The sequence below is a fragment of the Squalius cephalus genome, assembly GCF_949319135.1.
Source record: "Squalius cephalus genome assembly, chromosome: 23".
Classification (NCBI taxonomy): domain Eukaryota; kingdom Metazoa; phylum Chordata; class Actinopteri; order Cypriniformes; family Leuciscidae; genus Squalius; species Squalius cephalus.
In genome coordinates this window covers 19,491,069-19,756,102 of record NC_137144.1, presented here as the reverse complement: position 1 = coordinate 19,756,102, position 265,034 = coordinate 19,491,069, and the positions used below count along the sequence as shown (strand labels likewise).

Genomic DNA, 265,034 nt, shown 5'->3' with positions numbered 1-265,034 from the left:
TATCACCTATAGGACCATTTTGAGAATATAAAAATAATTATATAAAAGTTTAAAATAATATAAAAGTTTAATTGTGAGATAGGCAGCAGTTGCACTAGAAAAAAATTAAAAAATCATGTATTTTATGCTAATTTAAAAAGCCTCAGGGGAAGCAAATGTAATAATTTACATCGGTGTCTACAGTCCTGGTTACAAGATCATGCCTCTAAAAGATTTCAGCAAGTTTAATGCAATGCACACTATGATATCAGTGATGTGGTCCATACTTAATTTATGAATGCAGAAATATTAATAAGCATAATGTACTGATTTACTGCGAGCGATACAGCAGAGTCTTGCAGGAAGTTTATTTTATTTCATATTTTTATATTGCAAATATGGATTTTCCATTTATTTTGATAATTTTACTTTCACATTATAGGCCTACCTTATATTTGCTTTATTTTATTAACACACACATAACTTTTTTCCTATTATTATGTGTGTGTAATAATGCAACATACTAAATAATTGGCAATAAAACAGACATGCCATAAATTACATTAAATTGCAAACTTACAGAGAAAGATGCACATTTTGAATAAACATGGTTTTCTTGTTGTCTGAGATTGCATGGCTTGTTGACTTAATACACTCGCATTTTTGGCCCCGTTATGGACATGAAAGACCATTAATTTTCAGATAGCAACTCAAGCATGTATAAGGCCTTCGACTGAATGGTTGCAAATGAAAACATGAGGAGTACCTAAATTAAACAATGTCTGCCGGGCCGGCAACGTTACTGGGTCACATCTCTGTCCTTCTTTAACACCATATTCAGATCACCAAGCGGCTGTTGGAGGCGAGACGTTGTCTGTGTTAACTTCTTAATAATTGATTGTTTGGGCTAGATGTTGTAAATCCATGCTCGCGTTTACAGCACATCTCGCCACTGTTAATCCGCGTATGCGCAGTAACCGCCTCTATTGTCTCGGAGCAGCAGCAGCGCACGGACGGATCTGCGCGTGCAGGGGAGCGGCACACGCTGACCCGAATCTCCAGGCAGACGGAGGGAGGACGAGCGGACCTGGACGTGTACACTGAACGGGCATCATGACTGATGTATTTTGAGTCATTCCTCTTTGAATAAGAGAGAGCCTTCGCATTCAAAGTACTGCGGATGTGTTGTTGCGCGTGGTGATTCTGGGCAGGCTGTCCTGTCAGTTGCTTTTAAGCGGAGAACGTGTTGCGTTTTTGCTCGCGCGAACGGCTTTATCACCCCCTTGTTCCCTCGTGAGTTAAGGTGATTATTGAGACTTTAGGTCCATGATTCGACCAGGAAAATGGGCTGTTGCGTCTGCGAGACACAGCTGTTTTAGTCAGACTTGACAACCGCGGATTTTAGCGCTTGTTTTGGTCGCTTGTTTGAAAGGAGGCTCGAGAAGCGCCGCAGGGCGATCCGTGACACCCTTTCCGCGACACCCCCACCCATTTTTAGCGGATACTTTTGGATGGGGGGCAAACAGAGTACGGCGGGGCGGCCCCGGGGTGCTTTTCCCGGTGTCTCGACAGATGACAGCGCGGTGCCACCCTCGGCCCACTTCGGGCACTACCGGCCAGGTGGCACGATGGGACTGCGCAGCCGCTCGGTGAGCTCCGTGGCGGGGATGGGCATAGATCACAGCGCCACGGTGCCCTTCGGGTTTTACACCCCCAGAGGAACAGACACGGACAGAGCAGGAGGGGGGTCTGGCTCGGATCCTGCTCATAACGGGAACGGATACCAAGAAACTGGCGGGGGGCACCACACGGACGGTATGCTTTACCTGGGATCCCGGGCGTCGTTGGCAGACACTTTGCCCCTGCACATCGCGCCCCGATGGTTTAGCGCCCACAGCGGTAAGTGATAACTCAAACTCCGCATTTACAGGGCGCAGTGGCACAAAGCTACATCGATGCCACCACATGTAGTACGGAATATCACTCGAGGGCATATGCTGCTGCTGCTGCTGCTGCTGCTCCAGTTTTCGCGCCGGCGGGAGGGGGAATGCGCACGAGACTTGTCTGACCAACGGCTGGACTCGACTGGCGCGAATCGACGTTAATAAGCCAGGTTGCAGCCTGTGATTTAAGAGGGAGGGGGATTCAATGGTTATCATCAGCTTAGCTCGAACCACAATATGTCTCTCCAACTGGGTCATAGTGGTAGGGACATTGATTCATCCCAGTGACTCGAATTTTTTTGACCACTTCACCAAAAAGATTTGTTCACTGGCTTGTAGGTATCGACCATGGAGTTTCTTTTTGTGTGCGAGAAAGTCATTGAATAATTCGCTGAGCCGATTTGTTACATTCATTTATTTTTGTTTCGCATTCATTTAAAGTCACCGTGAAATCAAAAGACAATTATTTTTTAAGAAATATTGCTGTATTTCAGATATGACATCACTTAGGTTAAAATGCAAAAGGAGTTAGCATTTTAGCACTTTTGGTTCCATCGTCCCGAAGTCAATGGGTTTTTTGAATGGGATTTTGGTTAAATGTCTGAAATAATGTCTGTGGTGAACACAAGCTCAAGGCATTTTCACATTTTATTCTATGACATATAATACATCAGTATTACCCCCCATTTTTTTTAAAAGCTGTTATGTGTTTTGAAAAAGGCGGTTGCTAGCAAGTGGCTAAACGGGACTTCAGAGGCTGTCAGGCACATTAAACGTCATCCCGCTGAACAGGTTAACTCAGTCTGCTTTTACAGCAGCGTTATGCTTATAATTGTGCTTTTAAAATCTATTCTAACTCAAACTCTCTGGGAAAATGTTTTAGATAAAAACTAAAAGAGCTGTCAGAGGTGATGGTGATGTTTAAGTCGTGGGACCGTGGTGTAGTTCGTTTATAAGCCTACCTTTAGCTTTTTACTTCTGGCGACTGCATTTAGGCTTCAAAATTGACCAAAGTTGTGTTTATCTGTGAAAATGATTTTGATGGACAAAAAAGTATCATAATCTTTTGTTGATCACAAATCTTGTTTTTTTTTTTGCAATAATCCGAAAGCCTGTAGAAAAACCTATAGGGTTTTTGTCGAGGGAACCAGTGTGATGCTAACTGTCGAGTGACGACTCTATAGCAAACGACACAATCCATATTTAAACAAGCTTTAGGAAAAATGCAATAATATCCCTATTATTAACACAAGTACATGTACATCTCGGGGATGTCTATTTGATGTCTGCATTTACATCTGCAAGATGTATTTTTTTAGAGCGTTTGCTCATCTGCAATACGTCTCTAGGACGTTTCCTGTCAGATGTCATATAAACATTTACAAGATGTCTTTAAGATGTTTAAGGTGATTTAGAATGTGTATAAAACTGACGTTTATCAGATGTTTTTACACAGCAGTGCTTTCCAGATTAACAGATTTATAGCAGACATCTCACAGACGTACATGTGCTATACTTAGCCACATAATACATTATTTTAATTATATATTGTTATAATTCCACATATTCATAGATTGTTCACACCTTTCTGTCCTTATTGTGCTCGAGATTATCTCACTTGACAATTGAACAAACAACTGTCTGTTAGTCAGCAGAACTAAACGTTAGAGATGCGGACCTTTCACGACCAAGATGTCTTTCTCATTCGTTTTGTTCAAGTTATCAAAATTTCTCATTCATTGCTGCTCTGAGCCTTGTTTAGACTAACAAATTGAACTCGTTCATGCGTACATTCGTTTTAACCATTAGACAATGCTCTTTCACCACAACCTGTGAAATCATATTTATGCTATAGCAGTCCTTAAAGACAGGAAAGCAGTCACTTGCATCTTAAGGAAGAGGACGAAATATGAGTCAGTGCATGGAAGTGAACAAGAACGATTGATTCAGGACTTAAACACCACCACTGGGCTTGTCAAGGCCTGAGCCGCAGCGCTCTGATGTCTTCCAGCCTCAGTCCCTCGCTGCTCATTAAACAAGCCCCAAATGTGGCCTCCAGAGGAAACATGCCAGATGTAAACAATCTCACTCAGTTTTTCCCTTAAAGGTTATTTCACTGACAGCAAATGAGGTTCCTCTTATTGTCAGGGAACGTAGCTCATGTTAGCAGGTGAGGCGTTCAGCTCTGAATGTCATGGTGTGTGTGATTTGGCTTCTAAACAGTGATCACACACAGGTTGCCAGGTTGCTACTGTGAGTTAATGAATGTCACAGTGAACACCGGGGAGGTCAGGTGCCTTTCTAAAGGGTGGGGTTCAGGGATCATGAGGGGAAACTGTTCTTGGAAAATTACTGCCTGTTCCCCTGTGTTTGAAAGTAAGACTTAGTAAATAGGTATATGTTCATGTCAAACGCTTAATGAAATGGGAATGACTCATCTGAAACACTGACTTAAACATACCCACACATTTCAGCCCAGTTCAGCTATAATTTAAAACTTTTTTTCCTCTTTTAAAAGCATAGTTCATCCAAAAATGAAAATGTGGTCATTTATTCATCCTCATGTCATTCCAAACCTGTATGACTTTCTATCTTCTGTGGAACACAAAAGAATATATTTCGGCAACACTTGATCCATTAATACTAACACTTTCTTTTCTTTTTCTGTTCTACATTTTAAAAATGTAGGTGGTGTACTGCTTTAGACTAAACTGGGAATGGTCACAGCACTTGCATATTTTTGCCCTATTGTTAGTTTAATTGCTTTATTGCTCTCCTCATTTGTAAGTCACTTTGGATAAAAGCATATGCTAAATGATTAAATGTAAATATATATTTTTTTTTTTTTAATTGTTTTTTTATATATATTATTGATTAAAACTGAGTATACCAAGTAACACCAATGACAGTATATATTTTTTTAGATATTGCTTAAATGTAAAATATCATATATTTTTTGGTTTCGATAGTCGTTTATACTTTTATTTAACAACTAGTATGCCTTTCCTAGGTTTTTTCCTCCAAAAAAGTGTACTAATCTGTTTCAAAACAGATTTTAGGACGGGACTATCTGTTAGACTGGCCAATCGTATGGAGGGAGTGTTCAGGAAACCTGTTTGACACTCATTGTTTTTGCAATTTTAGTGGCACAGAAACCCCATTTTTTGTTTAACAAAAGAACATTTAGGCCTATGTTTTGCGGTTTTGTTTGACTTTTCAGAAGAAACATTATTGTCATGGATTTGATACGTAGCCTAAGCGGTAAGCTTGTATAATCTGTAGAGCTATCAACCCCCTACAGGCTCCACAAAGCATGAATGAGGCTGGATTCAATCAGTGTCTTACAAGTTAATTCTGTTTATTCTCACTAGGCAAACAAAAGTTCTGTTTGCACCAGTGGCTGGCCTACTTGCAACATATCACATATAACTTCAAGCCTACTTGCTTTATTCATTTATCTCCTGTGTCAAACGTCATCCATGTTATTTACATTAACTTCATTGACCATCTTTGGTATTTGGAGTCAATCTTTCTTTCTTTCTTTCTTTCTTTCTTTCTTTCTTTCTTTCTTTCTTTCTTTCTTTCTTTCTTTCTTTCTTTCTTTCTTTCTTTCTTTCCTGGAAGATCCTGTTACTACATTTTGATTTAAAAAAAAGTATGAGGTAAAAAAAATTAATTCATGAATTGTTCTCAATAAAGATCATTAGGATGAATTTGAATAGGGTGAATTTCCTTCTGAATTTTTATTGAAAATTGATTATCAGTATGCATTGTCAATATAAAAATGGGTTAAAATCAATGTAAAACAAACAATACCTATCTGAAACAGAAAGTTCTGCTAGTCTGTGCAAAACTCACTTCCACACCATACTAGGTTATCACTATGCTAGAATGATCTGAATGGTTGCTGGTGTTTTCTGGGTGGTTGCTAGGGTATTACTATAATGTTCTGAATGGTTGCTAATGTGTTCTGTCTGGTTGCTAGGGTATTACTATGATGTTCTGAATGGTTGCTAGAGTGTTCTGTCTGGTTGATAGGGTATTACTATGATGTTCTGAATGGTTGCTAGTGTGTTCTGTCTGGTTGCTATAGGGTATTGCTAGGACCTACCTAAGTTTATTTGATATTCTGATCTTAGGATATGATTTTTTTTTATTGCCTGCCAGGAGAAAATTATCATTCTGATTGCTTAGAAAAGAACTAGCACATCTCCCCTCAACAGACCACACGACTTGAGATGTCACTCATGTTCGTATCACAAACAGTGTGGGACTGGTTATAGGCTGGACTATAAGCATGAGCAATAGTAGTGATGGTTTCCTTACAAAACACCTCTCATAATCAATAATTGCCTTTGTTTCACGAGTTCACATCTACATATAATTAATACAATAAGTTTATGCGGATTTGGCGTGCTGTCCGGGGGGGAGGGCTCCGAGCTCGGAGTTAGGCCCGAACCCAAAGTACTCCCCCCAGTTGGTAAGTGTAGATGGAACTGGAAGTGTAGATGGAACTGGAAGTGAGGAGATGGGGTGGAGGAGGGATGCTGACAAACTTTCAATGAACAGAGATAGGTCTGCTGTGAATTTATACTCTGTCATTGAGTTGATTACTGATTAATCTCCAGCTGTGCATAATTTGGTTAATTATCTGAACCTGCTCCTCCCGAACTTTGTTAAATAAAACCTCATTTAATGAGTAAGAACTGGTGATTTAAAGTTGACTAATGGACATTTGTTCATTGGAAGTCATTGGAAGTTGTTCAGATTAAGTAGGCTCATTGTATTGGTAACAGTGTTCAATTTCCAAAATTGTTTATTTGCTGATCTTTTTGTCGAAACTATGAATTCCATTCTGCGCTGTCACAGCAGTCTTTATGCTCTCTACATACTGTATCTAGTTTGTTTATTTCAAAGCTGGTCCATTGATGTTACAGCTATAGCGTTTGTGTTGAAGGCTGGTCAACTTATTGAGGCACTCACTCACCTGTTTGCTGCATTGCAAGCAGATTAAAAGCAAAAGTAATCGCTCTACTAAAAGTGCTCTGTTTAATCATTATTGCTCAGCCATTAGAAAACTGAATAATCATTCACTGGCCTTCGCTCCTGCGTGTTTCCACCATATATATATTCACACCTGAGCTGATATCACAATGGAAGTCTTTAAGATGATATTTTAAGTCAACATTAACTAATTACATTAAATGCAACCGAAATAGAGTTCTACGGTGCTGGTTTCGGTGGAAGTCTTTTAGGAATGTTGGGATTGTGGAACATCTGTGCTGATCTGTCTGGCAGCACGATTCAAGAAATGTAGGTCACTCTCTTATTTCTGCTTTTTCTTTGCCTCACTGGTCTCTCTCTCTCTCTCTCTCTCTCTCTCTCTCTTATCTCAGGGTGTAATACATTTATGCAAAGACACAGATGCACATACACATGCACTGCATCTTACTGACACAAAAGGAAGACACAGAGGCCCTAAAACAAAATCAGACACGCACACCTGGTATTGTCCTCTGAATTAGGGAATTTTGGGTATGCCGAATTATTTAAAAGTATAATGTTTGGTGGGAAATATATATATACATATGTGTGTGTGTATATATATATAAATATATATATATATATATATATATATATATATTAGGGGTGTCGTAATATAATGGTATTGGCTATAACTGTAATATTTCAAATGAATAGTACGCATATGACAATATGTCACTAGATAATCTAGCACCAGTATCTGGTTGACATCCCAACATACACTAGGTGGTGGTATTGCGCCTTAACGCTGGTTGCCACCTAAGCACAAGCAGACACAGCGCGAAGCTGCCACTACCTTGTAAGTTGGCGAACGGACAAGACACTCTATCCACACGCCAAGAAAGTTAGTTCCCAGTGTGGACGTTTTTTGTATTCCGCGAAAATGACTTGACGATCAACAGTGAGTGCAAAAGGGGGCAATACCACCAACCTCTGACTCCATTATCTTGCAGATTTGGCCACTGTACAAAGAGTAAATTGCAATTATTTTGCTTGTCTCGGAATGGGAAATGTTGTTAACTGCAGACGCCTTTCTGTGTTTTATTATATTTAAATCCCTCTGGACTTTATACACCAAAAGTGTGCTCATTCGGACAAAAACTTATGGAGTATCATGTGTTTACTTCAGATATCTTTAGAAAGCAGTATTTATTCTATGTTTACCCAAAATACGGGAATGTGAGCATTATGGAACGCTAAAGGCCTTATCCCAAATGGCAGACTTAGGCCCTGTCCAAAATGGCACCCTAAACACTCACAGTCTTCCTACAAGTCCGCACTTTCGTAACGTAACGCCACTTTGACTGTCGGGAAAAGGTCTGCTGCGGAGCTCGCTTCAGTGCGGGCTCAGCAAAAGTGAGCATCCAGGGCGCATATCGCAAAGGGGGCACTAGTGAGCACCCTTCTGAAACCTAAAATGACAAATGAGAACTCCTACGGACTCATGGACTTAACGGACACGCACGCAGCAGCCATTGTAAGTCCACAAGAGTACAAAATGGCACCTAAATTTCCCAAATGGCACACTTTATATTCACTTTTGATCTTGTCACTGAAGCGAGCTCCGCAGCAGACTTCTTCCCGACAGTCAAAGCGGCGTAACGTCACGAAATTGCGGACTCGTAGGAAGACCACAAGTGCTTAGGGTGCCATTTGGGACAGGGCCAAACTCTCACATGTAATTTATGTTTCATACATACTCTACGCCGGAGTGCGCCCTCACTCAGAATGTCCACAAGTGAGACTTGTAGGCGTAATAAAACTTATGACATTCCAGGAAATCCCTAATATGGACATAGCCTGCATCCGACATCGCATACTTCCCTACTATATAGAAGGCAAAAAACAGTACAATATTACTCAAAAGACTAGGCAAAAAGTGGATGACCTACTCTGAAGTGTGCATATGATAGACCCTTTACTATCCCATGAGGCCATGGGAGAGGATTTGTGAGTGGTGGTGAAATGACGCAACTGATGCTGGTAGGTAATGTGATAAGGCCAACATGGTGAATCCAGTACGTCCAGATTACATTCATACTATATAGAACATACTTTTTTTAGCGGTCGTGAAGTAATTACTTATTCAAAATAAGTACCTCCTCAAGAGAGTATGCGATTTCGAATGCAGCCATCCAGCTATCACTATAGCTGATTAAACTGCAAATAGCGACATTTGGACTGATTCAACAAAGAGAATGCACACATCATTGCGACAGTATATGGTTTATCTGTTCTTCAAGCCATCTCAGGTATTTCCAAAAGGATAATGTAATTAAATTAGTAGATTGTGTCATTATACTCGACTCAAATGTTGAATCAAGTTTTGATTGCACTGAACTTCTACACATGTCACCTTCTTAGTGCGTATGGATCAGTGTACACTGCGTAGGGCCCCTATGAATCGGAACGCAGCTACACACTGCAAAGTTGAAGGAGGTCGGCTGTTGCTGTGACAACCCTGTCGCTTGCCACCGCTGTTTTCAGTCTGCAGTCTTACATGCGGCCTCAACAAGCCTGCCACCCCCACAACACTCGCACACTCATTTCATGGAGACCCAGAGGGAGGGAGAGAGAGAGGGAGCGCCAGAAAGACATTTCCCCCCTGCCCCGTTACTCACACTTCCTGCATGTAGTGAATGACAGCTGCCAGAGCTCCTTCAATGAAGGAGGAGCCGCGAGTGCAAACGACTGGCCAATTAGCAGCGCCTAGCAGACAGCGAGAGGCCATGACAACAGTTTCCATGGAGCGGGGACCAAACCTTGCCATTATACAGCGGAGACCAGCTAAAGATAAACCTGTGACAAGCACAAGCTTGACTTGTGTCACCCCAGGGACCTTTGCGATGTAGTTTTACAATGGTTGCTTTGGTTTTCGCTATTGTGTGCTCACTTCCTTGTCTTTTGAGACCTTACACATTGTTATGTGATTGTCACGCACTATCGATGGGAAAAATATACCCCGTCTTTTCTCTCAAGGGCCAAAACAACATCCTGTAATCAGGAAGTTTACAGAGGAAAACAGTATGTCTGCATCTATAACCACACACACACACATACAGTAAACACACTGGCAGACACTCCTCTCCCTCTCCATGTCATTACCTCCCTCTCATTCTGCTGTTGCCATGGAAACAGCTGTTCTTTTCTCACTGAAGGTAATAAGTTGAAACTAGTTGAGGAGAGTTCGTTCTGATGTCATGTGAACACGGTTAGGTCCATGTATGGGCATCCTGGCCGTTCCATTCAGGAGCGATTCAGATGACCGCCGCCGCTGGTGTCGAGACACAATAAGCCTCCTCGCAAACAGCATTCTTTGAGAGAGCTGATAACCAGCGAAAACAACATGCAATATTGATTTGTTTTTGTTGCCGCTTTCTATCTCTTTCATGCGCTATATCTCTCTGCGCTTTGCATTTAAATGCTTTGTGTGCTCATCTGTGTCTTTTAACCTTGTTATGTTTGGAGCATTGTATTATGCAGTGACGGATCAATAAATCTGAGATTATTTTCATTCTGGGATAACAAGTATCTGCTTGACCGATTGACATTGTTAGTTCTCTCTTGGTCATTTCCAAAATCTGTAATTATTTTGGATGTTGGTGTGCTGGTGTCCTAACTAGCTTAACCAGCAATATATGCACACATATTATTAATATTTGAATAAAACTGATAAATGTAATCTTTAGCAATGTTTATCATTTATTTGATCAAAAATACAGTGAAAACCGTAATATTGTGAAATATTATTACAATTTAAAAATTTTAAATATCATTTATATCTGTGATGGTAAAGCTGAATATTTAGCATCATTACTCCAGTCTTAAGTGTCACATGATCCTTCAGAAATCATTGATTTGCTGCTCAATCAAAGTTGATGATATACTTCTGTATCGGCCATCATTTTAATATCAACGCATCCCTAGTAATCTCACGTGTCATTTCTTGAGCTCTAGAAGAGATTTCAACAATCTCAAACTGTGCTCAGATTTGCCAAGATACCAATCATAATATCAGTCTGCAGTCAGTAAGATTTCAAGCATTTCTCATCACATTCTTCCGGGACCACATGATCAGATCTGTGGTATTCACTATTATTTCATAGTTCAGTCCTTTCTTTGTATAATTAATTAATTTCTGCTAATATGTCAAATATCTTAGCTGAAACATGTGAGATGGAGTCGACATAATGAAACAACTGTGAAGCTGTGAAAGAGCAACCGGTGAGCAATAAAAATATCCTCTGTGACTGTATGGTATATAAACACTTCAAATTGATGTGTTTGTGTATAACCGACAAAGTGATATGGAGGTACTTGCGCACAAACACACTTGCGCTGAATAAGCTAATACACAACGCCCTCGCAACTAGTGACAGGGAATGCCCTTGACTCGTCTGCTCTCGAATCCGAGGCTTCAAACGGAAAAGCTGCTTGTTGTGAGGCGGCATGCAGACGCAGGAACACTGTCCTGATGGGCACTGCTTTAAAGGAAGCTGTCACGCTGTCTTCTCACTCTCTCGCTCTCTTCCCTCCTTCGACAGTGCTGTGTCACCATGTTTACGTCCTTGTCTCGCTCTTCTCCTGCACTCCTCTTTTCCCTCTGCTCTTTCCTTTCAGAGTGTTAGACTAATAAATCATTATGCCATTGATGAAAGTGATATACAGTGTAAACCAACTGGCAAATTACAAAATACCATGCACTTTCTCATAATTGCAGAGTCGAGTAAATGTGCATAAATTAACAATATATTCTAAATGTTACTGTGACATGTGAGGCCGATTATTCATTTGGTCTGAACTTCAGAGTTAAAAAAGTCCAGTTTTTAAAAATGTTTGAGTAAATTTGTTCTAAATATTGCATAAAATAAAAATTTGAATCATTTTATTTATCTAGGTAGTTGACTTAAGAGGAAAATGTAAATTGTATATGCTTTGACTAGTCTACATGCTTTATGATATAAAACATTTAATATATATATATATATATATATATATATATATATATATATCCTTACATGATTTTTCAAAATCTATATATACTTCATATCTATATACATATAGGCCAATACATTGTTTATCCATTTATAATACAATATATATATATATATATATATATATATATATATATATATATACATATATACATATACATATATTAGTTCTGTAAAATGAATTAATTGATTAATAAAATATATATACATTTACATATACAGTATATATATATATATATATATATAGTATTATATTAATCACCTAACATAAGTGTGTGTGTGTGTGTGTGTGTGTGTATACATATATACACGTGTGTGTGTGTGTGTGTGTGTGTGTGTGTGTGTGTGTGTGTGTGTGTGTGAATGTATTTATATATATATATATATACAGTATATACACATTATATATTTACAAACTTTTATGTTAGATGCGATTTATCACGAATAATCACGCTAACACTATGTATAAATATGTACATGTACTCTACTGTATATCATGTCTATCTATCTTTTGTCTGTCTGTCTATCTATAATTTGTGATAATAAATATTATATATATCCCTAATTTATTAATAAATGGTAGGTTCCTTTTTGCACAAATTATGTATATCTACTTTTTATAATATAATATGTGGCAATTATACTGTTTACCACTAATAACTATGGGCACACATCACTGTAAACCCTAACGCTCAAAATAATTAATTGGTTTGAGTAGGACAAACTTAAATTAAACTAATTAGTTCAGTCAAATTAACTTTTATGAGTATATAGCACTTTATTTTTCTTTCAAGTTCACAGAACTGATATATTTTAAGTAAACTGAACTGTTTCATTGTTTTGAGTTTTATGAAAATATTTATTTTCATTTAAGTTTTTAATTTAAGAACTTAAGTTTAACTGAAACTGGACTGCGATTTCTATTTCCCAGCATGCTTTGCCCATGGCACGCGAAAGGGAGAGTAAATGCTGAAATTAAGTGTAATATAATGTTTTTTTTTTGTGCAAGATTAATGTTAAGTGGGATATTTAGTAGTGATTAATGTTTTGTTATGCTAATTTAGATTAATTTGTGTTAATGTTGATTTTAGGAGTTACCGTCATGATGACAAGTGGTGCATGCAGCTTAGTTTCAGAGCAAGTATGTCAATGCGTTATATTGCTGAATTCATACAGCAAGTGTTAAACCATGCAATTGTTAGCATGTTAACATTTTTTAACTAGATTGTTATAACCAGCTAAGTTTATAACAACAAAAATATTCGTATTGAGGTTACATGAAAATTTTGAGTTAAATGTATGGATTAATGTACTCAAACATTTCACGTTAAGAACAAGTAAAATGTATGAGAACAAAATTAAAAGTTGCAAGTTCTGCTAACTTAAACTTTTAATTTCTTAACTTAAATATTTTGAGGCAACTGATTGCCTTAAATGTATTGAGTTTTGCCAACTTACATGTAGTATCTCTAAAAAAAGAATTATAGTGATGTCTTAGGCTGGTAAATCCCACTTTAAACATTACATCATAAAAGGTCATTTCTGAATATAGTTTCTATTGTTTGCTCTACTGTTTACACAATGAATGTAGCTGTTATGATAACTTCCACTGCCTACTGAACACTGTTTAAATGGACTTTAAAAATATATATATATTTTGTCAAATCAACTGTCTTATGTGGTTCAGATAACATAATATTTTGAGTTTCTGTTGATTAAACCAATCTTCTTCATTTTATTAACTACATTTTTTAATTTCAATGAACTTAAAATGTTAAGGCAACCTGGTTGCTTACTTTTTTAAGTTAAACCAACAATAATTTTTTACAGTGTTCTTTCTGTTTGCTGTCAGAGTCATTGCAAGATGTACAACGACATAAACCTCACTTAACAATGGAGTTCTGCCATTGTATTGGTGCAGATGTGCGTCGGCTGTATCCCTTTTTCTAAACCCAATTGAAGGTCAGGCTGGGAGAAATTAGCTCTGCTTGTCAAGCTTTAACCGAAAAGGGGGAATTTTAATAGCAACGAGACATTAAACACTAATCTCTCTGACTTCAGCGTTAGAGATGGTTCACCATGTCCCCAGAGTAGTTATATATTTTACAGATCAATATTTTTTTAATGAAAGAGGCTGGCGAGTGAAACCGAGCTTTAAAGTTCTGCAAGCAGTGATGGATGTGTGTACCGTGCTAAGCTGCAGTGTGTTATGACAAATGAACGGTCACAGGAAGTCACTATCTTCTGGGCAGTTTCTAGTCAGTCCTGAAGGCGCTTAACACCTTTTAATGGTTTGACCTGTTTTTGTGTGTGGTTTTCTGCTGAGTCATGCAGTGTTTCCTGCTTGTACAAAGGCCTATCTGTCTTTACAAGTGGCTATCGTTCCTTTAATCACTTCTGCTTGAAATATCATGACATATTCTTATTTGCTTGATGTCAGAGCACTCTGAATGCAACATTCAAGCAGGCCGCAACTCACACAGTGTATTTATTAAGACACCGCTGTGTATGAATAGTCTCAAACAGTTTGTCAGTCGCGCATTGGGTTCTCTCGGCGATGCAGTTCTGTGATGTAATCATCGAGTCCTTTAGAGAGTCATGCTGATTGATTAAGCATCGCTGGTGTCTGTTAATGCCCTCATTGTAATCAACCATTTTGTTTGAATACTGTTTAGGAAACACTGAACCTTTCAGGCCACCCTGTTAGGAGACACTGATCAATACTTTGATTGAGAGTTGACTAGGGTTAATATAAAAAATGAAAACAAATGTACATGCACATACATGTAAATATAAATGTATATATGTACAGTTGTAATCGCAATTATTCAACCCCCATTGCAAAACAGGTTTATTGGCTAAATTTACAGACTTTCAGCTGCAAACATATAAAACAATAGTAATTGAAATAGCTCAACACAACAAATGTTTCAAGTGGTTTCCTCAAATTCAACTGAAAATGCAACAATGACTTTCACAGTCTAAAAATTATTCAACCCCCTGAATAGAATCCCTGACATCGGCACAAATCTGCAAAACAGGTGTTGTCTCAAGCACACCTGATCAAGGGCTTCATTAGTTGCACCAGGTGGGCTTGAGCTAGAACACATGAAATGTCTGAACTGGCTAGGTTTGTTGAGTGTCATGTTTGATTGCATGTTGGTCCAAATATGGTCAAAAGAATGGTCCAAAAAGTTAAGAGAAAATATCATCTTCACAAACCAGGAACAGGATACAAAAAGATAGCAAAGGAAATACATGTTCCCAGAGACACCGTTGGAAGCATAGTTCGCAAGTTCAAAGTTAAGGGTACAGTGGTTACACTACCTGGACGGGGCCGAAAAAGGAAGCTTTCAATGGCTGCAAACAGATTTCTGAGAAGGCAGGTTCAGAAAACCCCTGAGATTTCAGCTTGCACAGTAAGGCGTGTACTAAGCGCATGCGGTTTCCATGCCAGAACTCCCAAGATGTACACCACTACTGACCCAAAAGCACAGGAAAAGTTCTCAAAATCATATAAATAAGCCACAGAAGTTTTGGGATTATGTTCTGTGGAGCGATGAAACAATACTTGGAACTTTTCGGCCCTATGGATCAGCGGTATATCCGGAGGAAGAAGGAAGCATATGCTGAAAAGAACACTCTGCCTACAGTTAAGCATGGTGGGGCTCGGTGATGCTCTGCGGCTGCTTTGCATCCTCTGACACTGTAAACCGGCAGCGTGTGGAAGGCAAGGTGGATTAGTTGAAGTATCAGGAAATCCTAGGAGAAAACGTCATGCCGTCAGTGAGGAAGCTGAAGCTTGGACGTCATTGGACCTTCCAGCAGGACAATGATCCCAAGCATACCTCAAATTCCACCAAGGCTTGGTTGCAGAAGAAGTCCTGGAAGATTCTACAGTGGCCATCACAGTCACCTGACTTGAAAATCTCTGGTGGGATTTGAAGAAGGCGGTTTCAGCACCCAAGAATATTACTGAACTGGAGGCCATTGTTCATGAGGATTGGTCTATGATTCCTCAGAGATGCTGCCAGAAGCTGGTGTCTGGTTATACATCTCGTTTGCAGCAGGTCATAACTGCAAAAGGCTTGCCATGAAGGGGTTGAATAATTTTGAGACTGCAGAAGTCATTAAAAGGTGCATTTTCATTTGATTTTGGGGAAACCACTTGAAACATTTGTTGTTTTGATCTATTTCAATTACTTTTGTTTGATTTGTTCATTCATTGCAAACAGCTAAAAGTTTGTAAATTTTATAAATCTGATTTGTAATGGTGGTTGAATAACTTTGATTACAACTGTATATATACATACATTCACAAACATGTTTTTTTATTTTAGTTTTTAAGTTTTTCTTTTTTCTTCTTTGTGTTTTTTTTCTATTTTATCTCCCAGCTCTTTATGTAAAGTTGGATATACAAGTAAGTCCAACTTTATGCGCATAAATTATAATTGCGTATAGAGTGATATATCTCAACTGCTTGATTGATAAGGCATAAAGATATTAAGATATTATGAACATTAACATCATGATTTTCTGTAAAGATGCTTTGGAACAATGCGTATTGTGAAAAGCGCTATACAAATTGTAATTTGACTTGACTTGATCCATTTCACAAATTATTTGATTAATCAAATGAATCATTTAATGATTTGTTCCCTGAATTTGGACTGATTTGGTTGTTGAGTTTAATTCACTGACTCACTCTCAAGTTTTCTGTAATTTTCTGAAATTCTACACACAGTACTAAAATGCTAGAATTTAATAAAATGATATATATGACTTGGTGACACATTTAATTGACATCTAAAAGAATTAGTTTTTTATTATTGTTTTATTTTAAAATATAATTGAATGCATTCCCAAGATGACTGGACACTTTGTAGAATTAAATGTAACATAGTGAAGTCATGTGACTAAATATATTTATCACTGATAACAAATGTTTAGCATTGTATATTGCGTACTATTTTACATATTGAAGAATTTTTGAATTTAAAAAAGCAGTACGCTAGAAGATTTTTAGTTGTCTTTGTTTTTGAATTGCTTCCGTAAATGTTTACTTTTGCTTGCTTTTCTTTGACTTGACGTGCTAACAAAAAGGTCCCATGTTTACAATTTCGAAGAGAAAATAGTATTTTGTACAGCGCAACATGTCTTTGAGTCTTGGGAATTTTGGTTTGCAGAGTTTAGAGTCTTGGCATGAACGTCTGTACACATATTTGACTTCATCTTTGGCCGTGGGAAACGGAGCAAGAACTAAATGCAGAGGTATCATCAAAAATGCATGGAGATGAGACGGAGCAGTCAGCTCTGCTTGAGGAACACGTCAGCTCAGAGGAAGAGAGCCAGGGGACACTTTAACAGATGCGGAGCGTAATGACTCAATTTCAGATATGTGCAGATGCTCTCTGAGTCTCAAGCCTGGATTGTTTTTATGAGGTGAAGCGGATGCTGATTGATATGAAAATAACTTTATAAGTTATTTAATCAGGGTTGGAGTTAAATTCTAGCGCTATGTCAGCCAACTCACGATTATAGCTTCATTATAAATAAACATTACTTTGATTATATATCTGCAGAAAGGTTTATTGAAATTATATTATATGTTAGATTATTAAAGACTTACTCACCACGCTAGCACAACGTTCTTTTGGTCTTCTGGCAATAAGCAGCACAAAAAGTCCACCTGGTGTCGTCACTAGATGCCGCAGCTAGTGCGCATGTCTTGAACTCGTATAGCAGAAATAATGTTAAAGTTTCCTTAACCAAGCTTGTTTTATTATTTGAATTAATCATTAATTTACAAATTTCGTTAGTTAAGAAAAAAGAGAATGTGGGGAAAAAAGATAAATATAAAAATACACTAATAAATACCTGTAGACTAAACACGTGATGCGCATGTGCACGCCGTCGGCGGTTTTGAGGTTTGTGCAGATATAACCTTTTTTTTTTTTTAAATTCAAGGCTTGCACCTTGGAATCTATTTCAGGGTTTGCGTTCTCGAGCCACCAGGCACTGTTTTGTGCGGATGAGCGGGTTGGAGCGTGTTGAGTGTTTTCTGTTAGAACGGTGTCGTGTTAGTGGCCCCTAAGTTAATATCTAATGATCTTTGCAACGAAAGTGAATCATTCAATCAAAACTAACTTTAGCTGGACAATAACTTTATTCTAGCTGCTGTAAAGCCAAAACAATCTCTGTTACTGTAATTTCCTATTATCACTGTAAAGCTGCTTTGAAACAATCTATATTGTGAAAAGCACTATATAAATGAAGGTGACTTGACTTGATAAATAACAGTGTTGACAGGGAAAGGATATTAAGTTTAAGGGTCACTGCTACATACAATTTACCACATTGTAAACGGAGACCCACCCCCAGCACTCAACCTAAACTGGGCCGTGTCTGTACGGCCATATCTCACCCAAAATCAGACCAGCCCTTATGGTCTGTAATCGGGCCGAATGTGGCCGTGTCTAAGCGCAAATCGGGCCAAATCCGCACATCCAAAGCCTAGCCAAATCTGGCAACCATTACTGGGCCAGAGCTAGCTCACTTTTGGTGAGCCGCTGGCAGAACATGGCCGAGTGAGCCGACACTCAGCCGCAATTGGCCCGATTGGGCTGGCTACCTGGGGTCTTTTTGACCATTATCTGTCCCCCTTGACCAACAGTGGCAATTAACCCACAAACAGACAGAAAGTTCCAAACGCTCAGTCTCCCATTAATGTCCAGGCTTGAGCCAGAGCTCATTAAGACCAACAGAGTGTCTAATTAAGCCACGCACTGTGAGAGCAAGCAGCTGGTCTTCCCAGCAGCCTTTAGGATTGCACTGACTGAGGGGCCCATCGCTCTAGCCTTTTTACATAAACTCTTGCCCTCATCAGAACCCCAACATTATTTAAAAGTTTCAAGCCATAATGCCTAGATTCTGAACTTCATATTTTAAGTGATCGTTTACTCAGTTTTAAGCAGGATGCTAATGTACCATAAAAGTAGTCCATGATTTGTGCACTATATTTAAGTCTTCTGAAGTCATACGATAGCTATGGAACAAACTGAAATTTGTGCCACTGAAAATCTTCCCTACTGAGTTTTTCTACATTGTGCAACTTTAAATGTGCATGTGGTAAAAAAAAAATATTCAACTGACATCAGATTCAGTTCACAAAACCCTTTGAATGATTCATTCACTCATTTGATTCTTGAGTTCAATATACCAACTCAATGAATCAGTCTCAGCGTGTTAGCTCACTGGAAGAAGATTATCAGTGAAAAATGACTTTAGTTTTGGTCTGTTTCTCACACAAAGCAATTTTTTTTACTTATGAATACTTGAATAATAGTCAAATGGACCACTTGCTTTTGCATCCATTTCAAAGCTCAAAAGCTCCAGTCCCCATTTGTTGCAATTACATGAAAAGCAGCAATCAGGACAAAATTCTGAATTCCTCATTTCGTGTTCCACAGATCAAAGAAAGTCATTCGGGTTCGGAATGACATGAAGATGAGATTATATTTAAAGATTCTTGACATGAAAAGCAAAACTTTTGTTGCTCTTGGAGATGAACCAACAATCCACTTGGACAAGGTCAGCTGAGGTAATTTACAAATAAGTTTAATAAGTCTAATGACTTGATCTCATAAGCTCATTTTCATTATGGCCGGTTTGGCATGAAAGACGTCTGGTCTGTTTGTTGCTGCGGTGAGCTGCTGTTGATATTTTCGGCGCTATGCGATATTTGCGGTAGTAGAGACAGTTGGCCTCACTCGCATGTGCGACTCGAGTTCTCTGTGTTGACAGATGGAACCCCGTCGCCCCCCTTTTGTAGCTTTGTTTCAGTGAATCACACCTCATAGGAGATGGGACATCCCTGTCTGAGATTTCCACACCTCCGTTTTCCACTTCAGTCTTCTTTCCATCGCTCTTTCTCTCTCTCTCTCTCTCTCTTCATCTGTCCCCAAGGAATGCCTGAAAATAGCAGCCTAGGGAAAACTGGGTCAGGCATCATCATGGGTTCCTGGGGTGGGATTTAGAGGTTGGGGTGTGCGCTAAAGTGAAGACGCACTCTAGAGCAGGGGCGGTTCTAGACTGTTTTTAGGGGGCTTTAGCCGCTCTGTCTGTCGTCTCAACGCCCCTAAAACTATAATCACCTGTCTGAAAGATCAGGCCAGTATTGCTTCAAGTAAGTTTATAATTTTCACATGTTTTTAAGTCTTATCAGTTTAAACATTCAAGTGATTTTAAGCCATTTAAACGCAAGATGCCGTGAAAGTAACTTAATTCGGTACTTGCGTGCTGTGATAGCTGTGCGCACACAGAAAGCCGCCTCTCAGACACACAAAATTCTTATTAGCTTGTATTAGCTTTTGCTGTGATCCGACCAGGCCAGAAGAAAAAATCATATTTTAGCTTTTTATCTTGTTAAAAGTAATACTTGTTTATAATAATGATATAATGACAGTTTGTTAGTCAAACAGTATCCTAAACGTATACCAGTTTGAACTGTACTGCCGAAATACTGGTAAATTATATAATTTATAAAGTGTTTATATTGACTTGGTACCAGTACTGGTAGGGTACTTTTGACTTATTATATATACTGTATATAGTAATATAGTGGTGCCAATTTACAAAGTGGGACCACTTAGGAAATGGTCTCTTGCTACACATTCCCACTAGAACCGTCCCTGCTCTAGAGTTAGGGGTGGAGAGTATCGAACCTGGGTTATATTGATAGATGGGACTGTCTTCAGCCCTACATTAACTTTGTGCCGTGTTTTTACTGACTTTGTATTTTGGCTCTGGTTGGATTCTTATTCTGTCTCACTCTTTTTTCTGGCATGGCTTTTGTTCATTAGACTGTCTGCACCTGCTTCTTTTACTGAAGTTCACCCAAAATTATTTTTTTCATCTCTTACTCACCCTTATGTTGTTCCAAACTCATTTGCTGTTTTTTCTTCCAACACAAGAGTAGGCACTTTTGAAGAAACTTTTCCCATCAGGATGGAAAATCCCATTTTTGCTTGACCTGGCAACATTTTCACTGGCCCTACCACACTTTTAGCAATTTTTTTGTTTACATATGTGCACTACTGTTCAAAAGTTTGGGGTCTGTAAGATTTTTTTATGTTTTAAAACAAAGTCTCATGTTCAAAAGATTATTATTAACAATGTTGAAAACAGTTGTGCTGTTTAATATTTTTGTGGAAACTTGATCATTTTTTTCAGGATTTTTGATGAACAGCATTTATTTAAAATAGAAATTATTTGTAACATTATAAATGTCTTTACTCTCACTTTTGATCAATTTAATGCTTCCTTGATGAATGAAAATATAAATTTCTTGAATTTCAAACTTTTGAATGGTAATGTACATTTTTATATTTTTAAAATACATTTTCTTTACAATTTTACGTTAACAATTTTTTTCTTCACAATAAGGACATTTGCACCAAAACTGGAAATCATACTATTATGTCACTCCATATCTTCATAAACATGCTTGGCATAATGCAAAGCATTACTTATTGATTTGTGCTTTTCAGTACATTCCTACTGATGATTCCAAGACCAAGTCTTTTCATCAAAACAGGCTTGAATAATTAAAGACAGAATTTTTCTAATTGGATGAACTGTAATGCTATTGCTTTTTTCTACCTCATTTAAAACAGAAATATCAGCAAAATTCTGAAGTTAACCAGAGATCTTATCCTGCTTAAGTTTTAGGCTGCTCCCACAGGGCAAACAACCTGTCTTCACCCTAAATAATTATCAACATAAGCACTGAAATGGTGTAAAACTTCCATTAATTAGATTTAGAATTACAATGGCCCTCTCAAACCAAGGCTCCACATCTTGAACAAAGAGAGATTCTCTCGGCAGAAATCCAATCAGGTTCAGGACTTCTAAAAATCCACCCTCCAGGCAATTATGAAACGGCCTCCTCTTCAGTCCTCTTTCCTAATCTCGAGAATACTGCAAGCAACTTGTAGTATCCACCAGGGAGTTGTACAGTTTTGAGCCTTTTCTGCAAGGTCAGGCCCTCATGTACAGTACAGTTTCAAAACCACACCTGCACCTTCTCCAATAAAAGCCCCCAAACTCACCAGCCTGCTTTTAATAAGCCATGCTGACGTGGCAAGTTTTCAAATAGCTGGTGAACGTGAATTCATTCATCAAAGTCTGGTAAGGAACAACACCTTTTGCTCGCTACTTCTCACCCTAGAGTTCGGTGCATTGGGAAACGTTGACACGAATCTTGCGAAAAGGCCTGTAGACTTTGCTGTCTGTTCAAAACAAGGACTTTGGGCATCACGATGGGATGTACGGTGCCAAACAGAGCCTCAATGACCTGCCGCTGCGTCTGTGTTTATGAAGGACACAGCCCGGCTCAGTGGGATGAGATTCAATGTGTGAATGGCTCTCTCTTTCTATCTTCCCCTCTGGGCGTTCGGTTGATGTCAGAGGGACAGAATGTTAGCCGATGCTCCCTTTGGTTGTTGATTTGATGCTAGTGTTAATGGTAATGGACTAGTCAGGGCTTCCGACTATGTCTAAATAGTTACATTTCGTGACCATTTTTTCTGTTGATCTGTATGGGTCTACAAAATGTGACGACAAAAATGATCCATGCTTTGTTCTGGATTATTTTATACTGTTAAAGCATATTATATTGCTCTAAATTGTATGGACATTGCAATAGCAAACATATATTTGAAGGCAAATGTAAATATTTTTAAATATAATATAAATATCTGTATCATATCAGCCGATATTTATTAATTTATCGCCATTGGTCGCTGTTAAATATTTAATTGTGCAATACTCATTTCCAATATTTTTACATTTAAATGACCTTCCATCATGTAATGCTCAGATAAAGTACTTTAAAAATGAAGAAGATTTGATATCCATTTTTCATACTGTAGATTATTACAGTATGTTGTAAAGCCTATTTCTTAGCATTTTATTTTTAATGTACACTACCGTTCATAGTTTTTTTTTAAAGAAATGAATGCTTTTATTCAGCAAGGATGCATTAAATTGAAGTTAACAGTAAACACATTTTTAATGTTACAAAAAATCTATTTCAAACAAATGCTGTTTTTGAATTTTCTACTTATGAGAGAAAAAAATGGTTTTCACAAAAATATTAAGCAGCACAACTGTTTTCAACATTGATCATAATAAGAAAAGTTTCTTAAGCAGCAAATCAATGATTTCTAAGGGGACCATGTGAAACTGAAGACTGGAGTAATGATGCTGAAACATTACATTTGAAAATATATTTAAAAAAATAAATAAAATTTTTGCTTTTTTAAAAAAAAAAAAATGCATCCTTGGTGCGCATAAGGGTCTTCTATCAAAAAAATTATAATAATAATTTAATTACCAACCCACAAACCTTTGAGCAGTGGTATATGATGGCACTGCTCTCATATGCTAGTCTAAAACTCTTAGGATGCAGGTAAGGTATGTGAAACTAATCCCAGGCTAAGGAAACTGAATGTTTGTTTGCCGACACCAGCCTAACATGAGCCTTTTGTAGCCGCCGATGTCATAATGACATTGGTGAACAAGTGACATTGATGTATGTGTTTGTAAAGTGTAAGTTTAAGTTAAAAAGCTTTGTGTCAACAAAGTGAGCTAATGCGTTTGCAGCAAGCCGATAGGAACACAACATGTTGCGCAGGATTATGGCATTGGCAGTCATCAAACTGCTGCATCACTGTCACAGCCGATTCTTGACGGTTCAAGAGTTCTGACGATGCCGTTTCCTCTTTCCTCTCCAGGATTTAAGTGTCCTGTCTGCTCCAAATCAGTGGCATCCAATGAGATGGAGGTTCACTTCATCATGTGTCTGAGCAAGCCCCGCCTCTCCTACAACGGTAAGACACGCCCTCCTGTTATTCCTGCACATTTTACTGCTCAATAACTGATCTCTATTCTCGATAACTATCTACTCCACTACTCTCCTCCTTGTGTGTCGTTGTATCAGTTTATCCTTTCGTTCTCCATTTCATTCTTGTCTGATTCCATTCTGGGGCTGAAAAGAGTCTGTGAACCGTGGATGAACCCCTTGGTCGGTCGCTCTCTCTTTTTCTGGTTTGCCGTGGGAAACCAAGGTTGCCACTGTATATGACATTTGTCATCCATTTTTCCTCGCTTTGCTTTTTTTTTTCTTCCTCCATCACAATCTCATTTGCAGTTTCAAATAATCTGTAGGCTGTCAAATTACAGTCATTTTTTTTTCAAAATATTCCTCTATTGATTTTTATTCCAGCTATGTTTGATGTTACTGCTCATATTATCTTAATTTGCATCACATTTAAGTTCTGTAATATGATGGATATCCGAGTAAAACCGAATGATATTTGATTTTTTTCCCATTGGGTTTTCATTCTCATTGAGTCGATGAATGCAAATTCATCAATCATGCAAAAGTTAAATGTTAGGCTATATTATTAAATATTAATATTATTTTTTCCCATGGTTACATCAGATAAAAGCTTGTTTCAGAAACAGAGAAAACATTTTTTATATAAATTATATGAACAATTTTCTTATTTAGAATAATGTTCAATTAAACCATCAATTTTTTAATTAGGAATGAGGTCAGCTTTGATTACATTTTATCTTTTATGTTTTGGTTAATTAATTTAAAGTCTTAAGTTCAAATGGGCTGACTTGCAACATATAATATGTAATATTAAATGTGTGTGTGTGTGTGTGTGTGTGTGTGTGTGTGTGTATATATATATATATATATATATATATAATCTTAACAAATCAATTCTATATATTTTTTTTATCTTGTCTTATCTAAATCTAAACCTTTTGTCTTATATAAAAATCATTTAGATTTTTTATTTTATTAATTTAATGTTATTTTCATATAAAAAAATAATTGCAATTTTTATGTTTTATTTAATTGTATTTAATTTAATTTTTCTATTATCTTAATCTTAAAATTAAAATATTTGTTATTATTTTTTATCTAAATTCGTTTTTAAAGAATCCTATCATTTCAAGAAGAAGCGATGGCGATACATTGACAAGCAACACTAGCTCACTATTGATTCTGGGAGCTTTTGGATCAGTCTGTCAAGTGCAGCTTTGCAGGAAGGTGGCACACATGACACAGCTCTAGTGACCCGATGACATTGGTCTCTGCTTGTAACAGCTGTGTTGGGTTGGATGGACGTCCGACTGAGGGACAGCTGTCCAGCTCAGCTTGAGCTAAAGGTGACCAGCAGTGATGCATCTGATTGTTAGATCATCTTTCTTCACAAAAACTTTTGTATGTTTTTAATATATAAATTTTTATTCCTTTTGGTTAGGCATTTTGTCAATAATTAACTGAGCAAAAATGTTCGCTCTCTGAGCGTCAAAGTTTAGTTTAGATATTATTTTTTTGTCTATATTTAGATATTATTTTTTGTCTATTTAGTTTTTGTTATTTTAGTACAACGTAGCCTAAATAAAAATGATAAATGTTGTCTTAGCAACTAGCTGAAATAAAATAAGTTTACTTTTTATATTTTTTATGTAATTTTTTTATTTCAGCCTATTTTATGTGAAGAAATTATACATTTTTATGGTTTTAGTTTTAGCTAACAATAATAACCATGTGTAAACACGAAATAACTCTTGCTTTTCTTGCATGTTAATTGGTTTTTCTTCTATTTAAAACCTTGTTTTATTATTTTGTCACTTTCTGACCCCACCATGTTCAAGTTAGTGACATTAACACTCTAGAACACACTGCAGCTAATCTTATTTCCCACAATGCACTCTGTCCCATTGTCAACTGCAGCCAGTGACAGTCACACGTCAGCAGATCTGCTCACTGTAAAACCCGCTCTCTATGAATGCAGTATTACACTTTGCTCGCCTTTTGACGCTACGGTTTGTGCCCGCCAGCCCTTCATTTCTCTATGAACTCTAATCCACCCCAGTTTGTATTGATCCAGGCTGGGAAATAACCCTGGACTAATGCTAGATGTAACATTGGACTAACCCTGAACTAATACATGTTTTACCTTTAGATGGGATGGTATTAGAGTTGAGGGTATTTCCTGTACCAGGAGATGGCAAAATACTTTTTTGATGTTCAGCATGTTTTTCAGAGTTTTTCTGAGCTCGCAGTCACAAAATAAGTGGTCAGTAATTTTTTTGACTGATTCACTGTGTGATGTTGAATGATTCTCACTGAATAGTTGTATCCGTTATGTGATAATGCTTTATTTTTTTGTTATTATAGTTACTTTTTTAGTATTAAAAGTCAGGAATAATGTGGTTAAAGTAAAACTCTAAGTGAGACATTTCAGTATTGTTTAAATTAGATATAATATTTATTTCATTATAATTGATTTATTTCATCATAGGATAGATTATAACTATATAAATCTGAGTTAAAAGCTTACTGTTTGAATTCGCTCAATCACTGAATCGTTTGAAGTGTTAACGTGTTTGAAGTGAACAACTCGCTGAACTGCAAGTCATTTTGAAAATCAAATCATAATTATAAAATTGTTTTAATACATTTTTTTAAATGGCATGTTAGGCATGGAATTTACAGACAGACAGACAGACAGATAGATAGATAGATAGATAGATAGATAGATAGATAGATAGATAGATAGATAGATAGATAGATAGATAGATAGATAGATAGATAGATAGATAGATAGATAGATATGGATAGATATGGATAGATATATATGGAAAGACAGACAGACAGATAGATAGATAGATAGATAGATAGATAGATAGATAGATAGATAGATAGATAGATAGATAGATAGATAGATAGATAGATAGATATGGATAGATATATATGGAAAGACAGACAGACAGATAGATAGATAGATAGATAGATAGATAGATAGATAGATAGATAGATAGATAGATAGATAGATAGATAGATAGATAGATAGATAGATAGATAGATAGATAGATTGATAGATAGATAGATAGATAGATAGATAGATAGACAGACAGACAGACAGACAGACAGACAGACAGACAGACAGACAGACAGACAGACAGACAGACAGACAGACAGACAGACAGACAGACAGACAGACATACAGACAGACAGACAGACAGACAGACATAGATCAGACAGACATAGATAGATAGATAGATAGATAGATAGATAGATAGATAGATAGACAGACAGACAGACAGACAGACAGACAGACAGACATAGATCAGACAGACATAGATAGATAGATAGATAGATAGATAGATAGATAGATAGATAGATAGATAGATAGATAGATAGATAGACAGACAGACAGACAGACAGACATAGATCAGACAGACAGACAGACATAGATAGATAGATAGATAGATAGATAGACAGACAGACAGACAGACAGACAGACAGACAGATATAGATAGATAGATAGATAGATAGATAGATAGATAGACAGACAGACAGACAGACAGACAGATAGATAGATAGATAGATAGATAGATAGACAGACAGACATACAGATAGATAGATAGATAGATAGACAGACAGACAGACAGACAGACAGACAGACAGACAGACAGACAGACAGATAGATAAATAGATAGATAGATAGATAGATAGATAGATAGATAGATAGACAGACAGACATACAGATAGATAGATAGATAGATAGATAGATAGATAGATAGATAGATAGATAGATAGATAGATAGACAGACAGACAGACAGACAGACAGACAGACAGACAGATATAGATAGATAGATAGATAGACAGACAGACAGACAGACAGACATAGATAGATAGATAGATAGATAGATAGATAGATAGATAGACAGACAGACAGACAGATGATAGATAGATAGATAGATAGATAGATAGATAGATAGATAGATAGATAGATAGATAGACAGACAGACAGACAGACAGACAGATAGACAGACAGACAGACAGATATAGATAGATAGATAGATAGATAGATAGATAGATAGACAGACAGATATAGATAGATAGATAGATAGATAGATAGATAGATAGATAGATAGATAGATAGATAGATAGATAGATAGATAGATAGATAGATAGATAGACAGACATACAGATAGATAGATAGATAGATAGATAGATAGATAGATAGATAGATAGATAGATAGATAGATAGATAGATAGATAGATAGATAGATAGATAGATAGATAGATAGATAGATAGACCATGAAGAAAAAACTAGTGTAGCAGAAATGTTATTCTGTCCTCTGAAACTCTCTCTCGTCCCCCTCCCCATCTGAGAGCTAAATTTAACAGCAGGTATTAAAATATCATCATGCATAGTCCTGGCTTGGAAAAGACACACTGGTCAGCTCACATGGGCCCTTCAGAGTGTAAAACACACACTCTCACTCACAAAACTGCTTTCAAAGTAATAGCGTTACCATTTCACGGACCGAACCGAAAAGCCTAGACACAAATCGACTGCTATCCAGCGGAAAGAATGGGGAACATGATTACCAACAACTTGAACTAAAAGGCCTAACGACTGATCTCTCTCACACACACCTGTCCATTCCTGTAAACTAGTGCAGCTCCTCTGAGCTGCTGAAGTCATCGGCCCTAAGAGGATAACAAGCTCAAGTGCAGGAGGGTGTGTGTCCTGCTGTCGTCCAGGGATGTGTGTGTGTGTGTGTGTGTGTGTGTGTGTGTGTGTGTGTGTGTGTGTGTGTGTGTGTGTGTGTGTGTGTTTGGTTTGCCGAGACCAGCGTCTGGAAAATTGTGCAAGCGCTTGAGGATTTTTGAGGAGCTAGAATAATTGCATTTTTTTTTCCTTTTTTGTTCCTTTTTAACTCACAGACTATTACACATCTACCTGACATATTTTGATTTCTAGAAACATTTATATGTGCAAAAAATAACTGTTACTGTAAATAAAAAGTAAGTGTGTAATTAATTTGTAGCATAAATAAGAAATATAATATTGAATTAGATAAAAGATCTCAGAGTGTTACAGTTGTCAGTTGATTGGGTTGAAGGCAATTGTAACTAAAAAAAAGTTTTAAAATTAAAAGATTAAAAATATTAATTAATACATTTATCTTAAATAAGAGCACACAAAAAGCAATGTCAACATTAATACTTATTACTGAATAGTTATATCTTTATTTTTATTAGTATTATTTTTTGTCAAAAGTAATGTTTAACGCAAAAGTCTAAGTGAGACATTTAATTATTCAAAGTATATATATTATTTTAATTATGGGATACATTATAATTATTGGATTATTTGAAATACTTTTTACTATAATATACTAACAGTATATATACACTACTATTAAAAGGTTTTGGTTTTTTAAAAGAAGGATGCATTAAACAGCATAAAAGTGACAGAAAAGACATTTATAATTTTACTAAATATTTCTATATCTAATAAAAACCTGTTCTGTTCAACTTTCTGTTCATCAAAGAATCCTGAATTTTTATTATCATGTTTTCCACAAAAATATTAACCACCAAAACTTCTTTCAACATTGATAATAATGTTTCTTGAGCAGCGAATCAGCATATTAGAATGATTTCTGAAGGAGTAATAATGCTGAAAATTCAAATAACAGATATTTATCAAATATAATTACAATATATTATATATATTACAATGTATTTTACATTGTAATAATATTTCACTTTTTTTTTCAACAATAATGTTATATATACTTATAATTATACTTCAAATAAGTTTAATCTCAGCCTAACTTTGAATAAATTGTCCCGTTCTCCATCGATTCAGCTCATCTGATTTGTATTTGGAGCATACGTCTGCTGTCTGTTCTCTATTCATTCCCGCCATCATCTCCTGTTTTTCCCAGCTCACCTCTTCTTGCTTTCCACCCCGTGTCGTTCCCTCACCCTCCATCACATCCTCTCTAAACTGCAATCAATCTTTTGTCCCGTCTGCCTGCTCCCTGCACACGAAACAATGGATCTCCATCCTCCCTTCTTCACCATTGCTTTTTCAGCAATGCAGGTGATTGGCCGTACTAGTTAATTCGTTATTGCATATGTTATTAAGTATTAATAGATATAAACAGACTATCCATTAAATCATTACAAATAACTAAACTGAAATAGAAAACCTAAATACAAAACTCGTTATACCATTCAAGAAGAAACGGCACAAACCAATTTGTGTCACATCTTTCAGGTGGTATTGTACCTCTGTGGTGTGAGATTCATCCTAAAGCATTCTGGGAAAGTGGGTTAACCCTCAATCAACATCCTGCATTCACTCAAACTCCATTATCCTGTCATGATTCTCTAACCTTCTGTCAGTATTTACCAGACTCTTCACCTTTACACACACAGAAACACACTCCAACACAGGTGTTTCCAGGGGAAACTGCGAACGTTACGGGAAAGGAAGTGGCCCGTTTCGTTTTCAGGCGCATTTCCTGTGAAGAAGACTTTTACTGGAAACTAAAACAGGCTGATAACGTTGTACGTGTTTGTTTGTGTGAGTCATTAGGCCGGTACGGGCATGCAAGTCAAATCGTGTTGGTTGTTGCCCTTGAGCTATTAGCAGAAAATGAGTTCACACCTCCATCTCCACCACAAACATACATTACAGAAGCATGAGTAACTGTCTTTAACTACTAGTTATGCTAACTGCCAGCCCACCTCTCTTAACCAGCCGCGAGTGAGAAAGTAGAGGAACACTGTACGCTGCATTTCATGCGTCTTTACTCTCCGCTGCCCCCTGCTGGCAAACAAGACGTTTTGAATGATAGAGAGGTTTTCATGAATCTGCAGTGCCAAACATCCCATTCAGAAAACAGTTGTGACATGTTGGTACTGCAAATGTGCTGCACTTAAGGATTATGTATACTATTTCTATTTAGAATGAAATGCTTGTGTGTGTTATAGATGACGTGTTGTCAAGAGACGCAGGAGAATGTGTAATATGTCTCGAGGAGCTACAGCAAGGAGACACCATCGCTAGACTGCCGTGCCTCTGTATCTATCACAAAAGGTGAGCAACAAAACATTTCTGTCTACTATACCTCTAAATCATCATTGCCACCACTGCATATTGAACAATTGTTTAACGTTTTTTTTTATCAACACAACTAACTACCAATAAAATGTTTGTGATAATGACAAACCTCCTTGTGTTGAACCTATGTTGGTCTAATATTAAAGAGGACCTATTATGCTTTTATACATTTTTAACTTTCTTTAGTGTGTAATGTTGCTGTTTGTGCATGGAACATATCTCACAAAGTCACTCCAAAGGGAGTTATTCTCTATATCAGCGCTGTTTTTGAACTCCCTGAAACGCCTTGAATGTAGTCTTGAGTTTTCTTCTGGGAACGTTCATGTCACAATATTCCTCATTTAAATCATTCCCGGCCAAGGCACACGCAAAAAAAGGGCCTGGTTGAGTAAGTTAGTAGTGGTTTGAAACTTGTGGTTATGGTAAGAGGTGTGGCATTTCCAAAACACACTCAAAACGGTCGACCTATCACAGCACACTGGTCCAGCCGACCAATCAGAGCACATTGCACTTTTCAGGAGGAGGAGCTTCAGAAAGACAGGGTCTAAACTTCATGCAGCTCTGCACAGACCGATGGGCGTCTTGACTTGAAGCAGTGCATGCTGGTTAGAAATTTGTCTAGCTTGAGACAGCGCCGGCGCCACGTCACTGTGACGTATGGCATCAAAATACCGTGATCACATACGTTGTTTATCCTGACACTTTAAGTTCCGCTAATGCTCGCAAATAAGTGTTTTTCAGCTCTTTTCATGTAGTCACGATGTTATAATGTCATGTTTATCTAAATATAACTGATTAAAAAACCAGACCCCACTTCAATGGTATTGCAGTTGAATAGGCTTATGTTGAACTTTATTCTTGTACAAACAGATGCTGTATTAAGCAGTACATAAAGTATTGAATGAAAACTGTGTATTTGACAAATACTGCATTTAATTCACTTCATCTGTGATAAAGTAGGCAAACACCACACAAGCGTCACTACAGGAAGCAGAAAGTGTCCGACTTCACGTCTCTGTTTTCAGCTCCTCCCCGACTGCAAGCGGCGTCTCTCTGCGATCGGTTGCATCCAGCCGAAGTCGAACACACCTAGAGTGTTACTGACAGACTGGGAAGAGAGGAGCTGCAACCATGTAAAATATGTGAAAATAAATAACATTCAAGCATGAAAACCTATTCTAGCAGCCCCCGAAAAAAAAAAAAAAATCAAGACTTTGTAAAAGGGCATCATAGGTCCTCTTTAAACATGACAGGAAATGTTAGCTTTTAGTCTGTCAAATGAATGACAAATTACCTGAGAATTAACAATCGACTTTTTTTTTTTTTTTTTTTGCTGAACATGAAACACAAACCTTGTCATATCCTATATATAATTATGTGATTATGTAACTATATGATTGACATTTGATGTCTGTATATGGTGTCTCAGCAGGAGGTACTGGCTATTGAATAGCACACTCACGCATATGTCTGAAACCGCAGACACCTTGAAAAGTGAACCGATTGGCTGGCTGGTGTTGTTTTTGCAATCAAACAAATTTGCCACAAGCAAGTTATAAGCTCAGTCCTAACCAGGCGAGATGCAATAAAGCGACAACCAATAAATCCTTTCACTTCTAAGTTAATGCTTTTGGCCGAACCAGCTGCGACTGGCAAGACATTTGTGACTCTTGCTTGGTTTCTGTATCCAGTCCAGAATCCCGCTCCGCATCGCTGTACGTTAAACATCAAATATGTTCAGATTGGCTGTGATTTTGTCATTTTCTGCCCTTTTAGTGAGGACAGAAAAATTATTTGAAGCTTGAAACTCATTGTGCCTGCTTAGGAGACCTTATGTAGAATCATTTAAAAGCAATATGCTACTGGAAATGTTGTTTTTCTGACATAGATTGCATTAATATCGAGCCTAAACTGACATTTGTATCATATGTTTCATTAGCTGTATAGACTCCTGGTTTGAGATCAACCGCTCCTGCCCTGAACATCCTTCAGACTGACCTCCATCATCTACTTCTGCTAACACTGAGAAAGGTGAACCCCATCACACAAATATCCACCTACACGCAAACACGCCTCGATAATCTGATATTTCAAGTTTTCAACTTTATTTTTTACTTTATCAAACTGTAATTAGCAGCACTATCTTATCAATTCAATGCGCCACTTTTGAATAGACTTTAGAAAGCATCCTCCAGAGTAGCAACACAAATCTTTTTTGACAAGCTTTTATCGTAAATACACCTTCACACTTGTCTGGAACATTTTTAGACACATAGTAAATGTGAAATTAACACCTAAAACCCCTAATGGTCTCATGACCTTGCGCTGTTATGAAGGAACTAAAATTGCTATGGAATGCAAATGAAAGTTTTCACACTTGAGTCCTCCATTAAAAGAAACTGCATTCACAAAGATCTAGAACTCAGACCACTTTTATAGTATAATAATAATAATAATTTGCTGCATATGCAAGTTTTCATACTCGAGTTCTCTATGTAAAATTGCATTCACAAAGTTCTAGAACTCAGATCACTTTAATAATATATTGTTAATAATAATAATAATAATAATAAATATAATACCATAAATTATATTAATATGCAAATACAAGTTTTCACACTTTCACACTATCAATGGCAAACAGTGACGACTTTAACCGGGTGTACTGAGTGCCTCTAAAATGAGACACCGGTGTTTTTGAACAATCTATTGAATGAATGATTCAATGACAAATAAAAAAAAATCGCATTCATTTGTCGGCACCTACTTCAATGTAATTGTATATATATATAAACGCATGTTATATGTTACCCACACCACTGACTTAAAGTAAACCACATTCAGACCTGCTCCTTAGACCCCTGACATAAAACAAGACCAAGTCTGAAAACACCCTCGGGGTCATTATAATTCTTATATTCCTTCTTTATCTCTTTTTCCTCTCACTGTAGGGCACTTTATGGACCTAAACCTGGATATCCTGACACAAAAATAACCAAATAAATCAATCTACCAACCAATTCGGTCAAACCTACGGAAACGGAAATGTCATCGCAAAACTGAACCAAATAAAAGCGTTCATCCAGCCGACACCGTCATTACCACTTGCATCCACGAATCTCCTACGCGCTGTGCTAGAGATTGCTAAACTGCTAACCGGATCCCCCACGCCAGCCACCAACACCGGATCTCTGGCTTTGGATAACATCTCGTTTTCTTGCCCCCTCTACATGCTCCGTGTGCTTGTCGACGTGTGTTCAGTCTGTATTTTGACTCGGTCCTCTCTCCTTGTGTATGTAATCAGATGGAAGGAAATGGGAAAGAGGGGCGGGGCAACAAAAAGGGCGGAGCGATAAAGGGGCAGGGCACTAGCGTCAAAACAAGTAGGAAGTAGAACACCCTTTGCAAACCAATCCAGAGGCCATACCTGTCCTGTCAGTCAAACAATGCTGATTAGAGGAGCCATAAGGGGTGTGGCAGGGGGCGGGGTTTCATTACTGGTTCGTGGGAGGAGTTTCGTGTGCCGGTTCACTAGTTAGTGATGTGTTGGACAGCCGGTGGATGTAGATTTACTTATTCTGTGTGTGCATGTGTGTGATCATGTGTCCACAGGCGGGGAAATGTGTAAATTGTGTTTCCTGTTAGTGCCAGAGGAAGTCCAAGACATCAGTATGTGTGTTGGGATGGGGGTTTACGGTCATAAACGGAGAGAAATACACTCTCAGTCTGTCTTCAAATGTTTACAATTCACAGTAGATGTCTTTCCCCCATGGATTCTGAAACGATAAGAAGCTCAAAGCTATTTTCCTAGTTTCATCTGCAATTTTTGGGCAGTTATTATGAAGCGCTGACCATAATATTCGGACAATTTCCCTGTAAAAGCCTTGAGTACGTATTCAGTGTGTGTGTGTGTGTATGTGTGTGTGATTTCAGCTTCTGTCCATCTTCCCATGTTTTCTGTATATGACCGACCAGCTTGCGTCTGGTAAGCTAATGTTGCTTCACTACTGTATGTAAAACCCAGATAAACTGGTGTGAATCTATTACAAGATCATTTCTATGATCTGCATTTACTTTTTATTTTTGAAAAATCTGTGAGAAACCTCACAAGAAATATATTTAACCTTCAGGATGCCTCCGTCTACTGTGTAAACAGCAAGCACTGTTAGAAAATAATGTTGCAGAAATTGTAAAAAATAATAAAAAATAAAACATTTAAAAAACGAAAGGCGTAAAATGAAAAAGGTAGAAAAAATAACTGCAAGAAAATATTTGACAACCTATTACTTTTTGTGTTGGATAGAAGTAGAGCATTTCTGAGGTTTGTTTTCCTGCTTTGTGCCTGTAAATGAGGGCATACAAACACCATCCATCAAAACAATGGATAACAATTTCGCCTCACCGTGTAAAACAAATCAAACAAATAAACCGAGTCAGGTAGCGTAGTACTATCTTGTGCAGCATGGGCTGCAGAAAGTGACTCGGCACTCTCGAAACCCATCCTTTTCTTATTTTTGCGTTCAAGTCTGTTATTTTGTATGTTTTTCTTTTCTTTTTTCCAGGGATATGAACGGATGCCTGTTTTTAGGAAGTACAAATAAGTGTCTGATGATTTTGATGTGCAATCTGTGGGACGAGTAATAATGATGATGATCATACATATAATTAAAACAAGATGAAATAAGACCAGATGTTGCTTTCTTTTAACGATCGGTCCATTGCACACACACAACCCAAGTGTCAAATCCAAAAACGAAGAGACAAAACCATATTATGTGAGCTTTTTTTATTTACTGCATCACATTTAGCTCATCAGATGTTGAGTTCTGCTTCACAGAATCTCTTTCATAAACAAATATATCCATTTCAGTAATAATTATATTCACAGATATGTAGAAGGGGAAATGGCCAGACTAAACACAAGTTTGTCAAGGCACTATGATTTCACATTAATTCATATTTCAGAATGGTGTCAGATTGCCATGGAAAAGCAAAATAAAAGAACTGAATAATAATTTTTCAAGGCTCTTAGAAAATTCTGCCATGTACATTCATAATGTGTTTTCAAAATGATGCTACATAAGAAATGTTTTACTTCTGAATGTTCATGCAGAGAGCTTGAGTGACATGCACTTTTCACAAAGAAAATGCAGATTTTGTAAATCATTCTTTTTCTTAAAATCTCAAACTAACCTCATTCTCCTGACCACTAGTGGTCAGAAAATTTAGTGCAGAGTATAATTTTTAGTGTTCTGTGTTGGTTTGCGGTAATTACAACACCTTTCCAGGATTCATAAGGTTTTTGGGGTCCAGGCTGGCCTTGAGGCCCTGCATGACCTCTATGGCCAATGGACCGACCTCTTCCCTGAGCAGAGCCCGCTTTCCTTGGCCGACCCCATGTTCACCGGTACAAGTCCCATCCATCGCCAGTGCCCTCCTGCATTGAGAAAGACAACAAGAGAATGAATTAATTCACTGTAATTGTTACTGGCAATAAAATTTACTATTTTAGGCTATGTCTGCATTAACTCGCGTTGTTTTCGTGTTGTAGAGTGGATTGTGAAAATGAGTTATTTGAAAACCATGATGCATGTTTATGTAACGGACATAGGCCAGTAAGAGCTGTGCACGTAAACCTCACTCCCCTAGCCTCAAGAGGAACGTTAGCGGCTGCGGTCTTTAGCGTCCGCAACTCCCACGTCGGTTAGAATCCCGCTCGGAGCAGGTCGAGTAGGAACGGTTACATTTGGTGCCGTGACCCGGATGGGAGTGAGGTTTAGGGGGGTGAGTGTAACGTAGGCCAGTAAGAGCTGTGTGTAAACCTCACTCCCCTGGCCTCAAGAGGAGCGTCAGCGGCTCCCACATCGGTTAGAGTTCGCTTGGAGCAGGTCGAGTAGGACCGGTTACATTTAGTCATGTGACGCATATTGTACCTATTGATATCAGTTTATACCAGCATGTGCCTGCTATGTGCAATTCACTAACACAGTGTTGCTAACGATAAATGTACAATCTTCATATAACATTCCTGCAAAGATTCCTCGCAATTGCCGCCCTGTGTCAAAACAGGGCAATTCTAGACCATACATGGAATGGCGATTGAGTGCAATGTGGATGGAGAGCGTTTTGAAATGAAAACGCTGTTTTTAAATGAAGCTGGATTGTAGTCTTAGGGTGAAACCAGAAGCACATCTGGCAGTCTTGATCAGTTGTGCAGCTGAACTGTCTGTCCAGTCCAGTTTCAATTCGCAGGTGTTTCCACCTCCACATTCTCCAACTGAATGATGTCGACTGGTCTCGGGTGCTCCCTGGCGCAGCAGAAATCCAACACCTACACATCTTGTTCATGCAGGTTGTACACACTGTTCGACATGACAAGGTACACCACTGTATTGTATACTCTACCCATAATTATTGCTGGAATAGAAGTCTAAATCATTTGTGAGGCAAGCAAAATTATGGAACAAAAGCTGTTGATTGAGCTTAACTCAATGCAGGAATACACTACACGATTTCCCCCACGATTTGCAGTCTGGAGGAGTCGAGGCTAGTTGCCGAAAGTCAGAGCCAGTCTGAAAACGTTGGCCAATTGAAGTTGACAGGTTTGACAAAAAATCAAGTGTATAATGGGCACGGTCTCTGATTTTGTTTAGCTTCAGACTTCGATTCCATCCAGTCGGAGGAAATCAAACGTGATATTTCGAGCCGATTTTAAAACACATTGTTTTTATTTGTCAAGCGCATGTTTCTGTATGAGATTGTTCGGAATGATTTGAAAGTTGTTTAGCGTACGATGCCCAGTTTTTCTCTGTAACTTTTTACAAAGGCGGCAAGTGTGTGATGCCTACTGTTTTAAGATCTGCTCAGATTTTAAAAGTTGTGTAGTGTATTCCAGTTTTTTAATTGAACCCCACACTTTTCTTTTAAGAGTCAGAATGGTATTGAAGGTGTTGGTTTATGGAAGTTAACAGATTAATTTAATTAGGCCTGGTCAAGTTCCTCTGAACTTCCAGGTAGACTGTATTAAAGCTCTCTAATACTAGCTCTCCACACAAGTTCAGCCCGGTAATGTTTCTTCTCCTCTCAGAGTTGCTCTTTCAGTGTGTGAACACTCCTTTGGCAGGTAATAAGGCTTTAGTTTTTGCAAACTTGTTCTTTTACAGTAACATCATGTCTGTCATTCACAAAAAGGGCAAGTCCAACTCAATTTGCTCCTATCAGGACAAACTCTTGCGCATCAGGTCAGCCAGATTTCACTGAACCAAATGAGATTGCGGTGTTTGTCTTCTCTTTGGCTGCTGGTCAGTGCCAATCGCACATCCAATGTACCTGACAGAGACTGCACTTTACCCATAATGACTGAAGGCAGCTAGCCCTTTATTATTTCCAAAGCCAGACACTAGAACCTATGTCTGTCATTGTCAATATACACTCTCCAAATGGCAGAAGACATTCTGAGAAATAATCCTGATATTGATTGGTACACAAAACAAAACTGACAATAGGCACAAAAGGTGCTGCCATTCCCTCTCAGCCGCCTCAGAAGATCAACGCCGCTGAAAGGAACTAAATAGAAGTACCTGGCCAGTCTCTCAGTGAAGGAGTGAACCCTTTGCACCTCGTCTGGGTCATTAGGATCCAGTACCATTAAACAATGGAAATTTCCATCACCTACATGACCTGCAATAGGACCTAGAAAAAAAAACATAACCGTATTATATCAGCAGTTTAAAAAACAGTTCTGAACACTAAATGATAAGATCAAACTAGGCAAGCTACCAGTAAGATTGTTGCTGATTAGATCTTCCTTCGTCTCCACTATAATCTGAGGTAGTCGTGAGATAGGCACGCAGACGTCTGTAGAATATGCCTGCAAGAAAATGAGTACATTTTTGTAAGTTATGTATTCAAATATTTTCTCTTATTTCCCCCAAATAGTGTAAAACTGTGGATGTGTGGTGCTTTCATAACATTGCTCTGTTTGCTAGAGCATTCTGACCAGCCAAGCATAGCAACTGGCTAAGTTTGGGGTTTGGCTGACCTATGGCAGAATGTTTGGGAAACCTGTTGGAAAAAGTCATGGTTTTAAGTAAATAGAGATGTATAGTACTGTATGAATTATAAAAAATGTATATTATTTATATTGTAATTATTTTAGTAGATTATAATATCATTATTATTATTATGTTATTTTAGTACATCTTTGATAATTAGATCTTCTTTTGTCTAGGCACACATAAATCTGTAGAGAATGCCTGTAAGAAAATGTGTTATTTTTCAGTGTTAAAAAACGTTGTCCGATTCCAACTTGAAATTCATTGACAATTATAATTAAGCCATACTGTTGGCTGGTTTTCCTTAAAAAAATGTGTAAAACTGTGTCTCTGGCGCTTTCAAAACATTACTGTTTGTGTGAGCATTCCAACTCCAGCACAGCAACAGTGGCTCAACCAATGGTGTGAGTTTGGGGCAGGGTTATCTGTTTGGTTGACCAATGGCAGAGTGTATGGGAAACCTTTTTGAAAACAGTCATTATTTTTGCAATGCATTATGCACAATCGCACAAAAATTTAATCTTGAGGAAGGACTCACAAAAGGACAAAGCAATATTGATCTGATCTACATTTATGCTAAAGTTATTTAGCTTCTGGAACTCATTACTATAGTTAATAATATAATGTACAGTATATAATATAATATATTATAATATAATATTAGTACACATGCTTCCAATCCTAAAATAAGCAAATATTATGTAGGAATTAAGTATAATAAGCATTCAAGCTTCAATATGATAAAAAAGTATATACTGTATGTCAGTCTCAAGTATAAAGTATGTATTCTAAGTTACAAGGAAATAAACTGCACTTGTCTGAGTCAGAATCAAGTCATGCAGTAAATGTTCCCACCTTACATCCAGGCCTCAGGGCCAGGGCAGCGTACCATGCATCATGACGGGCTTTCCACAGCCGGCTGCGGGTCTCCTCATCTTCCGCCCAGGCAAAGTCTGACCCTCCGTTATCACGCGTGATCTCCTCTAAACACAGAACATAATGCTTTTGCAGATGACACATTCTTTCACATATATTATCTGGTTATAAAAAAGTATGTTCAATATAGTATGAATGAAATCCGAACGTTCAACATTCGTCGTGCTGTTATTGTCATGTGACCTACAGTGTCGGTTGCGTTGCTTCACTGCCATTAGCAACTCTTCTCCCATGGGCTTGTGGTACAGTAAATTATCCATTGGATGCACACTTCAGAATCTCATTAGAAGTAGTATGTCATGTGAGCCGAGTAGTATATCCGAATTGCATCCAAAATCGCGTTCTATATAGTAGGTACTACATTTGGTTTGAAACTTTTGTGACTATTAAAAAAAGTATGATCTATATAGTATGAATGTGTGTAGTATGAATGGAATTTGGTCGTACTACTTCCGCCATGTTGTCATAATCATGTGACCTATGGCATCAGTTGCGTCGCTTCACTTCCGTTCACTAATCCTTCCCCGTGGCCTCATGGGATAGTAAAGTGTCCATCGTATGCGCACTTCAGTATCTCACCAGAAGTAGTACATCATACGGGTACTTTTCACTTACTGTTTTATGAAAACTATTAATTCGGACATACTACTCAGCTCACATACTGTTTTTCGCCTACTATATAGTATGGAAGTAGGCATATTCCCGAGCCATAGGCAAGGCTGCTATCACTACCTAGTGTACTATAACCAAAGCTCACCTAGTGCACACTAAAAACCCTCTAAATGGCATTGTTTTGCATTTGTAAAATACAGTTTTTGTACACATTTATTTTTTGGTTTTATCCACAAATACCTGTGATGGACACTTGCTCTTCCATGCTCTTGGAGCTCCCATGGAACTCCAGGAAGAGAGTGGGCGTTACGGCGTAGGACAGGTTGTTAAAGAGATTGCAGGCGTTTATCATCACATCATCCAAGAACTCTGCGAATGAAACATATCAGCACCAATTAAGTTGTGTGAGGCCTTTGTGGGTAGAAAGTCCAGGGTTAAAAAAAATGTATGCCTCACTGCAGCCTCGATTTAAAAATCGAAGAGACCGGTCATGCCTGATTACTCATAAATTGGATGGAGCTACTGGTGGAATATTTTCCCTGAGTGGACTGCAAAAGAAGAAACACTTTGTGGTTCTGAGAACCAAGAAATTCATTAAACCCTTGACTGCGCTCAGTGTTGACTATGTATAAGGATGGTGTTTTCTTCTGAATTAATGTTTATGTTATTGCAAGAACCTTTAATGAATAGATTAAAATGAAATGAATAGAGTTCTGGACTAAATCACACAGCTAGGCATGCATGTAGTTTCGAGTGCCACAGTCTGTGATTTTACAAGAATACAACACAAGAGACCAACTGTTCTTTTGTTACGTTACATGCCAATGACGGCAGCACACCAAGCACATTGTGACCATGTTCTTCAACCTCCACTCACCTATGCGGGCAATGGGCACTCCAGCTTGCAGAATCTGAACGGTGCTGTCCACCGCTGATTGGACGGATGGAAAGGAGCAGACAGCTGACACCATACTTTCAGGAATACCATACAATCGAAGTGTGGCTTTGGTAATGATTCCCAAAGTTCCCTCCGAGCCCACAAAAAGGTTTGTCAAGTTGTAACCAGCTGCTGTCTTTCTGAAAGGGCATTGCATTGTGAAAGTCCATCAAGTGTAGACAACAGTTCAACTCGAAAGATGCTTCGAGTTTGCAGTCATACCTTGGACGGCGCCCCCTGCCTGCTGTGTGGAGGACTGCTCCATCTGCTAGAACCACCTCCAGGTTCAGGACGTTCTCGCGCATTGTGCCATAACGGACGGCGTTTGTCCCTGATGCGCTAGTTGCAGCCATGCCGCAGAGAGATGCGTCGGCACCTGGATCTGTGGAAATATATTCCTTAACCATTAATCATTTCAAAACATATAACACAAAAAATAAGAGTTTAAATGAAGGCCCGTTCGCACCAAAGACTAAATATAACAATAACTATACAGTAATCATCCCAATTCCATGAAAAAAGGGAAGTCCACATCAAAACTATAACAATAACGATATAGGAATATCAGGAATGATATCATTTTTTTCAGCTGATGAAGGTTAGCAGCCAATCAGAATCCATCCTGCTTTAAAAAGCTTGAGCTTCTAATGCGACAGGCAACAAAACTGCAGCGCATGCTTATAATAAACAGAACAATATTATGTGTTGGTGTGGATGTGTAATCCCTCAGGTCCTACTCGCCCCGCTCTGTGCGGGCCTCTGTAAGACTGGAGAAACTGGAAGAACTTTCCCTTCACCCCTTTTTCCCCCATCTCTTCTCTCTCTCATGCTGAGATCACCTGAAATTCACCCACAAATCTATATGGTTTAATGTGAACAATTATCATACAGCACTATACATGTTTGGTATCATTTGAAATGTCTCAGTGCGACTGGTACAAAGGTAATAACGTTTTTAAATATCTTGCTTACAGAGGAGGGTGGGTCTTTCATGCAAATGACATCCTGCACTCAAGAGGTGTAAACTCTGGAGACCGTGATTAATGCAAATTCCCATTGTTAGCACATTCTTCCATTTGAAAGAGGTTTCTGTCTTGGTCTGAGTATTTAAAGAAATATTTCAAGAGGCTCATGGCGATTTGTAACCAGATTATTATTATGTATACTATTTTCCTGAGTCAGGTATGCATCTTTTACTCTTTACTTCAGGGCATTTGATGTTATGTATTGATTATCTTTTAATTGATTCTGTAATTGGCATGATACATTTACCTGACTAAATTGTTACATTTGATTTTATTCTGACTTACTCTGAAATGATTGATTCTAGTAGATTATGCCCACAACACCAAAATTCTACGCTCAGGTTGGTAACGGACTAAAATACAGCTTAGGTGGGGCAGAGGTGCACACCGTCTGAAGTTTTAGAGATCCGACTAACACATTGGCATTAGTCATGTATACTTAGACAGTAGAGGCTAAAAATGGGTTTTCCGTTTAGAACAACAGTATGGTTAGACCAATCTAAATAGGGGTGAGCCTCGACCTCTGATTATTGTATAGTATTATTCTAACTAAGTGTACGTGTAATATACACTATAAGTGTAATATAGTCTTACATTAATTATGTGTGTTTAGATCTATGGGGACTAAATAATATATTCTAAAATGAGCAAGTAGAGTACGGCCGTCTAGACTATTAGTCAATAGCCTCTGTCTAATGACCGAGACTGACAAGCTTGTGGTTATGAGATCATATACCCAGCCGGTGAGAGACTCAAAGTGTTATAGGAATCCAGATGAACGAGTGTAATTTCAATAAAGAGTTTAATAGAATAATCAAACATTCACCTAAATTTAATGATCTTCAAATATCATTTAAAACCTTTTTAATTGTTGGAGTCAGATGAAATAAAGAGGTAATTAAATTACTTTGCCACACTGAAAAGACCTTCACCCGCTTATTGGAAACTGTCGTTGGACCGTTTGGGCGGGCCTTACACCTCGAACCCGGGTCTCTGGGAGCGCCTCTTGAGATCAGGGGAGTGAGGTTTACACACACAACTCTTACTAGTTGGCCTCCGTTACAGATGCAATTATAGACATTGCTATAGTTATTGTTCTTGGTGTAAACGGGCCTTTAGGCTTAAATTAATCTGTGTATTCAGGCATTGTGTGATCTACTTTGTACTTATAATACAGAAGAATTTGACAGACCAACAGGAAACCAGAGGCCAGTGTCACGCAGGTATGAATTGAGGCCTTTGCGCGTCACACCTGGCTCCACCGTCACGTCAAAATCCTCTTGGTGAAGATCAAGGACCTGGTCCATTTTTCTCAGACTGAAACACACTCCACCCTAACAAACACACAAACTTTTTTTAAAAGCATTAATAGATGTTTACTTAAGAAAATGTATCAAAATAGCTCAAAATAAGGACAAAATTAAATACTTTTCCTTTCTTGAAGGTTAGATTTGAAGTCTAAAACTTGCCCTGTCACAGTCAAACTCTTCTTCTGTCTCTTCTCTACTGGACCAACCTGCAGAGCACCAACACCTCCCTCCAGGCCAGTCCCTGTACCAAATGGGATGATGGGTAGTTGGTGGTGGTGACAAATTTTGGCAAGAGCACTGACTTCATCTACAGACCGAGGAAACACCACCACATCTGGTGGTAGACATCTGACATGGCAAGAAAAAAAAAAACAGGAATATGTAAATACCAAGTAAATACCAAATCAGTTTTAAATGTTAGATAATTTGTTTACTAAATGTTGATGTTTATTTAATTTTGCAATGAAACGGAAGTACAAAGCATCCAATCTTCCATATTGAGACACACATCCATGATTTGATACTCGGTTATTATCAATGTTGTTAACAGTTGTGCTGCTTAATATTTTTTTGGAACCTGTGATACCTTTTTCAGGATTCATTGATGAATAAAAAGTTAAAAAGAACAGCATTTATTCAAAATATAAATATTTTCTAACAATATAAATCTTTACCATCACTTTTTAGCAACACATCTTTACTGAATAAAAGTATTAATTTCTTTTTTTTTTTTACTTTTGAACGGTAGTGTATATTCTTACAAAAGATTTCTATTTTACAATGAATGCTGTTATTTTTTTGTATTTTTATTCATCAAAGATTCCTGAAAAAAGTAGCACATGTTATAAAAAAAAATATATTAAGTAGCACAACTGTTTCCAACATTGATAATCAACATCATCATATTAGAATGATTACTCAAAGGATCATGTGACACTGAAGACTGGAGTAATGGCTGATGAAAATTCAGCTTTGCATCACAGAAATAAATTATATTTTAAAAGTATATTAAAATAGAAAACCATTATTTTAAATTGTAATAATATTTCACAATATTACTGTTTTTTCTGTATTTTCGATCAAATAAATGCAGGCTTGAGGAGCATAAGAGACTTCTTTCAAAAACATTAAAAATAGTAATGTTATATATACTACTGAGGATTGATTAATTATGCCTGTGGATCCACGCTGTAGATGATTATTTATGTCTGGGGTGCAGGAGAAAGGGGGAAAATAAAGTTGCATGCTGAACGGACCCACACGACTGTTTAGTGAATATGTCGCCTGAACTACTTTAAATCATTAACTCGGACGCTACAGTTGGTTTATTTGTACTTGAGGGTGGACCAACTGCTGCACAGTTTGCATAACATTTAATTGCAGGTGGCACTCACTCAGGTATGGCAGTGAAAACTTACCTGTGCACGGACTCATCCCTGCCGTGCTGTTCTCTGACAGCTGACCCCACAGACACGCCTTCATCCCCGCTAACCGAGCGAAACGATGTGATAGCCCGCTCGACGGCTCCAGTCTAATATCAAAGCAAGAAATGCACTGACTGTTTACATGACTTTACTCTATGGTGACAGGTACGTTAATAATTATTAATAATTATTTGTAATGGTTACATTTATTTTTAATTCGTTATTTATAACTTGTGGGGGAAATATTTTTATTTTTAAGTTTCGAGATTTATTATCTGCATAAACAGACCGTCTATTTATTAGAATTATGTTATAGTGAACAGGACTGATGCCAGAGCTTACTTTAGCAGAATATCTCCTGCACCTCCCGTAAGTAAACGGCAGCCGTGGAGAAATTAAGCGTAGGGCCTGTCTGAACGAGTTCATTTCCACTTCTTACTAAATCCGTGCTGATTCTGAAATACCCAAGCTTTAATGCATAACGTCAGTTAAGCGTGTATATGTAAATATTCTTCCGGATCAGCGTACTGCGTCACGCCTCCTCTGAACCTCAAGCCCCGCCCTGCAGATTGGGCTTTGAATATAACGCGACCTTCACCCAGTAGATTTAGCTGATTTGCTTAAAGAGAGAATATTTATAAATGTTAATTAATTAGCAGTAGTCTCAAGTCGAAGTCACTTTCGTCGGAGCAATGGCGGAGTAGCCTACCATCTCTTATTTAACAACACAAAATACAGCAAGGTTTTTTTTTTACATCAAATCTTTAAAAAAAAGAAGAAGACGTGCATCAGTAAATGTTTTGCTTTTTTATTTTTGTAATTAATTTACGAACCCACTGTAAAAGTTTATCGTTACATTATATTATATTGTTACAGACAATGCTATCATATTTTCGATTCGATTATTTAATTTTAAATAAAAACCCTGACAATGTCACTGCTAAATAAATACCTAAGTATTATGGTATTCCGCCATGTTTCTAACTGACACGCACCCAACTCGTAAACTTCCCGAGTTTCCCACTTGTAAGTAAGCAAGCCTAAGTAAAATTTTATTTATAGCACTTTTAACGCAACAATGTACAAAGTGCTTTACACAATATAAAAACACAATCATTAAAATACATTAATGAAGAGCTATACATAGTAGCCTACGTAAAGAAACAAAAAAAAAATCAAAACCCAAAATGCAGAAGACCTCACAAAATATTAAAAGCACGTAGGCCTATACAAGTAGCCTACGTTTGACTAGTTTTACCTATCAACTGGCTAACTATTCCATAGTTTTGGAGCCCTCCCTGCAAACAACGCCCTCCCTATTTAGTTGCAAATCTAGTTCTTGGAACAGCCAGCAGCTTATTGAAAGAAGATTTAAAGGAGAACTCCGGTCAATTTTAACATTGAGCTCATTTTTTTGTACATTTGGAGTGCTGTCAATACAGAGAACAACGACAAAAATCGGTGTTGCCTACACCGTGTTATCCTCTTTTTAAAATTTGCACCCTGTTGACTTCAATGGGGCAAGTTTTAAACCTGCTTTTAGCCTCTTAACATCCTTGATGTGTCATTACAAGTGCACAGGTCATGTGAGTGATTCCTTCGGAGTGAACGCGGGTGAATCTGACTGCAGTAGATGTGAAAGATATGAATAAAAATGATATTTATTTAGCCAGCGCTCATACCTGTATTTACATCCTGTTTTCGGTCAAAGTCCATAGTAATCGATTGTCGAGTTCACGCGCATTGGTTTAGTACCTATGATCATGCGCGTGAACTCGACAATCGATTACTATGGACTTCGACCGAAAACAGGATGTAAATACAGGCATGTGCGCTGGCTGAATAAACATCATTTTTATTCATATCTTTCACATCTACTGCAGTCAGATTGACCCGCATTCACTCCGAAGAAATCACTCACATGACCTGTGCACTTGTAATGACACATCAAGGATGTTAAGAGGCTAAAAGCAGGTTTAAAACTTGCCCCATTGAAGTCAACAGGGTGCAAATTTTAAAAAGAGGATAACACGGTGTAGGCAACACCGATTTTTGTCGTTGTTCTCTGTACTGACAGCACTCCAAATGTACAAAAAAATTAGCTCAATGTTAAAATTGACCAGAGTTCTCCTTTAAGACATCTCCCTGATTCATAAGGTCTCAGGAGCTCAGTTAAATAGGTGCCAAACCATTTTACAGCTTTATATGTCAACAATAACATTTTAAAATCAATCCTTAAATAAACAGGTAACCAATGTAAAGAAGTTAAAACAGGTGTAATATGATGAAATAACTTTCTTGTCAGTAATCTGGCTGCTGCGTTCTGCACTAGCCTAATGTTATCGCGATAAAGTGCGATGGTTCAAAGAAGAGAAAGCATTACAACAATCAAGGCGGGAAGAAATAAAAGCATGAATACATTTCTATGTATCGTTAAAATTCAAAAAACGCCTCACTTTGGAAATGTTTCGTAATTGATAAAAACAAGACTGAACCAACTTCTTGACATGAAATTAAACATTTAAATTGGAATCAAAACAAACACCCAAATGTATTACTACCTGCTTAATATTCGTAAAAACCCCAGCTCAATCTTATTTTTACGTGAGCTCTGACCAATTATCACAACTTCAGTTTTAATATTTACGACTTTCGTATTTACGACTTTGTGGGGGCGTTCAATATGCGTTCAACTCGGTTCAACTCAACATGTTTGGGTGAACTATCCCTTTAATAGTAGGCATAGTTATTAGAGAGCAAGCCACAAGGTGGCAATATTACATCACACAGACAGTCCTCTGTTTTGGCTATTCAATAGACATCAGCATGGACCCACTGTCTTTGAAAAATGACTTTAACATGTGAAATAATTTAATATAGATATGAAAAATAATTCGTAAGAATTTCTCACAATTGACTTCTATATTTCGATACTACTTTTTCTAAAATGGTTTAAACAGTTTGGTCTTCCATTATATTAATTCTCTGATGTAGCCTATTTAATAAACTTGTCAAAATTAAAAACATGTCCCAAGATTTCAGGAAACCATTAGTTTGTAAATTTTCATTTTGAAGATTTTCTTCTTCGTTTATGAAATTAAATGAGCAGGAAAAACATGCCACATGGGATGTTGTCATTGTTCAAACCCGCATTTTGACAGGTAATATAAATCCATAATTATACCCAGATGATGATATTGTGCAAGTGTAAACTTATATCTCAATGCAGAAATGCCCCTGAGGTACTGTGAGTTGTGTTGAACTAAATCATTTCAGCTGAGCTGACCTTTATTATTTTGTCAGCATGCGTTTGAATTTACATATTAATACACCCTCATATGCAAGTCTAGATGAAGATCCGGTGGGCTTTGCAACCTGCGTAGATCGAGCTGACAAGTTACGGCATCGGTTCCCATAGTAACCAATGTGTTCTCCGCCATGTACGGACGTCATTTGTTCCCCATGGGGAGAGTCTGTCTTTCTCTCCTCTTAAATAGTTACATTGTGCCTGTGTTGACTAACACGGATGAAAGCGTACACTCATTACAAAGAACTTCAAACTTGATAATCGTCAAACCTGTTTCTAATAAAACCCCCATGGATGTGGTCTGACCAACGCTTGCTCTTGACGTACTGTAGTTAATATGAAGAGATGAACAATGCAAGTATTTTTGTATTATCTAAAATTAGGGTAAGCTGTGTTAATGGAGGTGCTTGTGCCAGCCATTGTGTAAAAGTGTGTGACTGTCGGATTGTTTAAATGAATCTTTTGTGACAAGGGCATTTCATATTTAGTGTTTTGATGACATCACGGTCTCCTTGACTCCAGTGTTTTGAGGATGTCAGACTCAGTCAGTCAACCTCACAGTTCCAGCGTAGAGAGGAAGTGAGTGCACGGAATCTTGATCAGTTCCTCCAGTGTACTGGAATCTTAAAAATGTCCTCTGTTCCGACTTGTACATTCACCACTGTTAACACTCACGGTCTGTTGAGACGTCTGGCATCCCAGACATCCTGATGATGTTCAAATAATAGTAGTAATTTCCAATTGAACCTTTAATTTCCCCTTCAGAATCTTTTAATATGCTCCTCTGACCTCATGAAAACCCGTTCAGCAGCTGTTATTGAAGCTTTCTGTTGTATCACACTGTACTTTTGGGAGGTGCACAATGCAAACATATTGACCTGATGAGTTTTCCGTAAAGCTCCATAAATCTACACTGTAAAAATGTTACTAAGTATGAGGCATAAAACTGCTACAATAAGTTACCTTCCTAAATATAGCACACAAAAAAACTTTAAAAATAAGCAAAAAGTAGGCTATTCATTTTCCTTATTTATCATTTTTTTATTCACTTATGGTTAATATGTGTTAGTGTATGATTTTTTTATTTTGTTCTTTTTAAGTAAAGAGACGTGGGTTTAGATTTTGTTTAAATACACTGAAAAAATATATTTTAAAATGTTTTTGAAAGACGTTTTTATGCTCACCAAGGCTGCATTTATTTGATCATAATATAAGCATAGAAATACAGTAAAGCTTATGTAATATTGGGAAATATTATTACAATTTGAAATAACCGTTTTCTGTTTTACTTATATTTTACAATGTAATTTATTCCTGTGATGCAAAGCTGAATTTTCAGGATCATTACTCCAGTCTTCAGTCACATGATCCATCAGAAATCATTCTGATTTGCTGCTCAAGAAACAAAACCCCAAGAAGCAAAACCTCAAGAAACAAAACACCAAGAATTTTTTTTCAGAATTCATTAATGAAAAGAGAGTTCAAATGAACAGCATTTATTTGAAATAGAAGTAACATTATAAATGTCTTTTGATCAATGTAATGCATCCTTGCTGAGTAAAACTATTCATTTCTTTTAAAACAATACTGAGATTACTTATTGATCCCAAAACTTTTTATAGTGTATAGTGTAGTTAAAGTAATTCTTCTTAATTTAGTAATAATCTAGCCTATTCATTTATGTTGTTTAATTGCTATACTAATATGTGTGTGGATCACATTGTGTATCAGTGTCTATGTTATTATTAACCCCAGATGTGGAGAGGCCAGTTCCAAGTCATTGTGCAGCCTTCCATTGTAGCATGTGTTCCTATCAGTAAGTAACAAGCAGATTTTAATAGCAAGTGTTGGTATAGAAACATTTTACTTTTTAAAAGCAAACTTGCAGCAGCACGTTTTTTCTATTGCAAGTCTAACAGAAACTATTTTCAATTCTTAAATTGCTCGTCATATGCCTGTCTCCTATATGCTCATTACATACCTTGCAAGAATGTTCAGATTGCACAAGTGAGTCATCTTATTTGCATATACTGTGACATTAAAGTGACCAAAATCGCACATAAATGAGCGGGATGTCAGTCCGAGTGATGTTGTTCCATTCAATCCCTTCTCCTAATTATAGCCAGTTGCATAATAGTCTTCTTGAGACTTAAGAAACATTTTCATATGGCCCTGCCTAGTCAACTCACTCGCCCTCACTCACTCAAGTCCGGGTAAGCTGGAATGCATTGACGTCAGAGGAGGGAGAGCGCTCGAGCGCTAGAGCAGAAGTGAGCGCGAGCACTGCGGAGCGACGCGCGCACCACTACATGCCTCGTCCTGGTCGGACAGTGGGCATCATTTATTGATAAAAACAACAGCGAGCAGACGTGTGAAGATATTGGGAAGCGAATATTTTGTTTAGCCTCCAGAAATATACACAAGGGGAAGCTGAGAGTATTTCCAACGGATGCTCGTTTAGACGCATGAAACGCTGCCTACCACTTTATATGGTAAGTTATTATAGAAAACAAATGCGTTTTGTGTATTTAACTATTTGTTGAATTGAATGCTGAAATCGCCCGTGAGGATTGATACAGGCCTATGGGATATATATGTAGGGTTTAATTCCATTGAGTTTCATTTGGGATCATTGAGAGCCTGTCAGAGTGTAATAGTTTGATGTTATTGTTTGTGTTATAGTTAATAATGATGATTTTAATTATCTGATGTACTGTTGTTTTATTCGTGTCATTTTATGTAGTTGACAGGTTATTAGCTAGTTGCTATTATAAAGACTAAATTATTAAAGGTGACTTAGAGATGTGGTTTGCGGACAAACACTGGGTCGGACTCGGAGGCATTGTGCTGGCCTGCATTTCGGTTCTCTCTCTCTCTCTCCTTCACACACTCACACACACACACTCAGTATGGTAGTCATATCCTCCAGTCCGCTCTTTGTTATCCTTGGCCTGGAGACATTCAGGGGCATCTAACAGAAGGACACACACAGGTAAGAGAAAGAAAACAAGGCAAAGAGACAGAAAGAAGGACAGAGAAATTGAGGGTCACATTGCTTTATATTTAATGAACAACATATTGCTCTGTGTTGGTGCAAAGTCTAAATGCACTGTTCCATAAGTGCAGGAATCCTGTGACAATGCAAACTGATAAACTAGAGAGATGCATTTAGGAGCAGTTATTATTGTTGAACTGACAGGTTTTGTGGCAAATCAACTGAATACTTAGTGAGATTCTTAGCAATGCGATGCAAAGGATGCTGGATAAAGTCATTAGACTGATGTCTTTCTTATATATGTATATGTATGTAAATATATATATATATTTATGGTCTTGTATGTTCTGCATCATTGCAGATACTTGAGTGTGAGTGTATAGCTTGCAGCCATAGTCCTAGACTCAGCAGTGTTTGTTTGTGCACATGTACATGTGTGTGAGCATATGTGCTAGCCTGTGTGTTGGCAAACTACCAAGTTTGTGGGTTTCACAGTGATTCTTTTGTGCCTCAGATTTAAAAGAAGAAGTGTGCATGTGTGTGTCAAGTGTTATCACAGTAGTGTCCTAAGACACATCAGCTCCATCACAAGGCTGACCTGAGGGAATCGGGACAAGAGGGGAGTGCAGGTCACCTAGATCAAGTTTCGCCTACATTGTAGAAACCAAATTTCCTCAGACTGACTGATCGTGTCATGTCGCACAGCAGATTTGCACTCAATGTTGACAGACTAACTTCTTGTCACTGGAAATATACATAGGAGGCAATTTAAATGTCAAATTTAAAGCCAAGTGGAAAGAAAGAGACAAGTAATAAAAAGCTACCTCTCTGCCTACTGTCTACATAGGCAGCTAGTACCTTCTAAGATAGCATCCTATTAGTCATGCAACCTCATAAGTGATGAATTTTTTATGTTCTACATAGGTAGTATGGAAAGCAATTGATTTCAATTGAGTTTTCCATTAGCATGTTGCAGAACTAAACTTGTGATATTTTAAGCATATCAACTCTGCACACAAATACTGGGTACATTTTTTATAAATAGTTTTCATAATTATATAATAATTATATTATATAAATAATTATAAGTCAGTGGAAATATAATTCTATATAATATAATATAAAAGAAATATATTATTATAAATAAAATAATATAAATATAATATAATATTATATTATAATATATAAAAATAATATATCGAAATATAATATAATAAAGGGATAGTTCATCCAAAATTATTTTTATTTTCCAAGTCATAAATTATTTAATTTTATAACATTGATATTTACGCTTTCATTTCTACACGCTTGAATTGAGTACCAATATAGAATTTACTTCTTGCCTGAACTAACTTTTTCATGTAAATTACATTGGGGTTTTTTCTGTAGTATTTGAGAGCGAGTAAACAATGACAGAATTTTATTTTTTGAGTGAACTATCCCTGTAAAACATGTATGCGCAATGGTCAAATAAATTCGTACAGCGCATGTTTACATAGAAAAACAATGATAAAAGTAGTGGAGTGGAATGCAAAAAGGCATTCTGTGTGAAGGTAAATTAAGTATATTTATAGTTAACGATTCTCGTTTTGCTCGCCATCTTGGAACTCATTGCAATGCATTCTGGGATTGCATGCCTCCTGATTCGACGCTGCCTATGAATTTGGACTAAATTCTGTTTAGAAGGCAGACAGACTTGGAGTGTAAACTTCAAATTTTCCCTCAGTAGGCACTAGGCACCCAGACAGCAACATAGTGTCGGCCCAGATCCGGGCCACATCTGGTACATGTGGATTCCACAATTACTAGGTTTTGGAACCCTGGGTGTACATTCACGAATATTGGCATAGATTATTTCATATTTGTACGCACAGGAGAACTTCTTTCGAAAAAGAATTCTGCATAATTCACAGCACATATGCGCATGAATTTATTCTTAACCTCATTCTATTGTTAATGAATTTGGAGTATTCTAAATGACCCACAGTGTGCACAAGGTTAATAGTTTGCATAAAACACGCCAAAACCATCTTCATATAAGGGCTTTTCACACAACCTGTCCACCTTTCCTTATCCTTAACAGCATTTCGTCCCAGCAAACATTTGACGCTCTTGAAAGATCTCTAAATATCTACATATCAAACAATTTATCTTAACATGATTCTAAGGCCACCAAGAGTATGTGGTTACATGTCTTTTTTTTTTTTTTTTTTACGTACGTGGTTTAATTTTTTCCCGTAATTTTTAGTATTAAAGTTATTGATGTTTGTATGCTGATTTCACTCACAAATTTGTGTGTACGCATACTTAGTGAATGAGACCAACAGTTTGCATTTTGGTTCTAGCATATGAATTTTACCGATAGACCAGTGGTTTAAATGTTTTACTGTGTGTGTTTGAGTGTACACGTTAATGCACTTCGCACAGCAGGCACGCAAGCTCCCATTGCACCACGCTGACCTCATCACCATGAATATTGCATGATGGGAACATGGGGCGATGAGATCATATCTAAAGGAAAACCCCATTATATTCTCCCCAACTCTGCATCTCTTTCACATCTCTTCACTCCGCTCGTCCATCAGCCCTTCAAAAGAGAGAGCGGGATGACTCATCCTTTCACACCTCTCCCCTGGTGCCTCCTGACAGCCCCGCGTACGGGTTTGTGTGTTCCGTATCGGCGTACAAATGAGTCGGGGTCTGTTTTCCTTCTGACTCTCACGCAGCAGGTGACAAAAGACCCCAGCATCTCTCGTTCAGGCAGCGGACATTTTCTCGCAGAAACGCTGAGCTTGCTGAGCCTGCTTCCCGTCTCCTTGACGTGAGTTCCTCGTTTGCAGGAAGTCGAGGAAATGCCATGCCTGCGTGTGTTAGCATGTGTGAGTCTTGTGTAACTGTGAGAGTCATCCCAAATTGCGGATGCTGGGTGTCTGCCTGAGCGCTATCAGGAGGAAGCACCATTTGTGCTCCCTGTAGGAAATACTGCCATGCTTATATAGCTGATTCGGAACATGGAAAGGGTGGACAGCCCTATCCTTCCTCAATATAGAGGCCACCCAGCCTTTGTTACATCCTTGTGCTCTGTTTTTGCACTTTCATTTGTCATCTTGCTCTGTTTCTCTTTCGGTCTTTAAATAAATACATCTCACAAAAGGCAACAAAACATCAAAGTTTTGCTCTCCGAGGTGTAAGAAGCAGGAAGTTCTGAATGAAAATAATGATCTTGCAAACACTAAAACAGATCTGATTCTCTTCTGTTAAAGGAATAGCTCACTTTTCATTTGGGGAATGCAAAATATCATTTTATGGAGAATGTTCACACTGCTCTTTTGCATGTATACATTGAACATCCCTTTTTTCTCACATATCATTCAGATACCCGAATACAATGTGTATGAGGAGTGTAAATATTTGCATAGATGACATATGAATATATCATTACTGAATAATAACATTTTCATGTGTTAGAATTAGATTTAAGTTTTAGTGATTTTATGTGTATTTGTAGTTTTTATTAGTTAACACTAAGTCTTGGGCATCATGGCATTAGTGTTGTTTTCAACCTCTATCATTGGTCATTAAATATTAAGCTCCTTTCATCAAACCACACACACACACGCACTCTAATAATGATATCGCATTACAGGTATTGATCTACACCATTTGTGCTACACCCCTGTCATCTGACTCCTCTGACGCCAAGTCCCAAAACACTTCTATCCTCGCACTCCCCTCTTTTTCCACTTATCTCTTTGTATCCCCTCAATCAGAGCATATTTATCTGGGTTCCCTCAATTATTTCTATGTGAGATTAATGTCAGAATTGTATTTTATTTTATTTTAATGCTGTTGTGTGTCTTTTTAGGGGTTGTTTTTTTGTGTGTGTTTTGGTTTTGTTTTGTTTATTTTATTTTTATTTGTTTGAGGTGCTGTGTGTCTTTTTGGGGCAGTTGTTTGTTTTGTTTTGGTATTTGTTGTGTGTGTATTTTTGAGACAGTTGTTTTGTTTTAGTTTTGTTTTATTTCTTTTTGGGATTGTTGTTTTTGTTTTTGTTTGATTTTATGTCTTTTTTGGGATGGTTGTTTTTGTTTTGTTTTATGTGTCTTTTAGCGACGTTGTTTTTTTTTGTTTTTTTTTTATTTGTTTTGTTTTTTGTTTGTTTTGGTTTAGCTTGAGTCTTAACTAATCTCCCTTAAGTTTTCATGCGCACCTAATGTTTGAAATACATTTTCTTAATCACATGTCTTGCAACTGCGTGATACAATAATTTTACAAAAGATGTGTCTAATACCATGGGGATGTCACAATCAATATCACTTCCTATAGAATTGCACTATTGAATGGGTTTTGTTTTAGCATGCATTATGATGTTACCTCTAGGTATGGCTGAATTTGTAATAGACCGCCATATTCGTGCTTGAACATGTCATTATTGTCACTCCCTATCAGTTTGATAATAGAGGAGTTCTCTGTTAAGTAACTGGGTGGATTTGTTTGAGTTCTTCGTAATAGTAACTACTGTTGCTAAGTAACTGCTGTACTACAAAGTAGGCTCTGTCTGGGTATAATAATATATAATAATAATTGTTTGCTTATGAGACAATTGGTTAATTAGTCAATTATATTTTTCTTCGAAATGTTTTAAGATCAGTGTCTGGCATTCATGCAGGCAAATACCAACAGTATTTCTCTTCTCTTGAGCATACAGTATGCTGTACCTGTATAGTGTATACAGTATACCTGTTAGACGGCTTACCCTGAGCTCTCTCCACACACTCATCTTCCTCTGTGAATGTGAAAGTCAAGTGGAGTTTGCCTCTATTTGCAGCACTGTCTATTTCAACACAAAGAGCACTACATCCCTGCACTTAAAGATTCCTAAAAGGGTTTTCCAGTCTGATGCCACAGAAGAACCTTTTAAAGTTCTGTGCAGCTGCTAGATTGTTCTAAATGGCTGTTGGCACATTGCTATGTGGTTGCTAGGATGTTATGGGTGGTTGCCAGGCTGTTGCTATGCTGTAGCTAAGGTGTTCTGATTGTTTGCTACTTGCTAGGATATTGGTTTGAAGGGTGTTATGATTGGCTCTTGGCATGATGCTATGGGGTTGCCAGGGTGTTACTATGCGATGGCTCAAATTATGAATGGCTGCAAGGGTGTCGCTCAGCTGTTGCCAATGATTTGTGATTGGTTGATGACATGTTGCTACGTGGTTGATAGGATATTGTAGATGGTTTCTAGGGAGTTGCTGTATGATTACTAACACTGCTCTGGTTGCTAGGCTGTTACTAAGGTATTTTGAGTGGCTGTCAGGACGTTGCTTTGTTGCTGCTAGGGTTTTGCTATTAGGTTGCTAAAGTTATGGATGGTTCTTAGGCCATTGCTCTTGCTAGCATGATCTGGTTTATGGCATGTTGCTATGCAGTTGCTACAGCTCATTGGGCGGTTTCTAGTATGTTGCTGTGTGGTTACTGACATACTTTATGTTGAGTGATTGTTTGGTATGTGGTATGTGGTTGCTGGTATGTTGCTAGAGTGCTGTGGATGGTTGCCAGGGAATTGCTATGCAGTTGCTTGAATGTTGTGGATGGTTGCCAGGGTGTTGCCTTTCAGTTGCTTGGGTGATCTGAGTGGTTGCTGGCGTGTTGCTCTGCAATTGCTTGGCCTTTCGGGGTTGTTTGGTGGGTAAAGGTTAGGTTTTTTCCTAAGCAAGCATCACTGATTAGATACATTCTCCCATTATATGAGATAAAATTCATTATAACAATTATGTGCAGGGGGTCCGCTGTTTTTGTGTCATTTCCTCACTGTCATTTTCTCTCTTTTGTGTTTCCACAGGTGATGTCTCAGTAGAGTCCCAGTTTCCTTCAGCTCCCTTACGTAAACGAGCCCAGCCCTGCAACTGTACCTCCACTGCTTGATCCAAAATGTCTGCCACCAAAAGCGGTTACGAGGGCAAGATAGCCGGCCTATACGATCTAGACCGCACACTGGGCAAAGGTCATTTCGCCGTGGTCAAACTAGCCCGTCACGTATTCACGGGCCAACTAGTAGCAGTCAAAGTCATTGACAAGACCAAGCTTGACGATTTAGCAACTGGCCACTTGCTACAAGAAGTCCGTTGCATGAAACTCGTCCAGCACCCCAATGTAGTGCGACTGTATGAGGTCATCGATACACAGACCAAGCTCTACCTCATCCTAGAGCTGGGCGACGGAGGTGACATGTACGATTACATCTTGCGTCACGAAGGCGGGGTGGCCGAAGTCACGGCGAAAGTGCACTTTGCGCAGATTGTACGAGCGATAGCCTACTGCCATCGTCTGCATGTTGTCCACAGAGATCTGAAGCCGGAGAATGTGGTGTTCTTCAGGCAGCAAGGGACGGTGAAGCTAACAGATTTTGGCTTCAGTAACCACTTTAAGCCTGGGACAATGTTGATGACCAGCTGTGGTTCACTAGCATATTCCGCCCCAGAAATACTGCTAGGCGAAGAGTATGATGCTCCTGCAGTGGGTAAGTGATGAAACTTTTTTTTTTTTTGGACATTGCACCTCCTACAAATTCTTCTATCACAGTTTCCCTTCTTCTATCTGTTTCCAAGTGTGTTGTTATATTTAGTCAGTCAATTAGATCTCAGCAGATGCTAAATTTTGTCCTGTTGGACTCAGACTTTTCATTTACATGCAGCGCAGTCAAACTAATCCGGCAAGGGATTAAATTGTAGTGGTTCGTGAGCTTGTGCGTTAAACTCATTGTTTGTGTTGCAAGAACGCCGGGTCGCCTCGCTCTCTTCTCGCAGTTGATTTTCCCCTCTCTTCTCCTCACGTGCCACTTCTGGGTTTAATCGCTGTCGTTTGCCGACCGGAAATCTACTGAATGAACAGCACATCTGTGCCCTGGCAGGGTTCAAGCAGGGAGATTTGAGTCAGGTCAGACCTACACATGACTCAATTGACTGCATTCAGAATCCCTGCAACAAATCTGCATGAGAGCCAAATTCACATTGAATATCCTGAAACTTAACGATAGTGAAATTGGTAACAAACATTGTTTCATTTTTACATTAGCAATATCCATTAAAGAAACCCATATTGTTCAACGATAGAGATGTATAAAATGTTTCTGCTGCCTACGGTACATTTTTTTGTTGTGTCAGGCAGTGCTTTGGTCTGGAACTTTCTCATATTTGCTGTAATGTTGTGTCTTGTCTTGGAAAATTGTTTTGAGGATGAATGTGGCTGACTGTGAACTCGCGAACTCTTCCATTATATTGTTCAGACCCAGTCACCTTATTAAGTTCTGGAGATTCAATGTACTGTATGACAAAAAGAGTCGAGGAGAAATGAAAAGAAAAGAAAGCAGATTTAAAGAGAGAGAGAGAGAGAGAGAGACGAGTGTGGAGAGAGAGACTGGGTCAAGCAGGACACTTGAGCTTAACATTGACTCAGACAAGAGGATGAAGAGTAACTGGAATGACAACGAATCATTCTGTCTCTGTCTCTTTCTTGTTACTGTCTTGTTTCAGTTAAGTAGAGCTTTCTAGAGCACAGATGTACAGTACCATTCCATTCCCCTGCTCTGAGATTCTAATGATTCTGAAGGCTCTAAGGCTCTTTCAAGAATCTGTAGAATCTAAAAAAAATCTTTAGAATCTTAGAATCATTCATTGTAATATTCCAGGAATTTTCCGTTATTTATGAGACAATGCTTCCCTGCCATTGACTAAATTTTCCGGCTTTCCATGTTTTCACTGTTATACGGTAAGGGGCGCTATTACGCATCTTCTGAAAGAGTACTGAATCTCTGGATCAAAACACAGGCAAAAAGAAGCAGAAACAAGCGATAGCATGTAAGAAGATGTATAAAATAATGCGATCATCAACATTAAAACGCAGGACCGAGCAAGCTTTGGGGGTGTTGATGGACTCAATCTACTCCATTTACGTTTTGATCATTCTTTATGAATATGATCCAGACGTTCTGAATTCTGATCTGATCCTTTTTTCTTTTTTTTAAACGCTGGTGGGGGGGGGGTAAAGAGTTAAGATTCTAAAGGTTTGAAGATTAATAAATTACAAAAATTACAAAGATGAATCGTTTCAAATAATCAAATGTAAATCAAAGAGATTCTAAAGCTTCATGGATTCAATGATTCTAGGGATTCATAGTTTTAAGATTTCAAATTTTAGGATTCCAAAGATGAAAATATTTAGTTTTTTTATTTATTATTATTTTAAAGCTTTATAGATTCAAATTCATAGTTTGATAGATTCACAGATTCTAAACATTCTAAAGGTTAGGCTATATTCTTAGATTCTAGTTATACATGCAAAACTACACAGTTTCAAAACTACTAGTTAGTTTGCCTGATGATCAGTCGTCTGTTTGATCTTAGGGAAACTGTGAATATTTAGACTGGTTTTGGGTTCCCCTGACCCTGATCTGATGCATTTCCTAGTGTGCGTTCACACAGCTCATGTTCTTGTGTTCAAAAATAGTTGGATGGAGTGCAGTGGAATAGAACAGAATGTAGGGATATGGAGACGTGTTTTGCAAGTTGAACTATTTTTAACTTGACACACTGTCTTAAAAACTCAAGCCTTATGATGAAAGATGGAACAAAATGTGAGTCACAAAGCTCGACACAATGTACGACGAAGACAGAGAGAGAGAGAGAGACAGTCTTCAGAGGACACTTGAGCTTAACATTGCTTAGACACTGAACCTGTCTGTCTCTCTCTCACTGTCTTTCTCTCGTTCCAGTTCACTAGGGCTTTCTAGAGCACAGATGTGTGCTGAGCTGCCATGTGTGCCCTTCCGCCCCTCTGCTCTAACATTATTAATATCATATTTATATGTTTTTTTTTCTGCCAGAGCGCCATGTGACTGTGGGACAGTAATTCTCACAGAGGCTGCCTGTGCCAGGATTAGATCTGCACAAAGTGGGTCAGCCTCCGCCGAGACCCAACAAAGTGTGCAGAGGAGGCAATACTCACACACATACATGCTAGGACGCTAGAGGCGTGTGAACCTGAGGGCTTGTCTCATCTTTCTCTAAGCGATAGAACTAGAACAGATAAGGACTGAGTAGTCATGTGTTACTGATGTTTAACTTACTTTATCAGTCAGAATGAAGAGTAAACATGGACATAAAAGCAATGGAGCTGCTTTGCTATAGCTGTAGCTTAGCAGTTAGCATATTTGCCTGAATACATTTAGTTGTTCAGGTTACACAGGTTCATCTGACCCTCAGTGGTTCCTGATTCTCTATGATTTATGGTTTTTGAAGATGAGGGCATGTCACACAACCCGTCCATGGTAGCGTCTGGCTAATTTGGTTAGCTTCTACCAGCTCACAGGTACATTTGCATAAAATACTGTAAAATTGGATGCATGTTGTAGGGCTTCAAAAGGAATAAAACCAAAATCATGAGATGGTTTAGTGCGACTTGCAAATCACAAAGGCTGAAAATAATAATAATTTCTAGTCATATTGATAAATGATCCACTGGACCCTGCACATGACTTGCAAAAAAGATTTAATCGTGTGCACGATTTACTATTTCGTTCCCTCGATTTGCTAAATCGTGCGCATGATATAGCAAATCAAGGCAACAAAATAGTAAATCGTCCACACGATTTATAAATCAAGGGGACAAAATAGTAAATCGTGCGAACAATTTAGCCTACTATTTTTTTTTCCCTCATGTCATGTGCGGGGCTCATAATGATCATAAATTTTTAGCCAAATTGTGCAGCCCTACAAACAAGCACAGCAAACCGGGAACTAAAAAAAAAAGTTTTTGCAGAAAAATCTCAATTCGATTTCCCCCCCCCCCAAATCATGCAGCCCTAGTCACTTGAAATAGTTTTCTCCTCCCTTTTGATAAGCTTATTTAATTTTCTTTATTAAAATGCACATTTATATTGTTAGTTAGCTTATTTTCATTTATTTTTTTATTTTTTTTTAGATAAAATGCTGGCTAATTACATTTTGCTAGCACAAAAAACAGACTTAATTAAAAGCACCTGGCTTGCACTTGCATTGTACCTGAATTACGTTACGTTATTGTGCAGTGGGATACATCACATCTGCTAGTCTGTTTATTTTAGCAGCTCTAAACACACGGCAGTGCCTGTCGGCTGACCATGTGGCCCGCTGCCTAGTAGTTTATTCAGCTCCTGAAGTTGGCTGGGCACAGGCTGGCATCTTCCTGTTTAGCTGATGACATTAACCTCTGTAGGAGAAGAGAGAGAGATGAGAAAGTGTAGAATCTGATATTTAAACGTGATTGGAGAAGGGTTTTTGCACATTTTCTTTTTTTTGCACGCCTTTGTGTGTGAACGGCTGAATGTCCATTAGCTCTGTCAGAGGTTTTATTCATAGTCTGTAATCAGCTGCTAGACTCTAATCCACTCACAAGAGTTCAGTCACTCAATGCCAGCTCACATGCAGACACACACACACACACTTAAGCTCTAATTACCACTTTATTATATTCTACACACAACATATAAGTACAGGTTTTGTGGGGACCAAATTGTTCTCACATGGACATGTCCTCATGATCTGGCTTACCGTGTATACCGTGTGTGAAGCAGCTCAGTGTCATCAGGATTCAGGTTGTTGACATTGCTGATCTGAGATGTTCTGAGACAGATAAGCTGGGAGAGACTGACTCACACTCTCTAAGATATCACACACACCTTCACAAACTGGCTATCTTACACTGCTTTGTGTGCATTTTTCTTTTCCTTTGAAAGAAACTGCTACTTATATCAAACAAGGACACATTAAACTGATCAAAAGTCACGGTAAAGACATTTATAATGTTTGCGAAAGAATTAAATTCTGTTCTTTTGAACTTTCTATTCATCAAAAAATCCTGCAAAAAAATCACGGTTTCCACAAAAATATTAAGCAGCACAACTGTTTTCAACATTGAAAATAATAAGAAATGTTTCTTGAGCAGCAACTCAGCATATTAGAATGATTTCTGAAGGATCATGTGACACTGAAGACTGGAGTAATGATGCTGAAAATTCAGCTTTCCCATCACAGGAATAAAGTACATTTCTAAATATATTAAAATAGGAAAGAGTTATTTTCAACTGTAGTAATATTTCACAATTAATCAAAAAACTAGAATTTTAGAAACTAGAAAAGAATTTTGAACAAATTTTGACAATCCATTTTATTAGAAAATTCAAAGATAATAAAGACTTTCAGAGTTTCAGATATTAGGCAGAGATTCAGAGTTTCCAAACATTATGACATTTTTAGATTTCAAAAAGATTCTAAGGATTCTAAATATTCTGGTACTTTAAAAAATCTTAAGGTTCTAACAAATTATACAAATTCTAAAAACGTTCTTAAGATTATAAATATTCTAAGATTTAAAACAGTGCAAAGTTTCTAATATATTCTAAAGATTCTACTATTCTACAAACTATAATAGAATATAGAATATATAGAATCTTTAAAAACCTAGAATCTTTACAAGACCTCAAGTCTGTTGTCACATTATGTAACCTCAACACAGACCCGCTCCTTGTTAGTTACACTGTTTTGTGTAAACTGCAGTCACAGCACTCACACATAAACTAACCAGTCACACTGACCCTAGATCAGCATAATGAGTTCATTTTGATGATGGAGACATTTGATGCTGAAAAAAAAAAAAAAGTTGTCTGTTCACCTCCACACATTCACACTCTTTCTTAAGGCAGACGTTTTCTTACAAAGTTTCTAAGAAATCATTGCATACTGTTGGCTATGTTTGTGATAATTATCATAAATTATCTTTAGCATTTATCTAAGGAAACAAGTTGAGTACTTTAACTAAAATAAACTAAGTTTTAGTTATAACATTAATGCACTTGTTTGATCAAGGATACATGATTTTATTATGGAGTTTGAACCTTTGGTGTCATATTTCATCTGATGTCCAACCACATGTATATTTAGAGCATTTGAGTGTGCTAAAAGATAAAATATGTTACATAACATCCTGCATGCACGTGTGTGGCTGCGCGAGATTTGTAGCACTAGTGTCTGTTTGTCTGGATCTGTGGAGGAACACGCAGTACAGAGAGCAGAAGAGAGGAGTTATTGTCAGAGCAGTTAAAGACACTGTTTGGACAATGCTGTCTCTCAGGACTGTCTGTCACGCTGATTCTCTGCTCTGGTTCACACAGTACATGCTCTTTCACACAGAATTCATCCTTATACACAAAAATGTTGGGTTTCAGTGTTTTATGTTGATTAAAACTGATGATTATAATGATTTTATACTGTACAAATTGTATATTCTATGGCCTAACTCTAAACCTACCCATCATAAAAAAAACGTTCTGCATTTTCACATAGTCAAAAAACATCACTTGATTGAGTATGATTTACAAGCTATTTTCCTCATGGGACCAAAAATGTCCCCACAAGGCCAGAGACTTCTGGTATTTCCATCATTGTGGGGACATTTTGTCCCCATAGGATTTAACAGGAACACACACACCACACTGAGACCAGCATGTCAGATTTGAAGTTGGCGTTTAAATGGGAAAGTTTAAGAAGTTGGCACAGGTTTTTTAAAAAAAATTTACCTTTTAAAGGCATTTTTGGGTGACCTACTCCTTGTAAAATTAAAACTAAAAAGTAATCCTAAATTTGAATCATTTATTAGTAGTAGTAGTTGTAGTAGTATTAATGATGTTGTTGATGATGATGATGATGATTAATGATGAACTAAAACTAATATATATATATATACAATAACAAGACATAATATATATATTGTTTTGTGTTTATATATATATATTGTTTTGTTTTGTGTTTTTGTCTATATATATATATATAGAGAGAGAGAGAGAGAGAGAGAGAGAGAGAGAGAGAGAGAGACAAAAACACAAAACAAAATTACTAAAACTTTAACTGAAAAATAAAATGTAATAAAAAATATTAACAAAAGCTAAAATAGTATATCAGTGATATTAAAATAACACTGATCCAAGAACAAGTTTAGAATTCCAATCCCATGTTGCAACAACACAGTGGAAATATCCGGTGGATTTAATGTTTGCATTTGTCCTCTAGCCACTTCTGAATTTCTGTATACGCCAAAATGGACCTCCAAGAATACAGCAGCCGCATTTAACTGCCAGTCAGGTCAGCGCACTAGACCAAAACTATGAATGAGCACATTCTCGGTACTCTTTCCTTTAGAAATCGTAGGTTAAATGAAATGTTAGGAATATAAAATGAATGATCTGACTGAGGGAATCTAAACTGATCCTATTATTTTAAAATAATCTCCTTACAGAGCGTAAACCTTCACCCATATCTGTACTTTTTTTGTGTTCACACGCACACGAGTGAAAAAGTAAAAGAGGAAGCTTGTTTTCTTGGAAGTCCACCGTGGAAAAGTACGCCACCAAAACAAACACGTCTCTTGTGGGACTTACACGCCCTCTCTATTACTTTTCAATCTTTTTTATGTCCCGTTCACCATGGTCTTGGTTCATGATGTTCTGTAAGACTTCCTGGAATCCTTAGTTTGCACAGAGTTGGATGGGAAAACAATGTCAGGGACATTTTAGTCAGAAAATCATGCCTATAGGCATAAAGCTTAAGTTAGTTCAGTATTGTCTGAGGACGTACAGTGAGAGTATTTAGAATTGCTGGAGAGGTTAAGGCTAGTTTATTTGTGTGTATTGGATGGTTTTGATAGTGTGAGCATGTGCGCACTTCTTTGTTGGATAAAGCCCTTGACATGTTTCTTCCTCTTTCCTGCACAAATCCAGTTACGCTTCTCTCTAGAGATGTAAATATTTACTCTGACAACAGTTTGATTTTTAAAAATTCTGATATGAATTTTCCAGATTGCGATATTTAAAACCAATAAATGTGGAAAATAGATTTAAGATTAAGTCTGTTATTGTCTGTCTTCCAGATATCTGGTCACTGGGTGTAATCCTCTATATGCTAGTGTGTGGACAACCACCCTTTCAGGAGGCCAACGACAGCGAGACCCTCATCATGATCATGGACTGTCGTTACACTGTGCCCAACCACGTCTCTCCAGAATGCAAAGAGTACGTATGTCATCTGAGCTTGCACACATGAACTAACATTGTATACAGCTTTCTCTGATTTAATCCAGAAGGCTGGAGCTTATTGTGTATTTGTACAAAGCGTACTAAATTTATGCTTAAAACAAGAAAAAACAATTTGCCAAATGGGCTTAGAACATTTTTTATTTAAGACGTATTCTTCGAAAAGAAGTTAGAACAATGTTATCTTGGGAATTTCCCTGAAAAACATGAAACCCATTATGATAGTAGTAGGCCATTATGTAACAAGTCTTGTATTATTCAGGGGCAGTTGATTTCATAGATCAATAGTCTTTTCTTTCTAAGCTGGTGCTGAAGAGTTCACTCTTTCTGAAAAAACAATATTAACAAGAACATGACCCTGGTAATACCCTTTCCAATAAGAGTTTCCATGCTGATCTGACCCGTGCCCACTAAAACAAGTTTGATTTAAAATAACGAGTTTTAAGATGTCATTGACACCTTTGTGCCACTGGAACACAGGGTTGTGTTCCGTTGTGTTTTCCCCCTGAGAAGTGACAGGATGTAGCCTCTCAAACGCCTCTCAGACACCACTCCCTCGCACTCCAGTTTGTACCACTTTCACGCCAAACTTCATACCTATGTGTAGACCAAAGCCCATATGAACATTCTGTACTTTATCTGTTTACACCTGCTTGGACCAGCCAATCACAGTTTGTGGCTCAGTCTTTAAATGACGCAAATGTTCTTGGAGGTTAGATTTAGGAGCATGTTATGACAGACACACAGAAATTGCATCCTTGGGCCAGCTGATGGATACTGAGAGTAACAGGTCAAGACAACGCCCTCATTTTGTCTCACGAGGGCTTTAACTAGATATTCCGGTTGGATTAGATATGCTTGATCGAGCCACAGGGATGCTTTAAAACAATACATAATTACATGATTAATTTTGACTAATTATGACTAATTGTAACTTAATAATAATGATAATAGTTTTTTAATTATCATTTTTTTATTTAAAATGTGTAAATATATATTTTTATAGGTGCCACTCTAATGTTTCTTTAAATATATATATTTCTGTAACAAAATGAAATGTATTATTAAAAACACCTTTCTTTTAATTTCATTTGTATGTACAATTCTGCGTCCTATTAGACACCATATTTCACATTCAGGAACTTAATTCTAAATCACAAACCAATCTCAATTCACTTCTGAAAGGTGCACAAGCCTGCTTTTAAGTGTGTTCACCGCAGCTTTAAAGTGACCGGATCTTTACACAAGGCTGCCCTTTGTTGGAGTTATTTTTAAGTGGGTTTATTCCAGGCTATTTGTAGTCAGAACATCCCCAAAGCAACAGCTCTCAGGCTTGAGTTTAGGTCTGAATCAGGCAATTGTGCAAGAGTGTGCGTACAAGTTTGTGTTAGACATCTGGGCTTGGCTGCACAGCCAAACATAGTGACTGGGTCACATGATCTCCACCACAATCAAAAGCCTCCTTTAATGTGAAGAGGAGAACACTTGTGTCTTTAGGCAGACTTTCATCTTGCTGTTTATCTGTAGTTTGCTTTTTTCCACCCTTCTTCCTCACGGCTATTTAAGGTCTTGAGGTTAAACACATCAAGAGACTCCACTGATGTTCAAGGGCAATGGAGCATGTGGGATTATAAACACTATAAAAAAAAAAACACTTTGAAAGGGGAAACATCTCCCCCTGCTGGTCAGCTATGTGAGATGCAGGAACGTGTGCCAGTACCGCAGTGAAATAAAACACTCAAATGCCCTGAATAAACAAGCTGGATGCAGTGCATTCACACATACACAAGCAAGCTTGGATCGCAAGTGTTCCAACCAATACCGTATTCTTTCAGTTCGCCTCTCTGAAGCACCAATTCTCTCTGCAGGTGCTCATGAATATTAATCAGCAGAAAGATAAGCACTTCCTTTTCATTCCGTCTCCTCTGATGGCAAGATGCGCCTGTGCAATCATCGTCTGTCAGCCAGGCAGAGAATATTTATTAAGATTGCTAGAAAAGGAAAGTATGAAAATTGCAAGTAGAGAGAGACTGAAATGAAGTGAGATGGAGGCAAGTGTGATGAAGGGTGACAAAATCAAGCCTATTTGAGATGATGGGATTTTTCTTATTTCGTTTTTTCCCCCCACAGAAGGTCATGTCTGATGTTCTCGTTCTGCTTTGGTAAAAAAAGGAATAACAATCTCTCATCATTCTCTCCCTCTTATTTTATTTTTTTCCTTTCAGTTTGATTTCACGAATGCTGCAGAGGGATCCTGCTAAGCGGGCGTCTCTCACAGAGATAGAGGGCCACCCTTGGTTGCAAGGTGTTGACCCTTCGCCTGCCGGATACACAGCCGCCCCGCTTACCTCTCACCGCAGTTTGTTACCCGAAGAGCATGAGTTCATACTCCAGGCCATGACCAGTGGCAGCATCGCTGACCGAGATGCCATCCAGGAGTGGGTATCTCTTTATTCTTCTTGGATATTTTCTTTTGGTTGTAGAATACAGTTATGTAAGTTAATCGTACAAATACATTTTTGTGATAGAGCTTTGGAGGCTGACCAATATAACCACATCACAGCCACGTACTACTTGCTGGGAGAGCGACTCCTTCGAGAAAAGCAAGAGCAGTCAAGTCTCACTCCTGAACAAAGACATACACAGTAAGTCCCAGTATTCTTAAACATATTTTGGATCATTTTGGTTCTGAAAGTCTTTTATCTTCTTATGTGGTGGATCTAATCTTACCACATAACCCTTGGAACCTAAAGGTTCTTGATACTGAGTACTGTTATTTCCTCCCGCTACAGGAGACCCATGTCGGAACCACTGGACTTGGTGAGCCAAGTGCCCCGGACTGATACACTAAGAGGAGCACCTATGGGTCCCTTAGCGCCTCTTGGCTCTCTGTCTTCCGGCTATGTCCGACGTGGTGTGAGCGAGTCTGGGGACCTGCTGGCTCCCAAACCCAACCGTCATGACAACTCATTCAGTGACTTTTGCAGCACAGCTCCATGCTTGAGCCTCAATTTGCGCCCTCCACCTCCAGACCAACCTACTGTCAAGAGCCTTGGAGCCTTACAGCAGATCTGTGAGGAAGAAGAGGATGAGGATGATGAAAAGGAGCAGAACAAAGATGAGGTGAAGCTTGAGGTGGCACCTGGTAAACTGGATCTGTTTCCTTTGACAGATCTATCATTGAAACCTTCTAGAATATCTTTGCAATCAGAGACTCAGAGGAGAACAGGGATGCCGTCAAGTAAGGTGATGGGAAACTGTGAAACTGTGGCCGAGGAGGAGGAACTTGATGAAGGATCGGAATTAACAGAAGAGCAGGATAAGCCTTCAGAATTAGCCTCTAACGTCTCTTCTGGCACCATAGAACATCAGGTAGAGATGCCCTCGAAGACTGAAGCCCATGTGGAGTTCAACCACACAGAACAACCAGGTAGAGGAAGGGGCAAGGAAGTTTTCACCCAACCTAGCTTGTCTTTAGATGAGCAAGAGGGAGAACAGATTCAAGATCCAAATATAGACGGACCTCCGCCAGCTCCCACATTAGATGTTGTACAGTGCTGCTGGGGACAGCGAGAACCTTCGAAGGACACAATAGAAAACAACAATAATACCCTAGCCAAATCTCGACTGCTCGAGGTTGGGGTGGTGTCAACACCTTGTGGTTCCCCGAGGTCCCTGCCAAGGAACCACTGTGTGGACCTGGGTCCCGATGGGGTGGAGATGCGTAAGACTGCGGCTGAAGTCGAGAAAACTGAGGAGGTACAACCTAAACCTCAGACAGGCCTCCAGGAAACCAGGGACACAAGTACTGACTCTGCTATTCGGGCCGATCCCAGCAAGGTCAAGAACGTGAACTTACGAGAACGTCTGCTACAGTTCCCGCTCTGTGAGAAAGCCTTGTCCTTCAACATCCAGCCCACCTCTAAAGAGAAGCTTCTACCATTTGCACAGTACAACTGCTGCCATGTCTTGTAGAGATTGGATCCCGAGATCAAAGAACAAACTGGCATGAGAAGCCCTCAAATATCTGCAACTTACTGGACACTAAAAGAATAAGTGTGTTCTCACCTCATACTGTAACCTCAGAGGTGCTTTCCCACACAATCTACTAATTGTATATTATTATTTTCTTTCCCTACCCAGCATTCATTGCTGCTTTCCTGTAAGACAGTTAACCTTTTGGCAATGCTGTGTATATGAACACCTGTATCTACTGACACTGCTCACTATATTCTGTGCTATCTCAGAGAATTTTATTAGAAGTAGCATATGTCTTGCTAGCGTAGAAGCTTTAATTCAATAACTTGTCATTTTGCACTGTAATATCTTAACCACATTAAGAGTACCACAGAGTTTACTGATATCACTAAACGAGTAACTGAAGACCATTCTTCACAGTGACACAGAAAAAGGCTACACAAGAACATACGGTGAACAATCACAATAGAGGCCATTTAGGCTCAAGGACTAGCCACTTAGTCAGTACAGTAGTCCTAACAAGTTTTTAGTCATTCATTTGGGTTGTTTTTGCCGGTGACTGTGAGGCAACGTTCTTTACTCGCAGAACTTTGAAGAAGTTGCATGCCGAGGCATTGATGAAGTTGCTAATTCTCGTGCTAGCATGTTAGCTTGCATCTTCGCTGTCAGGCAGTGGGACAGGAAGCGGAACAGTTTGCCACATTGATACAGTGAACAGTGACAGTTTGGGAGCATGGTTATGAAAGCATGCTAAATGAGAACAGCTTAGCATAACATTAGCATTTTGTGAGCTGGGGGAATGACCAGGGAAAGATGCTAAGTATATCTGTGATATATTTTCAAAAAAACAGAGAGGGCTCGTACAGAGATTATAGCTAGAGACTTTTTGTGAAATGGACATAATGTTACACAAAAACAGAAGACTGGTCTTCCTGGAGCTGTATTTTGGAGTTTGTTTTAAAACTGCTAATTCTTGGAAATATTATGAAGCTTTTATCAAATATTAGAGAGTTATCAAGAGTTTTTTGGAAAGATGGTGACAAAGACATCATATCTTTTTTGTTTCCTTTTTTTACACAAGGAGATATGTGAGGGAGATTAATTACATAACATTGAACATCTATTTTTGTTTAATCATTTGCCTTTGGGTACATTTTTAACATATGTTGTATGGGTATAAGCTCTTTGAAATACCCATAATGTACAGTGTGTATATATTTTTTGAACGTTATGCTATTGGTATGATGTTGTATTTTGACCCTTGCACCGTATCCATACAAACAATTCAATCCCTCCATTTTAGATCGTATTCAATGAACGTAGAGACTTTTATGACACTAGTTTGATGATCGACAAAGATCATATAGTTTCTCGTGTCATAGTTGTAAATACATTTGAAGAGCTGTATGCTACCATAAAGCTAAATTGCGTAGCTGAGCCTAGCTTAAAATGTACATTGAGAAAATCCAGCCTTCGTATGTTGCAATGGCATGAGTAAAGCTAGCGGTTACTGTTGTTTTTACCTCCTAAACAGCCTAAACACGATCACATAAACATTTAGATAGCAGGTGTGACTGTGGTTACTGTTACTTTGGTACTCTAAAGGACGTCAAAGTTATTCAGTCACTTCACATGTTCGTAAGTTTCTGTGCTATACATAGTACAACTTTCACTGAATTAATTAATTACTTATTTTTTGTCATACTGTAGTCAATGTTAATGCAAATGTCGAATCCACTTTCTTCTTCTTTTTTTTTGCAATATCTTGGACCACGAATAAGCTTGACCAAATGCACAAGAATAGATGTAATAATGTAAAAGGTGCTTTGGGGAGAGATATCGAGGGTTAAATTACATCTATGTAACGTGAAATTGAATTTTCATTCCCATACAAAGTTTAAACTAGGAACAACCATCCTGACCTGCGATGTTTTTTAAGTACAACCTTCTGAACCAATCGGATGGCAGAGCGATACAAAAACCAGACGTGCACTATATTTTCGTAATCAGCATTTTATTTCTTCTTCTTATTATTATTACTCATTTGACATGGGTCTTCATCCTTCAAAACATCTGTAATCACTTCACAACAGTTGGATTTTGGTTTGTCTATAGTCCCATTGACCCTTACTAAAACTATGACTGTCTCAATGAGATTAATTTATTTTTATATTTATTTATTAAAACTGATTAAACTGCCCTTGTGTCGTTGTTTTTTTCTTTTTTCAAAGAATTAGTGCACAAGACCACAGTGATACATGACATGGCTTTCTCTGTTTAAAGCCATTTGAATATTTATTATTAGTTTTCTTCAAGGCCATTTACATCACTATACATTCATATGACATATTCAGTGAAGCAAGCATTGCGTGGTTATTTATATCGGTTGTAAGAACACAATCCGTTTTGATGAAATGCAAAACAACTGAGGGTAAAAAGTTAAAATTGTCACAATATATTTACACAAAAATGAGTAAAAGCAAATATACAAAAAGAACCGCAACCGTAAAAATACTATACCGTAGTGATTGTGGTGAACTAATCTAAAATCATTAATACAGCACATTATGGGTCTATGTCAACCCACTATATCATAATCTTCCTTGACCTTAATCATCTGTTGTCAGTAGTTTTCAAAAAGGTACCACTGACGCACACAATTATTACCTGTGGCTTAAACCCTGTAAACTGTAGAAGTTATCTTTGGTAAACTGTGCCATATGGTATATTAGCAAGCTAAGTATACAGTGGCTAAGTGATGTGACTGCATGGCCAAGCACCTCCTTTTTTGTGATTGTCTCCATGGAAATAGTCCATGGTCACTCTCCCATTTTGGCCTTCAGAGGGAGTTTATCATCCACACGAGAGCTCTTGATCCTCTGAGGGCGAAAAAGTGAATGAATTTTTTTTTTGGTTACGTAGTCCATAACATGCATTAGATTTTAAAATAATTGGTTGGTTAATCGCATGATGCCTTTAGTCTTCATGAGCCATGAGAAACGAGATTAAATTGAGTCATAAAGTAATAAAGACATAACATTACCGTTCTGTCAGCTTTATTAACTAATACTGAGAAAAAGATTGCTGAAAATGACAGGCATGATTGTAATAACTTACAGCTACACTATGTTCTCACCTTTGTATGTAGACAAAAACGTTTAATGTAATATTCATTGTTAAACAATGTAGCAGAATGCTAACATGCTAACAGTTAGCAAAAGTGGTACCTGTTTCTTAAGCGCTTGCATGGAGTGATACTCGATTTGTTCTCTCTTGATTCGGACCCAATCCGGTTCATCAGGGATCATGAAGGCCAAAATCATCTTCACCATGATCAGGACGTGCTAGAACAAAACAGCATAATAAAACAATCAAGACACAACATTCATTCACAAACCGAGCTTGTGAAAACAGCAGCCAGCTAATTCACTTCAGATAAGTGCTTTCAAGCCCTTCTGGGAAGTTCGTATTTACAATTTGGGAAGTCGTAAACACGTCTGATGTACCTTGTTGATCATGTTGATGTACCTTTTCTACATTAAAAAATTATGTCTTGCACATCAGGTGCGTTTTTGCTTTTTTGTGATTTTTTAATTCATGAAGGTGCTGTAAACTGAATCTTTATAAATATTATATTGTAATTGTACAATACGGTTGTATGATGTACATGCAACTTATTGTAAATGAAAAAAAAATTGTTTTAATTCATTTTAAAATTTCACTGTAAACTACAGACGCTGCATCCATATCTATAACATCCGCCATGTTTTCTCACAGCACAGCTCCAATTAGAAGTCTGGGCTCAAAGAAAATCCAGAGTTTCTCACTCATAATTATGACTTTGTGTTGGCGTTCATGTGCGTCTAACTCGTAAATGCGATCTTTCCAACATGACTTGAACGTACCCTTAATCAAATTCCTTTAAAGGAATAGTTCACCCAAAAATGAAAATTTGGTCACTTTTAACCCTCAGGTTATTCCAACCCCATTTGTGGTAGACAAATGGCAAATTTTGACCTTTTTTTGTCCTTTTTGGAGCTTGTGGTCACTATTTTCATTTTTTGATAAATTATTCCTTCGACTCTTTCCGAGGCTGTACCAAAATCTCCTCTAACCTCCACAATGATGGCAATGACTAGAACTTGGCTGCTGCTGAGGCCGGCTTCCTGTGTGAGTTCCTTCACACGTGGGGACAGAAGCAACAGCCAGCAGTTAGACACGACCGAGATGAAGCTCAGCACCTCAAACGCCAGCTGAAAACAAGACAAAGATGCACAATAGGACTCATATTATCATGAACGCATTTAAAACATCCTTATATCAAGTACAGATTTCTGACCTGCCATACTCCCATGTTGGCCACAGGGGCAGAGAAGGGCTTGTTGAAGAGCTTGCAGAGCTTGTAGGCATCTGTGCGGATCTCTGTGAGGTTGTTGAGCAGTAACAGAGGGGCAGTGAGAGGATAGACGCAAGAGAAAAGACTCAAGTAGCCAAACTGAACAAGCAGCTCGATGTACTCAGCAAACAGCCCCTTAAGAGGAACAAGATTGAGAATTTAAGAAAAATACAATTCTTGTATTCTTGATATTTGAGAATATTTGATTGCTACTCACTGGGAAAGCTGGCAGACTGCCTTGAGCCTGGAGATGGTCCACCTCTGGATCATCTTCCTTCAGGTTCCTGTCTGCAGATGTGAAGAAACGGTCCACCAGGAAAGGGACCACCACCTCAGTGAACTGATTCACTACCTGGGTCACGATCAGAAGAGAGGCCAGTCTCTGTGGACCAAATCAAGAGTATCGTGTTAAGAAGATTGTTGTTAAGATTATATGCGAGAGTAAGGAAATTCTCACCTTGCGGAGTAGAGGCATGTCCTCTTTGAAGAAGGCAATGTGGAACAACACAGCAAAGTTATTGAAAAAGGTGAACTGAATGAGAAAGAGAGACAGACAAGGCAAATGGGACATTTTCATTTAGTCCTACAGAAAATTCTGGTCTTTGAGGTATAACATCTGCAATGATGTACAGACTACATCTCAGAGATAGAAGGAAATAAAGATGGGGAGTTGGAAAAAAATGGATATGACAGAACTATACTCACCACAAGGACTTTGGTCGTATGATGATAGTCAAAAGATGATTCCTCCCTATGATTTTCTGAAAGAAGAGAGAGTTAGTTAAGTTTTGTGTTTCTCAACATTAAAATCCGTCCTTTTCCATAATCCTGATTACCTGATTCTGTTAACTGCAGGGCCACGTTACGATATATATTCCCCAGCACATTGGTGTAGACTATATGGGCTACAGAAGGGATATATAGCAAGGGTGCAGTGAAGTATGATCCAGATCCTTTGTGCCAGTTTGAGACCAGGCGCTCACAGAAATAGAAACCTGCCATCCCCATGACCACCAGACCCAAAAACACCCCAACCACGGGAACTGAGACCAGACCCATCCTAAGCCTCCTCTTCCAATCGGGAAACAGCGGCTCCAGTCTGCCTGTGACCGGATTGGTGCCGAGTTCTCCATGGAAACCCGGTCGGGGCTCTTGGAATTGTTCAGCTAAATTGAAAGTGCCCCAGCGATAGGATAAGGCCGCACTCCTCCTCTTCCACAGCTCCATGAATATCGTGGACCACAGCATGCTGAAGACTGCCTGCACCATGTAGGAGCTGACTGAAGGCTGGTCATCGTCGTCCTTCAGTGCTGTCGGCTCACCGTTGGATTTATTTCCACTGGAGAAGTTTGCACTTGGGAGGAAAAAGGTGATGAAGAGGCCCAGAATGGCTGGAGGGAACAATGACAAAGTGTAGTAGTCCAAGAAGCTAAAATAATAGGCTATAGTGCCACCAAAGTAAGCATGGATGGAGTCTGTAGAGAGAGAGAGAGTGAATTATTAGTGTTATTATAATAAATATAAACTAATATATATGTAGAGTCCATCGTTTGGTGATTATCTGTGTTAGTAAAGATCACACGCATCGTCATGTTCCTTAACAAAAAACTGATTCATTCTTGTTTCCAAAAAGAACAGAAGCAAACTAAAGACACGGTATAAAAACAATGCGCTTCCATAGCTGATCACACAGGAAGTATATATTATATAACATATTTTTTAAATATAAATATGGATTAAAATACAATATTAAGTTAACTACAACCAAAGCTAAAATTAAGAAGCTTAAGTTAATCTAAGCATCTCATGGCTTTGCACCATTACAGGGTATGTAAATACATGCAAATATTGCACACAGTGTCACACACACATATAACATTATTACTTCATTTTTATATTTTCATATTCATTGGTATGTATATAATTATATAATACATTTATGAGTTTCAGTCAAATGACTTCATAAAGTTTTATTATGCCCATTAAATTGGATTAAATGGTCCTGAACAAAAGATAATTGTGTATTATTTAAACACTGGATGGGTAGAAAAAGAATGCATACTAAATGAATGATTAGTTATGTGATGTGAATGTGTGTTTGTACCTAAAGGCTGCCCCCACAGACTCTTCTGAGAGTACCACTGCTTTCCCAGAGCCGTCAGAAGCTTCTGATCATGAAGAGGAGTGACGTTACGGATCACGCCTGCTTTCTCCAGCTTCTGTACTGCAGCACGGAGAGAGAGGGATGAACGGACGGACAGACAGACAGATAGATGACAGACGGACGGATGGACAGACTGACTGACGGACGGACGGACAGACAGACAGACAGATAGATAGATAGATAGATAGATGACAGACGGACGGATGGACAGACAGACAGACAGACAGATAGATAGATAGATAGATAGATAGATAGATAGATAGATAGATAGATAGATAGATAGATAGATAGATAGATAGATAGATAGATAGATAGATAGATAGATAGAACTGCATGCAGTGACTAAGCAGTTCAGAGAGAGAGGAGAGTGGAGCCTGCTGTCGACTCATGGAACTGCATGTTATGAATAGAAAACTAACACACTGTTTACTAAAACACACTGTATAATATCTGCTGTTTTATAAAAGTATAGTGTGCAAAACAATATGCAAGCTTAAATGTTCAAATGAAGTCGTTGGATATAAAAAGAGTTAATTCAATCCTGTTTTGTGAAAGAATGTTGCAATTTTTTGCAGTCCGATCAAATAATGAGCCAATCACAGGCTGCATCCGAAATAACATACTTCCTTACTATATAGTAGGCGAAAAACATAATGTGACAAAAGTAGTCCGAATTCACAGTACTCGTAAAATAGTAGGCAAAAATGACCCGGATGACCTACTACTTTCGGAAAGATTCTTTACTACCCATGAGGCCACGGGAGATGATTTGTGAATGACGGTGAAACGACGCAACTGTCGCTGTTATATCTATAGATCATGCGAAAATGTTTGTTTTGTTTTTTACTAAAAAACTTGTTTTACTATACATTAAACATTCATACTATATAACACTTTTTTAGTGCTCACCAAGTAAGTACTTAATAAGTACAGAGAGTATGCGATTTCGGACGCAGTTGTGTGCACTGCATTGTGGGATGCAGAAAACATGCATACTGTACACAGTATACGGCAGGCAGCAAAAATGATTATGATAGTACGCTAATCGGAACACCGCCAGTTGAAAATAAATGTGATTATCTTTACATTTTTAATCGTATTTTATGCACAAATGTCTAAGGCAACATTTTGTCATTCCAAGAAGGTGAAAAATATACATGTATGTTAAGATTATTGTGTGCACATCCCACCATCTGGCAGGTGCTGGACAAAAAGGACTACTGAATAGAAAAGATTGAAATGTCCGCAACACTGCTTACTCCCATATTTTAATAAAAAAGCAATGTTTCGACCCTACTGGGTCTTCTTCAGGCAAATGGTAAAACACATTTGATACAGAGATATATAGGCCTTACAATCAACTGACCCACCCTGTGATTACAATTAGCTTGATTGGGTCTGAACAAGCCTAATGACCCCACTCATTATTGAATTAAGAGAACAATTGCATGGAAAAAACAATCAACATACACAGGAAACAATTCCATATATATATAAGTTAACCCCAACAACACATATTAACCCCACAAAAATAATTTTTGGAGAAAAATATACATGCACATACTCACAGATGCTCACTCTGGCTTTCAGCTTCCCCTTGGGTGTTGGGATTCCTGGGATTCGCTGGTCCTCCATGGCTCTCATGGAATCCAATTCATATTTGACTATGTACTGCCTCTCTGCCAGCGTCAGGAACTTCTGCATGTCATCTGCAGAAAGAGTGAAATAACAACAAATTTTTGGTATAATAACATTAGCCAGATGCCAATGTTTACATGCCAATGCAGACACTAAAATGTTATCAAAATAAAATACATAGTTAAAAGTATTCACCAGTGAAGAACAAACTTTTAATGCATAGAAAATTGAGATGAAGGCAATGTCAGAGCAAGCACAATCTTGAGTGTATTATTTTATTTATTGTGTAGGCTGTGTCCTCACCAATGTTGCAGAAGTTGTCGCGGTCATCAAAGGAGAAGGCCGTCATGTTTCCATCTTGATAGGTTTTGCAGAGGCCAAGGTCCTCAGTCACCCTAAGAAGGGTACATCGAGGGGCAGCCACAACTATCATGTCCCCTTTCATGTCCTCTCCGGGGTGAACTAACAGTTGAGCCCCTAAACAACAAGGAAGAAGTTTGAGTTATAAAAGTTATTTTTATATATATTTTGTATTATTAGAGTATAAGCCTAGCCTATAAGCAATAATAAACGAAGGGCCGTCCCAGCTAACACAGAACGTTCCCCTAACATTAGTATCAGGTTGCCATTTGGTTATTTTTTGAGAACCAAATAATAACGTTCCAGGCACATTCTTTTATTTTCTTTTTTTTTTTGTTGCAACCGTAAAACAACTTCCAGTTATAATGATCAGATAAATCCAACTTTATGGCTAAAATATTAAGCCAGGGTTAAGCATAGTGTGAAAAGCGCAGAAATCATAAATTTGTGGGGGGGGGGGGTGTCTATTTTCATTTAGCCTACTTCGCGCCTCTGATCCTCGCGCTTCTCCAGCACGCGCTTTCTCCTGTCTTCTACCGCGCGCTCGCGTAATTTAACGGTCGTTTCGTTTTAATGCCTGACTGACTGACAGTCGTTTATCGACCTTGACACCCTTATTGAAGGGAACGGACCAAAAGAAGCATGTCCCGTTAAACTATAGTCTACAATTCAGTGGTATGAAAAATTTCATATTTTAAAAACCAGTGTGTTGTGTTGAAGTCATTGTTATTTGTTGCTAAAGAAAAATTCTGGGTAACGTTATAGCCTAACGTTACCCCGTGAAATAGCCTGTAAATCTTACATATTAATGGACCAAATTAATCTTATTTAATCTTCCATATGATGTTTGGTGTGCTCGGATTATTTCTATTAATTAAACAATAGATAAATAGCCTACAAGATATATGGTTTATACTATGTATAATGCACACCGTAGGTGCTAATGCGGTTGTGAATGGTTTTTCAGTTTTGTTTTGTTTTTGTCCTTAAAACGCTCATGTTTAGGACTAATTTCTTAAGCATCTTGTCCCATGCATCTATAGCTAATTCCAAAACGTAATTTTAGAGCTTGTAACGGAGGTTTGAGATATGCAGTTATTGGAGATTGATCGGTTGATCGATTGATTGAGTCTGTGTGTGTCTCAACCATAGGGTCTCAACATTGTTCGGCATCAGCGTCTCTACTCATTGCTAAGTTAAGTTTAACTGCTTCAAAAAGAGTGATGTTACCACCACGATACTGAGAAATATCATGTTTTGCAGATATGACAACAGGTTTCTGTGCGTGTGAATATAAAAAAAGTGTTCTTCTCAATCTCACCTCCAGCCTTCACAGGTGCAGATATCATGGACATGATCCACTGTTTGGTGATGGGCTGGACACTCTCAGCTAGCTGGATCAGAACCAGTGGCTCTATGTGGCTGGAGATACAGCAGGGACAACTGACCCGGGACCAGGAGCTGGGCCCTGTCACCTTGGTCAGGGTTGAAAATTCCCCTTGAGGTTCCTTCTGGGACGTCATGGTGTCCCTGTGGAACTGTAACCCACGAGAGAGTATGCCTGTTTTTATTTTATTTATCTCACTGTGTTCTCCATTTTACTGTATATTAGTCGGCATTTTCCAAGAGTCGAGCACAAAAAAGAGCCTGAAACTTTAATATTATTATTCATTATTACAATAAATTATAGGCAAGGCAAGTTTATTTATATAGCACATTTCACACACATAGGCAATTCAAAGTGCTTTACATAGAAGAAATTAAAGTAATAAACATTTGTGCTTTTATAATATTATTATTAAAACTATATAAACTATATTATTATTATTAAATATTATATGAGTAAATATAACAATGTATATGTATTTTAAAATTATATATTATATAATAGATATAAATATTTGTTTGTTGAGAAAAGAACAGTTTGCTGAGTGTGAACGTTTGTTTTCAAAAACTGTGTCTGAATATAGTCTATTTAAAAACTCTGATTTGAGTGAATTTGCTATTTAATAAACATTACATTTATAATGTTTAAATTTATTATATTTAAATGTATTTTTTTATTATATTTAAAATGTATAATATATTTTAATATATACATTTATTATATTTAAAATGTATAAAATAAAATAAAAAAAATTAAAAATCAATATTGGGTCATAAAAATACTTAATTTTTTTATATATATATATATATTAAAGTATATATTTATAAAATAATCAGAAAAAGTATGACATAGTTGTGTGATTTTAATTGTTAGATAATTGTTAATTTACATCATATTATAGTTAATCAAATATTTCTAATAGTTTTGTCGCTCTAATGCTTTAAAAACATCTTGAGCCATTCGTGGAAAGTGCTTATAAAGAATGTCTATAAAGATTAAACAATTATTACAACTGAGCCAAGAGATTAAAGTCGAAACTATATAGGCTATAACAGTCTAATAAAGAGGCATACATCTACAGTTCATTCAAATCACCGCCAGTAAATGCAAACACGTGAGAGTGCATGAGCTAGCAGATAAATGGCTTCCTGAAAGCCTAGACAACAGACAAGCTTAAACAAAACAAAACAAAACATCTTTTTACAGTGTCATGTACTAAACTACATAATTCTATACTAATAGAGAGAAAAGTAGCATTACTTAAGGACTGAATGCACCAAGTACTGTCAAATAAGGTCATATCCTCTGTCTGCAGCCTTTGTTTACAATGCCAAAATGGCAAAAGTTGTGCGTTCAACTCGGATGAGAGTGAAACTAAAAAATAAACAGGAAGAGAGCAAGTTATACAGAGTGAGAGAGGGTACAGAAAAGGAAATGGAAAGAAGGAGACAGTTCTGCAGGATACCTGTCAACGGCAGGACCTTCTCTCGGAGCGCTTGTGTGTGTTGTTGATGTTCACACCCCCTCCAGTGTCCTGTTTAAAACCAACTGAAGTGTGAAAACTCACACACAGACACTGAAACACTACAATGATGGGTTGTTGACCACACTCACGCTGTTCAGAGCCAATCCATTCGCTGATTTACTAGGAGAGAACAGGAATGCAGCAGAACGGTTCTCACTTTCTCCTCCCAGCCTTTAGGGTGTGGAGGGACATTTTCATTTTTTTCTGATGGTGACTGCATTTCTGCTGTCCGTGTGCACATCTGGGTCCTATTGCCTGCCATGTTTGTTTTTGAAAATAGCATGTTGCTAGTTGCTAGTGCTAGTTTCAATTTATAGTATGTCGTAGAAAATATGACCAATACGCACAATGCAGTGTATTATAAGAGCATGAGCAGTGGACTACAAGGAGTAATTTAGTTTCTAATTTTTCTAATTTCATTTTCTAATTTGTAATACATTATAGATATATTATTATACTTAATATATAAATATATATATATATATATTATAATTCACTATCTACTGTATGTAGCAAAATTAAAATTAATTTTTGGTAATTTTCTATTTAATTTTTCAGTCTTTTTTGTTTTAGTATTTTATAACTATTATAAAATAACAAATTTAACTGATATCATTTAAATGTTTTTAAAATATACATTATTGTCACATGTGTCTGTCCTTGGACTTTTATGTTGAAGTGTTTCCTGTGCTTTATTTTGTATTTTTCTACTTATGTTACTCATTTTTGGTCATTTTCTATTTAATTTTTGTTTTCATTAACACTAGTCACTACTAGCACGTTTTTTTCTCCAGAACTGCTTTATAGTTGAATTGAATTTCATAATTGGTCAGCTTTACACAGTCATTGAACTGAACTAAATTAATACCGAACTGACTTCAGCTGAACAATAACGCTTGTCTTTTTAGAGCTGCTTTATAGCAGAATTGAATTCTGTTTGCACAATTGATCATTATTTTCCTTTTTATTACAGTGATTAATATCTTCATTAATTCACTTTCTTTTCAAAGCAAAAGTTAACCAAATGACACAGTAGTGACATGACAAAATGATTGCACTATCCTGGAAATGCATGTGCATTTAGTAGCTACTTTTTCAAGTATCAGGCAGTGTTCATTGTTAATACACTACTAAAACCACAGAGTGGGTGGAGACATAAGACTGGATGAACAGGATTGTTGGCTTTGTAAATAGATTCATGCAAATGATCAGAACAGCGAACAGTCGGCAACTCTTTCTGTTCATATAATGAATGAACAAAGCTGTATATGGGTGTGCTCAGTGGGTAGAGGTCACTGGTTCAAGTCTCGGCTGAGCCAAGAGGCCTTTCTGTGTGGAGTTGGCATGTTCTCCCTTCCCTGTCTTATTGAGGTTCCTCCGGTTTCCCCCACAATCCAAAAACATGCAGTAGGTGCACTGGAGTCGCTAAATTGTCTGTAGGAGTGAATACGTGTGGGTGTGTGAGTCCCAAGCCATGTAATGGGGAGGGTTGGGGAAAGACCTGGCGACCTCCCCCGGATAATCATCAGCTCATTGACAGCGTATGGCGTGAGATGGCCCATAGAATCACCAAGATATACATATACACACACACAAACACATAAAAGATTGGGATTCATTAAGTTAAAAAAAAAAAAAAAAAAAAAAAAAAGGCTTTTAGTTCAGCAAGGTTAAATAGATCAAAAGTGACAGTAAAAACATGTTACAAAAATTCCATTTCAAATAAATGCTGTTCTTTTGAACTTAGTATTCATTAAAGAATCCTCAAAAATAGATCACGGCTCCTGCAAATATATTAAGCAGCTCAACATTAAATGGAAATGTTTCTTGAGCATCAGATCAGCCTTAGAATGATTTCTGAAGGATCATGTGACACGTGAAGACTGGAGTAATGATGCTGAAAATACTAAATTACAACACTTTAAAATACAAAACAACTATTTTAAATTGTAAAAAGATTATTATATTACTGTTTTACTGTATTTTTGATCAAATAAATGCAGCCTTGGTGAGCAGAAGAGACTTCTTTCAAAAAACATTACGAATCAACTCCAAACTTTTAAATAGTAGTGTATATGTACATTTAATGTAACGCATTTTTAGTTTCAGGATATTACATTGAACATAACTTTGACATTATGTTTTTTGTGCATGTTTTCCTCTTCTAAAAAAAAATCTAATGGCTAATAAAAAACAATTCAAGTAAAAACACCACCAGATTTCCTCAGAAATATACATACGTTTATTTACAAATACAAATGCATTTGCATAGAAATTTAAAAATCCAAAATAAAAATACATAGTAGTAAACAGATTTATTAGAGGCATTTGTTTCTAAAACAATTTGTCTGAATTAAAAGCTCCCACTGTGATTACAGGTCAACAGATAAATATATATCTCTGCTAACGTGCTTCAACTGAAAGCATTCTCCTATGACATGGGATCTGTCCATGTAAGTTCAGGAGGGCATCACAGTTACAAAATCCAAATTCATTACAATGGCCATTTGTATTTTATTAGTTTCGTAGTGCCATTCAATCACGGTATGAAGAAAAGCCCTATTCAAATGTCCTTCCATGACTTTTGGCTGAAACGTCAAACCAATTATGCAATCTAATTGGTTAGGAAGGAGAAGGAAGGTAGGGAAGGCACATCGGGATCATTTTTCCTTAAATATATCATATATTTAATCTTTATCTTCATATATAAATTCAAGAACAAACCAGGATAAGGTGGCCTCTTACCAAGAAATTAGGAAATCGATGAACGTACCATCACTGAAACATTAATTATGCTCAAAATGACTGTGTGAAGATGAGTTAAATGTGGCAACATCTTTTTCTGGGAAATGTCCCATTATTCCAACATCATTAAAGTATCAAGACAAAGGCAGGGGTTAAAACAAGCAGGGAAACAATACAAAAGTGTGCGAAATCTGCCGTGTGAACGGATGAGAGATCAGCCGTGGATGTTCTCGCTCTCCTGACGCCTGGTCAGATTCAACAGATCGTCACACCAGATGGAATGGTTGCGCCGGCTAGATCTACAATGACGACAGAGGATTTCTATAGACCCTCCACCCTATAACAGCTACGTACGGCTGGCAACCCTCACCGACAGGAGAGGCCCGTGCACCCCGCTTCATGCCCTCACCACCAGTTCAAAGTGCCTAATCGTCCCCATGTGTTAGTCAGGAGAACCAAAAGCCAACTTCAATCCTCCAATAACTTAATATCTCACTGGATATGTAACATATTATTCGAGGAGCAGCAACTTGAGACATCCTCCAGATCCAATATTAGTAAGTCAATTGGCAAAAAAACACCTCAAAGTGGGTGAGACGAGACAGAAAAGCAAGATCACCAGAGCAGCATGAAACAACATAATGAGGGCGGGGCCAAAGGTTTGACAGACAGCTGGGGGAAACATCAACACTGAGAAGAATTAAAGCATCTGAGACTTTCCTGAGTTTTCCTTAATGGCAATGGCTCATGTGGCCACCTAAAGGACTTCCTTCTGCTTGCCTTCAGCATCTTAACACTACGACTAAGAATTCATTTCCACTCGCACCTTCACACACCGTCCCACACTTACCGGTCCCTGTCTATACCTCTCCTAACATTACATGGATGGGCAAAAACGGAGTTTGATATTGTGGTGCCTCTAATAAAAGACATTTACAGATCTCATGCAACGCTTGATTCATCAGTACATTCATACACATTATATAAATATTTATATAGCTTGACATTCTGTGATTCTCTATGTTTCAGGCTTCCCCTTCTCGGAAAATTGATGATGATGATGATGATGATGAAGAACATAAGACTATGGCTGGTAGCAGCAGCAGGGTAAGACACTGTATTTAACATGGTGAAAGAAGGAGAATGCAGAAGGGAGAGGCTTATGGGAGTTTGTTGGGGGCATTTTGATTTGGTCATTGTGGCAAAAAAGGGATCTTCTAAAACGTCTGCTCTGGGATGACTGTGTTGAAGGGGTGGTCCCAGAATCTGGTGGTGATTCCAAAACCTGGAGAAAATTCAGAATAAATAGAAGCTTTTAAAAAGGAGATAAATCAGTTAAAAAAGCAGGTTAAACGTAATAAATAAATTAAATAAATAAAAAAAAATATATTAAATGTTATATATTAATATTAAATATTATAGAACAAATATTAACTCTTTCCCAGCCAGCGTTTAAAAAAAAAAGAAAAATATTCTATACTCTTTCAGAAGATGCACAATAGCGCCCCCTACTGTATAACAGTTGAAACATGGAAAGTCGTCACTGGCGGGGAAAGAGTTAATATATTTATAAATATTAAATGTCATAGCCCTGAGGACTTCTGAACCTTTTTTTACAAACAACCTGGAAGGCTTGAAATCTTATATATCTTATAAGGAAATATAACTTTTATAAAAAAAGAATATATGTTTGAAATTGTATATATATATATATATATATACACACACGCACAATTAGTTAAGTGATACATTTCATTTATTTTTTATTTTTTAAAGTGTAATTTTCTGTGACAACAATATAGTTTTTCTGTGCCGTTATCGTTATAGCTGTGGTGTGAACTCTGCTATTCTTTAATATTGAGAACGATTTTTAGAACTAAATCTTTGTCGTTATCTTTATAGTTATCGTCCTTGGTGTGAACAGGCCTTTAATATTTAAAATGTAAATGTGTTATTTAATATGCATTTAATATAACTGGTCTTAACTTGCATAAAATACAGCCACTTTATCCACTATTTTGTAGAGAGATGCTCTGATGCCTGGTGGCTCAAAATATTACGTCCTTACCTGCCCTTTGGTGTTCAAAGTGGTGTTTGACATGGTACGCTTTCAGCCCATACAAGTAGGAGTCTTTCTGTGGCGAGCCGTAGTGCAGGTAGTAGTGGATCATGTCGTAGACCACGTATCCACACATACCCCCAACAAACAGAGAGGTTCCCAATCCCTCAGACATCAGCTGCATGAGTATCAGATAAAATGCGCCAGCGGCGATGGCGGCCAGGCTCGGAGGAAACACCAGACGAGAGCCGTCAAACGGAGACTGATGGGTAAGAAAAGAGAGTTTGGTTGGTTTCATCAATAGCCCCTTTCACACATACAGCCTTTACTGGTAAATTACCGGTAAGAGATCATGTGTGAAGATACCAGTAAAGGTGTAACATTACCAGTAAATTACCGTTATGATGCTGTGAGTAAAAAAAGAATGAAGATTTACCGGTACGAGCAAGTACGAAGTCAGAATCCACTGGCAGTCTGCTTTGGCCAATCATAAAGTTCTTATGGCGATGACACGTTTACTCCGTGCTGTTTACAGTAAGCTCAACTGCTTTTTAATAGTTTTTCTACAGTATGTCAATATGCGCTAGATGGACATCTTTGAGCAAAAAAGCATTCTGTGTAATCATCATCTTACACCTGTCACTCAGAAGTCAAAAAACATTTGTCAAACTGAACAGATAGTGAAGCTAAAGCGCTTCTCCTCGTGCAGGTGAATGAAGACAACGGCTCAGCGTTTAAAGATCATTTCCGATGACAGATTCCATCACAGAATTTACCGATATTTTGGTGCTAGTGTGTGAATGGTCGGTAAAAAGCCATGTGTGAACAGGATATTTGTGTATTTACCGGTTAATTCATTCTGGTCATTTTAACGGTAATTTACTGGGATTACTGCTCAATGAATTTGAAATGAATCTCAGATATTGAAAAAATGAACACACCTTGTGGTGCTGACCGTGCAACAGGAAGTGCAGCGTGATGAGGTAATAATTGTGGGCGGGTGGGCGCATGTGGAAGACGAAGCGATGGATGCAGTACTCGACAAATGACCACAGAAACATGCCAAGCATGAAGATGAATGGAAAGCTGTACTTGTGGACCAGAATGGAGTAGTCTAAAAATAATAAATACAAGTATAAAACATACATTAGGACATTTTGGGCAAAATAACAATCCTTCACTGAGAAAAGTGTTACATATATCAATATAATGTCAACTAAAACGGAACTCTACAAAATTGTGATTACACTTTCTTTCGATAGTCAACTTTAGACATTCTACTAGCCATACATAACTTTGCAAAGAGTATTAGTAGACTGTTAGGTTAGGGTTAGTACAATAGTTGACTCGTAGTTGCAAATTTAGTAGAATGACGGTTGTCTGTTAGAAAACCATCAAAATAAAGAGTTAGCAGATATTAATCAGACAGTCTACTATGAGAGTTAGTTGACATGTAGTTGCAAAGTTACTTAAAGTTAGTAGAATGTCTAAAGTAGACTATAAAAATAAAGTGTTTTTGTTAAGTGAAATAAAATGGATTAAAAACCTAAACATAATCATATTTATTCAGTTATTTGCAAAGGCAAAACTTTAGGTCCAAAATCACAAAATCTTAAACTGAAATCATAATTAAAGCTATATAGAAGTATTTTACAAAAAAATGGCTAAAATTAATAATAAAAACGATTCTATAATAGTATATAAATAATACTGCTGTGAGTAAATTAACTAAGTGTGTCTTAAAACACACTTTCCACACACCTGATGTAATATACAGTCTTGTCGTCTCTTGTGCCAATAGCGTGTAGCAGTACCAGCTCAGATAGATAACCATAGGCATCCATACAATTGGCACCATGTACCTGCAAACACACATTTGTCAGTTAACCAGCACACACATGGCGTAGCAGCTCATGTAGCACAATACTGTTACTAATCTACAATGTTTAACTTGACTAAGCAAAAACAAGCACACAGATGTGATAAATCCTGTTATTTGATCTCTCTTACCATGAAGTCTTTGTGTTGGCTTCGAAAAAGTCATTTCCGAACAGTCTGATTGGTCTGTCCACGGGCTGATGGACCCATGTGTCATATTTCTCTCTGAGGTATCCGACCTGCCAGGCCAGTGGCTTCCGCCAGTCCACCAGATCCTGTATGGACAAGGAAATAAATCCAATTATTATTTCATTTGATAACAGTGCTATATTAGTATTATTCATATACTGTTATAGTATGGTGAATGTGATTTCGCAGAGTACAACATGTTCCTGGATCAACATTTTACATTCTTATCCATTTTACTTTTAGAAATTTTAGTCCTTAAGCTTATTTATTACAAGTTGCCAAGCAACATTTCTAATTCAACATTTCTAATCTAATGTTTACTGATTGATGGTAATTTAAAAAAAAAAAGAAAAAAAATAGATTTTATCTTATTAGTCATTTGTAATATCAGTTTTTTTAACTGCAATGTTTATCTGTGTTTTTAATTGGTTTGTGAAAATGACAGAAATCAGAATATCAACAAATTTGATCATTTTTAATTGATTTAATAATAATAATAATTACATAATTTTGCCACATCAATTAACCTCATACTGACATCTTTATGCAAGTTAACTAGCATAGCAATTACTAACTTTACACTTTATTACCATTCATCAAGGAAGTCCTGTTCATTTTTTTGCCGTTATGTAAATAACCACTTTTGCACACTTCAATCAAAATAAAACAAGATTTTCTGGAAAGTTAACAGAGTTCTTAATACAGAAGGTTTTTGCAAAGCAGGAATGTTGGCTATCAATGATATATGTTGTTAGTTTGCTGAATCATTTGACTTGCTAGCCTGGCAAGCCAGACCTACATCAAGATGTTAGGTCTGGCAACTCACCATAGACACGCTCAATCCGAGGGGCGGGATAAACGGCTGTCTTTCAAATTCCCTCTGCACGCAATAGGACGGCGCTTCAACCAACCAGAGCGTTTTCCCAACAGCGGAGCTTACGTTAGTTGATAGATTCAACTTTTGCCATATCTGGCCGGCAAAACTACGAACACATCTTCCTTTTTTAAAGAATGACTTAAGTGCCATTCTTTGCTCTTTTCTCAAAGAAAAGCTTAACTCCAAGTCCTCCAGAGTCGCGGCCAAAGCCGATTTGAAAGACTGTTCTCCAGCAGCAGCCGCAATTCTTTGTTTTCAAGTGGCAGGGAACCGTCGCAACTCTGTCGTCATTATGTTAAGCCCGCCCCGGCCCCCGCCTACTCTATACATGATGTGATTGGCCTGACTCAATTTAGGTTTTTACAGCTCCGAAAGTCAATGGAGAGTTGCTAGACTACCCTGGCTGCAAAATACATTTTGCTGCCGCTAGGGTGCGTCTAGATTTCTAGGCTATTGATTTGCTTGTTTATGGTGCAAATTTTGACCAGATGCTTTTCCTACTTTCTCCACTAGGGGTCCCTATAACATTATAAAGTGTGTCTAAGATGCCATACTCCTATAGGGAGCGGCAACTCACCAAGATTCAAACAAAGACAGGACACAGAGGCCTTGAACTCAAGGACTGAGCCTGAAGTGATAGACGCCCATTTATGCATCTTTCTATAAATGTATGTTATAAAACAGTATAGGCTAACATTACTCATACAGTAGTCATGTGCATATTAACAACTCTCCAGTGTAATACAGGATCACGCTAGGTACACAACTAGTCACAAGGTACAAAAGGTCATCGCATTTCAATGACATTATCTAGGGGCTGCTTAAAAAATAGCTTTATCATAGCTCTGGTTCAGTCAGTGTCATTTCTAGTTATTACTGCGTGACAGAATACCAAGTAAGACTTCACATAACCACCACCCACTTTATTTACTGACTATTTAGGCTACTGCTTGCTTTGAGAAATGAGGACAGACAAGTATTCAGGTTTAGTTCTAGGAAATATCTGTCACTCCATCAATAGGTGCACACGTTAGGACAAATGAACACCCTTTCCTTCATAGCAACGCTGGAATGAATGAGAGTGCAGCAATAAACCTGAGCCGAAACCACATGATTCCTGTTATAATGAACCCAGAAATCTGGCCTGGGCTGGTTGCCTATCCTGTCTGATTTACAAGTTTCATTACGCCATTAATTATGGTTTTGGTTGTTATGCCTAAGCCTGATGCACAGGTTACGTTTGCTACGTTAGTGTAACAGCTGAGGCTGAAGAATGAGTAAGCAAGAATACATACACTTACAATACAATATAATTAACAGGTGAATCTCACTAAGAAATGTTCAGGTGGGGCACATTTTACTGTGTATGTGTGTGTGTATTTATAAAATTGTAAAAAATGTATCAATTTATATACAATTTATATAAAATTGTAAAAAATTATCTTAAAACTGTAAATAAAATCTCATTCTCATTGCTGTAATTAATGAGGAAAAAAGAACATTTGTGAAATATAGCTCATGTATAACTCAACAAATATCGAAATAAACTTTTATATAAATATAAAATATATTTTAATACATTTTTATTTGTATTTTTAATATATCCTTTTCCTTCATTTCTTTTAGCTAAATTTTTTTTTTTTTTCAGATTTTCTGAATACCAGTGAATAAGGAAACGATTCTCCATAAGCACTGTTCACACATATGCAGGTATTTATAACTACAAGTTGTAGTGAATGGTACAGCGTGGTTCTGCAAAGGGGGTCAGCGTTCTCTAGATCGCTGACCCCATCTGTCACACTCAGGGGGGTTGGACCAAACAATCGATGCTTGTGAAAGTCCTGCATGCCTCTGATAGAGGACACAGGACATTCACACACAAACAGAGAGAGTGAGGGAAGTACATACACTGTAGCATTTTCACATATCATTTCATTGTCAGCAAAGTACATAAGTGTTTTTGCTTTCATCCGCCTTGCAGCATCGTTCAAACACAGAAGAAGGAAGCCTTCAAGGGATATTTCACCCAAAAATGTAAATTATCCCATGATTTACTCACCCTAGAGCCATTCTAGGTGTATATGACAATCTTCTTTGAGACGAACACAATCGGAGATATATTAAAAAATATCCTGGGTCTTCCTAGATTTATAATGGGAGTGAATGAGGGTTGAAATTTTGAAGGGCAAAAAAATGCACCCATCCATCATAACAGTAATCCATACGGCTCCAAGGGGTTTATCAAGGCCTTCTGAAGCGAAGCCATGTGTTTGTGTAAGAAAAAAAATCCATATTTAAAACATTATTGGCTATAATAACTAGCTTCCGGCAGATAACCGTATGCATACTGCGCAAGTCGACTTCCGCAACAAAGCTCCTCTTCTCTTATATCGAAATCCTCTGAGATTTCTCTTTAAAATTTCTCGTTTTAGACTTCTAATTCGTGACCCGTTTTGTTTTGCTCCATCCTCTGCGCTTCCGTGTTCATCATTGCGTCGGGTCAGAGTTCACTCTTCCACCGAAAATCGCTGCGTGCCGCCTTCTGCCAATAAAGTTGTAAATATGGATATTCATACAAAAACACATGGCTTCGCTTCAGAAGGCCTTTATTAACCTCCTGGAGCCATATGGATTCTTTTTTATGATGGATGGATGCATTTTTTGGCCTTCAAAATCTCACTACCATTATAAAGCTTGGAAGAGGCAGGATATTTTTAAATATAACTCGTAGTCATATAAGAAGATAGTCATATCCACCTTGGATGGCTTGAGGGTGAGTAAATCATGGTATAATTTTCAGTTTTTGGTGAACTAACCCTTTAAGGAGGATAATCGCTGTACAAGAAAGAGAGCAAAAGAAAGTCACCTGCTCTGTTAGTGTTTCACACTGTTGGTGCAAGTGAAAAGAGGAATGGATGTTTGCGGTTTCCTGTCATATGATCTAAAGCTTCACTTCCAGATGTCAAGCCGACAAGTGCGTGGTACAGCAATTAAACAACTGTTTAATACAATGTCTGGGTTTAATACAAGTTCAGCTCACTCACTAGTCTCTGTGGCATGTTGTTGATTACTACGGAAAGTCATTTTGAATGAATGTGTAAAACTATGCTTTCATTATGTTTTAAGGAAGTCCTGTACATTTAGACTGGTTTAGCATCATGTCGGTCACACATCGATCAGATGCGTTTCCTATGGCCTGTTCAAACAGGATGTGTTGCTCTGCAGTGCAAAATATTAACCAGGCTAAAACTAAAGTAAGAAAACAAAAATCTAGATAACCTTATCTGTGCCTTAACTTAGAGCTTGTATTTTAATCAGTAATAATATGCCAGGTTGCATTTCACTTTTGAATACCGTTTCTTCGTCGACTTTGCTGCATTTATTGATGGCTGAGGTTTCTTCTTCTTCTGTGGTGCTTTCTGGGATCTTCTTCCTCAGTCTCAGAGTCTAGAACAGAAGAACAGACACATTTCAGATGAACTCTAATGATCATGTTAAATGAGATGAGATTCATCCGTGTTCAATTTGTGTTGTTAGGAATTTGTTTGTATTCCTATATTTGATTCATGGCCTGACTCTGAGATAAAACAAAATGTCTGACAACAGAGGGAAATGACGAATTGAAGCAGGTGGCCTTTGACTGGTCATGTGATCTCAACATGGCGGCCACCACAAAGTGACCTGCTTCATGTAAAAGAAAATAACTTTTATTAGGGTATTGATATGACTTTAATTGCCAAGCACATCTTTAATGTTAATAATAAGTGATCAAATCTCTCACTGCTCTTAATTTACTTCTTTGTTCATTATTACGGACTTACTTGAATAACTATTTGAAAAGCTTACTTGAAGACTTCATACTATTGTTTTAATTGAATATCAATAAATATATCAATAATTAACGTTTTAAATAAAGTGTTCAGTTCAAAAGCAATAATAGTTTTTAAAAACTAATCGCTTTTAATGTGGTATCAAAATTGCAAAATATTTCTTGTACAAGTTGACGAATGATATAGTATAGTCAGACATGCTGTTATTGAAATGTATTAGGCTAAATCAATAAAATGAATTCCAGCAAAAACAAAACATTAAATACTACCAATAAAATAAAATGTACCAATCAGAGACAGCGTACTATAATCAGGCGGTCTAATCATGGTCTTGATCCTTGATCCTCGAACCTCTCTTTTCTCTCTAAGATATTAGAAAAACTTGTTTCCTCTCAGTTACAGGCCTATTTAACAGCACATAACCTCTATGAGGCTTTCCAGTCTGGCTTTCGTCCGTTACACAGTACTGAAACAGCCCTGGTTAAGGTCTCTTAACTATCTCCTCCAAGCTTCTGATTCTGTTAGTTCTGATTCTCCTTCTGTTAGACCTCAGCTCAGCTTTTGACACTGTTAAGGCCCTTGCACACCGAGTCCGAAATTCGCATCAGAAATTTTCGCACGTTAAAAAATAAATACGACCTCACGTTATGTCAATCATGCTTGCACACTGCCTCCAAAACTATGTTATTTGTTTGAAACCCTCTTTGCATATATCTCTAACCTAACTTTGTAACTTTGTTTCTGTAAATTACTTTTCAGCCCTTGGTATGTGTATTGTTCTTTGTTGTTGATGTTTATTTGGTTCTGTTCCTTAAACCTATCTTTGTAAAGCGACCTTGGGTGTTGGAAAGGCGCTATATAAATAAAAATGATTATTATAAAACATGCAATACAACGGTAAAGTCCCTTATAAGTTGGATCTGCTATTTTTCAGAAACCAAACTCAATAAAATACCAACAAAACACAAAATAAAAGTCTCTTGCAAGTCAAAGCTGCTGTTTTTCAGAGAACTAAATCAATAAATACATCTAAAACCTAAAGATCAAGAGACGTTGTACTACAATAAGACATTCAAATGTGACAATATGAATTCCAACAATATGGCAGACGTGATTAGACGGGGTTTTTTTTTTTTTTTTTTTTTTTTCACAGATAAAACAAACACCAACCCTCACTGTCACTGTCATCATATCACCACAAAAGGTACACAATGCCTTATTCACGTGGTTCACACATCACAGCACACATTACGTCATGCCTCAACCCACAGGACACAAGGGCTAGGCCTACTCGTTTCTCCATAGGGTCACAAACACACTGGAACACACCCTTCACAGATGGCTAGGATGGTGGGACAGGTGAAATATTAAACAGGCCTCGCATCGAACCATACCATTCTAATGTTTAATAGGTGATTAACCCTGCCCTCCTTCACACCTGCTTACACACACACACGTTTTATGAGGACTCTCCATAGACATGATTTTATACTGTATAAACTTTCCATTCTATCCCCTAACCCTTACAGAAAACATTCTGCATTTTTTTACATTTTCAAAAAACAATTTAGAATGATTTATAAGATGTTTTCCTCATGAAAACCGAAAGTTTGTCCCCAGAACGTCAAAAAGACCTGGACCAAACACACACACACGTTGGGATTCCATGTTTTATGGGGACTCCCCATAGACATACTGTACAAACCGTATATTCCATCCCCTAAACCTACCCATCACAGAAAGCTTCCTGCATTTTCACTTTTTCAAAAAACATCATTTAGTATGATTTCTCATGGGGACCAAAAAAAATGTCCCCCACAAGGACATTTTGTCCCCAGAACATTGGGATTCCCAGGACCACACACACATCTCCATGGCAACCTAACACCTAACCCAAGCCATATGATCTGCCATACTACTGTACCAGAAGGTGTTCAACGTGCCATAGAAGTTGATGGTTGAAGTGTTGCTGTTTGTGAAATTGAGCGTGACTAAGGCCTCCTGGGTTTGTACAATTTAAGCAGCACAAACTTACTCAGAGGTTACATGGTATTGGAGGATATTTATGCAACTGTACTCAGACCTGCATGAAATTTCAATACGTTTCGTACAATTCGTTTATAAAATATGCTAATGTTTTGATGCGGTTTTCAGCTACCAGTAAGAACATTAAAATTTACTCTGATTTATTCTTAATATTGGAAACTGTCACAATAAATGTGAAAATTGATGTGAAATTTTAAAATGTATTCTGTCACTAAAATGAGAATGAAAACGATTGATTCATTAGATTTGAGCGCTGTGGCATGGAAAATCTCCATCAGTGACTTCACTTTACAGGGTCAGGTGCTTTGATGGAGTAATTGTGCAGTTTAATGTGCTTGAGAGATGTTTTTCCCCAGTGCAGTACTTATTTTATTGATGTAGTCTTATCTGGTAATGTTGTAAATACAAAGTCATTCGGGAATTTCTATTTTGCAAAACACCTTGTCCTAACAGCAAGTGATATTTTTAAAATATTGTAAAGATTTGAATCACTAGCACAAGTAATGATATTTGTATTAGAAGTAAAAGTTTAGGGTAGGTAAGATTTGTTGCTGTTTTTAACATTTATATGGGCATTTATTTGACCAAACATGCAGTGAAAACGTTAATATTAGGAAATATTATTGCAATTAAAAAATAACTGTTTTCTATTTCAATATATTTTAAAATGTAATTTATTAAGTCCAAGTACAAGTCACATGATCCTTCAGAAATCATTCTAATATGCTGATTTGCTGCTAAAAAAACATTTTTTATTATTATCAACGTTGAAAACATTGTTGTGCTGCTTAATATTTTTGAGGAAACCATGATACTTTTTTTCAGGATTCTTTGATGAATAGAAAGTTCAAAACATTATAAATGTCTTTACTGTCACTGTTGATTAATTAATTAATGTGTCCTTGCTGAAAAAAAGGTTTAATTTAAAAGTAAAAGTACTTATTTTTAATTAAATTTTTTAATTTAAAGAAATTGTATTTTTGAACAGTAGTGTCCAAACACATATTGAAAGGGAGCTCCTTGCAGATACAAACTAAGTCACATTCTTCTCATGGTGAGCAAAGCATAACTTGAAAACAGATGCGCCTGACCAGATATTCCAGATGACTGTCGGTCCAAACATCACAAACACAAACATGCAAACTCGTCTTACAATGCATTTTTGTTGACACTGACACGCGCTAAAGCTTACTCAGAATCAGTCCATTTTGTTATTGTCACAAGTCATTCACTTTAATGCTTAACTTACAGCCTAAAAAAACTCTTATACAACAATTTTATAAAAATACAGCACCCACCATATCAAGTGGAAATTTAGTTTTATTGCACCCAATAGACACACTTACTGTCGCACACAGTGTGCATACGTGCCTGCTGGGGTGTTTTACTGTTTACAAAGAGCCACGCCAATCATTAGTCTAGAAATACACACAAACCAAATGCAAAAAAAGGAAAGGGGAATTGTACCACTTGAGGGATTAAACTCCATCAGTTGTCATAGTGACACTAAATCAAGGGACATGTAGAAATCAAATATGTAAAATGACATTTATGTGATTTTGTTTTACACCCTGAAGAAACATTCACACATACACACACAGAAATTAACACTTAACCAGTGCCTATAGAACAACACACAAGGGATTGTATCCAGAAACAAACAATTGTCGTTATAGATACAGTCACTATCGTAGCACTGAAGTCACTGAATAAACTTGCACGACAGGCCTTTCTCACAATACAAACCAGATTAGAAAACAGGTCACATGAAACGATTCAATCTGGCATGCACATGCATGTTGACATCTTGATCACATGCTTTCAAGCGAACAATACATAAACATCCAAGTACCAAACTTAGAAACTGTCAAAAAGACAATATTATCTGGTCTTTATAAACTCTAAGGTAGGTTTCCTGTGAACACGACTCTCATTTACACTTTACGTGCCGTTTTTGAGTTCATGGTCAAAGAGGCACCGCAAATTGACTGTGAATAACAGCAAATCATTTGCTTTTATAGCTCAAAAACAGTTTTGTATTAGTGGGTGTGACACGAGATGTGTGCTGCCCTTTTGTCGAGGTGCTGAAGCGAGAACCGGGCAAAGAAACCTTTAGGAAAAGCAGTGCAAGATGTATTTTAGAAAAGTGCAAAAGTCCTTAAGAAGGGCAAACAAATGGAGAATTAAAATGAAACTGGAAAAGCTTGGGTAGGGTAAGGCCGATTTGGTCCTAGTTACAAAGTATGAGACTTGGAATATATGGTTAGAGCAAGTTGCAAATGTTCAGAGGAGATGGCAGCTGTAGGGTTGGTTAAGGTTAATGGTCCCATAACTCAGATGGCTGGGTGGGGGGTATCAAAGTTCTCTGATCTGTGGTGCAGAAGATGGTTTGAGCTCAACAGGACTGCAAGGTAAAGAACCTTCAAAGGGATTGTCTATAGCTCATTCTGCGAAACTCTGCTTCCAAGGATAAGGTTGGTATTGGACTCCAAATAAACACAGTAGCTGACACAGCATGTCCAAGGTCGATTTCAATCAACATTAAGATTTTAGCTTGAAATGTATGTGAAATTTAAGAAAAGTGTGCATATTTTATAACTATTTTTAAACATTCCATTACTAATTCATTGTAAAAAGTCCTGTGACATGAATTAAAATTAAGAAAATAAAATAAAAAAATAATAAAATGCTTTATACATACATCTAATTTTTACTGGATAGAAGGTTACATTGTGTCCAAGTGGGTGAATATGGCTTAGCATGTGGATAAGTATTAGTGAGCAATGCCTGGAAAAAGTTGTTAAAGGCGATCCACAGTCAGAGGACTGGAATGGATAAACCTAAATCCATGCATCCATGTATCCAGAAGGTTGTCTTTATATTTAGTCAGACCACTTTATCCATACATCAAAACCACAACAGAGACTCCCCTCACCATGGAAATTCTGAGAAAAAAAACAGATCACCACAAAAATTCACCACTTCCTATTTCCATTTCATTTCCATTTTTATGGTCTATGCCTTTGTTATATTTCTTCACAGTTAATTAAACCTAAACAAATCTGCAATCAAATCACGTGTGCATGATCCCCTCTTGGTAAAAGCACACAACGCAACCCACCACCTATTGTGTGTGTACCATTCTACGTTATATCTTATTACTTGTAAAAGGGTGCTTAGTTACAGAAGAGAGACTTTCCAAGTGTCTTTCGGGGACATTGAGAGAAATTTGGATGAGGTTAGTATTCTTTTGTACTGGTTTTTAATGGTCAATGTGGATGTCTAAAAAGCAACAACAACAAAAATCAACATTCAGTGAAAGCACTGTGTGACTATGTCTGAAGCTCTGCCTGATGACCAACAGAGTGGAATGTATGAAAATATAGACATAAGTCATTACACCTAGACGGTATCATTTTCCGGTGTGGTATGCAAATATCTAATTGACTAAAGTTACGACAGCTGCACTGGCAGATATAAAATCAAGTGACAGCGTAGTTTATATATTTTTCAGGGTTACCCTATATTTGGGCTTGGCCGACCATGGAGCATGGAGTTCTTTCAAAGCCAATCTATTCAAACAGATATAACGGATCAACAGGATTCCATGGATGCAGCCATATCCTTCCATGTTTTTTGGTGAGATTCGAAACTAGATGTGTTGCAAATCAAGTCATTTGAGACAGTGGTGAAATGCAGAAATTGCGTGTTAAGGGCAAGAAGGAGGCTTGCGTGGTAGACTGGCATGGGGGCTAAAAGAATTCCTCTGGGAGAACAATAAGGCTTCTTTATGGAGCAGTAAGGATCCGGGACACTGAATGAGAGAGACGCACATACATACAGAAAGAGTTACGAGAACAAAAGCGTGAAGGACAGAGGAAGAGGGCTCAGGCTGGCACAATCCGAACAGTGGCAGTGTGTGGAATGGTGTTGGGGAGGCTGCAAGAGCATGTTGGGGGTTGAGAGCCTCAGATACATACATTCAAAAGGGCACCCAGGCCATCAGAACCGCCTAGCCAAACCCTAATTAGCTTAACCCTGTACTGAGTCACTCCCAGTCAATAGTAATTCTTATCAATTTGCAAACCCACCACATTCCCCAGATAGAGATGTACTATAGGAACAAATGTGACCACATACCAACTAATGAAAAAGCACACCCATTTTGGTCTCGGTAAGTGAACAGGAGCAAACTGCATACATTTGGAATGGTTAAAAATCAGTTTAGCATTAACAAAGGTGTGGGAAGAGAGAATGTTTGGTATGAATCATCTTTGTAAAAGCATAAATGCTACTTTTGGATACTTCCACCTGAGTGATTGTTCCTCTAATGCTTGTACAAACGAGATGTTTGCTTAAGTATCATTGACTGGCAAAGTCTGTGTTTTTCCCCCCGAGAAGGGTTTCCAGTAGAATAAAGTGCTACGGTCAAAATTCATAATGACATCGACTGACATTTTCGGGGTCTATTTAGATCAGGGTTGTCCAATCCTGCTCCTGGAGGACCACTGCCCTGCTGAGTTTAGCTCCAAACCTAATTAAACACAGCTCTTTAAGATTTTCAGGATAACTAAACTTCCAGACAGGTATGTTGGGGCAAATTGGAACTATACTCTTAGACGTTGGCCCTCCAGAAGGATTGGACACCCCTGAACTGCAAAAAAATTGTATTTGGTTCTAGTGCTCATGCAACTTAATCTCTGAAGAATCTTAATGCAATCTTATCAGGCATCATTCTGGAATTTCTTACAAAATGAGTGATAAAGTTAGTGGTTCTTCAGAAACAAAAATGATGCTAGCTTGATAATAAGCTATGTCGCATTACCTCACCTGTTTCAACAGTGTTCAGGGCAAGAGGGTCACATGACCCATGAGGATTCTTTTGAGTTAATAATTAACCATTATCCAATCAGTGCCAGGATACACAGTTGGACGGACTGATCTTGATAAGAGGCAGTAACTGATGGACTATTCCAAGCTGTCGAAAACATCAGCCATGTGAAGTGTCACTGATTTGGGGCAGATGTAAAACATTTGGCTTGTGTTATTCAGAGGAACACTTATGTAAATTTGCAGGCAGAAGTCCCTCGACAACCTGTCCAATTCCCAAAGCATCTCTCTCTAAACACACTGGTTGATTGTATAAATGAATATTTGCTGATTCTCCAGCAAAATCTGATGCTCAAGTTTTAATTCAAGCACAGTTGAAAGCAATGATGAGAGGTTGTCAAAGGCGAAGCATGGGAAATTCTTGTGATACAAGCAGAAGAGGCAGGCTTCTACAAGCTTACACAAATGTAAATGACTAAACAAAAGTACATGTTAATGCAAATGCCCTGAACAAGCTTGGTTGTAGTATTTCACTTTTGGGCATACAATAGAACCAATAATTACAACTTGCCTCTTGCTCTTAAAAATAGAAAAAATGTAGTTTACAATGAGGTACTTACAATGGAAGTGAAGGGGGGCAATTATTAAGGATTGCAAAGCAGAAATGTGAAGTTTGTGAAATTATGAAACTGTAAGCCATCTTGTAACTATACTATTGTAACAGTGAGTATTTTAAATTTTACAAATCGGCCCCATTTATTTCCATTTTAAGTGTCTCACAATAACCCCAATTTATGCTTTTTCAAAGAAAGGAGGGACAAGCAGAACATTTTTTTTTTTTTTTTGCAATCATCATAAAGCCACAAATGCCGTTGATTGAGCTTAATGTACTGAACCCAGATTATCCCTTTAATATTTCGAATTCTGAGTTATTTGAAGCCATTCAAATCAATGCCTCTTTCCTCGTGCTTTCCTCTCTAAAGCATCACTCTACAGTTGGTCCAGGATCTGCTTTTTAAACGCTTATCTTTGCTCAAAAAAGACACTAGTCCAAAGTCGAAACCGATCCCAAACCTGTGGATCTGGAATTTTAAGTGGTAGGCAGGGTCAAGACCCGTCTACTCTCACCATAAACAGGGATGTTGTTGGTGAGTAAGCTGCATCACCCAGAGAACTGGTGGAACCTGCTGGGTCAGATACTGGGAGCATTTTCTCGCTCTCTTTTCCTTAATGCCTTTCCTCATTTACCAAGCCAAATTTAACATCAACGGTCAGCTTCATTATCCTGGATTTGGCAGATACAGTATAAGAAAGTTTAGATGTCTGGGCAAGGGTGGGTATTGTCAAGCAAAGGTTGCTGTGACTATTCGGCATTATCCGTTAAAATACCAGTCAATTCTCATCTGATGATGACTTTTTTAAAATATATATATTACTTAAACCAGTTGTGTGTATTTGCATAGTGCACAGGTAAAAAAAAAAAACATGAAAAGGGTAAACGTGAAGGCTGTCCGCTTGCCCAACCCTACATGCAATAACAGAATTTTTTTTCAGTTCCCTCCCTTCAAACAAATCATTTGCAGGTCTGCACACATGAGCTTGTGCTATCGTACAGAGTTCAGCGAACAAGAGCAGCCTCACATATAAAGACCTTCAATCCAGGAAGAGCATCAGCGAGGAATTTAGAAATATGTGCAACAGGATTAGCACGTCTGAAGTTCACAGATTCAAAACTCACTATCATTTTGCTACGCGTGTACCCTGGGCACTTCTTTTCCAATTTTGAGATTATTTGTGTGTTAATGGATGAAGTCATGCCTGTAAGGATGTCAAAATTGTGGGACTTTGGTACAAAGTCCGATGTTTATTTGTTTTGAAAAGTGTAACAATACCACTGTTTTTTATTAATATTTAACTTTTTATACAGACATGAGTTTAATCGCATATTTGCTTTTGTTATGAAATTTGTTTAAAAAAAATTTTCATTTTAATAGTGTAGTTGCTACCAACCACTACTGAAAATGTGGTATAGTGACACGGACACCCCTGCATGCCTGTAGTTTTAAGTTTAATACTTAACCTTACCAAATATTCCCCAAGCATACAAAAAAGGGTCTGCCTTTAAGTCAAAAGAGGAATATCTCAGCTTCCTGTTCTCTACAAAGAACAATTATATAATCCAGTTATGTATCTCATGAGATAAGGTGACCTAAAATCAATAATCATATCGTGGAAAAAGCATTTGAAAAGTTAGAGGACTGGTGTGGGAAAATGCACATCATTCAGAACCAATGACCTAAAACACAATTTTCCAACACTGATGTGTCATTTCTCCTTCCGTACCTCTCCTGAAGGGTTCAACAGGTTGAACAAATGAGGTTTATCTCAACTGGCTGAACCTGTTAGAAACTTCATCAGCACACTGAAAACACTTCTTAGAAGTAGAAACTACAAAAGAATGATACCACCTGATTGTTCTAAAATGTATAACCTTCACTGGTCAAACTTGTTTTAGAAAGTGTCTTTGTATCTTTAAGAAGCTTTGTTTTAACACATTGTTCAGATTTCAACTTTCAAGCTGTGAGATCTGTCAGTTGCAATGGAGTTCAAATATAAGATCAACATATAGATGGAGAAACTGGTTATTCAGATGCTTATTCAAAATATTATGTTCAATTTACAATTTCAATATTATATGTCAATATTACACATAGGCCTACATTTTCCAGCAAATCAACATTAAAATGTGTAAGTTGGATCTGCTGAACTTCCATGGTGTCAGCTTTGGAACAATACACCCTTTTTCTTTACGAAGCCACAATTCGGACAGGGTTTATATGAATCACACTGATTCAGTTCACACAATGATTCTCTATGCATTGTAATAAGCAGTTCAATTAGTCTGCATGAGACTAAACCATGTGTGCGGCTCATTGGAGAGTCGGAGTGAACTTTGACACAGTCAAGCAATCGTACGATTGCTTCCTTTCTGAATACATTTTAAGTTTAAGCACTGATTTCCCTCTTTTACATCAACTGACAAAGTTACGGAAAAGAGTTAGTTGGTTTTCGGGAAGCATTTAAAACCAACCAATAGTCATATAGTATGTTTTGCTACATTAGCCATTGAGAGATTCCGGGTCCCAGGGATCCACTCAGAACCAAGGCAACAGATGTCTCCTGGTGACGCCAGGCTTATGACTCTTGTACCCAGCATCCTCCTCTCCTGGGGCCCGTCTGGTACCTTGATGCAATTAATGAGCAAGCAAACCTTTATTACTTTAGGGACCGATTGTGGCCGAACCGTCTGTATATAATCTATCAGTGACCTACGTTATAAATTTATCAGTGAGAACTTCTGAGCATGTCCTATGATTGGACCATTGGCTCCCAAATGCCTCGCGCTCCCAAGGTGCAATTCACCAGTCTGACACGGTCTCCTTGGGGAAAGAGAATGGAGGGTTACAAAGTGAAGTGGTTTGATGACACTGGAGGAGCTAAGTACTGAGGCCGTCCCTGTCGGCATAGCAGCCCGCAGTAAACAGTTCTCACACCAGAGGATACCTATTCATCCTAAAGTCCTGTGGTTATTGGCGTACTTACAATATAGCACAAACTACACTGCTCCAATATGAGGTCCCATCACAACCACGAGACTTTGTGAAAGGAATTTCAGGGAATTTCACTGTATTGAGCATTCACAACCAAGATGGCCCTTGTTTAAGGTTGGCATGCTGCTGAAGTCATGGAAAACAAAAAGGCTATTGAAGGAGAAATGAGATTCATATCCTCAGAAAGGAAACATTCCAGAGATTCATGCCTCTGCCTTGTACGTTCCTCTCAAAAAATCAGCAGGCATCTAACCCGGTTCACTCTGACCAAATGTTTCAATTGGACTAGAACAGCTGTAAAAATGAGTGAAATGTAATTTATTGTATCAGTCGATATTTGATATTGAATTGAAAATATAGGGGAAAAGAGCATGTGCATTTGCATTTTACAACCTGTCATCATCTAACACTTAAAATATAATATAATCCAATATAAATTATTTAGTCCTGTAAAGCGGAATATCTCTGTAATGGAAAACAAAATAAACCTTAAAGGGTTAGTTCACCCAAAAATGAAAATTCTGTCAGTAATTACTCACCCTCATGTTGTTCCAACCCCGTAAGACCTTCGTTCATCTTCGGAACACGGAGAATGCACCCAGAAAATGCATTAAAGACATCGTTAATATAGTCCAAGTGACTACAGTGGCTCAATCTTAAGTTTATAAAGCGACGAGAATACTTTTTGTGCGCAAAAAACAAACAAAAATAACAACTTTATTCCACTATTCATTTCCTTCTCTGTGGGCCTCGAGTGAGTTCACGTAGTGTTTTAGCGCAGCGCGTCTGTGTTGCACGTCACCACTTAGGCTCACTATTGGCCGACGCTGGTCATGTGTGTGATGCGTGTGACGTACAACACAGAAGCGCTGCACTAAAACACTACGTGAACTCACTCGAGGCTCAGAGAGTTTTTTGCGCACAAAAAGATTTCTCGTCGCTTTATAAACTTAAGATTGAGCCACTGTAGTCACTTGGACTATATTAACGATGTCTTTAATACATTTTCTGGGCCAGCAAGTTATAATGTCTTAGAAGCCTATGGAGGAGTGATCCAGCTCTCAGATTTAATCAAAAATATCTTAATTTGTGTTCGAAGATGAACAAAGGTCTTACGGGGTTGGAACAACATGAAGGTGAGTAATTACTGACAGAATTTTCATTTTTGGGTGAACTATCCCTCCATTAATCCAATCTTCAGTCATAAATATAAATGTGCATGTGTCAGAGCATTTGGGAGTGAGAGTGTGACACCACCACTACGTGCCACAAAAAAAAACGGTGCTAAATAAATGTGCTAAAGGAGCCTTTGTCCTTTCACCTGTGTACAGAGTTGAGTTAAAGCGATACCATGTTTTACAATGACCATTATGATTTTACCATTCTAGTTACAAGGTAACTCGCAGCCACAAGACCAGTTGTTTCATAAAGGATCATATATATAAACCTAACAACTATTTACCTAGACATTCATGCATCACTTTATTCATCCTTTTATCTCATTCTCCTAATTCAAATTCATGCTTGCTCAAGAAGTGGAACCGCCTGGTACCATTTTGTCATTACATCACTGGCAACACGCCCATAACAGGTCATCGCCTTGTCATACCCTCACTAGATATGAGCAAATGGACAACAGCCCCTGCACCTAGTCAACAGGTCAGCTGGTTTCATGAGCGATCAATAAGCAAGAGAGACAGATGACCCCCCAGTTTTCCTGGACGTTTGTTTTTGGTACTGGACTAAGGCCTTTGAGTTTGCTCTTGCAATGTCATAACCATTAATACTACGAATACTTCCAAGTTTTAAAAATGTATAGCAGGTCTAGCCAGTTTTTCAGAATTAAATAGGAATATGTGACTAATATCATGAGTCACTCTTGTCTTTTAGTGGGAACAAACAAACAGCAATCAATGGGCTCAAGATCTCAAGGAGGGGCTTGTTTGAAAAGCAGTGCGTAATAAATATGATCAAAAAATGCTAAGAATGATAAAACTTTGCACATGTGACAAGATATGAAAATTAGAATAATACTACATAAACCTGGAACTGGAAGCTGTGATACTACCTGGTCCCACCCCCACTTGTTCCTAAGGGATTGACAAGGGATTGGTTTAGTGCTGTCTTCTGTTTGATAATGCGATTCAAATGTGAGGCGGAAATGTATAGGAATCTCATAAGTTCCATTAAGAAATCCAGGGCATTTCACTCGCATATGTGACAAAAAAAAAACGTGTAGACAAACTGTAAAATATATTTAGAAGCACGTATGTGAATTAAAAAAGTTCCCGCTCAGTCTAAAAATATTCAGGTCCGGTTTCACAGAAAGGGCTCAGATTAAGCCAGGATTAGGCCTTAGTTCAATTAGGACATTTAAAGTATCTTTTCTAAACATGCCTTAGAAAAAACATTACTGGTGAGCATCTTGAGACAAAACAATGGCACTGCCATATTTTAAGATTTGTCAGTGCAAGTTTCTTTCAGGTAAAACAGCTCAAACTGGCATTTTTGACTGGGACTAGCTTAAGCCTTGTCTGTGAAACCGGGGGAAAGGTCTTAAATATCTTAAATGTTATAACGAACGTATTGATAACCATTTTAAGAGGTCTTAAATTTGGGGGTGGAGACCCAAAAGTCAGGTACAGGCTAATGTGATTATTAAAGTTCAAAAGGCAATGATTTCATTAAATAAATGTGAGTGCTGCATGTTCAAAGTCAAAACATAGAGAATATATACACAAACATGCAAAAGTTTGTGGCCAACATGATTTGTTTATAATTTTCTTATACTTACCAAGGCTGAATTTATTTGATCAAAAAATGACAGTAAATTATATTACAGTAAAACGGTAATATTGTGAAATATTATTACAATTTCAAATAACTGTTTTCTCACAATCATATGATGAATAGAAAGTTTGAAAGTTCGAGCATTTATTTGTAATAGAAATCTCTTGTGAAATTATAAATGTCATTACTGTCACTTTTCATCTATTTAATGTGTACAAGTTTGCTGAGTAAAAGCATTAATTTCTCAAAAAATAAATAAATAAAGAACTAACCCCTAAAATAACCCCAAACTTTTGACCAATAGTGTGTATATATATAGATAGATCAGATACCAAATGTCTGAATACCTTGAAATGCCTTGAGAAAAAACAATTTGCATTTATCTTTTGATACTATGCAATGAAATAATCAAAAATAAAAACTTTTATATAACAACTGGGACTGAAAGAAAAATACTCTATAGCCACTGGTAGCTCGCTAAAATGGGGATTTTGCATTTAAATTTGTATGTCATACTCCGATATCAGATATCAGAGATCTAATAAAAATTGCAAATCACATGAGATAATCCCATCAGACACACTCCCTTTTACTCTTTAGAAAATTGATTTTGATATTTTGCATTAGAAAAAAAAAAAACCTGTGACACAATCACACAACCATTGGTAACTCAATAACCTTTAGCTGATTTTTGAGAAAAATCTCCTTGAGATAATTCTCCTTATGGCTCATTAAAAATGTAAGAATCTTCTGAGGGTGTTAAAACATGTTTGTGTAACTATGTGGAAATAGATTAGCAATATCTCAGGCCGAGCCCTTGTGTTGGGTGGTGGGGAGTCAAGTCCTCACACTATTTAAAGGATCAGACTCTTTACACTGCAATCATAGCTGCTAAGAAAGGACTTTAACAAAGCCACGAAGTTAAATTCAGCATCAAATGTGGGCAATGTGTCAAAAGGGCTCAAATCCACGCAGTCCTCCTCACAAATACACACACTCGTTCAATATATCACATACAAACACACTCCTGCTTAACAACAAACACGCTAAATGATTACAGCAATGAGGGTTTAGCAATAATCAATGACATCATCTGTTCTTCAAAAAAATTCCTCGAGTTCCTAGATTATGAAATTTTTTTTATTGCATGAACTTTCTGGTTGTTGGAGATTACTATAAGGATTGCAAACAAAGCTGTTTTTATCTTAGCGTAACTAGAACTTTATCCCCCTGTTTAACAGAGAAGGCTTCAGCCTAGTCCCAGTCTAAAATGCATGTTTGAGCGGTTTTAACTGAAAGCAACAAATCATTAATTTGTCTCAAGATGCACACCCCCCGTAATGCTTTTTTCTAAGAGCTTTATAAAAGCTACTTAAATTTCCTAAATGAACTAAGGCCTAATCCTGGCTTAATCTAAACTCTATCTGTGAAACCACTGTCTGTACAGTTGAAATGGTCCAAGATGCCAGAAAATAAGTGAAGCTCGATTTCATTTAGAAACGCATGTAGTAAAGTGTAAAGTGACCATTAATTACAATGATACTTCATGTGAACCCTCTCAAACGCTGACAGTACTCTGTGAAACCTGAAGTGGCGTGGAAATTTTCCTCCTCAGCTAATGTGTTGTGGGTCATGTCTGAGTAGACAAGACAGACCGGTTTGATTGTCACACACACACACACTCTCGTTTACACCTCCTGCATTCTGAAATATCCACCCTTCATATCCCAAAAAATATCAATATTTTTATTACAGGGATAGTGACAATAAAAGATTGGCAATACCTAACAGTTTTTTCATATGACAAGATATGAAAATTAGAATAATAATAAACCTGTAACTGGAAGCTGTGATGCTACCTGGTCCCACCACCACTTGTTCTTTAGGGATTGACATAAGAAAGGCAAGCAGAGACAAAAGGCTTGTTTATCTAATTAGAGCCCTCAATGGAATATCCAACCTGCTGACACGACGCACAAATATCACGACTATGATAATCGAGATGGCTTCTTATCCAATGGTTTTCAAACATTTTATATTCGCGCAATTTATAAAAAAAAAATAGTTACCTTAAATTTGCTGCACAGGTTAAAAAAAATTAAATGTTGATTACTTTACGCACTGACGTTAATTGCGTCATCACGTGTTCCTTGCATAACAGCGTGCCATGCGATTTGTTCTAAAATGTGCATAAAGATATGTAGCAAATATAGTACTTTTATTCGTTTTTTTCAGCTAAACTTTATTAATAATAATGTTTTGTAATATTATGAGACCCAGATTGGTTTGTTTGGTCTTTCAGAACATAAATATAATTTGCATTTACACTAGGCTACACAACTGTAAAATTCAACAACAAAAAAACAACAAAAAAAAAAATATTTTTACCTGTTTTCATAAAATATTATTTAAAAAACATAAATAAAAAATCCTGTAATATTATGAGACTCAGATTGGTTTGTTTGGTCTTTCAGAACATAAATATAATTAGCATTTACACTAGGCTACACAACTGTAAAATTCAACAAAAAAAAACAAAAAAAACAAAAAAAAATCTTTTTATCTGTTTTCATAAAATATTATTTAAAAAACATAAATAAAAAATCCTGTTCCGTATGATAAACGGTCATATTTCCAGTAGCCTATTTATTTATTTTTTCTCGGTTCAGTGAGTTCATGACTCGAGAACTCCAATTCAGTTCGAACTTTTTCCACAGATTCATTGAAAAGATACGACTCAACAGAAAGTTTCTCGAATCTGACATCGCTATAAAAAAAAAAAAATCTTAACGGACCAAATTGTCTTCTTAAGTCACTTTTATGGCTTATTTGTGTGGAGTAAAGTTCCTGAACATCTTAAAAAGTGACTTCCAGTTGAGTTATACTTCCTCTAGATAGTGCTTGAGTTTCTTTCGGTTGCTATTTCGGGACTTACCTCCGTATCTTCATCTGTGCTGTCTCTGTCGAGTTCACCGATATAATATTGCTCCATCCACCTTCGGGCGTTCTCCGAGTGCCGGTGTGGGGGTCCGTCGATCTCCCGGCTGATGTCCTTGCCGGACCGGCGGAGAATGAGCGCCTCTCCGCCCGGGTGCATTCGGAGGAACCCTGTCACATCGTACACGCGCGTCCCTAACAACACCCAGCACGAATCCTTAGTGCAATGTTTGGCTACCTCCTTTTGAGAAAAAAAGCGAGGGGACACCGAAGGCGACATTTTTTTATTCATTTAGGGGTGTCCACAAGAGGATAGAGAAAGGTAGGCACACAGGTGGGACCCCCACTGACTTTCTCCAGCGATTGTGTTTAAACAACTACTGACTATGGACTTCGAGCCTGAGCAGAGTTCAGCCGGCCTGCTCATTAATAATAATTCATGACGCAGTCACTGCTGATCCAAGCACCTGTCGCGCGTGCTGCAAAGTCCAATGGTTTACAAAGCACACGTTGTAAATTACTGTGTTTGAGTCGTTTTTCTAGTGCATTTTTCACAAGAAAGTTTTTCTTTTGTTGTTGTTTTATTTTACTCTAAATTACATTTATGTCAAAAATTGACTAATGTAGCCTACACAATCGATACTCGCACATACTTCCTCCTTGTGGGCGTTGTTAGTGCCATTACACTGCTGTACGTTCTGTTTGCACAGAGGGCGCGACTTTAGATAGGCTGTAAAATCAATAGTGTTTTAGGGCATTGTGTGACCTGAACAGTGAGACATTTTTTACGTTTTTTATTTAACTTGAGCTGACAGACACACACACACACACACACACACAGACACAAAACGCGCTACTGTTTTCCCATCCTGGTCATCTGGCTGCCAGCTCAGACCAGCTATTTTTTCCCCAAATTTTCTGTAATTTTACCTATAACAATATACAATGCGTTTTGGTCTTTTAAATATGATTGTTTATTTGTACTAGCATCCACGAGCCACTTTCAATAGCGTTGTGACGCCACGCGCACACATCAGTTGAACAATAAGAGATAAATGATAACAAACATTAACTAAATATGAAATTAAAAACGAACATACATACATACAAACAGTGATTGATTAACGAAAGCCAATCTGGTCACACTGTTCTACTCAGATTTTGAATAATAATCTAGTTTTTGCCATCAGTGCCATACATAATAAGTTTTTTTTTTTTTTTTTTCCCATCATACTGTCTATTTCACCTCTTCAGTTTTGGGCCCAGTTTAAGTTTCATTGTTGGGAATTACAGTTTCGTCTCAGGGTGGCAGTATTGCAAAGTAAATAAATAGGTTTCACAAACATGCTCAATGTTTGTTTGTTTTTTCCCCCAGAAAGGATATAGTAAATTACAATTAAATTGACTAATTATAAATAAAATTATAATATGCTTATATTTGGAATGAAAAGTTCTTCATGAATTTGACATGTGGAGTAAGGTATAGGGAGACGTTAGTGGTGATAGTCTACTCTACGTAATGTAGGGTGACATCATAATGGGAGGAGCAAGAAAACAGGAAAGACATTTAGAGGCTTTTTAAATTTGCATGGTTACTAAGAGATTTATTGCAGCTCAATATTTTATGGCACTGAACCATACCAATTTATAGCATGTGAGGAGATAAAGAGAAGAGGAGAGTTCAGAGAACTTTATTCCATTTTGTTTGATCAAATAATGTACAAAAATAATGCCTATTGCTTTTCCAAACAATTATTAGTTTTTTCTAGTGAATTTATTTAAGATTAGGGTAGGGTTGGAAATATTATCATGATCAGTTCTGAATAATTCAACAATACCTTTCACTCACATTTGATGGTTGCAGATCTAACAAAACATTTATAGGTTTGAATAGGCTACTTGAAAGTTGCTTCTGGTTTTTGTGTGACCGACAAGCTCAAAATATTCACATTTTTAAAAAGATTCTAATGATGTTTTTTTTATTAATATACTCCTGCTTTATGCCATTGTATATAGTCCTGCTTTATGCCATTTGTCATTTTTATTTGCTTTTCCATGTATTTGCTTTTTTATGTAATCTAATTCATTCATTCATTCATTCATTCATTCACTCACTCATTCATTTTAGCACCATACCATGTAAAGAATCAGAGCACGTGAACCTGCTTTTCAAAAAGGCATAAAAAATGTCCCAAAAATGTTAAAATGAAAACATTTTTTAAAAGATTCTGAAGATCTTTCTTTTAGCTTTTAATTCATTTATGCCTGCTTTTACCATTGTATTCACTTTTATTTGCTTTTCCATTTAATTGCTTTTTGTCTGTTCAAATGTAATCAAATTATTTTTTTAATAATATTTTTAATTTATAAATATATGTATACTGTTTATTATATTTATTTATTTATATTTGTATTCATTCATTGTTTGTTTGTTCTATTTTTATTTACGTTTTTCATTTCTAATACGTTCAAAAGTTAAAGTTTTTTTAATTACTTAATTACATTTTCTTTTCCTTTTATTTACTCTGTCAAAATGGGATTAAAATCATAGTTTTCAATGTATGTATGTATTTATTTATTGTTTGTTTGTTCCATTTTTGGGGGCTTTCCAATATTTCTAGTTTATTTTAATTAATTGAATAATTTATTATTATATCGTAATATACGTAATCCATGACCCACTGTCATTTTATAGCAGCCTCATTATCTGTAAAGCATGAGCTGCTTTAATTTATGTTTGTGGGCTACACAAAGCTTCTCTCCCAGGAGCACGTCGCCCAGTTCACAACACCCTTTGTTCTTAGAAAGGTTCTTTGTTCCCTCCTACGAGATTCTAAATTTACCCACCAGAGACAAAAGGTAGCGTGATAATTAACTGCATGTCACCACTGCTGAGGACCTGAAACGTGAGACACCCTCTGCCCATTGTTGTGTCCAGTTCAGGGCAGTGGCGGAGTGACATCACTTGGTGATGTCAGGTTCCGAGGGGCGGAACTGGACCGCCAGGGCCCCTGTGATTGGTCTTCTTGTGGCACCTGGCAAGAGAACAGGTATAAAAGATCTACGCTCAGTCAAAGCAAGCAACATTTTAAGCATAATTCTGCAGCATCCCTAGGACGACCTGATCTGAGTTGGTTACCATGGCAACTGTTGTACCGGTGAGTACTTGGAGAACAAGAATGCTCTTTTCGAGTTTAGATGAGTTGATTATTCACTTCAATAACAGATGGTCCAGATAGAAGAAACAATCTCTTAGAGAAATTTAGGGCTCATGTTGCACACCAAAAAGTATTTGTTTTGTTTTATTTTATTTTAAATTTTATATTATGTTTATATTATTTTATTTATTTACCAATTTTGATATTGTTATGGTGATATTTAAACGGTAGATTTTCATTTTAGACACAACTATGACTTATATGTTCAGCTTGTTTGTTGTGAAGAGGGTTAGAAGAGGTTGAGAATTTAAAAATGGATTGCTATTTAATACAATAGTGTCTGTGGTGGTGATACCAGTGAAATAAAAGACATGCACTGGATCACTTAACTTATTCTCAGTTCGGTTAGTTTGAGTTTTCTTTGTTCTTGGCTGGGTCATGTTCTGTCAGCACTATTGGTGTGGATGTATCATGTCTGTGCTCTGGGCCGATCAGGTGTCAAGTAAAAGAATCTGTGTGTCTTCAAGTTTATTGTATAGAGTCGTGTGTGTGTGTGTGTGTGTCAGGGCTTTGGTTTCTTAGGATGTAGTTAATTAATCGTGTCCTTGATGTTAAGCCAGTACCTTGTCGAATGATTTTCTTTTCAACGGGTTAATTCATAGAAAAGGTCTCCAAGTCCCGATTTCATGCAACATAATTCTATATCTTTGTTCTTGTTGTTTTTTCAGTTTGCATCCTGCTATGGCAGCAGCAGCGCTCAGCTCTTTGGGAGGGGGGCTGGTGGCGATTACATGTCCCTTTTCAGTTACAGAGGGCCAAGAGGGGCCCCTCGCCCAAGTCTGACGTGCCACGCTCCGAAGATGACACTGCGTCAGATTTGTCGCATGTTGCGTATAATGCGGCAGCTGCGCAATAAAGAAGCAGCGGCCGCTGCTGCAGCAGCCAGGTGAGGCTTACATTCCCAAATACTCATTATCTCTCAAAAGAATAGTTCACCCAAATATCTCAATTCAATCATCATCTTCTGTTATCTTCATGTAGTTCCAAACCCATATGACCTTCTTTCATCTGTGGAAAACACACACATTTTTTTTTTTTTGCAGAAAATGTAAAGTGAATGGTGACTATGGTCCAACAATTATTAAACATAAATGTTAATATATAAATAAATAATATAGTGGAAATATTTATAAATATAATAATGTAATTTTTTTGCATTTGCAATTGATGATTAAAGACTTTTTATTTGTGGGTGAACAATACAAATGTTAAGTATAATTTAATTTAGTATATAATTGCATATATATATATATCATTGAACTGCTCTGTTAAAAATTAATTAGTAATTATTAAATTTATACATTCAATTTGTTTTATACAATAATTTATAATAAATTTGAACTTAATTTGCTGCATAATTTGCCAGTTACTTTGTTAATTTTTAATTCACCTGTGAAATTAGTTCCAAACGAAGCCACTTCAGTTAACAGTTGTGTGTTTCTGAGCAACACAATGCAAGGGAACGAATTGTTCTTTGTCTGTGAAAGAATCGACTAATTGTGTGATTCAGACACACCATGGACTCCCGTTACAATGTAAACTCATCCGTGATGGTCCTCGAGGGTCACTTCCAAGTCGGATGATCTCGAGTCCGGTGCTTGCAGCGCTTGCAAGTTTCGTCGTCCCAGGTCCATCGTCTCCAGAGCCAGGCCAGATTCTCCAGCCGTTACTGTCGCCACGCCAGATTCTCCAGCTGTCACTGTCACCACGCCAGATTCTCCAGGCCTCACAGCCGCCACGCCAGATTCTCCAGGCCTCACAGCCGCCACGCCAGATTCTCCAGCCGTCACTGCTGCCACGCCAGATTCTCCAGCTGTCACTGCTGCCACGCAAGATTCTCCAGCCGTAACTGTCACCACGCCAGATTCTCCAGCCGTCACTGCTGCCACGCAAGATTCTCCAGCCGTAACTGTCGCCACGCCAGATTCTCCAGCCGTCACTGCTGCCACGCAAGATTCTCCAGCCGTAACTGTCGCCACGCCAGATTCTCCAGCCGTAACTGTCGCCACGCAAGATTCTCCAGCCGTAACTGTTGCCACGCAAGATTCTCCAGCCGTAACTGCCGCCACGCCAGATTCTCCAGCCATCACTGTCGCCACGCCAGATTCTCCAGCCATCACTGTCGCCACGCCAAATTCTTCAGCCGTCACTGTCGCTACGCCAGATTCTCCAGCTGTCACTGCCATCACACCAGATTCTCCAGCCGTTACTGTTACAACGCCAGATTCTCCAGCCATCACGGCCGCCACGTCAGATTCTCCAGCCATCACTGCCGCCACGCAAGATTCTCCAGCCGTCACTGTCGCAACGCAGATTCTCCAGCCATCACTGCCGCCACGCAAGATTCTCCAGCCGTCACTGTCGCAACGCAGATTCTCCAGCCATCACTGCCGCCACGCCAGATTCTCCAGCCGTCACTGTCCCCACGCCAGATTCTCCAGCCGTCACTGTCGCAACACCAGATTCTCCAGCCGTCACTGTCGCAACACCAGATTCTCCAGCACTCATGGCCGCCACGGCAGATTCTCCAGCCATCACTGTCGCAACACCAGATTCTCCAGCCCTCACGGCCGCCACGACAGATTCTCCAGCCGTTACTGTCACAACGCCAGATTCTCCAGCCGTTACTGTCACAACGCCAGATTCTCCAGCCGTCACGACCGACACGCCAGATTCTCCAGCCGTCACTGTCCCCACGCCAGATTCTCCAGCCGTCACTGTTGCAACACCAGATTCTCCAGCACTCATGGCCGCCACGCCAGATTCTCCAGTCATCACTGCTGCCACACAAGATTCTCCAGCCGTCACTGTCGCAACGCCAGATTCTCCAGCCCTCACGGCCGCCACGCCAGATTCTCCAGCCGTTACTGTCACAACGGCAGATTCTCCAGCCATTACAGTCACAACGCTAGGTTCTCCAGCCGTCACGGCCGCCACGTCAGATTCTCCAGCCATCGCAACGCCAGATTCTCCAGCCGTCACTGCTCCCACGCCAGATTCTCCAGCCGTCACTGCCGCCGCGCCAGATTCTCCAGCCGTCACTGTCCCCACACCAGATTCTTCAGCCGTTACTGTCGCAACACCAGATTCTCCAGCACTCATGGCTGCCACGCCAGATTCTCCAGCCGTCACTGCTGCCACGCAAGATTCTCCAGCCGTCACTGTCGCAACGCCAGATTCTCCAGCCCTCACGGCCGCCCACGCCAGATTCTCCAGCCGTTACTGTCACAACGCCAGATTCTCCAGCCGTTACAGTCACAACGCTAGATTCTCCAGCCGTCATGGCCGCCACGCCAGATTCTCCAGCCGTCGCAACGCCAGATTCTCCAGCCGTCACTGCTCCCACGCCAGATTCACCAGCCGTCACTGCCGCCACGCCAGATTCTCCAGCCGTCACTGCCGGCACGCCAGATTCTCCAGCACTCACGGCCACCACGCCAGATTCTCCAGCCGTCACTGCCGCCACGCCAGATTCTCCAGCCGTCACTGCCGCCACGCCAGATTCTCCAGCACTCACGGCCACCACGCCAGATTCTCCAGCCGTCACTGCCGCCACGCCAGATTCTCCAGCCGTCACTGCCGCCACGCCAGATTCTCCAGCACTCACGGCCACCACGCCAGATTCACCAGCCGTCACTGCCGCCACACCAGATTCTCTAGCCGTCACTGCCGCCACGCCAGATTCTCCAGCACTCACGGCCACCACGCCAGGTTCTCCAGCCGTCACTGCCGCCACGCCAGGTTCTCCAGCCGTCACTGCCGCCACGCCAGATTCTCCAGCACTCACGGCCGCTGTACCTGAAGCAACTAAGGCTGCCCCAAGGCATTTCAAAACTAGCTTCCAGTGTAGGGGACCCACCACTGATGGGGACCCACCAACATCGTCCTTAAGTCCAGCACACCTGAGTCTGGGGGTCTCAGAGGTTCTCCCACCGTCAGCTGCACTTCCTGTAAAGGCAGTTGCCATCTTGTGTATTTGTGCCTAACCTAACCCTAACCCACACTTGGCGGCAGTGTCCACTCCAGCTCCTCCCAAGGCGGCAGAACCTCCAGAGGCAGCAGTGTCTGCTTGTGAACTCTCTTTTTGCCCTTACATGACCACGGAGGTCATCCCTGAACTCCCTGTCTTCTCTGACATGACCACGGAGGTTATCCCCGAACTTCCTGTCTACCCTAACACAATGATGGAGGTCACCCCTGAACTCACTGCCTACCCTGACACGGCCACAAAGGCAGTCTGTGAACTCTCTGCCTGCTCTGAATTGGCAAAGGAGGCCTTTTCTGAATCCTGTGTGTTCCCTGTCATGGCCAAAGAGACGTTTCTGACCTCTCTGTGCTCTCTGTTACAGTCCCGCCTGCTCCAACTTGGTGGGCTTCTGCCCTGCTGTGGTGGATTCTATCCCTGCCGGATCTGCTGTGGTGGTCTCCAGTTCCGCCTGATCAGCCGTGGTGGTAATTAGTCCCATCTGCTCGGCTGTGGTGGTCATCTGCTCAGCCATGGTGCTCTCCAGCTCCGCTGAGATGGTCTTCAGTCGCGTCAGCTCCGCCCTGGCCACCTGACCTGCCGGTTCCACCTCCGGTCCACCTCCCTCCTGGACTTTTTGTTGTCTTGTTGAAGAGCATCTGGAAACCACTCTTTAAATGGGGGGTTCTGTCATGATTCCTGTCTTGTGTGGACTTTTATGTTATTTCCTGTTTTGGCCATGGTTTGTAGTCCTTGGTAGTTTTTCTTGTTCATTAGTTCTTTGATTGTTCCCAGGTGTGTTTTGTTTGCCAAATACTGTTTATGTATATATAACCTTGTGTTTCTCATATTCCTTGTCTGGTGTTGTCCTCTATGAATGTGTCGTGCATATTTGTTTCAGTTTCTGGATTTTCCTGTGTTTGTATTATTTTGTTCTTTACCCGGTTTCTTGTTATTCTCTGCCTGAATTTACTTACATTTTTCTGTTTAATAAATATTAAACTGCATCTGGATCTAACACCCTGTCCTTACTGAAACAGTCACGTTACAGTTCCTGAATGAATCTGTGTTTTGTACGAATTAAAGGCTGCATCGGAAATCACATACTCACTTGAGTAGGTACTTATTTTAAAATAAGTAATTATTCACGATTGCTAAAAAGTATGTTCTATATAGTATATATAGATCCGCACATAATCCATCATGTTGTTACTGTCAGTTGACATACCGACGTCAGTTGTGTCACTTCACTGCCATTAACGAATCCTCTCCCGTCATGGGATAGTAAACTGACCATTGTATGCACACTTTAGAATCTCACCGATAGTAAGTCATCTGGTAATTTTGCTTACTCTTATATGAGGACTATGAATTTAGACATACTTCTTTTCTCAAATATGCTGATTTCTGTAAATGAATGCAAAACTAAATGTATCTTGCGGCACAGGGTGAGTTCAGTATGTACATTAACGACGATTTGAGACAAATATAATGCCAATTTAATATAAAACTATGTAAATGGCGCTCTGTGGTGTCGCAGGATTTTGAACAGGGTTCTGTGCCGAACCATGGATGGGGAACGGTGCGGTTTTGAAGTTGAGAACCCTAATAAAGACCGATACCTGTCGCCACCTACTGGCGTAACTTCCAGTCTGTCAGGAACTTGCACAGACAAGCAGAGAGATGAAAACACTAAAAAGTGTGCTGTTTGTTCTCATCAGAAACTGTTAAATAAAATAAAATGTAAAATAAAATGTATGAATCAATTGATTATAATATATTTGATATTTACCTTCTGTGTTTCTGTTTTACAGAAAACAGGCCTCTCCTCCCAGCTCACCTACAGTCAAATCGGAGAAGCGATGCTTACCTGCCTGTTTTCGACGTAGACGTAGTAACAATATCAAAAGAGTGAGTTAAGCGTCCAGCATCTCCAAAACCTCCCAACAACTTCAGCCCTGTGGGAGTTTACAAATTGGGGAAATGGAGCCAGACCTCACTCTACACAGAAGACTGAAAGTGAGGGACCAAGACATCACGTTCTACAATCTTGTTGGATTCTTTTGTTGGGAGGATTTGACATGCAGCAAATCTGGTTTTAAAGGGAAGAAGTCAAGCAGATCTTTAGGTGCCCTGAGTGCTGGAACTCTATCTTACATAATGACACGAGTTTTTTATATGTTTTTTTTTTTTTCCTGGACTAGTTTGCACTCATAGAACTCGAATTGTGCAAATCTATGAAATTCCAGTAGGGTCAAACAGTTTTGTGTGCTTCTATCTGTAATTAAACCAGCGGAAAGTCCTCATCAGGGTTGAAATACGACACAGCTATTTGTTTGTTTATTTATTCATCTGTTTGTTGGTTTCTGTGTGGGACAGGGGGCCCAAACTTCCTTCTATCTCAAAGAGGTGTGATGGAAACTTAGAACGGTGTGCATTACTGTGTTGAAACTAAAACTGCCACACTGTACACAACTTGTGTGTGACAAAATTGTGAATTTACAGATTTCCTATTTATCTGCCTTAGATTAACCTTTCAATAATAAAACACCTACATGATTTCAAAAGATGAGTGACATTCACGTGATTGAGCACAAATAATCATTAACTCAACTTCAGATTACATGCACAAAATTTCGAGATTAGCCGTAAACGCTTTAAAGTTTCCAGTATAAAATTTATTTGGAAATGTTTTCTGGGCTATTTTTACCGCTTAAACAAATAATTAGCATATCATGACTGATTTTAGAGCATCAGAAATGTTTGTGAATTAATAACTGAATGAATGATTCGATGTACACTGAAGAAATGATTGAACCCCTCATGTAATACTGCTCAGAAACTTCAGTAAACATTTTATTTGAATTCAAGTCGTCATTCATCATTACTGCATGCTAAGAAGAAAAGACAGAGTTTTATACTGTTAACACTTTTGGGAATGCTCAAATGTTTGAACATTTCTGCATAGCCTTTTATGAACAACACAATAACAATGCTACCACATAAAATAACTTTTGAACTGCTAAGAATAGTTTAGATAACAGAAATTAATACTTAAAAATATTGCATAAAATAGAAATCTTGTTATAGATTAATATAAATTACAATCTAAATCTAAATTACAAGATACCTGAACAGACAAATAAACTAAATAAAGTATTGACATATTAAAAAGTAAAGTCATATGACTCTCGTTCTTCTGTGGAAAAGAAAAGGAGAAACTTATTGCAGAAAGCCCAAGCTGCTTTATTTCAGTCACCTTTATTTATTTACTACTGGCCAACAGCTAATGTTCACAACTGTTCCTTTTTTAGAAAGAAATGGCATCCATTCAGGATTTCTAGTCAGGATTTAGACCATATCATAATACTGAGACTGCTCTCATTAGTTGCAAATAATTTGCTCTTATCATCTGATCGTGGTTGTATCTCTCTGTTAGTGTTACTGGATCTTAGTGCTGCATTTGATACCATTGAACACAAAATTCTTTTGAATAGACTCGACAATGATGTTGTCATTAGTGGAATTGCATTCGCAAGGTCTCAATTTGTAGCAGTAAATGAAAAGGTGTCATATCGATCCCAAGTTCAGTATGGAGTACCGCAGGGCTCAGTACTAGGACTGTTGCTTTTCACCCTGTACATGCTACCATTGGGAGATATCATTAGGAATAATAGCATTAGTTTTTACTGTAACGCTGATGATACTCAGCTGTATATTTATTCAGCTAACGAAATATACCTATGTACAAAATTTACAAAATTCGATACAATGAAAGTGAATGGTGACCACAGCGGTCTGAGTAAAACAACTTAAATTTCAGCCTTTTCCCCACAGAAAGCTATCATCTGGCTTCAGAAGACTGGCTTCAGAATATAGTGCAAAAGTTGCATGAACCATGAATAATTTATGGTTCTTTTGGAGCTTGGAATCACCTGGTATGAAAGAACATAACATGAACATTCTTCAAAACATTTTCTTTTGTATTCCACAGAAGAAAAAAAGCTATTTGGGTTTGAAACGACGTGAAAGTGAATCAATAATGACAGAAGTTTTATTTTGGGGTGAAATGTTCCTTTCAAGAGGTTGAGCTCACCTCATGGCTCCGCTGCTTATGAATTACAATGGCTTTCCAATGACAGGTGAGGTCATCATCATCATTCACCGCTGACTGGACATCACAGACTGTGGTACAAACAGGCCGTGCTGAAAATTTCATGGGGAAGATGTTTCTGAACGTGAGCTGTTGGGGAGTCAGGTTGTAGGACAGGAAGCAAGGGATCAGGTGTCCTTTTTGAGCAGGAAGTGTATCTTGAGATCTCTCTTACATTAGATGTTGGCCTGTAGTCTAAGGCAAACAAACTGATGCTATAAATAAACACATCTGAAAAACAGCCAAGTTTGAGTTTAAAAAAGATGCACACAATGGCAACCACTTACCTAAATCACAAGCTCTGATCTGATTGGCTGGCCTCATGCAACTTTTAAGAGTCTGTGTACATTTTTTAGTAGTCTGCCTGGAAACAAAGTTGTGTTTATAGGTACTGGGCCACAAAATGTAATTTTAAGTAAAATGTCCTCTTTTGAGAAAAATCACTAGGTTTGCCAAAGTCTCTGCAAGCTTTGTGCCAGCATCAAATGATCAAAATATATTCAGAAGCTGTCTCATTTTGGTCACATTTCTCTATATGGAAATATAATCCTAACCCTACCCATAACTTATCCTAAAACCAGAAGGAAATAACACTGATGTAGAAGCATCTAACCCTGGTTGTAAGCCTAAACTTGACATAAACTGTAAACTTGTCCCTCAGATCTGATTGGTTGATTGGAATTTTGATCATTCTTGAACTTGGTAACCCCCCCCCAACTGTCTATTATGATGACATCACTGATTTCAGATTTACCCGCCTCAAACTGTGTAAAAATAAACTGTGGTTAGTTTCATGTTTTGCATGTCGGTCAGATGATCTCTTCCTGTTTAACCATATGGTACTTAGCCGGAACAATCTTTCAAGTGGATCACAATGTCAATAATCAAAAGTCTGGTTGCATGAGACTAATGACAAAATAATTCCAGAAAACACACAAAGTTTAAGTACAAATTGTCAGCTTTATAACAGTAGTATTTCCGTGTAAGGTTTTGATAGCGCGGCTGCAGCTATACACCAGGAAACAGGTTTGGAGATGAATCTCAATCATTCTTACTAGGAAATCCATCCTTCTGTTTTCTCAAGCAAGATATCCTATCACTGAGTCATCTTGTAAAAATGTGGTCACCAGACCAAAAGTATGTTTAGACAGCTTCATAACAGATAACATTTCTGCCATTTCTCAGTTCATTTCAACCTCACACCACAATGAAATATGAAACTCTTCAATATTGGTATCAGTCCTTTAATTTCTCAAAATTACTCCTCTTATTACCTTTAAAGAGATAGTTTAATTAATAAAAATTGCCCTCATGTCGTTCCAAAGCTGCTTTCTTTCGTCCTAGAATATAGATATTTTGTATCCACACGATGTTATTTTGGACCCCATTGACTTTCATTGTGTGGACCTCAAAATATATATATATTTTTGCAGAAGAAAGTAAGTCTTACAGTGTTGCAACAACATGAGGGTAAATAAATTATGACAGAATTATAGGTTTTTCGGTGAACTATCCCTTCAAGTGACTTTGTGAATTTGTTTACCCAACCACCCACTCATCAGCGTAATTGGTGGATGTGGTTTACGTTAACCACATTGCCAAGTGTTCCTTTCACCTCCGAGTGACCATTATGTGTGGCAGAAGTTACGTAAGGACATTATCCAAGTCACTTTATCAAATGTTGGAACATGAAGGTAATGATGTGGCAGGTAATGTGTCTAAACCTCATTTTAATTTCACTTTGGTCAACCAACACAACAATTATTCAGTCAAGACGTTGACAAGCAGGTACCCAAAATGGCTCTACAGGTTTTTGGACTTGAAATATGTAATTCTCCTTTCTGACGCAAGATTCACTCAGAAATATTCATGTCGGAGTCATGCATGGGGATCTGTTGGTCAAGGTCAGGGTCACGGAGGGCAGAAGTAAGCACACGAGGCCCAGACATGAATAATGATGAGTCTCTCTGTTTAACACTGAAACTGAGAAGAGGGTTAAAAAAAGAACTAAACACAAGTAAACAATGACCTGTGGAGGTAGGCCGGACCGCTGTGGACTGCACTGACCAAGGAGGTCTCGGAGAAATCGAGTCATCCCATGAGCCAACAGTGGACACTTGAGCCCTTGGTGTCACAAAGGGCCGCTATCGAGACGTGTCCCAAAGCGCGCTCACGTGGTGTTGAGTCGCTCACACATAAGATTGGCATATAAAATTGCACTTTGGTAAAAGCTATCCTTTCTTTTGTATTTTATAAAGGCAAAGTGTTTTGGGAGATTAGAGTCTATAAAAACGTCTAATTATTTAATCCCTCTGAGGAAAAAAAAAGTTGAATTGCCTTATTTTAAGCACAACATCTCTTGAATACAAAAGACCTGTTATAATGACACAGAAGGGCGTGGGTGGGAGGGAGCCAGAGCCAATTAATTAACCTGGCTGGTAAAAGGCATATCACATAGCCAAAATATTGCTAAACATTAGAGATGAAGTGATCATGTTTCACACAACACGAAGCGCTAACCTGGTCTCAAGCACCAGTCAACACTCAACCATAGAACATGAGGATTTTGTTTTACAAAGCTAACACAACGATGTTTCCCTTTCGAAGTGCCACAGGAAATGTACACTTTTAAAAATAGATTTCTTATTTCCTGAAGAAAATGTCATATTTTGTTTTAATATGTTTTCTTTTTATGAAAATATCGCTAAATTTGTCTAAAACGTTTTCGTCGAATGTAATATTTTAGTATTTAAGTTCAAAATTAATTAATTATATATTCAAACATTTTATAGATTAACTCTAAGACATTTAACAAAAAGATGTGAAAGCCTGATTTCCTAGAATAACATGTACAGTATTGCTTTGAATTCTTTTTATAACATTGTCGCTGTTTTAGCGCGTTGCTATGTAAAAAGCGTAACTTACTCACAACGTGACTTGTCATTTACACGATCTGACTAGCACGTAACTTGAAGTTCACTTGTGCATTCACGTCATGTACGGAAGAGGTAGGCCTAAGTGATATTACGTTTATGTTATGTATGTGTTTCGGTTTGTTAATTAACCTGGACGTTTACCGATGTTATCAAGCAGATCAATACGAAACAACATACTTGGTAGATTTTGAGTATTGTTAGCTTGTTTCGTTTTTTTTTTTTTTTTTTTTTTCAGTGTTTTATTTTTTTAGTGGTTTGTTCAAATTACAAATCTTAAATGGATAGTTCACTCAAAAAATGAAAATTCTGTCATATTTACCCTCATGTCGCTCCAAACCTGCATGACTTACTTTTGTGGAACATAAAAGAAGATCTTTAGAAATATGTTTCAGTGTTCTTTTTCTAAATTTAATGAAACTCAATGGGCTCAGATGTTGTTTGGACCCCAGTGTCCTTCAAAATATCTTCTTTTGTTTTGTGAAGAAAAAAAGTTATACAAGTTTGGAATGGCATTAGGGTGGGTAAAATAAATAATGACACTTTAATTTTAGGGTACACTATCCCTTTAAGAATGTGCAACCACCACAAATAAGCACACATTTAATTAAAACCCAAATCCCATCAACAGACAACGAGGCACATAAATCTAAATAAAAATCATTTATTTTCATTAATATAGTAATCAATCTACCTAGAGCAAAGAAATAAAGGTCCACCATGCCACTTTATTACTACAGTATGTGGAGGCTGCGCCAAGGTCTGAATACTGAACAGACAGACACACAGACCAATAAGGAGAGAGGGGGCGGGGTTCATTCTGGTCTTCATTCTCCATGCCTAGATTAAGGTGGGAGGGGCCAGTGTACTTGGGGGGTGGAGTCGAGGATAAATTCCTTTCATCTAAAACTTGGGAGGGAAAGCTTTGAAATCTTCAAGCTAGAGGAACAGACCTGTTATAGAGGGGCAGACCAATCTTGATGGACACGGAAAAGTTGAAATGTCTGTGTCAGTGTGAGTGTATACGAGTGTGCGTGTGTGTGTCCGAGAGACGAGGTGTAACAGGTGCTGCTTAGATCCAACTTTCACTTGAAGAGGTTTCAGACACAAGGGATAAAAAATTGAGGTAACAAACGCCTTTTCCGATTCCTGAAAAAAAACAAAAAAGGCACATTTCAATTTCAGACTCAATTTAAAACATCAGAATTGTGGATTAATTCACTTGATATTGGAATTCATGATTATTATAATTTTTTTAGATGCATTCGATATTAAAATTCTGATTGATACTAATAAGCTGATAACCGATAAATGGGAGATTTTAAAATTCTGAACTATTTTGTCTAATTAAATTACAAATAAAACAATAAAAAAAATTGCCATTACAACATTACATAACAACAGTGTCGTTATTACTATTACAAATTATTTAAATTTAATGTACGTTAATTGAAATACACTTCTTTTTAAAAACAATAAAAAAAATTGCCATTACAACATTACATAACAACAGTGTTGTTATTACTATTACAAATTATTTAAATTTAATGTACGTTAATTGAAATACACTTCTTTTTTTTACTTAAACTTAGAAATTTTGCAATAGCAACTAACCGAAAATAAAGTTCTTTCAAGATGAAGTACTAAAATTACTAAAACTGAAATAAAAATATATTAAATAATAATAATATAAATAATACGAAAATAAAACTGATGTACAGTATGACAATAGATATTTTGAGAGTTGCTAAAGAGTACATTTATCAATGTTATTAAATTTTTATTGTTTTTACAATTGTGTAATATAAATGTAAAAATAAGCATGTAGAAATAAATATCGATTGAACTGCTACAGTAAAGCTCTAATACCCGCTAATAACCAATATGGTTCAGATTTATTTTTGAGAAGATTTGATCAACAGAATTCACATTAAAATAATGGTTCATATGCACATCCAAAAAACTGAAAATGTGTTACAATTATAGAGAATCATTTGAATATACACTGATGAAATATAGACACCTGCTCTCATCGGGGTGTGTTGGTTCCACTTGACACTATGGTGCCATCTGTATTAGTGTGAGACTGCTCCTTCACCACTGGATCTAAAGAATTTTTAAGAATTTTAGACTCTTTGTTGTGTCAATAAAAGTGTCAGGAATGAGGTAAGCAAACTCACAGAAATAAGGGTGCTCCATGGCCTCGGTGGCGGTCAGTCTCTGCTGATGGTCGTAGCGTAGCAGCTTGTCGAGAAGGTCCAGAGCCTCTTGGCTGACCAAATGCTGGTTCTCCGTTTGCACAAACTGTTCCCAGCGCTTCCGTGTTTGCCTGTAGGATACGGCAGGGGAGTTTCAATAACTGGACAAACTAACACAGTAGATTATATCACACTTGGTATTTGACCATCCATGTACTGACCACTCAAGCTCGGTCAGATATCATTAATGATTAGGGTTGCGAATCGGATACTTAAGGTCGATTCCTGTGTGTGCATTTTAATGTGATTCCAAACCATTTTCAACCACAAAGAGAACTCAATTTGGCACTTGCGCCACACGCTGTTTTCTTAGCGCACACATCCATCTCCAGAGACAACCGCCTCTCATATAGTGTGCGATACTGAATTGAGTTCTCGTACGCGTCTTCTTGCGCTTGAACGCAAGTCAAAACTATGTCAAAATATCCTTATAAAAACAGTCGGTTTTGTCTTAGGTGAGCGTAAACTGTTGAGAATGAAGCATGTGTAATAGTATATTGGATCCTGCGTGAGGTCTTAAAGTGACAGTAGCCTAATAAACCTGCTGCAGTCTGTGTTATTTACGTTAATCAAAGAACAAAAGAAAAACTAAATCACTCGATGATCTTGACTGAATAACTTTTGTAACTTTAATAAGGATTAATCTATATTTTATTTATAAAAAGTTGTTATTTAATATTTGATAATTTCTGTACCTGGAATTCATTCAGTTATATTTATATGTGCTATAGCTAATTTGTTTATTTGTTCTTATTTTATTACTGTTTACTTAATTTTAAGTTGAAATTTATATTAGTTAGTCCAGTTGTTTTTGCTGTGGTATTTTCATTAAAATCATAGGAAAATTTTAATGTTCTTTGGAAATCAGCTACAACAAAACGTTTTGCCAAAAGACACTGTAAATCCACACTGAATATCAAAAAGAATAAAATACAAACGGCACCCAACCTTATTAATAAGGCTGCATGATTAATCGAAATTAAACAGCATGGGATTTGGCAAAGGCTTTATTAATGATACAAATTCCCTTATGTAAAAAGTCATCGAACTCAGTAGAAAGTCTTGGAATGACCTAATTTTGGTTTATGAATAAACTTTAATTATTATAAAATAATTTATTATAAAATGAAGTTTATAATTAATATAAATATAAATAAATATAATATATTATAATAAACAAATAGTATTTTATTTGCTAATAAAGGATATCAAATATAATAAAACAAGTTATATAATTGTTTTTCTATGCTTGTGATGTTGTTGTTATTGTTTAATAAAAAGTTTTCAGATTTTTTTTTGGACATCCTCGGCTGGTACTCACTGGCCGAGCAGGTCTTTGAATCGTGGATCCAGTTCAATGTGGTATTTGCGCAGGTAGCCAAATAACTCATCTGTTCCGAGAACTTTTGCAATCCGCACCAACTAGGGAACGAGGAAGTCGAATGAAATCATGATCACATGGTGTTTAGCTAGTAGGGTTAAATGCATAATAATATTTTGAAATATATTCTTTTTTTTTTATATAACTCTCTAATCACCTGATCGTAGTTGTCTTGGCCATGGAAGAAGGGCTCTTTCTGAAAGATCATACTGGCCAGCATGCAGCCGAGACTCCACATGTCCAGACTGTAATCGTACATCTGTTCACACAATGTAACACACATTAAACCCAATAACCACACGCAACCTAAAAAAAATAATTTTTGCTAAGATTTATCTGATCTTAAAAAAGTACATGCTTGAGTACACATTTTTACATGCATAATTATTATACTGCGTGTGATTCAGAGCATTTTACCTGATAATCCACCAACAGTTCTGGACCCTTGAAATAGCGTGAAGCCACTCTGACATTGTACTCCTGTGCAGGGTGGTAGAACTCAGCAAGACCCCAGTCTATCAACCTCAGCTGGATCAAACACATACAAACATGATTCAGAACATAATATCTGAAATAACACCTGATAGAAACCAGTACTCTGACGCCCTCTGCTGGTGTATAATTCAATTACTACATGACAGAGGGAACATGACCACTCTTCTTTCTCTAAAAGTCTCTATGAATTGTATTCTGAATATCTTAGATGCAGTTCAAGATGAAGAATTAACAATAACTGCTTCATTACCTTCCTTAACTGGTGATCGATCATAACATTGTGGGGTTTGACATCGCGGTGCATGATCCCCATACTGTGGCAGTAGTCCAGAGCCTGCCAGTAAAAAATTACATAAACAAACCTTAGAAATTCACAGAAGCCTCCGAAACAAGCCACTGAAGCACACGTTTACTTACCTTTAGTAGTTCATACATGTAAAAACGTATATCATAATCTGTTAACTTTTGATACAGCTCCTAAACAGAAAGGAAACAAAATGTATTACATTTCAGCGAAGGATTTAATTTGAAATGCAACTTCGATATAAGGTCAAATAAGCTCTTAAATCATTTTAGTTATTACACAGTTCCTTGAATTCTGATTAGACAGTTGGCAGTAAAATATTTTTGAAAAATAGCTGATCACTTTAAATATATATACAGATATAGACAGACAGACAGATTGACATACAGAGATAGATAGATAGATAGATAGATAGATAGATAGATAGATAGATAGATAGACAGACAAATATAAATAGATAGACAGACAGATAGATAGACAGACAGATAGATAGACAGACAGATAGACTAGATAGATAGATAGATAGATAGATAGAAATACAGAGATAGATAGATAGATAGATACACAAACAAATAGATAGACAGACAGATTGATTGACAGAGATAGATAGACAGACAGACAGACAGACAGACAGACAGACAGATAGATAGATAGATAGATAGATAGATAGATAGATAGATAGATAGATAGATAGATAGATAGATAGATAGATAGATAGATAGACAGATAGATAGATAGATAGATAGACAAACATAGATAGATAGACAAACATAAATAGATAGACAGACAGATTGATTGACAGAGATAGATAAATAGATAACCTTAATTAGAATATACCTTAAAATCTGTGTTATTGATGCACTCAAAGACAAGCGCAGGTGTTCGAGACTGCAGAAAGATTGGGGATAAACCGAGAGAAATAAACAGAAAAAGAGAGATGAACAATTTGGAAAATGAAGTCCTTCAAATAAAGAAGTCCATAAATCAACAATAGTAAGCATTAACAGACACCATCAAGCATTCATTGAGATCGCAATCAAAAGTAAAACAGAAGAACATGGATTACAAAAGCATAAAGATTGGCTGCAAGTCTTTGTTCCGATGTAAAATCTAATTTGATATTTCAATAATCATCACTACGCTTCTAGTAATTTTCGTATGATCTCATTTGTGTCCAGATAATCTTCTAGAATCACTCGATTATGTTTGGAAGTTGAATCTGTGTCATTACCAATCAGTTTTTTTTTTTTTTTTTTTGTCATTTCACTGACAATTTTGAGACAGAGAAACTTCTTAAAACCAATTCCGGCCTAAAACCAAATTTAGTCCTGTAAACTAGAAAAAGCAATTTGTCTCAAATGTGGTCTGCCCACAATCTTTTAGAGAGAGAGAGAGAGAGAGAGAGAGAGAAAATCAAAGTCCTCCATGGACAAACTGAACTGAATTTGACAAGCATCGCCAATGGAAGAGGAGAGAGATGGAGAACATACCACAGGGTCCTTTACTGTGTCCATTAGTTGAATGATGTTGGTTCCTCCTCGTAGGTTCTCCAGGATCTTGATCTCCCTCTTGATCTTCTTTTTCTTGACAGGCTATTTTAGAAAACAATGATATAACAATTTACAAACTTACTCATCATTAAAGTCCAATAGCCTTTAGCTTATATCAAAGCCGTAACACATAGTTTGCTATTGCTAGTGAGAATAACAAGGGAAGGGACATTCTCATTCTAGAAAGCATTTGATTGGACAAAACACTGGGCATGCCCAAGAGTGCAAGATGAGTCATCATCAATATTTTTTGACTATTTTTCAGAATAGAAAAAATGTATATGTTAAATGCATGTCTACATATACGTATCTATAACATGTCTTTTTTAAGTGTATGCTAGCATATACACTATCATTCAAAAGTTTTTTTTTAGAGAAATTTATCATTTTATTCAGCATGGATGTAGATCAAAAGTGAGAGTAAAGACATTCATGATGTTACAAAAGATTAAAATAAATCCTGTTCTTTTGAGCTTTCCATTTAGCAAAGAATCTGAAAAAAATGGGTAATGGTTTACACAAAAATAATATGCAGTTTTGATGAAGATCAGCAAATCAGCCTATTAGAATGATTTCTGGAGGATCATGTGACACTGAAGACTGGAGTAATGATGCTGAAACTTCAGCTTTGCCATCAGAGGAAGACATTACATTTTAAAATACATTAAAATAGAAAACAGCTTTTTTAAAGGGATAGTTCACCCAAAATACAGGTTTGGAACAACTTGAGGGTGAGTAAATGTTGACAGAAGTTTCATTTTTCTGCTAACTAAATTGTAGTAATACTTCACAATATTACTATTGTTACTTCTGATTGTTACAGCCTTGGTGAGCATAAAAAATAAAAATCACAAAATATACAACTATTTACAATGAAATTTCATCAAGCTAATAAAATCATATTAAACAAACTATCGGTTTGGAATAAATCTACATTAAATTTACCTCAGAGAAACCACAACATTTCAGCTAATGACATTCTGTAGCCCTAAATAGGTAGTTGACAAGGGTCATATTGATTATACACACACTCTCACCTTGAGGATTTTGACCACGACCTTCTCATTATTGTTGATGTTGATGGCTTCGAAGACCTCGCTGTATTTGCCCCTCCCGAGCTTCCGTACCAGCTGGTAATCCTCCTGGTTACTGCAGGTGGTACACAGATTCACATGCCAGTCAGATAGAGGATCTACAGCAGGAACCAACATCTCCAGCCCAGAACGCAAACACACGGCTTCTGCTAGCAAGAAGGGGGCTGAAACAGTCAACCATCTGTGAAAATGACCAAGCCCATCATTTCCCCTGTCAGCTGAGGGCTGACTGACGTCTCTACCGAGGGACGGAGCCAAAGACGACATTTTAAGCAATGGTCTGCTGTATGAAACTCTTAACTATAATAATGAGGCTTTGTACATTCAGAATCATATTTTTATCTGTGTAGCAAATCAAAATGGCTTAACATGAAGAAATATGTTACAAATATAGTTGGGCATGTGCATTACAATGTACTATCTATATAGGTTTAAAAGAAAAAAGTCAGCTGGATCCAACAGTTTTATTTTAGTAGCCTATTATTTATATATTTTAAATAAGCTTTTTTATTTTTATATTTTCATCAGTTAAATTTCAGTATTTTTTTTAATTTCGATTTAGCTTTAATTTATTTTTATTTCACTTTTAGTCATTTTAGTACTTCAACTTAGTTAATTCTCAAGGCAACATTTCGTTTTCATTAAAGGTTTTTAAATTTAATCTAATTTATATTTATTAATTTAGTTAAAAATAACAATCTAAAACATTATCGCCCACTAAAGTCTAATTGATTGGTTTAAAGGGGACATATTATGCCCCTTTTTACAAGATGTAATATAAGTCTCTGGTGTCCCCAGAATGTGTCTGTTAAGTTTCAGCTCAAAATACCCCACAGATCATTTATTATACCATGTTGTAAATGCCCAGGCCATTTTTGATTGGAAAGAAAAACATGCTGTTTTCGTGCATGTCTCTTTAAATGCAAATGAGCTGCTGCTCCCACCCCGCTTTCCAGAAGAGGGCGGAGCCTGTACAGCTCATACCTTGGCTATTCTGCCAAAAAACTAACAAAACATCTGTTTTGTTTTGATTATCATCTCCATCTCGGTCACACTCATTTGGTCTCATAAAAATTTATTATCCGCATGCATTATTAAGCCAAATATGTTTTCTCACGCAGAAAGCTTGATGTCAGACGGTGCGTCCCGTGAGTATTAAACAAAGTTCTCTCTCATGTCTTATTGCGTTTAAACGGTCAAATACACACAACACAGTCGGTTATGTTTGAACATCAACATCAACAGCAAGAAATCACGTGTATAATTGGATGTGTATTAAAGTGAAAGCATGAATCAAACAACAAAAGAAAAAGAAAAAGAAAATCACTCACTGCTCTTGATTGAATCACTTAGTAGCTTTAATAAGAATAAATTTCTTACTTGAATGCAGCTGTTAAATGTTTTGGTGAGGAAATAAACAGCAGACTGGGCAGGGTCTATGCTAATAGGGCAATCAGTAATTATGGGCGGGGCCTAATCATTTATGACGTCACAAAAGATTTAAGAGGATTTAAAAAAAGAGAGTGGGTGGATCTTTACTATTGTAGGTTGTGTACACGCTGCCGACACACATTTATGTTCAAACGCCATCTAAAAGTGAATTTTTCATAATCGGTCCTCTTTAAAGGACTGGTTTTAATTTAATTTTATTGTTATTTTTCTGTGGAATTCAAATGGAACATTTTTATGCAGCTTTCCGTTTCATGCAACAGTTTTAATGTTAAAAAACGAATGAAAACAGCATAAAAAGCTAAAGTCTCAAATGTATTTTTCCATTCTGCATATTCGAACTGGAAGTCACATTTAATAATGACTTAACTTCGACTCTTTAAACAAAAATATTTGTCCAAAAAATGTTTTTGGGGAGTTTGACAGTCATTTACCCGTTCCGTTGTATGGAAAAGAGCTGGCATGAAGATTGTGAAGACAAATTCTCCTTTTGTGTTCCACATAAAATAATAACAAAAATAAATAAATAACGACAGCACAATTATATATGTGCACTGTGCAAAACAGAAACACATTAACTGCTCCAGAGGAATCTAACCATTAAAACCACTAGCCTAAATGTTCTATTAGTGCGCTGGTTTAGAATGGTAATTACTGGATGTGGATTGCACACTTGAGGGAATCGTTGCATTTGCATAAAATCTGTGGATGCTGAAGAGGACACACACTGCTCTCTAACGCTGCATCTGTAAATCCGTTCATGTCATCCTCTCATCACCAGCTCTCAAACAGGGGGCTGCTCGATCACGCAGATTGATGACTTTCCCAGCACGATCGATACCGAGCCTACAATGTGAACCACTGCGCAAAGAAAACCAGCAGATACATGCACAAAATGATGCACGTGAACGAGCCTAGGTAGGCAGCTCACTAGGCTTTTTGAGACACAACATCAGATGATGATGCACTTTTATAGCTTTAAATATCTCACCTCCAGGTGGGCACATGCGCCTCGTAGTCCCAATATTCCCTGCTCTTCAAAGTGTTGACATCGGCATACACCCGAGATTTACTACCGGCCACCGGGCCGGGCATGGCGCGCGACGGGGCTCAGGGTGTAGGAGAAATCCGATCGCCAAATCCAACCCAAAACACACAGACGGAGGACCACTGATCAGATGTAGACCAGCCCGGGGGGGGTCTGATGGTATCCGGTTCGGGCGTGTAATATCTGATATCAGCGGCGTAAAAGATGGAGCGCGGTGGCCGCTGAGCAGCACTCGTTCCCCGGTTTGTCGGCGGTGTTTAGACCGCCTGGAGATCCGAGGGTGAAAATGAATAGTGGATAGAGTGTGAAATGCTCTGGCAGTGCTAATATCGCATACAAAGATGCGAATATGAAGTCTAGAAGGTCTATTTTGGACCTGTATGTGTGAAGTTTTGTGAAAAGTTATTTGGTTTAAAAATAGACTAGGCGGGGGGGTTTGTTTAGATCTAATTATTGTGGGTTAAACCCCCCCACCACCCCAAAGGGGCCTCAAATCCCTAGATCCAAAGCATAAAGATCCGAGAAAAAAAGCCAAGATGTGTGTTCTCTCAGTCTTCAATCTGTAGCAATGGATGTTGGAAAATACAGTCCACCGTAAGTGAGTAGAATATAACTAATCAGTTCCTGAGCTTCAGGATATTGACTGGTTAGAAAGAGAGGGAGAGGCGGTGGACTACAGATCGATGTTCTACCCGACCCCCGTGAAAAACCGTGTCACCGTGACGTCGCTTGCGTAAAGTCGTTGTGCAAGAATCGCGAAAACCGCTTATAATCCCGTGCAGCGTTCTGCTTGTGATCGGGGTTCGGGTTTTCCGGACCAATCCCCCCGTGCTGCTGCAGGAAAAACGGACTGGAACGATTTGAGCCGGAAGCGTAAGATAGCTTTATCAATTAGCATCGAAAATCCGGAAGTACAAGTTTGTCATGGCCATAGATATCGATAGATATCTACACGTAGATTCAACATGCGCCAGCTCCAAACTCGTCGACGCTTCCGCCATCTTGGAACGGTCAACATGACGCTGTTCATCACTCGCACTAACAAATAAATACATTTCCATCGAAAAAGATACAGTATTGTGCAGCATATGGTTGTAAAAACCGCCGACATACATTCCATACGAAATGTACTAACCTTTCAGAGGAAAGAATGTGTTTGTTTATGTTTTTATAACTCGATATGTATTATCCATATGCAGAATTGCGGAACATTAATGATAAACTAAATTCTATGAAAATCATCTTATAATCTTTCTATTGAAGATATTAATAAATGTGAATAACTACGGTTGTAGACGCACAGTCAACTTGCTCTCGAGTGTATACGGACCGGTTTTGACCGTTCCAATATGGCGGACGGGTTACAGCTGCTAATGAGGCATCTGTATGTATGTATTATCTATGGTCATGGCCACTGGGCATGTCCTTCCGTTGCTATGCGCCCATATTTGACTTCCGTTTGATGTCTAACAGACATTTTGAGGAAATGTGTGGCTGTGTTCATCGTTTCATTCACTGCTATAAAGAGGGTTTAATTTCAAAAGCATTGTCATACATTTCTGTTCAAATTGTTTACCGTAATAAACTATTAACTATGTATATTTCGGGGAAACACAAATCTGTATGTAGACGGCAGATGTAAATCTACCATTGAAATAAATCATGTATATACATATCCTTATAGGATAACTGTTTTCAGTTATAAATAACGACTATGATGTTATTTATTTATTTACGTATTTATTTAAATGTCTTTCATCTGATACCCTACAATCTGAGCCTAAATTAAAATTCATATTAAAAACGTGCTTATTTGTAATATGCGTTTTTCATAGAATATCACAACAATGGATAATGAATTTATGTGTTTATTGATTAATAGTGTACCAAGAATTTATTAAGGGCGAAACAAACGCGCGCACGAAACCATGGCAACAAGCAACCATGGCAGCTACGACAGAGCACAGTAAAACTGACACGGATCAAAACCATGATCAAAACCAACTTGTTGAACTTGTAAAGGACTTAAAGTAAGTCATAAAAGCTTTTTTCTATTTAAAATGTTGACTTATTCTTGCAGTCATGTTTGCCAAAAAAAAAAAAAAAGAAAAGAAAAAAAAAGCGTTTCAATGCTCTTATTTAGCTGGCTAATAACCAGTAGGACCAGCCGCATTTTAACTGAACGTAGTTTCTGAACGTTTTATTTCTGGTTGCATCAGCAAATAATTTTGCATTTTATATGATTTTTAACATGTAAACACAACTCATTTTTATTTCCCTACATTTAAGACGCTCCAATGCAGCGCTCCAAGCAGAGATCGGTATATGTGAGCAATATATTAGTCGACTGGACCTTCAGACTCAAACGGAGGAAACAGCAACGGTACATAATATAAATGTATATGCATATGTATATAATGCTTTTTAAATAGCATATATTTGTATTTAATAAAGTAAACAAGTGCATACAGTTCTGATGTAATGTTTAGTGCTCGTGACGTCTCTATCGTTATGCTTTCACTCTCCAGTTTTGAGGTAAAACCTTACAGTCTATGGGTGAAACATGACTGTGCTTGTAAATCTTGTAATATAATAAGTTTTACGTTGTTCTTTCTGTGTTCTTTAATCCTGTAAAGCCTGACATATTGAAATACATTAATCATCTTTATAACAGTATAGACTACTTACATAAAATGCAGTTGTCACTATGACACTAAAACGGGGTTTAAATTAAGCCAGGATTAGCCCTTAATTCAATTAGGACATTTAAGTCGTTTTTTAAACGAGTCTTAGAAAAAAAACATTACTGGTGGTGTGCATCTTGAGACAAAACAATGGCACTGACTGACATATTTTAAGATATCTCAGTGCAAGTTGCTTTCAGTTAAAACAGCTCAAACATGCATTTTAGACTGGGACTAGCTTAAGCCTCGCCTGTGAAACCGTGGGTAGATCTTCCGATAATATGTTTTAGTAAGATGATATTTAAATTCTAAGTTTTATGATCAAAGCTCCATAGTTTTTTATTGTGGGGGACAAAACATATGATGCAGTGCAATACAACAACCGACGACGATTGAGAGATTTTCAAATGAACGTTTGATGCATCATATTTCATACATTTTAACATGATTTTTTCATACTCAAGTAAACCTAAGTTACTTCAGTTCAGGAAGTGTTCATCTTGAAATATTACTAGCAATATAAAAGTTATTCTTATGTTTCATTTATAAAAATCAGTAAAGATTTCACTGCAAAAAGACACAAGCACCACGACCTGAAGGAGGACTTTTTTTTTTTTACAGTTATGTTAAAAGGACTTTTACTTGCTAAAAAAGTATAAACTATCAATCAGACGACAGAAGGCATTTAATAGATTGTGTACAACAGGTTTTTAAGCAAAGTTTTGATCAAGAAATGTGTGCATCATACCATGATATAAATAATATCATATATATAAATAATCATTAACAATAAAAAAAAACAGGAGTGGTCCATGCATGATGTTCATTCATTCATTCATTCATTCATTGTCAATGTTTTGATTCCAGAGTCCAGGAAGGAAAACTAAAGTTCGCACTCCAGAGAGACAACAGCTCCTGACACTGGAACAGAAATGTGATGTTGCCCAAAGCGTGCTTAAACAGATGACTGAGGATGTGAAGAGAGCGAAAGACCGTTCAGAAAGAGAGCTGGAAAATTACAAGGTCATTAGTCAAGAGAGGGAACAAGCTCATAAAGCTTTGTCACAAATATATTACACACGCTTATATAATTGATTCCACCCTCTTTAGGCAACTCTGGAAGAAGCTGATATCCACTTGGCGGAGGTTAAAAAAGAATCTTGTCAGTTTGATCGCGACATCTGTAAAGCACTGCAGGACAAAAAGTGTTTGACGATGAGTGCTGAGAAGGTCATAAAATACATTGAGGACAGAATAAGGGCCAAGGTAAAAGAAAACTTCAAGTCGCAAGTTTATTCTGACAAGAGTTGTGATTTAAATTCCCAATAAAGTGCCATTTTTCCAGGAGAACTTGATCGAGAAGTTGCATCAGAAGAATACAGCACTCGTCGCACACAAGAAAAAACTTCAGGTCCAGCTAAAGCAACAGAAGGAGATGGGTGAGGGACTGACGGCGCTGGACTTTGAGCAGCTCAAGTTAGAGAACATCAAAACTCGTAAACGACTGGATGAGCAAAACCTTGAACATTTGGATCTCAAACTGCTTGCAGGGAATGCCTTGCAGGCCTTGAATTCTAATAAGGTGATTCTTGGTTAACCATAGAAAATATCTGAAGATATCACCTATTTGTTGAGCCACACGCCACACAGTATTAGGACAGGTCTTGCAATGGTCATTATTACTATAGGGAATTGTTGGCCTTGTGTTGACCTAAAAGTGTGGGCACTGTAAAGGCCTGTTCACAACAACGATAACTACAAACCAGTCCACACCAGCGGACGATATAGTTCTGTTTATTCTAAGCACGCGGTGCAGTTTTGTCGCCTGTCGCTTTAAATGCTCAAGCTCTTTAAAATAGGATGGATTCTGATTGGCTGTCATTGTTTTTATCAGCTAGAAAAAATCATTCTGATTGTTTCTCTGTGCCGTTGTGCTGTGGACTCTGTTATTCTTTAATATTTAGAACTATATCTTTATCATTATCATTATAGTTATCATCCTTAAGTGTCTAAAGATTTTTTTCAATGTCCCCTTCTTGCAGAAGAAGCTTCAGACCTTGACACTCGAGTCAGATGTGCTGAACAGTGACATTGCTTTACGGAGGAAGTTACTGGTTAAGATTGAGGAGGAGATCAAGCAAGCGGAGGAGGTCAGGATAATGACATTCGTTCTATGTACTTGTTGAACTTACTGATCTGTGGTCAACCAACTAAAAGGTATTTGTACTAGTTGGAATGATACTCCACTGGCCAAAAGCCATAATATGGATTTTATTTTTCCTGACAGGAACGAAACAAAGCAGAGGCTCTGAACAGGAAGTTGAGGGGCCAGTTGGCCGACTATCATGTACCACATGTCCTACAATACATCAAGGTTAAAGAGTCCCACGGCCAGCTGCAGAAGAGTGTTAAGGAATGGGAACGCAAGGTGGAGATTGCAGAGGTGAGGATTCTTATCCTTAGACACTTCTAGAATTAATCATCTCTTTATGGTTTTTAATTGTCTGTTTTTTTTATATTTCCAGATGGCATTAAAAACATTCAAGAAATCCTGGAACAAGCTTCGGATCGCTGCTGGAGCCAGACCAGTTCCTGCACGACATGCAGCCACAGATTCTGGATTGTATGGGTTCTGACATAAGAGCTACCAGGTCCTAAATAACCTCAATGCCCAAGAAGATGCCCATACATTTAGCATCTTCTGCTGAATTTCCACTTAAAACACAAAATGCATCAATATAAAGAAAATAAATGCACATAAAAATGACACACAACAATGCATTATTAATGAAAAGGTTTATTAGTTAGTGCTGTGTATATTAAATGCTACATACAGATATTTCAGCATGAATGTCACATCAACCGCCACATGAACTTTTAACTAGCTCATTCACAATCTACAATTTGAAAAAAAGCTAAGGATAAGTACGTGCGCTTGGATGCGCAGATACTTGGAACAGATTACAGGAACTAACACAGCAGGCATGCACGGGGTGGAGAGGTCTCAAAACCATAGAGGAAGGTCATCGATCGAAGGTCGACGTTCCCCTGTGGTCCTGACACGTCTGCCAAGAATATAGATATTTATAGAGATTTTAAACAATATTAATAAAAAAAAATTAATATACAAACATGAAAACATAAAAAAACAACATACTTATGAAATCCAACTGCTCTTTCATTCTTAATGCCTATGGTTTAAAAAAAGCCCCTTGCATAAATAGATCCTATAAAGGGGAAACAAATTGGAGGCCAAGGGCTCTGCGGAGAAACTAGACGCCCCTGCTTAAGGCCAAAGTGTCATCATCACCTCTAACCCCGCAGTACAGGAACAGGCGAAACCTAACTGCAAGAGGGAGATGTTCCTCAAGGGCCAGTAATCAACATATAATACTGCATAAGCAACAGAGCCAAGAATGTCATTTTGCCCCATGTAGGATGATGGGAAATTGCAATGGGGTGGGAGGGGTAAAGTAAAAAAAAAAAGTAGGCAAATCAAGATTTGAACAGTTCTATTAAAATTCAGCTTTGTGGACCATTACAAAAAGTGGGAAATTCTTCTAAAATTAAAACAAGGAGAGCATGTGATTCAAAAACCCATAGATTACTCTTGTATGAGTACCACTCAAATATGTCTGTTTAAATATATACACATATTTTTGTATATGTCAATTTAAAAAAATTCTCAAAAGAACATACTGGTTATCGTTGGATGAGTATGCAACACAGACATTCACTAACAAAAACATCTGAATGACGTGTGTTCAAATCAAGGACTTAGAGGCCCAAAACAATTACTTTCCCTCCTGGATCCTGGGGGAAGCCGAAAATACATTTTGAAAGTCTTTGATTATAGTTTTTATAAAAGAAAATAACAGGGAAACAAAGACTCACCGTCATGTTGCGAAAGGCAAATGACTATAGGCAAGACATGGAGTTGGCAGATTAAAGATCAAACACATGGATAAATCTATACAGTAGACATAAAATGACACTTAGGGTACTGTACAACAAGTACACAAGTCCTGTAAAGGTGGGGGGAGGGGGGGGCAAGGGGCAAAAACCTTTATAAAAACAGACTAAACTTTCACACAACCTTGAATACACCAATTACAATCCCAACTACATCTACAAAGAGGCTAAATTTAACTTTAAAAAGGCAAATCAGAAACAAAACGTAAAGAATGTATGAATCAGAACATGAAAAGCTACTTATAACTGGTGCAGCTTAAGAAAGACAATGCAATATCTAATGACAGGACTGTTAAACAAGTTGTATACATACTAACTATATACATACAGTAATACAGGAAGCCTTTTCAGGTTTTTAAGCAATTTTTAGGACAGCTGTACTGATTCTGGTGGTAATATGAACTGTTTGTATGCAAGTTTACATTTCTATATAGATTCTATATATTTACGTATAATCTCAGTGAAATGTAGAGACCGTCTGAGGTCATTATACTTCTGCTGGTTAACGATCTGTCCCGTTTAGGGTGTGGTACAGTACAATGATGGTTTTTGGTACATACCATTAGTTGCCACGAGGAGAACGTCAACATTGACTTAAACAGACAGTTTCAACAGTTTATAACAGCACAACTTTTTCACCCTTTTTCTTTTGTCTTCAGTTGTGGGGCGAACTAAATGCGCACAGGAGGTGCTCCCAATGTGCATACAGTGTACTCAAATTGGAGCAAGGCTAGAGATCCTAGAGTTCTTTTGTAGAGGCAAACAGTAAGCAGTATCTCAACCATACTAGGTACTATAATGTGATACCAAAAATCGATTGCTGATTCTATATGACGGTTCAAGACTGAACAAATAGTTGCAGACCAAATTGTTTTTGCCTTGTGCTCTAAAGATCTTGAAGAAGGGCATTGTGAGCCACGAAGCTGGGCAAATGCCGCCCTACTGTCCTAGGATCACAGTGCTTTCTGGGACAGAGTTCGAAGATCTGTTTCCATCCTCCCAGGATTCATATATATTCTTTGTTTGCCAATCAAACCCAATTAAAAGATGCCTCTAGACATCAAAAAGGGAATAACTACTTGAGTATATGCATGTTTAGAACAAAATGAGGTATTATGAGGTTACTGGGCCTTGTAAAAATTCATTTGACTGGGGTAGTTTGCTGAGATTCCTAAAACCTCTGTGAATGTAATCGGGGGACACAAGTTACTGAATGAGAGAAGACACAGGGTACCCGCCACCTTCAGCCGTGTGCTGGACAGTATGCTCTTGAAGGGCTCCTAGATCAGCGAAACGCTCCCCGCACCATACACATTTAAACTGGGCATCTCTCGCATGCACGCTTTGATGCTTGGCCAGGTGTTCACGCTGCTTGAAACCCTTGTCGCAACTGGCGCACTTGTAGGGCTTCTCTCCGGTGTGGACGCGCCTGTGTCGCTGCATCTCCGAGGAGTACTTGAAGCGCTTCTCGCAGTCAGGACACTTCAAGGGCTTCTCACGGGATGGGTCACATCGGTGCTGCACGAACTCTGAGGAGGACAGGAAACGTCGGTCACACAGCGAGCATTTGAGAGGCTTCTCGGTGCAGTGGGAATTCTGATGGCGCTGGAGCGTGGTGGCCTTCTTGTAAGCCTTTCCGCACACGTCACACTTGTAGGGCTTGTCTGGATTTGTGGGTGTCGAGGAGGCCTCACCACATTTGTGACGTAGCAGCTCCCCAGACTGACTGAAGCCCTTGCCGCAGGAGGCGCACTTGAAGAGGTTGTCCATGCCATGAACGTGCTGGTGGTATAACAGGTGGGACGGCTGCAGGAAGCCCTTGTCGCACAGGTTGCATTTGAAGGGGCGGTCGGCGGAGGCCTTGTGTGTGCGTCGGTGGCGCACCAAGGCGTACTGTTGTTTAAAGCTCATCTGGCAGTCTTCACAGTGAAACGGGCGTTCCTCCGAGTGGGTGCGTTCGTGCTGTCTCAGGTCGGACGGGCGCTTGAAGCCCTTCCCACATGTGGCGCAGCGAAAAGGCCGAGCACCTTGCGGCTGACACTGGTGGTGGAGGAGCTCCGAAGATTCTTTGAAGTGCAACTCGCAGAGGTTGCACTTAAAAAGGTGCTCACCCGAGTGGGCATACATGTGACGGACTAGATGGGAGCGGTGCTTGAAGCTCTTCTCACACACTGCACACTTGAATGGTCGTTCGGAGCTGTGGGTACGCTGGTGGTGGGCTAGATGAGAAGACTGGCTGAAGCTTTTGTCACATGTTTCACATTTAAACGGCTTCTCGCCTGTGTGGACGCGTTCGTGACGTGTGAGCTCGGATAAGTGACGGAAGCCCTTGGAGCACACCGAACACTTGTACGGCCTGTCAGGTTGCGAAGGCTCGAACGTAGGCTGGCCTGATGTCCCGACGGCAGCGCTGCCACTAGACGATGCTTCGTCGTTGGATGGTTGCCCTGGGTTGGCCGTTGACGAAGTTGGTGTGGCATTTCCAGAACCCGGTCGATACGTTTTTTCACATATGGAGCACTTCATGGGGTTTCCACTGTTATGGGCAGTGTGATGCTGCGCTAGAGAAGTTAGCAACGAAAAGCCCATCTTGCACACTCCGCACACAAAAGGTTTCTGCTCCACCTGCACACACTGGTGCTCCAACAGGTCGGTGGCTTGGTGGAAGATTTTCAGACACTGCGTGCACTGAAACGAACGATCTTGGCTCACCATGCACTGGTGCTCATGTGGATTGGCCAGATGGGAGATGTCATGGCCACATGCACCACACTTGTGTCCTCCCTCGCTCCCCACATGCAAGGAGGACTGCTGCGCTTGTGCCGGATGCTGCTGCTGACTGTGATGTTGCTGCTGCTGCTGTTGTTGTTGCTGCTGCTGTTGCTGTTGCTGGGATTGTTGCAATGCCGCGTCCGGCTGGAGGACAATGCCGTAGACGGTGCAGCCCAGTGTGTCCGCCCCAGGTGGGATGGTGTGCACGACTGGAGGCGGGGCAACAGCATGCTGCTGCCACGCCTCCGTCATACGTGCTCGGGTGTATGGATTCAGCTTTGAGCCGTAGTTGGACCGCTTTCTGGATGAATTCAGGGGGAAGGGATTGTTGGACTGCCCCGGATGGGAAAGGAAAAAAAGTAGCTAATAAAGCTTTCAGGAACACGTTTTGGCTTGATATAAACAGAGAACTGACATGGATGTGAGCATCAAGTGCAAAGGACCTTGACCTTCTTCATCACCTTGGTACAGCCCTATAAGAAAAAACAAAAACAAGAAAACTGGATGAAAAACTTACACAGCCAACAAACATCTTTAGGGGCATTTACACTGCAGTGCTGGATGGCCTGTGAAAGAGTTTTGGGCCAATTCAACTATCACTTGCCTCATTCATTTGTTGATGACTTAATTTAAAATAATATTACATTTAATATTGTTGCATATTGTGCTGCTTTAAATTTTACAGAGGTAACATTCTCTAACTGGTTGACATAACGCATCTTCTTTACGCAGCCACCTTAAAGCTGCTCTCTGCCTGAGAAAAATTCAGTGTAAAGATGCAATACCAGATAAAAGCCATGCTAAATTATGGCTGCTCTGACCCACCTATAGACAGCATATAAACAGCTGGTGTAAAGACACCTAAATGCCACTTCAGTAGCTACCTTCTGCCCCACCTTTGCAGAGTAATATAATTTTGCAATATTTAAGGGTTAATTAAAACGGCAATGAAGACTTAGATTAACGTTCTATGAAAAATATGTACTTTTCTGGCATATAAAAAACATTGCTAAATTTAAAATGTGTGTTTCCAGTAAAAATGTTGGCAAGACAAATAAAAAATCTGAACTAATGGTCTGACTGGGACAGAATAAAATAACCCTACTGTACAATAAGCCCTAAAACTAACAGCAGCTTGCAGCATAAAACTGACTAGAAGTCATCATTGAGTTACAGTGACCGTTGGCAAGGCATCAAAGTGGGCTTTATGAAAAGAAAAAAACAGATAGTGGCGCTCACATGTTAACCACTTCTTGATATAGTTGGTTACATAAGGAATGACCTCCATCAATTTAAGCATTGTAAACGTGAAAGCCCCCTTAACCTTTACTGCAACATCTGGATTTGAGTCTTGGCTAGCTGGTCTGTAAGGAGATCTACATAATTTCCACCAATGCACTCCAAATCATACAAAGTCAAACCTATAAACATATCTGAGCACTTGATACACCAAGGAGAAATGAAATGAAATCTGACAGATCACAGACCACTTTATCCAGTGATAATAACACAGGTACGAGTATCTGTCTGGTACACCTCAAGTTTCGTGCTGGATAGCGAGACTGACTTGCCCACCAACCTATAGCATTGTTGGGGCATCACAGAACGTGCATACTATGCCCAAAATACTGTCTAAGTAGTGGCACACTAGTTTGAGACACAGTCTATTGCCTCACATTTTTGATCACCTGTGTGTATAAAAGTGGTACAGCTGTTCCAAAGCATGCATGCATGGTTAAGAAAATGTAATAATACATAAAGATAAAGACTGACGCTTCTGTTCGCTGCGTATTTGTTTACACACAATTCTATCGCGGCGAATAAAAGCCGGTGACAGAATTTAAACGTTAAGCAGAATTAATATTTATGTACAAAACAGTAACCAATAGCTTATGAACAAGGCGATGTTTAAGACACCTGGATGAAAACACAAAAACGTAGCTTTGCAAAATGGCTAACGAATTTTTGCAAGCTGGCTAGCAGGCTAACAGTAGCTTTGCAACACACACACACACACATCCTTGTAAAATATGTTAAGATATGCATATTACCTTTTTTTCAGAAGTGGATTCCACCCATGTTTATTCTCAGGGATAGAAGTTCAATCAAGAAACGGCTTGTATTTTCTGAAGGCCGTAAATCCTCCGATCGATCCGCGGTCTCTGCTAGGCCGCACCCCTGGCCAGTGCCTGCAAAAACACATGAAAACCCTGCAAACTCTCCGGATTTCGGTTTGGTTGCTCCATAAAACCCCGATAACAGTCTTTTCGGCGTTTGCAGCGCATTTAGGGGAGCTGACTGACGAGGAATGGCCGACCCATAGTGCGTTTTATTTCGGGCTTAGATCGCTGACCACCGAAACCCCCGACAGCCGCACGGGAACCTGAATAACACACAATTGGCATCCTCACAAAACATACCGGAACTTCATTAATTTGATTCAAAAATGGCATTTATATATTAATATTCGTTCTAAAATCGCCATTATTACCACGGAAAATGTGTCTATCGCTGTTTTAGGGTATAGGGTGAGTGGTTATTTTATTAGAACGCTTTTGGGGAATTATTGTAGTGACAGGATAACGTTAATAGTTAGTATGAAGCTTTAATAAGACAATAAACGTAAACATTTTGTTCGTATAAACGTATAGTTTATGGTCATTGCTGCAATTCAATGTTGACTGCAGCTGCGCTTCTTTCTTTTTTTTTTTTTTTTCTTGTTTGTAAGGGCGGAATGCAAAAGAGTCGGAACCATTTGAATCAATATTTGCTGTAGTGGGACGCAGTGATGAAGCACCGTTTGTTCCCTTGTGATTAGAGGTCCGAATCATTCTCTGAATCGGTTCTTTCAAACGGTTAATTTCAAAGAACCGGTTCTTACGCACTTATACAAAAGTATCCATATTTTGAATAAAACCATTTAGGAAAATGTATTTAAAATATTTAATACTTAAATTCACAGTAATCTCTCGGCTGAGAAAAAAAACAATAAATATTCGGTCACTAACATAACTTTTAACGCCGTACAAAGAAACGCAATCACACGCTAGGTTGTGACGTGAACCGATTTAACGGTTGCATTGTAAAAGATCCGACTCAAAAGAATGATTCGTTTAGGAATCCTATTTTTTGTTGTAGTGGGACTCTGACTGTGAAGGAGCAGAACCATCGGAAGCGCTTTGCGCATGACAATAAAAGTGTCGTCACGTATCTGAGATGGTATTTTGAATCCTCTGGTACAGTTTTTAAGATTTTTATGCCTTAGCATGATTGTCAATTACAGTAGTAGCAGTTCTGAAGATGAAACTGAAAACTCTTCAAAAAATGATTCCTCACCTTCAAGGAAAAGAGGAAAACTTGACAATGAAAGCAGGTTTGGTGCGTTTGATCTTATGTGGTTTAGTTTTATTTTGATTTGCATTTCTAGGGCTCTAAATTCCTCTTTTACCTGAATAGCAACAGTGAACCTTTGGATCATGGATATGTTAAAAGCAAAACAGGCAAATCAGCCCACTTGACACCTCGACTGCCTCTTCCCGAGAGTGTAAGGGAGATGTTCGGAGAATCAGAAGAAAAGTGGACCGATAAAAGAGATGAGCATGGAGGGCGAATGCGGTCCTTCCAGCATGAGCGGGGCAACTGGGCTACATACATGTTCTTTCCTTGTAAGCATTTTGCCTGAGTGTATTTAAATTGATACTGTAATTTTTCTCTGGATGACCTTTAACCCTTTTTAGATGATCCTGAGGAGGCCTTTCTGGAGGTACTAAATGAAATGATGGTGGTTGCGGCAGCTCACGGCATCCCTCTGGCCCTATCTGAAGAGTTTCACCTCAGTCTCTCAAAGACAGTGGTTCTGCGGCATCACTGGATTCAACCGTTCATCCAGTCCATTCGGACTGGTGTGACACATTTCCAGAAGTCTGTGCTATATAATCAACACCTCATTGTTTCATTATAACATATGCCAGTTGCTGGGTGTCTAAGTCAGATTGTTTCCTCAGGTTTTTCTGCTTGGCTGATAAACTGATGGTGTATTCTAATGCTGAAAAGACTAGGTATTTCATTACTCTCGCTGTTAATTACCTAACTAGGCTGTGTATTCATTATTTCTTCATTTCAATGCACTGTTTTAATGGCATAAAGTTCATGCAGGACATTCCTTGGTTTGGAAATCTCCACTGGAAAAACTCAGTTGCTTGAGCTCATCAAAATACTGGATCAAACCATGAAAGAATTCAACCTCAGCACCTTTTATAAGGTACAAACAAGGCATTGGTATCATATTTGTGAACATAGATTCAAATACAATCAAATTTAAATAAAATGTAATGTAACCGCCTCCTCTATTTCACATAGGATCCTTCTTTCCACATAAGCCTTGCTTGGTGTGTGGGTGACCACACGGAAAGCCTAAAAAAGGCATGTTTATCAGAATTGCAGGTAGGAACCCAAATAGATCTGCATCACAAACTAAACGGATAAGTACTGATTAAAGGCAAAGGTCAAAGAGTTGGTGTGTTTTAGGCATTGCAATCTGAATTCTAATAACCTATGATTTTACTTTTCACAGAGTCTTATTGACGCTCATGAAGATGGGCCTTTTCACATACGGCTCAACTGCACAGAGCTTCGTTGCAAAACGGGAAATAAAGTCTTTCTTTTCACCCTCCAATGATTGTGAAACTATGGAAGCTTCTTTCTTCCACAGAATAAAAATATAAAAAACGTAATTGCGACTTTCTCACAATTTGACTTTTTTTCCCTTGTTTATATCTCAATTCGAACGAGATATAAACTCACAATTCTCAGAAAAAGTCAAAATTGTGAGAATTACATTTGCAACTATGAGAAAAAATCTGAATTGTGCGATAAAGTCACAATAAGCTTTTTTATATTTTTATTCTGTAAAATAAGCTTCCATGTGAAACACTGTTTAGTAGTGATGTGGATTTTGAGGTTTGCAGAATATAATGTAAGATTTGAACTAATGATGCAGATGCATGAAGTATCTATGTTATTACAATTTTGGTAAAGAGCATTTTATTGTACATTACTGCAACATGGTGATTTTTCACTAACTCATGGCATGTATGCAACTGTCTGTTGTTTGAGAAACAAAAAGTCACACCCTGGTTTAGCATTGCATTTTCACCATCAGACTTGTGGTTTTTTTGTGTGCTTTTTTTTAGCAACACACAAAGATTAAGTTTCACTTTCCACAGCTAGGCCTGGTTTCACAAACATGGCTTAGATTAAACCAGGATTTGGCCTTAGTTCAATTAGGACATCTTCGTAGCTTTTACAAATGTGCCTTGGAAAAAAAAAACATTACTGGTGGTGTGCATTTGAGCCTTGTCTGTGAAACCAGGGGTTTGTTTTTATTATAGAACTTAGTCTTATAACCTCAATAATAAAAAGTGACAAATAACATGCTTCACAACTCATTGTTCATTATATTCAAGAGCAGACTTTGTTCACATGTAACATGGGTTAACCCATCCTGGGCCGTGGCACAAATGCAGTCTAGAGGTTAAGCTGATGTATATTGATCAACAGTGAGATATCCAGCCGTTAGGCACATTCTACATTCAAGAACATCTGACAAAAATACATAAATCAATACTGATCACAGACTGCCAGATAAATAGCCACTTGCTTGTTAGTAGGATCAACAGAGATACAGCAGTGTCAGTAAAATTTGGATAGAAACATTTAAAAAAAAAAACACTAGATAAAATATGCAGATTAAAGAAGTTGTTGGGAATAAGAGGTTAAGGTTAAAAAAGGTTAAGAAACAGACAATATTTAGAAAAGGATTAACAGCAGACAATTGCCAATTTGGTATGTAAGTGGAAATTACATTTTACTATGTGCTGTAAAATCTGTTAACATTTCAGATCTGAATTGAGTACAAAAATTCAAGAATCATTTCTGTAAATGCTGATTGTTCCCAACAAAAGATGACTATTTATCATTGTTGTCCTGATAAACCTCAACTCCACAAAAAGGAACTCCGACAACCAATTACGATAAGGAAACTAACAAAGCAGAACCAAGTCCTGAAAGTTAAAGCCTCAATGCTATCACGGTGTAAACAGCACATTCTTGATGTAGTTGACCGTGGTTATGTTCAACAGCATGGCGACGTGCTCGTTCCCGGGCAGCTCGAACATTTGGACAGGCTGTGTCTGCTGGCTCTTCCAGCGTTTGCATTGTGTGGAGCTCAACAGGTTGACTGTTCCGTCTCCGTCCCCGTTGATGACGGTGGGGTCTACATCTGGGAAGTTTGTGTAATTGAAGCCTTGAGCTGTGGGAATGCCACTGCCATAAAGACAGTGGACAGGAACGCCCGGAGGCTGAAGTGCACTGACTAGCGGTTCCGTGTCCTTCCTCATGGCCCAGCCGTCCTCATAGTCAATATCTTTGAAGAAGCGCTGATAGTCTTGGACTGTGTAGCTGGTGTTTGGGGTGGAAACCAGGACCATGTCTTTGGGCCAGGAGTGGGCGTAGGGGAGGAGCCAGACGGTGGAGACGGCCGTTCGCTGCTGGGTGCGGATTTTTACTGGACTGATGACGGGAATGCGGTTGTTGTCGCCTGTGATGGAACCAAAATCAAATAATCAAACCAGTGATCGTAAATGGGTTTTAAAGTAAAATCAAAATGGACGTTTCAGGTTTTTTTTTTTTTTTATGGAATATTGCAGTGCCTATAAATGATTTATACATGGACGTCATTATTTTTTCAAATTCATATGATCTTTATTCAAAATAACTTTTCACTTCGTTGTTGATGCGTTTTCTGGCGTGAGGGCGGGACAACCTGTCATTCACATGAGATCAACCAATTGTTCTAAAAATCCAGCGCTCAAGTTAAAAGAAGCTCCACTTTTTTTTCTTTAAAGTGTCTTCAGGTTTTTTTCATTTCACTAAAAAATGTGTTCTGTGTGAATGGCCACTTAGAAACGTTTCTTATGGTTAAAAAAAAACTTGCCATTTTCAGGGTTTAAATCGTATTGAACAATCATTATTTTCAAAAAGGTTTATAAATACTTTTCAAAGTAAAAAGTTTAACCAATATAATTAAATATTATTTCAATCATTAAAGCTGCTTTGAAAATCTTTTTTGTATAAAGAATGAAATAAATGTGACTGATTGTTTTTGAGTCACCACATGACACATGCTTTTAAAATATTAATACGTTTTGTTAATGAAATGATTATTAAATAATCATTATTAAATAATATAATTGTTATTAAATAATACTATTTCCAAAAAAAAATAGCAATACAAGATTATGCCAAACTACTTGGTTTTCTTTTCAAGATTTTTATCTTCATTATGATGTCAAGACTGTTGTATCACCATGACAGTTTTGACTTGAAATTTATTTTCACATTTTTTGAGGGCATAATTCAGAAATGAAAGGTGTATACACGCCACTGTATATGTGAACTGCATTGACGTACAAAAGCTTGCCATAGATATTTGATCAAATTTAAAGGTGCAATATGTATTATTGACAGTTAATGGTTGAAATGGGATTGCCAGACTGAGGACACTGATTGCAACTGGCAATTGGAAAGCGACTTATACTGCAAGTTGATCAGCTAATGCATTCGTTTGCAATGTTTTTACTGACAAAGCTTTTTAAGTCGGGTAGAATCTGCGATCCCAGTTCGTTTGCTGGCTTCCATGTCTACAATACGCAGTGTTTTCCACCATCTGGTAACCCAAGGTTGACAAAATACTACTGGGTAAACTGGCAGTGGGTGAGATCACACAGACCAACACAAAAACAATAATTCCGACACAGAACGCACATTTTAGAGTAGAATAACTGGCTGTAGCATTGTTTTTTGGAGAAACAAGTATCCTAAATCTTAGCAAACTACTAAAATGCTTTAGTACAGTCAAATAAAATTACATACAGAACCGTTAATTCAGCAAAGGCTTGGTTTCACAGAAAGGTCTTAGATTAAGTCAGGATTATGCCTTAGTTCAATTAGGAAATTTAATTAGCTTTTATAAAGGAGTATTAGAAAAAAACATTACTGGTGGTGTGCATCTTGAGACAAAACAATGGCACTGTTATATTTTAGGATATGCCAGTGCCAGTTGCTTTCAGTTAAAACAGCTCAAACATGCATTTTAGTCTGGGACTAGCTTAAGCCTCGTCTGTGAAACCGGGGGAAAATCTCCTTGTACAACAAATTTAGCCTGTACCTGTTGCCATAACTCTAAGAGTTTTGGCCACTCCAGCCCATGGAGGCCCTAGAGAAACAAATGCCTTGATGTACCGGTCCTTCCAAGCTTGTGGTTGGTGATTAAGGAAATAGAGCGTGTACATGTTCCCCATACTGTGTGCGATGAGGACCACTGGACCTCCAGCCTTATTAGCCATCTCCTCAATCATCTGCTGGAGACGCAAGAAGTACTCCTTATTGTCATCTGCAGGTACAGATCAGGGAACACAAATGTCCAATTTAGACATTAAGACAAGATTCAACACGTCTCCCAGAACTTTGTTTTGGTGCATAAATAGAAGAAGAAGATACACACTGGGGGCTTTTCGCCAGTCATAGGGAGCACCTCGAACATCGTCGTCCCTGGTATACCCCCAATCAACCAGTGCTTGTACTATAGTGAAGAAGTACATGCCTGAAACAGACAAAACAGTTACCAATCGACAAATTAACATAATGAGATAAACACCCAGTTTCCACTCACCCACACTCCGTTTACTGGGATCCAGATATTCCAAACTATACGTCTTTCCAAACCCAGGCACTCTGACATCCACCCCCGGAGGAGCTTCAGTGAGGTGGGTTGTGCGATTGTACAGTAGCCTTTAAACAAAACAGATGCTGATGACGTATTTGCATATTTAAACCAGGCGACATGAAATCCAAAGAAGCAAAGGCGTGCTTTCTAATTTCCCATTCAATAGAGTGCATTTGGAACTGCCCATTTTTTGAAACAATCAATATAACTCACAGTAGGTCTGTTTTTAAAGGTTTATAAATGATTGTTAATCTCTATGGAGAAAATGAATTGAGTTTTTAATTGTGAAACCTGACTGTTGCACTCAATAAAGTTTGTTGCAGAAGAAGGAAGCTTGTTTTACAAAATGTTATGGATGTCATATGCCAGTGATAGATCACATGCACCAATTCTGGTTTCAGTTGTTCTTTTGCCCTTTACCTCATGTTATCAATCCAGCAGTCAATGGCCACCGGCACCAGCAGCTCCAGGTTGAGCCATAGCGTGAAGTAGTCATTGGTCTTCTTGTAGCAGATGTAGTGCACTACACTAGGTTTGTCCAGTTTCGCTTCAAGCTGATTCCCAAGATCTCCTGGAACTATGGACAAATCATTTATAATATTTTGAATGATAAATCACTTAGAATCATTTAGAATAAATAATGCAATATTCATAAAAAAAAATTTATGACTTATGTTGTCAGGAAAGTCCATCAGAAGCACTTCACAAACTACTTTAGATATGATTAAAGAATCACTGATTAAAAAGACTTGACACTATCACCATTCAAAAGAGATTACCTACTTATCACCTACTGATTAAACATCTTTATCATCACTAATGTCTGCCAGTTAGGTCTAGTTTGAAGCATTTTAACCCCCCACTATGTTTCCAAGTAGACCTATAGTTTCCTGCAAAATCTACGAGTCTTTATTGTCAGTCACCACATTCACAAAATATTCCTACTATCAGGTGCCATGTAAATATTGGCTAGTCAAATAGTGTACTTAAAAGTGTGCATTAGATATTATTGTAGAAAAACATTATTTAAGCTATCTTTTATTGCTGAATAATGATCTAGTGTAAATTTAGACATGAAAACAAACCATTTTCTACAGTGGAAAATCCAGAATTTAGACATGAAGACGAACCTTTTTTCACAGTAAGTAGCCTACCTGATGGAAAACCCAGTCTCCACTGGTAGGTGTGTTTTAGAGCATTTTATATGGTTTCTAACTCGTACAAGCTCAAGGAGGTGAAAATGGTTCACATTAAACCAACTAAAATCCTGCTATCATATTCCAAAACACAGATACTAACTTTAGTGTCTTTAGCAACAGTGATGGTAAGATATGGTAATACACTGTACCATTAAGATATTTCAAAGTATCTTATACTATTATGATATCACACACACACACACACATACACACAAAGGGTATTACGACAACCCCATGGTACTTCTATAATAAAGTCTGAAAAATAACGTATTTTCACAATTTATGAAATGTGCGAATAATTTGGAAAGAAATTGGATAATTTGCCAATAAGTGATGAAAAGATAACAAAGAAGTGCTGTTTTCTTGTTTAACTACGGCCAGTTTCGCAATCAGTGACATTGAATAACTAGTATTTTTTGTCCTCAAGTCATATGATCGCGTCATATGAGAAACCGTCAAAAGCAAAGCGAAAACAAACAGATACAAAGAAGAAAACGGCACAAAACAAGACAGTATAAACACAACACAAATGCAATATATAAAAGTCAATCGCCTTTACATGTTGGATTTGTGTTGTGTTTGTATTGTTAGACCAGGTTTTGGTTTCTTCGGCTACTCTCCTGGAAAAGTGTACATTGCTAACGCTCGCAGCTGTTTGTTTGGTCACGTGCATTAAACTGTTATCCAAAATATCAACAGCTTTCAATGTGTTAAGCCACTAGATTAAGATTTAAGTGTGATTATAAATACATTAATATATTGAATACTCTATGGATATGAGGTTAAAACACACTATCTGTACATCATGTACTAGTGGTTGTATTATATAACAAAATCTATTGTTCATGCAAACGCTATCACAACATTTTCGGCATCACGACATTTGAGCATGTGAGCTACCTGGACATTGTAAGTGTTGCCTAGGTAGGGGGTCACTGGGTTGAGACACAAACGCATGACAGTTCATCATGAGACAAGTAAACAACTGTGTCTGGTGTCAAGAACAGAAAGCAACAGGACATTACATCAAAAAGGATGTGCTGCAATAAAAGAACTTACTGAGAACAACAGGCGGTCGGTACGGGTCCGAGCCCGAGCACACTTTCCCCGGTGAGCATTTCAAACTTCTGCTGTCGGTAAAAGACACCAACAACAACAAACACAGCTGGAGAATCGCGAGGTTCAACCGATGACAGGGAAGCATCTCTTTCAGTGGCTCACACCTCTGCTGGCTTACAGGATCAAGGACGCATTAGTGTCTATCTATCCATCGTGAGGTCTAGGAGTGGTCTGAGAAGTGTCTCTCCTGGCTCTGGGCGACAGTGACTGTGATGAACACAATGTAGCTATCATGTAATAGGTGTTTTTAAAGCAGCTAGACGCGAATAAACAATGGCAGAACACATCGAGTCGGTGGGCGGAGCTTTGAAAGACAGTTCGATTTTAGCAAGGCTGCAATAATTGATTTTGTTTCTGCACTTAAAATTACACTTAAACATACATACCTCAAATGTGAATTTTGAAATCCTTGTGTGCTTTAAAAATCTAAGATGCTAATTAAGGATTACAACTAGCCTACTACAAGAACTGTCTGTATGTAGTTTCAGAATAAAATGCACAAACCAAATTAGCCTACAAATTGATCCTGCCTGAACAACATTTAGTTGTACTTTTACAGATGATCTGAATAATATAATTTGTATTAGAATAAATGTATGTATTAAATTACTGAAATCTCTTTCTCAAAACAATTGAATAAATTGTATTTTTATAATAATAATAATAAAAAAGAGCTCTGATCATCGATGCTAACTGGTCAATTCCAGCCATGCTAAATTAGTATTATTTATGAAAAATGTGTGTCTTTATTGTGTCGTAAGCATTCAAATGTATTAATACATTTATGAAAATAAAAATGTATAATCAAAAACAAGTCAAATTTCGCTATAGTCACGGCTGGAGGGAATGATCATTGAATCATTGTCAAATTGCACATGTAGCCAAGTTGCTTTGCTTCACTCTGTGTGAGGATGATGTTCAAAGATCATAGAGATTTGAGGAAAAAAAAGATACGACCAAAACGAGTTACTGATTAAAGGAATCCTATTCTGCCAAAATATCTATATTTCAAATGAAACAATCAATTACTTTTTTCCAACTAAGCAAAGGAAAGATTTCCTGGCAAAATGCCCGTTTCTGCGTGAACTCTGAACCTTTGTCTAACGTATTTTAATTTGTTTGCAAAAAAAGTTGCTTTATCAGACTAAGAACTTCTAAACCAGTTCAAAGGTTACAGAGTTCAACAAATATTATCAGTGCAGTGTACAGACGGGTGTACAAATAACAAGGACCAATAATATGGTTAAACGTATTTTTATATTTATAGTAAGCAGCAGTTGTTTAACAATATCACAGCCTAAAAAATATCATAATTTTTAGATATGAACTGTGATTAACATATTACAGTTGCATAGACAGTTTAAGTTATGCTATGCTACATAAACATCCAGTACATTTTACACTTTAAGAGCTATGGTGTCTGCAATCTTTAATGTACAGATTAAATATATTTGATACATTCTTTATAATACAAATACAGTTCTAGACTGTAACAAAGAAAAAAAATGACTATATCATGCCTATTAATATATTATAAACCAATACAAATAGATCATTAAGACATACGGTGTGTTCACGCCATGTCGGAATTCCTGTAATTATGAGTTTCCGACTCATAAAAAAAAAACACGTCCTTGAAGAACTCGTAATTACAACTCGTATCAAGTGACTGTTGCGGATTCATTTTGGCGTTGAGAGTGTTGCCATATAAATGCATAATTCTGAGTCTGAGGACGTAAAACATCACGGGTTGCCATCTCGTGATTACGGTAATTACAACATGGCGTGAATCCAGCAATACCTTTATACATGATACCAGTGTTGTAGTGCACGTATAATGCAGTTGTGAATACGTCACACAAAACTAAGAGAAGGAGGCTGTTCAAAGCTGACATGCTTTTCCTCATGGTACTTTCCCTCCAGAATTCTCTGGATTGCCGTCAGCACCTTGTGATTAAAGACCATGTCCAAATGAGCCATGCCTCTGAACTCTGTCACATGCACGGCCTGTTCCTGCTTCCCTATCCACCGCTTACAGAGACTCATGCTGCGGCTGTCGACGGTGTCATCGCCGTCATCGTAAAGGATGTCTACGGGGTCGGCGTTTGGAAACTGCTCGTCGTACACGTAGGTCACGGGAGTAGGGAGTCCCACCCCGTAGAAGCAGTAGACCTCGACTCCAGGTGTGGGCAGGCCGGCTGTGAGGTTTCTGGTGTCCTCCCACATGTACCAGCCATCCTCAAAGTCAATGTCTTTAAAGAACTTCCGGTAGTCCTGATTGGTGTAGTTGAAAAAGGGGGTGGAGATGAAGGTGTGGTCTTTGGGCCAAACCTCTTCAGAAGGGATCATCCACGGGTTTGTGGTCGTCATCCGTTGTTCTTCGCGGATTTTTATATTGGACACGAAGGGTATGCCATCATTTTCACCTAATAAAGGCATAAAATAAAGACCAAAACTCATTTAAAGAGTCCATATTATGTCTTAGTTTTGGTTTTGGGCTCTACTAGATGTTAAAAAACTAGGGCTGTCAAACGATTAATCGCGATTAATCGCATCCAAAATAAAAGTTTGTGTTTACATAATTTGTGTCTGTGTACGGAGTATAATTATTTTCTATATATAAATACACACACATGCATATATATATTTAAGAAAATGTGTTATTTATATATAAAATATTTATATATAATATAAATTATATATAATATATATATACACAGTATATACATGCAAATATTTCTTAAATATATACATGCATGTGTGTGTATTTATATATAGAAAATAATTATACACCGTACACACACATGTATTATGTAAAAACAAACTTTTATTTTGGATGCGATTAATCGCGATTAATCGTTTGACAGCCCTATAAAAAACACATTATTTTTCACATATCTGACATCTCTTCCCAGTCTGTCAGTAACACTCTGTTTAGTTCCTGCTTCTATGAAGCCCCTCCTTCTGAAAAGTCTACTGTGCTCTGATTGGTCGACTGGACTAGTGTGCTGTGATTGGTCAACCACTTCGAGTGTGTTTTGGAAATATTACCACACCCCTTACCATAACCATGAGTTTCAAAACATTGCTAACTTACTCAACCTGGCCTCATCCCTTTTTTTTTTTGCGTGTGCCTTGAATTATGTAAATTAAAAATGTTGTAATGTGTAATTCAGCAAGGGTGCTTTAAATAATAAATCAAATAAACAAATTCAATAAATTACTATAAAGCTAATTAGAAAATCATTTAAAAACACACAAAATAACTAAAAATCTAAAAATAAAAACTAATTCAAAAAATGTATAAATACTATAAGCAAAAATGCTTTAAATGATCAAAAGTGACAGTAAAGACATTTATCATATAAAATATTTATATTAATTTATTTATTTTTATAAACAAATATATCACAGTTTCCACAAAAAAATATGAACTATTTTTAACATGTTTTTTGAGCAGCATTTCAGCATATTAGAAAGATTTCTGAAGGGTCATGTGACACTGAAGACTGGAGTGATGCTTCTGAAAATTCAGCTTTGATCACAGGAATAAATAACATTGTAAAATAGAAAACAGTTCTCTTAAATTTCTTCTCTGTACCTGATGCTAAGACTCGGAGGGGCTTCACAGCGCCTGCCCAAGGTGCTCCCAGAGAGATGAAGCCCTTAATGTAATGGTCTTTCCAGTCCTGAGTCTGCTGATTGAGGAAGTACAGGATGTAGTTGTTGCCCATGCTATGGCCCAGGAGGTAGACTGGCTGCCTGTACTCATCATGCATCTCTTCCACCAAGCCTTTCAGATGTGAAAAATACTCCTCCTGCTCATCTATGTGGTACCAAACATAAACGTTCACAGATTGTTAGTGCGACACAGAATGAAAGTACAGTGTGAATGGTTGCCAGGGTGTTGCTATGGCGTTGCCAGGGTGTTTGGGGTGGTTTCTAAGTAGTTTCTGTGTGGTTGATAAGAATCTGGTTCCTCCAAAATGTGTAGCATTCTCAATTATTATAATAATTATTAATGTTGTTATTTTATTGTATGTGTATATATATATTATTTATTTATTTATTACTGTAGTGTATACAATGTCAATTATGTAGAATAGGATTCTTCAACTGTCCTACACAGTTTGACTCTAAGCCTAAACAAACAAACCTTGACCTCAACCTTGATTCGCTTGATTGTGTATATTTGATTTAAGTTGGAGCTCTACAGTTGAATAGTCCTGACATAGAGGTTACCGTCAACAATTTGTTTTGTGCTATGGTGAAATGAGTGTTGTTGTCCGTCACTGTGGTTTAACTTACTTGGAGCGATTCTCCAGTCATACGGAGCACCACGGACAGTCTCATTTCGCACATATCCAAAGCTGACCAACTGTTGAACCATGGTATGAAGGTAACCTATAAAATCAAAAGACCATCAAGATGAAAATGAGGATGTTGTGATGTAAGAGGTCCAATTACTTAGTGTTATACTCACCAGTCAGCTTGTTTATGTCAAGAAACTCTATAGGGTGCGTCTGTCCAAATCCAGGGACCCTGACCTCCACCCCGGGTGCGTTCGATGTCTTGCGACTTGTCCTGTTGTACACGATTCTGCGCAAAAAGATGCAGCTGTTAAATTCATATCAAGTTTGAGTTATTTTAAATGTATTCCTAAAAGGTTGCAAAGGCAGGGATGCTTTAGTTCAAATATATCACAGCTTCTGATAATGAGAATAGTTAGGACAGTAGATTGCTACTAATATTGATTATGATACATTGGCCTGTCCTTATGACATCAGCCTTCGAGAACCCTCTAAAAGCAATAGACAAAAGGTCAATGACCTGAAATACAGAACTGAGGAGGTAAATCAATAAATCAGAGGTACCTAAAAAGGGTTGCTCTGTTCATTTGTGCATTAAACAAGCAGTGTAAATATTAAGTAAAACTATGTTTTAAGCATACATATACACACAAACACATACACTCAAAAGTTTGGGGTCAGTAAGATTTTCTTTATTAAAAATGTCTTCATTAAAGTTTTCAAAAGTGACAGTAAACTATAATGTTACAAAAGATTTATTGTTATAGTTTGTTCTCATAGTCGGTTACCTTATGTTATCAATCCAGCAATCAATTCCAATGGGCATGAACATGTTCAGGTCCATCCAGAGAGGAAACCAGTCCTCAGTTTTCTTGTAACACATCCAGTGCACCAGTGTGGGCTTGTCTATTTTGGCCTCAAGGCGATTACCCAAATTTCCAGGCACTGTTTCAAAGGGGTAAAAAAGTATTATTATTTTTTATTATTTTACCAGACACATATATTGTTACCAAAGATGGACCTTACAACAAACTTCACAATATATGAATTTGAACTTGTCTAAAAGTGAGGTCACTCTGTTATCTTGTCTAGGTTGCCTTATGTAGGCACAATTGTATAGGCTAATTGTAAACAAAATCCCTCAATTTAAATATCCAAACTGTGAATGTAAGATCGCTTACCTATGATAAGAGGAGGAGTGCTATTGTTTACGACGCGAGGTTTGGCTGTCGGAGGGAAGATAACGTTAAATAACCAGAATCCAGAGGTCTGGTGCAGTGCAATCAGAAGAAATGCAATGCATCGGAAGGAAGGCGAATATCCCATTGTGTTTGTGTCTGTGTTCTTCTGGCTGACTCTCACTCCAGCGCTATCTATTAATGCGTTCGTCGCGAGGGGGCGGTGAGTGTATCAGAACGTGAGGTCACCGGACCGTGAGCCCCTACTGTGTGTGATGATTACATTATAAGGATATATTTCAACGATAATACCCCCCCCCCCCCTTTCCCCTCCATTTTTTCCCCCCCATTTTTCCCCCCATCTTTTTTTCTCATCTTTCTTCATTTTTTTGTTTATATATATATATTTTAATCTGACAGTACAATAATAAAACATGGGGCTTAAAAACAGAATACACATACAAAAAATAAAATAAAAAGAAGAAAGCGAAATAGTTTTTGAATGCAGCAGGATCTTTAGTAAGTTGTTTGAAGTATGAATAATATGTTTTAAAGATTAACAATTTTTTAAATTCTGTTTTATTATCATTCTTACTTATATTTATAAATATAACATTTTAAAATTAATTTTAAAAAAGTTTATAAATTGCAAGAACATCTGTCCCTGGATTATAACGTCAGCGAACCCTCGCTATGGAAACCAAATTGCGCGACGTAAACAAGCAGCATGTCTTTACGTTACTGCCGTTTAATCTTCGCTTTAAAAAAAAAAATTAAGAACGAACGGGGAAGAGATTAATTGAACTGTAAGTATACTGCTATCCACATTAACTGTCAAATAACGAATATACATTATTCATTTTTCGTTTAGAAGTTGTTTGTATAACTTATCTCTCAGTATGTGTAACTTTATGACTTGTTTTAGATGGAGGTGTTACCGGAGGCAGATTGTGAAGAGGACGTTACTATAATAGATGATGAAGAGGGTGTTCGAGAAATGAAGAGCAGGCTGTCTAACATACTAATAACCCCCACAGTTACACACATGTGAGGTTACTAAAGTTCAAAAACATGTGGTAAACTCTTGTTAAAGCAATGAGCAGTGTTTCTCCATAGGAGTTCCTCCCACAGGAACACGGTGGATGTTTACAACGGCCTTAATCATTAGCCATAAACATGGGTGGTATTTTATCGGGTCACGCATGTGGGGTAGTAGACCAAGGTCAAACACCTCCAATTTTTTACTTTTACAAAACTATTGGGTACATTAGTGTGTACAGAGTAAGTTGATGGTAAAACCCACCTACCACGGCCTCAATGTATAACTTAGTGGACTATATTAACCTTATAAGGAAGAATGTCATGAAGCCAGGTCAGGGTTATTATAGCTAACTAAATCTGAAACCATAAAAACATTTTTGCTTCTTGAAATAAAATAACCGTTAACTCAAATTAAATAAATTATTTTAAAAACATACCAACCTTGAACTTATTTTATCTCAGCCAGTTGCCATTTCTCATTTTCATTTAATTAAACTTGATGTACTAAAATACAAAGCACCTTAAACTTTTTATCAAGTTCCTCAAACCATTCCTGAACAATGTCTGCTGTGGCCACTGCAAGAGGCCACTTCCACCAGGGAACACCATTGTCATGAAGGGGTGTTCCTGGTCTGCAACAATGTTTAGGTAGGTGACACGTCAAATTCACATCCACAGGAATGGCCGGACCCAAGGTATCCCAGCAGAACATTTCCCAGAGCATCGGTGGACAGGGGTCATCATAGGCACTCTGATTGGTCTGCAGCTACTCAGCCCCATACGCAGCAGGGTGTGATGCACTGTGTGTTGTGACACATCCTTCCCATAACCACTATTAAAATTTAGTGTGACTGTGTGCCACAGTAGACCTTATGTTGGCTAGGACCAGGCGGGATAGCCTTCGTTGCCCTTATGCATGGAGGAGCCTTGGGCGCCCAACACCCTGTCGCCGGTTTGTGGTTTGTCCCTCCTCAGACCTCTGTTGGTAAATACTCACCACTACCCGGAGCAACCCACAAGCCTTGCCTTTTCAGAGATACTTTAACCCAGTCGCCTTGCCATAAAAATGTCAAAGTCACTCAAGTCTTTATTCCATTTCTCCAGCATCCAACACTGATTACGAAAACTGATTGTTTGCTTACCATCTAATCTACCCAGACCTTAATATGTGGCCTTGTTAGGAGATGATGGTATACATTACATGCAAGTGATGCTCATAATTTGAAGAGTAAAACAACAATGAAACATCTTTCTATTCATTGGTCTTTATTCTTTACTCTTTCAGAGCAAAGCCAAGACCTCAAGTGGACCTTTCCAAATGTCCATCCTCATATAAGGAGAACTCCTCACAGGAGAAGCTCATGCTTGCGATGGCTGAAAACTTCCGTCAGCAGTATGCTCTTTTATATCCTGATAACAAAGCGCTTCTTCTGTGCCCTGTAAATGAGTGCGGCGTTCAGGTGCGTACAGCAAATACGCTTTCCAGACATGGCAACATTACCACAAATGACTTAAATACTCCTATGTTTTCATGATGTTTTCTTATTTCACTGTACATCAACAGAAATTTGTAAGCACCACTTTGCGAAGCACATTGCTGCCGTATCCTGAGCTGTACAACTGGGAGGGATGTGCCAGTTTTGTGTCTGATTTTCTCTCGTTGGAGCTCTTGGATCCACCATTTGAACTTGTGAGAATGTTTCCCTATTAATTGCGTTTAGCTCGATCTAACTTGACTTATGAGGGTTGTTTTCGCCTTTTGGACTCGAAAACATGTTTTTTATTTAATTTCTGTTCTATTTAGCCCAAGCAGCTGTCATCGCCCACCTGGGTTCTGCAGACTCAGAGAGGCACGTGTTTTGATTTCTCCAGTGTGCTGTGTAGCCTGTTGTTGGGCGCAGGATACAACGCTTACTGCGTCAGTGGGTACGCTACTAAAGAGATGTGTCTTCTCGATCAGTCACGGCAAGAATGTCCCTTACTGCAGACTCAAACCCAAGTAAGTACGGAGTTAAAACCATACACTAGATCACTAGCATGTAAAACAAGTTTTATGGCATGTACGTTTAAACAACTCATCACTCAGTCAGTTTGTTTGATCGTTTATATGTGACGATGACTTTAAAATGGGTTTTCAACCTCTTTCAGGCCCCTTGGCGGATAGATATACAGAGCAGAAACTAAAACCTTAAGTGAAATGAAATAAAACTAAGTTTTTCAGCTAGTTGCCAATGCAACATTTATCATTTTATTTTATTTTAACTTGATGTTCTAAATAACTAAAAAATAAAATAAAACACTATAAAAAAAACTTCAAAAACAACAAAATTACTAAAATTTTAAAATGAAAATGGAAAATATACAAAGAAAAAATTATACAAAATATTAATAAAACGTATAATAATATCTCAATGATACTAAAATAAATAACACTGATAGAGAGCAGGAAATTAAATAAAATTGAGAATTGATTTTAAGCCTGACCCGTGACATGCAAATGGTACCATAGTAATGTATTTACATGCTTTCTGATGCCTAAATTGCAAATTCTATATATATAAATTATAAATTATGTTAATAGAAAATCATAAATTATCATACATTTATTCATGTTAGTTTCATAATCTATTGATATAAAATGACCATATATGTGTACATTACTTGATTTTACTTTACTTAATATTACTTGTTACATACTTATTTTAATATGGTAGGACAATGTAACCTTTAGCTGAACTTTAGCTTTTTTTTTTTAGTTAAGGGTTTAAAGATAATATTGATTGCTCTGTTTATATATTTTTGTATTTCCACATCTTTTTATATATTTTCACAAAATTTACACTGTAATTTTCAGTTTTGAAAAAATGAAGTTGTCAATAAATCAAAGATTTTCGGAGTACGTTTTACAAGGAAATACCATTTCAGTCTTCCTTCTTCAAAATGTCACGTTTTATTTAAAGGTGCAGTAAGCGATTTCTGAGAAACACTGATATTTGAAATCAATCCCAAAAAACACACCCCACCCTTCATTGCTCGAGCCCCGAAATGCAGGAAACTGCAATGCAAGGGGGGATGTCTCTTTATCATAGCTAAAGCTAAGCAAAATAATGCTTTGCGAAAAAATAAAGCGGAGACTTTCAACAGCGTTTCTTAGAAATTACTGCACCTTTAATGTTACTTGCAGTTACTTAGTGAAATTTACCATCAATTTCTAATAATAAAAAAATGTAAGTAAAATTTTTTACAGTGTAGTTTGAGCAGGCTCTCTGAAGTATGTCCACAGATACCTTAGAGGTTGTAGACCATTTGTTGATGACCACAGCTTTAACACCAATTCCCTTGAGCGGTCATTTTGAAATCAGTTACTTCTGAAAACCTAAACTGGATGAATTCATGTCATGGATTATTTGATATGATCTGCTCAGGGGAAAACAGAGGAACCGGAGAAGACAGTGGGGAAATACTCTGTAAAACCCCCACGCGACTTGCACAGCAACTTTGAAAAGCTTCAAGAGGAGAAACGGCACACAAAAGCTAAAGAAGCTGCACTGAAGGAGCAACTGGAAGCTGAGAGACTTCAGAAGGTTGGACAGAGAATGTTTCAGTGAAATTCAGTAGTTTTTGTTTTGCATTTTCACCGGTTCCTTTTAAACAGGAGAAAGAACGTCCACCACCCGACCCTCTTCTGGGCTTGAGAGTTCACAGCTGGGTTCTGGTGCTCTCAGGGAACCGGGAGGAACCTGAGAACTTCTTCATTGACCCTCTGACAGGCAAGAGCTACTCCACCACCAATGAGAACTTTCTGGGCATAGAGAGCGTCTGGAACCATCAAAACTACTGGGTCAACAAGCAAGACTGCGCTTTCGGTTGTGAGGTCAGTGTCTCTTAGTGTGGATGTGATATTAATGTGAGGATGACAAGCATTGGAAAGTTCACCGGGTCTGTTTGTGTCTGCAGGAGATGACCTTTGACATGGGCGATCTATCAAAGTGGGAGTATATGCTGTGTGGCCTAACTAGCCAATCTATGTCAAACATTTCTGAGCCAAAGACACTCCAAGAGTCAGAAGATGAGGAAGAAGTACAGAAAAACTGTTCTTTATTTTTGATCCCATTATTGATTTAAAGAGAGAGTTCACCCAAAAATGAAAAATCTGTCATCATTTACTCACCCTCATGTTCTTCCAAACCTGTATAAATTGCTTTGTTCTGTTGAACACAAATGAAGATATTTTGAAGAATATTTATAACCAAACAGTTATGCACCATTGACTTCCATAGTCTAAAGATATCAAAATATCTTCCTTTGTATTCAACAGAACAAAGAAATTTATACAGGTTTGGAACAACTTGAGGGTAAGTAAATGATGACAGATTTTCATTTTTGGGGGAACTATCCCTTTAACTGTTGAAGTTAAATCCACACTAAACCTGCTAAGAATCTATTACATCAGATGTAACCGCCTATTATTTTTTCTTCTCAAGGAGGAAATGGATGAGCTGAAAGTGTTTGAAATGCCTCGATCTTGGGTGACTAAAATAGATATTTCAGCCCCAGGTCAAATTCTCACTCTTACACATAGCCTTTCATCCATTATCCACTATCTCTTGAGGTGAATTAATCATCAATGTTCTGTTTTTATTTTGTATCTGTATAGATATGGAAATGCGTTTTCCAGGCGGTATGAAGGTTATCCAGTACAGGAAAGCCAAGCTGGAGAAGTTTGCCCCTTACCTTCTGAAAGATGGTCTTGTGACCAAACTCACCATTTATAAAGACCTTTATTGTAAGACCTTTGCAGATGTTTTTGTTTTCAACATATAAAACATACCTCATCATGTTAATCATGTACATTTAAATGAACAAAAAAATCATGTTAAAGGCATTATAAAAATAATGCCTAAATAAATACAATTTATTAATAATACTTTATTATTATTAATTTGTTTTTAAATATAATTAACAATAATTAAAAATATAATTTTTCATTTATTATTTATAAGCATGTTCATTTAGCTTTTAACTTGTGTGTTGACATGTTAAGTATACATTCTCACTTTGTCACTTTCATAAATAAATATTATGCATATTAAAATAGTATAAATATTCTGAATAAATATTATTTATTTATTTATTTACATGTTATTTTAGCATTTATCTTGTGTGTTGACACTCTTTTTTTTATCAGGCACACAACCCAGCACTATTAAGGAATGGTTCAGTCACCGAAGTGACTGTCTTGACGAGAGAGAACTTCACACAGACAGCAATGTGACATCTGAGCATTTCAGGCCTGGAAGAAGGGATGCTCTCAGATGTAATCTAACATACATTTTCTATATATTACCAATGTCAGTAAGCATGACTCGTTACATTACTAATGACTCGTCAACTTCAATAATACCAGTTTTGCTCAAATTGTGTCAGGGCTCTTGGGGTTGAGGGTACTGCTCACCAAAAATTTGATTAATTAGAAAACGGATTATTTTCAATTGAAATGAAATCTCATTGCATTTTTTCCTATGTGGGTTTGGTAACCAAATAAGTTGAAACATCAGTTCACAAAAAACAAACCTGGCATTTTGTTTAGGCCACAGGTACGTCACTTTAGTTCCTGAGACGGAGCGTCAGATGGACTTTTATAGTCATACTCGCACCGACGGTCTAGCCAGAAGAATCGAGAAGCTTTTCGAAATGACAGAGACCTTTGAAGATCGGACTGACTTCCTCTTTTATCGACATGTTGTTTATGGAAAGCAAGTCAAAGTGATTTGGGCTGGAGAGGCTTTTGAACAACGGCCTCTAAGGGTAATGCTCTCTCTCAACAAACAGGCCTGACTTTTAATCTTTAAGCAGTTTAACCTTCTATTATCTTGCTGGTATAACATTAACCAACAGTATACTAAAAGCTACATATATTGCTTATAGTGGCCTTGCTAACAATAAACAAAAATGGTCATGGACATTTTGTTTGGGGTCTCCAACAGAGGGTGGAGGAGCGGTTCCACAGAGATCCTTCTAAGCCGGCAAGGAAAGATGTGGCTGAGCGGGTCTTTATGATGTCTGACAGACAGATCCAGGTGACCTATCATCCAGAGGACGACAGGATCATCCCAGCTTGGCTCAACTTCACGAAACCCAAAGAACCGGCAGACTCGCAGAAAGCACAAGCTTTTACTCCTCAGATGGTTTCTGGCTTTCAGGTCTGATGTCACACATAAAGAATTACTTTTGTCAGTTCCATGATCAAAGTAATACAACAGTGTTTTATTGGCACCTTAAAAAAAACAAAAAAAAAAACGATCATACAAAACATACAAGAAACAAATACAATGCTTTGAGAAAAATCTCAATAGGCCTTTTTATGATAAAGACATTTCTATTTCTGTCAAGTCACAATGTATAACTCCACCCACAGTAAAATCTCATTGGTCCAAACTGACTTTAAATAACTGAATTGTATAGAAATCTTTGACTCCAAATTCTGTTCACTGAAGAAAAAGTGAAAAAAGAGTTGTAATTTTTGGGTGACCTGTCCAACACAGTCTCATGACAATTCTTAACTATTTTACGCTGGCTGATGACAAACTGGTGGTGAATTCATATGATCTAATTCATACAATCTCGTTTTGTATGATCTCGTTTATACGTTTTCGTATGACCTGCTAATTTATCACTGAGAGTTAGATTTAGGGGTGTGGTTTATTACAAATAGTATGCTTTTCTGTGAATCCAATTATATGTACGATCTCATTCATACGATCTCGTTAATACGATCTTGTTTGTATGTTTTCATATGACCAGCTATTTCGTCAATGAGAGTTAGTTTTAGGGGTGTAGTTTATTACAAATAGTATGCTTTTCTACGAATCCAAGTATATGAATTTGTACGAACTTACAAATACTTACATTTTCTCTTGTGATCAGGCTGGAACTGTCTTTTTGATTTGCTGTGATTTTGTCGTGTCACAGCATTTTCGCAGCAAATGGAAAGATTGTCACGAGAACTTCAATATCAATATTATGGTTCATATTTTATTGTCTTTGTGTTTACGGCTTGTTTCTTTTTGCATGTTCAGGTGGATCGTTCTGCGAAACCCTACAAGAACTTGCAGTTGTATGAAATGCTTGTGGAATTGATGAAAGACGAGGAGAACGTTGAACTTCAGACCAGAGATTCGGAAAAAGCGGTATTACAGTTCACAAGCACCACAACAAATGTTTTTGTTTAGCCGATCATATTGACGTTAGCGTGTGTGTTTCAGGTAAAGTCCATTCTTTCTTCGAGAAAAAAGGAGGAAAGTAATACTGATCTGCTGATCTCTATATACAACACTATGAGGAACGAGATGGCCCATCGGCACATGGAAGAAAAGGTGAATACGGTCAACCACATTAGTTAAACGGTCAACCACATTCATCGCACTGATCCAAACTACCTCTGGTTCCTTTGGTTCCTCAGGAACGGATGGCGAAAGAAAAGAAGCAGCGGCAGGAAGAGAAAGAGCTGGGTCAACCAGAAGCCTGTCTGACTGAGTTTGATAACAAAACCAGCCGTAGCCAGAGCAGAATCAAAAAGGCAAGCTAGTTCAGTCAAGAAGATTTAGCACCTTCTTAAAATACTGCATTAATTCATAATTGCATACAAACATAAAACAGCTAGCTAGCCGTTTTAATCTGATTGGCTGAATTTGAATGATGTTTTTTTTATGTTGAATAGATTAATCGCCACTTAAAGGGATGGAAACACTGTCCACAGTTCTTTCTGGTTAAGCGGGCCAGAATACACTTCTTAGTGAATTGAAATCATCTCAAACTTCTTTGTTCAGGAGGAAGAGGAGTTGCAGAAGAGCCAGCTCACCTTGACCGCTGAGGACGAGGACGACTCGCCTACTGCTCTGAAGCCAAGTTCAGGATCCACATCCTCAAAATGAGACTCAGTTGGTACACATCTCAAATCATTTGCTGAATTCCGTTATGACAACAACTTTTTGAAGTATCTCACCCTTGTTTTTTAAAAACGGTACAACTGTATCCAAATTAACCAATTGTAGCTAATTAATTTGGAGGCGTATGGGCAGATCTTCGCCTTGTTCATTGGCTTGCGAACATGTTGGTACATTTTGCTTTAATAACAGTAAATCTGTATGTTTTTTTAGACACAAGGAGAGGGAACCTCAGAAGAATCTGGCCCTGGAGGAGAATCTAAAAAGACATCCAAAGTTGGCCAGTCACTCACTGTGATACAAGACAAGTGCATCCTAGTGGTCTACCACACAATCTACACGATTATATTACTATCTGGGACACTATCTTTCAGGACATATCTCTAACCGTCACATATGAGCTCAATAAAATGCTCTGTTGCATCATTTGAGAGGTTATTTTCCTTTTGACAAATGTCGAGACACAATAACTGATAAACAATCAGAAGTTGTTCAATGTCAAGTGGCTAAGTCACAATTATGCATTACTGTTCAAAAGTTTGGGGTCAGTAAGATTTTTTTTTTAATGTTTTTGAAATAAGTCTCTTATGCTCACTAAGGCTGCATTTGTTTGATCAAAAAAACTAATTTTGAGATATTTAAAGGGGTGGTATAATGCCCCTTTTTGCAAGATGTAAAATAAGTCTCTGTTCTCCCCAGAGTGTGTATGTGAAGTTTTAGCTCAAAATACCCCACAGATAATTTTTTACAGCATGTTAAAATTGTCCCTTTTTGAGGGTCAGTAAAAACACGTCCTTTCGTGCATGTCCGTGCATAAATGCAAATGAGCTGCTGCTCCCGGCACAGAGTACGGAGCTTCAAGAGCTTGTGTGTGTTAGCAGCTCCATTACCTCTTGCAGACAAGCACTAAAATGTCAGAAACAGTCTTTTGTGTTTAAACTGGAGTCAGACAATAATGGACAGACTCAAGAAGTGTCAACATGTAGAATGCAACTGGACGTTTCTGAATGGTTAGTTGATAAATTTATGTTGCTAATGTGGATTTAACTATCTTCCGGTCTTTGTTTTGCATATCCTGTCATGATAATCTATAAAATCACTCGTGTGGGAACTGTTGTAAGATGCCTACAGAGTGACATGCTATTGCATTTGTGTTACATAATGTATTGCATGAAAAGACGGATGCGACAGCTTGAGCAGACTCACAAATGTGCTCTACTACAACAACTCTTCCTCTTCTCAACATGGACTGCGTGTTCCCAGGGGCGGGGTTTATGTCAATTTTGGGGTTAGTGATGCCGCTATATATAATGATATAATCAAACGGCAACATTACAAAGTCAGAAAAGAAATAATTTTAATATGCTGCTCAAGAATTCTCAATGTTGAAAACAGTTGAAGCTGCTTAATATTTTTGTGGAAACCATGATAAACTTTCTATTCAATGAATCCTTGGAGAGAGAAAAAAAAAGTAAAAAACAAACAAAAAAGTAAAAGAACCACACTTATTTGAAAAAGTTATGTAACAATGTGAATGTCTTTACTGTCACTATTGATCATTTTAATGCACCCTTGCTGAATGAATTTTTTTTCCCAATCTTTTAGGGCTGTGCAATAAAATACTATTCAATATAGACTGCTTTACATAAATCTATAATGTAAAAGTATTGTGGATTGCATAGCCCTACATAGTCCTTTGAAGAAAAAATTCAGAAGAAAATCATTGTATAGTTTGTTAAATTATATAAAAAAATCTTTATTGCGATTTTCACTATAGATTATACACTTAAACTTAATAGCAACACTTCAACACTAATCCCAGTTGGATAAAAAAAAAACAAAAAAAACAATGCATCAATAACCAACATTCTACTGAGTGCAAAATGTTGGGAATATTATTCAAAGAAAAACTGAATTAACAGCCTTTAGTAATGCAAACTTTATTTACATAAAAAGAAAGATCCAGTACTTCATGCCATGCTCCTTAAAAGAAAGGAATCAATCCTTCAAAAGTTGAGAGCTTCAGAGACGCATAGAGAGCGAGAGAGAACAGCAAAAATGGCAAACAGTGTTGAACGGATAGGAGTTGAGACCAAGTGAAAGCGACATTCATTTAGATTTCTCTAAAATGTCTTAAAAAACCAAAACAAGCTTCAGTTACACATTACAGCATTCTGCACAAGAAAGCTGTACACTGAAAACCCTAAATGACACGTAAAAGCCTGGTAAGGTTAGCCGACATATGTACAAAAACAACTGTGCACAATACTAACATACAGAAAATGTTTACTTAATATTATACAACGTAGACAGACCGAGTTATTTATTTTTCATCCTATTTGGCATAACCGTAATCTATGCACACGTTTACCCTGAAAGACGCTGGGATGGAGTTTAGGAGGAGTCGGCTGACTATCTAGTGCGTTAGCGTAAAATGAAGACTGGTCTACTGCCGGTTGCTCTTTATCCTCTCCAGCCTCTTTTTGAGGTCGTCCAGGTTGGAGGCGGGGGAGGACGAGCGGGTGGGGCTGTGGGAGTGGGACTGCTCCTGCTGGAAGTGCTCACGGGACTCCTTCAGCTGGGACAGTTTGCTGTGGAGCATGTCTGTGGAGGAGGCCACCGATGGTCTCAGGGAGCTGAGAGGAGGTCGCTCTTCCTCCGGCTGCAGGAGAACACCGTTTTATTTACGACATATAAAAACGAGTTGCAAAGAAATGTATTCGTAAATCTTAGTTGTTAAAGTAGCGATACGACAAATATTGTCAACATAAAAAAACCACTGTATATTGAAATATTACTATTACTGCTAATTAAAAAAATCTAAATTAAAAAGTGGTTAATTCATCAAACATTATCAATAAGAAAAACACTTCTGATTTACTGTACTTGGTTAACAACAGACTGTTTATCAAGAACAATTATCGAAAATCTAAATTGATATTTAATATATTAACAATACTTTTTGGACTTATAATTAATAAAAATATGAATAAGTTCTAAAATGTATAAGGTATTGTTAATAAATTGATTAAAAAAAAAAAAAAGATTTTCTGTAACTTTAACAGACTAATGGTTAATCAATATTTTTTTTATTTTATTAATTAATAATAAATTAAATTAAACAATTTAATTCATTAATGCCTTACCAAATTTTAGGACTTACTAGTAATTAATAATAAAAATAATCGTGCAACAACTGACTAATATTTCTCACCAATAATTAAAGCAAATATCAATAAGAACAAAAATATTTTTAATTTAATGTATTATGGTACTTTAAATTTTAGAATTTAAAATAATTTAGTTATTGAATTATTAGTTAAGAATGTTAAATTATGTCAAATAGTCAACAATAAAAAAAAAAATTGATTTACATTACTTGTTAGCTATTAAAACAACTGTTAACAACTGTAAGCTGGGTGCCACAAGTCAAAAAAATTTAACTTCGTATTGGATTCACATAAATCAGCTCATTTGCATATGATAGTTTCATTAGTAGCAATATGATGATGAAATGAGTCAATAACTGTAGTCAATAGTGTCTCGACTTAAGTTAATAAGAGACAAACCGTTGAGTTCTCAAGGCCGCGGCGCTGCCGTAAGATCTTCAGTCTCTCGTAATAAGCGGCGGCGTTCAGATCTTCTCCGTTACTGCTGATGGACACAGCGCTGGAGCTCGGCAGATACGAGTCTGTGCTGTGCTGAGGGATGACTGAGAGACAACACACACATCAGTGAGAGGCGGAGCCTATGACAACAACAAAACTTCAAGAGGTTTCGTAAAGGTTGGTGTGATTCACCTGTGGAAGTCTGGATTCGGCCCTTTCCTTCACGCTCGGACTCGATCATGCGAAGTCCTCGCTCCACGTAGCTCTGGAAGAACTGGGACGTGTTCCTCAAGAAGGGCTCGAGGTCTGCGTCCGAGTACTTCTGCTTATATTCATACAGCTCCGTCAGACCCTGACAAACAACATGCTCGTTTGAATAACGCATCAAGTAGACAATGGCAAATGATTCTGGTTATTTCCTAGGGCTGGGCATTGACATTTCACCATTTCGATTCACAAGCATAGATTCATTTGGATATACAGTACATGCCAATGCTCAGCCCTATTATTTCCCACAACATTTTTTTTCCCAAGCTGCAGTGTTACCTCTTTAGTGTTCTCCTTGGAGCCAATCTTTTTAAAGATCTCAGACAGGATGTCACTCACTTTGGCCTTGATCACTTTGTCATCCTATTCAAATTGAAATACAATTGAAGAAACCAGATGAACCACTGAAATTTTTCACAAGATGAATGTTTCAGTTGAGACTCATACCGATCTGAGGGCGCCCTTCTCTGTGTTCTTGTCAGACTTGAGTCCCGACAGGTTTACAGAATGCTTGACCACCCGCCTCAGGTGCGCCTCCAGTTCGGACTCATTGCGGTTCTCAATCATGGACATGTGATCTAATATCTGAGAGAGACATTGACGGATCACTTTCAGCAAAAGCAAAGTTTCACGGAGAACTTCCGGGCTCTATTAGGGTCTGAAGCGTACCTTGGATCCGGTGAGCCTGCAGAGCGTGTGCAGCAGTGTCTTCAGTGTCCGGTGGGGAACGTCACTCTTGAGCTGTTTGAGCTTCTCTTTGGGGAAAACCTTCATGAAGTTGTGCACGTCCAGCAGGATGCGGTCCAGATTAATACTGTTGATGGTCTGAGGCAGGAAACGGATCATTCTCCATAGACACTGCAGAGAAAGGTCATGTTTGAAGAACATATGAAAGCAAAACAATTAAGAACTTTTTTTGTATATACACCAGAACTTTTTTGTATTATGCATGTAGTATATTTTAGCATTATGTATACAACAGATTCACAAACTTTCAAGGACCTGTGGGAACCCTGATTTATTTAAATTATAATTACGTTAGTTTACAATAACACTGACTTGGAGACTTTGTGGATGAATATAGATGTGAATTGGTGTTTTTTAATGTCTAAAAACAAGTCTATCAGCTAATAAAAAGGCAGAAGAAATGTGTATTGAAGTAACTATTTTAAACTGTTAATTTTGTTTTTACGTCACAGAAGCCAACTGGGAGCATTCATAAAGGTGCAACTATGAGTTTAAAAATTATGGTAATGGTTTTTAATAGTCAGAAAAGTGCAATTAAGATAAAATGACATGAGGAAACATTACTGTGTATGATTCATCAGTGCACGTCATGCATCCATGTTTCAATGTTATTTTCTCTACCTCTGAAATGAACTGTCTGGGTGTGAGTGGAATCAAGCATACTAAACCAATTTCTTTTAATGATTCAAATTAAAAAAAAAAAAAAGATAAAATTAAGGTCCCACCTAAATATTTCCCACTTAATTGACATGATTTCTGGGTGTGTAATAAAATTCTACAAAAAGTAATGGCTAATTAAATCATTTTAGCCATCATGATTTGACTGAAGAGTGGAAAGTGAAGTATTTAGGGGGGAAAAGTCTAGAGTTCTGCTTACAATATGACTCAATATACACAGATTCACAAACAAAGTGATAGTTGTACCTTCATGACAAGTTCGGAGAACATGGGGGAGCCTGCGGTGCTGATAAGACTGTCCTGCAGCAGCACCAGCAAAGCACTGGAAAGAAAACCATGACCTTTAATCTACAACCATCGATTACAGTCTGTTTTGTGTACTATGCTGTAAAAACACTGAAGGTTCCCAGCAGAGCTGCACTGCTAACCTTAAAATGTTGGTCTGGTCGGATTTCTCCAGCACCCGAACCACAAGCAGATTGACGGAGCGAATGAGCTGTTGTCCGTCCTCGATGTCCTCCACTCTGGAGTCCAACATCAGCGTGATCAGACCATGCATCAGGTCCTTCAGGACGCCCATGGAGGCTTCCCGTGCTAGACTCTCCATCGAGAACAGCTGGAAACAGACACACGGTGACTCAGCACACCGATGAACAATGACTTCTGTTCGCTTTGCAGACACTCAATGCATTTTAATGCGTAAATGATTTTCTGCAAACAAAAGCTGATTGTTTCTGGCAATACAATACGAGGTGTTCAGAAATTCCTCGATGCAGAATTTCTCTTCCCAAACTAAAAGTAAAGCAGCACTCACAGAGAGCATGTTTCCGATGATGCAGCTGTAGAGTTTGAAGATGTCCTTCTTGTCCAGCCGATCGTCGGCCATGTGCGTGTTGTAAATGAGCCGCAGCTGCATGAAGGTGGCGATGAGGAACTGGTCGATGTGTCCAGACATGGCTTCCGCTTTGTCCGCCTGTCTCAAGACCTCATCAATCTGCAGGATGTCACAGGGAAATGTCTTACGCATATTCATTTGGCCAAAATCCCTTCATTCTAGAAACATTGTCCCAGGCTATAACATGGTGTAACTAAAAGCATATCAATACTATGGACATGAATGTGGGATATCTAAACCATTGAAGCAGGACACCCACCTGTGCCAAGGCCTGGATGCTAGTGTTAATGTCCCCACTGGCCACCTGTGAGATGACGAAGTTGATGGTGGAGGCAGTACTATTGTGAATGTCGTCGAAATGAGGAGAGACCGGACGAATCCTGAAAACACCAAAAACAGGATTTAAACCATTTAAAGGAGAACTCCGGTCGATTGCCGAGTTCACGCGCGTGATCATAGGTAACTAAACCTATGCACGTGAACTCGGCAATCGACTACTTTGGACTTCCACCGAAAACAGGATGTAAACACAGGTATGTGCGCTGGCTTAAATAACATCATTTTTATACACATCTTTCACATCTACTGCAGTCAGATTCACTCGTGTTCACTCTGAAGGAATCACTCACATATTCTGTGCACTTGTAATGACACATCAAGGATGTTAAGAGGCTAAAAGCAGGTTTAGTACTTGCCCCATTGAAGTCAACAGGGTGCAAATTTTAAAAATAGAATAACTCTGTGTAGGCAACACCGATTTTTGTCGTTGTTCTCTGTATTGACAGCACTCCAAATGTACAAAAAAATGAGCTCAATGTTAAAATTGACCGGAGTTCTCCTTTAACAAGAGTGATTCACCACTGCAACACCAAAAATAGGATTTAAACCATTTAACAAGAGTGATTCACCACTGCATTTCAGAAGGCATTTAACTAGCACAATAGAGGTCTTGTTTTGAGTCGAACTCTTACTTGCGCTCAGGAATCATGACTGGCTCCAGAACTTCATCCAGTTTGTGCTGCACCAGGTCAGGGATATCACTGGCACATGTGTGGTTGTTCTCGAACACGTCCAGATCCAGCTGAAACTCTTTAGGGATAGATGGAGACGACTGCTCCAAGTGAGCGTTCTGTGCCCGAGCTTGACTGTTGAAAACGGAGGAAAACGTCACTTCTGCTGCATTTTTTTTATTATCCCCCCAAATTCCGATTCAATACCAGCAAAAAAGAAAGTATTAAAGCGTATATCCACTTACAATGATTTTTTGTTTGTTTGATCCCTTTGTAAAGTTCAAACTGTGTTTCAATTAAACGATTTAAAACTGGTTCAGTGATTCATTTGTGCCCTCACTCAAGTTTCTATTAAACATTACATAAGTATATGCATGTATACATTGCAGAAATGCTGTTGATTTGAACTTTCTATTCAAAGAATCATGAAAAAAACAAGGTTTCCACACAAAAAAAAGCAGCACAACTGTTTAACATTGATAACATGAAATGTTTCTTGAGCAGCAAATCGGGATCTTAGAATATTAATGTTTGCTGAAAATTCAGCTTTGCATAACAGGAGTAATCACATTTTAAAATAGAAAACAATTAGAAAAATTGTAATATTACAACTTAAAATGTTTTATATTAAATAAAAAGCAGCCTTGCGAGCATGAGATTTTCCTTTCTTTTTTTTACCAAACTAAATATATAACAGTAAATATATTTCACAAGTATATTGGTGCATAAATATAGTAATATTATATAGTGCATAAATGTAATATTTTTCATTATTCATTTAATGAATCACTGTGAAAACGTGCTTTGCTTTAAAATTATTTGTACTGCATTTTACTCCTTACATTAAACAATTTTAAAATCACAAATATCAAATTAACCGTATAATTTAATAATATCCCTTATATTTCAGTCCAGTTTTTTTGGGGTAATCTCTAGACCTCCAGGATGTCAGATGCCTTGTGAGCAGTGGCTACAGCATTACGGCAGTACTTACATCCTGTAAGTGCGATACATTATTCTGTCCATGGAGGGCAGCGAAGAAAAGAAAGGAATAGTAAGAGAAGAGGAGAAAGGCTCAGGATTAAGAAACTACATGCAATGACACAAGAGGAAAGAATGAGACTGAGACAGAATTAGATCATAGAAAGTATTACACATGGGTCAAGATTTCCCATTTTAGCAAACTTGCCCATATAATACCCTTGCATTTCAAATGATCATTTTAAGAGTGCATGACTTGATGAAAAGTACGAAGACCTGACGGTACATACTTGAGTTTGTTGGGCACTTCCTCTTGAGCAGGCTTGCGGAGGAAGGTTGCATTAGGATTGGTGGGTTGCTCTCTCTGGGGTCGCTCCTGTTTGGTTGAGGGCGCGGGCGTCTTCTTGGCCGAACGCTTGATTCTCTCCTCAAGCATGCTCATTTCCTTCTCGGAGAGCTTGACAATGATAAAACAATTAAAGTTGAGTTTAGCACAAAATCACATCCAACATGAACCTTTCACTTTTATTATAGGTGGCGAAGGTGATATATCAGCCGATATTTGGCTTTTTTTATTATTTGCCAATATGTTTATTGATTTCCCTGATGTGCCAGAAACAGGACCTTTATTTTGACAGCACAGAGAAAGCTAGAACCAGACGGTCAGAGCTCTTATTCTCTTTAACATAACTCTTTTAATATAAATCATTTTCAAATAATTTATTTGTAATTTAATTTTAATATTTAAAAATGTATTTCAGCAATTGTTATGCATGCGTTCCTTTAAATTAATATATATAAAAATGGAAATATCAGTCGACCACTATTCATTACTGTCTGATCATCATGTCTGAGGGTAACTGGCGTCTTACATTGCCGATGAGTTTGAAGACTTGCTCTCCACAGGTGTTGTAGACAGCCACGACCGTATTGAGAGCAGCATTGCGGACCGTAGTGTCACGGTCTCCGATGTGAATGGCGATTTCTTTAAGAGCCTTGGCCGGAGTCGGCTGGCACACATTCATACCGAAGTTCTCAATCAGGCATCCGAGCTCCTCAAGACATTCTGAAGAACAAATAAAAGTCAAAAAGTCATGAAGACACTCTACTGTAAAATGGCTGTTTTTATGTTTATGTTTGAGAAATCAAATCCATGGGCATTTACCAGATCTCTGCTTGGAGTTCTTTGATTTGGTTCCATCCATAAGGAAGGGGAAGACTTTACTGGCTGCGTAGACTTTACACAGCATCGTCAGAATAGCACGGACATCTTTGCGCACCACATCTTTTGATTCTCCAACCTGCGTAGAGGACAGGAAATCAGTATCGTCGCAGCACAGGGCCTCGCGCTAAAGTGACAGCTGACTTGATGTAAAGCCAATAGAGTTCAATAGAGCCAATAAAGTTAATGTTTTTGCCCTTCAAAAATACTATAGTAGTTCAAAGACATAGCTGATTCATGCGCATACATGTCAGTCAGCACTGCATCGCAAGTCAAGTTCGTAGAGACTAGAGCTTTACTCTGTCCATTTTAAATTCTGATTTTGGCCACCTCTCAAATGGGTCAAACCATATTACCTAAAATAAATGCTTTGGAAATCCGCACTCATTCAAGGATGTGCATTTATTGCATGGACGGAGAAAGCACAGACACCTGCAGGATTTCATTTGACGGTACTTTTTATTTAACACTGAAAAGTTAAATATGCATATTCGTATCTGTTCCGTGAGAGCAACGGTACCACAGAACGAGTGTTGCCTCTTATCTATAGACGTTTTTAAATCTGAAAACTCCAAAAAGCAACCAAATTGTAAGACATCCATGAATGCATGTTCACAGAGGAAAACAACAGAAAAACAGCACTGGTTATTCTCGCGATACTCGACAAATCATTTTAACATGGGGATATATGGAATTGACTTCCTTTTGGAGCCTGTCTCTAGCGGCCAGTCAATGAATTGCAGTTTAAGTCACTTCCGTATTGGCTTCACGAGAGTGACTGGAAGGTTGTCGCTCGGTTTCAACTAATTAGATGTCGTCGCTGTCCAAAGATAATGATAATGGATAAAGACCCACCTTGAGGATCAGGTAGGGGATGAAGGACGAGGCCTCGTAGTCGCTGAGCTGGTAGTTCTTCCTGCTTAGCATGGTGAAGAGCAGCTTGAGAAACTCCAGGACTTTCATCAGCACACTGGTGTTGGTGTCAAAGAACCGCAAGGTAAACCACTTCAACACCAGGTCCAGACAGCTAATCACAGCGTCACACTCTGGCTCCATGTGCTGAAAAATATAAAAGTTATAAGTCTAGCACAATTTGATATGATTGCAGACTCGTCAATTGCTACGACGTGACTAACCTCGATCATGACTCCAATAGCTTTTACATGGCGCTGAAAGTCAAAGTGGAAGAGTTCATCTTGGAGCCACTTGGGAAGACATGTCGACATTTGAGTCTTCAGCTGCTCCACATACTCGTCACGAGGAGTCATAAAGTTCCACTTCAGAATCTAGAGAAGAGTTGGGATTTGGTAACCAAACACACAGGCGAGCCTAACAGCGCTACTCAATATTGTGGACAAATGAGGACAGTTCAAAAGTTGCTCACCTTTAACCCCTTCTCTTCCTTGATCCTCTGCTCTTTAGCATTGGGAACGAGGATGAAGATGGGACCAGATCTGTCCTCCTCATCCTTAGCCCCAACTTTAACTGGAGGTTTCTTACCCACAACACCCTAAAATACCAGGAAAACAGTTGTTACACTGAACCACCTAAGTCTCAAGTTCTGGTACTTCATGTGGACAAGTTTTATAGTAGGGATGCTCATAATGCCGTTAACCAACAGTAAGAATTTTGACAAATTAATACTATTGGTTAAACGGTTTAAAAATAGATTTTTCAAGTAATTTTGAAAACTTTTCTGCATGGTTAAATTTAAAGTTTGAGAAGGGAAAAAAAAGAAGTTGTGAACAAGTCACATTTTGCTGTTCAAGAGTAAAAAAAAAAAAAGTACTAGCCAATGGCGATTCTATTGCCATGGTGTGCATAGAGGGGGTTGGGAAGGTTGTAAATCAGTTTACATTACATGCAGTGCTTCCCCACCAAAACGTGCCACCTCACACCAGCTCCACTGGTGCTCTATAGGAGATACTAATACCTTCTCACTGCTAGGTGTCCTGTTTTGTTTAGAATTATCTTTCTCTCCTTTCACCTTTAGCTCCATGCTCTCTCTCTAGTGCACAAAATGACACTTTAGAGAGCAACACATTTAAAATGCTAAAATACAGAACCCAATTCATCTTAACACTTTTGAAAACGGGGCTTTTCAAAAGAGGCTTTTTTTTTACTGTGTGAAAAAAAACAAAAAACAAAAAAACGCTCATTGTCTTCCCACGAACAATCCCTTGTGTATTATGGACCTGGTGTTCCAGATCACAGACTGGACAAGGTTTTAAATTGTTCATGAGCAGCAACTCCCTACAAAAGCAGACAAAACAGAAACACTAAAATGTGCCACACCTTTTTAGCTGCAGGGCCGGCTGGTTTAGATTTCTTAGTGTCTGGTTTTGGTTCTGGTTCACTGAAGTCTTCACTGGGACTTTGGTTCCTGGCTGGAGCTGTAAAATAAAGACATTCAAGCTGAGTCCTGCATCTTTAATAGGTCTCAAATCTGAGTTTCTAATTTACATGTTCAGAATTCCTGATTTTACATCACAAATATGTTTCAAAAGCAGGGCTGGGAAAATCTGGGCCTTGAGCTCTAATGTCCTTTCTGCAGGAGAGTGGATCTTAAGGGCCAGTTGCCCACCCCTGTTTAAAATAGCTCAAACCAGCCAGGCAGAGGTAGTCATGTTAGCTGTGGTCAAAGGGAAAACGAGTGAACCTGAAGCTTGTTTGGCAGCAGGAGCGCTGGAGGCGGGTTTGGAAGCTGCAGCTTTGCCAGGAGCTGCAGGCTTGGCTGGCATCAAGGCCCTGGCCTTCTCCAGCATGCCCACCACCTGGTCCTTTGAAGCCGGCTGTAGAAAGACGAGAGGGCAGGAGTGACGTTACACAACTGCTTTTTCTCTGATCAAAGGTTGATCCTGGTCTTATTAACCATATAAATTACCATTCATTAATTTAGGGTCACTAAGATCTTTTAACACTTCTATTCAACAAGGACACATTAAATTGATCAGAAGTGACAGTAAAATAATGTTACAAAAGATTACTTAAATTCAGGATTCTCTGAATAGAAAGGTCAAAAGATCAGCTTTTATTTGATGCTGGTTCCCATAAAAATATTATGCAGCAGAATCGTTTTTGAAACGTCTTCCAAACTGGTTGAGGGGAAGCGCAAATCATTGAGAAGCGAGCAGAGAAAAACTTAATTTTTTTAAAAAGGGAAAGGTACTCATCTCAGAAAACAAATAAAGATACTTTTAGATGTTCAATTGCTATTTGGGGCATTGGGATCACCAAACGAGGGCTTAATGAACTCAATTTTGTGAAAACCTCAAATTTGACAAAATTGACATTTTTCATTTGTCCCATTCAGACTAATTTTGCCAGAAAGGGTCACATTATTAGAATGATTTCTGAAGGATCATGTGACACTGAAGATTGGAGTAATGGCTGTGCCCAGCTCCAAGGTTAGGGCATCTCCCACTTGCCTTCAGTTTGCCGGTAGCCTTGACCATCTTCTCGTAGCCCAGGTGCATCATGAAGGTGGGAAGGGCATCCTGAGCTTTCTTGCGCACATCGCCACTGCGGTCCTCCAGACAGGCGTACAGGTTAGGCACACACAGCATGAGGTCTGAGGGCACCGTACGTAGGGTGGGCAGCTTCTCAGCCAGCCAGCCCAACAACTATAGATTTTAAGAAGGATTTTAGCTTGCAATAATTGATAAAATAAAACAGATAAAAATAACCTTTCAAAAAGAGTTGCGTGTGGCTTTTTGACCATGACATCTTAGCTTTAATGCCATTTATTTTTTAGAACAAACAAATACTTCCCAGATCTGAAATTAGCCCTATAAAGCCTATTGTATCATATCCGATACACAAAAAAAGGCCTCTAAATTAAATGGATAGTTCACCCAAACATTAAACTTCACTCATCCTCATTTTGTTTCAAACCTGTATGAATTTCTTCTGTTGAACACAGAAGAACATATTTTAAAGAATGTTGGGAAACAAACATCTGCTGGTCCTCATTGACTTCCATAGTATTTTTTTTCCTACTATGGAAGTCAATGGCTGCCGCTACAGTCAAGTGTTTGATAACCAACATTCTATAAAATATCTTTTGTGTTCAACAGAAGAAAGAACCTCATACAGGTTTGGAACAACTTGAGGGTGAGTAAATGACAATTTTCATTTTTGGGTGAACCATGCCATTAACATGACCAAAGCTTTGCTGAAAAACCTGTTGCACACAATCTACAATGTGACTTCTGTCATCTGATTGATAGTTTCTACTTCTTTTTAGCAAGTAAAAAGGTCTTTTGATATAATTATAGTATAAAAACCATCCTCCTTCAGGCCATAGTACACGCATGTAAGAATAACTTTTATATTGTACATTTAATTTGTACATCCCTCGTCATTTCATTATGTTTTGCTCCCTTACAGTAAAAGCTACAGACCTTTGATAAAACTAAGCATAAATAAGATTCATTATTCATCATTATAAAAAGACATTATTGGGAGATAGTGACAATGATTTTTAAATGCATTTCATGCAAGTAGCCTCTGATAACATCTCTCTGATTTACATTACAAGCTATTAGAATTTCATATTTTTTCACATAATTTAAAAAAAGTGACTGAAAATATGAAATTCTAATAGCTTGTAATGTAAATCAGAGAGATTTACATTACAAGCTATTAGAATTTCATATTTTTTTCACATAATTTAAAAAAAGTGTGACTAAAAATATTTCATGTCAGGCTTTACAGGGTTAAACGTGAGTGATGTACCTCCTGTCTGAGGAAGGGGTTTTCCTTCTTGAGCTCCTCTGATAGATCCTCTCCTTCAAGCCACTCCTTCATTCCAGTCTGCTCCACCCAAGCGTTCAGCGTCGTCATGGCAGCAGCACGGACGTTAGCCTGAGAGTCAAGTTTCAAGCAAATTAGAAACCTCAAACTAGAGCATTAAATAGTTATCTGAACAGCCAGACAAGTAGCACAAGCTTGTGTGATTCCACACCACAAGTGCAACAAACAGACCCCCAATCAGTGCATTCAGCGTTTCATACCTTGCTGTCACCAAGAACTGTAATGACTGGAATTCCCAGGTTCCTGACGTGCTGCTTGAGTGATGGACCCATGGCAGTGGCTATTTGTTGCAGAATATTGAGAGTCTGCTGGACCTACGGACACATTTTATGACATTACAGCCATGCCTTTAATACAATGCTACAACTGAAATGCCTGAGTGGCAATGGGCAACATAAAAAATAAATACATGCGATAAACGCTAAATAAGACTCAAATATTTCATTTCTGATATTAGTTTAAAACAAATTTTACATTACCAGTAGTTTGTTGGAGTCATTGAGACGGCCCTTCAGTGCCATCGGTAGCTCGCCGATGCTTGGCTGGATGAATTTGGCCTCAGAAATGATGGCCACCACCTCATCAAGGCCCTCCTTTCTGACCTTCCAGTTCTTGTCACTGATCTTTGACACCATGTCATATGTGATTTTATCACTGCGAATGAGAAAAATCAATCAATCTCTTGATCCTTTTTATTCCTACTAGCATCCAAAAGATGCCTGATGGATCCATTAATTGAAAAGAAAAGGTTTTTGAAGCACTGCCACACTCACTGACCTGATATCAGTTCTGGGCAGCAAGTCCATGATGTCTCCGGGTCCACCGTCCACCTCCTCTTCTTCAGCCGCGTCTCCCTCCTCCTCAGCTCCTGCTTTTTTGGCACCACGGAATGGGGCGGGAGGAGACTGACCCTGCATCTATGAAAGATAGCATGATAAGGTGAAAAGTCAGATTTTACAAGAAAAACTAAAATAAATATAAGGATTTTAAACATTAGCAATTGTTTTATTTACATTTATTTCTTTTTTTACTTGTTTCTTTACTCTTTGATTTGCAATGTTCAATGAATCAATGCTTTCGGAAAATTAGTTGCAAATACATCAATTGTTTCACAATCTTATTTTCACACTATCTGCTTTGATAAACTCAGTGTTACTGTTTTGTGCAAACATAGGCATTACAAACAATGAAGCAGTAAAAATACACAAACACACCCCTATAAAGGTACTTGGCATAAGCTAGATAGGGAGAGACTGGCATTGGCAAAATAAAACAATGAACAAAACGGGTGTGGTTCACTTGATTGTGTCCATAAAGCAGGTTTAAATGTGAGCTAAACCCACTGATGTGAGCTAAACCCACTGATGGTCAAGTCAACTCTTTGAAAGGGTCACTTCAATTACTGTATTTCAAAAGGCCATATTTACCTTCTCAAACTCAGCATTTATTTGTTGAAGGAGGGCTGGTTTTTCATCTTCAAAAAACATGCGCAGGGGAGCGCCCATGTACAGGTACATGACTCCCAAAAGAGCGATTGCTGATGTCCTCACAGCCTGAATTTAACATGAACACAGCTCATTACACACAATTACATCTGACAAATGTATTTGAAGATCATTATGAACAAAAGACAATTTAATATTGTAATATTCCAGGAAACTTGTTTATTAATCACTATTAGCAAGTGTTGCACATAGAAGTAACATTAAACATGTCATTCCACTTGAAAGGCCCAACAAAGTAAGATTATGTATACTGAAACCATGACTCATAATATTACTCACAGGATTTGTGGCACCCAGAGCAGTTTTGACATTGTTGATGAACGCCTTGACATTTATTCTGGATTATGGGGAATAAGATTCAGATTTAGGAAGGAGGAAAAGATTAACTGCATGAAGAAGAAAAAATAAAAATAAAAAAAAAAATAAAAAAATAAAAAAATTTAAAGCCCAAGTATATAGCACTTACCCTGCAAATCCAAACTCCTTCATGGCATTGGCCAACCAGTTCAACGTCTCTGCCTGGTTTTTAGGATTCTTCTGAGCGAAAGCCAGAGAGACAACCTGAAAATTGAGAAAGAGCAATTATAAATAAAAATATTAGTATAAAATGTCACAATATTAATAATCTATTTAATAATGGTTAGACAAGTTTAAATAATTTGTATTTATTATTATTATTATTATAAATAAATACATGACATCTATAATTTATAATATAAATAAAAAATCTTTAATCAAATAATCAATTGTTAGACAAGTTTAACTACTGCACTAAACTATAGTTTAGTTTACTAAACTATAATATAAAATACTATAAAAATACTATTTCTAACTTCACATGTAATATTATAAAATATAATCCAAAAAGTAGTCAAATTGAATCATTTGCTCATTTCTGCTAGTTTAAAAAAATATAAATAAATTAAGAAGTCATTCTATATCAAAAACACCAACCTGTTCAGCAATCCACGGCAGAGAACAGGTCTCCCCAATCGCAGTGAGAGCCTCTTTAGCGTTACTTCCACACTTCACGTCACCAACCTTATCAACCAGGCCATCCAGAACCACCAGAGCGGATGTCTTGGAGAACAATCCTTTTTGTGCAATTAGACCCACAACGTGGAGCTTCATTTGCATCACCTACAGAAGTAAAACATTGAAACGCTGAAAACTAGCACCTGATCGAATGCCAAACCCTGAGAACTAAAGCGGCTTACATGCTAAAGAGCGCTACCTGAAAGTTGGTCTCTTTCCATCCAGGTTTCTTAGCCAGCATCCTGACCAAAGCCTGGCATGGCATTTCAGATTTGTCCATCTGCTCCACAGCCTGAGCAGAATGCAATCAAGCTAAGTTTCAATCAAGCTCATGTTCCTCAAGTTGAAATCATTACAAAAGAGCTTAAAATGGCACAAAAAGTGGACACAAAATCCACAAGTCACCCTCTGAAACTCCTCCATGCTGGCAAGTCTCTCCTTCCAGTTGCCGCTGTCCAGCAGCTGCATACAGGAGGCTGGGAGCACAGCAGCCGCCTTCTCCTCACACACTTCCGGCTGACAACACACAAATTCAATTACTTGACAATTTTGCAAAACAACTATTTTTTGGTCAAGCCATCAGTTCAATGAAAACATTTAACATGTCGATGCAAGATTGGAGACATACAGATAGCTCAGTCTCGACAAATTCCTTAGCATCTGGACCTTTCTTGGACTTCGCACTTGGGGCAGAGGCAGGTTTGCCCTTCTTGGGAGGTCCTGCAGCCTGTTCGTGAAACAAAAATCTGTTTTAAATCTTTTAACTCATTTAAAATAAGACAACAAAATGATAAAATAAAAAGTGATACCTTTGCTGGAGGAGCTTTCTTAGGAGGCCCGGTTGGTTTGGCAGGTGCTTCAACAGAAGGAGCTTTTGCAGCAGGTTTCTCTTTCTTCTCTCCTCCACCACCACCTCCTTTCTTGCCAACAATCTCCACTTTATCAGCACATTCTTTTATCTATTCATGCAGAAAACATGAAAGGAAGAGCCATGAACTTTTGCACTAGATCCACCCACAGTTCGTTCACCAACTGTCAAGTGCGTGCAAAACCAGGGAAAGAAAGCTATTTGATTGGCTTGTTTTAAGCAATTTCAGAAAGTTTACAGGGTAACAGGTTGATACAAAAACATGCCCAATAAATAATATATTTTTTATTATTAAAAAAAAAAAAAAAGTTAGATTAATTCATTTAGTCAGCTAATATTGGATATGTGCATGTCAATTTCCCCAATTTTAACATTTTGTATATACCCAATCTCCACAAATCTTTAAAAAGTCTTTAGCAAATTTCAAAACGAATATCCATTTTTTCATACTCTAAATTAAGTGTAGTATTTAATTGTGGTCCATTTTAAATTTCAGACAAAACTAGTATAGAAATCTATAGAAATTTATAGAAAGTAAAGAAAACAATTATCAGTTGTTGGCATCCACCAGAATTTAATATTGGTGTATCACAGAGAATTCAACCTAAATGCAAAGCTAAAACATGTTCTAACCTTGTCCAACTTGAGTTTGTCCACATCAGTTAAGAATGGGTTGACTGCTTTCTCCCCTACCACCTTCATGGCTGTCCCTAAAGCCTCAAAAGCAGCATCTCTGACCTCCGGAGCAGAATCATTCACTTGCTGCACCAAAAAAGAGAGACAACTTACTAAACAAGACCAAGAATGCAGTTACCGGCATTCAGAAAGAGTTAACGCACTAACAGGAGAGGAATCTGTACCTTGAGGAACGCTGCACAGAAGGGCTTCAGAACGCTTTTTGGCAAAGTGCTTGGGGTGCAGCGACAGAAGCTTCTGGCGAGGAACAGTGAAGCCTGTTGCTTGATGGAGGGGTTCTTGTTGTCCATCACTGACAGAACATCCTCACTGATGTTCTGCAAGGTTGTCTGCAATACAGTTATACCGAGTTAATAATTAATCAAATTATTGTCTGCCATTTGTCACCACGCGTTTTGAATACTCACAGTAAGGAAGACTGCATCAATGGCCTCCTGCAAGGCCTGGACCACCTGAGGTTTCTTCTCCTTGAACTTCTCCAAGATAGTTGGCACCACCTTGAAGAGATTGAGAGGGAAAAAAAAAAAAAAAAAAAAACATCCAATGAAACTGCAGTCCGTATACGCTAAACGCCTCGACAAAAGAGACAGCAAAACAAATCGTGACAGGGTTTGTGAATTTCATGAAGAGCACTTACAAGACCTGCGTATGTCCCAAACTTCTTCCTCAGTCCTGCTGCCAGTGCAGCCAAGCACTTGGCTGCCATGGCCACTAGCATCACATTGGCATCTTTCCCAATGACCTAAATAAAAATAAAAAAGGAAGTGGTTATGACCTTGCTCACAGAGATGATCCCATTACCCAGAATTCCACTAGAACTTCTACCTTTTTTAATGCTCGGACTAGGTCCCCATAGTCTCCATTCTCGAGTTTTGGGTTCTTAGTCAAAGTTTCCACTGCCTCTAACGCTTCCTTCCTCTCTTGCCATTTTTTTGCTTCCTGTGACAAGGAGGTGAAATGACAAATTAAATCGATGCGAAACTCGATTAATACATTTACATTGTTGTTCTGACTTACGATTTTTTCGTAGAAGTCTTTAGGAAGTTTTGAAAGGATCTCGACGGCTTCCAAGAGCTCATAAGGGTCCACCTGAGCAACTTCAGTCTCCTCATTGTCCCCTATGGCCAGAAATTAAAATTAATATTAATGAAGGCATATTTATAAGTCAAAACTAAAATGAATTAAAATAAATTGTAATATTAAAATGAAATGAATAAATATTATATACATATTTGTATTATGTATCATTACAATACTGTATATTATAACTAGAGTACTTTGTCCTCTCTATTCTACACTGACAGCTACCCTGTTGTTAAAGAATGTCTCTTGGCTTTGTGCTAGCAACCAATTCATTCACTATGGCAACTGATGTAGATATACCAGTCAGATACGGACTACAAGGTCTGAACAAACAGATCTGATTTCATTACATCCAAAATGGTGGTGCAGTCAGTAAATTATAAAGACTGAATTAGAAAAACAAATCTGAACAATTATAAAAAACAATATCAAAATTAAGCATGTTTACATGCACTGATAACTATCAAAAATCAGTTTATTGAAATAACCCAATTTACCCGTTTACAAGCAAATCCCATTAAAAACCCCAGAGTATTTCAAAATGTCAACGAGACTAATTCTCTCGCATTTGAAGTTTCTACAACTGTACCACTTGTCCTTAGGTTGCACAAGATGAGAAAACATTTATATTTCTTGGGTCGAGTAAAAGGCGGACTTTGCTAAATATTTCTCCTCCCTAAGCGCGAAACACTCGCTGTGGCTGGATGCGCTTAAATCTGCTGTACAAGGACTCTTTCCTGTCACATATCACACATGCGCACAATAATAAGCTGACAGAACGCAGGTTAAGGCGTTTACATGCCAGCTGAAATCAGGGTAATTGGCAAAAATCTAGCCGTGTCAATCGGTGATAAAGGTAAATGGTTTAATGTGTTTACATGACCACACACGTTGTCAGCTTAAGCATTATCGGTTTAAGTATGAGTGCATTTACATGCACATTGTCTTGATGACAGGGTATAAATTGAATGCTGAATTTTCACTACAGCCTTGTCTCTGGCATAAACCATTGACTACAGTGCTATATTCTCACCGTCCGCCTCATCTCCTCCTGCAGCTTGGTGCTGCTCAAACTTGGCCTTCAGGTCCTGTTGAGAGCGCAAGAACCTGGTCTGCTTAGGAGCTGTAGTTGGGAGTTTCACCCATTCTTCCTCCAAATCTTTCAACTAAAAGAAAAGGGTCAAATGAGCAATATTACAACTTGCATTAACAAGCCGGAATAATAAAATAAAATAACCATGCCAATTTCAAGAACTACGAAGGCTCAAGTACAACAGCTGCTACAGACGCATATTTTAAAGTGAAAATTTTGCATTTGAAAACTTAATGGAGAATAGCAGGATCACCTGTACGGAATTAATATTCTGTAGAGGAGCTCGCAGAGCATCGCGGATCCACCTATAGATCTCCACCGCAAGCAATTTGGCCTCGTCTCGAACTGCCTTTTCTCGAGACTCAAACTGTTTTGGCAACACTTTCACTACAGGTTTGAGCGTTATGATCTTTGATCCAAATTCACTGAAAAAGGACAAATAAACAAGTTTTTTTTTGTGCTGAATAAGTGCCGGCAAGTACAGTGATGGTTAACAGGTTTAAAAACTGCCTACTCACCAAAGTGCCTTCCTTAGCGTCTCAAGGCAAGAAACAACAATCTTGGGGTTCTTGTTATCCAGTCCTTTGATCAGCTCATCCTGGACCACTTCTGCTTTCTCAATCTCTATGTACATGAGGCAGATATCACTCCCCAGTTCCTTGGCTCGTGCTTTGGGCTGGTTGAAGACTTTGCAGACTACTCCAGAAACCACTTCCCCTGTTGTCCTGCAAGATAAGACTCATTTCCATTAGATCCCATTAAGACATAATGGATACTAAGCCCAACAAATCAACATTTAGCAGCAAATTCATCAAATTGTGCAAAGTATGTTCCTTAGCGCACCAACTTGAAGACCATTCTGGTGGCACAAATATCACAAGACAATATTCTTGTTTTCAGGTGTTATCTGATGATTATAGTAATCTGATTATCTCTAAAGAAAACAGAGCAAATCACCAAAACAAACATCATGGAAGGGAAGTTACTCGTTTTCACATCACTCCTTTATAAAAACTGAATTAAATAATCAATACTCTATGAAAGAGTTTATCATCCCATTAACAATCACTAAATGACTCCATCTGGTTTTAGACAGACAGTCATAAAGACACCAACTCAATAGGCCTAATGAAAAGCGATGGAGGGAGCAGCACAAATTTAGGCCTTTTCTTAGATGCTTGTTTAAAAATAAGGAATTTCTGTCATCCTCATGAAGATCGGAATATTTCTCAACTGAGGAAAATAATATATATTTCCATGGTTTTCTAAATGGGTTAAAGACTATAGCTACTGCTGCGTTCCTACTTTGCCTGATGACTCTCCCTCATTCCAAAAATAGACTTTCACCAAGGCATCACATTTCTGCTTTGTTCCAAAACTCAGTTGTGAACAAAGTACTTACAAGTACTTATCCCATATAAAACATTTCAGGGGAAAATAAAGAGCTGCCCAGGGATCGAGAGAAAAGCAAACGTTCTTTAGTCATCCAAGAAAACAAAATCAGCGGTCCATGAAACTCGTTTAAAACTTAGCGACTAGCGCCATGTTCAAAGATTTCATTTGCGACTTGTTTTTTGTCCAAAAAGCACCATAAAAAGTAAAGCTACTTACTTTCCAGCCACGTGTGCATTCTCGATATATGCAAGTGCTGCCTCCAGTCCTTTGAGTTGGGCTACGGCATTGGAATCTGTTACGAATCTCTTGACAAGTCCAAGGTATTTGCCCCATTCCGGGCTCTTTTCGTCTTCTATCCTCTGGAAGAGCTTCAACGCTTCCTCGTATCCATTTAATCTTGCTTTCCAAATCTAAGGGAAACCAGAAGATGAATTAGGACAACAAAAAAAATAAATGAGCTCGTGACTTGAGGTAACCAACTGACCCACTTTCCTTAGAGGCCGACGTACATTTAACAGCCATTATTTATAATCGACATGAACTCAACAACACAACATGCTTTATCATTTATGTCACAATGTGCAGTACATGCATAAAACTCAGGTTGATAAAACAAAGCACCAACTACTAAACTGAAATTTTATCATAAAACTGAAGTAAAAGATGTGACCAATCAATGTATCAATTAACAAGGGCACAGTCTCACAGACAGATCTTAGATTAAGCCAGGATTAGGCCTTAGTTCAAGTAGGGCATTTAAGGGGTTAAGCTTTTATAAATGTGCCTTAGGAAAAAAACATTAGTGGTGGTGTGCATCTTAAGACAAAGCAGTGGCACTGACATATTTTAGGATATTTCAGTGCAAGTTGCATTCAGTTAAAACATTTTAGTCTAGGACTAGCCTTAAGCCGGGTCTGTGAAAACAGGGGTAGATGTTTCAAATAAAAGTGCTGCACACTACTCTCACCCCTGATCATCCCACCCCTTAACTACAAGTATCAGCAAGAAAAAAAATGAATGAACATCAAAAGGCATGTTGAAAGATGCCTTGCGACTCACTGGCTGAAATAAAGTCTTGTGTAATCGTCCAATCAGTTTAAACTGCGGGAATACGTCATATGTAAACAACATGTCACCTAAGATAACATTCACGATTCACCTCAGGAAAGTTATCCAATGTCCATAGTTATTTTTTAATCATTTTTAATAATGGGTTTATAATGTCCAAAATTTAAATATATTAGCAGTGGTTTGGAGTATAAACAGATTTTTTTACATTTTTCACTTATTGACATAAGAAAAAGAAAAACATATAGTGAGGTTAAACCATTTAGCTAAGTAGCTGCAAACCTAAATGTAAATGAGACTCAGTGCATCAAGGTATAAGATTTCCATAAAGAATTTTCACATTTATTTCACTGCTTTGCATGCATTCATCTCTAAACAATTAGGCCGAGCAAAGTGCTGACAGTTTGGTTCTTCGGACACAAGCTGGTCTTCCAACACTGTCAGGGGATTTTTGATGGGCCAAAATTTCAAAATAGCCTGGATCGCTCACCTTGTGTTCACATTTTTGGTCGATGGGTAACTTCATCCATTCACTGTCATCCCCCATGGCTGTTTTCTGTCGGTCTGATCTATTCAACTAAACAAAAGAAGGGGAAACTTTGGTTGCTCACACTCCATCCATACAAAGCAGAACAAAAAGCAAATCAAACCAACTTTTACACACAAAAAACGTGCTAAATAAGGATACAGTTTAAGAACTTCATGTTCAATATTAAATGGATATATTTGAGCTCATCTGACGCATGCAACAAACATCTCAACCATAACCATTAACAACAAATATAATTAACATGGCATGGGAAACTAGACTAGCTTGTCACAGTAAATAAAGTTCAGTGCACTTTGCAATATCCACATGCATTTCAACAAAAATCTCCAGCCAGACAGAAGAAATGCCTTGATTCACTTCACAGCAAATGCACACATCGCCCAGATCTGCAGCCAAAGCAGAGCAACATCCACTAATGCATCTCTCAGAAGAGCCTAGTTTCATATTACATAAATCGATCTAAGCCTAAATTGTAAATACTTAAATACAAAGCCCAGGCTTTAAGTGAGGAAAACACAATTTAAAAGCTCATAGGCTATGCCAAAGAAACGTGTGTAGCCTATGCAGAAAGCGCCGCCAATTCAGCCCGCCCAAAACAAACATAAAAGCAAACAATGAGTGTTTAGAGCAATGGCAACCGTCTAAATTATTTATTAGTCAAGAAAATAACAAATAAAGAAGCGTGAGGCATTTAAAAACGTTAGAGTGGTTTGCAGCGCATCACATGTGAAAACACTATCGGGGTGCAGCAGAGCCGTTAGTGACCCGCAACCACTGTCGCTCGGCCCGTATCATTTTGCAGATTAAGACGTTCAAATATGGTCTTAATTCAAACATGACACTGCAATTGTAATCCTCACGGCTTAATAAAACAATTCCCGTGCATGGTTTGTTTAATTTCAAGGTGTAAATATGGCTAAATTTAAATATACCGGTTAGCTGTTAGCACATACGCGGCCCTGACTGACTGTCTGTTAGTCCTGCAACAGCTTAAACCATCACGAGATTCAAACAAATATCGCCATTTTCACAGCTTTCCACAACGACTAAAATGTCAACATTTATCCTCATCATCTCATCTAACCTGACATGTGACAGTAAAATGAAAACCCCGACTCACACTATTGTTTGTCACAGATATAAAAGCGGCTTGATATAATTCAATCCGTCACTAAAACCGAGGCCCTCAAATAAAACGCAGCAACGTATAATGAAGCCGAAGACGCTTCAAACGGCTTTAGTGTAATAATCTCCGATCACAATTTCATATATCTGTTTTATTTACCTGCTTTTAGAGAGGGAAGACAGGGCGATCTTCATCAGCTGGGACCGATATTTGGTCATTACTCTCCGGGCTTTGAAACGCCTCCGAGGGCGGGGAGAGACAGAGGGAGGAGACGCCTAGTTTTCATTCAAACGCCCAATTCATTTGTTATAGGCTGTAAAGTGCATTTTGTGGTTTATACAGGTTTTATTTAATATTTTGTGTTTTAATGTTAAAGTGAAGTGAGCATGCAATTACAAAATCAATTGTCTTATCACGTTTTCAGTAGAATATACTTTTGGTTTTGGAACCAAACTTTGGGACATTGATTGACAAACAAAATAAAAAGCAATTAAATATGTGTGTGTGTGCGCGCAATTGTTAACAGTTTTGCTATGTATAACATTACATATCTATTACAAATAAAATCTAGGTATTTTATGAACAAAATACTTATTTAGCGTGCATTTGAGTAGGTATTGTGTATATATTTTCTTAGTTTGTGGCAGATTTAAATGGTAAAATGTCTATCAGGATCCTTAATTCTTATATGGATTTCAGTGCTTTTGGAATTGATATGTGTGCGAACTGTTCCAGCACAAAAATACAGATCCTCATCCTCGTGGATTAGTATTTAAATGGAAAGCCATATGGGCGCAGTAAACAGCTGTGCTGCTGCGCATGCGCGGGTTTCCATAGCCGCGGCTGCATCAACAAAAACTGACGAAACACAAGCCGAGCATTTTTCAAAAACGAGGGCGAGACTCCACCCAGCGCTCACTTCCGTGTTGTGTCATGTGCTGCTCGACCGCGTCGTCTATTGGTTGTTTTATATCCCTGGATGAATTTGAGCCAAGATACTGTGGTAATGACTCAAATTCGAAATAAATATTCCTGGAAAACACGCAAATATTGAATTCCAGTGATCCTATATTTTTAAAATAAGATAATAAAGTGTATTTAAACAGAGTAATATAAAGGTTTACCTTTAATTTTAGCACGGAGCCCTAAGAAACTGTGCGCATGAATCCTTACTAGCCTATTTGATGCGCTTTAGTCAGTGTAGAGTGGGCACACTGACCGCTAAAGCATCTTTAAGGACATTCTGAATGGGCTACCAGGAGAGTCATGAACCGCATCTGCATCCCAGCAAACCATAAAAAATCATGAAAATGAATACGGATCGTTTCAGCCTCACTGTTGACGAGTATTTAGGTAGGCTATGTTACGGTTGTCCCTTGTGTGGTTGTTTTGTTGGTGCGCAGACTGATGAACTGCAGTCGTTTCCAAGATGCCTGCTTGCAGAATGATTGACAGTTGCATTAAAAAGTATTAACACAGACACACTACTGTCATGGCATCGCCTTTTCTTTTTTACTTTCCAGCTGAAACGAATGTCCTCTTCTATCTCAATGATGCAGTCACACAGCTACTTGAACATAAAGAGGAATACACTCAGTTTGGTGTGGTCCGATATTTTGCAGAATAGTAAGTTATTATAAATAATTATTATACACATTATCATGGTACTCCATGATACTAAAGCTAATAGAGACACTACCATGGTACATGTCCCAAAGTATAACATAATCGAATAATAATTTTGCAGTTTTGCTAGTGTGAAGAATGGGAATCATGTGCTCTTCAGGGAATTCAGTTACATCAAAGCAACACCTCATAACAGAGAGTCTTTCATCCATATCTTCTGGAAATGCTTCCGACAGATTGGAAAGAATGGGGGTGAGCAGAGGCAAATACGCCATTTGTCATGCCACTACACTTTACTTCAGTTGTTTGTATTGTTGTTTGGTACATCGAACAAATGCAGCTGTTTCTTTTTGCAGATCTGTTGGCAATGTCAGAATACAGTTCACTTTTACAGCTGTTGTGCCCTGACTTTCCCACCGAGATGGTACAGAACACAGCCAGGTAATTTCATATTTGCTGTTTGATGATTCTTTGACGTTTCCCTCCTTTCACATTGAGATTTAACTGAATAACTTTAATGTTTTCTCTCTATCGCAGGATTGTCCTGATAGACGATGCCACTGACTGTCTGTCATTCTCCGATTTTATTTATTCATTCCAAATCCAGTTCTATTATGAAGGTATTTAACTAATAATATAATATAATATACTATAATATTAAAGGTATAGCGGAGGATTTTTTACTTCCAGGTGGATCACCTATACTATTGGTCCTCCTAATTGTCAATCATTCTGGTGAATCAATCAAACTTTTCAAAAAGTGGAGAGGGCGGGTCTTATCTAAAATTCGGAAAGATCCTCCACTATACCTTTAAGCTGCACTTTGCTTATAACGTCTGTATGTCTGTAAATCACATAACCTACTTTGTGGTAAACATATTAAGTGAATTCAAAATGTTTAATTATAACCACTTATAGCAATTAAAAAACATAAAATTTTCCTTATACATTCATATAAAATGAAAAGTAAAATCCTGATGTTAAGAAATTAGATTCAGGTTTTATTTCTTAACCACCCAATCGCAAAAGCACTGGTGATATTTAAAGGTCTTGCTAACACAAAAGCTGCACTTGACCTTGAGATTTGAACAGGTGTAACAAAAGGCCAGTGACATCATCACCACGTGTAAGCGTTTCCATGGTTACTGGAGGCTCCTCCTTTCATCAGAATGATCTAATCTTCATCCACTTTCACAGAGTTTGTAGAGAGTGTGTCTGTGATTTACCAAGACCTGTTGTCCGGGAAGAACCCAAACACCGTCATAGTCCCGACCTCCACCTCGGTGGAACAGTTATCCAGCGCAGCCAACGAGGAGCCGGACGCTCAAGAAGGCGTAGACTCCTCCATCTTTTGTGAATGTATAGAGGGACTTTGTGAGAGGTTCAAACACAAGTAAGACATTCATTCATTATTTATACACTATTATAGTATTTATTATAATAGCTTTTATTTTTATATTTTCAGGTATCATTTTGATTTAAGTTTAATTAATTTTGTTATGTGGTTTTAACATTTTAATTTTTTTAAATATGTTCTTGGCTTTTATTATTTTTAATACATTTTAAAAATTTGTTTCAACTTAAAATGATTTATATCAATTAGTTTCCAAGGAAACGTTTTAATTTAATATTTATATTTTATTGCAATTTTATTTCAATGACAGAAAATTATCTTTAATATTTTTAGTTAACAATCACAACACTAGCTCCATTTAATTCTGCTGAATTACAGCAATTTGTTTCTCAGTAAGTATAGAAAATGTGTGCAGATTTATTGTGGACCTATATTTAAAGGAGCTGTATGTAAGAAATGTATTTCAATTAATCATAAAATGGCCCTGATATGTCACTAGACATTAAGAAAGCATGTTCATTTCAAATACTTATATCACTGACAACAGTAGTACGGCCAGGATATTGTCATTTAAAAAGTGAAGTTGCAGCCCTCAACTGATGTTGATGTTGTCATCTTGTGTTTTGGCCTGAAGTCCCACCCTCCACCTATCTACCAATCACGAAGTCAGAAGTGTTTCGGCATCTGGGTTGCCAGCTCTGCTGTAGTTACCACAGCTACAGCTCCTTGTTGCAGCCTACGTTCCTGCTGGATCCTGCAGCATATCTGGCAACCTCGAGTCAGGGGGGAGGGGGAGGGGATACAGTGTGATTGCAGTACCAGTTTTGGCCACAATCTTACATACAGCTCCTTTAACTTATAAGTAACAAATGAATAAGAAAAATATATATATTATTAAATGATTTAATTTACTACTTAATTTTATTATGTTGTTGCATCTATATTTCAATAAAATTAGAAAATAATATTAGGCTTATATACTAAGTTTTACTCTACAATGGAACCTACTATAACCATCCTCACTTGTGTTAGGGAAAGTTACTTTTAAAAGTAATGCATTACAAATTGTACAATATTGCATTAATACTCCTTAAAAAGTAACTAATTGCGTTACTTAGTTACATTTTATGGAAAGTAATGCGTTACGTTATTTTAGCGTTACTTTTTCTCACCATGGCTTGGCTTGCTTGTTTGTTTTTTCATAACAAAAAAAACTGTAAAACTTTAAAAACTGTAAAAAAAAAAAAAAAAAAAAACTTTGGCAACTGTAAAGGCCCTTTCAAGCCAAAAGTGAAATGAATAAGCCTCATGCTGAAGGAAATGCAAATTCACGCCGGTACAGTAACCTCTCAGCTGTGCTTCCATTGAATTCTGGATTGCAGAAGAAAAGGACCCAGGAGAAGAAAGTTTATTAACACTCTTTACTTCAGTAATAATAATCATAAAAAAGAAACATAAATGTGATGTTTAACGGAAGTCATTTGTGCTTATTAGTATGGTTGAATTGGTTCATCAACTTTACAAGTTACTTTAAAAAAGTAATCTGATTACGTAATTTGCGTTACTTGTAATTTGTTACCCACTAACTTTAGAACATGATATTGATCTCATCTTTTCCCAGGTTTCCCTCCATTGTTGCCATTAAGGAGATATTAGAGAGCAGTCAGCGAGTGTCTTTCTATAGCTTTCTGATGGCCTTGGCCAAACATGAGGGAGTAAACCAAGACATCAGTGAGTATTTGCTAATATAAAACGCTTACTTGTATTTCTGAATACATGTAACTTTTGAACTGAATGCTTTATCTTCTTTCATATAATTATCAGGTGCTCTTCCCAATAAATCGGACCTGCTGATTGATCCAGAGATGGACCAGGAGCTGGAGAGACTGTGAGAGAGACGGACTTGCTTCAAAGAGTATATTACAGTCACTTGCTGGTTAACTAAAACGTCTTTTATTAAAAGACGGAGAGCGTGCTAACCATCTTTTTATATTTAACACATTTTATTGAACGCTAATATGCTAGAGGGTAGATTTGAGATGTAATAGATTTGACACTATGTTTCTGTGAATCTTCCAGCATAGCTCAAGTTGCCATCAGCCCAACGTCCAACAACAGCAGCAGCAGCGCTGCGGGACAGAAGGAGACCTCCAAGAAGGCCTCGCCGCGCAAGTCCCTGCACCAACGCAAGAGGATCGAAATGGAGAGCGACGGTTCCACGGAGGAGACAGACTCCTCTGAGAATTAACACGCATATACCTGCTTGCTAGCATCTTTATGATTTTTTAGACAGCGGTTATGCTGGTTCACTGATTTGATTAGACAAGTGCTGATGCATCTCTCTGCCTGTCTGCGCTCACTCTTCCATTTCTATGGGCTACACTGTAACCCACTTACTTTCAATGCTGAAACCATAAAATAAACAAATTAGCCATCCATATTGTGTCTGAAATGTCAATTATTTAATATTAACTTCTTGTTATAGAACTGTTGTATAAAGGAAACCGTAGTACAGTAATTGATCTGTAATATATGTATATAATAAATTATAAATATAAGAACTCTGATAGCACGTTGCAGGACTAGCTTACAACACTGAACCAGACTATTTAAATGTTGAGGAAGCAATCTCATTGGTTGCAGGACTAGCAAAGGCCAATCAGCGTGTGCCATGCAGTAATGATGTGATTGCATGTAAACCTTACAGTCTATGATGTAAACCTATCAGCATGCGCCCTCTAGAGTTTCATGACTGATATACTGTTAGCAATAACACACCGGTACAATCCATTTACAAATAGGATTTAATTTTATGGATTCCACAGAACAGTTATGATCATTCAAAAAAAACAAAAACAAAAAACAATGTACAGTGATAACAGATGAAATAGGCACAACTTGTGATTTTGCAGGATCGGTTCGCAAATATTTTTTGCAGACACAAATGGTCACCAGCTTTCAAAATGGCCACACCAAGCAAAATATCTTCACGCACAGTGAGAAACTGTTCTACAGAACGCCATTTCTGCAGATTATTCAATTAAGACTGCTCATTTTGTGAATATTGCATATTAGGTAAGCGCATGCTGTGAGGATGTGCCATTTTGAAAGGACTGGTCAAGATGGGTCCATTTTAGGCCTTGGCTTTAATAAAACTTTTCCTTTTTTTGTATCAGGAAAACAAAAAATGAGTAAGCACAAATTTTTCACTACCAGGCAGCAGTATTCCTCAGCACCATTTATACAGGCCTTTCTGTCATTATGACAGTGTTGCATCCTCTCCTTATATATATTTCAGGTGCCAGAATAATATATACTTTGAGATCTTTCCATTTTGTATAGTAATAAATAGGATATCTAATATAATATGTAAAAAGAAAATAAAATTATTTGGTTTTCACAGCTACATATGCCAGGGATTCTGAGATTGAACCAGAATGCAAAAAGGCCCAGACTATGCTCTGTTTAACAGAGCAACGGGAATCTAAGCACACATAAACATTGAATACGAGAACCAAAAAGAAAAAGCATTCACAGAAGTAAGCATGGATGCTATATTGTATTTGTGAGACTTTGTAGTGCGCAGATAAACGGCAGCAAGTACCCAATTTAACCTACACCACTTGAAAATGTGGCATTGTTGCCGTAAACACTGGAAAACAATGAAAAAGTAGCTCTATGGAATGGACAAGGGAAAAATGTGGAATGGAATTCTATGTTAAAGGGGTGGTTGATTATGATTTACCTTTTCTAACTTTAGTTAGTGTGTGATGTTGCTGTTTGAGCATAAACAACATCTGTAAAGTTACAACGCTCAAAGTTCAAAGCAAAGGAGATATTTGCTTTTAGAGAAATCGTTTTTTAAGGACTACAACAAATGGCTGGTAGGGACTACACGACGTTCCTCCCGGTTAGTGACATCACCAACCCTTAAATTTACATAAACCCCTCCCCCGGGAACTCATTTATAGATTATCATGACAGAATATGCTAATCAATGACTAGAAGACTCCACATCAGCAACATAAACCCATCAACTAACCATTCAGAAATGTCCTGTTGGTTTCTACATGTTGTCACTTCTTGAGTCTCTCCATCATTGTCGGACTCCGGTTTGAACATAAAAGGCTAAAAGTTTTTGAAATTTTCAGTGCATGTCCGTGTGAGGTAAAAGGACACAAGCTGTTGAAGCTCCGCCCTCTGTGCCGGGAGCAGCAGTTCATTTGCATTTAAAGGAACAGACACAACAATGCGTTTTTGCTCACCCTCAAAAAGTGAATTTTTTTTTAACATGCTATATAAAAATATCTGTTGGTTATTTTGAGCTAAAACTTCACATACACACTCTGGGGACATCAAAGACTTATTTTACATCCTGTGAAAAGGGCATTATACCACCCCTTTAATGCTCTAGGGGGCGTTCCTACAGAATACCTTTTTTCCATTCCACTGCACTACTTTACCATTGTTTTTCAATGTAAAAGCGCTAGACGAATGTTGTTAACCATTGCACTTGCACATGACATGTCTACACTGGATGCAACCATTGTCAGCTCGAAGCAGTCCATACTGGACGCGACAAAGCAACCATTGCAAATCCATTTGTCCTTCATATCAGAAGTAGTGCGAACACATGAAGTTCATCAGAAATAGAACGGGGCATCAGTTTACTGTCGCGTCGCATTCACTGTAGACAGCATCACTGATTAGAATGAGTTCTATTTGCTTTTTCGCATCACGTTGTACTGCGGTGTAGACACGGCAATTAAAAACATGGCTCTCAAGTTAAAAGTTTGTCAGCTTTTAAAAAAAATGCGCTTTTTGTTCCACTGACCTGTCTCTCACATTTTTTAGAGCAAATACACAATCTGTGTGAACAATCCCCTAGACGATCGTGTTTGAACTTTACATTCACATCTCACGTCTTCTGAGTTCTCTAAAACGCGGCAGTCAGTCAACGCGTCTCTAGACCTTGCATTTTTTTTCATTCCACTGACATTTTTTACTCTCAAAAACGCGTTCCGGGTGAATTGAAATCAAGTAGCTTTCCGTAGGATTCCTATTGATTTCAACTATGAAAATTCGCTAAACAACGATAAATGTGACTGCACTTTAATGCTCTGGATCAGGATTCATAACCTTGGGTTCAAAGAGTTGCTAATACGATGTGGGAAATGTTGGAAAGTGGTCTTAACCTGTGGTGCAAAGCGGGTCAGGGACACCAGATGGACAAACTGGGCTGAATTCAATTACATGGCTCACATCCGTTCTGAGTGAAGAAGGACGAGCCCCAGTAAAGCTTTGGTTTCTGAGAAAAACTTGGATTTTGGATCCAGTCTAGCTTTATGATCTCTTTCTGTCCATCATTAATGCATCAAACATTGTGCTTCGAATTAATTCAAATGAAACCAAACTTCGCACAGAAATGATCTTTACAAGTTACATCGAACATTTTTTTTGTTATTAAACTTCGTAAGGCTTTACACCAGTCAATAATACTCAAGATGTACGAGGTGAAAGTAGTTGCGGTGTGGCCGATATCCGTTTCGATTTTAACATTTGTCTGAAATAGACGTCAACATTATATTATCAACATGACACGTTACAAAGAGGATTAAAACCACCATCATGCAACACCTCATATAGTATGTGATAATGCAAAAATACAAATAGACCGAAGGTCATTCGAGGAAGATGTCTTCTGTCGGACAGGAATATTCCATATTTTCTTTGTAGAATTGCTGAAAAGCTTTCCTGTTCAAACAAAGAAAAACTATTTACATACATATTTATATTGTGTGCAACAAAGTCATATTTTAACTGCATTTTGGAAAGGTCTAGATGTGATTTTAGAGAGTTTTGTTTTTATTTATGCTTTACTCAGATACAGAACCGAACACAAAAGTGAGTTAGTGCCATATTTTAAAATAACTTTTAGTAGATTGATGTAGGTAAAATTTATGTAAAAATGTTCTGAGAAAGTGTATAATTTTATAACATGTTTAGATAATATGATGTCCCTCCGGCTCATATATGACCTTCAAACAACTAACAACTATCAAATCACACATTTGTATAGGCTACTACTGTATATGTATCTCTATTATTGACTCGTATTACTCGTATAATACTCGTACTCGGCAAAAGTGCTTTATCCGTACCGGATACTCGTTTCAGCCGAGTATACGGCTCAACTCTACTAAATATAGTATTAAGCAAAAAGCAGTATATCAAATAAGTGGGATATGCCTCAAATACATAAGTTAGTGTTTCAAGAGGAAATAAGTCGAAAGAAAATCGTGTAATCTTGAAGTGACTGGAGAACTCACCCTACAGATTCAGCCAGTTTTGTGGTTGTATCATCTGAGAAGAACACATGACAGGCGAATCTCTGGTATGCTGGATGTTTCGTTATTAGTCCAAAATACCTGAAAGAAACACACAAGAGTATTTACTGTCAAGTATGTGACTCGATTGTCATTGTTGTGTGTTCTCTTGGTTTCCTGTGGGGGGCGGTGTAGCTAGATAAAATGGGGTTATTGTATTTACAGCTTTACATAAGTGACCACAAGCTCTCAGTCCCAGATTAAGAATCTTATATTAGTCACTGCATCTAAACTACCATTCAGATTTTGAAAGAAATTAAGGATGCATTAAATTGATCAATAATGTTACAAAATATTTCTATTTCAAATAAATGCTGTTCTTTTGTATGTTCTATTCATTAAAGCATCCTGAAAAATGGTTTCCACAAAAATATTGATATTTCAACAGAGATAATGATAAGAAATGTTTCTTGAGCAGCAAATCTTGAAATCAAAATGCAATCTTGTATGCAAATGAAAGCATACTATTTTAGAAGGATCATATGTCAGTGATTACTGGAGTGATGATGCTGAAAATTCAGTTGTGTATATTTTATATTTTAAAATATATTAAAATAGAAAATAGTTGTTTTAAATTGTAATAATATTTCACAATATTACTGTTGTTAATGTATTTTTGATCAAACAAATTCAGCCTTTGTGAGCATGAGACTTAAAAAAATATTGCCAACCCCAAACCTTTGAAAGGTAGAGTACGCAAAAAATCAATTATTAAAATTTACTTCAATTATTTTATTAATTTATCTAAGCCCTAATTCACCCTTATTTTTCTAATAAAAGCATGATGAGAAAAACCATGCATTTGTTCAAACTCACTTGTTATTCTTTGGATGGCATCCGCAGAAGGAGATGTTTTTCAATTGGAAAAAGTGAAAGCACTTCTCACCCTGAAAAATATGAAAAGAAAGACTGAGTGGTCTAATCAGCAGCAGGGATTGGAAAACATTAGTGTAAGCAGGAAGCACATGATGTCACTGCAGTGTGAGGTCGTCTCAGCCTGCGATTAACATAGCGCGCTCACAAATTCACTCAGAGGGGCTTAGGGGGCGAGACTCCCCCGCATTCTTAAGACGCTTCATTGCTTAACTGTGGAGCCGTAAATGTTGCGTCACAGAGTTCAGACGAGTTGAAGAGCCTTTTGGTGGCAACATCTAGTCACACTAAACTAGACGCCAACTCCATGGGGTCAAATGTCAAAAGTCCATTTCCAAATCACAAATCTACAGGTAATATTGCGAGCGCTTCAAACAGTGCCGTGTGGTGTATGCCTACTATGCTATTTCATGTCATCATTCATTTTTCAAATATAATTTATATTTTTAAAAATATTTTTTTTAAATAATTTGAATATTTAGATTAAACTCCTAATATTTTCTAATGAATATTATATTATTACATTTATAAATAATTTTAATTTAATATGAATTTATCCAAAGTGTTTCTTCTAATGCAAAACTTCAAAACGTTTTATTGAGATTATTCTTTATTAATAATTATTTCACAGGTTTAAATTAGTTAACATCACTTTTACTAACAAAAGGCATATCCTTAATGACATCATCTTTCAGGAAGTGACATCATTTTGGTAGGACAACAATAGAATTAACATGAGCAAGTATTTTCAATAGATTTTATGACTTATGTAAGGTTTTTGTAGCATTAGTCGGTGTCGCTCAGTTTAAAATATTCCATCCATGGAAAAAATGATAGCAATTGATATCAGAATATTTCACTATCAGATTAATTCAAAGATTTAAAAATATAAAATATTTAAAATATAAGTTTAAAACATCAAAATTAAATTGAGCCATTAAATCCTTTACTGAATTACTTCCATAAATAATAACACAACATATTCATTTGATAAGGTACTACATGACAGGAACGATTATATGCTTGGCGAGTAATTTTTAGGAAAAATATTATAGTTATTCTGAGGTATACAAACCCTTTCAGAAGTCCGACAGTCATCCTGAACGATGATTTTCACTCCTCGTGTGTTGATTTCCAGAATGCAAGGCGAAGGGGGGCTGAACTGCATTGTTGTTCTTCTGTTTGATGCTATCTGTTGACATAATCAGATTGCGTATGAACATCAGATTACATATGAACAACAACATAACATGAAATTATTATGTAAATATATGGAAATCCAGGGCAGAACTATAATACAGAAATGGATTAGTATACCTTGTGCATGGCGGCACAAAGCACATCGTTCCCTTTGTGATACGGCACTTGAACAGATCCAAGGAATTTCACCCAGAATTTGTCCATCCAGTCACGTTTGACCTCTGAATAATTCACAGCAAACAGACATTATTGCACAATGTACAAAAATTGAAATACTCAAAATTCCATAGCAAAGCCTTGTTACCTTTAACAAGTTCATCCTTTGTCACCTTGACGGCGTAGAATGCAGGAAAGATGCCTCTGGATCCAGTGCGCATGTTGTAGCCCTCACACCACAGATCCTCGGCCTGCAACTCGACCAGTAAGGGGTCATCCGCCTCCAACTCCAACTCATCATCATGGCGAGGAATAAACCTGTGAACGAGCCAAAATTAGGAATGCTCAGGTCAAATGTGGTGTGATTAGGAGATCTCCAAAAAAACTGAGTTTAGGGAACTACGCATGAGTAGAGTGTGACTTTGTACAAAATATTAATTTGTATGTATAGATCTGTCCTATTACTCATGTTTTTTTGTTTTTTTGTGCTGTCATCTTGTTTGGCTGTAGTTGGTTTGTGGGTGAATTTCACTACAAATCAAAAGAATAAACCTGTTTTTAGTACAATTACTTTGCATTGTGATATTTTCATGACAAAATGATACTTAAAATAATAACAACAACAATAATAAAACAAATACAGTAAGGAAACAGTAATACAAAGCATGTTATTTTTATGCTTTTTTTACTTTTTATTATTATCACTTGAATTCTATTCAATTAAAAAAGTAATTACTGCATACATTAAATGCAGTACATAACTTGAGTGTATTCATCTCTCAACTTAAATATGATACAATTTCTTATAATAAAATGAAGAAAATTAAAAAAAACTAATGGTCTTCAAAAAATATGCTGTTTCAATATCCCTTTTAAGTCACTTTTTTGTTGTGCTTTTTAAATGAGATGAGTGCATCTCAGGCTTTGATTGAATCTTTACCTGAACACTGCTCTGTGGCTCTGTTCTCTTTCCTCTCCATTAATAACACAGGAGAAGAATCCAAACTCAGCCCCTAAGTGGGAGAACAAACGTTCATTGTCACTAGAACAACAAGGGAAAGAGACATTTCGGCAGGTAGTGCTTGTTGAATTTCATAGTCTTGCTCCTGGCTTGTGAAAGGCGGGTCTGATATTAGCAAACCAGTTAATAAGGAAAATCTTTGCAACTGTTGTATTATGTATTATGGAAGGGGCGCCACAAGGTTCAACCCTTGGACCTTTGCCATTCTTGCTAGGCTTTTTCACACCGCAATTGCATTTTTTGGTAAAACCACTCCACATAGCCATTTATTCTCAACCCTTCTACAGGACAGGTTATGACATAAAGCCATCATCTACTGGGAGTGCATGGTCTTTAGAGGAAATTATTGTAACATATTTGAAGGAATAATAGAGAAGCTTCACAAACTTTTCAATGCCATTACAAATCTGGGAAGGATATTATTTTTACATAACTCAGATTTTGTGTGGCTGAAAGAAGAAACTCATAAACACCCAGGATGGCTTGAGTGTGAGTATGGGTGAACTATTCCTTTAAGATCTGTGCACATTTGCAACAAACCCCCAAGTGAAAAACTTTTTTTTTTTTAAGAACATGAATTCTAAATGAATTAATTTCTAAATTCCAAACTACTTTCTAAGCTCATACTACTCACCAGAGAAACGTGACCGTCCATTCACAAAGACATTCTTGAACTTGCGGGTACGGGGCATGTCTGAGGTGGTGTCTGTGGTGGATTCCGCAGACAAACAGGAAGTGTCTCTCCTCATGCTCGTCGCTCCCGACTCTTCCTCCTCTTCGTCCGCGTCCTGATCCTCCTCATCATCGTCGATGGCAGACTCGTAGACTGTATTGTCACTGTCACTTTCGTAACCTTTGTAGCAGTCCTTGATGCTCACTAGCTCGAGCTTAGCATGCTCATCCACCACCAGGGTGTACTTGACCGAGTCATATGTCAGTCCTGAAGCATCCGTGCTGACCGCCATCGTCTTTAAGGTTCCCTTGTCCTCCTTCGCCACTTTGGGCTTGCGGGTTTCAGCCCACTGACTAGCATCCCCCGGGTCGCTGAGGCTGACAGTCCGGCATGGGGGTGTGGGTGGATACACCTCATCCTCCTCGCTAATGGAGGGGTTCGGACAACCCGCCGATGGGTAGTTGTGAAGGGGAGGAATCTCTGTGTCCGAACTAATGGACATGCGATTGCTGTCGCTGCTCTGGGACAGAAACGGTCGCTCCTGCTCCCCGTTAACCGGCGTGAGGTGGATCTCCTCAGTGGCATTTCCTACGGAAATGCGATAGTCCTTGTTTTTGTCGACCGACTGGTCACACGTATCTTCATTCTCCACAGGATACTGCACTTGTTCCCGATAGCCATTGACGGTGTGATACCGGGCTTTTTCCTTGCAAATGATCGGGATGTCAAGGACACCCTCTATGAGGGTCACTTCCGTGGATTTTTCCCTCATGACTGCCTGTGTGAGGGGCGCCACCACTTTGGGGTTGTTCAACTTGTCCTGCTGCTTGGTGCGAACGGCTGAGGCTTTATTCGTGGAGGAGGCAGGGCCTCGTGGTTTGGTGTCAGCCCTAGCCTGAACTTTGTCCCCATCGGTCTGGCTAACCTGCTCAGGTTTGGCCGCCGGATCTCCTGTTTCACACACAGAAGATTATACATTAGGCAATAAGCCTAATGGAGGAAAACATTTGAAGGGGGTTATGTAAAAATGTCAGTTAATGCCTCATAAACACAAAATAATACATTTAACTCAGCACAGGAAATAATGAATCCTGATGATTTTTAAACCAGTATAGAAATTCTGTTTCATTATAATTAATCAACTGAAGAAATTCACCAAGAAATACGACGTCACAACAATTTTTAAATATGCGAACCTAAAAGAAAATAAATGATTAATGAAACGATGAGACTAAAGTAGCGACAGATCTTTTCTTCTGTATTATGATGTATATTCGAGTGAAACGGATTATCAAAAAGAAGAAAATGTAGGGCGGGTCTTTGTTCAATACATTGCTTGTTGATTGGATGGAGGCAGATCTGAATGCGAGCTTGCAGTTGATTGTAAAATAAGGGCGGGGTTTAAGCAGACTATATGATTGAAGAAGTCCATCATACATCATCTAGTGTGTTGTTTCACTGGAATACATTAGCCCTATTCCCATGGGACAAGTATTACCTGGTGACCTCTAGTCATTTGTAATAATTGCGGAGATTGTCTGTGATCTTAAAGGGGTGGTATAATGCCCTTTTCACAAGATGTAAAATAAGTCTCTGATGTCCCCAGAGTGTGTATGTTAAGTTTCAGCACACAATACCCCACAGATATTTTATATAGCATGTTAAAATTGTCACTTTTTGAGGGTGAGCAAAAACGCACCGTTTTTGTGTGTGTCCCTTTAAATGCAAATTAGCTGCAGCTCTCAGCACAGGGGGCGGAGCTTCAAGAGCTCCTGTCCTTTTACCTCACACAGACATGCACTGGAAATGTCAATGTTTATGTTCAAACCGTAGTCAGACAATGATGGAGAGACTCAAGAAGAAGTGATAACATGTAGAAGCAACAGGACGTTTCTGAATGGTTAGTTGATGAATTTATGTAGCTTATGTGTAGTTATCTTCTAGTCATTGATTAGCATATTCTGTCATGATAATCTATAAATCTTGTTCCCGGGGGCGGGGTTTATGTAAATGATAGGGTTGGTGATGTCACTAACCCAGGAGGAAGCTCGTGTAGTCCCTACCAGCTGTTTGTTGTAGTCCTTAAAAAACGATTTCTTTAAAAGCAAATATCTCCCTTTGCTTTGAACTTTGAGCGTTGTAACTTTGCAGATGTTGTTTATGATCAAACAGCAACATTACACACTAACTAAAGTCAGAAAAGTGAAATCATAATCAACCACCCCTTTAATCCTGTGCGAATCGGCCATGTCTGTAATTTGTAAAGTAAAAATTCCCCCGCAAATGACCTACCATATTTTGCCGAACACCGAGGTCCTGTGATAATAGTCCCGTGCGAATCGGATCGAATTTTTTCAAGGTTTTTGTTTCCTGTGCGCTTTTTTATCCATCTTTCGCGAAGAATGGAGGCTGCGTTGGAGTGTTTTGATAGTATTTTGGGTGCTGGGTAATATCGCTATACACCATACAACTATACAATTTGCAGTAAGAGAAAGCTGAAAACCATCAGAAGAGCAAAAAGAATGATTAGATGGCGATGAATGACATGTATAGCAGCATGCGGTAAGGAACATTCTTCTGTTATGATATATCATACAGCTAGACCTATAATAACAAGACATTTCCAAGCAATAGCCTATTGACATCATATCCGGGAGATAAGTCAGTAAATTCGAGTAAAATCACAGGCTTCACTTATCCCGTACGAATGCGTCACACGAAATTCAGATGTGGGTGGGGGGGGGGGGGGGGGGGGGTTCTAAATCACACGAGGTCCCCGGATAATACTAATACAGTGCGAATAGGGCTTTAGTTATGGTCTTCCAAAAATAAAGAAACATGCACGGATGAATTGTTCACGATAAGATAGTTTAACATGCATTTAGAAAGCTATGAATTTTTATTTCAGGCTGTCTTTAAGGTAATGCGTTTAAGTCTGTGGACTCGGTGCTAATGCTTACACACACCAAATGCAAATTTACCATCATCAGCAAAGTATACAATTTTAGTATATAGTAAAAGCATGACAATTGGGACATAGCCTGGTAGCCACAGTGTTTACACTCCTTAATGGATTACACTGGGACAGGAGAAAGTATTTTATCATAGACGACATTTAAACACATGTTTTCATACTTCTAGTTAGAGTCAGACACAAGTGACATCAGATGAACTCTCTGGGTAAGTAGATTGACGAAAATCCCATTAAGTTAATTACAGCACGTAAACACATTTTCATTCGGTGGAAGCGAATACTACAAAAACACCCACAATTATGAGACATATATTGTATTCCTTTCATTTATCTCATGGTAACTCCTCTAATGCATAGAAATGAGTTTGAAAAATGACTTGTTTGGAAAAAATGTAAGTCTCAGCAATTCATCAGACGTGTTCATTTGTGTGGTACGTGTGGCCATTACTCACCCTTAATGTGTGGTGATGAAGAACGGGTTTTCTTTTCTTTCCTTCGTTCTTTCTCACCAAAGGAATTGTTATTTATTGTGTCCTGCGAATAAAATGGAGAAAAAGAATGAGGGATGGATTTTTCAATATACAAAGTGCTGACAGGCTCAGATCAATATTGCTGAGATTAATCCTTACAAAAATAAATATGATAACCACATTTTTTGGACACTACCACGAAGATAATACATACATTCTCTACAGAACCTTAAAATAACAAATAAATAGGTATTTTAAAAATGTAATAATTTTAAAAATATAAGAATGTCATTGCATTAGAATGTGGAATGTATTTTAAATAATGGCAGCAATTTATTAATTAATAAATCTAATTTATTTATTTTTCACACTAAAACACAGAGACAGGCATGTGTACATCTCTCCATCCTGGATAAATGATTGATTTTGTCAGCATTACTACTTGCCACTACATTATTTCTATCATAGTGAAACCAGAAAGTATTTGAGTACAATCCATAAAGCAAGTGAGTTACAGGAAGTGCAGACCGACAGATTGATTTACCGCTCTTTCCTATCGCTGACTCACCAATTGACCATGCTTCTATAATGCACCTTTAACACAGACATTCCTATGTTGCCATAGCAATGCGCCCATCAACGATGCAGAATTGGCATGCGCGAGAGAGTGTCAGTGTGTGCGTATGTGTGGGGGTAGATAAGAACACACACTAGTGTTCGTGACGGAGGAGGAAGACACAGATGGCTGAAATGAGGCTCTTATCCAGTGACTCTAAAAACGGTATCAGGAAAGAAACCAGATGGGAGAAACTCTATCCCGACAATAAATTGCGATCTAGTTTAATAATCAAAGCCTGTCTCAATATATTCCTGTGGGTTTAGAATTATGCAATCTTTATAAATATATGACATTTAAATCTGAGAAAGATATACTATATGTATACATACATTAGTGGACAAAAGTGATGTCTGGAGCGTTTATTTGTTTTCAATGACACAAGTCCAATTAAACTATCAAAATATGACGATATTGTATATATATATTTTTAAATATTTTGAATATGAGTGAAGAACAAAACACTAAACTTGGTCTGACAAAAAAAGCAAAAAAAAAAAAGGCAAAACAACAGCTACAGGTTTTATTTTACTATGCAAAAAAAAAATATATATATATATTTTTTTTTTATTATTATTAGTTATTAATATTTTGTTGGTTCTCTCTTGTTTTTGCACATTCATAAATTCTTTGTATGACCGAATATAAAAATAAAACAATTGTCACCAAGCACTTGAACAAATTTCTTAAACAAATTAAACCAATTTTTAATAATATTTGAAAGAAGGGTGAAGATGTCAATTTTCCAAGGCCAGACATGACTTTTGGATTGGAGCTGAAATATTGATGACTCATCCTGCACTACATTGTTTCGTCCAATCAGATGCTTTCTAGAGTAAGAACGTATCTGCACCTAAAACCATATGCAAATAGCAAATCATGTTATACATCTGTGACAAACTAAAGGATTTTTTTTCGATATGTGTTGATTTAATAAAGTGTTTAAATAGTCAAAAAGGGCGGTATGTTTTAATACTTTTCCACAAAATTCAAAGAGATATATTAATAAATTAAAATAAAACATACTGTTTTCCTTTGTCAATAACGTGAGACGGTCAAAATCTACATGACCCTAATTAGTTTCTTAATGCGCATTCCTGGTGTTATTGTGGACAAATCATTGATGCATATTATTCGAAATAAAAAAATACATATATCTTTACAATCCTCTTTTGGCTGACATCACAGCCCCTCCAAAGTATGCCACGACTGTTAACAATTCAATAATTTCCTGATAAAATCAAGTCTTGTCCAACATTTTTAATTGTTGAATATCCCATTTCGCTCAGAAATGTGTTATATTACAGAAGTAATAGGTTGTCAATAGCGCTTCACATCTATTCAAAGGGTTTCAGCCAGGCCTCTAGCTTTCTAGCGGAAATATTTTCATCACAATGTCGATATTTTTACAGCAGACTTTTTCACAGTTTTACTTGTATTAATTACCCAATAACTGTGTAAAAGCTCTGTGCTAATTCCTCAAATGCCCTTTGAGCCCCGCGGCTGTGCCAATGCTGCAGACGTGGAGAGATTCAACAAGCCAAGATTACGAGATTAAAGACAGGGAAGCACATCTACAGTCATCCACCATCTTCTCTAGTTGTAAAACAGTCTGCAGTCACTAGCAACACTTTCATGTCAACCTCATAACCATAAATCAAATATCTTACAAGTGGGCTTTTGCAATTCTTAATAACAAACATTAGTTCTAATACATCCATGTTTTAGACATTCAGGACATTGGACTTTAGCCAGCACTAATGCTATAAGATGGTAAATATTGTTATGCAATAACCGCAGACCAAACAGATTAAACTGCATTGTGTTTAATGTGCATTTTCAGCTCAGTGCAGGTTAAAGGGTTAGTTTAGCATTCATTTACTCACCCTCGTGTCACTTCAAACCTGTATTATTGACCTATATAAAATGAAGATAATAATGGAATAATGTATTTTTGAGACTTTCAATGTATGTAAATGAGCAGCTGGAACGTTCAGCAAAATATTGTGATCTGAAATTTGAATTGACATGAGGGTGAGTAAATAATGACAGAATGTTCATTTATAATCATATGCCAACATCGGACACTACAGCAAGCATATTAACTAAACACTATTTGGTAACACAGAAAAGGTCAATTTGAGTTCAGCAAGTCTGGGTTGGAAGTCTTTTCAGGAGATAGCAGTGCTGCGCCATTACTTAAATCATTTAGTTCCCTTTGGCTCATTACCCACAATGCACTTCAAAATAGAGAGAGAGAAAGGATGTCTGCTAATGATTTACTTTAAAAAGGTAAAAGGTTAGATCAGTGTTTTTTAGTATTATATTATCTATACTTTGGACCCTTTTTAAATTTCCAATGTTCTCAGATGCAGAAGTCATCATAGTTGGGTAGACTTCTACAGTGGTGAACAGGAGACGACAGCAAATATAAACAATATAAATGTGTATATTCAATTTTTTAAAAATGAAAATATTAAAAACTCCCATATTTGCAATGTTGATAACTGTGGAAAAGTGTCATAACAGTCTGTGAAAAGGGTCCATTATAGTATTCATTTTTATTTTAATGTGTTTTTTAAATATATTTTTACTTCTAAAATAAAACTTAATTTCAGCGAAATAACTTCATTTTAGCGCATGGGAATTGTAATGGAGATTGAGGCTATTTTTCCCCCAACTAAAATTCTGATATCATCATATTTTTGAGGCAGTTCCCAAGTGAACATAATAAAACCAACAAGATTTTCACAAAATGTCAGATCAGAGTGTGTTACATTTCTATTGGGGCATGTTGTCACACAAGGTTCCTGGACAATAACAGTAGAAATGTTCACTATATTTTATGAAACTAAGAAATACTGAAGTGACCATTTGCTAACCCTAAAATGTCAATCTATTCCAAATTTACATTACACAGATCTCAAGACTTTAAAAAACAGTGCCACATATGACATCCAAAAAAAACGTTTTTTTACTCCCACCTTGTAATATCTTGTTCGAATCGCCCCATTAAAGTGCCGCCCCCTGCTGTTTGACCCTCACAGGTCAACAGTAATGATCCACTCACGCTCTTTCTTGTCGGATTGCATTACGCATGGAGGGCGGACAGCAGTGATTCATAGCAGGTGGGCCGAGCGGGAGCTCACAAACATGAAACGTCATCAGCATCAGCGGCCGGGAATATCAAAGAAAACCAAACGCTACGTGCCAACGATTTGCATATACACTGAAAATACACCCCATCCCTCCAGGGGAATGGCTCGAGATCTTGTTTGTGCGGAATAAAAAATCATCACTCTTACTGTAAAACAATTTCTAACCCCTGTTAATCTGCCTCGGACGCAAATCACAAGACCAAAGGCCGCTGCCCAAACTGTCCATCTCACCTGAGTCCTTGGCACTTGAGGGAAAAGATTCAGGGTGGTGGGTCTCTTGGGCCGGTAGGTATCCATGGCGACGGCAGGGATGAAATCCTTTAGCTGAGGCTGAGTGACAGGCAGCCCTGCGCCCTGCTCTTCCTTGTGGTTGTCATCGACGGCATCAACCGGCCGCCTCTCGTCCTCCTCTTCCTCCTCTTCTTCCTGGATTCCTCCCTCTGCATCAATCAGGTCCAAGTGGAGCATCTCCGTCTGCAGCTCCACCACCCCCCTCCTCCGGCCGCTCCTCGGCGTACCATTGGTCGGCTGGGTCATGTGATCCTGGGAAGAGCAGGCAGCAGAGCTTTAGAATCAAGAGCAAAGGAGCTGCAGTCAGAGGCAGCCGGCCAATCAGAGAGCTGTGATGACATCAGCCTGTGGCTCCCTTCCTGGCTGCTGTAAGGAAAGCTAATTCAATCCCAGAGAACAATGAGGCGTGTCACACGACATAGCAAAATAAACACACCCAGAAATGAGAATTTATAACATGTTCATTACATTAAACTGCCTCATTGCATTTGAATGCAGCAAAAACACTTATGTTACGATGCTAATTATTGTATAAAAAGATTGTGAAATCATAAATGAGGGATTTTTAAGTTTAAGTGATTAGATGATATCCATGGTCAGATGTGAATGGCTTTGACAGAGATAACTTATAACATGTTCAATAACGCTAATCTATCGTATTGTCTTTAAACACAGCATTTATTAGCATAAACATTTGTTATGATGCTAATTATCACCTATAAAAGCTTGTGAAATCATAAATGAGGGATTTTTGTTGACATTTAAGCGGTTAGATGATATCCATAGTCAGATGTAATTGACTTTGACACAGAAAGAATTTATAACGTTCAATAACGCTAAATTTCCTTGTCTTTAAACACAGCCTTAGCATAAACATTATTGTCATGATGCTAATTATTGCATTAAAAAAGCTTGTGCAAAGATAAATTAGCAATTTTTGCTTAAGTTTAAGTGGTTATATGATAATATCCATGATAAACAGTCAGATGTGATTGGCTTTGACAGAGAATTTACAACATTATGCTAAAAACTGAGTTGTTGTCTTTAAACAGCTATTCTTAGCACAAACACTTATGTTATATCGTCAATTGTTGCATAAAAAAGGTTGTGAAACCCTAAATCAGGGACTTTTGTTTAGGTTTAAGTGGTTAGATGATGATATCCATGATAAACAGTCCGATGTGATTGGGTTTGACATCTCCCCTCAGTGTTAATGTCTAATGCTAATTGACTGCTATGCTAATTGGTTCTGAACACAACAGCCTCTTGTGACCTTATACTCACTCATACTCATATGAATACTGAAATCTCGACACACATTCGGACCGCAATACATGGAAACTAATGCTGTGCCGTTGACCTAGAAATCTATTTTTGCTGTTGGGTAAACTGCTCGCCAAGCTCTGTACCTTCAAATGATTCCCCATTCAGCTCGAGACCGCATGACTGTGTCTCATGGAAAATAAGTGACTGTTTGGTTTCAGGGTGGAGAGATATAAACCACACATACACGTTTTACTTTGCGGTGGGGACTGCCTGTTGACGTCTACTGTTTTTGAATTAAGATAACTGTGATTACACTAATCATACTCTTTAGTTACAGACATTCTTTGACATTTTAATTAAGCAAAGGGGTTAGATCATGCAAAAGTGAGTTTTGGTCATCATTTGCTCACCCTCATGTCTTTTCAAACCTGTAAGACTGCCTTTTTACAGAACACAAAAGGAGATATTCTGCTGAATGTCCAAACTGCTCTTTTTTATACACTGAAAGCTAATGATGTTTGCCTAACACCTTCTTTTGTTTTCAACATAGTAATACAGCTAATAGTAATACAAGATACAGTTTTAAAACGACATGAGGGTGAACAAATAAACATTTTTGGATTCACTTTTTTAAAGGCAATATTTGTGCATGCACTGTGTCATCCTTTAAATGTAAAATACTTAAAGAGTTTAATAAATAAAATCACATCAGCTAATTAAACCAGTGATATATCATTTATTGTGGCCCATATATGCTATACCACAGAAGTGTAATTTCAGATGAAATGGGTAGGGTTGGGTATATTGACACAAATTTTAAATTGGATTCGATATCTATTCACAAGCATGCGATTAGATTTAATTCTGATTTGATTTGATTCAATATAGATTAATGTATCATACATTAACATTCTCAAGGGGACAAAATTGAAGAAAAGCAGTTGGTATTAGGTTAATATTTACTGATTTGTATGGGCTGCTTACATTTAAGTGACAAAAAGGAAGTTTTTATAATAATGTTATAATAATAGTTGGCATTTTAATGACTATTATGTTTCAACTCGTTTTTGAAATATGCACATTTAAATGGTGTCTGTCATAAAAACATAATGGATTTATTCAAACATAGCCTACATTAAATATTGAAGAACAGTTAAAAATACAATGAATATGCAATATAGTGCAAATATTTAGGAAAATGCTCCTCTGTTGAGTTTATTTGTCTAGCCGTAGAAGCTCATGGACATTGAATGTCTTTTCTGAGGTAGGCTACATGTGACAATGTTTACAAGCTATTTTTTGACGTCTTGAAACACAGATTGAGAAATTACATGAGACATTACGTATTTCGGTAAATTGTAGGCCCTACTATATCTTTCAACATACCTTCTGATGTTCATCCATGTTTATTTTGTGCTGTAAACTAGTTATGTTAGTAAAGAAGAAGAGATTATCAGTTCAGTTCACGTGCGGAACTTGAGGCGATACAACGATCTGTCACTCCACATAAAAGAGCGCCAAAACGGTATTTATCGTTTGAATTTCGTGATCAAATTGATAAAATTTGAAAGCTGAGACTTTTCATGTCTAAAGCAACAAAGCACAAAGCTTATTGCGCTGTATTTTTATGGGCATGGAGTTGTGTCAATCAAAATGAAAATCGATTAAAATCGGGAAATCGCTCAACCCAGTAGGCTATAGCCTAGGCTTGGTCATTTCAAACAGTTACATTTCAATTGCAGTGAAATATTTTTCTTAATGCAGGCTCAGTCTAAAGTTAAGTGCCATTTTTGATTCCAGAACTAGTCTTGGCTACTAGTGAGCTGTAAGGAGATTAGCTTCAGACTCAGATGTTGATGACCCTTATAGGCATGTACAGGTGGTGCTTTGGCACACCTCCAACAACCAGAGTAAACCTGACTCTACAAACTAGATGTAGCCTAGCCTACGTTATAAAATGTATATAAATACATAAAATATTAAGCCTAACTTCAATGTGAAATACAATGTAAATAAATGAGTAAAAAAACGCATTTAAAATTGCGAAAATTACAAATATTTTATATTTTAAATAAATATATTACATAAATTAAAGAAAAAAAAGTATATTATGTTGATAAATATAAATAACCTAAATAAATGATATTAATATGTATATGGTTTTCCCCAAAATGCCAGCTTGTATGAAAACAGACTATTTGAGGGTGTACAGACTTACTTTAGGGTCGAGGTCGAGGTGGTTGAGAGTGAGTCCGTTCTCATCCGTGATTTCTGTGACTTCTGACAGGTCATCATCCTCGTATTCATTCAGACTGATGTCATGCGTTAACCTGAAAAGTGGCAGCACACCCACATACACAGTGACACACACTACGTCATTCCTCCACGAGACTATTGCTAGACAATCACAGAGAGGGCAGGGCTCACCGGATGATCTGATAACTTCAGGAATACTGCAGTGCTATATATACACACACAAACACTGGTCCTCATGTTTTATGGGGACTTCCCATAGATATGTAATGGTTTTTATACTGTACAAACATATTCTTTTCCCCCACACTAACAGTACCCCTAATGCATTTTTACATTTTCAAAACACTTCATTTAGTATGATTTATAAGCTGTTTTCCTCATAGGGACCACAAATTTTTACCATAAGGTAAAATGTAATGGTATTGTGGGGACATTTGGTCCCCATAACTTAGGGAATACCAGGAACATACACACACACATATATAGGCTATCTCTCTCTCTCTCTCTCTCTCCATATATATATATACACACACACATATACATACATATACATATATATATACATATACATATATACACACACACACACACACACACACATATATATATATATATATATACATACATATATATATATATATATATATTCAGAATTATAAAAGTTATGCATATGGAGATCTGTTGTAAGAAAGCATAAGCAAAAACACATTTCTGCTGTTTGTTTTAACACATCGTATGCACTTCCTTAAGCAATAACAGTTACTTCCTTATTCAGTCTATAATGTTTAGAAAGCAGTTGTTGTTAAGTGTTCTTACCTCAGTCTGCAAGCTAGCAAATTCTTTTAGCCATTTGCTGATAAATGCAAGAAGCTTTAAAAAGCATTCAGACATACTAACTTCTCAGCACTTCCTTTTTATATGCCTGCATTTGTGCAGCCACCCACATTTCATGATAGATAACAAGATGAACAAAATAATTGTTCATGATAACAAATTCAGTCAAGCGAAAAAACCTAGAACTATAAATGTCGTTTTGCACACCATAGTTGAGTTATTTGTATTATTTGTATGATTTTGTACCATGCAAAACACTCAAATCAAGCCTAATTTTAGGTTTAGAAATATTATACACGCATATTAAATTACAACAACCTTAAAATCCATAACCCTTACATTTATTGTCCTGCATGCACACCAAACTAACACTCTTGACCCATTTCTGAGGCTGATCCAAGGTCAGTTAAGTGCAGCGTAAAAGGCCCCATCACTACTGTACCATTTCTCCCACTGTTCCTCCATCCAGCTGTCCCCATCCTCTCTGGAGTCCATGGCCAGGCTGAGCACCATCTGCGGGGCAGGGCGGGGTGTCACTGGACCCTTCTTAGGGGGAAATCGATGGAGCCGACAATTATGCCACTTTCTTTCTCAACCTCCCGTCCAGCACTCCACACAGAAACGTCTTCAGCGAGGGTCCTCAGGGGGGGTTACATCAGCTACGGGAAGCTGTAGAGCCTGTCCTCACGTCCCCTGGAAAACATCCTACTGCACACCCCTGACACTCCTTGCTCTGCTCTGCGTGTGTCCTTCAATGGAGCCATTAAAGTCAGTGGCGGATAACTGAGAGAGAGGGAGAGAGGGAGAGAGAGAGAGAGAGAGAGAGAGAGAGAGAGAGAGAGAGAGAGAGAGAGAGAGAGAGAGAGAGAGGCGTAGTCTCCTCTAAAAGGGTCTGCCACCCCAGTGATTGATGGTCCAGATCAATGCGGCTCAAGTTGCCACCTCCACACAAGAGCAGGCCGACAGCGGCACTGGAGATGCATGGTGGGAATCGATGGCATTGATAATAGATGAAAATATCTGGAAGGCTGTCTGTGATATATATTGTATCATTAAAGTTCATTAGTAACTCCTCCTAAACCCTGTTAATTAGATCTAGATCTTCATGGTTTCAATGATTGAATAGCAAGCGTTATTGATGGATCAAACATGCGTCATCTAATTTTACATTGTGCGGCGGGGCAAACGAAGATTACACATGTTATTGACTTGCAGGAGATCCGTTTCATTGCGGGACTCAGCAGAAGATGGAGGACGAAGAAAGAAAGAGGCAGTGATAAGAGTTTCTCTGTGGTTATTATGATGTATAAGAGTACATGAGCTGACCTGGACAGGAGCTGAGAGCTCTTCCTTCATTAGCTCAGCTCCCACAGGACGCCATTCACATCAGCTCTGCACACAGCAGCTCCATTGCATTACTACAATACTAGACTGAGATAAACACCAGCACACTGCTGGATGCTGCTCAGTTCACTCAGATGGGGCATGTTTTAATAACAATGAGAAAATCACAGATATTCACAGAAAATAATAATAATAAAACTATTATACTGGTGCTGTATCTGTGACTTTAGTTTAATTTAAAGGTTGTGACCTTTTAAAAAAGCAACAAAACAAAGAAACAAAAAAACAATGAACCGAACACAAAAACAGGGGGAAAAAACAAACCAAAACAAATAAAACAACAACAACAAAAAAAGAACAAAGAGTAGAAAAACAGGCCAAAACAAAGAAACAAAACACACAAAAAAACATAAAAAAACCGAACATAAAACAGGACAGCAAAACAGAACAAAACTAAGAAAACAAAAAAACAAAACAAAAAACACTGAAACGAAGCCAAGAACAACAACAAAAATAAAGGTAAATAAAATAATAAATAAAATATTTAAAAACATAATATTATAAATAAATAAAAAGCCAAAATAAAAAAATACTATTAATATATTATTATATTATATTAATATAATTAATATATGCTGAATTGCATTTATGCAAAGGCCTGCTCATTTCCATTAGGTGATTGAAATTGATCATATTTATGGTCATAGTCATAAATCTGTTCATTTATAAATGTTTTGTAATTGTTCAGATGTCTCTAATGATTGCCCAGTGCAAATCTTTCATTCCAACAGTATAATTTTTTTAATTTATTTTAGTGGTTAGTTTTATATATGTATATATATATACAGTATCTCACGAAAGTGAGTACACCCTTCACATTTCAGCAAACATTTTAGTATATCTTCTCAAAGGACAATACTATAGAAATGAAACTTAAATATATTTTTGAGTAGTCAATGTGCTGCTTGTATAGCAGTATATATTTACTGTCCTCTGAAAAAAACTCAACATACAGCCATTATTGTCAAAATAGCTGGCAACAAAAGTGAGTACACCCTAAGTGAACATGTCAAAACTGTCCAAAGTGTCAATATTTTGTGTGAGCACCATTGTTATCTAGCGCTGCCTTAATCCTCCTAGGCATGGAGTTCACCAGAGCTGCACAGGTTGTTGCTGAGCCCCTCTTCCACTCCTCCATAATGACATCACGGAGCTGATGGATGTTAGACACATGGTGCTTCTCCACCTTCCGCTTGAGGACGCCCCACAGGTGCCCAATAAGGTTCAGGTCTGGAGACATACTTGGCCACTTCATCACCTTCACCTTCAGCTTCCTCAGCAAGGCAGTTGTCATCTTGGCGGTGTGTTTGGAGTTGTTATCATGCCGTTCGACACAGTTTCTGAAGGGAGGGCATCATGTTCTGCTTCAGAATGTCACAGTACATGTTGGAATCCATGTTTCCCTTAATGAAGCTCAGCTCCCCAGTACCAGCAGCACTCGTGCAGCCCCAGATTACGATGCTATCACCACCATACTCGACTATAGGCAAGACACAATTTTCTTGGTAGGCTATTCCTCACCAGGGCGTCACCACACATGCTGGACACCATCTGAGCCAAACAAGTTTAGGCCCATCTTAGTGTCATCAGACCACAGGACATGGTTCCAGTAATTCATGCTCTTGGACAGGTTGCTTTCAGCAAACTGTGTGCGGGCTTTCTTGTGAGCCAGCTTCAGAAGAGGTTTCCTTCTGGGACGACGGCCATGTGTATGGTCTGAGCACTGACAAGCTGACCTTCCGTTTCTGCAACCTCTAAAGCAATGCTGGCACGATCATACGTCTGTTTTTTGAAGCCAGCTTCTGCACCTGACGCACAGCACGAGGACTCGACTTCTCTGATTGACCCTCGCGAGGCCTATTTCAAGTGGAACCCATCTTGGAAATCCTCTGTATGACCCTGGCCTGTACTGTAACTCACTTTTAGGGTGTTACCAATCTTCTTATAGCCTAGCAACACTGTAAAAAGTGAATAGTTGGATCAACTTTAAAAAATTACTTAAATTGGTAACACCTAAAGAAATTAAGCTTTCTCAACTTAAATTATCATGTTTATCATGAAAAACGTGATAATTTAAGTTGAGAAAACTTAATTTCTTTAGGTTTACAGTGAACTTTGTGGAGAGCAACAATTCTAATTCTCAAATCCTTAGAGAGTTCTTTGCCATGAGGTGCCATGTTGAACATCCAGTGGTCAGTAAGAGTGAATTGTACGCAAAGCACAAATAACTGCTCTTTAACTGCTCTAATAGAAGATACACAAATTTGTATGGTCCTGTCAAGCAGACAAAAACATGAACATGATGAATAGGACATGTGGGTTTGCATGGTTAAACAACGTACAGCTATTATCACTTACTTTTGTTGCCAGCTATTTTGACAATAATGGCTGTATGTTGAGTTATTTTCAGAGGAAAGTAAATACAAACTGCTATACAAGCAGCACACTGACTACTCTAAAATATATCCAAGTTTCATTTCTATAGTATTGTCCCTTGAGAAGATATACTAAAATGTTTGCTAAAATGTGAAGGGTGTACTCACTTTCATGAGATACTGTTTATACATATAAAACTAACCACTAAAATATATTTAAAAAAAAATTATACTGTTAGAATGAAAGATTTACACTGGGCAGTCAGAGACATCTGAACAATTACATCTGAACTGCATAAATGCAATTCAGCATATATATATATATATATATGTGTAAATACACACACTATAGTATACTACAGTATACTATATAATACACATAAGCACACGCACAATGTGAAATACAAAAATTAGGTCCGTGTGACGCCCTCTAGTGGTGATTGAAGTCAGTGTTTCTCAAAACTGTGCAGGAGTTTCTATCACAATTCTTCAGAAGTCTGATCACTTAAAAAAGTAAAAGCACACCTCTTTTCTACAAGCTGCATGAGATTTCATTCATGTTTGTAAAACACAGGCTGTTGGATGTGTAACATGATAAAAGTTTTCAGGTTGAAGAAAAACAAAGTCAAATGAGTTTCAAATAGATTCAAGAAATTTATTTGATATATTGTAGTCTACAGTAAAACATCGTAGATGCAATATATCGCAGAAAAGTTGTCGCTGACAGAAGCATGCAGTGAAAAGGCTTAAATAAATGACTGCCTTCAAACAGAACAGCTTAATCCCATCAGCCTTTTAATGAAAATAAACTCTTTTATACAATACAAAAAAGAAAAAAAAGGGGAGGAAAAATAAATAATGTTAAATTGTTAAATTATAGTGAATGAATACATTTAGTGGAATGTACAATTATTTGTTGTTAACTTTTAGAAAACCTGCAAACGTTAAAATGAATGACTTGGTAAATAAATCAAGCTTATTGAATTAATATGAAGATGGATTCTGTTAAATTCAGAAAACTTTAGTGCAGCCAGTGGCAATGAAATGCTTGCATTACATACACAAAGCGTATACTTATAGGGAGAAATTACAGAAACAGAAACCGAAGAAATAAACCTCTTCATTGCTTGTACGAACTAGTTGCTTGTAGCTTGCAAGCAATTATAGAGTTCAACTATATGAGACTTCATACAAAAATTACAATTCTCAATTCATGTAGTCAGAACACTGTAGGCTTTATCTTCAAATGTTCCCTCATCATTTTTATTACATACCATTAATCCGAGTTGCATAAAATTTGGCTAGATATATTCATGAATACTTATATCGGCGAATCGTTCGTTACTCTCAACTGTCAATGGCGACGGGAATATCCATTACATTTCAGTCCGATCGCAATGAAGGGAGAACTAAACATCTAAAACATATCTGTATCTTCATACAATCATGTTTAGTTTAGCAGGTCAAAAGCAGCTGTTTATGAAGGATGTTTGGGAAAGAAGCCCTGGATCTACAGTATAACGCGCCTTGACTGAACTGTTAAATCTTTTGTCGTCGTCGTTGTTTTTTATTAGTGCCGTTTCTGTTCTTCTGCGAAAGGTGGCATCATTTCTCACTTTTCTCCTGCCGTTTCTGTCTGTTGGATAGTTCGGGAAGGTAGACTCCTCCGAGTCCGACTCCCTTGGACATGGGACTGCAAATGAAGTCTGAGCCTGAAGAAGACAGAAATATAATTAATGATCATCATCACTGTCGGCTGGTTTGTTTACCTCTGCTTAATCATGCCGCACCACAGCGTCACTCACATAATTTTCCATTAAAATGCAATGATTTTGGACAAATATAATTTGTCAGGAACAGCTTTGTTAATCTGATTTAGAAAGTAGAAAAATCTGAATGGCTGCTAACTTAAAAATCTGTACACACACTGTGGGTTTTATACCTCTGGCCTGCACCTGTGGTCACTGCATTTCATCAATCTTCTGCTCGACTCCTTTGGCTTGGTAGGCGTGCTTGACTTTTGACGTCTGTTTGCTCGTGAGCTCAGAGGGTAGACCCCTCTTCCTCTGGATGTGGGAGCCGGGGACAGCTGCTGTCGGGCTGGAGGGCTCGGAGTTGGGCGGGGTTGATGGTGGAGGCGTGGAGCCTTGACCTGTAGAAAACATGATGCCGCTTCAGCAAAAGTACTGTCCTGACAAGAACAATTGTTTGTCTGGTCAAAGTAGCAATGGTATGATTAGTTATTAACAATAAGGGTGAAGTCTGCTTTTTTGGCTTTGTAAACATTCTTACGTGCGATCATCACAGAGAAAAACAAAGCCTAGCTGAAAGAAAAGAAAGCTGCACAGTGAACCCTGATTGACGCGTCTCACCGGCAGTGCTGCTGCTGGCCTGAGAGTCATCTGACATGGGAGGCTCCGCCTCTTCCTGGATCGTAGGGACTGAGGCGAGCAAACCTGTCACACAAAAAGACAGAAAAAAGGCCTGGTTACAAATTTTTGCAAATGCCGATTAAGTCGTCATCCACAACTGCACAACAAATATCATACAGAAACAATCATCATCCATCACTCTGATGGACTGGCTTGTAGATTTACTGACATACCTTTATATTTTATCCTTTAGTAAAACTCTGTAACTATCTGTATTTTTAAATCAAAAAGACTTCTGTGGCAAGAGCTCTTTTAATCTTAACACGACTACAGTCTTAAAGTCTTTTTAGTCTTAACTAAACATGCATTCAGGTTGGTTTTTATTCTGACATTGCAATGTTTATTAAAACTACTCTAAAATTAGCAATCAGTGCAATAGACCAGATATCATGTTTTATCTGTAAAAATGGCATCTTTGAAAATCTTTATTTTGAATCTTGAATTTAAAATTCAATAAATGACAATCTTGAGCTAATGCAACCTCTGCAAATGTACTATGTTCCATATTGTGTGGGCAAGCATGACCAGATCTCTATGCAGTCCAAAACCATTATATGCATACATCACTAATGGTCTTGTGCAAGGCCCTCTTCACAGAGATTTGGTTGCTCAGTTGCTTAATTTTCCCTTTTTGTGTGATCCTGACCTTAACCTGTAGTTCTGGAAAATTTCAATCATTTGAAGCTCCCAACATGCATTTGATTTTAAAGTCTCATTTTCCTCCACTGCAAGAATAAAATTATTTAAAACTCTAGGGGGTCAAAAAACAAATGGCTCTGATCTACTGGGTCAAAGAAATTTACTGAGAAAATTACTGTACCGAAGTTACAGCTTAAAGAACCCCTTATACAAGCTCTTAATATCATAAGAACAATTTTCTTATTGGTGACAAAAATGCTGTAATGTCCTGTTTCCTCCATTAGAGGGCTGTCATAAACCGTTGTGTTTGATAGAACCACAGTGTGTTACTCACTAAGGCCTCTGTAGTGTGACAGCTGCTGGTAAACTTGTTTCATTCGTTCGATGTTAAGCCGGCTGCTCTCGGCATGATTGATCATAGGTTTAGGATAGTCCACACCCACAATGCAGTTGGCTGCTTTCTGCACTGATTCTGGAGCGTTCCATGGCTCGTAGATGTAGCGGTTGGGATAGTCTTTCAATTTCGGGATGTACCTCCTGCATGTGAGAATGTATTAGATGGTTTTATAACAGACATTTACAAATAATGGCAAAATAACTTTTTAAACTATACACATTTTTATTACATTATTAGTATAAAAGCATTTCAGAATTTCTTAGTATCTGTTATGCCATCTTGTGTGCCTAAAAATTGTACGCAGCATGTAATTTTCCAAGGTATTCTTGTGATATTTATTTAGAAAGCGTCACAATATCACAGCAGCTCCTTTGAAAGCACAGTGGAGGGATCTGAACCTGTGGCAAATTTACATAAGCCTTTATGCAACAAATCTACAAAACTCTAAATATATAACACCTGTCAGTGATGTAAGACATGCTGCCTTGCTGTGGTTTAGCTTTACTGGGGTTGGTTTGTGTACCTGATGTACTCTCCGGTGGGATCCGTCCTGCGGCCAAAGCCCACAGGACAGTAACAGTGAAAGAACTGCTGAAAGAAAGCACTGCAGGAGAGCCACATCCAGCTGCCCGCATTCACGCTCCAATCGGCATCCAACAACAACTCCTCAAACACCTGAGAGAAAGAAAGGGTTAGATTAAGATAGAAAAAGAATAAAAAGGAAGAAAGGGGAAGTTGCACCATCTTATTTACTTTCATTCCGCTTTCCCAGCTGATCCACAGGTCTCCTCGAGTGAGGAAACAGGCTACGGCATGCCGGGCCAAGTGGTGGATCCAGCCCTCCTGCCTTAGCTGGGTCATGATGGCATCGATCCAAGGGAACCCTGTCCGACCTTCAGCCCATTTAGCCAGTGCCTCGGGGTTGTGATCCCAGGGAATCTGTACACAGATGGGGTTTCCCTCCATACGATCAAAGTTGGGGTTGTTGGTGCCCGCTGTGTAGAAAAACTCTCGCCACAGGAGCTGGCCGAAGAGCGAGAGGGGTGGACTAGAGCGTCTCCGCAGCTGGAAAAGTGCAAGAGGTCATGAAAATGGTTGTGAAATATTTTTTACTATGCTGTAGTTTTACAATATGTCTTTTATAACCATACATGCATACTCAACAGGACACACCAATTATTAATTCTCATACTTTATTATTGTTGCCACATTTTCAATTGGGTTTGTAAAGAAATAAAAATTCAAACATTTTTTAGATCAAAAGGTTTTTTAAGATTATGGGAAATATATATTCAGTCAAATGTGCCCAAAACTTTAGCTGGTGGTGAATATTTAATACAGGTTATCTTGTGGTGTCCCCCAAGGCTTGATTTTGGGGCCCTCTATTATTTAAATTAAATGCATGTATTAGCAAGTTTAATTATTCAAATTGAACTTCCACTTTCATCATTTCTATGCAACCTACCACTATTAAATTATTAAACTTGCACTTCTCTAGACGACTACCAACAATGTCATAAAATAACACTTTACTTACCTTTATATAAAGTTCCCGCAGATTGTAGTAAAAAACACGACATGACAGACAGCCGAATCGTAGGTAAGGACTGAGTCCGGTTGGGCTGGCGAACAGTGATTGAGCAGTTATTCTAGGCCTCTCGAAATTCGCTACCCAGGCCTGCATCAAAACAAAAAGATTAAATCAAAATAAAACAAAGAATATAAAATCATTTTAAAAAAAAGTTTTTTTAAAGGGATATATAACCATTTATTAATTATTCCTTTCTAGAAATATACTGGAGTTAAAAACAACAACTGCGTTTCTTGTTAATAATTAGTCATCAGTCATTATTAAAACATATAACTTCATGAAGCATCTCCATGTCTCACCTTTCTGTCTAAGTGTTTATTTAATCTTTCCATTGCTTCTGTCTCACCGCCCGTCCATACATGTGTGCTGTCACCCCGAGTCTTAAAACCCAGCTCCTCGAGAGAGGGCACGCCATAGCGTTCGTCGTGGTTGTCTGAGATCTGCGTCCGACACCTGTCCATCTGCTCTTGAGTGACAGTCGGCAACGGTTTCCTGGGAAGTTCAAGTCTGTTCACAATGGCTTGAAACCTCTTGAAAGTGAGAGGGGGGCTGTGGTTGTTCATTTCTATGATCCTGAGGGAAAAGCAAAAACATGCCTCAGATTTCACTGTCTAAAAGCAGTTATTTTCTCTCTAAGGTTGAATATTAATAGAACTTAGAAAGGGAAAGGTCTTTGTTTTGAACTAGTTTGATTTGATCTTGTTGACTAGTTGTCAAAAGTTTTACTGTAGAAATAAATCATTTTCAAAAGCATCATGAGTTCAATTTCAAGGCTCAATAATAAATGTGAGAAAGTGTTTTGAGCCAGTTGATATGTCACAGGCCCAATATGATTTACAATAGTGTATCACAACTAAAACAACAAAAAATTACTGAAAAATAAATGTATTTTCTTCAAGAGCATAAACATGTTGCAAATTACACTAGCGTTTGAAAGTTTGCGGTTAGTATGTTTTTTTTAAAGAATACTTTTATTCAGGAAGGACACATTAAATTGATCAAAATACATTCATAATGTTTCTTGAGCAGTAAATATTAGAATTATTTCTGAAAGATCATGTGACACTGAAGACTGGAGTAATGATGCTGAAAATTCAGCTTTGCCATCAGAGGAATAAATACAAATTTACAATATAGTAAAAAGTTATTTTAAATTGTAATAATATATATAATAATTTTATATTTAATAATAAAGTTTTATACTGTATTTTTGATCAAATATATGCAGCCTTGGTGATCATAAGAAACTTTTAAAAAACAAAATGTTACCAACCTCAAATTTTTTAACATAAGTATAAATGAAATGCAAATAACGCACTTATGTACACATTAAATAAATGCACCCAATTATTTAAAATAAAATATTTAAAAAAATTATAAAAAAAACTTTGTAGTGGGATCAATACAAGAAAAAACCTGATTGATGTTAACACAACCATGCTTGTTTGTAAGACATTTCACTTATAGCTCATTCTACTACACCAATTGGTTTCAAACAACCTGAGGTGGCACTCCTAAAAGCCTGGTTTTATTCTTTAGGAAACAAGGTCACTAAAGTAAGGTAATATTCAATCAAATAGGAAAGATTGCCTGGCAGCGTGTCGACACAGAACACACTTCCCCACATTCTCCAAATGCAAGCACACATGTCCCTGGCTGGTTCTGAAAAGACCTAACAGTCTCAGTGTGTCCTCTAAATGAGAAACAACAGTCTTAACACATTAACAGCCTGTCCCTTATTAATAGTCCTGATCTTATACAACTGTCTATATCCAATAGGGGTGGAGCCCTGCCATTGGCCGGTTCTCTCGGCACGGTGCAGAATCAGGGGGCACCCGCGTGTTTGTTAGGAAAAGCCTGGCGTTCGGCTCGCACATGTTTGCAGTGGTGACTTGCATGCTGAGCTATTCCACCCTCCCTCCCACCCACCCACAGCACATGTTTCTCAGTGTGACCGCCAGGGCCACTTTCAGTCACCAGATGGCAGTAGAGAGTCTCATTTCTTCTGTTTGTACTGGAGAGACTGACGTCACACTCACACCCGCACATGCATTCACACACGCTTGTGCTTGCAAGCTCATTCTCTTCCTCTCTTAATGAGAGAGTCTGGGCATATAATACCATTTATGTAACCTATGCAAAAGGACACTTGTTTTACATTACACATAAGGAGTAGTTTTATCTGCACGATAATCTGAGAAGGGGAGAGTCATACTCTCATGTTTGGTAATACTCACAGGAAAAGCATAAGAGATTGTGCGATGCACATGAACGCAAGTGCAGACCTGAGTCACAGTACCGCAAAGTTCATCATTATGTCACATTATGTGAATCACATTAAGGGCTGGCAAAGTTTAAGGAGTAATCTAGTCAATGATTAGGGAATGTTGCCCCATGATGTGCACTAACAAGGTTTTCCTCTCTGGCCCAGTAGTTCAGATTTATACCTGTCCAACTGAAAACATTTTCACTGTCCCTAAATTATTATTTTTTTATTAAATAATATATAAAACAATCAAAACATTTAGAAACAACATAATATATTTTAACCGCTTCAAAACCTATTTGGTAATCTATTTGAAAGCCACAAAAAAAAAAAAAAAGTTTTTAAAGAAGATTTAAAAATGGCTAGCGATGAAGATAACCTCACATGGAAAGGAAGACTATTCCATAATTTAGGACCTATCACAGAAAAGGCACGGTCACCCTTAGATCTATAATGGCAACGATGAACCTTTATAAGCAGTTTATCACAGAAGACCTGAGTGGTTTGGTTGGAGAGTAAGGGTTTAAATGGTCACTAATATATTGGGGCGCGATACCAAATAATACCTTGTAAACTAAAATCATAATTCTAAAAATCAACCCTGAATTTCACCAGGAGCCAGTGTAGGGATGCTAAAACTGGGGAAATGTGATCTGACGGGGTGGATTGGAATCCACTGCTGCTTCAATGTATATGTAATGAGTGATTATAATCAAGGTATTAATAATCAATATTTTTCCTTCTAAATATCAAATGAGTTGAATGACTTCTCTGGAGATTTTACTTTGTTATAGGAGTTACCAGTGTGATCACTGAAATGTTCTTTTCATGTATCCTCTAATGTCTGTGAATGCAGTAACAGTGCTTGCTCATTTAGCCCAGCTTCCAGAAATGAAATATGGAAAGATGCTTTGTTTTGTTAAGAAAGGTCTTGAACATGTGTCAATACATACATCTGTTTTTCTAGGGTACTCTGACAGCTATGGTCACATGGGTCAATGAAGTCTATAGTTTAAGGGAACCTTTCTCAGTTAAAACCTTACTTTCCAGTCAGACTAAAGTGTAGCTCTCCTTGAGAGAAAGAAACAGCTCTCCTGTTTATAGTTAGAGCCTGGCCAAATCCAACCTTGGAAAAGCTGTGTGTCAGTGTGTGTGTGTTAGTCTTTTTGGTTACAGGTTAAGGAACCACTGGCATTATTGGAGATTGACTGAGTTGTTGTTCAGGACATGTTGGCGCCCAGCAACCCAAATCTGCGACCTGGCAGGTCACGACGTGCCTAACTTCAGGGTCCGAGTGTCAGCTGCATAATCGATGGAGATATGCTTTCGTCTATCTCTATATGTGTGGAAAATCAGAAACTTAGCTTAGACAATGGTGTAGGGTATAACTGCTGTGATCTTTGTAACTGTAAGCGGAGGGGCCTACGAACTCCTGTGTGAGTCTTGAAGCTGACTTCTGCTGATGAAACTGCAAACTATTTTCAGTAAAACTTTTCTTCAATTTATTATAATTCTGACTCCGGGTCTTCTTTCAAACATCTGGTCCTTGGGCCCTAAACTGTTACCCCCTTACAGATCGCTCTTTCTTAACTCTGTTAACAGCCTGGCTACTGCGTTTTGGACAAGCTGTAAACAGGATAAAGTAGTTTGGGGCAGACCAATATACAATGAGTTGCAATAGTCTAACCTTGATGAAATAAGTGAGTGGATCACAATTTCCAAGTCAGTATGGAAAAGAAAATGCTTTATTTTAGCGATCGAGATAAAAACTGCTCCTCAACAGCACTGATCTACTTATTGAAAAGTAAATATGAGTCAAAAATCACTCCAAGATTACTCACATGATCTTGTACGTTCGACAACAACGGACCTAACTGGGCAACTAGGCCAGGGGCCAGTTTCACAAAGATAGACTTTGACTATGGCTTAGATATAGTAGATAGTCAGACTTCAGATAGACATCTAAATCAGACCGTTGCACAAAGCACTTAAGACTCTGACTATCTTAAGTAGGACTACACTGCAATGCATTATGGGTAAAATAAGACACTTTTCAAAACAAAAAACATGGCGGATCGAGTAAGCGCATTCAACCGCTCAGGGAAAATATGTGTTTGTTGGAGGAGTATAAATGACGGAGACGGAGTATGTTTTTATGTTTCCACTGTTCGATCGCGCCCGTGCCTCTCTCTCTCTGACACACACACACACACACACACACACATTTCAGCATTGCAATCTTGACATCGCAGCCTGTTATTATGCAGCATTCACACCAAAAGCGAATAGAGCGTCAAATTCGCGTCTATCGCGTCTAGTTCGACGCTTGAACATTTTGAATCCATTCGCGCGTCCAAGGCGAATAGGACGCGCGTATAAAGCGAGCGTTTGAAGCGAAATAGACGGGCGTTCAGAGCTATGACTCCACTATGACTTTCCTATTAGACATTCTCTGACTCTACTAGCTGCTACCCCCTGTTGCGTGAGCGGTGTATTGCATTTCACGCATCGCCCGTGACGCTTGCGTCTACTGTTTGACTATGAAAGGGAGCGCGCCGATCGTTGCTCGCGTTGACTATACAACGGCCATACAGTTACACGGACATTTTACTTGGGAATGTAGTAACAAGAAGAAATGTTTAAATTATGAGCCATTTTCCCTTTTCTTTTGGCAGTTTGTAATGTAACTGATTGTTACTGCTGGTTGCCAAGGTAACATAGAGTCTTAGACCTAAGTTAGCCTGGGGGTAAGGTGTCTAATTTTTTTGGTCTAAATTAAGTCAGTCTTTATTTTTGTGAAACAGTCTAACTTGCATTAGACTAGTCTATGAACAAATTTTAGACTTGTCTAACACTATAGACCGGTCTAAAATAGCTTTGTGAAACCGGCCCCAGGTAAGCAAGACAAAGAGGAACCTAAGATCAAGACTTCGGATTTGCTCATTTCATTGTAAGAAATTATTTGCCAGCCAATGTTGAATATCTTTGAAGCAATTTAAGGCATTCTCTAATGATCAATTCTTGTCTATACTCACTGGAAAATAAAATTTGGAATCGTCGGCATAACAGTGGTAAGATATGCTGTATTTCTGAAAAATAAATCTCAGGGGAAACATGTACAATAAAAATAACAAGGGTCCTAAAATTGACCCTTGAGGGACACCACATTGTAGCTGAGCTGATGTAGAAAAGAACTTGCCTAAATTAACAGAGAATGTTATTCTTTTTGAAAGGAGGAAAACCTCTGGAGGGCCGTCCCCTGGATGCCCACCATACATTCTAAATGATTTAGAAGAATATCATGGTCAATTGTATCAAATGCGGCACTGGGATCTAAAACTAGGACAACAGGTGAACAGGTGAGTCCATGGAGAGTAAAATATCATTGGTGACGCTCAATAATGCAGATTCAGTGCAGTGCAAACATTTGAAACCAGACTGAAATGTATCCAAAATATTAAATGTATTTAGATAGGAGTAGAGCTGCAAATAAACAACTCTCTCCAAGATCTTTGACATAAAAGGCAGTTTGGAGATTGGTCTGTAGAAAGGTTGTTTTTTTTTTTTTAAAGGATGTAAAATTGTGTGTTTAAATCTGCTTGGAACAACTCCACTTGCTAATGAGCTGTTAATTATAGCTGTCACGTCTTTAAAAAGGCATGAAGAAAGAATTTCCAGCTTATAGCTGGAGCACTTTATTTTGGAGACTACATCTGCTAGTTGTTCTGGTGTAACTGGTTCAAAATGCGTCAGAGAGCTGGATAGGGGAGGAATTAATGGTTGATCGAAAGGAATAGCAACAATTCCACATTTAATCTGCTCAATTTTGTAAAGGAGTTTAAAAATGTTTCACAGTTTTCTTTGGTAACGTCTAGAACAGTATTTTTGGTTGGGTTTAAAACAGAATCAATTGTATTGAACAAAGCATTTGGTCAAAACTTGACTTTAGCTTCCTTTACAGCTTTGTTAAGCACGCCATTAAGATAAAGAGACCTGAAGCTTGTCTCGTTTCCACTTACGCTCAGCTTTTCTGCATACAAAATGTGCAATGAGAGCTGCATATTACACGACTATAAATGTAATATTACACACACACACCCCTTTTCTATTGAAAAAAATATCAATATCTCTTTATTCCAACTGCAAATTGACACACACTTGTCCACTAAACGGCATGTATTGTTTGAATTTCATGATAAAATGGACAGAATTTAAAAACTAAGACTTTGCTGCTTATCAGAAGTAACAAAGCTCTTTTTAATTATCGGATGGGAGGCGCTACAAATAACGTTTGGTGTAGGGAAAAAACGCTGATCTTGCAACCCTGGCTTGAAATTCATAGGGTCAAGTAAAGCCTGCTTTAAAGGAGAACTCGGCAACTCTAGCGAACTCTAGTCACTTCTTCGCTGATTTTTCCTTTTGTTGTCACATGTTTTCCCCACGAGCTCCCCCTACAGCTGTGCGTATATTTCACAACACGGTCGTAAAAAACTCACTTGCGGCGGCCTCCTCCCCCTCTCTACTGCTGCTCATCATCATGTGCGTTTGTTTTGATCGGAGCAAGCCAACTGTATCATGTGGAGCTATGTCTTCCGAGGTGGGTAATCTGGTAATACATCATACATGCGTGTGTGTTTATGTCGAATTGCCGTAAAGCAATTCATGTTTCGCGCTCGTTCTCGCTTCTCACGAGACTTCCAATTTCTATCTTGCCGGGACGGTAGTCCCCAAGTTGCAAGGTTGGTTTTCCACCTGGGAACGCTGGGGGGAGCGGGGAAAGTCACCAATATCACCAGAACAGGTTGTTTAACCATCCAAATTAATTCTAGACAGTTTTATTAAGTTAAAAAAGTTACCAAGTTCTCCTTTAACTGTTAATGCGTTAATGTCTCTTTCACTTCAACAGCTCTAAATTCAACACAAAAGATTTTCTTCACAACAGTACTGACCAGTTTTTCCCACCCTCTTTTGATTGATATGATATAATCAGTAGAGATCGACCAATTCATCGCTTTTAATAATCATATTAGAAGGATCATGTGACACTGAAGACTGGAGTAATGACGATGAAAATTCAGCTTTGCCATCAGGAATAAATTATTACATATTAAAATATATTACAATACAAGATAGTAAAACAGGCTCATAAAAATATTGTTAATACACTACCCATCAAAAATGGACATACTTGAGTGAATTTAATATTCTGACAAATATAAAAGAAGCATATGAATGAATTTCTTTACAAAACCAAACTCAGTTAAGTCTGTGAAGGAACAAGAGCATGTGTCAGTTTTCCCTGAGGAATGTGTGCGAGTGCAGTTCATCACCCACCTGTCTGGACTGTAGAGCGTGTGAGTGTTTCGTACCACGGTTTCCACACCGTATTCATGTGCCATTTTAATGATGGCTGCATCTCTTTCTTTCCCATAAGGCTCAGAGTCATATTCAAACGTGAGCCGTGTGACATTCCACTCCTGAAAGAGACAGATATCAGATATACATGTTAAAGAATGACACAAATGGTCAAAGTAACTACAACATCAACATGTAGTAACTTTACACCTTATTTCTACCCATGTAAAAAACAGTAAAGAAAAAAAGATTTACATAAAGGTTAGGTGAGGTCAATGATGTCCTCAAGTTAACATTAACCAGCTGCTTCTTTTGAGTACATAACATTTAGTGTTTGATTACCAAATAAGGCCTAAAAAGGTGAGCCCTTAACAGTATTGTAATGTCAATTTAAACTTCGCACACGGCCACTGTGCTCTTCAGTTTTTCTGAACAAGTAAACTGTAGCTCATTCTGTGACATCTTGGTTATACAAGCTCACTTTAAATGGCTGATGTGCTGGTGCCCTCAACCCCCTTGCATAAACAGCACTATTAACCTGCCAAAGGAATCGTACAACCCACTTGCCAATGTCTGAATGAAGCACTGCCGTGCTCGAGAGAGAGAGAGAGAGAGAGAGAAGACTGCTCCGAGTGCATGAAAATGAGACCTTTCATAAACTATAAAGGTGCTGGTGTAAATCAATGAGAATGACAAGACCTGGATGTTTAGCTGAATAGGGAATTACTGGAGCGTCTAAATGAGAAATTTAGGAGCTGTGGGAGAGCACCTAACTTTAATAATTAAGGTTATGGATTTAAATAGAGCCCTAAAGACAATTATGCATAGTAAAGTGATGATTGCCTTAGGAAGCATAGATAATAAACATTTATATTACTCATGGTTCCCACACCTTTTGAGCAATGAATTTCGTGATTACTGGATGAGGAAAAAAAGGATTAGGATTTTAAAAATGATTTCATAGAGATTTTCATGAAATTGGATTTTTACACCAACTGCTTTGATTATATTGGCTGAAAATAATATAAACTTCCCAAGACTTTAGTGTAAAATTATGTGAGAGAACTTGATACTGAATGAAAAAAAAAAGAAAAGAAAAGAAAAGAAAAAGAAAAAAATTCACTTTCAAGAACAGTAGAGGATTGATGTTTATTGTTCAAAGTTTTGGGTTCTATAACAGTTTATTACTTAAAGAAATATATATATTTTGTGTTATTCAGCAAACACGTACAATAACCAATTTTAAATACAAACAATTTCCAAAATGCTGTTCTTTTGAACTTTCTTTTTCAACTATACTTTCTATACATCAATGAATCCTAAAAAAGGGTCAGTTTTCACAAAAAATATTAAGCAGCACAGCTGTTTTTTTTTTTTTTTATCAACATTGATAATAATGAGAAATGTTTCTTGAGCAACAAATCAGCAATTTAATATGATTTCTGAAAGATCATGTGACTGAAGACTGGAGTAATGATGCTGAAAACTCAGCTTTGCCATCACAGGAATAAATTACATTTAAAAATATATTAAAAATAGAAAACATTATTACAATTTAATATAACTATTTCACAATATTACGGTTTAGATTAAATAAATGCAGCCTTGGTGAGAAGAAGAGACTTCTTTCAAAAAAATTTTTTGAATGGTAGTGCAATTGTAATATTAAAATATTACACTGTAATAATTATCACATCACTTGAAAAAGACGCTACTAATGATAACCGATCACTAACATTACTGTGAATATATATAAAAAATAGCTGATGTTAGAATTCTGTTATAGACAAACCAAAAAAATTACATTATGCAAGTATTTCCATGTTTCAAGTTATCAGACATAAATGTCTGTTAGATATTAGCCAAAGCGAGACAAAAAGATTCAAAACAAATAACTTGATAAATACAGACCTTGAAGACTCTTGGAAAGACATCTGTTGGCTGTCCCCGCACCACAAAAAGCCTTGAATTCAGTTTCCTCAAACTTGTGTCCAAATCTTCTAAAGATTCCAGTAAAAATCTGCAGGAGAGAAAATGTGAAAGCTTATTTGTATTAATAATATGCTGTGACCTTGCAAGCAGTGCTAGTTTCAGAAGATATACACAACCAGTAAGTCAACAGTTATTTTAAGCATTCTTGAGGTCACACCAAAGACACAAAAGAATAAACATACTGTATATTTTTTTCAGTCAACATCTGAGACAAATTAACAATTTAGAGGAAAAATGCATTTACTGCAAATTACAATATTAATAGCATCATGCAATGATCAAACGAATCTTCAATTAAATTGCATTGGATGATTGGATCTGGGCACCAAAATACTACTAATCTATGGTATTCTAGATTTAAGCTATCTACTCCTAACATCCTATTTAAGGCCTCGTCTGGTTTAAAATAGGAGTCGGAAATGGATCCAAAAGATTCAAGTCATTGCGATGAATCAAAATCCCCAATACTTCCAACAACAGTCTTTTACCTAAACAAATATTTTATAAAACTCTTACTGTCATGTTTATTATTTTTTTTATTACATAAACAAAAATGTATGTTTGCATACTCCAACTTCAATAATGATTCAAAAGTTTGTCAGCGTTTTGACATATTTCACGACAACGCTCTGGCTTGCAGTGTATTATAATATTTTTATTGCTGGGTTATTCATTGAAACAATACATCTCTCAGCATGTATGTATGGTGGCAAGTCAGCGACACACGTGAAAATCACGTGACTCGCACAAATGCATTTAGAATATTTTTTACACTCGCGCACGTTCTTATTTCTGACTTCGCCAACACTCACATTCAATGACGCCATAATGAAATTGTAATTTTAGCCGTTATATAAAACCAAAGTGGGCGTGAGCAAAAGGACTAGCTGTTAGCTTCCATTTAGCTTAATGGTATCAGCGCTGTCACTGAACCACCAGTTATGTATCTTTCACGCAATAACAGATTAATTAATTTGTCGTACTTTTATAAATGGAAATAACACACTAAGATAAGTCCAGCCGACTTGTAAAGTTTGTTCACCTGAGCTAAACAGCAGTGGGGCCCTTTACGCGAGTGAATAATTTAAATTTTTACCATTTAACTTAGTGGGTAATAAAAAGTCAGTATTTGATTGTTTTTGTTATTAAATAAGATATTAGCACAAGTATTGCGTAACAATTACATTTCAAGACACCAGCTACCATTAACGTTACACACGGACGGGCGCAAGTCAGGGCCAAAACATAGCAACGGCTGTGCACAAGAGCTGCGTAGTTAACGTTACCTAACGTTACCCTTCACAATAACACTGAAACTACCCAGCGTACATCTGTCTAGAACCACAAACCACGAAAAATAAATGGCACTGACCTCCATCTGTTGACTCCCACATTGGCAGAACCTGCAAACCACGGGTCCAGAATATAAACACAGCGTACAGTATCCGCGCCATTGAGAGCTTCCTGCAAAGCCGGATTATCATGAAGCCGCAGCCCTTTACGAAACCAATGCACGGAATTCACAACCATAGTTACACTTTTATTCCATCCTAAAGGTCCAGTGAAATCAATGGTAGTCCAAAAGCGCAAACAATCCCCGGTTTCAGTCGTTCAGGGTCCACATTACGCCTCTCTGTGAAGTTTGAGATGAGGAGCAGTCAGAGTAGACGCAGTGAGTTTTCCTCTTCCCGCGTCCATTGGGCAACAGGACGACACGTGTCCATGATTAACCAGAATGAGTGACTTGAGCTTCTGAGCGGCTATTGGTTCAGCCCCACGTTGGAGATCCAACCCAGTCACGTTTCTCTCGTGTGTTGTTCCCAATGTTCCTGGGAAATAATCGTCAAATTATGACATCAGCTCATGGCATGCGACTGGTAAAAGACGTAAGTCACGCACTAAAGTGTTTTGAGGAAAGCAGTTTGGCAAGGATGGGAAAAACATATAATTTACACAGTTATCCCAGTTGTGGATACCTGTAGAGTCTGTCTACGTGTTTTATAAGCATGAGCATAAGCTGAAGAACCGCACGTGAGGTGACGTGTTTGCATTTTCTGGTGTTTCGCGCCTCCTCGTGGTAGTTCTTCAAATTGCTGAAATTATATAAAACAAGGTTCAGATTATGGTCAGTGAACATTTAAAGGGATAGTTCACCCAAAAATGACAATTCTGTCATCAATTACTCACCACCATGTCGTTCCAAACTCGTACGACTTTCGTTAATCTTCAGAACAAAAATATAGATATTTTTAATGAAATCTGAGAGCTTTCTGTACTCTCATAGCTACTACGCAGCTAAATAAAAACTCATAAAGAGATCGTAAAGCTACTCAATATTTTCTGAAGACACTTGATCGCTTTATATGATGAACAGATTAAATTTAGGCTTTTATTCACATAAACATTCATCAACTCACACATCAGTGGTAAACGGAAGCTCAAACATGTTTGCTAAGAACATTCTCGCATTCATTCTCGTGTTACGCAGCACGTTTGAGCTTCCGCAAGAACCAATGAGGTTCATTCTTGCGAGTCAAGCAGATTCAGTTGAGCTTCTGTTTTTGTTCGCTAATCAATGTTTACATGCAAATAAAAACCTGAATTTAATCTGTTCATCATATAAAGCGATCTCTTCAGAATATTTGGTCTAAACTGCTCAATTCATATGGATTAGTTTTACAATACTGTAATATAACACATTATTATTATTAGTGGTAATAATCAAAATAATACTCTGCTGGGCAGATTGATCTAATGTGATCTAGGTTACTCATTTTAGGTCATGTATTCTGACTATTTGATTACTTTCACCTAACTCGTTTAAAATATCAAGGGTCTCCAAGTAAATATTTGAGGTCAAAGGGATTTGTCTGACAAAAAAAGTCTGGGAATCTCTGTATAACATGAACAAACAAACAATAATAAACTTGAAAACAGCAATGACATTACATATTCAAAGTTTTCCAGGTTTTAAATATTTTTGTCTAGTCCAGATCAATAATTAGTGAAGGTCACTGGATATGATGAAGGCAGTGTTTCACAGCTGTGTATCAGCTGTGTTTAGTAACTTGCATGCTTTTGTTCCCAAATTTAGGAGCATCACAAATGTATTTACATGGCCATTCTATATTGTGAATATAGTCAAAGCTAAACATTATGACACACAATAGGATTTTTCAGAAAGGAACATTTAAAATAGTAAAAAGAATTAGGGATAACTAAATGATTAAGAATTTACTGCCATTGTGTGAATAATACATAATCATGTAATCCATTAAAAAGTAACTGTAATCTTATTATGAGCATATTAAAACGTAATATAATCTAATAACAACTATCTTTTTGGAATCTGAATAGGTAAACCAGATTACATGTAATCAGTTACCACCCAGCACTGTGTATAGTAATTAATATATTTATTTATAATGTATAGCCCTATTACAATATTTAGCAAATAATATAAATGTACATCAATGTAATCTAATATCTAATATAATACATTATTATTACAGTTGGAAATAATCATAATAATGTTGTATAGTAATTCATATATTTATATATAAATTATATAACAGATTTTTAGACTCCAAATAATGTAAATTAGTATCAATATTATAATATAATTTGTATGTTATGGATATAAAATATAATAACCATCATCATAATATGATTTATTATAAATATATTTTACAATAGTTAATATATTTCTTTATGATAATATAGAATGTTTTTGGAAGTTTATGTGAATTTACTGATTTTATATGAGATATTCATATTAGAAGTACGGTAGATTTCATAATGTAAATAAAAACGTTACTTCCTTTCACTACTTGCTGTGTGTGCGCATTTGGACTTTTTATTTGCGTTTCTAATTGGCAGGCTACAGATAGTTGCATAATCACACTTTGTTCAGTGCCACTGTAAGGCTGTACATTTCTTATTATAAAAATAATAATTGGCACTATGTTATTAGCACTTTGATGTGGTATATATTTCAAATCTAACATTTTGAATGCTTTTCAGACATCTTGTGGCCCCATTGGAAGTTTACTGAGGCCCCCTAGTGGCCACCCAGTTGAGTACCACCATCCTACAGTGGACAAAAACAAAGTCTGTCTCTGCTAATGAAAGGTAGTATGGCTTCACCCTAATAGGTGAATTAAAGGAGAACTCCGGTCAATTTTAACATAAAAAATGTTTAACACAAAAAATGATGTTATTTCAGCCAGCGCTCATACCTGTATTTACTTCCTGTTTTCGGTTGAAGTTCACAGTAATCGATTGTCGAGTTCGGGCGCATGATCGTACGTACTAAACCTATGCGCGTGAACTCGACAATCGACTACTGTGAACTTCAACCGAAAACAGGAAGTAAATACAGGTATGAGCGCTGGCTGAAATAACATCATTTTTATTCATATCTTTCACATCTACTGCAGTCAGATTCACCGCGTTCACTCTGAAGGAATCACTCACATGGCTGGGCACTTGTAATGACACATCAAGGATGTTAAGAGGCTAAAAGCAGGTTTAAAACTTGCCCCATTTAAGTCAACAGGGTGCAAATTTTAAAAAGAGGATAACACGGTGTCGGCAACACCGATTTTTGTCGTTGTTCTCTGTACTGACAGCACTCCAAATTTACAAAAAAATGAGCTCAATGTTAAAATTGACCAGAGTTCTCCTTTAATTCTCAGAAAAATGCTTGGTTTCTGGTGTTTAATGTCTTTGACTTATAAAATAATATATATGGATATACAAATACTTATATTAATTATATATTTTTATAATATGATAATATATGCTATTAGTTTATAATATGTAGTATAATATAAATTAAGAATTTATAGAAATATTTTAAAATCATAGTAGAGATAACAAAAATATAAATTCATAAAATATAAAATAGCGCATTGTCCTTTAGAGGGCGCTTTAAGCTCACATTTTAAACTAACCTCCCACTCTTTTTTTCTATCAATCTACCTTCAATGTCACTGGATTTCTTGAGTTAAAATATGGATTAAAATTCTGAACAAGTGTCATTATTTTGTCTACCAAAATTAAGATTTTTGTATTTTAAATAATGGCTTTAAATACCTCACGTCTGCTTTAAAACGGATTAGATTGCATAAAACTGAGGCTCACACTTATTTGTTATATATTTTTCGAGATGTCTAATCCAATTTCAGATGTGCCATGTGTTTTGATCAATAATGGTAAGTCTAGATTGAACTTGGGGCCATTCCAGACGTTTGTTATGAATGGCCTGATAAAATTCTGGGTGTTAAAGGCTCCAAATTCAATCACAGACGAAGCGGTGGCAAAGCCGCTGACAAGCAGAAACCTGCTCTGCAATAAGCCTTCAAAACTCATGGTGTATGTAGTGATATCAGAGAAATATCTCTTAGAATAATCCGTTTTTATTACCAAAAACCAGCCAAGGACAAATAAAACCGAATGCTTTTAAAAAACTACATCAATGTTTTAAAAGCTGTCCCTTGCTTCCAATAGAAGAATGTTTAAGTCTCTCACAGACATTGTAAACATTATAAATGAGTAATAAGTTCCTGCTTTTTCAATGACCTTCTCATTTCTTTTAGTAATGCTGTAAAAGTAGACTTCATTAGAAATAGTTTCCTGCTGGGACAGTCTCTTAATCTGGCATTACACAGGATTAAGACAGTGTAGTTTCATATTATTATTATTATTATTATTACTATTACAGATATTACAATAGCTGTGAGGTATGGCTGTACATTATCTTTTTTTACCAGCTGTACAGGATTAAAAATATTTAATCTTTTAATGTAGGCATAAATGGTTTTAGCAGATATCTTAATGAATTAAAGTATGAACCATATAAAACATTTACAAAAGAGATATGGCATATTGTAACATATTATATGTTACAATATGCCATACAAAACATATATTATATAATAATCTATATTCAGTGTGTGCTTTTGACTACGAGTAGCAAGGGTCACCATGTTAAATCTCTGAATATTGCTTCATTTGAAATATAGATTTGATACGGATATTATCAGTGAATGGTATCTTTCATTGCAAACCAAATAAGACCCCAAGGGTCCTTTTAAGAGGGTTTCTATGTAATGTGTTGTTCTTGAAATGAAAACTGATAAGTTTTAGGTCTAAGGCTTGTTGTTCTGAGAGAACAGGTGGTGCTGATCCATGCTGTATTTGGTTTAATTCATGTCTTGCCAGGCACGAGTGTCCATGCCAGTTAACGCACGGGTGATTTATTGGATGTCTAACAGAGCTGGCATGGTGTGAGAAGACAGCAAAGCAGTCTTGTCTTGCTTAATTTACCTTTAAAAGTCAATATAAAGTAAGTAAATAAAATAAGTCAGTATAAATATTTTATATTATATTAATAAAATGTAGAAAAATTTGGTGAACTTAAAAAAAATGTTAGAAGTTTAAAGTCCCCCTGTAGTCAATCATTTTAAAACTCCTTGAAAAAAAAAATTTTTTCCTTGAAAAAAAAAATTCTTCATGCCTTAAAAGTAGCTTGGAAGTAACTCTATACCCTTGCTACATTTAGTATATGCTGTTCTATGAATATGCAAATTATCCCCGTCTCCACTCACTCGCACCAGCTCAGAGATCCACTCATTGACGATCACACGTTGACGGGATTGGTTACAAGGTAGTTTGTGATGTCAGAAACACCAGCGATTTCAAACCGCGTGTTTGAGACTGTCTTTGGTTCACTGCAGTTTTAAGAAGAAAACACTCAGCAATGGTGTCGACTTATGAATTTGCACATGGTTTGTCTTAAACCATATTAAAAACGCCACATAGACATATAAACGACATTGAAAGCTTGACTTTCGCCAGAGGGGGACTTTAAGTTTATGAAAAATGCACAAAAATACTACTTAGATTTTTTTTCTGAAACTTAGATTTTCCAAAACATATTTTACTCTAAAACTTATGATCAGTCATAAATCTAAACAGGTTGTGTTGCAAATTTGAGGTTGATGTCTCAAAAAATTAGCTTTCAGTAAGATTTTGTTTGCCGCAGTACAAAACGTTTCCACTAGATACATTTTTTTCCCATTCATTTCCAATGCAGTCATTTTTGACCCAGGAGTTGTACAAGTGTGACTTTTTTTTTTTTTTTTTTTTACTTTGTGTGTGTGTTTCCATAGCAAATGCCAAAACCTTTACCAAGTTTTGTACCAACCATGTATGTTTTTTTGTTTTGTTTTTAGATTTTATTTTACATCCTTTTTTATATGTATGTATATGTATGTATGTGTGTATATATATATATATATATAAATGTGTGTGTCTTTTCTTCAAAGTAAATCCGAGGATGTTTTCATCCATTTTATCATCCCCCAAGCGTAAAAAGCGAATGCTAAAGCACATTTCTCCTGGATTTTAGGTATTCAGGGAAATTTCTGCACCAAAGTTTAATGCTTAGTGTTAGGGATTTGTTCAAATCCCCCAAGTATGAGCAAAAGTAATAGCGATGCTTTGCTTTAGCAAGCACCACTAATGACCAGCAACACGATCTTTGCTCAGTGGTACAGAAACTATTTAATGCAGTTAATAACTGAAAAACTAGGATATCCATTTATCACACTGTACAAAAATATGTCAATAGCAGGTGCAGGTGCAGTCTGCTTTTAATCTTTTTGAGGTTTTTCCAGGGCCGAAATCCATCAGGTTGTTCTGTTCTCCCGAAAATCGCTCTCCGAAGTAATCTTTCAAAAGCAACCTTTGTGTAAGGCGCCGGGAGGGGGGCAAATGTCACGTCCACAAGATTGATGTTACACAAACTGTTTGAAGGCTGTGGCCATCTGTGAACTTGGATTCATAACTGTGGCTGTGCAGCATCTCTTTCCATTGGCCCGACTGTTAGGCAGACATCTGAGAACGGAGGTGATGCTGAATGCTGTCTCTGTAATTATGACTTCATCAGTCGCGGATGATGAGCAGAGTGTATTTATGAGCTTAAGAATGCTTTCGCGTGACTCATCCTCCATCTACCTCCGAACAAGAACGCTTGTTGAGAAATGTCAACAGGCATGAACTGAAATGAACACGCCGGAGACGATGAGTAGGACGGCCTTCTAGTAGGATTCTGATGTTTAGATAATTTGCCTCTCACTCGTTCTGCAATCTGTAAGCACTGGCCTTGTTCTTTGGCTCTGAATCATTATTGTCACAAAGAAAAAAAAAACGTCTCGACGTCTGTCATGAAAATAAAAACACAGTGAAGGAATAAAATGATATGAGGGATGCTTTCCTGCCATCAAAATGCTAAAAAAAAAAGTTGCTGGAATATGTTAACCCAGAGTTTTTTTTTTTTGTGTGCATTTTAATTACAAAAATATTAAGGAAACCATTTATTGTATTTATATAGACCTATTATAAAGAGTACTGTTATATGTGTAAACCTGAAAAGAAATATAAATCTATGACTGTCAATACAACAAAATATATTTAAACCAACTTTAATTTGTGTTAATGTAATAATAATATATTATAAAAATATAAGAAGAATAATTATTATTACCGGTATATAGTAGTTGTTGTTGTTGTTGTTGTTGTTGTAGTAGTAGCAGTAGTATTTGTTTTTATTTATTTATGTAACCACAGTTTGACCTTGAAGAGAAGAGAGAGGTAAGTCCGACAAAAACCTTCAAACTTGAATGAATGAATAAATATTTTATATAAAAATGTATTTATTATCTATAGATAGAATTGTCCCATAGAAGAAAGTCATAAAGGTGAGTAAATGAAAAGACCTACAGTGGATTATAGTGTACAAGTCAACCACATTTATGCTACATTTATGGTGTTTCTTTGTCATTTTTTGAGAATGACAGGCCATGGTCATGTTCACTTTGATGGAAAAGAGCAGCGTAAACATCCATCTTACCATCTACTTTTGCGTTTGACGGAAGAAATAAAATCATGCAGGTTTGGAATGACATAAGGGTGAGTAAATGATGAACTGCATTTCAATAACAGTTCTATGATGTTAAACTGCCCCTATTATGCTTTTTCGAATATCACCCTTCATACAGTGTGTAATATAGCTGTTTCTGGATGTAAAAGGTCTGCAAAGTTTCAAAGATCAAAGTGCAAGTCTCACTTCCTGTTACACATATGTAACAATGTAACACATTTGCATAATGCCAGATAAGGACTGGCGCTGGAATTGATACGGAAAAAAGGTTACGCCATTGTTTGTATCACTGTATCAAGTGCTGAGGAAGCCTTCGGAGCTGAAATTCAGATATGGTAATGTGTGTTTAGTTTCCGACCCGCTATAATTGGTAGACTCGGCCGTCTGACCAATCAGAGCAGAGAAAGCTCTCGGAAAGGGTACATGACTGGGTAGAGGGTTTAGGGGCTGTAAGGGTAGAGACTGTATCTTCGAATGAACCGTTTTCAGACTCTTTGAGAAATGAGGTAATATGCAGTGTATATTATTAGTGTTTTTTGACCTTTGATGCATGTAAATCTATTGTAGGAGACAAAAGTAGGAACATTTAAAGTAGCACAATAAGGGCACTTGAAAGTGTTTTCTCATTTCCTCTCAGTCTGAGATGCTGCTATCAGCCGGATCTCTCACAGAAAGGATCGTTTTCTCTGTCAGAATGGATGAGAATGTATTGCTGGCATGAATGACCCTCTGCACCTGCATGCTTCCCCCTGAGATGTCTGGAGGAGCGGCGTAATGACAGTAACAGAAACTAAAGAGTAATAGAGTCTAGAAGTGCCTTACAGTACATGCCATACACGTATTTTCGTAACTTTCAGCTTCTGCTGCAACGTGTTACTCAAGCTATCAACTGTACGTCTTTGCTGATGTGGCTAGTGGGAGGGAGGAAGTTTCTAACCTGTATACTTTAATTAGGGGAGCCGGCGGCGTGGATTTAAATCTGCTGTGTGCCACAGAAAAGATAAAGGAACGAGGTCTTGACTGTTGAAAAATGCACTGTTTGCAGAATTAGCGCCTTTAGGTCAGAGAAGTCCGTTCCTTAGTTCTTGACAGTAATGAGAGGCTGCGCTCGTTAAAAACCACGGAGGCGCCACCGAACAGCTCGACTGGCTCGTTCGTGAGTAGCGTAGCTTAGTTTTAAGCCCTCAACTTGTTATGTAATGCTAAAGCAGAGCTAGCATCCGTCAGAGAACTTGTGAAAGCTATAAAGTTTGCATATGAATCAATCTACTGTTTTTAAATGAGTATACGCCAACCGAAAAAGATTTATTGTCATGGGTGTTGCAGTAAACAGCTCTGAGAGAGACTGGGCACCTTTGTTTGAGTACGTGAACGTAATTGCTTTTAAAAGGGAAAATGAATCCCGCTACACAACAGCTAAAGTCATTAAAGCATTAGAAGGCTTTATTATTGAAGCTGCTAACGGTTATGAATAGCTTCTCTTTGGGCTGCTTGAGTTTGCAGATCATTCATTGTGATTAGCCTCCAGACAAGACGATTTGACGTGAGCGTTTGAATAGAATTAATGGAGGACATGTCTGAAGTAAAAAGCTTTTTAATCAACAAGCTGCTCTTTCTTTCCTTCACTAAATGGGCACTAGAGATGATCATTGTACACCAGACAAATTGTTGGGGTTCATCTGTTCTGAGTAATCAGGAAAGAAAGGCAAACAGAAATGTCCCTCGTCGAGTTTGGATGTCTGCTAACATTTAAGGACGCTTTTGTGGGAAACGAGGGATATTCGTTTCTGTCTCGTATAGCCATACGCTGTCTCACAGTGAGAGTCATTGTCCTAATCATCGTATCAGGTGACAACACAATGTAATAAAGTTGGCTTGAAAGGAGATGGGGTTTCTTTTGCACAATCTCGCCATTTGTTCGGCTTAATCTTGAGCCCTCGGAGGAAAAACCCAACAGATCGGTGAAGTCAGGCTTGGGTCATCTTGGTTTCTCGTGATTAGTCAGTTTTAGGTGAACATGGAAGAACATTCCCTCCCATTTCTGCTGGTGTTTGGCACACATGAAGCTATCGGCTAACGCTGAGCACAATGTTTGGCAACCATGGATTGGGTCAGGTGGGGTTTGCTGACATCCCTTTGGTGACTTTTGTGGTTATGTTACTCTTGTGGACCAAAAAAACAGACTTAATGTCTACTTAAAATGCATTTCATTATAAGTAATAGACAATGAGTCAGCAAATTTATAGAAGCAATCTAGAAAATTGAGATAAAATGGCAAACTATAACTTGTTGGCATGAGCTTTAAGGCGAATTTACATGAATACAGATTCCTTGATATTTTTCATTAAGGAAAATAGACTACGAGTAAGCAATTTTGGGGAAGAAAATGTTAAATAAACCTTGTCAGCATGATTTTTTGAAATGATAACTGTTTCCTTGATACATTTCTTTGTTTACGGCCATTTAAACAATTTTTAATGTGAATTTCAATAGAAATCTAAATAATAAAGATTATCTGAATATTTCAACCAAAAATGAATAAAAAAAAATCTATCATTATTTTTCATTTTTTAATGCCATTCCAAACATGTAGAATTTCTGTAGAACATAAAAGAAGAAGTGTCAATGGGGTCCAGTGTTGTTTTGGACACCATTGACTTTCATTGTGTGCAAAAACTGCTGAAAATATCAAAATATCTTGCAAAAGAAAGAAAGTCATACAGGTTGTAAACAACATTAGGGGAAATAAATGATGACCGAATTTAAATTTTTGGGTGACCTATCATTTTAATGAGAAAAAATGTTAATTAACCTCACTTGGCGCAGTTATCGGCACAAGAGTACAACGTCCCAGTGGCCGAATGGGTTTGTTTCACCTTTTAAAGGTGAGAAGTGAAACTTGAGGCCCCTATTGGCTCCTCAGGAAGTCTTTTGTAGGTGAGTGAATGGTGTCTATTCGCATCGGTGTGTGTGTGTGTGTGTGTGTGTAGCAGATGCTGGAACTGGTGGACAGAGGTGGCGGCGGCAGCTGTCTGATGTTCGTAATGGGGCCCGAGGGATATCTTTATAGAAACACACAGCCTCTTATTACTAACATCATTGCAAAACATGAGCTTATTCAACTGGACCAAAGCATTCTGAATACAAATCCTGGGTCTTCACTCTCTCATTCACCACCATCTAAAATCAATGAGTGTGTGTTCGGGCATGCGTGTTGTTTGCATTACTGTCTAAATAAACAGATATACATTCAGGGCCTGTCGGTGCATTATAGACAAAATATTTAAATACTAGAAAAAACATTTTAGAAAATGTATATATACACACAGGTTTTAACTTTAGGGATTACAAGTTCAATATTTAACATTAGGTTTTGAAAATGTGATCAAAAATTAAGCGTACATGTTTTAAAATGAATACCTGTGGTTTGCTACTTTTAAATGTGTAAAAGGCTTTCGCAAGAGTCTCTTTTGTAAAAGATCTTTCTGTCTCCACATTTCTTAATATCAACCGGTGTTCAGACTATTGTACACATTCACCAACTCTGCCTGGCTAACTGTTTGATAACTACAACTTTCTTTGTTCTAATGAGCTCTAATTCTTCTCCGACTTCTGGTAATTTGTCTATAAAAGCTAATTTCTGCAATTGATATTCCTTCACAGAAGTGCTAATGACTTCCTTGCACTAAACTGATTTTCTTGGGTATATAAACTTTATATAATAGATACATGTTCAGCATTGCAAGTCGCTTTAGATATTGTGTACTACTTAGTTAAAGAGGAGCCATTATAATATGCTATTTTGATTTGAAATTTCATTACTTATAATTTTATTCTAATAATAAAGTTTGCTTAGAAAAGTACGTTAAAAGCAGATGAATGAATGAATTTATCCTGCTTTCCACACACACAGAGCAGAGTTTCATTTATTTTCTAGTCCATTAGCACTCCATTTCATTTAGGGCCTTGCCTAATGAATGTTGACATTGTATCCACTCTCCATCCGAGGCATTTCACTGTCAGCCTGCCGCGACTGGAGTCAGGTTCAACGCATCCCTCTTTGAAATTCAGTGCGTGGCGCTTACATCGATACAATCGCCCTTACACATGCCATTGGACGCATGTTCACTTTGATATCTGTCCTTTTGCGCGGAGCAGATTTGCACAGGCCTCAACATCACAACAAACACAGCAATTAGATGTCCCTGGTGTCCCAAACAGAACATTAGAAAACTGTTTAATATGTATAAGGGTCTGTTTGTTTTGTTTGCCACCTATCAAACAAACAAAGGGTAATCCACCCATTGAATATGTCATTGTAACGACCTGACACCATTCATTTTGAAGATGCGCTTTGTCAAATCATGGACGTAACTTGTCACAGGCTGCTGCTCGCAACTGACTGCAGGCGGTCACCCCCACTATTTTGTAAGGTGAAAAATATCCTACAAGACATTCCTTGACAATTTTCATATGCATTTATGATCATGCAGCAGGACCACTGATATTTGAAGCACATCAAACAAGATGTTCCTGATGTTTTGCCTGAAGCAAAGTTATTATCAACTAATCAGGGTCTTAATTCAAATACCAGTGCTAAAACGTAGAGCAATGACTGGATGACGGAAACGTTGCTTCAGGAAAAACGTCCAGCTTCAAGAGAATGTTGATCTAAGGACATGTTAACATCATGTTAAGCATTATCTCAGCCAGCCGAAAAGTCAATTTCTTTCTAATTATATTTTTGCCTCCAGAATCCTCAAGCTTCAGTAAGCTAATGGCTATTGTAATAGTTCCACAATGAAGTCTTTTAATGTGATGTGAAGTGTGAGACTGTACTTGTACTATTTCGACTTGGTGAGAAACAGAGAGTTATTAGGCTCTCCCGTACAGAACTCAATCCTTTAATGATAGCTTTGGTGAAGCAAATGAGTCAAGGGCCATTTTAAAAGCTCTTAACCTCTAATTATGTTAGAGGTGAACAGATCCATAATGGCACCGCAGTGGTCATCTGAAGCCTGTGTATTTCTCTTTGATAAGACACATGACGTAGACAATTCCCAAACGCCACATCAAACCCAGAGCCTAATGATTTCCACCTGCTTGGGTCCTTTGCTAGAAAGAATGACACTGATGAGAGAGGCTGTTCTTTTTACTTTGAATACAGTCCTGTTATAAAACAAGTCTAGAAATTCTAAATTTGACAGACAAATCTCTAATTATTAAAGCCTGTTAGTCGCAAAGGGATTGTGTGGCACATTTCTAGATTCGATTTGATTCAGATTAACCAGCTCTCGATTAGTTTCTAATTTCAATTTTTGTTTGATTCATTCCATTTATTACGGTATATAAAATTGGGTTATAATATGCATTTTGCATAAATGAGAGAAACTCTCTTTGATATTGCTGTTATTTGGAGGAACTAAAAATTACGCAAAATAAATGTAAAAATGAACCACAACTCAAATAGATTATTATCCTTTTCACTATATAAATTATGAAGGTAATATATTTAAAATCGTTTAACCATTTTTTATAATGTAATATTTATTTTGTTTGCCATGTCTGTGGCCATAAAATACGCCAAAAATGCACATAAATTCACAAAAGTAATCAATTTAATTAGATCGATTAGAATCCATACGTTTGCAAGGAACAGAGAGACCCAAATTCGAAACTTTATTCTGCGACTGCAAACGTCTAATCCCACGCTCATATAATAAATAAAACAATTGCCGCCCCAGGAAGCTTCACGACATATTTACGGCAATGATATCAAACGCTCATTCGCTCTCACCAACTGCATCACATATTGCGACATGCCGTGTTTTGGGTGATGTGCGTTTGAATGAGAAATGCGGATTGGGATCAGCGTTGCCAAATCCGAAGTTTTCCCGTGGAAATGCGCTAATTGTGCTGGTTTTGTTACGATTTTCAGCAACTAATAATTTCAATTCTTCTCTGTACCTCATACAAAATTATTATTTAGCCTACCACCAGAGAGGACTATGACTGCAACACATTGTAATTTGAACATTTTTGCAATAAATAAATGATTGTGTCTGTCGGTTATGTTTTTCTTCATAACTACAGGGTGGGCCATTTATATGGATACACCGTAATAACATGGGAATGGTTGGTGATATGTCCTAGATGAACAGTTTCCTGGAAAGTGGATTGGTCGTCGTGGGCCAGTTGAATGGCCCCCAAGGTCTCCCGATCTGACCCCCTTAGACTTTTATCTTTGGGGTCATCTGAAGGCAATTGTCTATGGTGTGAAGATACGAGATGTGCAGCACCTGAAACTACGAATACTGGATGCCTGTGCTGGCATTTCTCCTGCGGTGTTGCTATCAGTGTGTGAAGAGTGGGAGAACAGGGTTGCATTGACAATCCAACACAATGGGCAGCACATTGAACACATTTTATAAGTGGTCATGAAACTTGTAAATAACTCATGAACGAATAAAGTTACGTTGAAAACAAGCACACCATTGTTTTTCTTGTGACATTACCAATAAGTTTGATGTGTCACATGGCCCTCTTCCTATTGAAAAAACAAAAGTTGTATCCAAGATGGCCGACTTCTAAATGGCCACCATGGTCACCACCCATCTTGAGGAGTTTGCCCCCTCACATATACTAATGTGCCACAAACAGGACTTTAATATCACCAACCATTCCCATGTTATTACGGTGTATCCATATAAATGGCCCACCCTGTATATATTTTTTAAATGGTTATGGGTAGGTTTAGAGGTAGGAGTGGGATTATCAGCTCCAAATATAGTTTGTTATGCTATATTGTTAATAAAACTGTCACTTTCCTACACATTTCTGTCCATTACGATTCATATTCTTTTCATATCCTCTATAAAATGGTTATGTTTAGGGTTGGGGTAGGGTTAACGGATCTAACATGTATCTATAAAATAGTAAAAGGGCAATTTTATAAATATCTTTAGGATATAAAAGATTCATAAATATTTTACGTTTCTTTAGCTGTGAACGTAAAAAATGTACGTTTAAAAGTAGTCAATACGTCCATATTGTATGGTTTAGCATCTTTTAAATGTACAGAAATGTACGTTTTGCACACGTATAGCCAGTGAGACCAGGCTCTTGATCAGAAAAAGCCTGCTAACACTTGCCTTCAAAGCCCTGATATAATATAGCACAGTGAAACTTTTCTCAACATGCTGCTTAAGTTTTTGACAGCTTCAAAGACGGGTTAATATCATAGAGAAAGAAAAAATGGCCTTCAAACAAAGCCAAGTATAAAACCGCAGGGTCGAAGTAGCTAAAAAAGTATTATAGCATAAAATATCAATATCACACAATGAACCTACAAGATATGAAAATCAGATACTGAATATTAAACGTCCTTTCAGAGCAATGTAAAGTGACTAATCTGAATGGGCAGGAAGGAAATTGGTTTATATTCAAATATGCTTGAGTGAAAGGAGATTAGAATACAATACATATTCAAATGCTAATGTGGCACATTTGTCTGTGAGGCAGTGGTCCATACTATTTGACTCTCCCCTCAACATAACAAGTGCTAACTCAGGCAGGAGATTAGCAAGTGGAGTGTTTGTCAGAGTTCTGTATGTGTGCGTGTGAGCTGTTCTCATTTTTAATGTGTCGCAGACACCCGCTTCAAGCGAGGGCCACGAATACAATTACACAGCGTTTGCATTCGCCGTATTATCAATGCTCAGCCAGAGAGAATGCTGGGTAATGGCACTAATTACTAATAACACCACAGTGGAGGTGTTTTTGCGGCACAGTAATAAAGGTTTGTGCTTGTGAATGCTTTTTGTTAGAAAAAAAAACATTTATATGCAGATGCACAAAACAAAACTGTGTAAATCAGAAGATGTATTCCTATGGTGCTTGAAAGCTTGCTTGCTTGCTTTTGAAAGCTTGCTTTTCTTTATGCTCTTATTTGAATTAGCCTACCTCACACAGGCCCTGTGGATAATGTGCCAAAAGGTTGTGCTGCTGTATGAAAAAAAAGCCATTGTGTTGTTAAAATAGCTCTGTGTGGATTTTTTTTTGGCTTGGGTTGAGTGAAACAGCATCAAAGAAAGACTAAAGGTGAAATAAAGAGAGAGAAATTAAGCATTTCACATTTGTTTTACATTATTTGCTGCAATACTAATACAAGACAAGAAAATTAAATTTTCATGTTAATTGTTAATTGCTGTGTGAACAGCTTGTTATCAAACTTATAAAACAAGACTTTTCCCCAACAACCTAGTGGTCTATGAAGGCCTGTAGACTGGTTTTTATCTATGATTTTTATGTGAAGGACACGGGACATTTTCGCCAGTAAATTCAAAAAAGACGTGACGGTTACGCGCGCTCCCGAGACCCTTTCTTCCATTCAATCACACATGAAAGTTTATATAACTATTCAATATAATGCCGAAAGAGCTGTTCTGTGTAATGTAAATGTGTCATGCAAAGAAAATGGATTAGTCTTAAATATACTTAATAATCAAAATATCATAGCATAGTTTTAATTACCTCATCTGTCGAAATGATGCCGCGAATTGCAGAGCTGGTTTCGACCTAGACTGTAAAAAATAGGTTTCGACACACATCGCTATGATCAGATGCTTACTTAACTGCTGCTTTCGTTTTTGTCGTGTGTTTATTTTGTTGTTGAGAGGAAAGCGGGCAGCACATCTTTACATTTTTCATCTAAATATCGCTGCAAAGATATTTCAAACTTGTCAAAACAAACAACAACAAAAAACTTCTCTGTGAATCACGTTCAGTGTTGTAGCTGTGCTATTGTGCACGAGCAATAAGTTGCTGACTGCAGTTCACCTAACGGCCACCAGGGTCGCTAATAACGAGGGTGTCTGTGTTTTTGCTAAATGACAACGTGCTATTTTTATGATGATGACTCAACATTACCTATATTGAATTACATATTTATAAATATATGAAACGTGAAAAATAAGATAAAATAATCTTATTTATAATTTATTTTGCTTTTAATAGTTTTATTTTATTTTACTGTTATTTATTTGGGTTTATATATGGTTAAACTGTGCATTTTCCTTAAATTAAAGAAATCCTCTCTCAGGTATTAAACTATGGAGGAACTAATTTGGTATATTATGTAAATATTTAACAATGTTTTTAAACTTATTTTTAAAATATGCAACTCATTTTAAAATAAAATGTAAAAATCAACAACAATCCTATCATTATTCGTATTACTATTATCTATCTCGATTACTAGTAATAATTATGATATAATGAATAAATGATAAATATATACTATATTATAGTATAATAGTATATATATAATATATTAATTATAACTATATATACATACATACATGCATACATATATATACATACATACATACATATATACATAGATAAATATATATATATGTATGTATGTATGTATATAGATGAAATGTGAAAAAATAAGATATAGATTTATTTATTTTATTGCAAAAATGAAATGGGCTGTCATGCAGTTAAGAAGGCAGAATATATGCAGCCTCCTTAACTTCATGACAATAATTGTTGATTATGGTTATGAATGGTAAAGTCATATATATATATTATATATTAATGATAGTAAATATATATTAAATGAAACATGATATTCATGATTATATAATTATTTGACCTCAAAAATTGGACAGGATGAATAAGATGTGCATTTTAGTTAAGAAGGCTGCACAATTAATGCAAATAACTGAATAATCAAAGGTGGTATGAAATGGTTTGATGTTTCATTTAAATCTGGGGAGAGGGAAAATAAGGCAGCAATGTGACAAAACCCATCCAGTCAGGTAGGAAATTACATTTCATGCCACTTTCCAAAAACAGACCTAAAAACAAGTACACATGGGGAAAATTCCCTATAGTCGAAACTAGCGCTCAGCTGCATGTCGCTTCTTTGTGAGCTCTCCATGGTGCTGAAATCTGACTGCAGTCTGGAACTATTACTGGGTTAGTAAATGAAACGCGAGTGCACCATGTGGATTTCAGCTTCAAATCAAACTTTTTCCTGTTTTTTTCAGACGGATGACTCGGAGTATAAGACGTCAACCAGATGGGAACTTCATATTAATTTAACATGCATGAAAATCCTAGTAGTTACAGTCTCATCACTGAAATTTTCACCAAGTTCAGATATTTTTCAGCAGTAGCACCAAACTGTATTTGAACAGTACAGATGCAGAAGTCATTTAAAACTTAAATTAATAATTAAAACAGATAAGGGCTGTAATTTAGATAACCCAGCTAATGAAGCTGAAGATAAGAGTTTTCCCATTTCCCAACTGCTTGCTATCATCACAGATAAGTAGTTAATGGGACAGAAGCACATTTTGATTAATTCGTTCTTATTGTTATCCGTTACTGGATGTCCTTTCAATTATATTTCCAGTTTCCATGCAACTGTTCACAGGATGTGCTATATTTTTGTGTTTATGCTTCAAAAACAAACTCGGGAGAAGAAAGTGCACTTCAGTTTATAGAGGAACAAACAAATACTGTTTATTTTCTCATCAGTGACCAAACTCATTTCGCACTGGTCATGATTGTGCAACCTCCTCTATATGCAAATGAGCCGTTGAAACACCTTAAAATCGCTCTCTTCCTCTCTCTCGGTTCCAGAAAATCTCTGCTTATAGTTAGATATAATACGATATTCAAATGTTTTTTGGTTTTTTTTGCATTTTGAATTTTTGAGTGATGACACAATGAATCTTGCAATCCATTTAAACCTGATACACTAAAAAGAATGGTTTTAAATCAAAATCATAACTGTTCATCCTGAATCTGATTGAAAATGAAGGCAATTTTCTAAGAGGGTGTTTTGTGTTTTATGAACCATAAGTTCAAATCAAAATTATTAAGTGATGATTCAAATGAATCACTGAATCAGAGTTTTGATTCACTGAAATTGCTATCTCTAAAGGCATTTTTGCTGCTGTAGATGCGAGACGCATAACCCTACCACAGACCTAAACCTACCCATAACCGAAGCGTCTCATATTGACGCTAAGGGTGCTTTGTGCGTCGGATATTGACGAACTTTCGAAAGCGTCAGTTACATGACGCCTAAACCTACCCATAACCGAAGCGTCACATATGGACGCTAAAGGGTGCTTTGTGCGTCGGATATTGAAGCATGTTTGAAAGTGACGCTTTGGGGTGAGAATGTGTTGCAAATAAATACTATAATACTTTAATACTGTTTATTCAGACTTTTATTTATGTGACATTCTGTATGAATGACATTTTCATAGTTTATAGTAGGGAAGTAAGCATATTCTGAAGTTGGAGTGATCTACAGGAAACTTAATTTGATATCACGAAAAAAAAAAACTCTTGAATACACCATTAATGTTTAATATATCATGTAGACCTAGAAAGAAATACCCTTATTTTCAAGTAAATTAAACGATATGGTCAATACTGGCTTGTTTGTGTCTCTTTCTCTCGTTGCAATTAATGTTTAATTTGGACATTTTTCAAACCAAGCGAAACAGCACTAGGAAAATCAAGTGCAATCTGTTTACTTAAGTTTCTAAAGCAAGTATTTCAGTTTTAATGTGGCACCAATATCAATGGCTTGCTTGAATTAACAATGCCTTCCATTGTTCTTTCTTTCTTTTTTTCTTTTTTTTTTTTGCTGGACAGTACCAGGCTGATTGGAATGAAATTGGACTGCTAAGACAGAGATGTCGAGGAGTTTAAGAGAGAGTGAGTGAATAAGAGAGAGAGGGGGAGGAAAATGAATGGCGAATGAAAGAGAATCAAATTAGAATGCAGAGAGTAAAGAAGGTAGACGGACTGCTGAAAACTGATGGCGGTAACAGACTGAATCTAATTTGAAGCTCACCAAATGAGAAAAGCTGGGGAGAAAGTGGTCTAACAAACAGCTCTTCGGCGCTGGCCTTTAAAAGAGTATTTTCATTAGAACGGGCGGCTCACCATGGACTCCCTGGGTCTTTTGCATTACATTCACACCTGTGAAAAAAGCCACATGCATTTATATTCACATCCTCATGCAAACACACACATGCATGTAGGGTAACGCACATTTGCCGGCTACTATTCTTGTCCTTTTGAGCTGCGCTGTTATTTTCCTATCCACTTTTGGACTGAATCAGTCTAGATCAGCAAGTCAGAGGTATTTTTAGTCGCTCACAACAGGAAATTGTGCCGCTGTCTCTATCATTCCTGTTTGACAAGAGGAAAGGGGTCATTAAAACAAGAAACGAATATGCCACCTTGTCATATGCTTGATAAATCATGCCAATGTAAAATTGCTTGATAAAACGTATTGGACAGAGACTAAATGTCAAAGCAAAATGTATCCAGTTCTAAAAATATATCATATATGCGTGTGTATAAATCCATGTGAATGATTTGGCTAGAGATTAGTAATGAATTATTTAAGTTTTTAAATAATTAAAATAAAAAGGAGTATTGAATAAAATTACAACAATAAATGTGAAAGTTTTCAATATTTTAATTCATTTTTAATTTATATTTTTAAAATATATTTATTATTTTAACAGTAGAGCATGGCGGTAGCAAAGTCATGGGTTTTATATGCTTATATTTTATTTGAAATGTAAATCTGCACTTATTCAACTTCCCACTTGACATGACACAGCTTTATAAGGCTTATTTAGTGGTATTATTCTCATTTCATTTTACTTGAAAAAGGACATGAAAAAAGTGGCACATCTTACCCCAAACCCCCTTATCGTTAGAGGTCCAGCAGAGTTTGCAGAAAGCAGCATCAAAATAGAGTACTGTATTTATAAACCTCATATGAGACCATCTAAGTGGTTCAAGGTTAAGAAATGACAGACATGGAGTGTGATGTGTTTACGTCTTTTAGTCTCTTGAGACACACATGCACACGGGGAGGTTGGAGAGCTTTCGTTCTCTGTGGAAGTTCCTGTCTCCTGTCATCTGAAAAAAATCAGATTTATGGAAATCAGGCTTGCACCAATGCACTTTTCATTTGTCAAACAAGCACCATCATGTGCAAATCCTTCCTTGTCCCAAAACTACTGCTAACAAACCGTATCATGGGCATTGGAATCACTCCACAGAGCATGTTGGTCAGAATGTCTAATTGCAGATAATGTGACAAATACACCCGAGGCAAGTCTCCATCTGTGCAACACCCTGAATGCCGTGAGCATAGGAAGCCTGCCCACTTCATGCAAGAGACTGAAATTTCAATTAACACCTATCAAGAGGAAAGAGCAGGATATACAGGATATACAGTATATATATATATACTGTATATCCTGGCTTTGCCAAACTCTACAATAGCCACGCCCCAAACTCTGCTACAGTAGCCATGGCCCAAACTCTACAGTAGCCACACCCCAAAACTCTTCTTCAGTAGCCATGCCCCAAACTCTACAGTAGCCACACCCCAAAACTCTTCTACAGTAGCCACGCCCAAAACTCTGCTACAGTAGCCACGGCCCAAACTCTACAGTAGCCATGCCCCAAACTCTACAGTAGCCACGCCCCAAAACTCTTCTACAGTAGCCACGCCCAAAACTCTGCTACAGTAGCCACGGCCCAAACGCTACAGTAGCCACGCCCCAAACTCTACATTAGCCACGCCCAAAACTCTGCTACAGTAGCCACGCCCAAAACTCTGCTACAGTAGCCATGGCCCAAACTCTACAATAGCCACGCCCAAAACTCTGCTACAGTAGCCACGCCCAAAACTCTGCTACAGTAGCCACGGCCCAAACTCTACAGTAGCCATGCCCCAAACTCTACAGTAGCCACGCCCAAAACTCTGCTACAGTGGCCACGCCCCAAAACTCTTCTTCAGTAGCCACGCCCCAAACTCTACAGTAGCCACGCCCAAAACTCTTCTTCAGTAGCCACGCCCCAAACTCTACAGTAGCCACGCCCAAAACTCTTCTACAGTAGCCACGCCCAAAACTCTTCTTCAGAGCCACGCCCCAAACTCTACAGTAGCCACGCCCAAAACTCTGCTACAGTAGCCAGTAGTCATTTTAAACTGATTCAAAATGAATCAAACTTACCATTTTGCTAATTAAGTTTAAATCAGAGACACTTTAAAAAAAGTGTTTGCAGGCATCCGACTCAATTAAAGTTGCTTAAATCTGACATTGCCACTTTTGCCAGCAAAATTATCTTGAATTTATCATTAATATTTAATATTTCAAAACATGCAGGTTTTTATTTGAAAAAATGTATGAACCATAATTTCAAATCAAATATTTTGAGTGATGATTCAAATGAATCGTTGAGATACGAACTGTTGACAAAATGTCCTGTGGCTTGTCACTTTTTGGAGCTGGTTAGGACAAAAATTGGTTTACATAGAAGAGACAGCTTTAATCATGCCACTTTATTGAGTCGCATCTGGACTTAAAAAACTGTGCATGAGAACAGTCTTCTGAAGGCTCTTTTACATGTGCAGTTTGACATTGATGAAACCCGTCCTCTAAGCTACCAATCAATGCAAACGGTTCACCTTGACAGGGTCAAAAGTGCTCTGAAACTTAGTCATTTGTCATTTTACACACTGGTAGCTGGAATGAAAGGATGCGTGAAAGAAAGGCAAATCTTATCAAGGACAACTTCACTACGAACAGGGTTTCTATATGTCCTCAAATCCCCCTGAATATGTATTTATATGCATGGCACTAACAGAGCGAGCACCCATGGGTGGATGACTTCCTCTTTTGCAAACAAACAATAAAGCGTAAAACTGATTACCACCATCCAGTCTGTGGCAAGGTTCCATGGCTTTTTATTTCCATTAATGTGAGAAGAAATAGTTAATGAAGTGTTTGTGCTCCGTAACTCTCTTTCGGCATCTGTCGGGGCTGAGAGAGCCCAGCACTGCAGGACTCATTTTCTGGGAGAGTGGATATTAATTTGCATTAGCCTTTGGGTGAATAGGAACCCAGGCCCAGAAGAAAAAGGAGAAGGCAGGAGGAATGACCATTAATCCTGCGCAGCCCCTGACGTCGCTCCCATTTGGGGGAAAGAACAAGATTCATGACTGTACTTAATGCCCCCATTAAAAAAAAAAAAAGTTTGGCGAGTAATCAGCATTATTTGAGTAAGAGATGAGAAGCATATAGCACCCAGTTCATCTTTGACAACAAGGTGACAGTAACATGCAGGCCTCTAATTAAGACAAATTCATGCTCATAAAATGTTTGGGGATGATATACATCGAAATACACAGGCCAAATGTCAGGTTGATGTTCAGTTTTGGATAAGTTTTTTGTGTTTTCCAGTTCCTGTGTTTATTTCTGTTTTCCTTAGTTGACCTAGGCTGTGTCCTAAATCACCCCCTATACCCTTATTCACTATTCCCTACATTAGGCCACTAATATAGTTCACTTAAAAGACTGAATAAAAACGAGTGAGTGAATTCGGAGTGCACCGGAAGGGCTGCTGCTTTTGCTTGCTGTTTAATAATTATTTGAAACTTGGCAAACTGGCGGCTCCAGCAGAATTGAAAATATTCATCTTGAACTCTGTAATGGAAACTATAAACCTTACGTCTCAGAGCACAATAATAATGAACATAAACAACTTAAAGAGCACTGACCTGTATCACCTGACTGCTGCAGAATCATCTCTGCGTTTATAATGTTGCCATTGAAATGCATAAATTCAAGTCATGAACCGCTCCGAAGTATAACGTCACGGGTTTCCATCTCTTCCAAATTACAGTATGGTGTGAACGCAGCATAATCTGGTTGTTTTGGTTCAGGAGGAACTGTAAAAGGTGGCTGCTGTTTCGGTTGTGGAGCTCAGTGACTGATGTCTGTCTAACTCTGCATAGCATGAAATGCGCTGATGATGTGTGATCATGTGCGAGCAAGGTTGGTGGAGGTATGGAAATATGTTGACAGGCAGGTAGGACATTGTATCATAGCACTCGGACCGAATGCAATGATTGGACGAACATTTTATGGTCCTACGCCTTCCAAAGACAATATATATAAACATAAATACATTTAGACTAAGGCTGCACGATGTATAATTTTAGCATTGATACAGCGATGTGCGCATGTAGGCTAGTGCTGGTTGATCCGTGATCTGTATGGGCCAGCTGCTCCCAGCTCCATAAAGCTTGTGATTTGCGGATTAATTGCAAAGTTTAACCATCATAGAGTGACAGTTTATCATTTTCATGTGTTTTTAAGTCCTGTCAGTTTAAACATCAAGAGCATTTTTTTTTGTCCACACAGGCACACAGAGCCACGCAGGCAGCACGTGAAGTTCGAAGAACACCAAATTCGAACATGTGCATGGAAAATTAATTAAAAATGCTCATCTCTACGAGTTTTCTCGTAAACGCAGTCGATTATGAGTTGTAAACAGAGAAAGAAAACGGATGCTTGTAATTACCGGGATTGGATACTTGCGTTCGTCTTAAAGGGACAGCAGCCCAATAAACCCGCAACTGTTTGTGTCACCAAAGTCAATCAAACAACAAATGAGAAAGAGAAATCACTTTTGTAGCTTTAACCGAGATAAACTGTATTAATTATATGAATCATATTTAATTTACATTGAAGACTATGCAGTTTTATATTTGATAAATCAATATCTGTACCAAGGTTATTTTCGTAAATGAAAACTGAAACTAAGACTAAAACTATTGGTTAAAAAAAAAAACAGTTACTGAAAAACTAACTGAAATAAAATAATAATTTAGCAAAAATAAGTAATTTCGTAAGTTTTCGTAATTTATAAGCTCTCATCTGTAGGCCTATCACATTTTTCCATTCCACTTTATTTTTCAATGTATGACCGTTGCGCTCGAGTCTCACATTTTTGCAGCGTCTTGTGCATGACACGACGTTCTAAAAATGCGGCACTAAAGTTAAAATAAGTTCAACTTTTAAAAGAAGAGTCTCAAGACCTTTCAAAGCAAAACCGCTTTCTGTGTGAACCAGCCCTAAGAAGCAGAAATGGCCAAATAAATATTTCCTTCATGTCTAGACCTTATGCAAATAGAGCTGTACCTTAGATAACCATCTCAAACTAAACAAAATACCACACATATTAGACAAGATACCACACTGAGCAGAAAACGGAAAAAACAAATAGGCCTACATCATGTCTAGCCCACAAATAGACGTTTTTGTCTGAGTAGAAGTAGCCTAACGTCTGGTCTGAATAGAATACATGAATATGAGTATAATTATGAGTGATATTAAAAGATGCAATAGACAAAAAGCATAAATGGATCAATACAAGAATAATGTTTTAAATGATTAATCATAAATAACCATAAAAGAATAATCATACCCATATTTTTTTTTCTCATATGCCACGTTTAACAAGATTTCATCTTTAATATGAATGAGTATGAATGACTCATTTTTTTGCATTTGTTCGGTTCTTTGTTCAATCTCAAACAATTATTTTATTTTTATTATTAAGAGATTTGCACAAGAGTTAACTGTAAACTGCAAACATTAAACTTAGCTGACATTAATGTCTTTAACTGGAAGTGTTCTGTTAACTCTGCTAAACTATAATTTAAAAAATAAATTGAAATGTGTTAAAAAACTAAAAACTAAACTAAAACTAACAAAACCATTAATGAAACTATACCTAAAACTAAACTGAAATGTATAGGGAATTTAAAAATGATATAAAAAAAAAACTAATTTAAAAATGCAAAACTATAATAACCTTGGTCTGTACCTGCAGTTAATTTTCCTGAGATACAAAGCACTGCTTATTTCATCTGTGTCTTTGTTCTGTTGTATCATCTATGCTTGTAATTTGTTTATTATTTTCTATGCAGATGCACTACCCTACAAAATTACCCCAATCATTCTAGAATCATTCATTCTTTACAGACAGAGCTATTAAAAAAAATCAGGTGAAATTGTTTCCATATTGCAATATAGGCTACATCACAGAAAAGAAAAAAATATTTATTGCAATGTTAGTTTTTTTTCCATGTCCTGCAGCCCTAATTTAGACCACTTAACTTACTTATTAGGATGTGAAGAGACTCTCAACCAGCATAACAAAATAACAGCACAAGCACAACAAATCGCCTACTCTGCCTTTAAACCGACCAGATTTACAAAACATTGCACAAACACTGAATCTGAAAGCACCTTAATCCCTCTCATACAGTATACACTTTTCAGTGTTCAAACACAGCCAACATCTCGGCGAAAAAGCTATTCTGGTGGTGGAAATCAGCTCTGTGGTCACAATCTCTACCTCCATAGCGCAGCAATCAGCGTGAGGCATAAAAGGGTTTTATTACGCCACAGCTGGCAGCTGGTTCTCACCCCCTTCATCAGCCGTATCCAGCACGCCTGGCCACTCAATAGATGCAATTATGCAAAAATAGCATTCTTTACCTAACCAGCTTTGGCTAAGATATCAAAATATAAAACGGAATGAACGCTTATGCAAGTACAAAGTATTAGAAGTTGAAGTTTAGAAACTGTCATTTTAAACGCACGCGCGCTCTGAACTCTTACCTGAGGCAAACAGAAATGAGTTGTTCACGATAGCTTGCATAAAATGCTACAACGGTTGAGTAACACATGTCATTTTGTTTAATTTATCTGCCAGTCAAAGTTCTCCCCTGAGTAGAAATATCAAATTAAATTCAGTGGTAGGCCTGCCATAGAAAGGGTCAGCTTCGCTAGGTCCGTTCGCTCGACGTCAGCATTTTTAGGCTGTCGGTTTTCATCTGCTATAATGTCAAGTTGTTTTCTTTTGTGCTCGGATGTTTCCTGTAGCAATTTATTTAATGTGTTTCTTTTCTTGCTCACGCAAAATAAAAGGGTTTCACTCTACCTTTGAGATTGATGTGTAATCATGAATGTTTAATAAAGAGCACTCTTGCACAATACGAGCTAACGTCAGCTATCAAATTGGTTATACAATGTAACGAACGTGCATGTAACAAATGCATAAAATATTCAAAGTTTTCAGGACCAACTGAGTTTAATTGAATACATTACTCATGGTGATATCGTCTGTCTGCATCTAAAGAAATAGCAAAAGGACGGAAATAGAAATTGTCACGTTGTCATTTTGGAGCAAGTAATTGAGCCAAAACCATAGTGTGTCAAAAACAATTGCAAACTGTTTGAATTAATCAAATACATTTTTTTAAGGATTGGTGACAATGCCTGACATTTCAAGTTTTCAAATTTTACATAAATTACTATCTTCGAGCAGGGCCTTGAAAATTCATTATTAATATTAATGTACGGTTGAATAGATAATGGCCTTACAGACTTTTTTAGGACTACTGAGAATTCATCTGCCATTCAGCATATCTAATTATCAGTTCTCTGGTACATGAGAGATCTTGGCATTGAAAGTATAACTGCAGGACTTGTAGCCCATGATAACTAGCCTACATCTTTTTGCGTTTCCGCCTTCCATCCTTCTGTTCCTATCCTGTGTTCATGCAAGAGTTGAGTGCTTGATTTTTGTTTTATTGTCAAATAAATCTAACTGTCTCTTGGGCATGTAGAGTGAATCACTTTAGTTCAGGTGCAGAGGCTTCAGACAATTTAATCTCACACAATCTCATCAGATAGATATATTCCAGTGGGAACGGACACGCCCTCGCACGCATGCGCGTACACACACCGTTTGTGTGTGTATCCTGCAAATTACCAGCCACTCAAGGCTTCATATGAGAAATTAGATTCAAATAAGACCACATTTTACATTATCATTAATGATACATGACTTTTGGGTGGAGATTTATTTTTCTTGCAAATATATATATATATATAAATAAATGAGCAGAACATTAAATTAAAGTCAAATGTACAAGGATTTTAAATATGAATTGACTAAATGTAATATGTAAAAGCCTATCCAATCCACCCACAAAAATAGTGTTAATGTTAAAACTGGTTCACTGTAAACATTGCTTAAACTACAAAAAGCTTAAAGGGTTAGCACCAAAAATGAAAATTATCCCATAATTTACTCACCATCAGGTCATAGGTGTATATCACTTTCTT

The 265,034-nt window shown here is 37.7% G+C and overlaps 17 protein-coding genes across 28 annotated transcripts; 7 read left to right on the top strand and 10 right to left on the bottom strand.

Annotated features, from left to right (window-relative positions):
* Positions 1 to 949: 949 nt before the first annotated feature.
* Positions 950 to 35,364, top strand: znrf1 (zinc and ring finger 1). Its single transcript, XM_079859329.1, has 5 exons — positions 950 to 1,878; positions 23,755 to 23,850; positions 30,854 to 30,959; positions 32,923 to 33,014; positions 33,935 to 35,364. The coding sequence occupies exons 1-4, from the start codon at positions 1,491 to 1,493 to the stop codon at positions 32,978 to 32,980; spliced, it is 648 nt and encodes a 215-aa protein (XP_079715455.1). The 5' UTR covers positions 950 to 1,490; the 3' UTR covers positions 32,981 to 33,014; positions 33,935 to 35,364.
* A 385-nt stretch (positions 35,365 to 35,749) lies between these two features.
* Positions 35,750 to 45,825, bottom strand: ldhd (lactate dehydrogenase D). 2 transcript variants are annotated; one of them, XM_079859314.1, is made up of 11 exons: positions 45,624 to 45,825; positions 45,276 to 45,388; positions 44,064 to 44,205; positions 43,740 to 43,881; positions 41,745 to 41,904; positions 41,463 to 41,662; positions 40,826 to 40,954; positions 39,893 to 40,020; positions 38,763 to 38,853; positions 38,564 to 38,675; positions 35,750 to 36,420 (listed from the first exon to the last, which is right to left on the bottom strand). In XM_079859314.1, exons 1-11 carry the CDS (start codon positions 45,705 to 45,707, stop codon positions 36,255 to 36,257), a joined length of 1,467 nt encoding a protein of 488 aa, XP_079715440.1. In that variant the 5' UTR covers positions 45,708 to 45,825; the 3' UTR covers positions 35,750 to 36,254. The 2 variants fall into 2 exon arrangements, 1 of the variants encoding a protein (XP_079715440.1); XR_013819868.1 differs by having other exon boundaries at positions 35,756 to 36,420; positions 39,898 to 40,020; positions 45,624 to 45,797.
* A 5,005-nt stretch (positions 45,826 to 50,830) lies between these two features.
* Positions 50,831 to 71,874, top strand: snrkb (SNF related kinase b). The gene is made up of 6 exons (XM_079859312.1): positions 50,831 to 51,080; positions 57,420 to 58,097; positions 65,534 to 65,675; positions 67,922 to 68,134; positions 68,225 to 68,341; positions 68,489 to 71,874. Exons 2-6 carry the CDS (start codon positions 57,509 to 57,511, stop codon positions 69,669 to 69,671), a joined length of 2,244 nt encoding a protein of 747 aa, XP_079715438.1. The 5' UTR covers positions 50,831 to 51,080; positions 57,420 to 57,508; the 3' UTR covers positions 69,672 to 71,874.
* Positions 71,875 to 72,198: 324 nt separating this feature from the next.
* On the bottom strand, positions 72,199 to 81,359 carry ano10b (anoctamin 10b). Its single transcript, XM_079859313.1, has 14 exons — positions 81,234 to 81,359; positions 81,085 to 81,153; positions 79,554 to 79,770; positions 78,176 to 78,349; positions 77,803 to 77,943; positions 76,175 to 76,294; positions 74,907 to 75,545; positions 74,776 to 74,831; positions 74,528 to 74,602; positions 74,288 to 74,452; positions 74,014 to 74,205; positions 73,790 to 73,927; positions 72,902 to 73,018; positions 72,199 to 72,553 (listed from the first exon to the last, which is right to left on the bottom strand). Exons 3-14 carry the CDS (start codon positions 79,753 to 79,755, stop codon positions 72,494 to 72,496), a joined length of 2,079 nt encoding a protein of 692 aa, XP_079715439.1. The 5' UTR covers positions 79,756 to 79,770; positions 81,085 to 81,153; positions 81,234 to 81,359; the 3' UTR covers positions 72,199 to 72,493.
* Positions 81,360 to 84,646: 3,287 nt separating this feature from the next.
* Positions 84,647 to 109,604, bottom strand: fa2h (fatty acid 2-hydroxylase). The gene is made up of 7 exons (XM_079858666.1): positions 108,935 to 109,604; positions 92,247 to 92,339; positions 87,959 to 88,101; positions 87,710 to 87,810; positions 86,890 to 87,062; positions 85,958 to 86,210; positions 84,647 to 85,174 (listed from the first exon to the last, which is right to left on the bottom strand). Exons 1-7 carry the CDS (start codon positions 109,226 to 109,228, stop codon positions 85,107 to 85,109), a joined length of 1,125 nt encoding a protein of 374 aa, XP_079714792.1. The 5' UTR covers positions 109,229 to 109,604; the 3' UTR covers positions 84,647 to 85,106.
* A 2,161-nt stretch (positions 109,605 to 111,765) lies between these two features.
* Positions 111,766 to 118,758, top strand: LOC307151586 (uncharacterized protein). Its single transcript, XM_079859680.1, has 3 exons — positions 111,766 to 112,094; positions 112,823 to 113,040; positions 117,933 to 118,758. Exons 1-3 carry the CDS (start codon positions 112,077 to 112,079, stop codon positions 118,036 to 118,038), a joined length of 342 nt encoding a protein of 113 aa, XP_079715806.1. The 5' UTR covers positions 111,766 to 112,076; the 3' UTR covers positions 118,039 to 118,758.
* Positions 118,759 to 124,293: 5,535 nt separating this feature from the next.
* csnk2a2b (casein kinase 2, alpha prime polypeptide b) lies at positions 124,294 to 133,682 on the bottom strand. The gene is made up of 12 exons (XM_079860284.1): positions 132,727 to 133,682; positions 130,230 to 130,341; positions 129,133 to 129,234; positions 128,480 to 128,530; positions 127,756 to 127,815; positions 127,589 to 127,672; positions 127,261 to 127,371; positions 127,001 to 127,102; positions 126,784 to 126,884; positions 125,385 to 125,533; positions 125,228 to 125,310; positions 124,294 to 124,353 (listed from the first exon to the last, which is right to left on the bottom strand). Exons 1-11 carry the CDS (start codon positions 132,828 to 132,830, stop codon positions 125,234 to 125,236), a joined length of 1,053 nt encoding a protein of 350 aa, XP_079716410.1. The 5' UTR covers positions 132,831 to 133,682; the 3' UTR covers positions 124,294 to 124,353; positions 125,228 to 125,233.
* Positions 132,577 to 138,239, top strand: cfap263 (cilia and flagella associated protein 263). 2 transcript variants are annotated; one of them, XM_079860283.1, is made up of 9 exons: positions 132,577 to 132,653; positions 134,686 to 134,813; positions 135,073 to 135,166; positions 136,335 to 136,490; positions 136,578 to 136,733; positions 136,813 to 137,049; positions 137,510 to 137,617; positions 137,755 to 137,910; positions 137,993 to 138,239. In XM_079860283.1, the coding sequence occupies exons 2-9, from the start codon at positions 134,728 to 134,730 to the stop codon at positions 138,101 to 138,103; spliced, it is 1,104 nt and encodes a 367-aa protein (XP_079716409.1). In that variant the 5' UTR covers positions 132,577 to 132,653; positions 134,686 to 134,727; the 3' UTR covers positions 138,104 to 138,239. The 2 variants fall into 2 exon arrangements, with proteins under 2 accessions (XP_079716409.1, XP_079716408.1); XM_079860282.1 differs by lacking the exon at positions 132,577 to 132,653 and adding an exon at positions 133,585 to 133,656.
* Positions 138,240 to 139,230: 991 nt separating this feature from the next.
* On the bottom strand, positions 139,231 to 144,596 carry znf319b (zinc finger protein 319b). The gene is made up of 2 exons (XM_079860278.1): positions 144,263 to 144,596; positions 139,231 to 142,684 (listed from the first exon to the last, which is right to left on the bottom strand). The coding sequence occupies exon 2, from the start codon at positions 142,461 to 142,463 to the stop codon at positions 140,646 to 140,648; it is 1,818 nt and encodes a 605-aa protein (XP_079716404.1). The 5' UTR covers positions 142,464 to 142,684; positions 144,263 to 144,596; the 3' UTR covers positions 139,231 to 140,645.
* Positions 144,597 to 145,299: 703 nt separating this feature from the next.
* usb1 (U6 snRNA biogenesis 1) lies at positions 145,300 to 147,720 on the top strand. 4 transcript variants are annotated; one of them, XM_079860287.1, is made up of 7 exons: positions 145,300 to 145,584; positions 145,668 to 145,876; positions 145,949 to 146,132; positions 146,216 to 146,269; positions 146,358 to 146,472; positions 146,571 to 146,654; positions 146,785 to 147,247. In XM_079860287.1, the coding sequence occupies exons 1-7, from the start codon at positions 145,478 to 145,480 to the stop codon at positions 146,887 to 146,889; spliced, it is 858 nt and encodes a 285-aa protein (XP_079716413.1). In that variant the 5' UTR covers positions 145,300 to 145,477; the 3' UTR covers positions 146,890 to 147,247. The 4 variants fall into 4 exon arrangements, with proteins under 4 accessions (XP_079716413.1, XP_079716415.1, XP_079716416.1 ...); XM_079860289.1 differs by having other exon boundaries at positions 145,307 to 145,584; positions 146,367 to 146,472; positions 146,785 to 147,720; XM_079860290.1 differs by having other exon boundaries at positions 145,348 to 145,584; positions 145,674 to 145,876; positions 146,367 to 146,472; positions 146,785 to 147,720.
* Positions 147,567 to 153,629, bottom strand: pla2g15 (phospholipase A2, group XV). Its single transcript, XM_079860281.1, has 6 exons — positions 153,255 to 153,629; positions 151,417 to 151,573; positions 150,943 to 151,061; positions 150,775 to 150,873; positions 150,439 to 150,663; positions 147,567 to 148,809 (listed from the first exon to the last, which is right to left on the bottom strand). The coding sequence occupies exons 1-6, from the start codon at positions 153,397 to 153,399 to the stop codon at positions 148,298 to 148,300; spliced, it is 1,257 nt and encodes a 418-aa protein (XP_079716407.1). The 5' UTR covers positions 153,400 to 153,629; the 3' UTR covers positions 147,567 to 148,297.
* A 414-nt stretch (positions 153,630 to 154,043) lies between these two features.
* Positions 154,044 to 159,076, bottom strand: lcat (lecithin-cholesterol acyltransferase). The gene is made up of 6 exons (XM_079860280.1): positions 158,806 to 159,076; positions 158,413 to 158,569; positions 157,798 to 157,913; positions 157,623 to 157,718; positions 156,916 to 157,140; positions 154,044 to 155,740 (listed from the first exon to the last, which is right to left on the bottom strand). The coding sequence occupies exons 1-6, from the start codon at positions 158,948 to 158,950 to the stop codon at positions 155,169 to 155,171; spliced, it is 1,311 nt and encodes a 436-aa protein (XP_079716406.1). The 5' UTR covers positions 158,951 to 159,076; the 3' UTR covers positions 154,044 to 155,168.
* Positions 159,077 to 159,516: 440 nt separating this feature from the next.
* On the top strand, positions 159,517 to 168,217 carry ccdc135 (coiled-coil domain containing 135). Of its 3 annotated transcripts, none has more exons than XM_079860275.1 (18): positions 159,517 to 159,608; positions 159,728 to 159,849; positions 161,129 to 161,303; positions 161,408 to 161,533; positions 161,648 to 161,842; positions 163,269 to 163,427; positions 163,499 to 163,717; positions 163,801 to 163,923; positions 164,328 to 164,400; positions 164,501 to 164,629; positions 165,032 to 165,160; positions 165,434 to 165,651; positions 165,831 to 166,046; positions 166,923 to 167,033; positions 167,109 to 167,219; positions 167,306 to 167,422; positions 167,673 to 167,787; positions 168,003 to 168,217. In XM_079860275.1, the coding sequence occupies exons 2-17, from the start codon at positions 159,728 to 159,730 to the stop codon at positions 167,775 to 167,777; spliced, it is 2,328 nt and encodes a 775-aa protein (XP_079716401.1). In that variant the 5' UTR covers positions 159,517 to 159,608; the 3' UTR covers positions 167,778 to 167,787; positions 168,003 to 168,217. The 3 variants fall into 3 exon arrangements, with proteins under 3 accessions (XP_079716401.1, XP_079716402.1, XP_079716400.1); XM_079860276.1 differs by having other exon boundaries at positions 159,527 to 159,608; positions 167,673 to 167,783; positions 168,010 to 168,087; XM_079860274.1 differs by having other exon boundaries at positions 159,527 to 159,608; positions 168,010 to 168,085.
* A 913-nt stretch (positions 168,218 to 169,130) lies between these two features.
* On the bottom strand, positions 169,131 to 192,732 carry ckap5 (cytoskeleton associated protein 5). Of its 4 annotated transcripts, XM_079860270.1 has the most exons (46): positions 192,426 to 192,579; positions 191,246 to 191,332; positions 189,904 to 190,097; positions 188,811 to 189,017; positions 188,546 to 188,717; positions 188,233 to 188,365; positions 187,134 to 187,234; positions 186,942 to 187,055; positions 186,754 to 186,858; positions 186,524 to 186,613; positions 186,281 to 186,445; positions 186,054 to 186,182; positions 185,362 to 185,511; positions 185,181 to 185,279; positions 184,958 to 185,068; positions 184,752 to 184,844; positions 184,472 to 184,657; positions 183,984 to 184,078; positions 183,797 to 183,854; positions 183,440 to 183,565; positions 182,790 to 182,929; positions 182,492 to 182,666; positions 182,213 to 182,326; positions 181,935 to 182,063; positions 180,626 to 180,820; positions 179,857 to 179,989; positions 179,493 to 179,590; positions 179,131 to 179,205; positions 178,582 to 178,707; positions 178,334 to 178,483; positions 178,053 to 178,256; positions 177,141 to 177,276; positions 176,848 to 177,041; positions 176,266 to 176,432; positions 175,989 to 176,012; positions 174,956 to 175,129; positions 174,244 to 174,364; positions 173,904 to 174,083; positions 173,518 to 173,705; positions 173,336 to 173,411; positions 172,334 to 172,522; positions 172,112 to 172,249; positions 171,944 to 172,027; positions 171,590 to 171,749; positions 171,359 to 171,501; positions 169,131 to 170,451 (listed from the first exon to the last, which is right to left on the bottom strand). In XM_079860270.1, exons 2-46 carry the CDS (start codon positions 191,300 to 191,302, stop codon positions 170,236 to 170,238), a joined length of 6,114 nt encoding a protein of 2,037 aa, XP_079716396.1. In that variant the 5' UTR covers positions 191,303 to 191,332; positions 192,426 to 192,579; the 3' UTR covers positions 169,131 to 170,235. The 4 variants fall into 4 exon arrangements, with proteins under 4 accessions (XP_079716396.1, XP_079716397.1, XP_079716398.1 ...); XM_079860271.1 differs by lacking the exons at positions 175,989 to 176,012; positions 192,426 to 192,579 and adding an exon at positions 192,591 to 192,732; XM_079860272.1 differs by lacking the exons at positions 179,131 to 179,205; positions 192,426 to 192,579 and adding an exon at positions 192,591 to 192,732.
* A 676-nt stretch (positions 192,733 to 193,408) lies between these two features.
* On the top strand, positions 193,409 to 197,848 carry cstpp1 (centriolar satellite-associated tubulin polyglutamylase complex regulator 1). 2 transcript variants are annotated; one of them, XM_079860285.1, is made up of 9 exons: positions 193,409 to 193,784; positions 193,955 to 194,057; positions 194,179 to 194,309; positions 194,414 to 194,498; positions 194,595 to 194,677; positions 195,255 to 195,450; positions 197,033 to 197,142; positions 197,236 to 197,299; positions 197,491 to 197,848. In XM_079860285.1, exons 1-9 carry the CDS (start codon positions 193,736 to 193,738, stop codon positions 197,657 to 197,659), a joined length of 990 nt encoding a protein of 329 aa, XP_079716411.1. In that variant the 5' UTR covers positions 193,409 to 193,735; the 3' UTR covers positions 197,660 to 197,848. The 2 variants fall into 2 exon arrangements, with proteins under 2 accessions (XP_079716411.1, XP_079716412.1); XM_079860286.1 differs by having other exon boundaries at positions 193,625 to 193,784; positions 197,236 to 197,326.
* A 350-nt stretch (positions 197,849 to 198,198) lies between these two features.
* On the bottom strand, positions 198,199 to 213,477 carry mapk8ip1a (mitogen-activated protein kinase 8 interacting protein 1a). The gene is made up of 10 exons (XM_079860277.1): positions 213,170 to 213,477; positions 209,147 to 209,228; positions 205,682 to 206,671; positions 204,967 to 205,039; positions 204,175 to 204,344; positions 203,988 to 204,091; positions 203,746 to 203,862; positions 202,614 to 202,684; positions 201,741 to 201,839; positions 198,199 to 201,165 (listed from the first exon to the last, which is right to left on the bottom strand). The coding sequence occupies exons 1-10, from the start codon at positions 213,473 to 213,475 to the stop codon at positions 201,093 to 201,095; spliced, it is 2,085 nt and encodes a 694-aa protein (XP_079716403.1). The 5' UTR covers positions 213,476 to 213,477; the 3' UTR covers positions 198,199 to 201,092.
* Positions 213,478 to 221,899: 8,422 nt separating this feature from the next.
* On the bottom strand, positions 221,900 to 238,129 carry cry2 (cryptochrome circadian regulator 2). The gene is made up of 11 exons (XM_079860279.1): positions 237,409 to 238,129; positions 235,956 to 236,064; positions 234,024 to 234,166; positions 226,723 to 226,996; positions 226,370 to 226,510; positions 225,586 to 225,897; positions 225,356 to 225,507; positions 224,770 to 224,972; positions 223,737 to 223,820; positions 223,307 to 223,516; positions 221,900 to 223,076 (listed from the first exon to the last, which is right to left on the bottom strand). The coding sequence occupies exons 1-10, from the start codon at positions 237,564 to 237,566 to the stop codon at positions 223,326 to 223,328; spliced, it is 1,767 nt and encodes a 588-aa protein (XP_079716405.1). The 5' UTR covers positions 237,567 to 238,129; the 3' UTR covers positions 221,900 to 223,076; positions 223,307 to 223,325.
* Positions 238,130 to 265,034: the final 26,905 nt, after the last annotated feature.

Bases quoted from the DNA above. Each gene is read 5' to 3' on its own strand.
- snrkb (XM_079859312.1), top strand. From the start codon at position 57,509: ATGTCTGCCACCAAAAGCGGTTACGAGGGCAAGATAGCCGGCCTATAC. The intron at 58,098-65,533 runs GTAAGTGATGAA...TCTGTCTTCCAG, and splicing joins GTATGATGCTCCTGCAGTGG to ATATCTGGTCACTGGGTGTA. The intron at 68,135-68,224 runs GTGGGTATCTCT...TTTTTGTGATAG, and splicing joins GACCGAGATGCCATCCAGGA to AGCTTTGGAGGCTGACCAAT.
- csnk2a2b (XM_079860284.1), bottom strand. From the start codon at position 132,830: ATGCCCGGCCCGGTGGCCGGTAGTAAATCTCGGGTGTATGCCGATGTC. The intron at 127,372-127,588 runs GTAATGAAGCAG...TGTTTGATCCAG, and splicing joins TCGATCACCAGTTAAGGAAG to CTGAGGTTGATAGACTGGGG. The intron at 127,103-127,260 runs GTAAAATGCTCT...TTGTGTGAACAG, and splicing joins AACTGTTGGTGGATTATCAG to ATGTACGATTACAGTCTGGA.
- znf319b (XM_079860278.1), bottom strand. From the start codon at position 142,463: ATGACGGAGGCGTGGCAGCAGCATGCTGTTGCCCCGCCTCCAGTCGTG.
- ano10b (XM_079859313.1), bottom strand. From the start codon at position 79,755: ATGACGTCCCAGAAGGAACCTCAAGGGGAATTTTCAACCCTGACCAAG. The intron at 77,944-78,175 runs GTGAGGACACAG...CTCTTTCTGCAG, and splicing joins CGACAACTTCTGCAACATTG to ATGACATGCAGAAGTTCCTG. The intron at 75,546-76,174 runs GTACAAACACAC...CTCTCTCTACAG, and splicing joins TCTGTGGGGGCAGCCTTTAG to ACTCCATCCATGCTTACTTT.
- lcat (XM_079860280.1), bottom strand. From the start codon at position 158,950: ATGGGATATTCGCCTTCCTTCCGATGCATTGCATTTCTTCTGATTGCA. The intron at 158,570-158,805 runs GTAAGCGATCTT...CCTTTGAAACAG, and splicing joins CACTCCTCCTCTTATCATAG to TGCCTGGAAATTTGGGTAAT. The intron at 157,719-157,797 runs GTGAGTATAACA...TTGATTTTATAG, and splicing joins TGACATAAACAAGCTGACTG to GTTACCTTCATACCATGGTT.
- cstpp1 (XM_079860285.1), top strand. From the start codon at position 193,736: ATGAAAATGAATACGGATCGTTTCAGCCTCACTGTTGACGAGTATTTA. The intron at 194,310-194,413 runs GTGAGCAGAGGC...TTCTTTTTGCAG, and splicing joins ACAGATTGGAAAGAATGGGG to ATCTGTTGGCAATGTCAGAA. The intron at 197,143-197,235 runs GTGAGTATTTGC...TATAATTATCAG, and splicing joins GGGAGTAAACCAAGACATCA to GTGCTCTTCCCAATAAATCG.
- usb1 (XM_079860287.1), top strand. From the start codon at position 145,478: ATGATTGTCAATTACAGTAGTAGCAGTTCTGAAGATGAAACTGAAAAC. The intron at 146,473-146,570 runs GTACAAACAAGG...TATTTCACATAG, and splicing joins ACCTCAGCACCTTTTATAAG to GATCCTTCTTTCCACATAAG. The intron at 146,655-146,784 runs GTAGGAACCCAA...TACTTTTCACAG, and splicing joins CATGTTTATCAGAATTGCAG to AGTCTTATTGACGCTCATGA.
- cry2 (XM_079860279.1), bottom strand. From the start codon at position 237,566: ATGGTTGTGAATTCCGTGCATTGGTTTCGTAAAGGGCTGCGGCTTCAT. The intron at 225,898-226,369 runs GTAAGTAAAGTG...GCACTTTTCCAG, and splicing joins TGCGGGAACTTTATATAAAG to CTGCGGAGACGCTCTAGTCC. The intron at 224,973-225,355 runs GTACACAAACCA...TCTCACATGCAG, and splicing joins CCCACCGGAGAGTACATCAG to GAGGTACATCCCGAAATTGA.
- znrf1 (XM_079859329.1), top strand. From the start codon at position 1,491: ATGGGGGGCAAACAGAGTACGGCGGGGCGGCCCCGGGGTGCTTTTCCC. The intron at 1,879-23,754 runs GTAAGTGATAAC...TTTCCTCTCCAG, and splicing joins ATGGTTTAGCGCCCACAGCG to GATTTAAGTGTCCTGTCTGC. The intron at 23,851-30,853 runs GTAAGACACGCC...TGTGTGTTATAG, and splicing joins GCCCCGCCTCTCCTACAACG to ATGACGTGTTGTCAAGAGAC.
- LOC307151586 (XM_079859680.1), top strand. The intron at 113,041-117,932 runs GTGAGGCTTACA...TCTGTTTTACAG, and splicing joins GCCGCTGCTGCAGCAGCCAG to AAAACAGGCCTCTCCTCCCA.
- cfap263 (XM_079860283.1), top strand. From the start codon at position 134,728: ATGGCAGCTACGACAGAGCACAGTAAAACTGACACGGATCAAAACCAT. The intron at 135,167-136,334 runs GTACATAATATA...TTTTGATTCCAG, and splicing joins AAACGGAGGAAACAGCAACG to AGTCCAGGAAGGAAAACTAA. The intron at 137,050-137,509 runs GTGATTCTTGGT...CCCTTCTTGCAG, and splicing joins AGGCCTTGAATTCTAATAAG to AAGAAGCTTCAGACCTTGAC.
- fa2h (XM_079858666.1), bottom strand. From the start codon at position 109,228: ATGAATAAAAAAATGTCGCCTTCGGTGTCCCCTCGCTTTTTTTCTCAA. The intron at 88,102-92,246 runs GTATTCAAAAGT...TTGTCCATACAG, and splicing joins GCAAAGTCGACGAAGAAACG to GATCTGGTGGACTGGCGGAA. The intron at 86,211-86,889 runs GTGTGTTCATTT...CTTACCCATCAG, and splicing joins TGCACGGTCAGCACCACAAG to TCTCCGTTTGACGGCTCTCG.
- ckap5 (XM_079860270.1), bottom strand. From the start codon at position 191,302: ATGGGGGATGACAGTGAATGGATGAAGTTACCCATCGACCAAAAATGT. The intron at 186,614-186,753 runs GTAAGTGCTCTT...AATCTCTTCAAG, and splicing joins TTGGGACATACGCAGGTCTT to GTGGTGCCAACTATCTTGGA. The intron at 182,327-182,491 runs GTAATGTAAAAT...ATGTGTCCGTAG, and splicing joins ATGACTCCAACAAACTACTG to GTCCAGCAGACTCTCAATAT.
- ccdc135 (XM_079860275.1), top strand. From the start codon at position 159,728: ATGGAGGTGTTACCGGAGGCAGATTGTGAAGAGGACGTTACTATAATA. The intron at 164,630-165,031 runs GTAAGACCTTTG...TTTTTTTATCAG, and splicing joins CATTTATAAAGACCTTTATT to GCACACAACCCAGCACTATT. The intron at 165,652-165,830 runs GTAATGCTCTCT...GGTCTCCAACAG, and splicing joins TTGAACAACGGCCTCTAAGG to AGGGTGGAGGAGCGGTTCCA.
- ldhd (XM_079859314.1), bottom strand. From the start codon at position 45,707: ATGAACTCGTTCAGACAGGCCCTACGCTTAATTTCTCCACGGCTGCCG. The intron at 43,882-44,063 runs GTTGGTCCAGTA...TGTGTTTGTTAG, and splicing joins GAGGTGTTGGTGCTCTGCAG to GGTGGAGTGTGTTTCAGTCT. The intron at 38,676-38,762 runs GTAGCTTGCCTA...TTTTTTTTCTAG, and splicing joins AATCAGCAACAATCTTACTG to GTCCTATTGCAGGTCATGTA.
- mapk8ip1a (XM_079860277.1), bottom strand. From the start codon at position 213,475: ATGACCCAGCCGACCAATGGTACGCCGAGGAGCGGCCGGAGGAGGGGG. The intron at 202,685-203,745 runs GTTTGTATACCT...CATATTTTTCAG, and splicing joins ACTGTCGGACTTCTGAAAGG to GGTGAGAAGTGCTTTCACTT. The intron at 201,166-201,740 runs GTGAGTTCTCCA...TTGTTTGAACAG, and splicing joins AAACTGGCTGAATCTGTAGG to GAAAGCTTTTCAGCAATTCT.
- pla2g15 (XM_079860281.1), bottom strand. From the start codon at position 153,399: ATGCTTCCCTGTCATCGGTTGAACCTCGCGATTCTCCAGCTGTGTTTG. The intron at 151,574-153,254 runs GTAAGTTCTTTT...ATTTGTCCATAG, and splicing joins CCGACCGCCTGTTGTTCTCA to TTCCAGGAGATCTTGGGAAT. The intron at 148,810-150,438 runs GTACAGGCTAAA...GTTCCATCACAG, and splicing joins TCTTAGAGTTATGGCAACAG to GCGACAACAACCGCATTCCC.